Source organism: Peromyscus californicus, unplaced genomic scaffold, assembly GCF_007827085.1.
Source record: "Peromyscus californicus insignis strain IS unplaced genomic scaffold, ASM782708v3 Scaffold_7__1_contigs__length_154581171, whole genome shotgun sequence".
NCBI classification, from domain to species: domain Eukaryota; kingdom Metazoa; phylum Chordata; class Mammalia; order Rodentia; family Cricetidae; genus Peromyscus; species Peromyscus californicus.
In genome coordinates, this window is record NW_026294595.1 from 129,378,777 (window position 1) to 129,631,197 (window position 252,421).

Sequence of the window (252,421 nt, forward strand, 5' to 3'; positions counted from 1 at the left end):
GAAGTGCCGTCGGCCATTGTTTTCAATACTGCTGCCCTGTAGGACAGCAATGGGTACATCACTATCTAATACTAACACACATGAGGCTTGGATGGGCCCGGAAATCGTTACATCCAATTACAAACCCTCCAATTCTGAAACCTGTAAGTCCTCTCATACCTTTGGTAACTCATTTGGCATCAAATTCTGACCTTACCTGAATTCATTTGACAATAAAATCTGTCCTGAATCAGAGGAATTAAACCCATAGTCTTTATCCTGCTTATTATAAATATTCCTGAGATGGCTCCGCAGTTAAGAGCACTGACTGCTCTTCCAGAGGACCCAGGTTCAATTCCCAGCACCCACATGGTGGCTCATGGCTGTCTGTGACTACAGTTCCAGTGATCCAATACCCTCACATAGATATACATACAAGCAAAACACCAAAGCACATAAAAAATACATAAATTAAAAAAAAAAGTTAGGGCTGGAGAGATGGCTCAGAGGTTAAAAGCACTGGCTGTTCTTCCAGAGGACCCCAGTTCAATTGCCGGCACCCACATGGCAGCTTACAACTGTCTGTAACTCCAGTTTCCAGGGTACCTGACACCCTCATGTAGGCAAAACACATGTGCATAATGTTTTTAAAGTTTAAAATAAATAAATAAATATTCCTTTTTTTTTTTCCTGTTGTGGGAACATCAATTTTTCTTGAGACAGAGTCTGGCCTAGAATTCACTATGCAGACCAGGCTGGCCATGAACTCTTGGGTAGTCCTCCTGCCTCTGCCTCCCAAGTGTCACCTGCCCAGCTCTCAATATTTTTAATTGGGGACACCTAGACTCCTTATATGTGGTTGAATATAATATATAAGTGATAATTGCTTTTCAAAAAAATCCATAAAATTATAAATTCTAAAACCTTTATGATCTCAGGACCCTCACACACCCATGTGTTCTGCTTCTGTATTATGTTTAGCCCTCACCCAACACCCAAGTATAATTAATTACACTGAGGCTTTATTGTTCTCAAACTCAGCCCAATTTTCTAAATCTATCAGGAGAACTTTCCTTTTTTTACTCTATCATTCATGGTGTGTCTCAAGTTCATTTGGGCATTTGACCTGGTCAAATTGCCCACCCCTCCTGGCACAGTGCAGTGTCTGTGACCACTCTGGTGACCAAGTTCAGAGTAAGTGATAAATATGCACTTTGCCTGCACTATGGATGTCCATACCCCCAGGTGCTGATTCCTGAGTCCCTCTGCCCCTTGAATTTGTGATATTGGATTAGACTATTGAGTCAATCCCATCATGCCTGTTCTGGCTCATGAGCTCTGTCCCTGGGTCTCAATCGTCCCCCAAATCCTTTTCTAACTCCCGATTTCCCAGCTACCCTTCCTCCTCTTTGCAGGAATTCACAGTAAGCGTGTCTAGCACCATCATGTCATTTATGGTGGAGAATGCAAGGAGGCCACGCTGCCTCCTGACCAATGGTGTCGCCTCTTATGCTTTGCCATGATCAGAGCTGTTTCCTGACTCTTCCACCGTGTTTCCATGCATTTGTTCTTCTAATTGGTATACTACAGCTCTGCTATTTGGAGGGCAGGGAGTCTCTTTGGCACACTTAGAGGCCAGAGTTAAACAAACACTTGGTTTCGGAAGAGACTAGAGCTACAGAATAAAATTTAAAATATATACTTAACTGCATGCAACTAATTAAATATTTTCCAATAGATTTGTATTTGTAGTCTAAGTTTTATTCTTTATAATTTCTAAGCAGCATAGGCTAACTGAAAGCTTCAAAACATCATGCTAACTATTCATGAGGCAAACTTGTTTTTCTTCTAACAATCCAAACTTACCAGTCCTGACCTTTGTCTCATTAGAACCCAACTCTGCATTAATCTGTTCTGATACGTTAATGAGAAATACCATTGGTTAATAATAGCACAAGTTACCTTTCTAAGATCACATCTGCCTTGTTATTTATTTTTATTTATTTTTGTGCATGTGGCACCAGAGGTTGACTTTAGCTGTCTTTTTCTATTGCTGTCTCCATTATCATTATTGTTGGTGACTTTTTTGTGTGTGTCTTTGTTTTTGTTTTGACAGGGTCTAACATGTAGCCCTGGCTGGCCTGAAACTCACTATGTAGACAGGCTGACCTCAGCCTCACACAGATCTACCTACCTCTACCTCCCAACTGCTGAAATCGCAGGTGTATGCCACCGTGCCCAGATCCCACCTTATTTTTTGAGGCACAGTCTCTCACTTAACCCGGTGCTTGCTCTCTGGCTGGACCTGCAAGCAAGCTCTGGGGCATCTACTTGGCTCCCCAGTCCTTCACCTCAGTCCTGGGATTACAGACAGGCTCCCCCAGCTCTTTGTGGGTGATGAGGACCCAAACTCAGGTCCACATTCTTCTACAGCAAGCACTTTACCCACTGAGCCAGCTCCCCAGCTCCTTGCTTATCTATGCTTAGATGTCATTTCATTAGTATTATCAGGGGAGCCATATGCGCCACAGCACAAGTGTGGAGGTCAGAGGACAATTTCTCTTTGGGGTCAGTTCTTTCCTTCCACTTTTATGTAAATTCTGAGAATCAAATTCTGGTCTCCAGACTTGCAAAACAAGAAGCACCTTTATCCACTGATTGAACCAGGTCCTCTTTAATTTTGAGACAGGGTGTTATGTATCCCAGACTGACTTTGAACTCAATATGTATCAGAGAAAAATCTAGTGCTAATATTATAGGTGTGCACATTTACGGAGTGGGAGGTGGGGAAATCCAAACCCTATATGTTAGGCAAGTACAACTAAATTACATCCCGGCCCCCATTTGCCTTTTAGTGTTGCGGGGGGATGAGCACAGGAGTGCTTATGTGGCGGCGGGGGGGGGGGGGGGGGGGGGGGGGGGGGGGGGGGGGGAGGGGGGTGCAGACACACAAGTCACGGCATGTGTGCCTTTCCACCTTGTTTAAGACAAAGTCTTTTCACCATCGAATATGCCAGGCTAGCTGGCCTGGGAATCTGGGGATTCTCCTGCCTCCCATCTCTCCACAGGGGTGGGCTAGGATTACAGATGCCTATGTTTCTGTGTCTCACTTTCACACGGGCTCTGGAGATCCAGACTCAGTTTGTCAGGCTTTCATGGCAAGTGTTTTTATCCCCTGAGCCACATCCCCAGCACCATATCTGCTTTTTGTTTTTTTGAGGCAGGGTTTCTCTTCGTAACAGCCCTGGCTGTCCTAAAACTCCCTTTGTAGACCAGGCTGGACCAGGCTGGCCTTGAACTCACAGAGACCTGCCTGCCTCTGCCTCCCGAGTGCCGGGATTAAAGGCGTGTGCCACTGCTGTCCGGCTGGCACATCTGCTTTTTAATAAGTAAGGATCATCAATATCTTTACCCAAAGCAGCAATGAATTATGCCACAATTTAATAGACACCCACAGAACAAATATGATGTTCTTAACTAAGTATGAGACCCTGTCTCAAAAAAGGAAAAAAATAATTAAAAGAAAAAGTGGGAAGAATGGGCTTCATACAGGAGCCAAGAAGCAGCTAAGTTTGGCTGGAATTTATACTTCTGCACACTCAATCACTCAGTTCCAGTGATTGTATGGGTGTGTGTAAAAAATGAACACAAGAAAAATAAGGCTGGAAAGATGGCGGGAAGCAGGGTGTTGCTAGCCCTGAGCCCAGCATCCATCTCCTCATTGTCTTCCTTCCTCCCGTTCCCACACAGCAGCCACAGTGATTTTTCTACGTTGCAAATCTGATTAAGTCCTTTTTCTCATCCACAATTCTTCGGTCATTTTCAGTTGAAGACAATATTCAAACTGCTTAGCATCATTTACAAGTCTCATCCCCTTGTGTCTACCTGCCATCTCAACGAACCTTTTGTAGCTTCTTAAATGCAGCATCCCCTCTGCCTTAGATTTCTCTCACCCCATATATCTCTTAGCAACAATTCCATAATTTACTCCCCTCATCCAGATAGCCAATTGTCTTGTCATTACAAATTTATTATTCTTTGTCTAAAGAACATAAAAGCATCGTGCTTTGGGCATTTCTTCAGACTTCATTCTCTTGTGAAGATCCCCATATACATGTAAATTTAATAAAACTTTATGCTTTTTCTCTTATTAATCAGTGCTTATACTAATTGGGTTCCTAGATCCAACCAAAGAGCCCACATAAGAACGTAGAGGGGGTCAGAGGACCTCTTTCCCCTCTACGCTCATATAACTGGTAAGGGATGGAGTCACGTCTGTCTAACCACAGATCCGACCTCTCTCAGCTTCACTGTTACCTACTTTACACAAAGCATTGTGTCTAACTGATGAGAACAGCCCCTGTGAACAATTAAAGAACAATGAAGCTCTGAACAATGTCCATGGTATTGAATTGAAGAGAAAGGGGGTTCAATAAGGGAGAGCGTACCATTTGGGCCTGCCTGGCTGAAAGAAGAGAAGTGCTTAGAACCAGCCCTTTGAACAGGGCCCTGGGGGAGGGGGAGGCAGAACCAGGAGTAGTTGAGAGGATGAGCTGATAGAAGAGCAAGGTGATACATAAGCAAGAGAAAAGCAGGGGGATGGAGTCAGTATGAAGTTTTCCCATTGAGAGTGAGGCTGGGGAGCCTTTAATCCCAGCACTCAGGAGGTAAGGGCAGGCGGATCTCTGAGTTCAAGGCCAGCCTGGGCTACAGAGTGAGTTCCAGGACAGCCAGGGCTACGCAGAGAAACCCTGTCGAGAGAGACGGGTGGGGTGGGATGAAAGTAAGGCTGGAGTAAAACACAAGGGGACTGTTTGAAGGGGACATAAAGTGAAACTTGGTGAGAAAACAGAAAGGTCAGGAAGAGGAAGAGACAGACAAAGGTGGCGACTGAGATTCTTTTCTGGGGAAGGCCGTCGGGTCCCTGGAGGAAGGCCTCCAGTAGAGTCAAGTTCTGCACTTACTCCCCATATTCCAGGCCACCTCTGCACTGTGAGTGAGGGAAGCCGGGAGAGGGGTTTTATGCTAGTGTAGACGATTCTGCCCAATGTCCTATTCAGAGAGGGTCTTTGAGGATGGAAAGAAACAGTCATGTGTCTTCGCAGCCAGTCTGCTGCTGTACGTGTCTGTCTCACGATGTAGGCAGTGATCGTGGTGTTCAAAGAGAGGAGATTTTTTTTTTTAATATGAGCCCCAAAGGCAGCCTAATATATACTAGCTTATTCTGCTGCACATTGGAAGGGGGTATCAGAGGAAAGAGAGGGCAAGACAGAGGAGAAGGGGGAAGAAAACTATCAGCCACTATTTGCCATGTTGGAGAAAATTGGAACTTTGATTTTGTTTGATTTTTGCTTGAAGTCTGGTGTTAGATCTAAGGCACTTTTAAGATAAACCCCTATTGCAGATGTCAGGAGAGGACCTCTGAGGATGCCTTGGGTTAAAAGCTGGGTATGGTGGCTTATACTTGTAATCCCAGCACTCGGCGTCCGGAGGCAAGCTCAAGGTCAGCCTGGGCAACATTGTGAGTTCCAGGTCAGCATGGGCTACACAGTGAGAGCTTGTTTGAAAAGAAGAAAATCTGAAACCAAAACAAATAACAACCCCCTTTCCCCTCAAAAAAAAGTCTTGGGTTGAGAAGAAAACTCGCAACTCATACTAGCTTAAAACAAGGGAAGCGTTGGTTTACATCAAAGCCCAGGTGTAAGACGGTCTTCAGGTGAGACCTGATCTAGTGGCTTCTGTGTTACCTATTTACTTATTTATTCATATTTTTGGCCAGGGAAGGGGTCTTAGTTACATCCTAGACTGACCTTGAACTCACTATGTAGCCAAGGATGCCCTGGACTTCTCATTCTCCTGAGTGCTAAGAGTAAGATCATCGGTATATACTACCACCACCAGTTTATGTAGTACTGGGAATTAAACCCAGGGCTTTGTGTATGCTAGACAAGTACCCTGCCAACTGAGCTACCTAGCCCCATTTTATATATTTGTCACCTTTGTTTGGAAGAGTCAGCCTTATATGAGTGCAAACCACTGATGTAGTCCATTCCTCTCACCTTACCAGGAAAGAAACTGGAGCCTGCCAAAAAGGGCACTTTTGCCCAGAGTTGAGCAAAACTGAGCCAAGACTAAAGACTAAAAACGAGACTGAAAACACAGTGGTCGGGCCAGTGCCCACTCTCAACTAACTAGGCTTTGTGAAAGCAATATGGTGGTGAGTTTATGCCAGGCAGTGCCCAGTGATGAAAAAGATCCGAGGCGACCAGAAATGGTGTCAGGGCCATATGGGTGGGTGGACTTCTAAAGGTCAGGACCATCCGCTACAACTTCAAGAAGACTGGAAGGGGTGGAGGCCAACTGCTTGGGTCTTCTCCTACAGTGTAACAGACACGCAGAACGCCTGATGCCAACCATCTGAGTGTCTCCATTGCTGCATTAGAACACCATGACCAAAAGCAACTTGGTGGGGAAAGGGTTTATTTCAGGTTACAACTCTCAGGTCACAGCCCATTACCAGAGGAAGTCGGAACTGAGTTAGACACCATGGAGGAATACTGCTTATTGTCTCACTCTTCATGGCTTATTCAGCCTGCCTTCCGATAGCACCCAAGACGACCAGCCCAGGGGTGGTACTGCCCACAGTGATCTGGGCTCTCCCACATCAGTCATCAATCAAGAAAATGCACCCCAGGCTTTTCCACAGGCCAGTCCGGTGGGGGCAGTTTCTCAATCGAAGTTCCCTCTTCCCAAATGACTCTGACTTGTGTCACACTGACATAAAACTAGCCAGCACACCCACCAAGTGGGGAGTGGAGAGGAGGAGGCTGGAACTGGCCAGACAGCGGCACAAGGAGCCCAGGAGTAGGTAGGATCGGGATGAGCAAACTATGTTATTCTCTTCTCTCTCACAGTACTTGTGTCTCGGGTGGAGGGAACATTGGAAATGCAGACCCTAGGCTTTTCCAAAACCAGAGGGGGAAAATGGGGCAGTTGGGTGGGGAGGGATGGGAATCCCATAGCGACAAAAGGCATTTGAGGAAAGAAACCTGCTAAAATCCATCTGCCCCTTCAAACTCCAACTAGTAAATAAAGAAATCCATTTATCTTATGTTGACAAGCCCTAGCACATCCCTACCTGCATCTGTTCCCTCTGGGCCAGCAGGGAATCTGGTGTATGAGATGGCATCCACTTGTCTTCAGGGACCTTCATCCCTCATCCCTCTCACTGACCTTTAACTTGTACTTTCTCCACCTTGGTAAGACCTCTGCCACTGTGAGGCACTCCTAGGGGGCGGGGGGCACTTTCAACAGCTCTGCCTAGGCCTAAGGTCCCCTGGGACCGCTGCTTATACAGAAAAAAAAGAAAAGAAACAGAAAGAGTCAGTACCCCGCCCTCTGGACAGCACAGACCAACACAATGCATTCTTGTGCTCCTTCAATCTCCCTCCCTTCCTCCTCTTTCTCTCTTCTCCCCATCTCTCCTTTTCTGTCATCTCCCTATATCAACATCCCTGCCCTCAGCCTTGCCAGACTTCCTGCCCTGCTGAGATACTTTTATAGCAGAGTCAGACGGCCAGCCCAAAGGCACATCCTCCTACCGCCATCTTCTCTCCGAACCCACCACCAACCAGCTTCTCTGTCCAATTTAGGCTTCTCAGGATGGATGTCACTCGCCTACTCCTGACCACTCTAGTGGGCTTCCTATGCTTCCTTGCTGTCTACAGCCACCTGGTACCCAAGGAGACGCTCAGAGATGACAGGAGTCTGAGCAGCAACTCCTCCATGAATTGCAAAGATTTCTCTTCTGTTTCTATTGTGGGTAAGTAGCCTGGCCTGGGACCCAGCCCCTAGGCTCTGATCCATGAGAGCGGGTACAGTATGTCAAGCCTGTTGCCCAGGCTGCCAGCAGCTTAACTATGGTTCTTTCTTGCTCATTCCTAGGGAAATACAGTGTCCTGAGTTTGGGAGAGCTCTGCATGCCACCAAGTTGAGTGTGTCAGAGATCTGAAGAGGTCCCAAGTCAAGATGCTGCTGGACTTAGTTTAACTTAGCATCTGTAAAACTTAATGAATCCCAAAACTCCCCAACAAAACAAACTTTAGGAAAACCATGGACTAGAACTAAGTCTGCAATAGACCAGTCTTGCCATAGGATGGGAAGTAACATGGAACATCGAAGTCTGGCATTAGCTAGCCATCTCCTGGTTTGATCTCACCTGATCGTAAAGGGCATAGGCTCAGGATGAGCACAAGGGCAGAGCACATGCTTAGCATGCAAGATATCGAGATTCAGTTCCTGTAACCAAAATAAAAGGAGACACGCATAGGTTCCGTGAGGTAGCTCTTGGTTTTACTTATATTTCTTTTTTTTGTTTGTTTGGTTTTTCGAGACAGGGTTTCTCTGTGTAGTTTTGTGCCTTTCCTGGAACTCGCTTTGTAGCCCAGGCTGGCCTTGAACTCACAGAGATCCGCCTGGCTCTGCCTCCCGAGTGCTGGGATTAAAGGCGTGCGCCACCACCGCCCAGCGGTTTTACTTATATTTCACCGCTGATGAAACTGGAGCTAACTGACATCAGTTCCTAATGGCCAGAGCCAGAATTCAAACAGAGGCAAATTATACATGTGAGCTCACAACTCTTTGTTGAGTTGCATTTCACTGAGCACAGAAAGGTGGTATAGAGCAGTGGTTCTCAACCTTCCTAATGCTGCGGTTCTTCATGATGTGCTGACCCCTAACCATAAAATTACCTTTGTTGCTACTTCATGACTGTAATTTTGCTACTGTTATGAATCTTAATGCAAATATTCTTGGGGATGGAGGTTTGTCAAAGTGGTCGCAACCCACAGGTTGAGAACTGCTGGTCTAGACATATCAGAGAAGTCAAAAGAGGGAAGAAGGGAAATACTAATATTCCTTAATCACCATTGCTATGTCAGACTTTTAAAAATATCTTACTTTTATGTAGATGGGCACTCTGCCTTCATGTATGTCTAGGCACTATGTACAGTCCTGGTACCCTCAGAGACCAGAAGAATCTAGAAGAGCCCCTGAAATTGGAGTTATAGACAGTTGTGAGTCACCTTGTGGGTGCTGGGAAACAAATCTGGGTCCTCTGAAAGTGCACCAAGTGCTCTTAACAGCTGAGTCATCTCTGCAGCCCCATGTCAGACTGTTTGTTAACATACTTTACTTACAATAGAGATCACACAGCTGTTACATGGATTCAAGTCAGGCAGACCTGGCTCTGAGCTCTGAGAATTTAAAATAAATAAATAAATAAACAAAACCATAGATAACACAGATGTGTCCAGTAACAGAAGACTGAGTCCATTTCCAGAGACTCACAATGCACTTGCACCTGCAAGGTTAAAGGTACCTGTGGTGATCAAGGGCTAGCAAGGTCAAAAGGCCAAGTCCAGGTCTCTAACAGATGTCACAGACAGGTCCCAGGTCCCTTTTGGACTTCCTTTTTGCCCCCTCAGAGCACACTGCTCTTTAGGTCTGAAGCCAGGCTAATAAGAACCTGTTGGCTTGATTCCCATAATGTGATCCATCCCGAAGTCCTCTTTCTCTCTTCCACTCCGAGACTTCCCAGAGCCCCCTCTACCCCTCCCACTTCACAACCTGGACCCCAGAAACATCTGGCTTTGCTCTTTCTGCCCTTCTTTGAAGCACTGAACAAGAAATCCAAGAAGATCAGCATACAGGAAGCCGAGAAGCAGAAAAGAGCCGAAGCGGAGAAGCGGAAGAGATCATCTAAGGTAGGCCTGGGAGTTCTCACAGTGGGGGTGGGAGACCTGCAAGCCTTGGTCTGAGAACTAAATGTAAGATATCTCCAGGCCTACACGAAACAAAAGAAATGAAAACGACCTAAAGGTTTCCTGGCCTAGAGCCTTGAGGCGGACCTCCATAGAAGCCAGAGAGCCTGAGTTCACTGGGCAAAACAGCCACCTGCTAGAAAAGTTGTCACTTCTAGTTAAGAACCCCCAGCCCCTTCCTGAAAGCTGCCACCCATTCTTTTGGATATTTACCTAAACCCCAACCGCTGCAGACCCACTCTTGCTGGACCTGAGTTTCTTTTTTGAACTCCTCCTTTACAGGGCCTTGTGCAAGCTAGGCAGGCATTCCATCACCGAGTCATACTTTCAGCCTTAGAGTATTCTCAACAAGCTTTTGCTATGTAGTGCAGGCTGCCTGTAAACTAGCGATCCTCCTTGTCCTGAGCGCCCCAAGTGCTGAGGTTACAGATCCAGGCTACCCTGCCCAGCTGTCTCACCTGTTTACAAATCAGAAAACGTCAAGAATAGAAAACAGAAGTTGGGTGTGGTGGCACACAGCTGTACTCCCAGTATTTGAGAGGTGAACGCAGAAGATCAGGAGTTCACAGTCATCCCAAACTACATGCCAAGTTCTGAATGAGCCTGGGCTGCACAACCACTGAAAAATAGAAGTATGATAGAAGACTAATATCACTTGCTGTAGCTAGAGTTAAAGACTCAATGAAAATAAGACACTGTTAGTTGAGCCTAGCAGTACAGGCTTGTACCCCCAGCTGCTTAGGAGGCTGAGACAGGGGGACCCCTACCTAGTTCAAGGGTTGCTGGAGCCATGAAGCAAATTCAAGGCCCACATGGGCAAACTGAGATGTTGTCACAGAATAAACATTTTAAAAGTGTGGGGATATGAAGTAGTAAAGCTTGCCTATAACATGCAAAGCCATGAGTTCAATTCCCACTATGAAAAAAAAAAAAAAAAAATATATATATATATATATATATATATATATATATATATATATATATGCACTGTTAGTGTTGAAGTCAGCTGGATGTTATTAGCTGCTAAAAGCTCTAAAGCCTGCTTTGTTAAAAGGCAGTAAGAATGTGTTCAAAAGCAATAAAGGACATGTTAGCACCAAACAGCCTTTCAAGTTGAAAGACAGAAAAAAGAGCATCTTTTCACTAAGTGATTAAGGACCATTTAATGTTTTTGTACCCACCACCTAAAACCATACCGCTATGATACAGGTTCCCACACTTTGATAAATACCAGATGAGGCATTGTTGAATTCACACACTATTCCCGTTTTAGTGTGCCTCGGCTAATTGGATCAGCTGTAACCAGCAGGGAGGAGAGAACAAAGTATATGTGCCTGCTAGGTGCTGGGAATTCAGCCATGAACAAGAGATACTGCTGTGTGGAGCGTACATCTGTGTGGGGACACCAGGCCGCAAGTAAAACACTAAACAAGTTTACATTTTTACATGATACAGTCTGTGAAGAAACTGAAGCAACGGTGAAGGCCTACACGCATTTAAATGAAAAATTTAGTAATCTAGATTAGCGGTTCTCAACACGGGGGTCACGACTCTGAAGGGGTCACATATAAGGTATTTACAATATGATTCATAACAGTAGCAAAATTACAGTTATGAAGCAGTAATGAAATAATTTTAAGGTTGCGGGTCACCACAACATGAGGAACTGTATTAAAGGATCACAACATTAGTAAGGTTGAGAACCACTGCTCTAGAGCAATGTCTAATAGAAACACAGTATAAGCCATCTATATATATTTTCTATTTTCTAATAGCACATTAAAAAACGTTAGACTTGGCATATTTAAAGTATTAATATTTAAACATATAAACTTTTTTTTTTTTTTTTTTTTTTTGAGACAGGGTTTCTTTGTGTATGTAGCCTTGGCTGTCCTGGAACTCACACTGTAGACTAGGCTGGTCTCCAACTCAAGATCCGCCTGCCTCTGCCTCCCAAGTGCTGGGATTAAAGGTGTATGCCACCACCGCCCCCCTATATAAACAACTTTTAAAATTATTTTTATGCAGTCTTTGAAATCTGGTGTATAGCTCACACAGCAAACCTCCATTTCAATGCTAAATGTGGTCCGAGTAAATTTATGTTTAACGGGCAAGTACTTTATATGCTTGCTTTAAACTTAGAAAACTCAGTTCCTCTGTTACACTGTATGCATTTTAGTAGGCTTTGACTACTAGTACTAGCATGCACCTAGGCTATGGGGTAGCCTACAACAGGAGAGGAGGGCAGAGGCCAAACACAGAGGAAGGTCCTCCAGGGCCAAAAGAAAATTTGTTTCTCCCCAGAGAAATCACTGGAGAGCCTTAACGCTGGTGATGCGATCATAGGAAGGGCCTTCTTTGGTGCACTGGAGGATGGTAACTCTAGAAGACAGACAGGGCCACTAGGGGACGAAGGTAATGAGGCCTAAAACAGTGGCAGCGGATGACAGGGATGGTGGATGAGACTTGAAGTGAAGCCGGAAGGTGTTTAAAACTGGGGCTGAGTGGGATCTCCTAAGAAAAGGGCCAGGTCGGAGCTAGGTAAGCTTGAAGACGAAGGCGGTGTGCAGGTTGGGGGGCGGAGGGCAAGACCCCCTAGGATGGCCTGTGCGTATGAGTAGAGGTGGGCAGCAGGGCCGAGGTCTCTGGTCCCAGACCTCCACTGCAGATGAGGACGCGTGGGACCAGGGTGGCCCGCTCAGCAGCCTCCCACGTCTCTCCTACAGAAAAAGGCTTCGATGAAGAAGGTGGCACGGCCCCCGCCACCCACGCCCTGCGTGGCCACCCGAGACAGCTGCAAGCCGCCTGCGCCCGCCTGCTGCGACCCGTGCGCCTCCTGCCAGTGCCGCTTCTTCCGCAGCGTCTGCTCCTGCCGCGTACTCAACCCCAACTGCTGAATCCGCTTACTCGCTGCGCGCGCAGCTTCCGGGATGGGTGCCTGGGCGGGGCTTCAGGGGCGGGGCGCTTCTAGGCTGGGGGAGGGGTCTCTGGTGGGTGGGACTTCGCGAGTGGGCGTGGCCCATGGTTGTGGGTAGTGGGTGCTTTCCGAAGACAGGTGTTCAGGGAAACCTAATGGAGGCTAAAATCAGAATACAGTATCTTTAGGCTGCTGGGAAAGTGTGGCTGTTTCTTTAAAAGAGCCTAAAGCTTCCGGCTCCTTTACCGAGCTCTGGTCCTGCGCCGCTCTCCAGCGCGAAGGGAAGCTCGCGCGTGGCTGGTACTTGTTCGTTCTGCAGCCGGGCACGATGCTACCCGGTTACTTCCAGCCTTCCACTACCGGCTGCCTCCAGACCAGGGGAAAGGGACCATTAGGGAACGGACTTCCAGTCTTTTCACCCATTCTCCTCCTGGGGAAGACCACAAAAATCCAAGACGTGCTAGAACTCCACAAGCAGTCTCAGCCGGGTGGGGTCGGGGTCGTGGGTTTCTAAAGCCAGCAGGATCTGGGTTGAGGATCCCAGAACTTTTAAGAGGCTCCCAAACAAAGGCACTAACGAAACCCACTCTTCCCTTGCTCCCAAGGGCACACAGATGTTTTCTTACGCCAGGCATTAGTCCCAGGCATTTTTTTTATTATTATTCTAATAGCCTAGAATTTGGGCTCCCAAAGACGCAAAAATCTACACAACCTTCCTTGATCTTCACCCTAATTTCGTTGGCCGGTAAGAAAGCAGTGTGGGGAGTTGGGGCGGGGGGACTGAAAAGCAGCAGCAATCGCACTAAATTATCAAGAACCTATTGCCAAAAATGTTTCAGACTGTTTCTGAAATCCCCCAGATTCTCGGTCTGTGAAAAGCTGAGGTGCAGCGTTGTAACTTTGGAAGAACCGTGGGAGGGAGAGCACCTGGAGAAAGGAGTTAGGGTTTGGGGAGCAGGTACCTTAAGGAAGGAGGGGGGTGTAAATAGAGGAAGGGCTCTAGATAATGTCATCTATTTGTCCTTGGCTGGCCCTTAGTGCTAGGGAGAAAGGCTGAGAGCTTGCCTAGCCTGAGCTGCCGCCATCCCCAAATCACTACAATGCAAGTACCAAAAGAAAACAAAAAGGGGCCTTGCGGGGGGAAAAAGATTCTATGGGGAGACTTTAAGACAGAAATGTATGAAGCCCTTCTCTCAGCCCTGGTAACCACCATGTAGCTCTCTATTGTGGGACTAGTGGGGTGAAGACAGGCGGAAGGTCTGATACAGGTGTGACCAGCTTTTCAGGCCTTTGTGTTCGTTTGCTATCATTCTCTTTCAAATGCCTTAAACAGGCTGGCAAGATGGCTCACAAGCCTGCTAGTCTGAGTTCCATCCCCAGGACCCATGTAAGGGTAAGAGAAAACAGACTCTTCAGTACACATGCATCTTCAAACACACATCACACACACACACACAGTAAGCATGATAAAGATACATCTCACTCCCTCAAACCACCCTCCTTGCCACAGACCTTTTCCCAATAGAGACCCAGGTTGTGCCTTTGGTGACATACTTACTTACATAGTTTGGAAACAATGAGACAAACACCTCTACCCAGCCACCACCTGGACAGGGCACAAGAAAAGATGGGTGTTCCGGGCAAAGCTGTCCACACAGTGCTGACACTGGGCAAATCCTAATGTCTGTCTCCCTGGCTGCCATTTACGTATCTTTAAAATGAGAAATAATAATTCCAGCTGTTGGTAAAAAAAAAAAAATCCAGGAAGTTATTATTTCTCAATGCCTTAACACAGCACCACCACACACCCACATCCATGCTCACCCACGTCCATGCTCACAGAAAAGCTGCCTGTTGTTTGCTTTGTTTTCTGTCATTTGGGCTGCAAGCCCACAAGGCAAGAACGTTTTGTTCCTTGTACCACAGCGGCTGCTGAGTAAATGTCATCAGTAATGAGACTATTGGGAACACATTGCAGCCACTGCTCCTGTGTTTTCCAGACACTGTTCACTCACCAAGTACTATTTGGCTCCTCACAGCGAAGCTGGGATGAAAAGCTAAAACACTCAGCCCATTTATTTGTTCTTGTTGTGTGCGGGTTTGTTTTTGATGTTGGTTTTGTTTTGAGACATCACTATGTGTCACTCTGGCTAGCCTCGAACTCAGAGATCTGCCTGCCTCTGCCTCCCACTGCTGGGACCAAAGCCAAGTGCCACCACCCCTGTAGGCCACTAGTTACAAAGCCATTGAGTTACTGGATTTAGACAACATGGAAGACCAGTCCAATGGTTCACTCATTCAGCATGTGTATTGGCCACCTACTGTATGCCGGTACTGTAACTACTCTAATGAAAAACTCCAATGCGGGTATTGTCCCTACAGAGCTTAGGTCTGACCACTGGTCCTGAGAAGAGGCAAGAACAATTGTTAGCCTACAGAGTCTCTTCCCTCACACTTAGCTCTTGCTGCCGTTGACTCAGACCTAGTTAGGTAGTTCCCTGCCCAAGTTTTCCTTCAGCTTTGAAATCCTGAGTTCTACTGTTTCAGAATTCCTCTGTAAACTTTAGAGTTCTAAGATCATGGCGTACTTTGGTGACCAGAACTGAAACTCACATTTATGTCAAAAAGTTATGGTTGTATATTATGAGGCTATGAGTACCCTAGTCCATCTCCAACACAATCATATTTTCTACACACACACACACACACACACACACACTGAGCAAACTGTCCTGGAAAGATTTGTTGCACTATTCATTTCTTCCCACACCCTTAAACTCGTGCGCCTGAAGTTCTCATAATGTAACCTTGAACAAGTCACTTAAGTTTTTTTCTGACATGCGGGAGGGGTGTCTCATGTAACCCAGGCTGGCCCAATCTAGGCTAGCTTCAAATTTCTGATCCTCCTGCCTCTGTCTCCTAAGTACTAGATGACATGCATGCAGAACCATGTGTGGTTTACAGTGTATGCACTGCTAGGATCCACCCCAAGGCTTGATATTTGCTAAATGAGCTCTCTACCAACCTACCTACGTCCTCAGCCCCGGAAGTTGAAGTCTTAAGTGAGAATCTCATCATATAGTACAATATAAGTTATAATAATGCACACACAAAAACATGAAATTAGTGACTATATACTAACAATTGCCCTCCTATACCAGCCTCATCAACCAGTGTGTCTCTTAGTTTGGTTTCTGAAGAAAGTTTCAATCACCAGGAGATATAAAGTTTTAACAGCTCACCTTTTACCTCATACAGCCTCCTATGAAATGGGAACAGCAGGGTTTATGTCAGAATTTGGTCCAGGTGGTTTTTCAGCATGTTAAACTTTAATGCATAGAAGATTTAAACATGCATGTTTTTATTACATTTTTAAAGGCTTTGATATTTTTAAAAGAAATTGAAGTTTATGATTTCACAGAAGCAGTATACTTCAAAAAATCAGTAGTCTAAGAGGCAGAAGCCCCCAAGGCCCCAGGTGCCTTGGACTGTGGATATTAGGGCAATCTAACTGGCAATCACTAGGTCCTGATTCTAAATCTTTCCATCTGTTTCCAGGAGCACAGATGTGGACCACTAACCACTGACAGGAAATTACCCTTCTCCAAGAGGAACTTTATAAAGAAACCTAGCTCCCGGGGCCAATTCCCATGTGTGGAGGGAAGGGGATAAGTGAAGATAAGAAAGTGATTTGAGCCGGGCGGTGGTGGCGCACGCCTTTAATCCCAGCACTCGGGAGGCAGAGCCAGGCGGATCTCTGTGAGTTCGAGGCCAGCCTGGGCTACCAAGTGAGTTCCAGGAAAGGCGCAAAGCTACACAGAGAAACCCTGTCTCGAAAAAACCAAAAAAAAAAAAAAAAAAAGAAAGTGATTTGAACCAAATTAGCCAGGCCATCTGTAGTAACTTTCAGATTCATCTAGAGTAGACGTTTTACTCTTTCTTCTTCCATGGACTAAGAGGATAGACATGTGCTGAAAGAGAAGGCAGTTGAAAAGATTTTTTTATTTATTTTTTATTTTTTAGGTTTTTTCAAGACAGGGTTTCTCTGTGTTGTTTTGGTGGCTGTCCTGGATCTCGCTCTGTAGACCAGGCTGTCCTCGAACTCAGAGATCCGCCTGGCTCTGCCTCTCCAGTACTGGGATTAAAGGCGTGCACTACCACCACCTGGCAGGAATGGATTTTTTGTTTGTTTGTTTGTTTTATCAAGTAAAATATTTCAAAGTTGTAAAATGCTGTATTTTGGGGGACTTTTCTCCTGATAGCTTGCAGAAAAATAGTAACTGCTTGCCAACTTCCCCAGCCAGATGTGGGAGTTGAATGTGGGAGGTGGCTCCAGTGGTGGTTATGATGATGATGATGGTGGTGGTGGTGGTTATGATGGTGATGATGATGATGGTGGTGGTTATGATGGTGATGATGATGATGGTGGTGGTTATGATGGTGATGATGATGATGATGGTGGTGGTTATGATGGTGATGATGATGGTGGTGGTGGTGGTTATGATGGTGATGATGATGGTGGTGGTGGTGGTTATGATGGTGATGATGATGGTGGTGGTGGTGGTTATGATGGTGGTGGTGGTTATGATGGTGATGATGATGGTGGTGGTGGTGGTTATGATGGTGATGATGATGGTGGTGGTGGTGGTTATGATGGTGATGATGATGGTGGTGGTGGTGGTTATGATGGTGATGATGATGGTGGTGGTGGTGGTTATGATGGTGATGATGATGGTGGTGGTGGTGGTTATGATGGTGATGATGATGATGGTAGACTACTAGAGCAACTAGTAAACTACTAGAGTAAATTACAGCTGCTTGAGTTCACTCTCAGCTTCCAGAGCAAGCTCCTGGCTCACTGTTCACTACACCAGATTTCTAGCAAAATCCCTAAAGCCCTGTGTTTGAGTCTGGGCCAACTTGAAACACATGCTTATTCTTTTTTTTTTTTTTTAATTTTTTTTAAGGTTTATTTATTTATTATGTATACAGAAGAGGGTTCCAGATCTCATTGCAGATGGTTGTGAGCCACCATGTGGTTGCTGGGAATTGAACTCGGGACCTCTGGAAGAGCAGTCAGTGCTCCTAACCTCTGAGCCATCTCTCCAGCCCCTTTTTTTTTTTTTAAAGATTTATTTATTTATTATGTATACGGAAGAGGGTGCCAGATCTCATTACAGATGGTTGTCAGCCACCATGTGGGTGCTGGGAATTGAACTCAGGACCTCTGGAAGTGCAGTCAGTGCTCTTAACCTCTGAGCCATCTCTCCAGCCCCACATGCTTATTCTTAAGCCAGTTTGCAGAGCTGATCGATGAATTGATTGAAATTAGTTGGCTAAGCCTGGATTACATGAGCACCCCTGGTTGCCTCAAGCAGGTCTCCTAGGATAAGAATCTGGCTTCCTGGAACTTCAGACCTCCAAGGCATAGCTAAGCACTCACTACCTGTGGCCTCCTGAGTTCTCACTGGTATCAGTGGACCCTGAGACTTTTCCTGGGTTTTAGTCCATACTTCCTCCAGCCCACTAAGCTAAGTGTTCCCGCTAAGGCTTTGGAGTCTCCCCAACGGCCTGAGACATGGAGGCAGGAGGTACCCAGACCTGCAAGGTGACTTCAGATAAATTGCTAAATCTCTGGGTACCATCTCTCCATATCTAAACACTGACTTCTACTTTAGGGGTGCTCTAAGGTACTTAAGGGTCTAGCAGCCTGTGATTTTGTAAGTGGACCTTTGCCTCCTGACACAAAGGCAAACACCACGCACTCAATCTTTAAACAGGGCTTTCTTCAGAGCCGACAACCTGAGGAGACACTGAGTTACTATCCTTAGACTCTGTCTTCCGTCTCATCATTAGCCAGGAGATTGATTACACAGGAAGGGAGACACAGTCAGTCACTCCAGTGAGCCTTGCCCTCTGGTCAGGCGGCCAGTCCCCCCAGAGATCTGTGGTGTAGGGGCATCTCTCCTTCTCACCCCCACTCTATAGCAGGGAGGATCTGCCTTCCCTCTTTATCGTCTCTGTGTACATGGGAGGGTTGGCATACATCAAGGCCACTGAGTCTTGCGTTCCTCCCCCAGAGGCTGTCTGGACATCTAGGTGGAAGGTTAACTCACATTTGCAATGTGGGCAGATTTCTTCCTACAGAATGGAGTACGAACGTGCTTTATAAAATATGCTAAGTATTGTCTAAATCTCAAAAAGTATTCTAAATCCCTTACCCTCTAAACAACTCCCTCCTCAACTCCGGCCCTTAAAACTTGACAGAATTTGAGCTTCAAGACGATAATCTGAAGTATTTTTGTCACTATCCTGAGAAGACTCAGGTCTTCTCCTCTATCTCAGGTCACTGCCCCCACAACCCCCAAACCTCATCTTGTTCTTTCGGGTAGAGGAGACGCACAGTGAAGGCCAGGTTAGATACTGAGAGCCTCGGCTAATTCTTCCCTCATGACAAGGAGCCATGGAGAAGGCAGGAGACACATCATCCTTTATTGTGGGTACCTGGTCATTATCACACCTGTGATCGTTAGCACATCTGAGACCAGAGCTACATCTGACCAGATAGGAGAGTTTTGTTGTTTTTAATGAAAAAGTTCCGAGAACAAGAGGACATCTCCGTTGAAGAAAGGAAAAAAGCCAGGGTAACAAAAGCCAGAACCCCCAGAGGACAGGTTAGGGCTGCATGGGACTGTCACCCAGGAGACAGGTTAGGGCTGCATGGGACTGTCACCCAGGAGACAGGTTAGGGCTGCATGGGACTCTCACCCAGGGGACAGGTTAGGGCTGCATGGGACTGTCACCCAGGGGACAGGTTAGGGCTGCATGGGACTCTCACCCAGGGGACAGGTTAGCGCTGCATGGGACTCTCACCCAGGGGACAGGTTAGGGCTGCATGGGACTGTCACCCAGAGGACAGGTTAGGGCTGCATGGGACTGTCACCCAGGGGACAGGTTAGGGCTGCATGGGACTCTCACCCAGGGGACAGGTTAGGGCTGCATGGGACTCTCACCCAGGGGACAGGTTAGGGCTGCATGGGACTCTCACCCAGGGGACAGGTTAGGGCTGCATGGGACTGTCACCCAGGGGACAGGAGGTTAGGGCTGCATGGGACTCTCACCCAGAGGACAGGAGGTTAGGGCTGCATGGGACTCTCACCCAGGGGACAGGTTAGCGCTGCATGGGACTCTCACCCAGGGGACAGGTTAGCGCTGCATGGGACTCTCACCCAGGGGACAGGTTAGCGCTGCATGGGACTCACACCCAGGGGACAGGTTAGCGCTGCATGGGACTGTCACCCAGGGGACAGGTTAGGGCTGCATGGGACTCTCACCCAGGGGACAGGAGGTTAGGGCTGCATGGGACTCTCACCCAGAGGACAGGAGGTTAGGGCTGCATGGGACTGTCACCCAGGGGACAGGTTAGGGCTGCATGGGACTCTCACCCAGGGGACAGGTTAGGGCTGCATGGGACTCTCACCCAGGGGACAGGTTAGCGCTGCATGGGACTCTCACCCAGGGGACAGGTTAGGGATACATGGGACTCTCACCCAGGGGACAGGAGGTTAGGGCTGCATGGGACTGTCACCCAGGGGACAGGTTAGGGCTGCATGGGACTCTCACCCAGGGGACAGGTTAGGGCTGCATGGGACTCTCACCCAGAGGACAGGAGGTTAGGGCTGCATGGGACTCTCACCCAGGGGACAGGTTAGCGCTGCATGGGACTCTCACCCAGGGGACAGGTTAGCGCTGCATGGGACTCTCACCCAGGGGACAGGTTAGCGCTGCATGGGACTGTCACCCAGGGGACAGGTTAGCGCTGCATGGGACTGTCACCCAGGGGACAGGTTAGGGCTGCATGGGACTCTCACCCAGGGGACAGGAGGTTAGGGCTGCATGGGACTCTCACCCAGAGGACAGGAGGTTAGGGCTGCATGGGACTGTCACCCAGGGGACAGGTTAGGGCTGCATGGGACTCTCACCCAGGGGACAGGTTAGGGCTGCATGGGACTCTCACCCAGGGGACAGGTTAGCGCTGCATGGGACTCTCACCCAGGGGACAGGTTAGGGCTGCATGGGACTCTCACCCAGGGGACAGGAGGTTAGGGCTGCATGGGACTCTCACCCAGGGGACAGGTTAGGGCTGCATGGGACTGTCACCCAGGGGACAGGTTAGGGCTGCATGGGACTCTCACCCAGGGGACAGGTTAGCGCTGCATGGGACTCTCACCCAGGGGACAGGTTAGGGCTGCATGGGACTCTCACCCAGGGGACAGGAGGTTAGGGCTGCATGGGACTGTCACCCAGGGGACAGGTTAGGGCTGCATGGGACTGTCACCCAGGGGACACGTTAGGGCTGCATGGGACTCTCACCCAGGGGACAGGTTAGCGCTGCATGGGACTCTCACCCAGGGGACAGGTTAGGGCTGCATGGGACTCTCACCCAGGGGACAGGTTAGGGATACATGGGACTCTCACCCAGGGGACAGGTTAGGGATACATGGGACTCTCACCCAGGGGACAGGAGGTTAGGGCTGCATGGGACTCTCACCCAGAGGACAGGAGGTTAGGGCTGCATGGGACTCTCACCCAGGGGACAGGTTAGCGCTGCATGGGACTCTCACCCAGGGGACAGGAGGTTAGGGCTGCATGGGACTCTCACCCAGGGGACAGGTTAGGGCTGCATGGGACTCTCACCCAGGGGACAGGAGGTTAGGGCTGCATGGGACTCTCACCCAGGGGACAGGTTAGGGCTGCATGGGACTCTCACCCAGGAGACAGGTTAGGGCTGCATGGGACTCTCACCCAGGGGACAGGAGGTTAGGGCTGCATGGGACTGTCACCCAGGGGACAGGTTAGCGCTGCATGGGACTCTCACCCAGGGTACAGGTTAGGGCTGCATGGGACTCTCACCCAGAGGACAGGTTAGCACTGCATGGGACTCTCACCCAGGGGACAGGAGGTTAGCACTGCATGGGACTCTCACCCAGGGGACAGGAGGTTAGGGATACATGGGACTGTCACCCAGGGGACAGGTTAGCGCTGCATGGGACTCTCACCCAGGGGACAGGTTAGCACTGTATGGGACTCTCACCCAGGGGACAGGAGGTTAGCGCTGCATGGGACTCTCACCCAGGGGACAGGTTAGGGCTACATGGGACTGTCACCCAGGGGACAGGTTAGCACTGTATGGGACTCTCACCCAGGGGACAGGAGGTTAGCGCTGCATGGGACTCTCACCCAGGGGACAGGAGGTTAGGGCTGCATGGGACTCTCACCCAGGGGACAGGAGGTTAGGGCTGCATGGGACTCTCACCCAGGGGACAGGAGGTTAGGGCTGCATGGGACTCTCACCCAGGGGACAGGTTAGCGCTGCATGGGACTCTCACCCAGGGGACAGGAGGTTAGGGCTGCATGGGACTCTCACCCAGGGGACAGGAGGTTAGCGCTGCATGGGACTCTCACCCAGGGGACAGGTTAGCGCTGCATGGGACTCTCACCCAGGGTACAAGTTAGGGCTGCATGGGACTCTCACCCAGGGGACAGGAGGTTAGGGCTGCATGGGACTCTCACCCAGAGGACAGGAGGTTAGGGCTGCATGGGACTCTCACCCAGGGGACAGGTTAGCGCTACATGGGATTCTCACAGATCAAACACCCGGAAAGGCACTTGCCCTGTCTTCGGTGAGACACTGAAGAAGTGTTACACTCAGCGCTCAGCGGAGCCCCTGGGAGGGATCAGCATAGACACTACTGTTAAGGGAACATCACTCAGAACAGCAGCCCCATCATGTCTACTTGTCAGGGTGGGGTGAAGATGGGGTGAAGCAACCCCGCTGCTGGAGCCTTGCTTTTAGAGACCTGAGTTCCAGTTTGAGGTACTTATCCTAAAAGATAGACAGACAGACAGACAGACAGACAGGTAGGTAGGTAGATAGATAGAGATAGATAATATATAGATATATATTTTTTTTTCTTTTTGGTTTTTCAAGACAGGGTTTCTCTATGTAAGTCCTGGCTGTCCTGGAACTCCCTTTGTAGACCAGGCTGGACTAGAACTCACAGAGATCCTCCTGCCTCTGCCTCCCAAGTGCTGGGGTTAAAGGTGTGTGCCACCACTGCCCGACTTACTTATCCTAATATTAAGAAGTCTGAAACCTTGCTCCCTTCCTCCTAACCCTGGACCTGTGGTATAGAAAGGTCTTGATTTTAGTTCCAAGAATCCAACTTAGTACAACAGCTAGCTCATCCAAATGGCTTCTCTTAGCCTCAACAGTCCAAGACTCAAGTAAAAGTTCTCATGAAGAATGAGTAAGGCCAGGATGCAATGGGGAATCCCTCTATGATTCCAACACTCCAGAAATGGTTGCAAGATTTCTGTAAATTCAGGGTAGGCCTGGACTAAACAGCAAAGCCATCTCAAAACGAAGGTGTTTTTGGTTAAAACTTACACACAATTAGTGTGCAAGAAATAGTACTGGGGATAGAGCTGTCTTTTATTTTTTCATGAATTAGGATTGCTTTTTATTCTCGAGTATTTTGGACTTTTATTCAGTAGATTTTGATCCTATCCATCTATCATTGCCTATTTGTTTGAGACAGGTTCTTGCATAGCTCAGGCTGTTCTCAACTTCCCACATAGCCAAGGATGACCTTGAACTCCTGATCCTCCTCCTCCCATTTCCCTCGTGCAGGGACTACACCTATCCTCAGTCAGACCTTACTAGTCTCCTTTGTCATTTTATGGCGATCAGTTGAGAAGTGGGTCCTTGGCATTTGAATTTTTATAAATTATTCTCAGCAAAGTCATCAAATACTCACATAGTTTACACACCTTCAACTACATGTACTGCAGGGAGAGAGTAATTATTTAAGGGCGACACCCTAAGCTGGAATGAGCACTCTCAGTCCCTTATCCCTGTGACAGTGGACTGCTGAATGATCCAAGGGTTTTGTTTGAAATCTTTAAGACTTCGAAGAGCTGGGGATGGGATGTGAGTGCTTTCCTGTGTAAGCCTGAGACCTGAGTTTGCTCCCTGGATCCCACATGAAGACAGAAGGAGAACAACCCCAGAAAGTTGTCGTCTGACCTCTACATGCAAACCTGTACCCACATCACACTGGCAGGAAGATCAGAAATTGAGTCACCTTTGGCTATAGTTTGCTAGCCTGGGCCATTTGAGACCATGTCTCAAAAACAAAACAAAACAAAAAAAACCCCCTAAAACCCTACTTTTCTCAAGTCCTTTTTTCAAGCACCACCTCCTCTCCAATGCCTTTCTCTTGCTGCCAGACGTGGAACCCAAAAGCTGAGCAGAGAAAGGAAGGGGCAGGGGATGGCAGAGTTGTTCCCATCCCTGGACATCCCAGCCACCTGTGTTTAGCTCTCACACTTCCAGCATCTCCACCAGGCTCTCCCTTCCGTGGAGGACACTCAGACGTCATCCTGTGGGTGTGGGTTCTTTTTAATTGACTTGAAGGTCCAATGGGTTCAGTAAATGATCAAATAAGAGGGAGCTCAATTTCTCTATGTTTTTGTATGATTCAAATTATGAGATCTCTGATTTTTTAGAAGACATTTCTGCAGGACTCCCTGAAGAGAGAGAATTGCTCACGAACCCAATGTCCTCCCCTGGGCTCCATGAGTCCAGGTGCATGAGCCCACACACATGCACATACACCACACACACTTAAAATTGTCATACATGGTAAGCAATATCTTACCTATATAATAAAGGGTTGACATTCCTTAGGCACCAGATATTTTATTTAATCCACCTTCCTTTGTTAACATTCTAAACACTATAGACCAAATGAATCTCTTTGTGACCCAGGCTTGTGATAGGAACCATCAATTACAAATAGTGACAGACCTTCGCCTATTGGTTTTTTCTGACCCTTTCAATCTCCAGCTGTCATTTGTCCTTTCTTAATCTATTCTCACCCCTGTGAAATAGGGACCAAAAGTACCAACCTCATTATTGAGATTGAAGAGACGGCCCAATGGAAAATAAGCCAAGCTCTGAGGAACCTTCCAACTCCACTGGTTCCTGCCCTTTGGTAGAGCTCCTTCTCAGGTCCCAGGCCAAGAAACCAAGCACATGGATCTAAAGACCATGTGAGGGCTTGGATGGTAAAGTCCACGGGCTTGTGACCACCACTAGCCACAGCCTCAGGACTTCCAAGACTCTGGAGCTCATGTCCCTTGTGGGTGGCTCCCAGGTACCTCTATCTTGACCGGAGACTCTCAGTCCCCCTCACCACACCTGGAACAGTATGAAGGACACAACAGGGTCCAAAGACAGAGTGACCAGCCCCAGCGGGACGAACACTGGTGAAGCAACAGCAGAGTTGGTGACATTTGCTCTTGGGAAAGAGAGGTAGGGCCTGGAACAAAATGGCAGCTGGAAGGTGAAGGGCAGTCCCGGCTCTCAGTAGCGGTAGTGATCAGGCTTGAAGGGGCCATCAATGGGCATGCCCAGATACTGGGCCTGCTTCTCAGTCAGCCTGGTGAGCTTCACATTCAGCTTGCCCAGGTGGGCTTCGGCCACTGCCTCATCCAGCTGGAGAGGAACAGAAAAACTTGGAGTTAGCGTCATGCTCTAGTACACTCATCTGCATCTGGCTGGCAAGTGGTACTACTCTCATTACATCTTGTTCCAGCCTTATGGCCAGCTTCAGTGTGCTGTCTTGGCTGCCCAGCTCCCCATGGGGGTGTAAAATTAACTAATTAAAAAAAAAAAAAGAACCATACACACCCTCCCATCATAATTCTGGTGGCACCACCAATGATATCTCCTCACCTCCTCTAACTAAAGCGCTAACCAGAACGCTTCCTGAAATGAACTATGGCCTAGGACATATTATCAATAGAGGCACTCTCTCTTCCCAAAGTCCTACATCATAATGGCATGACACTCTGGCTACAGCCCAGCCCAGAGTGCGTCTACATTCCCAAGCAGTTTTATGTTCAATGTTCTTAGAGCTTCACAAACATCCCCAGGAGTAGGAAGGGAAGGATTATGCCTACGTTAGCAGACAAGGAACCTAAAGAAAGTGATTAACAGGTTCAAGCTAGATGCAAGTAAAGGCAAAAATGGGCCTAGCCTGGAATCCATACTAGTTAGAAGCAGAATGAAGGCCTCCCATGCCTGGCCAGTCTAGCTGAGGCTGCCTTTCTTCTCACAGCACTGTACCAGTGTGCCACATAAGGGGCGACTGCCTGGACAGCTGGAGCTGGAGTCCCAGTAACTCCCAAGAGCACACCAGCCTCTAAACCTTGGTTTCCTCATTTGTAGGGCACATATAATAAATACCCACCATTTGAGGCTGTCACAAAGATCAGTGACACTCAGATTTTTTGTTCAAGAGGATAAGTTAGTTAGTGGTGGCTACTTTCGTCATTAACTAAGGTACCTAATAACCCTTAGACCGCATGCATCCTACAGACCAAGTACTAGGGATGCAGCTAAGGGGCATTTGTGTAGCATGTATAAGAACCTGGGCTCCATGTCCAACACCACAAAATGAACAAACAAAAGACCCAAGACAAGCATGGAGGCTCTTGCCTTTAATCCCAGTTCTCAGGAGGCAGAAGCAGGCAGACCTAGGAGTCAAGGCTAGCCTGGTCTACATACTGAGATCCAGGCCAATCAGGGATATGAGATCCTGTCTCAAAACCAAACAGATGAACAAACCAAATGGGGCCAATCCATTTTTTTAAAACTACAATATGTTGCCTATATTTTAAAATTATTTCATACCAAGACCTTAGCATATGGCTTCTCTTCAGCACTCAGAAGGCTTGTCCTCTGGAGCTGTGTTCTGGGCTGGTGACAACTGAGTGGCAGCCACCCCTTTACCTGGAGCATGTATTCTTCAACCCTTCACTTCCCACCCAGCAGCCTACTTTACCAACTACCCACCCAATCCTTGTAGACACTCGGAGGTCCTCGCCATTATTAAGGAAAGTACTCCTGCCTTCACTTTACAGCTGAGGAATGGAGATACAGCTTCAAACCTGGTGAGTCACACTCCAAAGCCCATGCCACTATGGGTGTGCTCCAGGGAGCACTATGGACTATGGAGGACAAGTAAGAGGGCAGACACTTAAGAAACTCTAGCAAGCCCACACAGGGAGCCCAGGAGCCAGCACATGAGCCTTAGCTTGCAGTTCAAGTCAAGAACTCACCTTCTTAGGCAAGAAGTGAACCCCAACAGGGTATTTATCTGGGTGGGTCCACAGCTCAATCTGTGCCATCACCTGGTTTGTGAAGGAGTTGCTCATCACGAAGCTGGGATGGCCCATGGCACAACCCAGGTTGACCAGCCGGCCTTCAGCCAGCAGGATGATACGGCGCCCATTCTTCAGCCTGTAGCGGTCCACCTGCAAGTCCCCATGGCAACAGTAAGGGATGGTGGGCACTGCCCGTCTCTGCCCACCCCCTACCCTGCACAAGATGGCCTAAAATGCCCCCAAACAACCACCCTACAAAGCTAGCACACACAATTAAGAGTAGCCAATTCCCGCACCGGTCTGTTATGAGAACTTAATGAATTCAGACCTATAGAGCACTTGGCATACTGTAGGTACTCAGGGGGTAGCAGCTAGCACTGTCATTATTGCCATATACTCTGTACTGAATCCTTTACATACATGACTACCATTTTTAAAATTTTATTTTATGTGCATTGGTATTTTGTCAGGGATATTGGGTGCCTTGGAACTGGAATTACAGACAGTTGTGAGCTGCCATGTGGGTGCTGGGAAATGAACCCGGGTCCTACATATAGTTGAATACAGGGCTGGGGGGGTGTGGCTCACTTGCTAACAGTGCTCTCCTAGCTTACATGAAGCACTGGATTTAATCTCCAGCTCTACATGGCAAAAAAGAGCTTAACTTAAAAGCTCTTGATGTACAAAGCCAAAAAGTCTTCCAGGAGCATTACTTTTATAATCAGGTAAGAAATAAATAAACCAACAACAAATAAAAGCCAAATAAAGTTGCATATACCCCAAAGGAATTCATCTCTCAATGCCCTGCGGCAAAACTGTCCTCTGTCTAACTCACTAATGGCCTACTTTGCAGAGCTGTTCTAGACAGAAATGCAGCAGTGCCCCTTTCCTGACCTCCCCCATCCTGACCCTGCTGCCAGTTCAGCCCACGCACTTTAGCTGCCAGCTGCCAGCATGCCTGCTAGGCTGTGAACACCCTCAGAGCCCTGTCTCTTCAGCCACCGCTGTATGCAATCTTTCTGAAACAGCTAGGTCACTATGCTCCACACACCTGCTGATACCCTCAGGGACTTCAGAGGCCTCAGTGTCAACTCTGATACCTCCAACCTAGCTCGGAATCCAGGCTTCTCCAACACACATCACTGTCTAGGTTACAACAGCTTCCATGGCGGGCACCTACAAGCCCGCTCCTCCTCCTCAGCCCTTCACTGCCAGCCCTGCGGGGAATGCTGGGGCTTCTCACCTGGGGCTTGATGTTCACCTTCTCCACAGCATTCTCATTCAGCCACTTCACATCTATCTCCACATCGAAGTGCCCAATGTTACACACAACGGCATCATCCTTCATCTGTTCAAAGTGCCTGTGAGGAAGCCCAACCCTGTGAGAGACCTGAGACCAAGAACAGCCCCAAGCCTGTGGACCGTTGCTCCCTAGGACTCCCACCTGTATCTACCTGCCAAGGATGATATCAACACAGCCTGTGGTGGTGACAAAGATGTTGCCCTCCTTACAGGCCTCGTCCATGGTGGTCACCTCATAGCCTGCACGGACACTGAACATGTGTTATCAAAGGTGGCCTCACCCCTCCTCTACCCCAACAGCCGACCCTCACACTATCATACCCTCCATGGCAGCTTGCAGTGCATTGATGGGGTCAATCTCGGTGATGATGACTCGGGCCCCAAAACCCCTCAGGGCCTGGGCACAGCCCTTGCCCACGTCACCATAGCCTGCTACCACCGCCACCTTGCCCGCAATCATCACATCTGTGGCCCGTTTGATGCCATCTATGAGGGACTCCCGGCAGCCATAGAGGTTGTCAAACTTGCTCTGAAAGGAGAGGGGGCGAGGGGACGATGGGGGCAGGCAAGACCCTGAGGCCAGGCCTCCAAGCATCCCACAGGGCTGAGACTTGAGCCCACTGGGACTGCCAGCCTGGGCAGACCCCTAAGACTCTTCTCCTCTAGACAAGGCCCCACCCACCATGTCTCTCCTCATCATCACCCTTAAGACGATCTCCCTGGCTATTCCCTGCTGGTCTAGAAGCCTTTCTAGGGAATCAATGCCCAGGACAGGTTGCTGAGTCTAAGAACGTGCTTAACTTTAAAGCTCTTGATAACCAAAGCCACAATGTTCCTGAACAGCTATGATCCACTGTGCAGGCCTCCCTTCAATGCACTTACCACCCTCAGACTGCTGCCCCATGCCCCCTCAGGTAAGGGCTTCATGCCCCAGGCCATACCCTTCCTGGACACCCTTCAGAGATCCACTCCTAAGCTCGCTGGGCACCAATGACCAGAGCTGACTCTACCCCAGGGCTCACCTTGGTGACAGAATCGTTGACATTGATGGCAGGCACCTTCAGTATCCCATTGGCCATCATCTTGTAGAGGTTGTGGACCCCAGTCGTGGTCTCCTCAGAGATGCCTCGGATGCCTGAACAAGAGGAAGAACATCAGAGAACACATCTCTACCCAAAGCCCTTTCACTCCCACCTCTGTACCTGACTGTGAAGTCCACCGTCACCGAGGCCAGCAACAGGGGAGGCGTCATCGGGTGCCGTCCTACACAGAGTCCTACAGGCCTAATGACTCAAGCTCCAGTGTCTTCCACCCACCACTGTGCTAGCGGCCGACACCACTCTTCACCCAGTTACCCTGTCATAGCCCACAACACGTCAGGAGAAGGCTTCCTTCCTTTAGTCACGGCTGGTTTTTCCTACCTCAGGGCCTCCTGTATTCTCCATACCCCGTCCTCCTCCACCCTGTCACACAACGCTGCTTCTCCTCAACCATTCCTAGCGCTGCCCGACATCGGCCTTGGCTTAGGAACTCAGCAGCTCTGCCCCCACCCCCAGCTACCCTGGCTTCACATCACAAGTCTGCTGTGGGATGTTCTGTATGGCAAATGTGTTGCTCTGATTGGTTGGTAAATAAATCACTGATTGGTCAGTAGTCAGGCAGGAAGTATAGGCTGGACAAGGAGGAGAATAAAGCTGGGAAGTGGAAGGCTGAGTCAGAGAGACGCTGCCAGCCGCCACGATGAGAAACAGCATGTGAAGATGCCGGTAAGCCACGAGCCATGTGGCAAGGTATAGATTAATGGAAATGGATTAATTTAAGCTGTAAGAACAGTTAGCAAGAAGCCTGCCACGGCCATACAGTTTGTAACCAATATAAGTCTCTGTGTTTACTTGGTCGGGTCTGAGCGGCTGTAGGACTGGCGGGTGAGAGAGATTTGTCCTGACTGTGGGCCAGGCAGGAAAACTCTAGCTACACAAGTCAGAAGGCAGACTCCATGCCTGCAGGAACTTCCTGTGCTCCAGTCCTACGGAGAATCTGCCAGGCCCATTCCTCATGTCTGTGAAGGAGCAGGCTCACTAGTACCCGGCACACCTGCTTACCTGACAGAAGCTGTGGGTATTTGGTGTGGATGAGGTTGGTCAGGTCACCACCATCGTCCAGGATCATGTTGAGGGGCCCATCTTTGAAGTACAGCGTCTGCTCAATGCACCACAGATACTCCTCATCTGTCTCGCCCTTCCAGGCGTACACTGCAGGGTGAGTGCCACATGAGAAGCTGGCAGGGAGGTTCCAGAAAACCACACCAACAGAGCCAGTACGGTCTCCTTCCTCACGCCCACCCCTAGGTTAAGTCCATCCTTATAAAACACAGCAGTGGGAAGCCCACAGCTTGAAGCTAGACAGACCTAAGCTCAAACCCTGACTCTGAACTTCCCAGCCATGTGACTTTGAGGAACTCCCTTTACCTCTTCTATAAATGGAGCCTCAATAGCAGAAATCAAGTGACACAGAGGCCACACACAGCCCTAGACATAGGTGTCTAGGAATAATTATTCCCTTTTGCATCTCCTCCCTGGGCTCCATGGAGTAGGGCACTGGCCCACACAGAACAGGACTCCCACGTCCTACTCACTGGGCACCACCAGGTAGGATCACTGAAAGGTCTTGAGGGCCTGGCAGTCTCAGTGGTGGGTAATTTCAGGTGATGCCTGGGCAAAGTTCCCCTGTAGAAGCTACTAGAGATGGAGCATTCTCTGTGCCAGGTACTGTAACTGCTCCATGCCCATTCTCGTGGGCAAACCCCATGAGGAGGCATCACCATTACCACTCACAAAAACCCCAAGGGAGACCAGGAAACGCAGCGCTCGGCACAGCACTGTAAAGCAGCATCTGACACAAGAGTGCTGGCTGCTGGCCAGCCGGCCCTCCTCCCAGCACGTGGAACTCCACAGGTGTGGGGTTCAAGAGACTCCTGTTTGCACAGGACACCGGCCAAGCAGTCGGCTGCCTCCCTCCCCACAGCTGTAGAAGATAATGCTGTTGAACACAAGGCCTCTCCTGAAGGAGAGCCACCAAGCCTCACCAAGGTGGGGGCTGCTGACAGGCACTCAGCCCTGTGAGGCTATAGAGGAACCCTTCCCGATGCCCCGTCTACCTACAGAATTAGGGGCCATCCCCCCCCACCACACACACACACACACACACACAAATGTATAAGTATGTCTATGTACCCTGTGCTTGCCTGGAGCCTGAGGAGGCCAGAAGTGGATACTGGATCTCCTAGGTCTAGAGTTACAGATGGCTATGAGCCACCATGTGAGTACTAGGAATCAAACCCGGGTCCTCTGGAAGAGCAGCCAGTGCTCTTAACTGCTGAACCATCTCTCCAGCTCCTGACAAAGATTCTTGTATATTCTATTTAATTACCATTGAATCTAACAAAGCCCTCCCTGGCACCCCACCCCCACCCCCTACCTCCACCCCTAACCCCCCCACCCCCCAACCCCGGCTGCAGTCCAGAAAGACATGTACCATTCTGCAGCAAAAGTCTTTCTCTTTAGCCCTGGTTCTTTCTCAAATTCCTAAACTACCATACCTCAGCCAGTGCACCTCTGAGACTCTTCTTCTGCCTTACACCTCACTACTTTTTTAGAAAATGATCCACAGAGTCCCTCTAAGGAACTTCCCTACCCTCTGCACCATGTGGCTCCCAATCTGAAGATCCTTTCCTTAGAGACCACATAGCTCAGCGGGTCAGGAAGTGTTTCCCATGGGATCTGAGATGAGGTGGAGGACAAAGCCGCTCTCTGCTGTAAGTCAGAGGCTAAGGGCCTCTGTCTGCATATGGAAGCCTATTGCTACAGGAGTCAGTAAGGGAACACGAAAAAGCAAAGTGCTTTATCCGCTCTCACACAGCCCACATCAGGGCCGCTCACCTGGAATGCCAGCCTTGGCAATGGCAGCCGCTGCATGGTCCTGAGTAGAGAAGATGTTGCAGCTGGACCAGCGCACCTAGAAGAGCCAGGAAAACGAGGCTGTTGGCCACTGGTGTGGCTATGAAGCACCCTGTTAGGAACGGGGAAAGGAAAGCCCTGAAGCCAAGGCTGAGGACTCCGGGCAAGTGAATGGCTAGAAGCCAGAGCAGTAAAAACACACCACCAGAGCTTAAAAATCATAGCACTCTACCTTTCTAGCAACTGTGACTTTCTAGAGGGCACTTGACCCCTAAGAAGGCCAACGGGCATGCTTTTAGATGACTAAATGGAATATTGGGGTTTTCTTCTCATGCAGGAAGATGTACTGAGGAGTCAGCTATCCCCCAACTGGAGGAAAAATACAACAGGTGGCCAGCAGTGGGACATAGAGAGGAAACCCACGTGACCAGAAGGGGCTCTGCCAGCTAGGTCTCCCTACCAGTACCATCTTCTTCCATGGCTGAATCCAGAGAAGGCAAGGGACTCAAAGGAGTCACAGAGCTGTGGACCTCACCTCAGCACCCAGGGCCACGAGAGTCTCAATGAGGACAGCAGTCTCCACAGTCATGTGCAGGCAACCGGCAATCCGAGCCCCCTTCAGTGGCTTGGACGCCGAGTACAGCTCCCGCATGCGCATCAAACCTGGCATCTCATTCTCAGCTATGTCCAGGGCCTTCCGTCCCCAGGCTGCCAGTCCAATGTCCGCTGCAGGAACAAGATGGCAAGTTACGTGAGCCACCTCCCATCAGCCATGAAGCACCATCACCGTGTAAGGACTGATCCAAGTGTGACCCTAGAGCCCTTGGGCTGAGCAATCTGTCACGGCATTCTGTCACTCACAACAAAGAGAAGTGCCCCTTGAAAAACAGCTGAGACTATGAATCCCACTGTTGATCCTTCCCACTGACACCTACCAACCTCCACATCGCTCCCTGGGAAAAACCCAAATCGAGCAGGTGCAAGAGGATGGGCCTGGGGTTCATGGTGGGTTTTGTTCGTTTCTGAATTATTTCTTATGTATGCACGTATATAGAGGCCAGAGGCCAATGTCAATGTCTTTCCCAATTCTGTCTCATTTCTTGAGACAGGATCTCGTTGCACCTGAAGCTCACTGACTTGGCTAGGTAGGCCTCTTGCCTCTGCCTCTTCGCACTGAGGTTATAAGTGCTTGCAGTTTACATGGGTCCTCAGGCTTATGAAGACAGGCACACTTGCCAGCTGAGCCATCTCCCCGGCGTTTACCTTTGGGGAGCTCAGATCTCACTCACTCTAGGAAATGAGGGGTGAAGGAGAAAAGGAGGCTGCTACAGAAGTTTTAATAATTTAGCAAATAGTTAAACAGGCCGGGAGTGGTGGAACGTGCCTAATTCCAGATGGAGGCAGGAGGAAGGTCATCCTTGACTACATAGCAAGTTCAAGGCCAACCTGGGCACACGGAGCCCTATCTCAAATACTACTACTAATAATAATAAGAAGAAGAAGACTTTATTAATATTCTGCTTCCTACATTGCATCAAATAATTTCTAAGGAGCAGTGGGGAGGGGGGGAGGAGTGTCCAAGGCCCTGAGTTCAACTTCCAGCACCAAACAAACAGTTCCCAAGGTCACTCCACCCTACAGAGGGTTCACTCAGCTATACACACAGCTCCTACACACACACACACACACACACACACTACCCCAGGCAATCAATGAGAGTTCCTTCAGAAATCTGAATTTCAAGCAACCACCTCTAGTCATGTCTTCTCCCTATACATTCCCAACTCCAAGAGGGAGCAGCTCAGACTCTCTAAACCTTTGATTTTATCAGTTTCCAGGGTCCTTACCAAACCCCCCTCATGATCTCCTCTTCTTTCCTCCAAGTTAGAATCCCACTGTCTACCACCTGCTCTCTTAGCCTCTGAGACCTCCCTTGGCAAAGCTCACGCCTGAAGCTAGGGTGGGTGGCTTCATGCCTGTAATCCCAGCACTAGGGAAGCTGAGGAAGTGCCATGGTTTTGAAGCCATCCTGAGCTTCGCAGAGACCTAGTCAGCAACAGTCAAAGTTTCCACCTGGTTGGAGCCAGTTCTCCGCTGTACCTAAGGCCCTGAACCAGCAGGAGAATCACAGGCCCGGGACAACAGTCTTGCTTACTGTGAACATAAAACTCAAGGGACACCTGGCACATCCCAGCAATCCTAAGTTTCCTAGTAAGTTTATCCTTACCCTTCTCTCCCCAGGCATCTTTCCCCATTGACAGATGACGTTGCTTCACAATTCACAAGGACATAGTCATTCACTTTCCTTCCACGGAGTCCATCCTCATTTGTGCTTAGACTAGGCATTCTTGTTTGTCAAAAAGGATAAGCTGTCCCTGGTCCCCAATTTTCTCACCCCTCTGATCTCACCGTTCCATTCCGGGTACCACTGGGGTAACTAACTATGCTTAGGTTTCTCACAGGAGCAGGGACCCCACTAACGACTGCTTTGCCTTGGCATCCGATTCTCTCTTCTCCCTCCTTCCTTCCTGGCTGCTCTTCACCTCACATACTCTAGGAGCCCTGGGAGCCCATCTCCGCCCCTCTCCAACTCCTGCCAAATAAGTCCTACTCAGATGATTCTGAATGCCTTCCCTGTGGTGATGACTCCCACACATTTACCTCCAGTGCAAACTTCTCCCAGGAATTCGAGACTCACATAATCCAGCTGCTGACTCAGCACCTCTAGACTGTTGTCCAATTATTATCCATCAAAAGGGTGCCCTCAAGACTCCTTGGCCACACACCCTCAATCCTCCCATTTCAGGAAATGAAATCACCATTCAATCAACCATTCTGGCCCCGAATCTGTAAGATTTCCTGTTTCCATATTTGCTTCTGTCAGCATATTTGTTTGGTTGGTTAGTTCTGGTTTTGGGGGTTTGTTTTTTTTTTTTTGTTTTGTGTTTGCTGTTGTTGGGTTACTGTTTTGTTTTGTTTCTTGAGACTGAGTCTATTATGTAGCACCGGCTGTCCTGAAACTATGTAGAACAGCCTGGCCTCAAACTCACAGATAGCTAACTGCCTGCCCCTGCCTCCCAAGTGCTGGGGTTAAAGGTGTGGGCCACTATGTCCCACCGCCTGCGGCATGCGGCATGCGCTTGACTGAACATCTCACCCTGTGTAAAGCACCACTTCTCAGCTGGATCTACAAAGCAGCTTCATGGTCCCCACATACCATGGTTCCCACATACCATGCTCCTCATTACAGCCCAGTGGGAAACCTTTAAAACTTTAAAATCCGGGGGCTGGAGAGATGGCTCAACAGTTAAGAGCACTGGCTGTTCTTCCAGAGGTCCTGAGTTCAATTCCCAGCAACCACATGGTGGCTCACAACCATCTATAATGAGATCTTGTGCCCTCTTCTGGCCTGCAAGCATGCATGTAGACAGAACACTGTATACATAATAAATAAATAAATCTTTAAAAAAAACTTTAAAATCCTAATCCTTCCCTGGCTTCAGGCCCCTCCCCAGTCTACCAGCTGCTTCTGTCCCCACCTTGTCCCCCTCACCAGCTGCTCAGCCACACGGACCTCTCCCATCATAGGGCTTTAACACGAGCAGTTACCCTGGATGGCTCATACCAAGTGCCAGATCAACTACCTGGCTCAGTATATGCTCAAAAACACCTGAAAATGGAGGGGCTGGAGAGATGGCTTAACGGTTAAGACCATTGACGTCCTTCCAGAGTACTGGGGTTCAGTTCCTAACAGCTCATGGAGAGTCACAACTGCCTATAACTCCAGTCCCAGGGGATCCAGCGCTTTCCTCTGGCCTCTGTAGGCACCACACACACATGGTCATAGACATGCATGCAGGCAAAACACCCATACATACACATATAATAAAAATGAGAAAGGAAAAAAAAAACTGAAAACGGGCCAGGCTGACTCAGAGGCATTAAGAATCAGGATGGCCGGGTGGCAGTGGTGCACACCTTTAATCCCAGCACTCGGGAGGCAGAGCCAGGTGGGATCTCTGTGAGTTCGAGGCCAGCCTGGTCTACAGAGCGAGCTCCAGGACAGGCACCAAAACTACAGAGAAACCCTGTCTTGAAAAATCCAAAAAAAAAAAAAAGAAGAAGAATCAAGACTTTACTTGCAGTGAGGAAGGTCATCTACAGAGTTTCAAAAGAGGTATCATTCTATGACCAGATTTGTCTTTTGAAAGATCCTACTGGCCAACTCTAAGACATAAACCTCTAAGCACAGTGCTGTGGAGGATGACGGGAGTTTAATGAGTTCAGTGCTAGCTGAGGCCCCAAATACAAGCAAACAAAATGGCAGCATGAGGACCAGAGACTTGTGAAGAGAGACGAGAATGGGGGCTGGCAGCCATGGAGAGTGAAAAGTGACCGATCTCAAAACACAAAGAGACTGTGCTACACTATATAGGCCTCTCTGTCTCAACTGTACCTGGGTCACTTTTATATCTCCAGTGACCAGCAAGGCTTGGCACAGAGGAGGAGACCAGAAAATGTTTATTGACCACATCATAATGAGCAAAGATTCATAAAAGGTTGGCATAGGGCAAGGATGGCAAAAGGGAGGAAGGGAGGGAGGAGGGAGGAGGGAGGAGAGAGGGGGAGGGAGGGAGGGAGAACCTAGTATAACTTCCAGCATTTACAGTCTCCAGTCAGAGGCAGGGCGGATGGCGAGGCTGCTCTCAAGGCCTTCCTGGAGAGGACAATGGGTTTGGGGCTTTCCTGCTTAAATCCTACCCTGTCTACTAGGTGTGCCTCTAGCTAAAAAAGATTCTTTCAATGCCCCTGGGGCAGCTGTGCCAGTCCCAAAGTTCTCCTGGGACTTCCACTCCAAAGGGACAGGAGGAGCTAGTGTACCAAACTCTGGAGCTCTGGGTGCCAAGAGAACCAGAGTTACAGAAGTCACAGGAACACCTGTCAAAAAGAGCAAACCAAAAGGACCTATCCACACAACCTATGGTTCCCCAAACCCTCCACAGTATGAGAAGTCTCCATTCTAGCTGTTCCACCAAGACAACACTGACTTAAACCTCAGTTTCAACATCTAACCAATGGAGACAATAATCTAGCTGATGAACTATTTTAATAAGAATTTTCCAAGTCACGTCGTCAGGTTACTTCTCTGTATAATGGGATAGCATCCATCTCATGCCGGTGACCCTCTCCAATTTAATGGCATCTTGAAATTATCTTAAAGGCTAGCCAGCCTGAATTGCTTTTTTTTTTTTTTTTTTTTTTGGTTAGTTTGTAGTTTTGTTGATATGCTCTCCCTATTTTGTACAAGTTGACCTGGAATTCACTGTATGCCCAGGCTGACCTCTGATCGATCCTCAGCCTCAGAAGTGAGTGTTGGGATAACAAGCTTGTGTCACTAAGCCCAGTCTGAATTGGATTGTGCTGAAATTTCATTAGGGTTGTTCCACATGTGTTCCCTTGCATACAGACAGCAGTGAAAGAGATGAGCCCAGGAGTCATGACGTATTGGGTCCAAATTCTAGCCAACCACTTCCCAGTTGCAAGATTCTGGGAAAATAACTTCTATACCTCTGGGTTTTCATCGTAAAAGGGGAATTGTTCCTTCCTTAGGGAGCTACGGTAATAAAACGGATTAGTCTAGAATAATGCTACAAGGCAGCGCCTATCCCATTGCAAACGCTCAACCGAACATTTGTTTACTCGGTCAGCTTTCCGTCGCCGGGACGAAAAGATGGGGAATTTCTAACTATTCTAAATTTTCTTCTGGTCATGCACCAGATAATCCCACAGACTGAGCTGGCCCCAAGTCCCCGGTGCACCGGGACTTGCCTTCCAGGCCTCTCCTCACTAGCACCTAGAGTACTAGTGCGCTCTCCGGCCCCGCTCAAGGCCCAGAAGGTGGTGGACCCTTGTTGGGGGCCACACAGGCCGCCAGACACCAGAGCCAGAGCCACTAGGTCGGCTTCCCCAGGGCCAGTCTCTCCGCAAGAAGCACGCTGCCGAACCCAAGGATCGTAGCCCGCGCCGCCGCTCAGGGCGCCTGCCGCGGGGCACGCCGGGACTTGTAGTTCGTGGCTGCTTCCCACTCCTAGCTCTCTGCGGCGCGCGGACTCCAACCCCCAGGCACCTGCGAGGCCAGGCCAGCGATTTTAGGGGTCCCGGGCGCCCCGAGGCCGCTGCCTAGACCAGACTCAGGTTGGTACAGACAACAAGCCCAGGGCGGGGAGCCGAGTCGCTGCGGAGGACTGCACCCCTGGGACTCACCGACTTTGTAGGGCAGTTTATCAGACATGCTGGCGGCGCTTCCGCTAGGACTGATGAACTCAATGAACGGGGCCGTACGGCGCGGGGCAGGGATCTACGCCTGGCGCCGGCGTCTTTAAATATCTCCTTATTTGAATATTCATGAGTCCCGCTGGGGCTGAGACTTGGGGGCGGAGTCTAACTCGAGGTGCAGAGCTGAGCTGCAACGGGCCTGGACTTTGATCCCAACCACAAAAAATAATGCATTTTATGTTCTGTGGCCTTTGGACTCCTGGCACCCGGCAGGAAGGGAGCGTGGAGAGAGAGGGAACGAATGGGCGGTTCTTCTCCCATTCGTTCAGCCAGTGAACCAGAGGTCAAAACAATGCAGAACTTTCAGTCTGATTTACTTCTCTGAGCCTTAATTTCTTGTGGTATGCAAGACTATCTACCGCACAGGATACAAGTGAAGAGCTGGGCCTAGTGGTACATGCCTGTAATCCCAACACTCGGGAGAGAGAGCCAGGAGGATTGCCACAAGTTTGAGGCCAGTCTGGTCTACAGCTAGTTAGTTCCAGGCTAGCCTGGGCTACAAGAGTGCGGCCGTGTCTCAAAAAGAAAGGAAAATTACAAGTTGCACTGTGACACTCTCTCTCCCTCCCTCCCTTGCCCGCCCCCACCCCTCCTCAACAAGTCCTCATTCCACTATCATGTCTTCTTATTGCTTTTGTTTGGTGACCCACAAGCCGCCCACGTGGAAATGAGTGTGGAGCTATCCATCGGAGCATAGATAGCTCACCAGTGGCTCAGCAGCCATAACTGCCGATAGCTTTCATGTAGGAGCCAGGCCCCGTGTTGTGTGCAAACACCATCTCTGGGGAGCTCAGCTGGCCCCCTTGTAAAAGGATTATCCCAGCTGGACTTGTTTACTGTTTACATCTCATGGAGTGGAGAGAAGGGTCACAAACCCTCTCCTGAGTATCCAGCTGCACCCTACTACCTGCTATATGCAACTAACTCTGCCTTAATTGAACATGGCCTCAGGAAGAGGTTAGAGTTTATAGCCAGGGAAGGGGGATCCAGCTACCTGGCTACTGGAGAAGCCCTCAATCCTGCTGGATAGAGGCTTCCAGATGTGGCTTTTGGGGGGCAACTTGTAAGGAACCCCTCACCTATGTATGCTTTGTCAGGAAGTTCCGTAAACTCATTGGTTCCCCCAGAGTGATCTTTGGCAGAATCACGACTCTGTGATTCTGTGGGAGGAAGAGCAGAGTTTGCCTATGTCTCCTCCTGGGAAGGAATTTTAGCAACATCTCATGAGCCCCTCCCTCGTCCATGACGGAATGTTGCTGGGGATCCAGTTTCATGCAGGTCCTGTGCAGATAACTGCAGTTGCTCTGAGTTTATGATTGCAATGCCATGGCATCCCTAGAAGATACCCTGCCAGAACCCTCTGCCCCTTCCTCCAGTCCTTGCATTCTTTGAGAGCTGAGAGCTGAGTGCTCAACAGTCACTTCCTCTCAGCACCTTGACCAGCCATGAATGTCTGCATTAACTGTCACTTACTGCAAAGAGAGGCTTCTCCGACCAGAACTGAGGGCTGTTCCACTCTGTGGGTGTAAACAAATATTTAGGAGATGACATATTCATTTAGCAAAGCAACAGCAGTAGGCTCCTCCTGAGGACCTGTGATTTCCCCAACTATGATTCTTTGACCAGGCTCACAGTAACGAGTGCGAACTCCCTCCTGTCTCTCTCTCTCCATCTCACTCTGTCTCTCTGTCTGTCTGTCTGTCTATCTCGGCCTGCAGATCAGGATGTAGCTCTCAGGTACTGCTCCAGTGCCATGAGTACCTCCATGCTCCTGAAGTGTTCCAGCCATGCCCCCACCGTGATGATAATGGACTCACCCTCTGAAACTGTAAGCCAGCCCCCAATTAAGTTCTTTCTTTTATAAGAGTTGCTGTGGTTATGTCTCTTCACAGCCATAGAACAGTGACTAAGACACTGTCTAAATCTGGGGGGCAAACAATAACAGTGGTAATAACCTGTATTATTTTAGAGGTCTCTGGAGCCTTCATGGTCAATAATTCACAGGGAAGTATCCCATGCCTAGCTATCCTGGTTAGGTTTTTATTTCATTCATTCATTCATTCATTCATTCATTCATTTTTGTCAACTTGACACAAGCTAGAGTCATCTGGGAAGAGGGACCTCAATTGAGAAAATGCCTCCATCCATATTGCCCGGAGGCAGGCCTGTGGAGAATTTTCTTTGTTAATGATTGATGGGAGGACCAGCCCATTTTGGGTGGTGCTACCCTGAGTAGTTGTTCCTGAGGTATATAAGAAAGCAGGCTGAGCAAGCCATGGGGAGCAAGCCTGTAAGCAGCAGTTACCCATGGCTTCTGTATCAGTTTCTACTTCCAGGTTCCCGCCTTGACTTCCTGCCCTGACTTCCCTGAGTGATGCACTGTTACCCGGAAGCAGAAGCTGAAATAAACTCTCCCCTCAAGTTGCTTTTGGTCGTGGTGTTTACCCAAGCAGCAGAAAGCAAACTGGGACACAGAAGCATTCCTTCTGGTTTCTAAAAGAGACTATATAGAATGCCTATTAACTCTTCTAAAAGCTTCTATTTGTATTTGTAACATGTGTGTGCCTGTGTGAGTTTTGGGCACCACCTGTGTGCAGGTGCCCTCGGAGGCCGAAAGGAATCAGATTGGAATCAGAGTTGTGATCCACCTGATGTGGATCAACCCACAGAGGGGAACGGCCCTCAGTTCTGGTCGGAGAAGCCTCTTTTTGCGGTAAATGACAGTTAATGTAGACATTCATGGCTGGTCAAGGTGCTGAGAGGAAGTGACTGTTGAGTGCTCAGCTCAAGAATGCAAAAGCAGTGCCGGCGGTGGCGCAAGCCTTTAATCCCAGCACTCGGGAGGCAGAGCCAGGCGGATCTCTGTGAGTTCGAGGCCAGCCTGGGCTACCAAGTGAGTCCCAGGAAAGGCGCAAAGCTACACAGAGAAACCCTGTCTTGAAAAACCAAAAAAAAAAAAAAGAATGCAAAAGCACTAATCACTCATAATCACTGAGCCTTCTCTCTAGTGTCTATTAACTCTCTAATCTTTTTGTTTTGTTTTGTTTGTGTTTTGTGTGTGGTTTTTTTTGGTTTGGTTTTTTTGTTTGTTTGTTTGTTTGTTTGTTTGTTTGAGACTTCTCTGTATAACAGCACTCTGTAGACCAGGCTGGCCTTGTACTCACAGAGATCTGCCTGCCTCTGCCTCCTGAGTGCTGGGACTAAAGACATGTGCCACCCAGAAGCTCTCTAATCCTTAGTATTTCCCACTGAAACTATTTAGGCTTGGACCTTTCTTTCTTGAGAGTGTTAACTATAAAATCAGTTTTATGTTTTATAGTTTGTTTATTTATTTATTTATTTCTGTGTATGCAGGTCACCACAGCTTGCATGTGGGGGTCAGAGGACAACTTGTGGGACTCAGTTCTCACCTTTCACTTCTGTGGGTCCTGGGGATCAAACTCACAGCATCAGGCTTGTTATCCAGTACCTTTGCCCACTAAGAAGCCATCTTGCTAGCCTTTGATCTGAGTCTTTTTTTTTTCCTAGACAGAGTTTCCTTGGCTGTCCTGGAATTCACTTTGTAGACCAGGCTGACCTTGAACTCGGAAATCTGCCTGCCTCTGCCTCCTAAGTACTGGGATTAAAGGTGTGCATCACCAATGCTCGACTTTTATTTTATTTTTTATAACATTTAAACATCTTTATAACATTTATACTTTTTACTATTATTATTATGATTGTATGTGTATATAATGTATGCATGTGGGTACACAAGCCTTAGCATGCATGTGGGTCAGGGCACAACTTCATGGAGTTGGTTCTGAATTTGTTTTCCAGAACCCAAGTTTAAAAACAAAATAAAAATTGACCTGAAAGCCTCCTTCCTGAGAACTAAATTTCATGGTACCAGAAGGCACCATGGAAGCTTTCTAAGGAGATCTACCCAGCTATGACTCCTTTGAACCAGAAAAATGACCAGCATGGCACAATATCCCTAAGGTGCAGCAGCAGCACAAACACCTTGGCAGTAACCACCAGCTCTCAAGTTAGACTGACAGCCTACTCAACCAGAGGGAAATCATGCCGGGTTCTAGAGACCTAGCCAACTTCCCCCGGCTAGGGAAGCCATGGATCGTGGAGGAGAACCTACGACCACTATCTTCCTAAACTATCACAATCCCTAACTACATTCTAAATATGTATCCTATACCCACAGATCAGTGCAGTTCTCCTGCCTCATTGAGGGATTTTTACAAAAGACAGAGACTACTACAGAACACGACACTGATCAAAAGGCAGAAATGTAGAACCCGGTCCCAACTGTACATCAGCAACACAACCCCTGCACCTAAGGCTCGGGCATCATGGAAGAGGGGGCAGAAAGATTTTTTTTTTCCTGGAGCTGAGGAACGAACCCAGGGCCTTGTGCTTGCTAGGCAAGCACTCTACCACTGAGCTAAATCCCCAACCCCAGAAAGATTTTTTTTTTTAAATTAATTTATTTTGTATACAGTGTTATGTCTGCACACCAGAAGAGGGCATCAGATCTCATTATAGATGGTTGTGAGCTACTATGTAGTTGCTGGGAATTGAACTCAGGACCTCTGGAAGAGCAGCCAGCGCTCTTAACCTCTGAGCCATCTCTCCAGTCTGGGAAGAAAGATTTTAAGAGCCAGAGAAACAAGAAGCTTGGTGTGAAATTGTGTGTCTTAGACATGTCAGAGGAGCTACACCCATGGAGTTTCACCAATATGGCTGTCTAAACGTATCCTGAAGGACAAAGGTACCAATAGGCATGCTAATGTGGGAGAGGGAAAGCTCACCCAGTCCTCAACCCTAGACAAAGAGCTACAAGCAACTAGGAATGCTGAGACTAGAATAGTCTTCCCAGGAAAGAACACACCAATTGCTGCTTATCCAATATCAATCAGCCCTGAAAACATATATATACAAGTGACATTATATGGACTAGGCAGGTTGTATTTATGTATTTAGAAATATGTATGCATATACACACACACACACACACACACACACACACACACACACACACACACACACACACATACACACACACATACGAGTGCACATAATAATAAATTCTCTGAGGCTTCTTTTTGACCTGTGAACTATTTAGACGTGTGCTGTGGGATGCTCTGTATGGCAAATGTGTTACTCTGATTGGTTAGTAAGTAAAACACTGATTGGCCAATAGTCAGGCAGGAGGAAGTATAGGCAGAACAAGGAGAAGAATTCTGGGAAGTGGAAGGCTGAGTGAGGGAGACACTGCCAGCCGCCACCATGATAAGCAGCATGTGAAGATGCCGGTAAGCCACGAGCCATGTGGCAAGGTATAGATTTATAGAAATGGGTTAATTTAAGATATAAGAACAGTTAGCAAGAAGCCTGCCATGGCCATACAGTTTGTAAGCAATATAAGTCTCTGTGTTTACTTGGTTGGGTCTGAGTGGCTGTGGGGCTGGCTGGTGACAGAGATTTGTCCTGACTGTGGGCCAGACAGGAAAACTCTAGCTACAGACGTGTGCTGTTTAGTTTTGAAAGGTTCAGACATTTTCCCATTATTGTTTTGTCATACATTTCTAGTTTGATTCCATTGTTTAGAGACTGTATTCCGTATGGTTTTAATTCTTTTCAATTTGTTGAGATTTGAGTTTCTATTGCTGTGAAGAGACACCATGACCACAGCAACTCTTATAAAGGACAACATTTAATTGTGGTGGCAGCTTACAGTTCAGAGGTTCAGTCCATTATCGTCATGGCGGGACATAGCAGCATACAGGCCGACATGGTGCTGGAGAAGTAGCTCAGAGTCCTACATCTTGCAGGCAACAGGAAGGCCACTCTGTGTCACACTGAGCGAAGCTTGAGCAGAGGAAACCTCAAAGCCCACCCCCACAGTGACACACTTCCTCCAACAAGGCCACACCTCCTAATAGTACCGCTCCCTTTGGGGGCCATTTTCTTTCTAACCACCGCAGTGTCAATTTTTAAATTGAAAACTCTAAAGCCACTCGGGAGATGGGCCTCTGGGCATGCCTATGAAGGATTATCTGGGTTACGTTGGTTGAAATCAATTTGGGAAGACCCATTTTGGTTGGACCATTCCCTGGGCAGGAGACCCAGGAGCTGTATAAAATGAAGAAAGAGAGCTGGATATTAGAATGCATGCATCTGTTGCTCTCTTCTCACTGTGGAAGTGATGTGGCCTGCTTATACAAGCTGCCTTGACTTCCCCTCAATGATGGACTCTACCCTGAACTGTGAACGAAAAGGAACCCTTAAGGTTTCTTTGGTAAAGATTTCTTCTATCACAGCCAGGCGGTTGTGGCGCATGCCTTTAATCCCAGCACTCAGGAGGCAGAGCCAGGTGGATCTCTGTGAGTTCGAGGCCAGCCTGGGCTACAGAGTGAGTTCCAGGAAAGGCGTAAAAATTCACAGAAAAACCCTGTCTGTGAAAAAAAAAAAGAGAGAGAGAGAGAGAAAAAAAAGATTTCTTCTATCACAATGGAAAACAAAGGACGATAACCCAGGATGAGGTCAGTCTTGGTGCACGGTTTTCAAGCATCTGAAACAAATGTGTGTTCTGCTGTTTAGTGAATCTGCTAGACGTCCATTAAATGCTGCGGGCTAATGGTGATGCAGAATTCTGTAATCTTGCTGATTTTCTGCTTCTTCATTCTTCCAAAATATGAAAGGGCTATTGAAGTCTGTCCTTTCCAATCCATCAGCCTTTGCTTCGTATATTTTACAGGTCTGACCTTTTGCATGTCCGTGTTTAGGACCGTTGTGGTGTCTTAGGGGGGACTGGCTCTTCTATGCTTTCATAATGGAAAGGAAACAAGGAGAGACATGTCAGGGGGCAGGCCGCATCACGTCCGCAGTAAGAAGAGAACTCTCTCACTAGTGCCAGATTGGGGTGGAAGGCCTGATGCTACCCTGCACGTGGTTTGAAGAAAGGTTATATTTGGGTTTCTTTTTAAGTTTACTTAGATGTGTGTGTTTTTAAATGTGTCTGTACACTGTTGGTACACAGCATTCATGTGGAGGTCAAAAGACAATTTGTGGCAGTGAGTCTCTCCTTCCACCATGTGGGTCCTGGAGACTGATCTCAGGTCGTGAGGCTTGGTGGCAAGCACTGTTCCCCACTGAGCCACCTTACAGAGACTGCCAGTTTTTAATGGGCGATGTTTATTAAGATCAAACAAATTTCAAGGTGTGTTACATAAAGAATTAGGAAAAAATGATGTATAGAGCAATCGGCCTATAATGCTGCTATTTGTGTAAAAGAAAAGGGAACACCTGGGCCTGGTGGCACACACCTGTAACCCCAACGCTTGAGAGGTGGAGACAGGAGGATCAGAAGTTCAAGGTCATCCTTAGGTATATAACAACTTTGAGGCCAGCCTGGGCTACATGAGATTCTATCTCAGTGTGAGGAGGGGGGAGGAGAAACGGACAGACTGGGATTTACCTGTGTACACACACGTACCAGGCTGGATACAAGGGACTGCTAACAATGACAGGGAGGCAGGACACAAGCTCCAGTGACAAGTGGCTGCCAGGTCTCCTTCCTCTCTAAGTCCAAGCTCCCATAATGCCTCTGGCAGGCTGCTGGGCTCCTGACCCCTGGGCAGAGACAAGCTGCCCCTTCCACTTGCCCTTTGTACGTCCCTTTCAGACATTGAGGTCCCTGTACCAGGGGTGGAGAAAGCAGGATCCCTGCTATTGGCTGAGGCCTGTCCCAGGCTGTCACTGTGAGTTCACTGGGGACAAAACAGAGGAATGACATCTAAGTGTTAAAGATGCCTGCTTCAGGAGATGGGGCTGGACTCTGCCCTTCTGAGATGACCCCCTCCCACCACTGTTCCATCCCTGTCCAGGTACCTCCATCCCCTTCTCCCATGATCCTCTCTTCAGGCCCCTCTCCTATGGGTAAACACCCTCTGGGTCTGCCTAGAGGTGTCTGCTGCCAATGTGAGCATCTTCCAGTCCTTGAAATAGGATTCCCCTCCTACCTCAGCCCTTCTCTTTCCGATTGCTGTAGGTAGGTGACAGGATTCCAGGAGCTGCCTTCACAGGGCCTGCCACACACCACTGCCCTCTTGTATCCCTACAGACCCAACCACTGGGAGACAACATCCTTCACCACCCAAGAGTCCTCTCTGAGCTTCAGTCTGTCTGCCTGTAAAATGGGTGTAGATGTAATGGTGTCTGAATGTGTGTATATGGGGTGTATGGGGTACACTTTCATAACTTACCGAATGATGTGCTTGTCCCATTAGGAGAAAAGTCAGAAATGTGTCTAGCTTGGCCAGATGTTCAATCGCCAATGTCCAATTCAGCATGTGACACAGTGTTTGTGAAATGGCTCTTCCTGACAGCTGCCCCAACCTCTGCGCTTCAGCCCACGGTCTCAGGTGTTGCTGGAGATCTGAGTCTTTTTCTGGAGAGAGAGAGGGAGGAGGAGAGAGAGAGAGAGAGAGAGAGAGAGAGAGAGAGAGAGAGAGAGAGAGAGAGAGAGAGAGAGAGAGAGAGAGAGAGATTGATTTTGAAGCTGGGTCTCTTGTAGCCCAGGCTAGTCTTCAACTTAGTAGGTAGCTGAAGGTGACCTTGTGACCTTGTACTCTTCTACAGATACTCTGGTTCTGGCACAGGCTAAGAGGCTCATCTGGGGTCCGCAGCAATCAGACAATCGATAGGCTGCCCCACCCGGTCACTTCCGACGACCCTGCAGAGGAGTGCACTGGGGATTTGTAACAAGGGGCTTGGACCAGTCTAATGGGTGGGGCCGTCTCTAGAGCGAGCTTAGAGGGAAGAAAAACCAAGAAAGCAGATGGCTCTTAGGAAGCCTTAAAAGTATCCCCTTCCCCTTCCTCTGCCCTGGCCAGGCTTCCTGCGAAGGAGACACCCCCATGCTGAAGTCAGCCTTGATCAGGTTGGAGTCGCCTTAACCCAACTCTACCAGGCGAGGGCGCTCTGCACCCAGCTTTGGCTTCAGTTCGAGGCAAATCCCTCTCTCCTGCAGAGTGCAGTTTGGACAGCCGGGAACGTTAACCCCCTGACTGCCTTGTATGGCCCTTCCCATAGAAAGAAATGGAGGGTGGGAAAGGGAAGAGGGCCTTTCCTTGTAAATGGTCTTTAAACTTGTTCTGAACGGACTTAGCCCAGAGCCAGGCGCTAGTTGTGATGTAGCTGAAGTTGTCATTTGTTGGGTATAACTTCGCTCGCCACAGTTTTGTTTTGTTTCTTTCTTTTTTGACAAAGGATCTCACTGTGTAGGTTGACTGTCCTGGAATTGGCTATGGTGTAAACCAGACTGGCCTCGAACTCTCAGAGATCTGCCTGCCCCACCTGCCTCTGCCTCTCAAGTGCTGAGTTTAAAGGCATGTATCACCAGACTGCCTATTCTCCACTATTCTAAACTCTTCAATATGTTTGTAAGGTGCATTCATACCCATTTATAGATGAACAACTGAGGCCCACAGTGGTGATTTGCTCACAAGTAAGAAGCACACACAGGGGCTGGAGAGATGGCTCAGTGGTTAAGAGCACTGGCTACTCTTCTATCGGTCCTGAGTTCAATTCCCAGCACCTACATGGTGGCTCACAACCCACCTATAACTGTAGTCCCATGGGATCCGATGCTCTGTTCTGTTGTGCACATGTACATGCAGACAAAACACCATATACATAAAATATGCAAATAAAGAAGCACCCAGGAAGCCAGGCATGGTGGCGCACACCTTTAATCCCAGCACTCAGAGGCAGTCTCTGAGTTCGAGGCCAGCCTGGTCAACAGAGCCAGTTCCAGGACTACACAGAGAGAAACCCTGTCTCCACAAATCGAAATTAATTAATTAATTAACTAAAACAATAAAAGAGGTGCCCATGCTGTTTGACCCCAGAATCCCAGCTAACATCACACTACAAACTTTTTATTTGAAACTGCCAGATGTGAAGACACAAAAGGAACAGGAAGGACCAAGTCCCTGTTCCCTGGACATTTAACAAACGCATGTGCTTACACACAAGAACACTCCTACAAAACTCCCTCACACATTCATAAACAAGGTTAGGCAAGGGTCCACCCCTTGCAATCAGCCCGTTTGGTGTGCTTTGTTTTGATGTGGTGTGTGTGGTACACGTGTATGTACGTGATGTGTGCATCTGTGTGGCTATCTGTGTGTGTCACGTGTGTGGAGGCCAGAGGGGGCTATGGAGCATCTTATTTTAGCTCTCTCTGTCTTATTCCCTTGAGAGAAAGTCTCACCTGGAGCCCCCCATGAGCGCGCACACACGCGCGCGCGCACACACACACACACACACACACACACACACACACACACACACCCTTTTCTGGCTTGGCTGGCTAGCAAGCCCTAGCAATCCTCTCCATGTCTTACCACTTCCTCTGTGTTGCTTTGGATTCTCACACATGTATATACTCTCTCTCTACACCCGGCACTAAGGCTGATGCTGACGGGCATCATCTCTACATTCTTAAGACTCATATGAGTACCCCCAGTGCCTCTTTTATTCAGTGTCACCAGGGAAATTGCTGATCTGCCAAAGAACTTTCCACTAAATGAGACTTGCCTCTAAGGCCATATCGTTTGGTGGGGTTGGCAGTTTTGAGAAATGTCTTGTACACACCTCCGGATGCCTCACTCGGGTCTGATAGCTCAAAAGGCTCTGAACTCCTTCAGACCAGAACCCAAAGCCTTGGGAACATTTCTTCATCACAGCAGAGCCTGACCAGGACAGCTACCTGGTCAAGACTTGTAGACAGGAATGGATGACACAAAGGCTGAGCAGAGGTCATAGCAAGGTGGCTCTTGGGATGTTGTCCCCGTGGTTGTTTTCTGATGTGGTGGACAAATCAGCTACCATAGCTTCCCTCTTTGATGATTGATATATAAGGTCTCCAGGCCAACGTCTGCCCACACCCTTCGTATGCAAACATAAATCCCTCACCAGCGTTCTCTCTGTGGTCCAGAATCATCTTGATGAACACAGGTTGGCACTCTCATTTGCTTGGTACCAATGGAGCTCTTTACTCTGTACCAGATGTCCCCACATTGCAGAACTTTCTGAACACTTGTGTTAGTGATGATCTGCCTCTTCTTGTCAGCTGTCACTCTTGTTATGGTGAGTCCCCTCTCATTTCCTGCTCCCCTCCTGACAAAGGTGAGCCTCCCCAGTCAAATGTCAAGATAAGATGAGGAGAGACCGCATGGGGAACCCCTGCTATTGACAATTTCCAGGAACTAAAATGAAGCTTGGGACAGAAGCTTGTATATGCTACCCCTACACCTTGAGTGTGGACTTCAAGTCTCAAGAAATGTGAAGGGGCTGGGCGGTGGTAGAGCACGCCTTTAATCCCAGCACTCAGGATTAAAGAGGCAGAGGCGGGTGGATCTCTGTGAGTTTGAGGCCAGCCTGGTCTACAGAGCAAGTTCTAGTTCAGCTAAGGCTACACAAAGAAACCCTGTCTTGAAAAAGAAAGAAAGAGAGAGAGAGAGACAGAGACAGAGAGAGAAACAGAGAGAAAGAAAGAAACTTTTGCTGTTTTAAGTCACCAGAGTTGTGGTCTTTATTTCAGCAGCCCTAGAAATCTAACACTCCTGGGAAGTGGGAGAGACGTGGTAGACAAGGTGGAAGTCTAACAGGTGACTGGTGACTCAGGATCCCTTATGCCTTCCCCCTGCCCCCACTTCCCAGAAAGAAAGCTAAGGTGATGGGGGCCGCAGTGAGACTTTCTATGTCGTGCCAAGCTCTACCCCAGGGACTCCAGAGCCCAGGGCTGTGAATCACCCATGAGCTGTGGTTTTGTTTTAAGCAACTGTGAGAAAGTGTCATAAGGCAGGCAGCACTGGAAGATGAGGTGAATCTCCAGGGAGGCAAATCAGCCAGGCTGGTGCCGGGTAGCTGCTCTTGGGGGTGCACACCTGGCACTCAGCCCACACAGGGTACCTGAGTGCCTAATTGTTGCTTCTTTCAGAAGAAGTGAAGACCCAAGCATGGACCTGGAGGAACAAGGAGAAGGAAGTGAGCCCGGGGTGTGTCCTCTGAGGCAGAAATGGTGAGAGACGGCGGAATCCCACGTCTAAATCTGCCTGTTTTCTTTTGTGCCTTGTCTCTCTAACATGCTCTGGTGGTCACAGGCACTTCTTAGATGCCAGGGTTGTGTTCATAATTAATATTTTTCAGTTTCCTCTTTTATAACAGAGAAAAGCTGTCAAATGGGGAAAGGCTAACAGAAGGCTGTAGAGAAGGATCCTGAGAGGACTTTTCAGAAGACCTGGATCCTGAAATGCAAACATCGACAGTCTCATAAATCCGGGCATCCAGGAAGATGCTCACAGCCTCTTCACAAGTGGCCAGAGCTAGGATCATACATTGTACAGAAGACAAAACTGCCGTCTGAGCATGCCTGTGTACTTCTCTTTCTTGGCTGTGCTAGGGATGGAATACAGGACTTTGCACATGCTAGCCCAGATGTGAGTACATTTTTCAGGAGCCATTTAACCTACCACAAGTCATTTTTCGAGGTCTAAAGCAGATTGGTTTGTTTATTTCCACCTTTGGATAAAGGACAGTAGTGTAGACTCCTAGTGTTGCTGTGCAGAGTAAATGAAATGACGAATATAAATTCTTTAGTGCCCCATACATACTTGGTATTCCATTTTGAGTTATTATTATTGAGGGGAGTGCCATGAAACCCCTCTATAGAGGATTTTTCAAAAATTATTTGTCTGTGGCAGGGTTGTCACCAAGTAACTTTAGCTGCTGAACCATCTTGATGGCCCTGTCTGTAGGATTTCTGAGCTTCTGGTAAGGACAGAGCCGCTAGAGTCACTCAAACAGGAAGCACAAAGCCACCCTGAGGAGGTTGTGGGAGAGGCTAGATGGCAGCACTCCAGGCCTGCTCTGCATATGGGTCCTGCCTGTGCTCCAGTGTGGGTGATGAGGTCCTAGGATCCATGAACATGTGACAGCTGGGCATCCCAGAGCACCTTGTCTGCCAGACCCAAGGCTACAGCTTGGTCCCTAGACCCTATACGACCTGACCTCACCAACCCAGAGGACCAGAGCTCACTGTGTGACCTCTGGTGGCAGAGGAAGGTCAAGAGAGAAAAGAAGTTCAAAATCCAGGACTGCTGGGGCTGCAGAGAGGGTGCATCAGTTAAGAGCACGCACTGCTCTTCCAAAGGACCTGGGTCAGGTTCCCAGCACCTTCGTGGTGGTTCACAACCATCTGTAACTCCAAAGGGATTTGATGCTCTCTTCTGACCGTGACTGGCACCAAGCACACATGTGGTGCACGTACATACATGCAAAAAAAAATTCATACACATAAAATAAAAATAAATCTTGAAAAAGAATCTCGTATTTTGGGCAGTGCCAAGTCATCGAGGCTCCCCGCACCCTGAAACCTTAAGGGGGAAAAAAACAGTGAAAAATAACACACGTAGGATTCGGGGTGAGATTGACAAGTATTTGCTTAAAAGTGAAAAGAGGCCATGGATGGAGAAAAGATACTTACAACGTGTATATCAGACCCAAAGCCCAAATCCTGTCTACACAAAGACTTTCTATAAGGTGATGAGAAAAAGGCAAACGCACAGGAAGATGGAAGCTAGAGAGAATGGGCTGACAGAACAGGAGAGATCTAAGTGGCAGGATTGTTTCATCTTATCGGCGTGCGTGTGCGTGTGTGTGTGTGTGTGTGTGTGTGTGTGTGTGTGTGTGTGTGTGTATTCGTGTGTATGTGTGTGTGTGCGTGTGCGTGTGTGTGTGTGTGTGTATTCGTGTGTATGTGTGTGTGTGTGCGTGTGTGTATTCGTGTGTATGTGTGTATGTATGTGTGTGTGTGTGCGTGTGCGTGCGTGTGTGTGTGTGTGTATGTGTGTGTGTATTCGTGTGTATGTGTGTGTGTGTGTATTCGTGTGTGTGTATTCGTGTGTGTGTGTATGTGTGTGTGTGTGTGTGTATTCGTGTGTATGTGTGTGTGTGTATTCGTGTGTGTGTGTGTATTCGTGTGTATGTGTGTGCGTGTGTGTGTGTGTGTATTCGTGTGTGTGTGTGTGTGTGTGTGTGTGTGTGTGTGTGTGTGTATGTGTGTGTGTGTGTGTGTGTATTCGTGTGTATGCACTGGAGACCCGAGGCAGAAATCTGAGTCTTCCTACAGCAGTCTCCACCTTATTCCCTCGAGACAAGGTCTCTCACTTTGCTTGGCGCTCTTCCAGTCTGGCCTCCGCGGGCAGTCAGCAAGCCCCAGGGGCGCTCTGGCTCCCCATCCGCAGAGCGCTCGGGTTACAGGAGCACTAGCCGTGCGCAGGGTTTTTGTTGTTGTTGTTGTTTGGGTGTTTTGAGGCAGGCTTTCACTACAGAGCTCTGGCTGACCTGGAGCTCATACTCTCCTATCTCAATGGGCTACGTAGTTGGGATTACAGTTGTGTACCATTTTACCTGACATCAACTGCTTTCCCTTCTTTAGAAGCAAAATGATCCTGATTACCCCTTCTCCCTCTTCACATCCGAACACCAGCTGTCTTCAGCTCCATGCTATTCAGTGACTCTTCTCCTGCCCTGCCTTGCCTAGTCTCCTCTTCATTCACTGCAGACTGGCTCCTGCCCTGTGCTCTTCTCCCTTCTAGTCCTCCCATCCCCTTAGACAATTGTCATTTCATGAGGTTGACCATACCCTACTTTGGCCTCCTGACTCCTCACCTCCTGACTATCCGTGACCTTCACCGCCACTTCCTATCAGCTTCTGTACTCGGTGGCCACACCTTAGACCTTATCCTTCACTGGCACGAGTCACAAGTTTGCTACTAATTGCCTAAAGTCCAACTATAGAAGGGCTCAGCCACGGAAGGATGTTATTATCCCTAATTTAAAGAATCCGTACTTGGTGGGCTCCAGGAACATTAATTTAGTGACAGGTCTGTACCTTCAACAACTACCCAGGTTCTTCTTTCTCTCTATTCTGCTACCCTCAGGCATTATCTGGGTCATCAGACTAGCTTCTCACATGCTCAGCAGATGGATACTGAAACTGAAATATCCTATCTTTAGGACAGTGTCCGGAGGCAGAAGCAAGGGCCTTATCTTCCTTTTGCCACTTTGTAACAAAGAAGGGAAATCTCCAAGCCAGCATCGAGGTAGACACTTGCAGGGAGTCAAGAGTTCAAGGCCATTCTTGGCTCTATATCTAGTTCCAGAACAGCCTGGACTGCAAAAGACCCAGTTTCAAAAAAAAAAAAAAAAACCAATTTTTCTCAGATGTTTCCTGACTCCAACTGCGACTGCCTAGCAGTGACTTCTTTGTGACCCACATTGCTCTCTGCCCATGCCTTCGCTCAGTGTGCGTGAGTCAGCAAAGTTAGACTCAGTACACTAAGCAGAAAAGAAAAAGTGGATGAGGGTTAAGAAAGAAATGTTTCAGCCAGGCATGGTGGCACATACCTGTATTCCCAGTATTTAGGATGCTGAGACAGGAGGATCAGCATTAGGAATTTGAGGCCAGCCTGGGCTACATAGTGAGTTCAAGGCCATCCAAGCCACTTATTGTGATCTTTAAAAAAATGTTTCCTAACTAAGAAGCTTTGGAGCCAGGTGTGATGGCACACTCCTTTAACCCAGCTCTCGGGAGGCAGAGGCTCGAGTTCGAGTCAGCCTGGTCTATAATGAGAACTCCAGCCAGAGCTACATACAGAAACCTGTCTCAAAAAAGGAAGGAAGGAAGGAAGGAAGGAAGGAAGGAAGGAAGGAAGGAAGGAAGCAAGCAAGCAAGCAAGCAAGCAAGGATTTGGAGATAAGCTGTCTAAGATTGCTAAGGTAATTTCATTAGAAACCAAAAATTTGTCTTGTACTCCACCAGTCTTCAGTAGCTTCTATCAAAGTCGCCCCCACAGTCCACAGTGGCTTCTTTGATTCCATCCATTACATGCTCTGTCCAGGAAGAAGGAAGGAAGAAAAAAAGAGGGTGTGTGCACTATATGCCCTGAGTGTTTATGTTTAATGATACATAATTAAATCAGAACTATTTATTGAGCACTGTCGATTAAGCATTTTCTGAGTGCCAAGCAAATTAGTGACATTCACTGTCATCCTCGCAAAAATTTTATGAGTATAAAGTTAGGAAAATCTTTTTGCCTATTATTAATGATGGAACCTAGAGTCTCACGTACGCTAAGCATGTATTATATATTGAATTACTAAGCCATACCGCTGCCCTGCTTTTTACTTTTTATTCATTCGTTTTCTTTTTCAAGATCTATTTATTTTTATAATATGTGTGAGTTATTGTCTGCATGTATGTGTACACATGTGTGCAGTGCCCATGGAGACCAGAAGATAGCAGATGTAGATGTAACCAACCGTCTTATTAAATAAGAAACACAGAGCCAATTCAGAGAAGAAAGCCAAGAGGTCAGAGCTAAGATCCTCACCCTTCCTGCTTCAGCGATCCTCTTCAGCCAAGAGAGCTCTCCGAAAGGGAGCTACTTCCTGTGTGTTTGTCTTTATATAGTCTAGCTGTTCTGCCATCTCATTGGTTGTAAACCCAAACACGTGACTGCCTCGTCACTGCCTGTATGTACAGCCCTCCAGGTCCCCTGTGGTATTGAGATTAAAGGCATGCACCACTGCCGCCACGCACTTGCTATGGCTCTAATAGCTCTGACCCCCAGGCAACTTTATTTATTAACATACAATTAAAATCACATTTCAGTACAAGTAAAATACCACTACAAGCAGATCATCTGGACCAAGAATTATAGATAGTTGTTGTTGTGGGGTATCCACCAGAAAAGATTGCTTGGACATAGGTTTAAGCTAATAGAAAGTCTTTATTAGCCAGCCAGTGATTACACTGGGTGTTCAGGATCCCAGTGTAGCTTCAAGCCTGTCTCAGGGTGAGCTTTTAAGCACAAAAACCATATCCTGGATTGACATACTTCAGTTAACAAGAACAGTTAGCCGGAATTGGAACTATAGAAGCAAAAAAGCAAGTTTAGTACATTTAGAGACTTTCCCAGAACTATGGGCTTTAATGGATTAGATCTTTGTTTTAGTTTTGACAGGTGGTACTGTCTATGTGCTGAGTTTTACAGCCCGAATGGTAGTTCCATCATGGAGTCAGTTGTGCTAAGGTGTTGGGGGCTACTAAGGTCTGGGGCCCTGTTACAGTTGTCAGCCACCATGTGGGTACAGGGAACCAAACTCATCAGGTCCTCTGGAAGAGTAGCAAGTGCTGTTAACCACTGAGCATCTCTCTAGCTGGTCTCTCTCTCTCTCTCTCTCTCTCTCTCTCTCTCTCTCTCTCTCCCCCAGGGTCTCATGTAGCTCAGACTGGCCTCCAATTCACAATGTAGCTGAAACTGGCCTTGAACTTCTGATCCTCTTGTCTCTACCTCCCAAGTGCTTAGATCACAGGCGTGATGACCATGCCCAGCTTTCCCCCTTTCTTCCCTGCTAGAGCTGGTTTTTTTCTAAGTAGCCCAGGTTGAACTCAAACTCTAAATCCTCCACCCACACCTCCCAAGTGCTGAGATTATAGGCCTGTGTGTCTTAGTCACTGATCTATTGTCACCATGTGTCTTAGTCACTTTTCTATTGCTGTGAAGAGACACCATGGCCACCAAGGCAACTCTTATAAAGAAAACATTTAATTGGGGGCCTGCTTACAGTCTTCCATTATCATCATGGCAGGGAGCATGGTGGCATGCAGGCAGACATGGTGCTGGAGAAGGAACTGAGACTTCTACATCCTGACCTGCAGACAGCAGAGAGAGAGCCTGGGTCTAGCATGGTCTTTTGAAACCTCAAAGACCATCCCTAGTGACACATTTCCTCCAACAAGGCCAGACCTCCTAATCCTTCCAATCCTTTCAAATAGTGCCGCTCCCTGGTGACTAAGCATTCAAAGGCCATTTTTTTAATGTATTTATTTATGTATACAGTGTTCTGCCTGCATGTGTCCTTGCAGGCCAGAAGGGGGCACCAGATCTCATTATAGATGGTTGTGAGCCACCATGTGGTTGCTGGGAATTGAACTCAGGACTTCTGGAAGAACAGCCAGTGTTCTCCAGCCCCATGAAGGCCATTTTTATTCAAACCACCATACCATGCTCCATGCCAGCTTGTATATATTTATATGTATATATACATGTATATACATATATATTTAATAGAGGAAAACAAGAAATAATTAGGCCAAAGTCATGCTAGAAAAGCAGGAGCAGACTCAGGTATGTTCCAAATTCTATACTTTTCAGGGAGACACTAAGATCTCCAGTTGGTAAGATGAAAGTTAAAAAGGGCTTTCTGCAGCTAGAGAGGTAATTCAGCTGGCAGAGTGCTTGCCTAGCATGGTCATATTTGGCTAATTAGCAGCAAATTCAAGGTCAGTCTGTGGTACCTAAGATGCTGCACAAATGCTCAGCACTGGCTGCTCTTGCAGCGGACCTGGGTAAGGTTCTCAGTACCTATGTGGCTGCTGGGGATCCAGTGCTGTCTTAGGCTTCTGTTGTTGTGAAGAGACACCATGACCACAGCAACTCTTAAAAAAAAAAGTATTTAACTGGGGATGGCTTAAAGTTTCAGGGATTTAGTCCATTATCACAGCAGGAAGCATGGCAGCATGCAGGCAGACATGGTGCTGGAGAGGTGGCTGAGAGTTCTAGATCCTGGTAGGCAGGCAGCAGAAAAAGAGAGTGGCACTGGGCCTGGCTTGAGCTTCTAAAACCTCAGAGCCCACCCACCATCACACACTTCCTCCAACACGGCCACACCTCTAATAATGCCACTCCCTATGAGTCTATGGGGGCCATTTTCATTCAAACCACCACAGATGCCTTCTTCTGACCTCCATGAGCACTGCATACATATAGTATACAGACATACATGCAGGCAAAACACCCATACACAATAGAATATAAATATATAAATCTTTAAAAAATAAACAGAGCAAAACAGCAAAACAACTTTCGGGAGAAACGTTAAGCAATTTCAGTATATAAAAAAGGTAATGATCCCTTAGCTGAGCAGTGGTGGTGCATGTTTTTAATCCCAGCACTCAGGAAGCAGAGGCAGGTGGAGCTCTGTGAGTTCGAGGCCAGCTTGGTGTACAGAGCTAGTTCTAAGACAGCCAAGAAACCCTGTCTAGGAAAACAAAACAAAACGAAAAGATAAGATTCCCCTACCCAATTATTGACTCTGAAATGCACAATCACAACCCACCCTAGGAGACATCCATGTAGATGTAAAGTAGTATGTACAAGGATGTCCACTTTAACGACATTTTTTTAAAAGGGGAAAGGTGGGCGGTAGCCTAAATACATGCCAGGGAGGAAGAAATGGACAAATGACTTCTGTTTTAGAAGTCAGTTTGAGGTCAAAAGTGAACTCACTTGTGAGAGACATCATCCTTCATTTATCTGGCAGAGTTACATCCTGAGAAATGCGTCATCAGGCAGTTTACCATTGCGCAAACATCAGAGGGTACTTACGCAAGCCTAGATGGTATACATACGGCAGCCACTCCACATGGCCTCTTGGTGGAATCGAGACATAGAAACAAGATGGGGAAGGCTGCTGTGGGTGTAACATAGCACACTTTTGTTTTTCCTATTGGTTGGTTGGTTGGTTGGTTTGAGACAGGGTCTCATATATAGCCCAGGTTGGGCTCCTTGAAGTCATGATGTAGCTGTGGATGGCTTTAAATTCCTGATCTTCCTGTCTTCACCTCTCCAGTGCTGGAATTACAGGCCTGTGCCACAGTGCCAGCCTACGGCATTTGTTGAGAACATAGCATGACAGTCCTTGTGCCCACAGATCTCCAGAGAAACCAGGAATGCTAAGCACACAGGACTGTCTTTCCAATGCGAAAGATGAAAAACCCGTTCTTCCATCCAGAAAGCTGAGAAGTGGAAATGATTAACAGTCTGGTGATCTGTGTTCTGTGTTGGGCCAGACCTTATCAAGCTCTTACAACCAAGACAGGGAGGTGGCTGGTAATCTAAATGACCCTGATAGCCAGAGGCTCCCCCAACCTCCCACAACCAGGACCAGAGGTGGTTAATAGCCCACATGACCTCTATGCTATCTGTATGACTAAAACCAGGCCAGACACTTAGACCTTTAAGCTAGTACAGGTAGCCTATCTCTAGAACCCATCTTCTTGGAAGAAATGACATGTAACCTGAGTTGAGTTTCAGTGTAGTTATGTGTCTTTGTGCGCCGGGGATTGTATTACACCAGCAAACTTTTTTTCCCCAAATTGTACTGGACTAAATACATTGGGAACAGACTGCCTGTTATTAGACTTCCCGAAGTCTGGTCTGGGTTGATGAAGTCAATCTGCCTAGGTTTTCATTCTTATCTCTTCCTGAGGTGCTTCCCTGTGTGACACCTGCAGGGACCCCCTCAAGCATTCTGTTCTACAGTGAATCTTTTTGTTTGTTTGTTTTTGTGTTCTGAGACGGAGTTTCTCTGTGTAGCCCTGGCTGTCCTAGAACTATCTCTGTAGACCAAGCTGGCCTTGAATTCACAGAGATCCACCTGCCCTCTGCCTCTTGAGTGCCAAAATGAAAGGCGTGTGCCACCACTTCCTGGCTACAATGAACCTTTTTTTTTTTTTTTTTAAATAAGATTCCTTTTTTTTTTTTTTGAGACAAGGTTTTTCTGTGTAGCCCAGGCTCTCACTCTCGCTCTCGCTCTCACTCTGTAGACCAGGCTATCCTGGAACTCACAGAGCTCTGCCTTCCTCTGCCTCCCGAGTGCTGGGATTAAAGACATGCACCACCATGTCCGGCTTTAAATAAGGTTTTTAAGATCCATGGTTTATTGTCATTATCTTGTATTGTGTACTATACACAATTGTACTGCTGTAACATATGATGGCAACGCAGTGGATTTACATCAGGAATAGCACAAGAACAGAACAGTGCTAACAACAGGAACAGGAACTACAGCATCCCTGGGAAATTGGAATTTTTCAGCTTTGTTCTAATTTTAAAATATTTTAGATTTATTTGTTTTATGTGGATGAGTGTTTTGCTCATATGTATATCTGTGCAGTGTGTGAGTGCCTGGTGCCCATGTAGGTCAGAAGAGGGTGTCAGATCCCAGGTCCTCTCTGCAAGAGCAAGTGCTCATAACTCCTGAGCCCCCTCTCCAGCCCCAACTATATATGTATGTGTATTGACACAAGGCCTTGCTGTGTAGGTCATTGACCCAGTTAACTTTCTGATGATGTGATAAACACGGTGACCAAAGGCAATGCGAGGAGGAAAAGATTTATTTCGTCTTTCTGTTTGCTTGTTTTTGTTTTTGTTTTTGTTTTGAGACAAGGTTTCTCTGTGTAACAGCCCTGGCTGTCCTGGGACCCACTATGTAGACGAGGCTCAAACTCACAGAGATCCTCCTGCCTCTGTCTCCCGAGTGCTGGGATTAAAGATCTGTGCCACCACTGCCGGGCTAGAATTTATTTCACTTTACAGCTTACAGTCCATCACTGAGGGAAGTCAGGGCAGGAAATCAAGGCAAGAATCTGGAGGCAGAAACCAAAGCAGAGGCCATGGAGGAGTGCTGCTTACTGGCTTGCTCTCCATGGCTTGCTCAGCCTGCTTTCTTATACCACCCAGGACCACCTGCCTAAGGGTGGCACTGGCCCAGTGTACTGGCCTTCCCACATCAATCATTTTAATCAAGAAAATGCCCCACAGGCTTGCCGACAGGCCAATCTGATGGAGGCATTTTCTCAATTGTGCTTTCCTCTTCCCAGATGACTCTAGCTTGGGTCAAATTGACATAAAACTAACCAGCACATCCATGCTGGTCTAAAACTGAAAACCTCCTGCCTCGGGTCTCTCAAGTGCTGGGATTACCACCATGACCTGCTTTCCTTTGTAATCTTAAAGGACCACTGTCATTTTCCTCATTGGCCAAAATATTGTTATGACTGTAAACCTCTCCAGGCCTCTCCCCCTCTTCCCTTCTCCCTCTCTCTTCCCCTCCCCCTACTTCTCTCACTAACCCTACTTCTTTCTCTCATAGTGAAGACTGAGCATGCTAGGCAAGTGCTCTCCCACTGAGTCACATCTGCCATCTTCTTCATCTTTAAAATGGGTAAAATGATATTGACCAGTTGGTACCTTAAAATGAGACATGCACGTGAAGCATATAGGAAGGGGTCTCATAAGCATTGGGTATATTTTCACAACCTCACATAATAAGGAATACTGAGTAGCAATTTAAAAAGTACTAATTCAAGCTGGGTGATGGTGGTGTACGCCTTTACTCCCTGCACTAAGGAGGCAGAGGCAGGTGAATCTCTGTGAGTTCAAGGCCAGCCTGGTCTGCAGAGCTAGTTCCAGGACAGCCAGAGCTGTTACACAGAGAAACCAAGTCTGGAAAAACTGAAAAAAATGAGTCAGGTAGTGGTGGCACACGCCTTTAATCCCAGCACTTGGCAGGCAGAGGCAGACTGATCTCTGAGTTTGAGTCCTCCTTGTCTATAGAACAAGTTCCAGGACAGCCAAAGCTACACAGAGAAATCCGGTCTTGAAAAACCACCACCGTGAAGAACAGAGTGGTAGTGCTCATGAATAACCCCAGCACAGGGGCATAGGGACAGGTGGATCCCTGGGGCACACTTGCCAGCCAGTGTCACTCCAGGTTCAGCAAGCAACTTTCTCTCAAAAAATAAGGTGGAAGAGACAGAGAAAGACACTTGACCTCTGGCCGTGGGTGAATGCACCCACATGCACAACACACACACACACACACACACACACACACACACACTCTCTCTCTCTCTCTCTCTCTCTCTCTCTCTCTCTCTCTCTCACACACACACACACACACACACACACACACACACACACACTCTCTCTCTCTCTCTCTCACACACACACACACACACACACACACATATTCACACACACTTAAAAATAAAAAATGAATCTTTAAAATAATTATAATTATACAGGTCCCTAAGTACTGAAATTGGAAACAGCACCCCACCCCAATGTTTGAAGAATGTCACTGGACTGCAGAATAAGTGTAAGGGGATATTCCTCATGGTAATTATTTTGACGTTGAATTTGGGGGAGGGTAGTAAATGTCAAATTCTTTCCCTTAACCATCTCTATCTCCTTTGTCCTTTGCAGGGGCTGAGTCAGCCTGTTGGGTGACCCAGGCCTGCCCTAGGGGAGGGAGGAAGCCACACAACTGAGTCCTTTGAGCCTCTCCCCTGGCCAGAGGGCATCAGCAATTGGAAAGGAGCCCAGCTTTATGGACAAACAATGGTGCCAGCCAGCTGCGGGTGAAGCAGGGCTGAACAGCCTGGCCTGATTTGGTGAGTGTCCAGAAGGGTGCCCCTCATACCTGAAGGGTCCACTTCACTTGGAGACAAACATCCATCAATCAGGGGTAGTTCTCAAAGCGCTTTGGCAAGGGCTGAGGAGAGTCGGGGAATGTGGAGAGGGAATCCCTCAGCATTCCTGGTAACAGTTGTAAGCATGAAATCCCCAATCGGAATTGAACTATTCTGGCACATGGATGAGAAAACAAAGGCTCCCTAAGGGACTGAAAGTTGTTTGAGGGCCCATAGTAAATCAACCACAAAGCTGGAGCTAAACTCCAGGTTCCCTTTGACACAGCAAGTCCACACCATAAAGTGATGTTTGCACAACCTTTTATGAGCATGCTCAATTTTGTGTCTTTGATAAGCGTCCATCTGACACATAAGATAGTGTCTGATCAGCTGACCACTGGAATCTGAAGCAGGATCTCAAGCATGTATATCTCCAGGACAGGGACAATCGGCAGGCACTTGCTTGTCTGATTGTCAAGCCTGTGGTGTAGTAATTGCCTGAGTTCGAAGCCTGCCTGCCTCTAGGCTGGAAAAATAGCCCAGTGGGTAAAGGGCTTGCTGTACAAGCATTGAGTCCCAGAGTTCAAATCCCCAGAACTCATAAAAACTCCAGGCATGGAGGTGAGCCTCCGGAATCCCAGCTCTGGGAGTGAGTAGATACAGGTGGATCCTGTGGGTGTGGCTTTCAAGCCAGCCAATCTAGTCACATTCAGCTTCAAGTTCAACAAGAGACCTTGTCACAAAGACCAGGTGCAGAAGCAATCAAGGAAGATGCTCGCTGTTGACCCTAGGCTTGTATGAGCAGGCACACATCCACATACCACACATGCACAAACACACGTGCACACAAAACCTACAACGAATACTTCCTATGCGTGTCACTTTGGGTGAATTAGTTTGTTGCTGTGGTAGTGGCTTCACCATGGCCCTCAATGATCCTTTCCTTGGGGTATCTATCCCCTTAAGCAGGCAGTTCCTTCACTGTGTCTATTCCCTTGCGTAGGCAGTTTCCTCAATGGTCCTTACCTCAGGGTATCTATTCCCTTACGTAGGCAGTTTCCTTCCGTGTGAATGTGACTGACCTCTGTAACCACTGGACGATTGCAGAAGTGAGAGCCTAACTCCAGAGATCAAAAAAGCCACTGGACGTTCTACCTTGCTCTCTGGAACCACCGGCTATGGGGGGCGGGGTGCGTCAGCTGTCATGTACTGCAGACAGGCAGCCCAGTGGAGAGACCCACACAGCTGTGTGCTGCTATGATCCCACACATTAAGTTATAAAGAAGTTTAATTGGTTTAATTGGCTCAAAGTCCTCAAGGTCAGGGAGTCTGGGACTGAGAGCCCAGCCCTTCTGAAAGCATCATAACTCAGCAAAGGGAATCATGTGGCCCAGGAGCATGTGCAAGGGCCTGAAGCAGGGGTGGGGTGCGGCTGGTCTTGCTCTTAGAGCAAACCCAGGCTTCTGATTATCAACCCACTCCCACAATGTTGGTGTTTGGCCTTCCTGACCTAATTAACCTCTTGACAATTCACGGAACCTCTCAACAGTCTCAGAAAAGCAAGTGAACATCAATGTGAGTTTTAGAAGAGGCAGTCAGACCATAAGCAAGTACGAAGACCCCTCCAACGGCCAACTGACTTGCCAGTCATGCGCATGAGTCCCTCAGAACTGGACCCCCACCCCTAAACCCACTCAGGGTTCTAGATGCCACAGCCCTAGTTCACATCTTCACTAGACCCTCATGAGAATTCCAGAATCACAGAAAACAGGTAAGATAACTGTCTTATTGTTTTAAGCTGTCAAGTTTTGTAGTAATTTTTCCTTCTTTTCTTTATCTTTTTACATTTAAATTTTATTAGGTTATTATCATGTATGTGTACAAAGTGTGCATGTGAGTGTGGGCACATGCATGCCATGGTGCACATGTGAAGGTCAGAGGGCAACTTGCAAGAGTCCATTCACTCCTTCCACCAGGTAGGTTCTGGATATCGAACTCAGGTCGGCAGGCTTGGGAGACAAGTACCTTTAACCACTGAGCATCTCATCAGCCTTTTATCTTAAAAAAAAATGAGGATGTGGGGATGCGGGGTGGCTTGGGAGAGAGGGCTAGGGGGTGGGAGGAGGAGGGATCTGTAGGTAGTATGTGGAGTGAGTAGAAAATTTCTTAATAAAGAAAAATGAAAAAAAATGAGGAGGAGTATAGCTTCTGCTTCATACACTCAGAATGCCTATGCAATCAGATGGGGGCAATGTTGCTACATTGTTATATAGTATTGAGTTATTTAAACTTTGTTTCTTTATCATTGCTATCATGGTGCGTACACCTGTGCTCTTTCTCGAGCGTGCACACCACGCTACGGCATGCCTGTGGAGAAAGAGGACACTTCTTTCTCCATCTCAAGTTCCAGGGATCGAACTTAAGTCGTCAGACTTGCAGAGTAACTACTCTTACCCACCGAGCCACCTCACCAACCCTAGGTGGTCGTTATCAACTGAGAACGGAGCACTGAGGTAGGGCCAAAAGAGCAGCAGCAGCTGGCCTCTTCATTTTCTAGCAATTTCGTTCTGAGTTCAGGTCCGAAGTACCCCAACCCAAGGACGAACCCTGCAGGGAACCTCCATCCACTCTCCCTAAGGCAGTGTGGGGACCCTGTCGCTCCTGCCCCTGAAGGTTCCGGTTTCTACCACCCCACCCCACCCTGGAATTTATCAGGTAATTCTTAGCTCATCTGCTAGGAGGTCTATGTTCAAAAACTGTGCTCCATCTCCGCCCTTTCCCGGACGTTCCCTGTCCCCTGGAAGCTGCCCAGCAAAGCGTTGTTTTGCTCCTTAATCCACCTCTGGGAACCAGGTTTGAATTTTAACTGTGCTGCAGATTTGCGCTTTGAAAAGTTTCTCAACCTCTCAAATCCCATTTCTTCATCTGCCAAACAGAGAGAGCGAATTCTGCCTCCCGGCTGCTGGGGGAAGAAAATAGAGTCAGATATGAAATCTCCGCAGAGTAGGATAAACAGGAACCCCCCTCCAAGGGTCAGGTACAGCCCCGCCCCAGCAATGTCTACTCACAGTGGGAGTGGCTTAACTCTCGCTCCCAGGCTCCGCCCTGCTCTGTGATTGAAACCAACTCTGTGTTTTTGATCAGGGGACATTCAATTTCTTTATTCAGGTTTTCAGCAGAACTTGCAAACGGATTCCAGTAGTTTCCTTCGGCAGCTAAGCCAGGTTAAGAGAAAGGCTTGATGTTTTGTTTTTTAATGGTCTCACATTAAATAGCCCAGGCTGACCTTAAACTCATGATCTTCCAGGTTCAGGCTCCCAAATTCGGGGATTACAATTGAAAACAAATTATTATTGTTATTATTATTATTATTATTGTTATTGTTATTATTATGTATGGTGCTTGGAATCAAACTGAAGATTTCAAGTATGTTAGACAAATATTTTACTACTTGAATTACACTCCCCCCCCCCCAAACAGGGTTTCTCTGTGTAGCTCTGGCTGTCCTGCAACTAGCTCTGTAGACCAGTCTGGCCTCAAAATCACTGAGATCTGCCTGACTCTGCCTCCTGAGTGCTGGGATTAAAGACATACGCCACCACCTCCCAGCTTGAACTACACTTCTATCTCTCAAATGAATTATTATTTTTGGTATGAGGTATGTGTATGAGAGTGTATGAGTGTGCAGGGCAGAAACCTTGCTCATCAATCCTCATACACCTTTATCTTTTTGTTAGAAACATGGCCTTATTGGCCTGGAAATTCACTGCATAGGCCATCCTGGCTTGTAAGGGTCCAGGGATCTACATAGGTTTCTCTGTGTAACCCTGGCTTGTCCTGGAACTCATTCTGTAGACCAGGCTGGCCTCGAACTCACAAAGAGCCACCTGCTTCTGCCATCTGTGCGCTGAGATTAAAGGCATGTACCCCCACCACCCCCTGGCTTTTTTTTTTCTTTTAACATGGGTTGTAGATCTTAATTCAGTTCCTCACATTTGTAAGGCAAGGACCATACCAACTGAATCATCACCCCAGTCCTCAAATAAATTACTTGTAAGTGGAATCTTATTGGATATTATTGGTTCCTATTTTGGGTGAATGATGGAATAGCCTAAGGGGTTAATGTAGCTGCCTCCAAAGATCTGGATTTAATTGTCTATCTAGGATGTGGTTGGACATTGAAAACATTGTAAAGCCTTGTTCCCCTGTAGTTAAAGGGATTGGATTTACCTAACTGTGGTGATATATTGTGTACCCTAATAAAATTTGCCTGAAGATCAGAGACCAGAACAAGCCACTAGATTAAACATAAATGCCAGGCAGTGGTGGCACACACCTTCAATCCCAGTACTTGGGAGTCAAAGGCCTTTAATCCCAGAATTTGAGATCTCATGCCTTTGCTACCAGTATTTGGGGAGAGCATACTCCTTTAATCCCAGCACTAGGAAGGAAATGATATGGCTGGGCAGAGAAGAGTGTATAAGACGTGAGGAGACAGGAACTAAGCCTTTTTGGCTGGAACCCCTTTTGGCTGAGGACTCAGAGGTTTTCAGTCAGAGGATTCATGGAGTTGGTGAGGTGAGAAGTTTCTCTAGTGGCTTGTTCCTTTGTCTCTCTGATCTCTCAGCATTTACCCCGATATCTGGCTCCGGTTTTTTTTATTAATACCATATAGAATACAAGCAACACCTAGCCATCTGAAAACAAAAATGGGGGTAAAGGAAACGATTCAAAGGGGGACCAGGCAATGCAGGATAGTGACCCCTGGGATTGAAAACAAACGAAAAGCCGGGCGGTGGTGGTGCACACCTTTAATCCCAGCACTCGGGAGGCAGAGGCAGGCGGATCTCTGTGAGTTCGAGGCCAGCCTGGTCTACAGAGCGAGATCCAGGAAAGGCACAAAACTACACAGAGAAACCCTGTCTCAGAAAAAAGAAAAGAAAAGAAAACAAAACAAAACAAAAGAATAGGACCACGTAGGTGGATCCCTGGTTATTGGGTATCCTCCGCCGAAGCAATAAACCAGTCAAGCCAAATTAATAAGTCCAGGTTTAATAAGCAGAGTGAAGGAACTCCCAGGTGACTCTCAGGAAGGTAGGAGGGAGAGTACTGGCAGACCTGGTGACCAGGTGTTAAACAGCCTTAGGCTGGTCTTGAGCAGCCCCAGGGAGGAGCTGATTCTTGGCGGGCTTTCTGAGGGGTCGGGTCTGGGGAGAGAGAGGTGGGACCAAAGTGGGGCTTCCACCTAAACATCCCAGACTCCTTGGGTATATGGGTGCTGGTAGGGCTTCCACCTAAACACTAACTGGCTCTTAAATTAATTCACATCTTATCTCCGTACTGCCCACCCTGCTTGCTCTGCATCTCCTGGTGTCTTCCCTTCTTCTCCCCAGTGTCCTCCCTGCCCAGAAATCTTGCCTAGCTATTGGCCGTTCGGCTTTTTATTAACTCAGAGAGACACATCTTCACAGTGTACAAAAAGATTATTCTCTGGGGCAGTGGTGGCACATGCCTTTAATCCCAGCACTTGGGAGGCAGAGCCACAAGAATCTCTGTGAGTTTGAGGCCAGCCTGGTCTACAGAGCGAGATCCAAGACAGGCACCAAAACTATACAGAGAAACCCTGTCTCGAAAAAAAAAAAATATTCCACAATAAGATAGGATTTCCACAAACTACTGTCTAGACAGTTTTCAGGTCATAGAACAGGGAAACAAACCAATAGAGTCCTGCAAAGAGAAGGAACTGAATCTGAGGAGACTTCAGAAGCCAGACTTTGTAGAGCAGAGTGCTCAGGAGGATTGCTGCATGGACAGTGATGTTCAAGCATTGAGCTGAGCACTCAATGATATGAGCATGCAAAGAAACTACCTTAAGATAAGGGGGGAAATACTCTGAAGAGCTAGAGAAAACCATGTTTAGGGCTCACACAGGCCCAGGAATACCATCTGGTCCCTCCATGATGACTAAGATGCCTTGTGATTCCCAGGGCATTTAGTAGAGTACACAGAAGAATACTGCTTCAGTATTGGAGGAAAATTAGCCCAAAACTAAGAAGTGCCTTGATCACACTTAATATTGCAATCAAGACCCCAAAAGATCAAACCGTTTCCAAATAACTAAATTGCATCCCAGAAGAAGCTAATACCTAAAGGATTACAAAATTATCTAGCAGCTGGGCAGTGGTGGTGCACACCTTTGATCCCAGCACTCAGGAGGCAGAGGCAGCTGGATCTCTGTGAGTTCGAGGCCAGCCTGGTCTACAGAGTGAGTTCCAGGACAGCCAAGGCTACACAGAGAAACCCTGTCTTGAAGAACCAAAAAACAAACAAAAAATATCTAGCACTTAACTAGTGGAACTCATATATGCAGTATCCAATTTAAAAAACAAACAAACAAACAACAACAACAACAACAAAAAAGCAGGGACCAGGCAAGATGGTTTAGTAGGAAAAGACTCTCACTGCCAAGCCTGATGACGTGAGTTCAATCCCTGGAACCGACATGGTAAAGAGAGGCAAGTGACTCCTGAAAGTTATCCTTTGGCCTCCATCTGTGTGCTATGGTATGGTAACATGTACACACACAAACCCAGCATTTCCAGAATGACTAAATTGTTAAAATATGCTTGCTTGCTTGCTTTCTTTTTCGTTTTTTTTCAAGACAGGATTTCTCTGTGTAGCTTGACTGTCCAAGAACTCGCTCTGTAAACCAGGCTGGCCTCGAACTCACAGAGATCCTTCTACCTCTGCCTCCCAAGTACTAGGCTTATAGGTGTGCAGCCCCACTGTCCAACTTAAAATATGCTTTTTCTTTTTTTAATTTTTTATTTATTATTTTTTAAAATAATTTATTTATTTTTATTTTATTTGCATTGGTGCTTTTGCCTGCATGTATGTCTATGTGAAGGTGTCAGATCTTGGAGTTACAGACAGTTGTCAGCTGCCATGTGGGTGCTGGGAATTGAACCCGTGTCCTCTGGAAGAGCAGTCAGTACTCTTAACTGCTGAGCCATCTCTCTAGCCCCCTCTTTTTCTTTTTAATATGTTTTTTCTTAAGTGGTGTTTTATGTTGAGACAGGGCCTCATGTAGCCCAAGCTGGCCACAAACTCACTATATTGCTAAGAATGACCTTGAATCTCCTGCCCCTGGCTCAAGAGTGCTGAGATAATAGGCATGGGCTACCATGCCTGATTTATGTAGTGCTGGGGTCAAAACTAGGTTTCGCACATGCTGGGCAAGTGCACTATTTACTGAACAACATCCTTTTCCTTAAAATGTAACTTTATCTAAAGGATTTCCTAAGGTCAAAATGTAGTGCAACAATGTAAAACTTGAACGAATTCTTTGTGTCTAAAGAAACAAGACTTTCTCAAAAGTATTGTCCTTGTTCAGTGATATTTACAAAGAGAAATTAGCTTCAGAGACAAGATTTTATGTTTTATTAAGTCAATTGCTTATGTTTTCTGCTGATTTCATCAGATTTTTAGACTGCCCAGGAAACTGAGTATTATTAACAAAAAGGAGATTCTTTCAAGTGTCTGCTTATGTTAAGGTCTTTTAAACAACCATTTTAACAAACAACAGACTTCAAGCAATTTTATTTATATATTTTATGTGTATGGGTGTATGTCTGTATCACATGTATTCCTGGTGGCTGAGGAGGCCAGTAGAGGGCACATGTGGGTGCTGGGAATTGAACCTGGGTCTTCTGAGAGGGCACTCAGTGCTCTTAACCACTGAGCCATGTCTCCAGCCTTTGTTTTAGTCTTTATTACATTTAGTGGGTGTGTGCATTCCACAGGCGCGCACGCATGCACGCACGCGCGCACACACACACACACACACACACACACAGAGCATAATTGGGGTCAGAGAACAACTTGGAGGAGTTGGCTTTCTCCTTGTGAATTAATCTGATGAGCCATCTTACTGGCCCCTTAGGTGATTTTAGTACATTTAAATCCCTGTGTATCTCTAACGTGTAAAGCAATATATCTAAAGCCTACCTATATATTATGAAAAGCTTCGAGGAATTAATGGCACATGTTTAATACCTATAAAGTGACCAATCCGTGCAGGGCTCTCTGTTACTCAGTGTGTGTGCAATGTATCTGGACTGTCACACATAAAATGGCCAGTGAAAACTTTAAAAATACTTCTGCTACTTACAATCAGGACCATTCAGATAAAAACTTGCCTTTTATGCTGGGAGTAGTGGCACAGGCACTTGGGAGGTGTAGGCAGGAAAGTGAGGAGTTCAAGGTCATCCTTGCCTACATAGTAAGTTTGAGGCCGACTGGGCTACAATGAAACCCTGTCTCAGAAAACAAAAACAGCTTACTCCTGGGCAGTCTTCCTATTTCAAACCAGCCTACTTCTGTTTGCCTAACAGGAGTGTTATTATTGAATATGTGAAGTGTTTGTGTTTGTTATATGTCAGAGAACGAGTCTGATATCACAGGCACTGCTTCCTAAATTTGTAAAAAGTCTAAAGTTCTTGTTTTTGTTCACATTAGAGACCTAATATCCTACTCAGCCAAAGAGTCCAAATTTTGCTTCAGATGTAGGTAATCCATTAAGATTGATTAATCCATTAAGATCTTGATGCTAGCTGGGTGTGGTAGTGCATGCTTTTAGTCCCAGGACTGGGGAGGCAGGGGCAAGAGGATCTCTGTGAGTTCAAGCCCAGCCTGGTCTTCAAAGCAAGTTCCGGGACAGCCAAGGATACACAGTGAAACCCTATCTTAAAAAAAAAAAAAAAAAAAAAAAAAACAACTCATGGTGCTTCTTGTGCCTGGCTGCTTTATATGGTAGCTGCTTTTATGCTCCTTTTGTATTATAGAGGCTTTCTAACATGTGAGGCTTCAAAGAACCCTTTACCAAGCTCTAAACTAGAATTGCTAAGGGTGATAACCTTGCCTAGCTATCTTAGGGTTGCCATTGCTGTGATGAAATGCCATAGCTAAAAGCAAACCGGGGAGGAAGGGGTTTATTTGGCTTTTACTTCCACATTACTGTTCACATTGGAGGAAGTCAGGGTAAGAATTCAAGGAGGAAGCCGGGCGGTGGTGGCGCACGCCTTTAATCCCAGAACTCGGGAGGCAGAGCCAGGCGGATCTCTGTGAGTTCGAGGCCAGCCTGGGCTACAGAGAGAGATCCAGGAAAGGTGCAAAGCTACACAGAGAAACCCTTTCTCGAAAAACCAAAAAAAAAAAAAAAAGAATTCAAGGAGGGACGGAGCCAGGAGGCTGGAGCTGATACAAAAGCCATGGAGGGTGCTGCTTACTGGCTTGTTCCTCATAGTCTGCTCAGCCTGCTTTGTTAGAGAGCCGGGGGACCACCAGCCCAGGAGTGGTCCCACCGACAATGGGCTGGGCCCTTCACCATCAATCACTAATTAAGAATATGATCCACAGGTTTCCCTCAGCACGATCTTATGGAGGTACTTCCTCAATTGAGGTTCCTTCCTCTCAGATGACTCTAGCTTGTGTCAAGTTGACATAAAACATACTAGCCTTGCTCCTAATTGATTATAGCTTTAGTCTTTTTGTATGTATGCATGTATGTATATATGTCTTTAGAGGCAAGATCTCATTCTTCAGCAGTTTGGGGCTGGGCTTGAACTCCATGTGTAGCCTAAGTTGGCTTCAGATTTCCGGAGACCCCCCTCCTCCCACATCAGCTGGCGTTACAGGCTTCAGCTGTCATGCTCAGCATGACTGTGCTCTTTAAGCAAAGATAACTAGACACATCCTCACACTGCATATTCCAAGAAGTGCCCCGATGACTTTTCTTGCTAGTCTGTTCATTTGCTCTGCTGGTCTCACACATGCTAGGTGAGACCTCTCTCCCTGAGTGTACCCCAGCCCCCTCCTCATGATGGAAAGACACCGGCATGTCATACATCCCAAATTTTGCCTACATCCGTAAGCAAGTACATTCTGCTTTATTTGGAAAATCTGTTTGTCCTTCAAAGACAAACATAACTGGGGGTTTGTGGCTAAATGTCACCTAGTTTTGAAAAATTTTGTCGTTCTTTAGACTGAAAAAATTTGAGTGTATTTCTGAGAGAAAAAAAGTTACGATGGTCCTAACATTGCTGCAAGCTGCAAAAATATATGGAGTGGGATTTCAGCTGATTAGGACAAGCTAATGCTTGGAAGAAGCCAAGGGCCTTCCAGAGGTCAAGCTGAGGCTCAAGGAGTCTTGGTGATGTTGGCTTTCGATTATTAGCTGTTTCCTGCTGTGAATTTCTTGTGTGCTATTAAAGCTTTTCCATCATTTATTGGGCACCATTTCCCCTCTACTAAAGGAATATTTAGATAACGTTCTGTGCAGTAACGCAGCCAGGATCCCTAATTTCAGGCCTTTCTGTCATTATTGTTATTAGCAGCATCCGGCCAGGACCACCCCTGGATGGATGAAAGTATCTTATCAGAGATACCTCTGTACTCTCTAAGAACAGACTTAAACATCCAGACTATCTGTTTGAGAAGGCCTGGCGGATGTGCTAATTAAGCTTAACTTTCTCCCTTTCCAAAGTCTTTTCTCTAATTTTAGACCCACCCTTAACAATTAACTCAGAACTAAAGGGTTCCAACTTACAGGTACATCTAGCTGTGATGGAAGTTGCCTAGCCAAGTTGCCTAGTGACCAAGCACACTTGCCAGAAACAGTGGGGGCAGAGATAGTTTGAAGAGATAAGGGTCAAAGGGATAAAAGGCAGTTTTTTTAATTTTATAATTTAATTTAATTTTACATATCAGCCACAGATTCCCCTGTCCTCCCTCCTCCTGCCCCCTCCCCGCCCTCCCCTCAGCCCACCCCCCAATTCCCATCTCCTCCAGGGCAAGGACTCCCCTGGGGATTCAGCTCAGCCTGGTAGATTCAGTCCAGGCAGGTCCAGTCCCCTCCTCCCTTCACCCAGGCTGAGCAAAGTGTCCCTGCATAGGCCCCAGGTTCCAAAGAGCCGGCTCATGCACTAAGGACAGGTCCCGGTCCCACTGCCTGGGAGCCTCCCAAACAGTTCAAGCTAATCAACTGTCTCACTTATCCAGAGGGCCTGGTCCAGTTCCATGGGGGCTCCTCAGCTATTGGTTCATAGTTCATGTGTTTCCACTAGTTTGGCTATTTGTCCCTGTGCTTTTTCCAATCATGGACTCAACAATTCTCGCTCATATAATCCCTCCTCTTTCTCACGGATTGGATTCCTGGAGCTCCACCTGGGGCCTGGCCAGGGATCTCTGCATCCGCTTCCATCAGTCATTGGATGAGAGTTCTAGCACGACAGTTAGGGTGTTTGGCCGTCCAATCACCAGAGTAGGTCAGTTCAGGCTTTCTCTCGACCATTGCCAGTAGTCTATAGTGGAGGTATCTTTGTGGATTTCTGGGGACCTCTCTAGCACTTTGCTTCTTCCTATTCCCATGGGGTCTTCATTTATCATGGTCTCTTTTTCCTTGTTCTCCCAATCTGTTCTTGATCCAGCTGAGATCTCCTGCTCCCCTAAGCTCTCAAAAGGCAGGTTGTTTTGTTTTGTTTTGCTTTGCTTTTTCAGAGAAAGGAGACAAAGAAGAGAAAAAAGAATGGAAGATCTAGATGGGTAAGAACTGGAGAGGAACGAACTGAGATGGGGAAGAACTAGATTGAAGGACTAGAAGAGAGGACTAGAGGAACGAGATGAAGATGAGAAAAAGTCAGATGGGGAAGAACAAGATGAGAAAGAAGGAGATGGGAGAGGAGCTAAGATGGGAAAGAACTAGATGGATGAGAACCTAGACAGGGCAGAACTAAGATGAGAGAATTAAGATAGAACCTAGAGGGGACAGTAGATAAATGTAGACAGAAATCAGGCAAGAAAGGAGCTAGGCATGAGAGCAGAATAGAAGCTGTGTAGAGAGAGAACTGACTCAGAAGAATAAAGTGTATGGACTAAGAGTATCGTGTATGTAGCCGGGCGGTGGTGGCGCACGCCTTTAATCCCAGCACTCGGGAGGCAGAGGCAGGCGGATCTCTGTGAGTTTGAGGCCAGCCTGGGCTACCAAGTGAGTTCCAGGAAAGGCGCAAAGCTACACCGAGAAACCCTGTCTCGAAAAACCAAAAAAAAAAAGAGTATCGTGTATGTAAATTCATTTCATATCATCTAAGATTAGATTATCAGCTGGTTGTAGATTCTTCCTGGACCCTAGGAGAGGACTATCAAGGGACTGGACCCCAATAGTCCCCATTATAACATAATGCTGTCAGTCATGATTGTTTTCCTGAAATGCTATACACAATGAAAGAAGTAACTGCACAGTTTGCTCAATTGCCAAACTTTCCGCAAAATTCTAAAATGGCTATCCTGAGTCTTGCCAACCATAGATCTAATCCCATTGGAACTATTTCTTTATTTGTGTGTGTGTGTGTGTGTGTGTAAGGACAAATTCCTGGAGTTGGTTCTCTCCTCCCACCTCTATGTGGGTTCCACATCCAGTGCAAGTTGCTCACTGGGCCATCTTGCTAGCTCTCTCATCCATTTCTAAAGAATTTATGGGTGTGTGGGGGAAACCGGTTGGTGATAGTGCATACCTTTAATCCCAGCACTCAGGAGGCAGAGACAGGCAGAGCTCTGTGAGTTTGTGGCCAGCCTGGTCTACAAATGGAGTTCCAGGACAGCCAGAATTGCTACACAGAGAAACCCTGTCTTGGAAAACCAAAAAAGAAAAAAGAAAAAAAAAAAAAGGAAAGAAAGAAAGAAAGAAAAGCAAAAAAAAAAAAAAAAAGAATTTATGGCCCAGTGTGGTGGTGCTCACCTTCAATTCCAACACTTAGCAGGCAGGGGCTGGCAGATTTCTGTGAGTTCATGGCTAGCTTGGTCTACATAATAAGATCCAGGCCAGCCAGAACTACACAGTGAGACCCTATCTCCAAAGAAGAATTTATGATCAAACTCATAAAAATAACCCTAACAAGTACTTATTTTTTATTTATTTTATTTATTCATTGTATCATTATTGAAAACTTTAAAATACTAAAAATTAATTATAAAAAATATTCATTCATTATTATTAAAAAAAATTTTATGTATTCATGTCTTGCCCTTGAAGTACATCTCAGTGACATCCTTGGCCTGAGATTCTTTGCCATAATCTTGTCTAAGGTTTTGGCAGCTTCGAGGTTGCCACGTGCTAGGTGGTCCTGATGAGGGTCGTCCGTCTTCAGCACCTCTTGTAGGGCAGTATTGACGTCCATTACACACCTCCGGCAGCAACGCCCACGGGGCGGTGGGTGACGGATGAGGCCCGATCTTGAACGCATCCGAGGCCCTGCCTCTGCTCAGCTCGGCCGCAGCAGGGGAGAAGCACAAGTGCTTGTTTTTAAGTCAAGTCTTTTTGTTGTTGTTTTGTTTCGAGGCATTTCTTGCTATGTAACCCTGACTGGCCTGGAATTTGCTATGTCACCCATGCTGCCCTCGAACTCCTGATGACTCTGCTTCTGCCTCCTGATTATTGGAGTTACAGGAGTGTGCTGCTGTGCCTGGTACAAAGCTGCATTCTTAAAAAAAAATGTTAGGGCTGGTGAGATAGCTCAGTGGGTGAGGATGCTTGCTGCCAAGGCTGACAGCCTGAGATCAATCCTCAGGTCCCACATGGTGGAAGAGAACACTCTTGGAAGTTGTCCTCTGATAGTACACAAGCAGACACATACAGACATCACACACACACACACACACACACACACACACACACACACACACACACACACACCTTAATAGTAAATAAAATATGCAGTTTTTAAAAGATCTACTTATTTATTTTATGTGCACTGGTGTTTTTGCCTGCATGTGTGTCTGTGTGAAGGTGTCAGGTCCCCGGGAACTGGAGTTACAGACAGTTGTGAGCTGCTATGTGGGTCCTAGGAATTGAACCTGGGTCCTCTGGAAGAGCAACCAGTGCTTTTAACCCCTAAGCCATCTTTCCATCCCCAAAATATATACTTTTCAAGATAGAGTTTCACTATGTAGCACTGGCTCACCCAGAAGTTGGTATATGATATATAATTTTGGATGTTTGTCCAAGGTTGTGGGCACTGCCACTGTGTCTTTTATAGTTTTTTTTTAAGGTAATAATATGGCAGCTTGTAAAAAACCTTCCTCCAAAATAAAGTTCAAAGTATTGACAAAAATCTGCAAATAAGCGTCTGCCCACCTCTGTGCTCTTCTTCCCCCATGGAGGTAACTGTCCTCCTAGATCCTATGTTCATCATTTCCTCTTTCTCATTGTTTTAACTTGCTGCCAATCTATAACTTACACACTGGATGCTAAACAAATATTAAGCATGCAAGCCGAATGATTTCTTGCGTAGATTTTATGTAACCAGGACAACACACAGAACGTCTCCCATCCCCTGGTGATGCTCCCTTTTGAGCCCTCCGGGTCAGATCCCTACTTTTCACCACTTACCGTTCCAATCAGAATGTCTGGGACATGTGGTTTTCCCGAATGCTTGTTATTGTCTGGTCTGGGTTGTGTTGGTTTGGTTTTGTGATAACTGTTCTGATGGGTGTAAAATGGCATTCCCCCCATGAGTGATTTTCATTTGTGCTGTATTTATGACTGAGGGTGTTGGTCCCTTCTCATGTACTTACTAGTCATCCTTGCATCTCTTTTGGTGAATTGTCTTTTAAAATCTTTTGTATATTTTTAATTGGGTTGTCTGTCATGTTGTCATGAGTTATAAGTGTTCTTTATGTGTTCTCAATATAGTTCTTTGCTGAAAAAAGAAACCAAGAAAGACTACAGGACAGGTGACACATGTGCTGATCCCTCTACTATGGGAACAGCTCTGAGACTGGATGAGACATGATAAATCTTGTTGGCTACAGAGTCCTCATGACTTACTATTACATGCCATCCTCTCGTATGGCATGGATAGCGGTTTGGTTATACAGTTCAAACAGACTTATAAAATTAACAGATGCCTTTTACCTGCTCAAACATAGAACAAAAAATCATCTTTAACTGACTTGTGCATACTGTACATTCCATACTTACGTTAATGCAGATATATATGTTAGTGTTGGCATTCAGGCCCTGTGGAGACCCACAGAGGCTTCCTAGTGAGAAATTACTCAGGGTCAGAGAATCTGAGCTTGCTTTACCCAGCAGGGCTGCATAATTGGGTGATTTGACCACGGGCATGGTTACCAGGTATTTGGAAGGGTCTACACTTGGCTGTGCGGTGTGCTTTGATCTTGCAAGGGGGAGGTCTTTTGCCTCTCCCCTTGACATGTTATAAAAAGCCCTTTTCAATAATGGATGCGGCTGTTGGGTATTGATCCAGGCCCTCCCGAAGCTATCCTGTGTTTCTTTCTTCTCGTCAGCTAGGTCTGTCTTTCTATCTGTCATTTCTTAATTCCTCTCTCCTCCACCTAAGACCTTCAAAAGGTGGGAGCAGGCTCTCACAAGGCCCACCCCTTGAGGACCTACCCAGCATCCTGATGTCATTTTAGTAAGTTTAAGAAGAAAAACCCCTCCCCCTTCTTCCTTCTCCCTTTCTTGCTATGAGGCAGTGCACACCTCTACTTGCTCTTTTTCCCTCTCTTTCTCTTCCTCTCTCTCTCCTTTTCCCTCTCTCCTTTCCCCGCTCTTTCTCTCTCTCCTTACCTTTATTCCCTCTCCCCTCCCCTTTTAATAATAAAACTTTCTATGTGGATGCCGTGTCTGCATAGTGTGAGTAACTTTCCACCCTGCCATGCCGCCGCCGCTGCCGCCGCCGCCTCCTGCTCTGCATGGTGTGCCTCCTGGTCTGCATGGTGTGCCTCCTTGACAGACACTGCCGCGGGCACCTTGGCTTAAACCTGCCAAAGCCTCTTGCATACAAAAGTTACCTTTAAAAGTTTGTGTATTTTCAAAAAGAAAAAAGGACCAAATATCAATAAAGACAAGTAGCCCAGGTGATCCAGCCTCTCAGAATGCCTCTGCTGCAATTTCCTCAAAATTCTGCACCCAGAATAACCTCAAAGCCACTGGCAGACATAGATGGTCCAGCCACACAGACTGTCCAGCCAAGACTTCAGATAAGCTCTACACTCTCCCATCACACAGAGACTAAACAAAAAATAATACAACTGTGTACTATCCAGACTTCAATTCCAATCAGAGATCTAAGAAGGATAGAATATTAGCTGAGTAAACAGGAAGTACAGAGCGAGCAACTACTAAAACTACAGAAATGACAGAAACAGCTGTAGTTACCAAATTCAGAAAAAAAAACTTACATAAGAGATATAAAGTTTATAAGGTTGAGAAACATAAAAGCTTCAGCTGTTTAATCTAAGAAGATATTTTTAGCTGGGCAGTGGTGGTGCACACCTTTAATCCCAGCACTTGGGAGACAGAGCCAGGTGAATCTCTATGAGTTCAAGGCCAGCCTGATCTACAGAGCAACAAAAGGGGGAAATGTGGGATATCTGTGCATTGTGTGAAGGTGTATAGCTGTGATTTGGTGTAATAAAAGTGTGAACAGTCAATAGTTAGGCAGGAGGTATAGGCAGGATTTCCAGGGAAAGAAAGGAAGAGGAGGAGGAAATCAGGCTTGAGGGAGATCCTAGGAGATATGGAGAGGAAACAGGAGGTGCAAGATGGAAGAGCAGTAACACCATGTGATAAAATATAGATTAATATAAATGAGTTACTTTAAGCTATAAGAGCTAGTTAGGAACAAGCCTAAGCAATAAGCCGAGCATTCATAATTAAGAAGAAGTCTCCATGTCATTATTTTGGGAGCTGACTGGCAGGACAGCAAAAGACTAATTACACTTCACTGTATATGTATTTGTAAATACTGTAGGCTATCATTTTTTTAATTTAATTTTAAGTGTATGAGTGTTTTGCCTGCATGTACGTCTGTACACATGGGGGTGCATAGTGCAAACAGAGGCCATAAGAGAACTTCAGAGCCCCTGAGACTGGAGTTACAGGGAGAGATGGTGAGTTATTGTGTGGGTGCTGGGAATTGAACCCTGGTAGGCTGGAAGAACAGACAGTGCTATTAACCATGGAGTCATTTTCCAGCCCCACTTACCATTTTCTTAATGCTGACTGATTATCTATCCACCTGTTATCTAACATCTGTCTGTCTGTCTATAGGTCTGTCTGTGTGTTGTCTGTGTGTGCATGCCTGATGCCTGTGGGTGTGCACATACATATGTGTGAATGTGGAGATAAGAAGTCAGTCTCAGGAATGCTATCCACCCTTGTATGTGTGGAGTGTGGTGTATGTGTATGTATGTGTGGAGTGTGGTGTATGTGTATGTATGTGTGGAGTGTGGTGTATGTGTATGTATGTTTGGAGTGTGGTGTATGTGTATGTATGCGTGGAGTGTGGTGTATGTGTATGTATGCGTGGAGTGTGGTGTATGTGTATGTATGCGTGGAGTGTGGTGTATGTGTATGTATGCGTGGAGTGTGGTGTATGTGTATGTATGCGTGGAGTGTGGTGTATGTGTATGTATGTGTGGAGTGTGGTGTATGTGTATGTATGTGTGGGCACGAACATCTTTGTGCATACTTGCAGAGACCAGAGGAGGACATTGGTTGTCTGTGTTTATCATCCTCTGTTTCATTCCTTTAAGATAGGACCAGATAGGAAGCTGGTGGCCAGCAAGTCCCAGTGATCCTCCTGTCTCCGCCTCTCACAGTACTGGGATTACAGGGGAGCCTGAGGCCAAGTCTGACTTTATATGTTTGTGACCTGAGTTGTAGATATGGACTCAGGTCTCCATGCTTGCCTGGCAAGCACTTTATCAACTGAACCATCTCCCCAGCCTGTTTACTTACTTAATTGTGGTGCTGGGTCTGACTGAACCCAGATCATTGCCCATCCTGGAGGAGTGCTCTAACACAAACCGCAGTCCCAGCTCTTAATGATATCTTTTATTTAATCAAAGTGAAATCCATATAATGTGAAATTAAGCATTTTAAATGAACTGAATTGTCCACTTAAAATGTCTTCTTTTGAGATAGAATCTCATTTAGCCGAGGCCGGCTTCTGACTCACTAATGTAACCTAGAATGACCACAAACTTTTTTTTTTTTTTTTTTTTTTTTTTTTTTTTTTTTTGAGACAAGGTTTCTCTGTGTAGCCCTGGCTGTCCTGGAGCTTGCTTTGTAGACAAGGCTGTCCTGGAACTCACAGAGATCTGGCTGCCTCTGCTTCCCAGGTGCTGGGATTAAAGGCATGCGCCACTACCTCCCAGCGGACCACCAACTTGTGATCTTTCTACTTCTGCCTCTGGAGTGGTGGAATTACAGGCATGCACCATCACACGTAGTTTATATGGAGCTGGGTATTGAAGCCAAGGCTTACTCTGTCAACTGAGCTAAATCTCTAGCCCAAAGGTTTGTACTTTTGAGGTCTGGTCTCACACAGTTGAGGCTGGTCTTGAGCTGATCTTCCCTCTCCACCTCTCAAGAGCTGACATTACAGGCATGTGCCACCACCATGGGTTTTATCATTGAAAATGTTATCACAGAATTTTTTTTTAATTTTTCTTTTCATGGTAGGGATTAGATCCAGGGTCTCATTCATGCTAAGGACATGCTCTGCCAACAAGCTGAGCTCCCCAGCAGTAAAGATTTTAGATGATCATTTATGGCACGATGAAAAATCATTTGTGCATATCCATCATTGCACAACTCCTTAAAAGACACTGGCTTAGCCGGGCAGAGTAAGAGGATTCTTCAATTGAGCTGGCCAGATGTGAGTCCTACTACTGGTAGTCAGCAGCTGGGATCTGGCTAGCCCTCTGACTGCTCTGGGACGCAGCTGCTGCATCCGCCAAATCAAGCCTTTTTACTGTACCCTAGGACCTGCCCTGGGCTCTGCCTTCATCTTTCCCATGAGCCCAAGAGGGATGTAAGACCGCACCACTAGTCCGGCTTCACAGATGAAGAAACAGCCTGAATGCAGCTGACTAGACCAGTTGACCTTGCGGGACCTGTCTCTTCTCCACCCAAGCCTGGAGCCTCCTCCCGGACTGAGCAGAAAGCTTCATCGTTTGCATATTTCTCATGGCACCCTGTGCCACCGGCGGAGAAGTCTGCGTGAATCAGGGTGCGCACTGAGATTCCGGGGAGTCTTTCTGTCTGACACCTTCCCAGCTTATGTAAAGTGACCTGGATGCTTGTTGCTTGATTCTATCTTTGCCTGAAGAATTTTTAGGTGTGACTTTAGTCTGCGTTTTTTGTTGTCGGAGCTGTCGCTGCTGCCTCTTCTTCTTTGGATTGCAGATTCTAGTTTAGGACAGACAGTTCCAGTGAGCACTCTAGGGAAAGAATATTCTGGTTTGCAATTTATAGAGGTGGGTCACTGGGGGTTTCGTGTGCTAAGGATAATATTACATTTGAAAGCAAGAAAGGAGAGGACTTGTGGGGGCTGTGCCAGGATTCCCACCCCCCAACATTTCACTATGAAAGCATTTAAACTGTGGAAAGACCGAAACAGCAAATACCCACCTACCTAACACTTAGAGTCTATAACTATCATCTGATTGCCGCTTGCTCTGTCACACATTCATTTGTTGCCCCCCCCATTTCTCTACCCATTCATCTCAATTTTTTGACAATTTCAATGACGTTGTAGAGTTTACTCTACCTCTAAGCACTTTAGCATGCCCATCATTAACTAGCATTTAGCATTTGGATTTGCTTATGTTAAATAACTGCATAGGCAGTTATTGCTTTAGATTGAGCTCCTGCACTAGGCCCCAAAGGGCCAAACCCAAAACAGACTCATCCTAAATTGCAAGTCCCCATGTCTTTTTTTTTTTAAATTTATTTATTTTATATATGTGCATGGTGTTTTGCCTGCATGCATGTTTGTGTGAGGGTGTCAGATCCCCTGGAACTGGAGTTACAAACAGTTATGAGCTGCCATGTAGGTCCTAGGAATTGAACCTGGGTCCTCTGGAAGAGCAGCCAGTGCTCTTAACCACTGGGCCATCTCTTTTTTTTTTTTTTTTTTTTTTGGTTTTTCGAGACAGGGTTTCTCTGTGTAGCTTTGCGCCTTTCCTGGATCTCGCTCTGTAGACCAGGCTGGCCTCAAACTCACAAAGATCCGCCTGGCTCTGCCTCCCGAGTGCTGGGATTAAAGGCGTGCGCCACCACCGCCCGGCACTGGGCCATCTCTTGAGCCCCCAAGTCTCCGTGTCTTAATGTTTACAAGAAAAGTAATTTTGAAGTGACCAGCCCACCTTCTGATACCTGTTTCTACTTTATCCAGCCACTAGCCTTGGGCCATCGACAAGGCTAGCAGGTAAAAGCACTTGTTTGAGCCTGGAAACCCACCTAAGAAGATGGGTGTGATGGTGCACATCTGTAATCCCGGCCCTCCTATAGTGAGATGGGCTGGGTGACAGAGGCTGGAGAACCCTGGAGCCTCTCAGCCAGTTAGCTGGGGGTATGCAGTATACAAGAAACAAGAGGGAGTTTGCTGCAGTTTTGTGGGAGCAGAGGACCAACTCCTGGAAGCTGTCCTCTGACTTCTACACATGCTGTGGATGTACATATGCATTTGTATTCATACATACATTATCCTCTCTCTCTCTCTCTCTCTCTCTCTCTCTCTCTCTCTCTCACACACACACACACACACACACACACACACACACACACACACACACCACATGCACACGTACACACAATAATAATAGTAAAGAAAATCAATTTTAAAGAAAAGATAAACTTGATTTACAGGCATGACTGGTTTTATACTTGGCCTTTGGTAGTCAAATGAACACTCATCTTTTTCTCCTCGCCAGAGGCTGGGGCTGGGGCTGAAAGGCCCAATCTTCTAACCTTGTTTGGTTTTTCCAGTGATAGCCCCATCCCAGAGCTACCTAGTTGTCCCTTCTCCCTGTTTGCTGCTTCCTGGTGTGATCAAATTGCCAGGTGGATTTGTTTTTTTGTGGTTTTTTTTTTGTTTGTTTTGTTTTGTTTTGTTTTTCGAAACAGGGTTTCTCTATGTAGCTTTGTGCCTTTCCTGGAACTCACTTGGTAGCCCAGGCTGGCTTCCAACTCACAGAGATCTGCCTGGCTCTGCCTCCCGGAGTGCTGGGATTAAAGGCGTGCACCACCACCGCCTGGCTGACTTGTGTTTTTTTAAGGTATTTAAGGTATCCAGGTGGATTTGTACTCTGTCAGAACAGAGGATGACTTCAGCTGTCTCCTCAGTTCTGTATTTGTGAGTGTATTTCCTCAATTTATATCCTAATAAATTCCCTAATACTCCTTAAGCAGACTCCTGTGGATTTCCTGCATTACCTAGCAGCAGTCAGCCGTCAGTCAACTCAACATACAAAGAGACACTTCTTACTTGGGAATGTTTGAGAATTTTTAGGAACTGCATATCAGAAATCAGGATACATCAATATCTATCCTTTCTCTCTCTGTCTCTCTGTCTCTCTCTCTCTAATAGATGGTACCTATTGTCTATGTACCATCTGCCTATCTTCCATCTATCTGTCTATGTATGCATGCATGTATGTATATATTTATGTATGTATGTGTATGTATCTGTCTATCACCTGTCTGTGTGTGTGTCTGTCTGTCTGTCTGCCAGCCTGTCTACCTACCTACCTGTCATCTTTCACACAATCAGTTTGTGTTGTCACAATTTGTTCTTTCTCTTTGCGTACTTGTATTCCATAGTCTGGATGAATATTTGAGAGTTTACTAATTCTCCTGTATAACACAACATCTTAGATTGGTTTCCAACATTTTCTTTTTAATTTTCTGTTGTTGCTTTTTGTTTTTATTTTTTTGGGTGGGTTTGTTTTTCAAAATAGGGTTTCTCTGTGTAGCCCTGACTGTCCTGGAACTCGCTCTGTAGACCAGGCTGGCCTCTAACTCATAAATCCGCCTGCCTCTGCCTCCTGAGTGTTGGGTGTAAGGCGTGTGCCACCACTGTCCAGCTCCTTTTTAATTTTTTTTTTTTTTTTTTTTTTGGTTTTTCGAGACAGGGTTTCTCTGTGTAGCTTTGCGCCTTTCCTGGAACTCGTTTTGGAGACCAGGCTGGCCTCGAACTCACAGAGATCCGCCTGGCTCTGCCTCCCGAGTGCTGGGATTAAAGGCGTGCGCCACCACCGCCCGGCTCCTTTTTAATTTTTAAAGATTTGTTTTTACTTGTATATCTGTGCTTGTATCTGCATCTTAGTATACCCAAGTGCATTCAGGTACCCAAGGAGGACAGAAGAAGGCATTGGGTCCCTTGGAGCCAGAGTACAGGCACTTGTGAGCTAGTAGATGTTGGTGGTGGAACTGATTCAGGTTCTCTGAAAGAGCAGGAAATGCTTTTAACTGCTAAGATGTCTCTCCAGCCCCTATTTTAAAATTTTTAATTGGAGGCAGGTTCTCAATATGTAACCCAGGCTGGCCTCAAATTCACTGTATAACTGAGGATGACCTCAAACTTCATTTTCTAAATGTATTTTATTTCATTCTTTTTTTTTTATCATAAGTGTGTGTGTGTGTGTGTTTGTGTGTGTGTGTGTGTGTGTGTGTGTGTGTGTGTGTGTGTGTGTAGGTCAGATGACAACCACAAATATTGCCTTTCATTTTGTTTGAGACAGGGTCTCTCCTTGGCTACTGTGTAGGCTAGGCTGGTCTTTGAGATTCTGGGCTTTCTCCTGTGTCTGCCTCCCATCTGGAATGCCACACTGTCTTGCTCTGTAGACCAGGCTGACCTTGAACTTATAGACGTCTGCCTGCCTCTGCCTCCTAAGTGCTGGGATTAAAGGCATGCGCCACTGCTGCCTGGCTTACCCTGTCTAGCTTTATGTGAATTCTTAGAAGCTGAACTTACGCTTTTGAGCAAGTGATTCTCCCATTGGGTATCTCCCCAGCTGACCATGAGCTTCTGAGCCTCCTGACTCCACCTCCTGAGTGTTGGGATTAAAGATGTATGTCTCCACTCCCTGTTGTTTTTTGTTTTGAGACAGGTATTTCTCTATATCCCTGTCTGGCCTGGTACTCATTATGCAGTTCAGGGTGGCCTCCAGCTTATAAGAATCCTCCTGCCTCAGCCTTCCAAGTGCTAGCATTAAGACACGCACCACTAGGTCTGGCAGTTGTTGTGTTTTACATGTATTAGCTAATTTAATCCTCAGTAATACTAAATGCCAGGTGCATTACTATTCCCATCTTATAGATGAGGAAACTGATCATCCTACTGAGGTTGACATATGTGTTTAATGACATAGTGCATGTGAAACTCTTAGGGCAAGGTTTAGTGATTACAATGTAAGATGTAAACATTAGGAATTTTTACCAACTTGGTCTTCGGATTTGGAAGCATTTACATTTACTGCTCTTGATTATTAGTAGGAAGCAAAGTTGCCAAATACCATATAGGATGCCCAGTGAAATTTGGATTTTTGGAGTGAAGGGGCATGAGGAGGGCAGTGGAGAAGTGAGTAAAAACAAAGTATTATGAGATATATGTCACAAGGAAATACTGTACTTTGCATGTTAACTACTAATTAAGTATGGCCAGGGAGCTGACTTATCCAGTAAGGGCACTTGTTACCCACTGTGGAACTGATGGAAGTTCAATCCCGGGGACCAAGTTCAATCCCTGGGACCCACGTGGTGGGAAGAGAACCAACTTCTGCAAGGCTGTCCTTTGACCTCTACACACGGCATGACTTGGCACACACGATAAATAAATAAATGTAATTATGATTCTAAAATAAAAATAAACAATATCTTAAATTTTTGAAAGTTTTAAATATTAACCAGGTAGAGTGGCAAACACCTTCAATCTCAGTACTTGGGAGACAGAGGCAAGCAAATCTCTGTGAGTTCAAGGCCAACTTGGTCTACATAGTGAGTTCTAGGCCAGCCAGGGCTACATAGTGAGACCTTGTCTCAAACATTTTTTTGGATCTTAGATAATGAAAAAAAAAAGCATAAGTTAGTCACATGCAATTTTGGCTTTAAAAACATAATACTAAAACACTATCCATTTTTGCTTGTTTGCTTATTTTTGCTTTTGTTTGTTATTCTCACTTAGGAGGGAGCTTCTGAGCTAGAACTCATAGCTTTTCTCAAACTAAATATGGATATCTTTGCTGTTTATCTGAGATTCAAATTAAACTAGGCATTTTACATATTTAAGTGTTTTATTACATTTATTTACTCTGTGGGTGCCCTAAACAAATCAGTAGATTAAAGTATTATGTTAGGTATTTTGACCTATTTTTATTTTATGTGTATGAATGTACACCATGTGCAGGCCAGAAGAAGATGTTGGATATCCTGGAACTGGAGTTAAAGATGGTTGTGAGCTGCTCTGTGAATTCTGGGAATCAAACCCTGGTCCTCTGCAAGCGCAGCAACTACTCTAACCACTGAGCCATACCTCTAGCCACGTACTTCAAATTCTTATAGTAGCTGAGAAATAAAATTCTGAATTAAATTTTTGAAGATTAAAGATTTACTTGAGTCACTGAATAAGCATTTTACAAATAAGGTCTTCTTGTCTTTTTTTTTTTTTTGAGACAGAGTTTTACTATGAAGCCCTGGCTGGCCTGGAACTCACTAAGTGAACTAGACTGGCCTCAAACTCTGCGTCCCAACTGCTGAGATTAAAGGCAGGTGCCCTCATGTCTTGCAGGCTTTTTGTTTGTTTGTTTGTTTCTCTGTGTAGCTTTGGAGCCTGTCCTGGAACTTGCTCTGTAGACCAAGCTGGCCTTGAACTCACAGAGATCCACCTGCAGGCATTTAAAAAAAAAGATTTATTTTTATTTTTTGTGTGTTTGTGTTCATCTACATGCTAAATGTGTGCCGGGGTCCCTGGAGACCAGAAGAGGGCATCAGATCCTTTGGATTTGGAGTTGCAGGTGGCTGTGATCTATTTGATAGGAGTGTTTGGAACTGAACATGTGTCCTCTGGAAGAGCAGAAAGAGCTGCTTCTGACTGAACCATCTTCCTAGCCACACCCCCACCAAGGTATTTTTAATATAAAAAAAGATTTTGTGTTTGTTATTAGTGTGTGTGTGTGTGTGTGTGTGTGTGTGTGTGTGTGTGTGTGGTGTGAGTGTGGAGGTCAGGAGACAGCGATGTTCAGGGGTCAATTCTCACCTTTCACTGTGTGTTCTGGTGTTGGACTCAGACACCTGGTCTTTGGAGTTGTCATCTGCTGATCCATTTTACCAGTTTCAATATAGATTTTATTTGTTTGTTTGTTTGTTTGTTTATTTGCTTGTTTTGAGACAGAGTTTCTCTGTGTAGCCCCGACTGTCCTGAAATTCACTTTGTAGACCAGGCTGACCTTGAACTCACAGAGATCTGTCTGCCTCTGCCTTCTGAGTACTGGATTAAAGGGGTGTGCCACCACCTGGCTTCAATATAAGTTTTAAATAGGAGGGTTCTGAGGAAGAAGGTGCTCGTGAAAAAAATAAGATACTTGGGGAGAGCATGGGCTTGGGCTGCTCAAAGATGGAGTGGTTTTTTATAATAGCTGTGTATACAGTATTTTGGAGGCTTTTGAAACTATTATCTTCAAAGTGTTGCTAAAGAACCTAATGAGATGACAGTGTGGTTCATGGGCCCATCTGACAGGGTTGCAATTGATAAGGAAAAAGTCTAGATCATGGGTTAGAAGATACTTATTTTTTTTTTTTTTTTTTTTTGGTTTTTTCGAGACAGGGTTTCTCTGTGTAGCTTTGCGCCTTTCCTGGAACTCGCTCTGGAGCCCAGGCTGGCCTCGAACTCACAGAGATCCGCCTGCCTCTGCCTCCCGAGTGCTGGGATTAAAGGCGTGCGCCACCACCGCCCGGCAAAGATACTTATTTTAAACAAAGTGAATAGTCTTGTTTGTGGGTTTCCCAGAAAGTTACTGGGACAGGAACAAGGCCCTTTCCAAGGTCATATGCTTTCAGGCCTGGAGCCTGGTTCATCACTATTTTAACATAAAATATGTGTAAATGAAAGAACTATCTTTACATTTGCAACCTTCTTAGTAAACATTATTAATTGTGCTTTTAAATTCTCAGCTGTCCAACCCCATTCTGTGGAAGGTCTTCATTTTCTTCTCATGTCTCTCTGATTTTCCTTGTCTTTTATCCTGACTCAGCAGCAAAAATAGAACCTGTGAAACTCATTCTGCAGATGAGGAAACATCCTCAAAGATAGGAAAGGATGTAGCCATAGCCTTAGGTATCCCCCTTCACACACTCCAGGGTCCCATGTAGCCGAGGCTCTTCTGGAGCTCAGTATGTAGCTAAGGATGACTTTAACTCTTGGTTCTGCTGTCTATACCTCTCTGGTTCTGGGGTTATAGGTACATGCCACCATGCCCAGCAAAAGGCTGATGTTTAGTGTTTTATTTGGTGTGTATATATGAGTTTGTTTGTGTGTAGGTGCTTGTGTATCAAGATGTGCCATATGTAGAAGTCAGGACAACTTGTAGGAGTCTGTTCTCTCTTTCCTCTGTGTAGATGAGTCCAAGAGATTGAATTTAGGTAATTAGAAATTTGTAGGTGGACGTTTCTGTTCCTCACCCTCCTCCCTCTTCCCTTCTCCACCTTCTGTTCTTTGAGACATGGTCCTCCAGCTGTTCTCAAAGTCACTGTGTAGTCAAAGGTGATCTTAAGCTCTTGATCCTCCTGCCTCCACCTTCAAAGGGCAGGTATTACAGGCATGTAGCCCTGTACGCATCTGGGCACCGCCTTCCCTTGCCTAGAGCCAGCTCCTTCAGACTTTGAGGCTTTGCTGTAGCGACGGCTTTCTTTCCTGGCTGACCTGGTGTCCTAGACAGAAGAAAAATGAAAGTGGTTTGAGGTTTTATTAACCACTGTTTCTACATTTTAATGTTTTCAGTCAGGCCAAGACTGGGGTAGTTCTGAGTCAAGGAAACTGAGAGCCAGAACCACACAGCGTGAAAGAATGAGGAAATGGCCTGGCTGTGATTTGTTGCCTTGACCAACATAGCTTCTTGGAGAACCACCAAGTACCTATTTTAGATCTGCTTGAATCTTCACGACATCCTGGGAGGTGGACTTGTAACCATCCTGACAAGAATGAAGACATCAAAAGAGATACTTGTACCCATCAGCTATCAAACTATTGGGACAAGGGACAACAATCTTCCCAGGCGTCTAATTCTGGTGAAGGGAAAGGCCTTGGAGCCAGGCAGAGGAGAACTTGTCTCCCTAAAAGATGTCACAAAGTTCTGACAACTCCTCAGGGTGCCAGAGAGACTGGAGCCCAGACAATGGTCTCACCTTAACCGTGACTGCTTAGCTATGCATACATACCCCTTGCCCTCTGTTTAAACCGAAGCCTCATGTCAGGACCCTAAAGTTGGACTTGAGGAGTTCACCGGACCTCTTTGTTGCTCTTCTCAACGTGTTCATAGTGCACCAAATCTCTTTTTTCTGCTTGTCAATATTACTTTGTCTCTTTAGTTGCCTTTTTGGGGAGAGATGGGCCAGCCTAGCTTGTCAGGGCTGCCAGGCCCTGGCTCTGACCATCACATCTCTGTTACAGGATCTACTATTTTCATATGGTGATTTGGTTGTGGAGGCTCAGATGACTGTGTCTGAGACTTTGAAAGCAAAGCAGCATCGGCTGCTCACTCGAGTATCTCCATTGGCTCAGTTACTTTTTGTTCCCCTCCCTTTGCTGGGTATTCTAAATTCTCATTCTAATTCCCAATTTTTATTTCGATGACTAAGATGATAATTGTTAAGTGATCTTACTTTAGATTTACAGAACCTTGACCTTCATATAACATCAGAATGTGTACTGCCACTCCATAGTCTTTGATTTTGGGCATCAGATAACACAAAACACGTAAGTTGCTATGATGTCTAACTTGTAGAAAGTAGGGCGTTTGTTCTAGGGGGCTTGCCCATTGCCACCTCCCCCTTCTTCCCCCTCTTATAAAAGTCCTTCTGGGCTGGGAAGATAGCTTTGTAGGTAGAGTGTTTACTGCACAAGTATGAGCTTATGATTCCCAGCACCCATGTAAAAAACTAGCCTTGTTGGGCTGTGGTGGCGCACGCCTTTAATCCCAGCACTCGAGAGGCAGAGGCAGGCGGATCTCTGTGAGTTCTCGGTCAGCCTGGTCTACAAAGCGAGTTCCAAGAAAGGCTCAAAGCTACACAGAGAAACCCTGTCTTGAAAAACCAAAAAACAACAAAAACAACAACAACAACAAAAAAAAACTAGCCTTGGTGACACATACCTGTAATCCCAGCACTGGGGAGGCAGCGAGAGGAGGATCCTGGGCTTTGCTGGCCAGATAGGCTAGCTGAATCAGTGAGCTCTTGGTTTAGTAAGCGACCCTGTCTCAGAAAATAGTGACTGAGGAAGACACTTGGCATAAACATCTGCCCTCCGTGCCCACCTACACCACACACACACACACACACACACACACACACACACACACACACACATCACACCACAAACTTTGTGCCCCCGAGTTTCCTGAGATGGGGCTCTGAGGCAATGGGCCCTATCTCCTCAGGGTGCCAGTCTCTGCATAAAACTGATTTACTTTTCTCTCAGTCTTCCCCCTAAGAGGAGGGCTGGCATTTAGTGGCAAGCAGTTGGACATGGGTTCAGTAACAACAAGTTATTGGTAGAAGGGCTGGATTTTTACATTTCTCTGAAGTCTGCATTGTTAATTCTTGCCAGTTCCTGCCTCATCGATCCGAGCTAGTTTGCCCTGTTGACACTGGCAAGAAGCTTAAGGCAGCAGTCCACTGGTCAGAAAATATGACTTCTGGGGTCAGCATCACCTGGAAATGCGTTAGAAATACACATTCTTGGTCTCATCCTGGAACTTTCTAAGAACTTCTCAGGGACACGGCACACATCTAGCGTGTCCAAATCCTACATCAAATTCCCCAACCCATATTTTTAAAAAAGACATTCTTGGTGGAGGTTTGGAGTATAGCATTTGACTTCCAACACCTTAGTTTTACCTACTGTTAATAGAATTTTTAAATTGTGGGGCTGGCCAAGTAATCTACAAATCTGATTACTTAAGTTCCATCCTTGCTTGATACCTGGGTCGCTCCACGAGAGGAGAGAGCCAGCTCCTGAAAGTAGTCCTCTGACTTCCACACTAAGAATAATAAATAAAATAGAACTTAAAAAAAAAACATGCAGACAAGTTGAGTGTGATAATACATGCTTGTAAGCCCAGTACTGAGAAGGTTGAGGGTGAAGAATCCTGAGTTTGAGGCCAGCTTGAGCTACATAGTAAAAATTTGTCCCCAAAACAAAGAAAAATTTTAGATAGACTACCTGGAAGTAGATGACTTGGTTTCTTTCTTAGTGATCTTGGGCCAATTAGCAATTTCCTTCATACTCGGTTTTCTTCTCTGTATAAAGTAATGAAACACTTAATATCTGATAGTATGCCTCGTGACAAGAATCATCAGGGATGCTAGTTTAAAAAAATCCAGATTCCCCTAGAGCACACCACCCTCTCAATACTGGGCATAGAATCTTGGTCCTTACCAATGCTAGGCAAGTGCGCTACCAGTGAGCTACATCTCCACCCTTACAGCATAATTCCTAACCGGGAAAACATTAGTTGGAAGTACAGAAGAACTTTTTTTTTTTTTTTTTGGTTTTTTGAGACAGGGTTTCTCTGTAGTTTTGCGCCTTTCCTGGAACTCACTTTGTAGACCAGGCTGGCCTCGAACTCACAGAGATCCTCCTGCCTCTGCCTCCCGAGTGCTGGGATTAAAGGCGTGCGCCACCACCGCCCAGCCAGAAGAACTTTTATATGCTTAATCAAAACAAAACACCCCAAAAATCCAGGGTTTCACCGTGTAATTCCAGGTGGCCTAGAACTCGCTGTCTCTATCTGGTTAACCTCGAACTCCCAGAGATCCAGCTGTCTCTGTCTTCTCACCAGACCTGAAGCTTGTGGTCTTCGCTGGCTGACTAGGGAGCTCCTAGCTCTGCCCCCAGTACTGGCAGGCCTACGTCAGCTTTTACATGGAGGCTGGGGATTCAAGTCCCTGTGCTTACATGGCAAATGCTCTTACCCACTGAGCCATCTTCCAGCCCAGAATCTTGATTTTTTTAATAAACTCTCCTAGCACATAATGCAGAATATGGTCGTGTCAAAGGTACTTTAAAAAGTGCAAGTGACTTCCTAGATGGTTTCCTTACAAGGAAACAGGCTAAACAATAGTGGCAAAGAGGGATATTATGGAGTGCTTAAGTAGTGCTTCTGACTGTTTACATAGCCTATTAATTCTCACAAACACTTCTGAGGGAGGTTGAGGATAGGCTTAGATGCACTTGCCTTTGGAGTCTGTTCTGGATCTCGCTCTGTAGACCAGGCTGGCCTCAAGCTCACAGAGATCCACCTGTCTCTGCCTCCCAAGTGCTGGCATTAAAGGCGTGGGCCACCACTGCCCGTCTTGCCTGGGTTTCCTATCTTACATGCAGCTTAATTGAAGCATCTGAAAAAGGTAACATGGCATTTTTTCTCATAGTTTTGTGGTAAGGATTATAAAGTATGCTTTTCATTTTTTAGAACTCCTGTCGCGTTTGGCACTGTCAAACTGTCACCCTTCTAAGAACGCCCTGTCAAAAGGTGGAGAAAGGAGAATTTGAACCCAATCAGTATCTAACTCCAGAAGGATTGAACTGGCACAGCGATTCCCAAATTGTGATTCCTGCTGTCAGTAGTATCACTAGAGAACTTGTTAAAAATGCAAATTATAAAACACTCCCCACCCCATCCCAGATCTACCGAGTCAGAAACTGGCGGTGGGGGCTCAGCAGTCTGTTTTCAAAAGCTGTTCAAGAGATTCTAAGGCACACTAGAGTTTGGTAACAGTCTTTAGAGGTTCTGGCGGGGGTTGGGGGATTGGGAGTGGAGAGGAAAAGTGGTAAAAAAAAAAAAAAAAAAAGAAAAAGAAGGAAATAAGGAAGGAAGAAAAGAAAGACGTAAGGAAAACAGTAAGAAAAGAAGGAAGAAAAGAAAAAAGTCTTGGAGATGTAGCGAGCAAGGCTGGGACCACTTCACCTGGAGGTGAGGAAAATGATAGAGCAGGCTGGCACGCAAGGCCTGCTGGGGCCTGTAGTCCCGACTGCGCCTTAGGGGACGCGCCTGCGCACTGTATGCGATCTCGCTCTAGTCGCTGTAGTCGGGGCTCGGGACCGGCTGCCATCTTAGTGGAGGGACTGAGGAGTCGTCGCCGCCCCGAGTCCCGGTAAACACCCGCGGGCGGACTGGGGGGCACTTCTGTGGTTAGGAGGGAGCTCGGATAAAAAGGGCTGGGGAATGCGAGCGGTAAGGAGTGCGGCGCGCGAGTCGGGACCCAGAGCCGAAGCTGCTCTTCCCGCAGCCGGTGTCCGTGGGGGGCGCCCGGAGCTCCGGCTGGTGGCCCGAGCCGGGCGGCGGGTGGGTCAGCAGGACGAGCCGAGCAGCTAGTGCCTGGCCTGGACTCCCCGAGCCGGTGGCCCCATCGAACCCCAAGTTGGGAGAGAGCCGAGCCGCGGCGGACGTGGGCAGGGTCCAGCCCCGCGCCCCGCTGTCGCGCCGGGGGGCTCTTCTCCCGCGGCCCGGCCTACGCGCGGGGCCCGGTGGCAGCGGCCCGCCCGCGCGACGTGGCCCTTTGAGGGGCGGCGGCCGGGCCCACCTGCCACCTGGCAAGCTCTCTCTCTCTCGAGACTTTTCCAAGCTCCCACTCGCGGAGGACCTTCTCCCTTGGCTGCCTCCCCTTCTAGTCTTTCACTCCCCTCCTCCCTCCATTGTCCCCACTCATGGTGGTCCCGGCCCAGGCCGGCGCCGCGGACTTTTGCAGACGTGGAAAGCTGTCACTGTCCTTCCTTCCGAGAGCGTACTTTTCTGTAGCAAAGAAAAAAGTAGAGGTGGGCGTATTGGAAGGGTCGAAGCCGGATCAGGACATGACTTTAAAGTAGAAGGTTCGAGTTTTGAGACATAGTTTCGGGCTGCAACTTCAAAAGAGAAAAAAACCTATAAGGGTCAGCGTACCCGAAGTAGTCACTGGGCCTAAAGTTAGAGATGTGTCCAGGTGAACTTGCAAAAGTACCCGAAACTCAACGATGCTGCAATCATTTGTTTTCTTGATTGTGTTTAGAATCCTAATCTTGCTGAATTTTCTGCTTCTCTTTAACAGCTGTAGTGAACTTGTTCTGAAGGGAGGGGTGGGGAGAAAAGAGTGAGGATTTTGTTTTTCCTTTCAAAGTTACAGAACACAACCTAGCCACCCATCGTTACGCTCTTAAGTGCGTTGCTTCTCTTGCATCTGTGAGATCTTATGAAAGCAGGTAAAGGCCATGTATGTTAGTTGGCAACTGGCTTGGTTCTCATCTGAAATAAAGTTTTTTTGGCGGGGGTGGGAGGGTGGGGGAGGGTGGGGGGAGGCAACTTTGATGAGATTTAGCCTTCGGTATCACAGGTTTACTTTAAGGCTTAATTTTCCAGGTTTTAGAAAAGATAAAATTCTCTTTTGAACAGTGATTGTACTGTGTGTATGTGAGTTCATGAATTCAGACTTTAGAATAGATGTCAACAAGGATATAATATGAAACCAAAAGCAAGTATTCTAGAGTAAATAATTTTTTTTTAAAAAATATTTAAAATAATAAATACATTCATTTAAAAAATAGCTTTACATTCATTAAGAAGCAGGCTGACCCATGGTCCCAAAATTTGTCCATTAGCCTAATTACAGAGCTTTTAGTTTGTTTTTGTTTTGAGACATGATCTTGTTATATAGCTCTGGAACATACTGTGTAAACTTAGGCTGGCATCAGACTTCATCCTGTCTCCCTGTCTCTGCTTCCTGAGTGTTGAGATTACAGGTACCTGTCACCACGATGGGCTCAGGAGAAATTTTGAGATTTGTTTATTTGTGTGTTCGTGTCCTGTCATGACTTGGAGTTCAGAAGGTAACCCTCAAGAGTGTTTCCTCTTTCCACCCTATGGGTTCTGGGGATCAAACTCAGGTCAGGCCTGCATAGCAAACGCCTTTATTCCATGAGCTTTTCTGCTGGACCAGGAGAGATTTGGGTTTTTTTGAGACAAGGTTTCTCTTTGTAGCCATGGCTGTCCTGGAACTCACTCTGTAGCCAGGCTGGCCTTGAACTTACAGAGACTGCCTTTGCCTCCTGAGTGCTGAGATTAAAGGCGCACGCCACCACTGCCCAGCTCAGGAGAGATTTTTAAAAGTAGAGCATGCAGCTCAGTTTGTATAGTGCTTGTTTACCATATACAACACCCAGAATTTAAGTTTCAGTAGCATTGGGAGGTGAGGCCAGCCTGGACTATTTGGGACCATTTTGGAAAAAAAGGGAGATGCTCTCAGGTTTCATTTTTGAGATTGATTTGTAGGTCAGGATTGGCCTCTACCAGTTTATTTGAAAATATGCCTCAGGTAGGTGGGATGGGCTTGGGAACTGCTGAGGCAGACAATAGTATGGCTATACCAAGAACAGCTCAAAAAGCTTTGAGATAGAAGAGGAAGTGGAAGAGACCAGTGTGGGAATTATTGAAGGAAGTGGCAAGACACGTCTATGAGGGCCAGGCTTGGTGGTGTAAGAACGCAAGGTCAGCTTGGTCAACATAGTGAGTTCCTGGCCAGCCACAGCTACATAGTGAGACCCTGTCTCAAAAAAAAAAAAAAAAAAAGATTTGCCTATGCATCTGAAGTTCTGTCTAAAGCATCGGTCCTCAACCTCTTTGACAAACCTCTGTCTCTAAAAATATTTGCATTATGATTCATAGCAGTAGCAAAACTACAGTTATGAAGTGACAACGAAGTAATTTTCTAGTTGGGGGTCCTCACAACATGAGGAACTGTGTTAAAGGGTTGCAGCATCGGGAGGTTGAGACACTGCTCTGGAGGATAAGTAGGAGCGTGGCAGAGGTGAGCAAAAGGAAGGCAGTGCAGAGAGGAGACACCTTAATGTCTCGAGGCTGTATGTCAGGTAGGTCTGATGTGGGAGAAAGGAGTTCAGTGAGCAGGAAGCAGAGTGGAGGAGCACTGTGGGGCTCAAGGCCAGAAAGGTAAAAGGGGCCAATTCTAGAAAACTTGTAGGTTCAGTGCTAATAGTTTTGAGTTTCATGTTAGAGAGAAAGGTTTTTGGGAAAGGAAGTGATGTAAGTTGGTGTGTGTTTGAAAAAGATGGCTCTGGTGATACAAGTGACAGGGTGAAAGTGACAGTTGCAGAAGTCTCCCTTGTAAGTGACAGAGGCTGCTGGCCTTGGCGGTGGGACTGACCTGGGGTTGGATGTCTCATTTTGCTAATACCGTGTAATACTATGCAATACTATCAAAAATGGCATGTTTTTTGATAGGATTGTGATAGGATAGTTTCAGGGCTGGTCTGGGTAAAGGGTTCCTTTTCTCTTAGAATATGGTCATTAGCATCCTTGAGTAATTAGAGGCCCATCAGATGCACTTGGAAGAGAGCTTGAGTTCTGGACTATGTAACTATCAGCACATCGATCCATGTTTGCTTAATGTGTTTTCCTTCTAGTCACAGAAACGGGTACTTGAGCTTCACAGTTGGAAGAGATTGTCTGCTTTATAATGGCAAATGTGTTGTAGGTTGTAGGCCAACGGGGCTTGGAAATAGCTTCTGGAAGTACTTACTGTTCGGGAGGATCCAGGCCAGTCTATGCTTCCATGTGAGAGCCCCACCCCCTCCCCAACCAAAACAGTGGATTCTGGTTGTGTTAGTTCTCTAGGGAAGTATGTTATGATTGGTGACTGATATCTCTAGTGAACAGTTATCTAGTAAGTAGTCTGTATGTATGTGTGCATGCACACAGATGCATATGCAACATACATGCTATTACACTGGCCCAGTCTCTTAGTTTTCTGTTTTTGTTTTTGAAGACAGGGTCTCAGTATGTAGACCAGGTTGATCTTGAACTCACAGAGATCCATCTGTCTGGTGTCCATAGCTAGTTCCAGGTGAGTCAGATATACACAGTGAGACCTTGTCTCGAAAAGAGAAGAAGAAAAAAAAGATAAATGAAGAAGAAAAAAGATAAATATTTTATGTAAAACTCGTTAAGAGTCAGAGCTAGAGCTGGAACCAAATATTACAACTCTGGTAATCCATTTTACCAAAATAAGTGTATGCCACTAACAGCATCTGTTGTCAGATGAGAAAAAAAAATACTTCTGGCCTCTGCCTATTTATTGTTTAGATAAGAGGTTAATGAAGAATTATAGCCTAGAAATGAGTTTAGTTTACTCCGTTTGACTCAGGAAATTGGGTTAGTACTAACAGGAAACTGCCAGTCTCTGGAGGCTCCCTTTCCTTTCTTGTACCTTACCTCTCTTAGTTTGAGGATTGGTTCCATTATAAGAACTAAGGTAAAATATTTAAGTTTGTTGTTTCTTTCTGTATTTATTGTGCTTAGCCAAATTGGGTTCATAATAAGCATTCAGGAAAAACATGATAATTTTTGTGCTGTAAATGCTGCTGATTTTGAGCAGTATAGATGAGTAAAGGGATTCATCCAATGGAATCGTGGCCTTCCGTGGTTGAGAGGTTTGTCCTCCTCTGAAAATCTTAAGTTGCAGCTGTTCTTATGAGTAGCAGCACTAATGAGAAGCTGCCCTGGGCCCTGCCCCCACCTCCAGTCTGGTAGTGACCATTGTTGGAAAGCTGCTGCCAGCTGAGCTCCTTTTGAACTAATGATACTCAGATATGCAGTGCTTCCCTCGGCCTGTGTTTCTGTCCCTAGAGCATCTGACTTATAGGAATCAACTTTACAATGACCCTTATGGAGAGAATATGTGTATGTACGGCCATCCTTATTTGCAAATGTCCATCATATCCAAGTGAATATTATCCCATACTGTTCATGAGTCATTGCCCCAGAAGTTCTATTCTATAGAAAAAATCTTTCTTGTGAATTTTTCCTTTTTTTGAAGGCTTTATGCTGGGGCAAATAAAGACCTTTTTTGAGATTCCCAAGGTAATCATGGATCTGTTTAACCAGAGTCCTTTGTTAATGGACCCTTTTTCTCTTTCAGGTAACATGCATTTCACAGTGGCCTTCTGGAAACAACGCCTTAACCCAAAGAAGTGACTCAGCCAGTGAGAACTTCAGGTCTGGTGACATTCTTGTGAGAGACATTTGGGGGCAGTATGGAGCAGAGGGCAAGTCCTGGTCACATAACTGCTGTGGAGAGCTGTGTAGGAGAGAACGTTAGTAGTTAACAGCGATTGGCTTTTCCCACTTGTGCTGTGTTATAAATATTTTATCTCCTTAAATGTGTCCAAACATACACATGTGATGGTTAAGAAGTAGAGAAGTTGCTGGGTGATGGTGGCACACACCTTTAATCCCAGCACTCAGGAGGCAGAGGCAGGCGGGTCTCTGAGTTTGAGGCCAGCCTGGTCTACAGAGTGATTTCCAGGACAGCTAGGGATACGTAGAGAAATCCTGTCTTTGATTGTTTGTTTTGTTTTTCAAGACAGGGTTTCTCTGTTTAATCCTGGCTGTTTTGGAACTTGCTCTGTTGACCAGGCTGGTTTCAAACTCACAGAGATCCATCTACCTCTCTCTGCCTCCTGAGTGCTGGGATCAAAGGTGTGCTCTGCTGCCGCTGCCGCCACTGCCACCCAGCAAAACCCTGTCTCTAGGACCAAAAAAAAAAAAAAGGAAGAATTAATAAGAAGGCAGCATAGGATATGGTGTAGAAAATAGAAAAGATCTGGCTCTGGTTTGATTTTGCATTGACAGTCTATGCAACTTTTGGTATTTTCTTAGTTCTACCGGCCTCAGGTTATCTATTTTCTATATAGATAGGTTAATTCTTTTCTACCTCCCTGGGATTATTATGAGGACCAAATAAAACAATACATATTAAATTTTCAGAATCGAAAATAAGAGGCTGGAGATGTAGTTCACTTGCTTGCCTAACATGCATGAAGCCCTAAATTCAATCCCTAATGCTGAATTAATTGGGTGTAGTGGCACAAGCCTGTGATCTCACTACCATCAGCAGTTCAAGGTCGTTTTTGGCTACATAGTGAATTTGAGGCCATCCTGGGATACATGAAACCCTGTCTGGAAAAAGAGGAAAGGAAGAAAATAAATTCAAAGCTTAAGACATCTAGTCCTATAAGATAGAATAAATTTGTACTGTTATTATAAGGAAAACATTACAAGATAGACTCACTTTAAGAAGCCAAGAAAGGGGTTGGAGAGATGGCTCAGAGGTTAAGAGCACTGGCTGTTCTTCCAGAGGTCCTGAGTTCAATTCCCAGCAACCATAGTGTCTCATAACCATCTATAATGAGATTTGGTGCCCTCTTTTGGTGCGCAGGCATAACATTATAAATAATTCTTTTGTTGTTGTTGTTGTTTGGTTTTTTGAGACAGGGTTTCTCTGTGTAGTTTTGGTGCCTGTACTGGATCTCGCTCTGTAGACCAGGCTGGCCTTGAACTCACAGAGATCCGCCTGCCTCTGCCTCCTGAGCGCGGGGATTAAAGGCATGCACCACCACCACCTGGCAGAACATTATAAATAATTCTTAAAAGAAAAAAAAAACTGGAAAAAAAATGTCAAGAAAGAGTAGAGCTGTGGGTGCTCTTAAAGCACAGGCCTTTAATTCCAGCACTCAGAATGCAGAGGCACGTAGATCTCTGTGAGTTTGAAGCTAGCTTGGTTTACATAGCAAGCTCCAGGTTAGCCAGGGTAACATAGTGAGACCCTGTCTCCTTAAAAACAACAACAAAATCCAAAAAACGCAGAGTAGAGAAAGATGGGGGGGGGGGGATGAAAAAATATATGTAAAATGAAATAGTGAAGGTGAAAGTGAACTATTAGGTAAGGAAATTGAAGAGGGAATTTTGGGATATATGCCCAAAGGAATTATAGCAGCTGTCTCTGAGAAGTACCTGTACTGCTGTAGGTTTGTTGCAGTATTATTTACAGTAACCAAGATTATAGAAACATAGACGACATGTCTGTTGATAGGTAAATAGGTAAATATGAACTATATATATTTTACACATACACACACACATAATGTGATGTATATGTGTAGTGGGAAATACTAGATGGCCCTAAAATAGAAGAAAATCTGCCCATTTGGGATAGCATAGATGAACCTGAAAGACATTATGTCAGGTAAATTAGCGATCTCACTTATATATAGAGTAAAGTCACTCTTAGAAATGGAGAGAAGGGTGTTACCAAGAGTTGGGTATAGACAATGGGGAGATGCTGGTCAAAGGATACAAACTTAAGAGTTAAAAGATGAGTAAAATTTTAAAACCTGTTGGATCAAGTGGCTAATAACAGTAATCCCAGCTCTTGTAAGACTGAAGTAGGGAGCTCGTGAATTTGAGGTTAGCCTGGGCTACCTGGTGAGACTTTCTCTCCCCTTCAAAACCCAGGAATAATAAGGGACTTGAAATTCACCAAAAGAGTAAAATTTGAGCTGCGGAAATAGCTTGGTTGGTATAGTGTCTGCCTTACAAGCATGAGGACCTGAGTTTAGGTCGCCAGAACCCGCCTAAGAAGCCAGGCACGGTGGCATGTGCCTGTAACTCCCGCACTGGGGAGTATGGAGCAGAGACAGACAAATCTCTAAACTCATTCACTAGCCTGCCTAGAAGAGTCAGTGGGCCTCGGGATCAGTGAGAGAGAGACCCTGTCTCAAAAAATAAAGGTGTAAAACTGAGGAGCGAGCTGGGTGGGCAGTTGCTTATGGAGCTCAAGCCATGTAGCTGTGTTAAAGGTGCTCTTCTGAGTCCTTCCTTTTCCTCCATCGCTTCCAGATCATGCTTCCCCCGCTACTCTGGGCTTTCTCACTCTTTCCTTTTTTGTTGTTGTTTTTTTTTTTGGTTTTTCGAGACAGGGTTTCTCTGTGTAGCTTTGCGCCTCTCCTGGAACTCACTTGGTAGCCCAGGCTGGCCTCGAACTCACAGAGATCCGCCTGGCTCTGCCTCCCGAGTGCTGGGATTAAAGGCGTGCGCCACCACCGCCCAGCTTGTTGTTTTGTTTTTTGAAGTTATAACTCCCTGCCTGCTTTTATCTGTGCTGCTGCTTGTCCACTACGTGCCTAACCTCCATTGCTGAACATGTTGGTTTAAATGGCATTCCCTTTTCTCTTCCTCTTTGTCATTTCCCTTCTGACAGCTGCTGAAATTTGCAGCTTGCCTGTTCTGGGGTTTTTCTTTTTAAATTCTAAAAAAATTGCCCTCAGGCTTAAAGATAGAAAGCAAGCAAGCTGACATCTGTCTACCTCTAGTCTCTATACTCATGAACGCAAAGTAAATATATCATGTACCACATACATGCATGAGTGAGCACACAGGCATACAAATACACACACACACACACACACACACACACACACACACACACACACACACAACTACCAGTGAAATGGGGCAGCAAATATAAGCACTTGTTGAACAGCCTGATGATCTGAGTTAGATTCCTAGAACTCATGCTGGAAGGAGAGAACTGATTTGCAGAAGTTGTCCTCTGACCACCATATGCACACCCACACTCACACATATGCATACACAATGATAGTACTTTTATTTTATTTTTTTAAGAAAGGCTGGGCATTGTGGCACACTCTCTTTTAATCCCAGTACTGGGCAGGCAGAGGCTGGCAGATCTTTGTGAGTTCAAGGTCTACATAGTGGGTTCTAGGACATCAAATCAAAGCTGGAGGATCCAGCGTGAAAGGCTGTCCTTGTCTACATAGCAAGTTTGAGGTAGCCTGGGCTACCTGAGACCTTGTCTACACACACACACACACACACACACACACACACACACACACACACACACACACACACACACCCCAAAAGAAAAAAGAGAAGAACGAAAGAATGGAAAAGGAAAGCGAGCAGTTCCTGAGGATTAGTGCCTCCTACCTTGAGACTGTTAGTTGCCAATCATCATCATCACCATGTCTTTTGACTTACTCAGTCATACTTTGTCTCCACTGTGAGCATTAATATTTATTATTCTCTCACCTGTGTGACCTTTTGATTTAGTTTGTGTTTGTGTTAACTAGTTGCCCTATAAATGCTTAAGACAGAACAAGGCTTTGGTTGGCTTGTGTAAAGAAGTCTCATTTGCTGTAATCAAAGGCTTGTTTAACTATGCTCTTTATGACACTTATGGAGAGGAAGGAAATGATGTGATTTGTGAAAGATAATAGAAAGGAAATGGGTACAAGGGAGAGAAGTTCAATGAGATTGCAAAGTTGTTTCAGATTGTTAAAAGGCATGGAAATGAAGTATGTAGATTTTAAAAAGGGGGAAAAGAAGGCGCTATCTTCAGTAAAGAAGCAAATCAGCTTCCATTCCTTCCATGATGGCCTATCTTACCAGAAATAAAGAAGTTTCCTAGAAAAGAAATGTACTGAGAAAGATTGTTTCTGTTTCCAAATATCTTCAAATGTTCCTCAGAGTAGCCATTTCACCCCAGCTCACAAAGCAATTCTTTTTGGAAAGATACCTGGGAGACTTGTGTTGTAGTTTTTGTATTCTGTAATCTTGGGCAGTTGATTTAAATCTCTCAGAGTCTTATATCCACCACCACCACCACCCTCCCCCTCCAAAAAAAGGAAAAGAAAAGATGAGGCAACTAAAGCCGGCTTTAAACTCACTGTGTAGCTAAGGATGACCTTGAAGTTTGATCCTCCCAAGTGCTGGGATTCCAAGGGTGCCCCACTCTACCCCTGTCTACTGAACTTTTGCCTGTGACCTCTCAGATGGCTTCTTGTCTACTCTCTGATTGTACTTTGTTTCATGTGCTAAGTCACTACTTTTTAGGGCCTTCTTGACATCATGATGTAGGACTGGTATCAGTAACATAAGATTTTCTAATATTCACTGTTTTACAAATGAAAAACCAGAGCCAGCTGTAATCCCAGCACTTGGAGGCAGAAGCAGGTGGATATCTCTAAGTTTAAGGCCAGCCTGGTCTGCCTGGTCTACATGGAGAGACCCTGTCTTAAAACAATAATAAAAAAAAATGAGAGGCCATGTTGTCTTAACTTCTGCTTTAAACTTTGGCACAAAGACTTGAAGGAAACAGAGCATAGAAATGTTAGTGGGTTTTGTTATTTTTTCAAAGAGGGTCTCATGTAACCTAAGCTGGCGTCTAAGTTGCTATGTAGCTGACGCTGGTCCTGCACTCATTAACTTACTGCCTTTACCTCCCAGTGCTGGGATTACAGATGTGGACCACAACATTGGCTTAAATTGATAACTGGAGAGATGGCTCAGAGGTTAAGAGCACTGACTGCTCTTCCAGAGGTCCTGAGATCAATTCCCAGCAACTACATGGTGGCTCACAACCATCTGTAATGAGATCTGGCGTCCTCTTCTGTATACATAATGAATAAATAAATCTTTAAAAAAATTGATAATATTTAGCAAGCATTTGTTGAGCTGCTTCTGTATTAGGTCCCACGGGTTACTCAAATATAAAATTCCTCCTGCTTTTTTAAGTTTTTGGTTTTTTGTTCAGGAAAACAAAGCTACTTGCCAGCAGTCACACTTCAATATAATAAATATTATTAAAAGGTTGTGTGGTATTGAAATTTAAGATGTTTACCTCATATTTCCTGGTTTCTTTAAAATAACTGAATATCGAACTCACAGAGATCCGCCTGGCTCTGCCTCCCGAGTGCTGGGATTAAAGGCGTGCGCCACCACCGCCCGGCCCTGAATATATTCTAAATGCCATTCTGGTAAGTACCAACCTGGGCTGTATTTAAAAAAAACATAGTGAGATGTGGGTCTGGGAGTATAGGTAGAGGACCACTGAGCATTCACAAAGCGTTTGGTTCGGCCCCAAGCATGGCAGTGATTCTAGCACTGGATCAGAAATTCATGGTCATTTTCAGTTATATAGCAAGTTTGAAACCCCTGGGTCAACATGAGACCCTTCTCAAGAGAAGAAAGGAAGAGAGAAAAGCAAGAAGAAAAAACAGTGTTTGCCAGAAAGAAACTTGCAATTCTCACATCTAGAAATGTAACCCTAATATTTAAATACTTTTCTATTCCAGAAAAGAGCTGCATTTTCATACCCTACCATTTATAGTAAGAACTGCATATTGAGCTTAGTCACAGGCTAGCAATGTCTTGCTTGCTTTCTGGTTTTGTTTTTGTGTGTGTGTGTGTTTGTATATAGTGAATGTGTACATGTGTGTGTCTGTATGCAAAGGACAGAAGAGGACATCAGGTGTCCTACGACTGCACCTTATGCCCCTGACATAGAGTCCCTTGCAGAACTTAGAGCTAGCCTGACTGCCAGCAAGCCCCAGCAGTGATCTCTCCTGTGCCCCTCACAGCACTGGTGTTTGAGGCATGGTCATGCCTGGCTTTTATGTGGGTGCTTGGGTTTGAACTCAGTTTCTCATGTTTATGCACAGCAACTGTTTTATCCACTAAGCCATCCTTCAGCCCCACAATAAGGTTGTCTTCTGAGGAAGTAGGTATTATTTTACTGGGTTTCACATTTTATGAGAGAAAATTTTTCTTTTCCTTGAGACAGGATTTCTTTGTGTAACAACCCTGGCTGTCTTGGAACTCTGTAGACCAGGCTGGCCTTGAACTCAAGAGATCCCCCTGCCTCTGCCTCTCAAGTGCTGGGATTAAAGGCTTGTGCCACCATCGCCCAGCAAAACTTTTTTTTATTCCATGTATTTATTTGTGTGTCGGTGGTGGATATGTTCCAGTGCATGTGTAGAGGTCAGAGGATTATTTACAAGAGTCACCCTGTGAATTTTGGGGATCAAACTTGAGTTGTTGGGTTTGGCAGCAAGCACCTTTATCTGTTGTCTACATTTAGGTAAACTATGTTGCTTCTTAGTCATTAGTGTAAATAAGGACAAAGCTCTAAAATGCAGTCTTGATAACAGGAAAGGACACTAAAGGTTCGCATTATAGAGATTAACTGCTTAGAGTTAGGGAGACTGGGGTTTTCATATATTGGCAGTGTGACCTTGGCCAAATTGTTTAACCTGTTTGTGCCTTAGTTTTCTCATCTGTAAATTAACACACGCACATGCACAACCCTGATTGACATTGGTAGTTTAGGAATACAGTCTTAGGGGTCTTGCCTCTCCTTGACCAGGCTTGGCCCCATGTTGGGCGCCATTTGAAGCTATAGTTTTCTTGGTCCTGCCTGGCCTATGGTCAGGATAAATCTCTCTCACCTGCCAGTCCTACAGCTGCTCAGACCCAACTGAGTAAACACATAGAGACTTATAGTACTTACAAACTGTATGGCCGTGGCAGGCTTCTTGCTATCTGTTCTTATATCGTAAATTAACCCATTTCTATTAGTCTATAAGTTGCCACGTGGCTCATGGCTTACCGGTACCTTACATCTCGCCTGTCATGGCTGTGGCTGGCAGCGCCTCTCTGCCTTAGCCTTCCACTTTCCAGAATTCTCCTCTCTCCTTGTCCTACCTATACTTCCTGCCTGGTTACTGGCCAATCAGTGTTTTATTTATTAACCAATCAGAGCAACACATTTAACATACAGAACATCCCACAGCAGAAAGCGTGCAGTGCCGTTTGTTGTTATGGGTTGCCAGCGTCCTCTCACCTTTGCTTGTCTTTTAGAAAAACCTCGACTTTAAAAGTTATATTGAATCAGAAATCTCTCTAGGGAGAACTTCGTAGATTTGGGTATTTGTAAGAGCTAGGTAAACATTGAAGTCTGTAATGACAGACCATATGGAGACTTTTTGAACTTGGGAACTCATGTCCTTCTAAGGGGCAACTATTTAGGTAGCCTTGGCTCATTATTATTACTAGTTATTATTTGTTTGAAACAGAGACTCATGTTGTAGGCGGGCTTTGTGCTCCCCACATAGCAAAGAATGACCTTGAACTTTAAAAATTTTATTATTGTGTAATGGTGGGGTCATACTCTAGTGGAGGTCTGAATATGTTTTGTTTTTTTTTAATAACTTGCTTATTTTTATTTTATATTCATTGGTGTTTTTCTTACATGTATGTCTGTGTGACAGTTGTGGGTACTGGGAATTGAACCTGGGTCCTCTGGAAGAGCAACCAGTGCTCTTAACCCCTGAGCCATCTCTCCAGCCCCCAGAATATGTTTTCGAGTTGGTTCTCTCCTTCCACCATTACATGGGTTCCAGGTATTGAACACAAGCTCTGAGGCTTGTGCAACTAGTGCTTTGTAGTACCTGAGCCACTCACCAGCTCCTATGACTTTGAACTTGTTGATCCTCTACCTCCTGAGAGCTGGGATTATACATTGTACATCACTTTGTGGAATTGGAGATCAAACCCAGGGCTGCTTACATGCAAGGCAGGAACTATACCAACTGAGCTACATCCCCGTCCTTCTGTGTTCTTTTTGAGCCAGGATCTCATTTGGAAGCCTAAGCTGGCATGCCACTCATGGCAATCCTACTTTTCCAACTATGCTATGACAAGCTTGAGCTACCATACTCTACTTTTTAAATTTTGAGACAGGGTCTTACTTTGTAGTCCAGTCCAACCTTCAATTTGAGAGTCATCAGCTTTAGTCTTGTGAATGGGATTTGGGATTGATTACAGGTCTGTGCTACTGTGCCCAGTAGGCTGGGAATATAGGAATGATCCACTACATCTGATTTATGTAGTGTTTCGGATCCAACCCAGGGTATTATGCATTCTAGACAAACATTCTACCAACTGAGCTAGGTTTGTGTGTGCTCCCCCACCCCCACCCATGGTTTCTCTGTGTAGCTCTGGCTATCCTGGAACTTCTGTGTAGACCAGGATAGCCTCAAACTCAGAGATCCACTGCCTCTGAGTGCTGGGACTAAAGGCATTTGCCACAACACCCTACTTTAAAGGTTTGTTCTAAACACACACATATACATGCACACACACACATAAACCACAAAACAAAAACATCATAGTAAGTGAAATTATATACCTGCTATTTAGCCTGGTTTAGATATTCCACAATATACATATACTTCATAACATTTTATATGTTTTAAATACATATTTTTTGTTTGTTTGTTTGTTTGTTTTTGTTTTTGTTTTTTTTTCAGACAGGGTTTCTCTGTGTAGCTTTGGAGGCTGTCCTGGAACTCACTTTGTAGACCAGGCTGGCCGAGAACTCAGAGATGCCTCCCGAGTGCTGGGATTAAAGGCATGCGCCTCCACCGCCCGGCTGAATACATACTTTTTTTATTAACTGAAATACTTAAGGTTTTAGGAAAACACCCACAAATGTAGTGGTTATAAAAATTAAAATGTTTTAAGATTAGAAAAATAAATTGTGAAATATAAGTAACAAAGTTCTGGGGACATGGATTCAAGTTATTCTGAATGACCTATTCCCAAGTAAAGGAGTTATATGAGTTGTTTTTTGTTTTTTTTTTTTGTTTTTTTTTTTTGGTTTTTCGAGACAGGGTTTCTCTGTGTAGCTTTGCGCCTTTCCTGGGACTCACTTGGTAGCCCAGGCTGGCCTCGAACTCACAGAGATCCGCCTGGCTCTGCCTCCCGAGTGCTGGGATTAAAGGCGTGCGCCACCACCGCCCGGCTGTTTTTTGTTTTTTTGAGACAGGGTTTTTCTGTGTAGTTTTGGAGCCTGTCCTGGATCTAGCTCTGTAGCCCAGGCTGGCCTTGAACTCATAGATCCACCTGGCTCTGCCTCCCGAGTGCTGGGATTAAAGGTGTGCGCCACCGCCGCCCAGCCTTATATGAGTTTTTATAGCCAATAACAAAGACATAAATCAACATTTAATAAATACGTTGATGGTTATTAGGTAAGTGAGCTACTACAAGAGGGAAAGCTCTCCTATAGATTTGAGATTCTTCTTTTTTTTGTTTTTTTGAGATATAGCTGGCCCAGAACTAGACAAGGCTGGCCCAGAACTCATTGTGTAGATCAGGCTAGCCTCGAACTCATAGAAATTGGCTTGGTTCTACCTGATTGCTGGGGTTAAAGGCATGTACTACTATGCTTGACTGGGTTTTGTTTTGTTTTTTTGTTTTACTTTTTATTTTTTGAGGTAAGTTCTCAATATGTAGTTCACTCTGACCTGTAGCCTGGGCTGGCCTCAATTTTGCAATCTTCCATGTCCATCTCCCAAGTGCTAAGACTACAAGTGTACAGCACTGTGCCTATCAGCTGTTACAGCGTTCTCAAGTTTGGTAGAGGACAGTGATTTACTAAGCTTACAATACATTCCTCAAGTTTTGCCTATGTCATAAGAAGTGGAACTGCTGCATTCCATGCAGTTTTTAATGTTGGGAGGGAGATTCAGTACCTCGTTTTCTACAGGGATAGTTCTGTTGTACATCCCTGGAACTGTGCACTGGGCTTTTGTCTTGTCTTGGTCATGCCAACATTGGTTCCGGCCCCCGCCGCGCTGGCCCCCCCCCCCCTTTTTTTTTCCCCACTTGATTTTTTGAGACAGGGTTTCTCCGTGTAACAGCCCTGGCTGTCCTGGAACTCACTTTGTAGACCAGGTGGCCTCAAACTCAACATGCCTCCTGAGTGCTGGCATGGGCCGCCACTGCTTGGCTTCTTCTTTTCCTCTTAATCATAGCTGTCTTGATGGGTAAAAAATGGCATTTTATGATGCTTAAGACATTAAGACATTTTTCTTAAATATCTTTTGATGTACTTTCATGTATTTTATGTCTTTTGGAAAAATGTCTGTTCAAATTGAATGCTGACTATAGGTATGGTATACGTGACATTGGGGCTCAAACTTTGCACATGCTAGGATGAGCTAGCTACATCCTCACCTAGCAGGGTCTTTTATTTTTAAGGATTTGTGGGTATCAAGAGATAATCAGAAACAAGACTTCTTGAGAGCCAGAAACTGAACTTGATATAATTTTACACAAGCTGTTTGAAGCGTCTATAGTGTTGCATTAGTTACATGTCTCTAAAACACACCAAATCCTCTAAAGCCCAGTAGTGAATGAGTCAGTCAGAGCCAGAAACAATGGATAACAGTAGTTAATACTACTTCTGTAACATTTAATTTTCTGTAGTGTTAATACTACCATTTTCTAGAATGCTGTTTGGGGAATTGGGAAGAAATTGCCAATTGGAATATTAGGTGCAAGTTTATAATTAATTATTTCCTGCTTGCTGTGACAGAACACCCTATAGAATAGCGTAGGAGAAAAGTTTTATTTTGGCTCACTCTCTACAGGGTTGCAGTCCACTGAGGCCATGAAGGCACTGGAGCAGAAGTTTGAAGAAGTTTGAAGGGCCTTGGCAGTCAAGAAGTAGAGAGGGAGCTGAAAGGATGGGTGGGCTGTTACACTCCAGGGTGCTCACCTCCACTGCCCACTGCTCCCACATGTCCCATAACTTCCCCAAACAGTGCCATGAGCTGGGGACCAAGTGTTTAAACACAGCCTGTGGGGGCATTTTATGTTTAAACTATCATAGATTAATGTTAAGTGTTAGATAGTATTGCCAATTTAAGCTCTTTTCATTGTTACTGAACCTTGAAAGTTGCAGCCCCCTGTTTCTCTGTCTTGTAGCATGTGAGCTATGCTGATATTTCGTTGGAAATGGCAGAAGGGCTTCCATGGATCTGAGATGGTTTGTGGGGTTCAGAGCCAGGGTTGCATTACTGTGGGGAAAGAAGGTGGTTTGCATTTTACCTCCCAGCCTTGAGTGGCTTTGAGTTTATTCACTTCTTTTGCTGGGTGGGAAAAGATGCAATGGATGTGTGTTCTTAGAGCCTTTAATTAGTAAATATAGGCTTATATTAAAGTATTTAGAATTTTTCTTAAAGTAGATTGAGGTATATAAAATACATTTTTTTAAAAAATAAACCAAGCATCTTAATTGTCTAGAATAGAAGGCATACTTTAAAATAAGGTGATAATTCTTGCTTATATGACAAGATATTACTGAGTTACTTTGGAAAATGTATCTATATTCCTCTGCATTTTTCTCTTCTTTGCCTTTCAGGAAGATATTAAGGTTAGTTTTCTCTTTGGCATTATTGTAGCTCTTCCTTTCTACATTAGGTATTCTGTGTGTCACGTAATAATAAATATAATAATAATAATAATAATAATAATAATAATAATAAATGTTTCTCAAGTGATAAGAAGTATTAAGAATTGGCCCTATTTTAAGATTTTTTTCTTTTTTTTTTTTAAAGATTCTTTCTAATTGACATATTTATAGGGAATAGATTAGATTTAGATTAAAACTGATATTTCCTCTAGTTCTGGCACAGTGATTTACCAGGTAAAGTTGTAGACTTCCAACTACTACAGTTGATTGTGAAGGCTTAAAAAAAATCATACATGCCATTTAGGAAGCTTTTAAGTTTGAGATCAATCAAGACTACATGACTTTGAGACTCTGTCTTTAAAAAATTATACATGAAAAGTCATTTTACCTCCGTAGGAAATTCATGCAGAGGCATTCATCTGTTTCTCTTACAAATTTTAGAGCTATGAAATGGAAGCTGAGTTGAAATTTGGTTTAAAAATTCAGTATTGTGAGGGTTGGAGAAATGGCTCTGTGGTCAAGAATTCTTACAGAGGATCCAGGATTCTTACAACCTTCTGGTGCCATCTTCTGACTCCTTGGTCTTCAGGCATACATGAATAAAAATAAAAGTAATACTTTATTTAAAAAAAAAAAAGTGTCAGGCCGGGCGGCGGCGGCGCACGCCTTTAATCCCAGCACTCGGGAGGCAGAGGCAGGAGGATCTCAGTGAGTTTAAGGCCAGCCTGGGCTACAAAGTGAGTTCCAGGTCAACCAGGGCTACACAGAGAAACCCTGTCTCAGAAAACTAAAGAAAGAAAAAAAGAAGAAAGGAGGGAAGGAAGGAAGGAAGGAAGGAAGGAAGGAAGGAAAGAAAGAAAGGGAAGGAAGGAAGGAAGGAAGGAAGAAAGAAAGAAAAAGCTTCCTCAGTTCAATTTCTAGCACCCACATCTGGTGGCTCACAACCACCTGTAACTCCAGCTCTTGGGGACCCTACACCCTCTTCAGGCTTCCACAAGTACCTCCTCACACATGGCATTACACTCACACAAACACATACATACACATGAAGAAAAATAAAAATAAATCTTTCAAAAAATTCATTGTCAAGGAGGAGCAGCTAGAAGAGATGAAAAGCTAGATTATAAAATGAAAAGGGCTGGGTCATGGTGGCGCATGCCTTTACTCCCAGCACTCGGGAGTCTGTTGGTTCAAGGCCAGCTTGGTCTACAGAGTGAGTTCCAGGGAAGCCAGGGCTACACAGAGAAACCCTGTCTTGAAAAACCAATAGGTAAAGTGAAAAGAACTTTGGAAAACATAAGTTAAAACATAAGCATCAGACATGTGAGTGGAAAGGAGGTACTACAAAAAAAGAATGAATCTTAGATCTTCCCAAGATGCTGAGGAGGGTTAAGGGTAATTTTGCTTTTTCTTTTTAATCTTGATTTATTTTTATTTAATGTGTATGAATGTTTTGCCTGCATGTATGCAAGTATAGTGTGTGTGTGCAGAGCCCATGGAGGCCAGAAGAGGGCATCCAATCTCCTGGAACTAGAGACACTTATAAGCTGCCATGTGGTGCTGGGGACTGAATCTGGGTCCTCTGCAAGAGTAGCAAGTGATCTGAACCATGGAACCATCTCCCCAGCTCAATTTTGATTTTTTTTTTTTTAAATTATAGAAACAAGATTAACGGCTTTTTGTTTTAGACAGTGTCTCACTGTGTATCCTTGGTTGGCCTGGACTTACTATGTGGACCAGCCTGGATTTGAACTCGGAGAGATCCACTTGTCTCTGCCTCCTGGGTGCTGGGTGCTGGGGTTAAAGCCCAGGGGTTTGCCACCATGCCTGGCAATAGCATGTCTTTGCTTATCACATTTGGAATAAAGTTTCACTTCCTTGGAGTCAGTCCTATTAAGATTATCTTTTCCGTATACACAGTTCTTAGAATTTTGACAAACACACATAAGAAGTGCTTTACTTCTGTATTTATTTCTCTCCTGTTACCTGCACCTCCTAAGAAGCACTTGTATTCTGCTCCAGCAATTTTGGCTTTTTGTTTGTTTGTTTGTTTGTTTGTTTGTTTGTTTGTTTGAGACAGGGTTTCTCTGTGTAGCACTGGCTGTCCTAGAACTCACTCTGTAGACCAGGCTGGCCTCAAACTCACAGAGATCCTCCTGCTTCTGCCTCCCGAGTGCTGGGATTAAAGGCATGCACCACTACCTCCTGACTATGCTACTTTTTAGTTACAGTGTTTTGTTTTTTTTCAATTTTGAGTTTTTAATGAGTGTTATGTATGTATTTCTTATGTAGGAACACACACACACACACACACACACACACACACACACACACACACACACACACACGTGCAAGAATAATTAAAGAGGCCATGAATTTCAATAAGAGTAAGGGGAGAGGTTACATCGGCGGGGGGATTGGAGGGAAGAAAGAGAAGGAGGGAAATGATGTAATTATATTATAATCTAAAATAATTTAAAAAACAGAATTTATATGAGGCTGGTTCCTGTCTATCATCCCAGCACTTGGGAGCCTGAGAGGAGGATTGCCATGAGTTTGAGGCCAACTTGAACTAAAATCGGAAGAGAATGTTGTATAAATAGAAGTTTGGGATATGGGTGTGTTGGTTTCCTAGGTCTGCTGTAACAGTACAAGCTGGGCATGGTGGTTCATTCCTGCAATGCCAGCACTTTGGAGACTGAGGAAGGAAGACTGCTGCAAATTTGAGGTCAGCCTGGACTATAGAGAGAGACTTTGTCTTGTAAAGCCAGAAACAAACACCCCCCACAAATTACCCCAAAGTTGGGGGGAGGTTAAAATGACAGAATCTTAATCTTGTACAGTTTAACTAAGAGTCCAGAAATCTAAAACAGTATTTTAACCACTCAGAGAAAAAAAAAATCTGTCATTGTGTGCCTTTCCCTAGGTTTTGCTGGTTGCCAGCAATCTTTGGTGTTCCTTATCTTGTATATGCATCTTTCTCATCTGTGTCTGTGTTTCTGCATGGCATTCTTCTGTGTCATCATGTTATCTGTACTCTGTGCATGTCCCTATGTCCGAATCTTCTCAGAATTAAGACCCAGCCTAATTTAGTGTGACTGTATTGGATTGTGTCTGTAAAGACCCTATAAGAACAAAGTCACATTTTAAGATTGAGTGGCTATGAATCTTGGGAAGATGCACTATTTAACTCATTTTCTATGGTATTGGACACACACACACAATGCTGGGGCTTCCTTCTAGGATCTTAAGCATGTTGCTGGAGTTTAAACCCAAAGCTTTGTGCGTGCTAGGCAGTTGCTTTACCACCAGGCTATTGTCCCAGCCCTGGTACCGTTTTAAGATGTCCTGTCTGTCAGCCTACCTACCTGTCAATCTGTTGCTCTATTGTTTTTGAGACAGAGTCTTACTGTGCAGGTCATTCTCTCCTGACTCAGCCTGCTGATTGCAGGTTGGGATTATAGGTTTGTACCACTGTGCCCTCCTGATGGGTTTGTGTGTGTATTTATGTAAAAGTGTGCATGTGCATGTGGAGACCAGAGTCAGTGTCTGGCATTTCTTCTATTGTTTTTCCCCTATTCCACCTCCACTTTTTTGAGACATGGTCTCTTTCTGAACATGGAGCCCACCAATTGGCTACACAAGCTGGCAAGCAAGCTCATGTGATTCTCCTGTCTCTGTCCATGCTACTCCTCCTATTTTTATGAGGATACTGGAGGTTGATCTTAGGTCCCTGTGCTTGTATATCAATTGAGCCTGCTCCCCAGTGCCTCCCATCCCCAGGTGATGTTTTTATTTATTTAATTTTTAAAGGTTTTCAATGTTTTGTGGTACTGGCACTTAAGCAAGTGTTTTACATCTGAGTTATGCTTCCAGATCCAGGGTAACATTTTTTTTTAAATGTGTGTGTGTGTGTGTGTGTGTGTGTGTGTGTGTGTGTGTGTAGAGGTCAGAGGGCAGTGCAGGTAGAGGTCAGGATAATTATTGGGAGTCAGTTCTCACTTTCCACCTTGTTGAGGCAGTCTCTTTTGTTTCTGCTGTTCTGCTATGTACAGGCTTCTGCTTATGCCTCAGCTCTCAGTATTTGGGAGGCTAAGGCAGGAGGATTGCTGGGATTTCAAGGCCAGCCTGGATTACATAATGAGTTCCAGGACAGTGTGAACTGCCGAGTGAGATCCTGTGTCAAAACCAACCAACCAACCAACCAACCAACCAGAAAACAGGCTTGGAGAGATGGTTTGGTAGTTAAGAGTGCTTGCTGCACATTTGTGAGGACCTGAGTTTGGATCCCAGCATCTCTGTAACAAGCTGCGTGTCATTGTTTATGTGCCTGTAACTCCAGCACTGTGTGGAGATAGAGCCAGGAGGATCACTGGGACTTGCAGTCTGCTAGCGTAGCTGAAAAGCAAAGCAAAACAAAAACACAAGCTTCAGGTGCAGGGAGAGACTCTGCCTCAAAGGAATAAGGCAAGGAGTGAGAGAGGATGAAAGCTTATGCCCCCTCTGATCTCCACGCATACATACGCCTGCACACACAAGTGTGTATACACTAAACATAGATGTACAAAATTAGACAAGCAGTTTCTAAAGAAAGAAACAAAATAAACAAAGCTTTAGTCATCATCTTACTCTAAACATGTTTTTTTATTACTTCTGAGAAGAAAAAAAAGATATTTTTCCATGTTCTTGGGGAGATGTAAACAAATGTCTACTCACCCCAGAACTCACTCTGTAGCCCAGGCTGGCCTCGAACTCACAGAGATCCACCTGGCTCTGCCTCCTGAGTGCTGGGATTAAAGGCGTGCGCCACCACCGCCCGGCAACTTTTATTATATTTATTTATTCATTCATTCATTCATTTATTGTGTGTATGGGCACCCGTGTTCTACTGTGCATATGAAGAAATCAGAAGGCAACATGTGAGAGTGTGTGTGTTCTCTCCTTCCAGCATGTGGATTTCAGGATCAAATTCAAGTTGTAAGGCTGAGCCAAAAGTACCTTAAGCTTCTACCTCCCGAGTGCTGGGATTAAAGGCATGTGCCACTACTCCTGGCTCTCCATTGATTTCTGTAGTTGGTTTTTAACTTTTTTCTTTTTTTTTTTTTTTTTTTGGTTTTTCGAGACAGGGTTTCTCTGTGTAGCTTTGCGCCTCTCCTGGAACTCACTTGGTAGCCCAGGCTGGCCTCGAACTCACAGAGATCCGCCTGGCTCTGCCTCCCGAGTGCTGGGATTAAAGGCGTGCGCCACCACCGCCCGGCCACTTTTTTCTTTTTGAGATTAGAGTTTCATGTAGCTCAGGCTAGCTTCTAACTGGCTATATAGCTAAAGACGACCTTGAACTTCTGATTCTTCTCTTTCCACTTCTGGAGTCCTGGGATTACAGTCATGAATTACCATGCCCAGGTGTAGCTGGAAGTTTCTCTGATCCTGCCCAGCCCCCTGGGACCTGTGGTCCCACAGTTATAATTACTCAAAGGCTTATATTAATTACACACTGTATGGCCTATGGCTTCAGCTTCTGGCTAGCTAACTCTTTCATATTAAATTAACCTATTCTTATTAATCTATGTTTTACCACATGGCTGTGGCATTACCAGTCTGCTGGCATGTTGCTCCTTGGGTGGCAGGCTGGCATCCCCCCTGACTCTGCCCGTCTCTCTCCTTGGATTTCCCGCCTGCCTCTAAGCTGCCTTGCCATAGGCCAAAGCAGCTTATTTATTAACCGATGGGAAAAACATATATTCACAGTGTACAGAAAGACATCCCCTAGCACCCAGGTTTTGTGCAGTACTGGGGACTGCACCCGGGGCTTCATGTATGCTATCTCTGCACTTTGCCAGCTGAGCTCTAACCCTTAGCCCTCAGTTCTTTTTTCTGTTCCATTGCTTTGTTTTCTTTTTTCGTGAAGAATATTGAACTATTATAGTAGTTTAAGAAGAGTCATATAAAATGAGTCATATGAAGGAAATAGTAATGAGAGTAAAAGGAAGAAATAAAATTCAAATTACAAGATTTTCTACCCACTCCTATTTGTCTTATTTTAAGATCCCAAGGAATTTTGTGTAACACAAATTGCTAAATGATCTTATAATAAAAAACCCAGAGCCAGATATTGGGGTGAAAGTTGAAAGATCAGAGAGATAGAACAAGCCCCCTACAAGTTCTTACCACTAAGAAGTCCTAAGCCCAAGAGAGAGATACTTCCTGTGTACTCACGCCTATATACCTTTCTGTGCCCTGCCATCTTACTTCCTCTCTCTGCCCAGCTACATCACTTCCTCTTTCCACCCAGCTCTATCACTTCCTGTCTGTCTGTACAGACCTCTATGGTTAACTAGTGCTGGGATTAAAGGCATGTGCCACCACTCTGCTCCCAGTGGTGGCCTTGAACTCAGAGATCTGGATGAATCTCTGCCTCCCGAATGCTAGGATCAAAGGCATGTGCTACCACTGCCTGACCTCTATGTTTAATATAGTGGCTGGCTTTTTCCTCTGATACCCAGGCTTTATTTGTTAGAGCATCAATAAAATATCACCACAATTTTGCTTCTTGATTGCTTCTGTATTTCCTGATTTTTTTTATATTTTATATTTTTTTTGTCATAGATCTGTGGTAAATATGCTTTTGGATATTGAGGACTAGGTAATAAACTACAGAATGATGGTGATGTTTCTGAGGTTCCTTTGGGAATCAAATAGTAACATCATACAATGCAGAGTTGAAACTTTATATATATGTATATGTATATATTATATACATTATATCTCATTCCTCTAATTTAGGTGACTGCTAATGATTTTATGAGATGTATTTTATTCAGAATGAAAGGGCTCTATCAGTAGAGAGACTTAATTTGTAGGCAAGTTGGAAGCAAAATCTAAGGAAAGTTGTCAAGAATGACTCCAGAGTTTTAAGCTTGGACATCTAGAAGAACATCTAGAATCACAACCTACTGGTGAGAATACTCAATAGAGGTCTGCAAAAAAAGATCAGGAATTGAGTTTGGAATATCTTCAGGATGGGGTGTCTTAGATAACCAAGTGGAGTTTTTTAAGTTTTAGGAGTAACACGTGGGCCAGAGATTTAGTTGGTTGGGTCATGTTTTTATATAGATGTACTTTAAAGCTCTAAGACCTGATAGTGTCCTCAAGGGAGTGAATGTAGAGAGAACCAGTAATTGAGCCAGCATAAGCCAGCGTTAGGAGCAGAAAGAAGAAAAAGGACACTTTAAAAAATTATTTTCTTTCTTTCTTTCTTTTGTTTTTGGTTTATCGAGACAGGGTTTCTCTGTGTAGCTTTGCGCCTTTCCTGGAACTCACTCTGTAGCCCAGGTGGGCCTTGAACTCACAGAGATCCGCCTGCCTCTGCCTTCCGAGTGCTAGGATTAAAGGCATGTGCCACCACCGCCCAGTTTTATTTTCTTTTATGTGAATGAGTGTTTTGCCTGCATGTATGTCTGCGTACCTGGTGCCCGAGGAGGCACAAAGAAGGCATTGGGTCTTCTGTCACTGGAAATACAGTTGGTTCTGACCCTCCATGTAGGTGCTGGGAACTGAACTGGGGTCCTCAGTAAGAGCAGAAGAAATAATCAGAAGACCATAAGTCGGGAAGACGGGTCTTGGGAACTCAAGGGAAGAGTGTTGTTTATACTCAAGGAAGAAGCTTACATCTTACTAATAGAATGAATACCACAATTGAAAATTATATTTAGCAGTGTGAAGACTGTTGATTATTATGAATCCTTTAGTACGAAAGGCCACACTATAGCTGTTTACACATTTTTAAAGAGAAAAATTTGATGCTAATAGTATCTCATTGTTTTCAGGTCTGCTGTCTTATTGATGGTATGTCTGACAGTGGATCACAGCTTCATTCAGTGGGTAGCTTGACCATGAAATCACAACTTCAGATCACTGGTAAGTCTTAAAAAGGTACAGTACCTTATATCTCTGCCTCCTCTATTAAAAAATAATCTTGGTGACTGGAGAGATGGCTTAGTGGTTAAGAGCACTTGCTCCTCTTCTAGTAGACCCTGGTTCAGTTTCCAGTACCCATATCATACATGGAGGCTCCAGAGGACCCAGTAACATCTTCTGACCTTTGAGGACACCTGCACTCATATGTGGCATTCACTTACATACATATACATGCATCTAAATTTTAAAAAAAAAAAAAATCTAAAATTTTCTTTTTAAAAATCTTATGAGAACAAAATCTTTTTTTTTTTTTTTTTTTTTTGGTTTTTCGAGACAGGGTTTCTCTGTGTAGCTTTGCGCCTTTCCTGGAACTCGCTTTGGAGACCAGGCTGGCCTCGAACTCACAGAGATCCGCCTGGCTCTGCCTCCCGAGTGCTGGGATTAAAGGCATGCGCCACCACCGCCCGGCTTTCTTTTTTTTTTTTAAAGATTTTTTTATTTATTATGTATACACACACCAGAAGAAGGTGTCAGATCCCACTATAGATGGTTGTGAGCCACCATGTGGTTGCTGGGGATTGAACTCAGGACCTCTGGAAGAGCAGCCAGTGCTCTTAACCACTGAGTCTTCTCTCCAGCCCGAGAACAAAATCTTGGATGGGTTATTACATCTTCGGCACCAAATCCGTATTTGATGAATGAATACATGAACATGTTGAGATATATAAAATTGGACTGGAGAGATGGCTCAGCCATTAAAGGCTAGGCTCACAACCAAAAATATAAGAGATATATAAAAATCATTTTTGCCTCAAAACATTTTATAGATTCATTCTCCTCCATTAAACTGGTATCTAGGCGATTACTCTTGGTTATTAATAATTTTATTAAATTATAAACAGAATTGAGCCATTATCACCACTATCAATTTTATTATTTATTTACCTTTTTAAAATTTTAATTTTGAGAATGTCATATATAAGTACTGCATTTACACCATTTCCATCCCTCCCCTGTAGATGGAGTTTTCTAGTCCCAGCAGCCACTTCCCCCCTCCCCCCCAAAAAAAAAAAAACTACAAGAGAGTCTTATTATTAATTATAAATGCTTGGCCAATAGTCCAGCTTGTTATTTGCTAACTCTTACATTTTAAATTAACCCATTTCTATTAATCCATGTGTTGCCAGGTGACTCGTGGCTTTACCTGTCTTCCAGTATGTCTTGCTCCCTCTGCATTTCCTGGCAACTCCTCTGACACCACCCTTCTTCTTCCCACCATCTTTAGTTTGGTTGTTCTGCCTCTATTTCCTGCCTGGCTACTGGCCTGTCAGTTTTTTTTTGTTGTTGTTTTTTTTTTAATTAAACCAATCACAGCAACAAACCTTCCACAGTGTACAAAGGGATTATTCCATAGTATTTCCTCCTTTTTGTCTAATTAAAAAGGAAGGTTTTAACTTTAATGTAGTAAAACTATATATAACAAAAATAGTTATCAGGTAAAAATTACAGTTACAATATTCAGTCCATTTGTATTTGGCAAATTTAGATAAAATACTCTATTACTTATCTTTGTGAGCCTACATTCCCCCTCTAACTTCTGTGTTCTTCCCTACTCAAATGTATGACCTCTTCTTTAATTATATTGTTTTATACACACACACACACACACACACACACACACACACACACACACCACAAGACATACCCTACTGTATCCATTTAGTGTGTTGTTGTTGTTGTTGCTGGTGGTGGTGGTGTGTGTGTGTATTTAGGGCTGACTGTTTGGAGTTGGATAACCTATCAGGGTGCTCATTCCTGGAGAAGACTGATTTTCCCTCTCTTAGTAGTCATAAGTTGTCTATGGCTCTTCATCTAGGGGGTGGGTCTTACAAGATTTTCCCTGAATCATGTTGGTGTCGGATGATAGTGTCATTGTGCAGGTCTTGTTTAAGTGACAATATTGTTGAGATTTCATGGGTACAACTTCCCTGTCATATATAGAAGAAGACATTGTTTTGCAGCTGAAGTCTTTCTGTTCCCTCTTCTACAATGTTCCCTGAGTCTTAGGTGTAGGTTTGTATTGTAGATGTAGCAATTGGGGTTGGGCATCCTATGATTAATTATTCTCTGAATTTTGACCAGTTGGGGATTTTTGTGATCGTCTCTATCTGCTGCAAAAGGAAGCTACTTTGATGAAGGGTGAAAAATACACTTATCTATGGATATAAGTGACAGTAGTAGGTTTTCCTCTAGGGTCTATGACCTCACCAACCACAGGTGGTTAGCTAGCTGTGGTAGCAGGCATGAATTCTCTCCAGTTGAGTGGGCCTTACATTTAATTAAACGGCTGTTAGTTAGCCCTAAGATATAAGTGTCACTATTGTACCCTTGTGAGTATCTTGCTGTCCTGGTCATTGTTAGGGTTCACATCTGGGTAGGACTATTAATTGCTTTTCTCTCCTAGCAGCTTGCTTAGCATCTTTGGATACTGTGAGAGCTAGTCCACAGGGAAGAGGCTTCCAGGTCAGTTCTAGCTTGATTCTTCCAAGTTCAAAGTGTGTGTGGTGTCTTTAGCAATAGGGTCTTGACTTCAAGTTCTGAGAGGCCAGTTAGAGCAATGGCAGCAGCATGTACTGTTTTGGGAGTACCTTGGACTCTCCTGACCAGCAATTGAAAGGGAGGTTTTTCATGTCTGGCCTGGGGCTTTTACTCGATGTCTGTTGCTCTTAGGGGGAGCATTATCACCCCAAGTGACATAATTTCATTAAAAAATATGTATATGTGTGTGTGTGTATACACTTACATATATTATATACATTTGAGCTATATGTAAATGCTTAGTTATATATATTATATATGTATTTTATGTTGACATAAAATGTTTCCTTATGACTTTTTCAAATCTCTTGAGTGTTATTTATCCCTCCTCTCTTTCCTTCTTTCTCTGTATTACCTACCTCCCCCTTCCCTAGTTAAAATGATTTGCCCCTCTTTTTTCTCTCATTTCCCCCTTCATAGCACCCATGTCCTCCTATTCCCTTCTTTAGAGCTCTTCCTCCCACTCCACCCCCATGATCCCTTCTACTTTCTTGGTTTCTGCAGCTACACCAAGTTATCTACTCATATCTAAAGATTCAGAGCTAGGATCCACAAGTAAGAGACAACATGTAGCTGTTGCCTTTCCGGGTCTGGGTTACCTCACTCAGGATAATTGTTTCTAGTTCTATCCATTTACTTGCAAATGTCATGATTTTACTTTTCTTTATAGTGAATAGAATTCTATTGTATAAATGTACAACATTTTCATTATCCATTAATCAGGTGAACATTAGATTATCTCCATTTTCTTGCTATTGTGAATGGAGCAGCAATGAAAATGGTTTAGCAAGTATCTGAAAAGTAGGATGTTGAATCCTTTGTGCATATGCCGAGGAATAATATAGCTGGGTCCTATGATATATCTACCTTTCAGCTTTTAGAAAATTCTCTACACTGATTTTCATAGTGGTGCCACCAGTTTGCAGCTCCACCAACAATCAATGAAGATCCCTCCTTGCCCACATCTTCACCAGCATTTGTTATCAGTTTACTTGTTTTCTTTTATCTTAGTCATTCTGATTGGGGTAAGAGGAAATCTCAGAATATTTTTTGTTTTCATTTCCTGGATTGCTGATGATGCTGAACACTTTAAGGGTGTTTCTTAGCCATTTTTATTTCTTTTGGGAACTCTGTGTTCAGACCCATAGCTTTGAGTTCTTTGTTTATACTGGATATTAATCCTTTATCAGATCTATAGCTGGCAAAAATTCTCTCCCCCTTCATTCAATTGATTTTTCCCTTGCTCTAGAGAAGACTTTTCGTTTTAATGAGGTCTCATCTATCAGTTGTTGGCCTTAATTCAGGAGCAAATGGAGTCCTGTTCAGAAAGTCCTTTACTCTGTCTTTATTTTGTATGGTACTGCCCGTGTTTTCTCCCAGCACTTTCAGTATTTGAGGTTTCTTGTTAAGGTCTTTGATTCTTTTTTTTTTTTTCTTCCTTTTTCGAGACAAGGTTTCTTTGTGTAGCTCTTGCTGTCCTGAACTTGCTCTGTAGACCAGACTGGCCTCAAACTCACAGACATCCGTGTGCTTCTGTCTCCCAAGTGCTGGGATTAAAGGCCTGTGCCACCAACGCCAGGCTTGATCCAGTTTTTAGCATGGGTGCTTAGAGCTATAAACTTCCCTCTTAGAACTCCTTTTAATGGGTCCCAGAAGTTTTGTTGTGTTTTTCATTTAATTCGAGGAAGTTTTTATTTCTTCTGGATTTCTTCCTAAGCTGCTTCTTAGACTTATCTATCATTCAGTAATCTGTTTAATCTCCATGACTTATGTAATTACTAGAGATTCACTTGATGTTTATTTTAAGCTTTATTGCATTGTGGTCAGATAGTATCCACAGAGTCTTTTCAATTTTCCTGAATTTGTTAGTATTTGTTTCGTGTCCTAGTATATGGTCTATTTAAGAGAAGCAGCGTCCATGGGCTCTTGAGATTTTGTGTTCTTTGGTGTTAGGTCCATTTGATGTATCATGCTGTTTTTATTTATTTACTTTGTGCTTGGTTTTGTTAGACAATGTCTCCCAGCTCAATCTGGTGCCAAATATGATATGTAGCCAAGGATGACCTCGAACAGGGGACCTCCTGCTTCCCTCCTAAATGCTGGGATTGCAGACATGCCGCCATGCCTGCTTTGACAATTTTAGAATGATTTTTGTCTCTCCAGAAAGAGTCCTTGTATCTATTAGCATCACAAACCGTTTACTCTGTGAATAGTAACCACAAATCTAGGTGATCACTTACCCACTTTTTGTGGATTTGGAGCTCTCTTATACAATTTGTATCTTCCTTAACTTAGCATGTTTTCAAGGTTCATTTACACTGTAGCATGTACCAGTACTTCATTTCTTTTTATTGCCAAATAGTATTCCATTATGTTAATGTACAATATTTGTTGATGTATTTCTTAGTTGATGATGGATGTTTGCATTGTTTCTGCTCTTATTTATTTATTTTTACATTTATTTAGTGTGTGTGTTTGTGTTCATTTGTACACACATATAAGTGTACATGTGTATGAAAGCCAGTGGACAATGATTCTCTCCTTCCACCATGAGGGTCTTTGGATCAAACTAAAGTCCTTGGCAAACACCTATGTTCTCCAAGCTTCTTGCTAGACTTGTGCTTTTCATCTATTATGGATAATACTCTATGAATAATGATATGAACATTTGTATAGTTTTTGTGAGGATGTGTGCTTTCTGTTTATTTGGGTATGTATGTAGGGGTTGAATTGCTTGGTTATATGGTATCCATGTTTAGCGTTTTGAGGATTCCATGTTATTTTTCAAAGCAGCTTCACTATTGTGTAATTTTATCAGCAATATAATAGGTTTCCAATTTCTTCATCTCTTCCCAGTGCTTCTAATCTGTCATTTTGATTGTACCCATTCTACTAGCTGTGGTTTTGTTTCCCAATGGCTAATGATGTTCAGCATGTTTTTGTGTACTTTTTGGCTAATTTTATATCTGTTTTGGGAAAATGGCTATTCAAATCTTTTGGTTCCTATTGTTAAGTAACATTTTTATCTTTGTTTATCCCTTTAGCCATACTGTGCATCATTTTAAGATGAATATTTTTTTTCTTTTTTTTTTTTTTTTTTGGTTTTTCGAGACAGGGTTTCTCTGTGTAGCTTTGCACCTGTCCTGGAACTCACTTGGTAGCCCAGGCTGGCCTCGAACTCACAGAGATCCGCCTGGCTCTGCCTCCCGAGTGCTGGGATTAAAGGCGTGCGCCACCACCGCCCGGCCAAGATGAATATTTTAATATGCCACTTCTTAGGTTATGTTTCTGCTCAGAAACCTACACTACTTCTTTCATTGAGGTGTAGTTTTTTTAGTCTTAGCTAAGATTTTCCATTGCAGCTCCATATGGTCTAGATGAGTTGCTAGATTCTTTAGATATGGCAGGTACCTATAGCTCCATTACACAGTGACCCCCAGTCTCTTTCCCTTTAACATATATTGAATATAGAACAGTTTGCACCCTGTTGTATTACTTAGTTTCTGCTCTTCCTGGTTTATATCATCTTCTAGATTGTAAATGTGTAGGCCACAAACCATATCCTTTTTAAAAATTATGTGTATGTAAAAAAAAAAATTATGTGTATGTATGTGTGGCCTCCAACACATAACTTAATTACTGCATTCAATTGATCAAAACCTGAGGATAAACTGAGCTGTAGTGGCACACGCCATTGATCCCAGTACTCTGGAGGCAGAGACAGGAGGATCTCTGGGTTTTCAAGGCCAGCCTGGTCTATTATAAAGCTAGGTCCAGGACAGCCAGGACTACACACAAGAAACCCTGTCTCAAAAAACCAAAACCAACCAAACAAACAATGCTATCTTAAGGTAATAGCACCCTAGAATATTTTTCATGGAGCTTCCCTCAGTTCGGTTTTTTTTTTTTTTGTTGTTGTTGTTTGTTTGTTTTTTTAATTGATATTTTTTTACCAGCAATTCTCAATAAAAGGTACTATTTCTTTGTCAATGTTAGATTCTAATTATTTCCTCCTTCTTCATTCTGACTGATTTAAATTGGATCAGGCATCTTCTGCCTTTGGGGGCAAAGAGAGAGCTCAGTATTGAAATTTTTGACTGGACTGGTACTGTCTTCTATCTCTTAACTTTTTATTTTCAGGTTGCATCAGTAATTTATATACCTTTACATTTTAAAAAATGAAGTTACTATTTTGCTTTTAACATTCTCAAAAATGAAATCACTTTTTTTTTTTTAGTAATACTAATGATGAAAGGAAGAAGTTTAAGCAAAAGAGAGAGGAAAAAAGTAACTTCTTGTTGATATCACAAAGAGTTATTATATCTAGCCAATTTTTTGGGGGGGGGGGCGGTGCAGGTTCAATACAGGATTTCTCTGTGTAGCCCTGGCTGTCCTGAACTCTGTAGACCAGGCTGGCCTCGAACTCAGATCCGCCTACCTCTGCCTCCTGAGTGCTGGGATTAAAGGCGTGTGCCACCACTGCTGGACTGCCATTTTAATCTTTTGTCTAAAAGTTTGAATATACTTAAGCACAGGACTTAAAAATCAAATAAATAAATGAACAAATAAATAAATAAGGGACTGGGAATATGGCTCAGTGGTAAAAATACTTGCTATGCAAATACGAGGACACTGGAGTTCCTTTCCCCAGAAGTACATGCTGGGTGGCTGCGGTGACCTGCCTGTAATTTAAGTCTTGGAAGGTGGAGAAGGGAGCCCCAGAGCAAGCTTGTTAGCAAGAGCAGCCCTATCAGCCAGCTGTAGGTTTACTTGAGAGACCTTCCTTCCATGAATAAAGTAGAAGATTGATCAAGGATGATTCCCAGCATCAACCTTGAGCCTTTAAATGAATTCATACACACATGCATACTTACCCACATACACGCACCCAAATACATGCAAAAACCCATGCTTATACACATGTATGCACCACCATTGACTCATGCACATACTACACACACGCGAAAAATGGAAAAACAAAAAATAACAGATAAAAAGTATTTTCAGCAAATATATCATGTATTTGTCAGCTTTCTGATACTGTAACAAATATCCAAGATAATGAGCTTATAAAAAGAAATGTGCTGGGCGGTGGTGGCGCATGCCTTTAATCCCAGCACTCGGGAGGCAGAGGCAGATGGATCTCTGTGAGTTCGAGGCCAGCCTGGTCTACAAAACGAGATCCAGGATAGGCCCAAAGCTACACAGAGAAACGCTGTCTTGAAAAACAAACAACAACAACAACAAAAATGTATGTATTGGGCCAGTGATAGCTTAGTGGGTAAAGGCACTTGCCACAAAAGCCTGGTGACCTGAGTTCAATCTCTAGAACCAACATGGTGGAGGGAGAACTGTCTCCCTCAAGTTGTGCTCTTGCCCTCACACTTGCACCATGGCACGATCACTCCTTCCCACAAATAAAATAAATATAGTGTAAAATTTTAAATACAAGTATATGAAATATATATAAATAAATGTACATACATGCAGAAGCACATGGGTTTAAATCCTACTATCTTAGGGTTTCTATGGCTATGAAGAGACACCATGACCACAGCAAAAATTTTTTGTATTTGTTGTTTGAGACAGGGTCCCTCTGTATAGCCCTGGCTGTCCTGAAACTCCTTCTGTAGGCCAGGCTGGCCTTGATCAGAGATCTACCTGCCTCTTACTTCCTGCATGCCAAGATTAAAGGTATGTGCTACCATGCCCTGCTTGATCATGGCAGCTCTTATAAAGGAAAACATTTAATTGGGGTTTGCCTACTGTTTCAGAGGTTTAGTCCATTGTTGTCTTAGTGGGAAGCATGGTGGCACACAGTCAGACGTGGTGCTGGAGAAGTATCTGAGAGTTCTATATTCAGATCTGCAGACAGCAGAGAGAGAGGCATAGGCTTTTGAAACCTGAAGTACCACCTCCAGTGACATACTTTCTCCAACAAGGCCAGACCTCCTAATCCTTCTAATCCTTTCAAATAGTGCTGCTCCCTGGTGACTAAGCATTCAAATACACGAGCCTGTGGGGGCTATTTTTATTCACACTATTATGATATGCTCCATGCCAGCTTTGTGTGTGTGTGTGTGTGTGTGTGTGTGTGTGTGTATTAGAGGAAAATAAGAAATGCTTTGGCCAAAGTCATGCTAGAAGACTACTTGATCTTAAGAAGTCAGAGATTAGGGCCATTCCCCTGGGCCTGTGCTTGCTTAGTTCCTAGATGTTAGACTGCTTGTTATGCTGCTTGGGGAGCTGGGCTATAAATTCATTTTGGCTAGGCATGGTAGAATTGCCCATGATCCTGGCACTGGCTGTAGGGGATGGGGTCTCTTGGTAGTTATTTGAATATCTGATATGTAGAAGTCCTGTATGTATATATTTACTAAGATAGGAAAAATATAAGAAATATAAATATCATGAAAAAACATTTTAGGGAATAGCTGCTTCTAAATAAAAATAACCGGCTTAATCTTTAATGAAATGGCATTGATCAAGGAGTAAACTAATATTTCAAATGTTAAAGTGTTTCTCTTTTCTTTTACAGTCATCTCAGCCAAACTTAAAGAAAATAAAAAGAATTGGTTTGGACCAAGTCCTTATGTAGAAGTAACAGTAGATGGGCAGTCAAAGAAGACAGAAAAATGCAACAATACAAACAGTCCCAAGTGGAAGCAACCCCTTACGGTGTAAGTTCCCACAGTGATACTTGTTTAGTTCATGAGCAGAGATTCGACTCTAATGAGCTTGTTTCTTTGCCTTCCCTTTTCTCTTTGACCTTTCCCACCTGCTCCCAGGACTCTTTCCTCTAGTTTCCTGTTTGGTCTAATCTGTCTTCGTCTTCTCCAGATTAGTTGGTGGTGCTATCACTGTTGCCACTGAAGAACAGGAAGAGCTCTTTGTAATAGCTCTCCCTTTTAATTTTAGTTTTCTAAAAAACTGAATTCCGACATTAATTAGTATTATATTTATGTCATTATAATAGCCTTTAAGAAAGATTTTATTTTATGTGTATGTGTGTTTTGCCTGCATATGTGACTATGCACCAAATGTATATAGTGCCCTGGGAGGTCAGAAGAAGGTGTCAGAGCCCTTGAACTGGAGTTACAAATGGTTGTTAGCCGTCATGTATATACTAGGGAGAGAATCCAGGTCCTCTGCAAAAGTAACAAGTGCTCTTAACCCCTGAGCTATCTTTCTAGTCCCAGTAGCCCTCTTCTTAAATTGGGGTTGAGTCAGGTTCAGAAATTAACTCACTTTTTTTTAACGAACTCGTTTGTTTTTGTTTTGTTCTCTTTTGAGACACGGTCTTGCTGAGTAGGTCAGGCTTGCCTGGAACTTGCTATGTAGCTTAGACTGGCCTTGAATTCTTTATCTCTTTTTGCCTCAAGCCTCTTGAATGCTTGTACTGTAGGCATGTGCTTCTATGCCCTGAACTTAATTTTTGTTTTCCTTTTGGTGCTTTTAACCACTGAGCTATCCCTCCACTCCTATTTTGATTTATTTAAATTAATCTTTTATTATTTCATGTGTGTTTATGAGGCAGTGCACGCTGTGGTATCATGAAGTTAGGGGGACAGTTTTGTGGAGTCAAATTTTTCTTGTAGGCTCCAGGGAGTGAATTCAGGTCACTAGACTTGTATTACACGCATTTTACACTCTTTGCCATCTTTCCAGCCCCTATAACTGCTTTTATAGTTAATATTCATATCATGGTTACACTTCTAGCTGAGTATATACACATCTAATATCCTTTATGTAGCTATGCAGTTTCTCTCTTATAATAGTTGTTTTCTAATATATGTTAATATTAAGATACTAGGCTTATATGATTTATATATATGCATGTGCATGCATGCTGATTTTTATTTGCAGTGTAAATTCATAAAAATAAGATAGCGCTCAGTTTGTACACTTACTGACAAAATGTCAGATGTTGGTAGGACAACCTGAGACATTGAGCACTCATTGAAAGGAATTGTAATTTTTAAAATTAAGAGGAAAAGCATAAGTTGCCAATGAGTAGATTTTAAAATAATACAGCACATAGGATTTGGGAAACATAGATTAAAATGTAGATTAGAATGTAATGAGTTGTTTCAGTATAAAATACAAATTGCTGGGCAGTGGTGGTGCACACCTTTAATCCCAGCACTCTGGAGGAAGAGGCAGGCAGATCTGTTAGTTTGAGGCTAGTCTGGTCTACAGAGCGAATTCCAGAACAGCCAGGGCTACACAGAGAAATCCTGTCTCAAAAACCAAAACAAAACAACAAAACAAAACAGCAATAACAACAACAAAAATACAAATTATTTTTATTACTTGATATTTACAACTCTTGATTTTGTTTCACTTAAAGAAATATACTAATTACTAGGAAAAAAAGATGTTATTTTAAATGCCATGAGAAACTATAAGCTTTTCTCTTCAAACAATAAACTTATTTGATTATATTTATTCCCAGTAATTATCAAAACAATTGATATGCCTGTAATATGAATGTCTGAAGTCCTAGAAGCATTTTGATTTGTTTAGTGATAATTTTAAGAAAATGAATGAAATTTAAAAATTACATGCATATGATCCTAGCGCTTAGGATTTCAGATTTCAGGCCAGTATGGTCTATACAGTGAGTTCTAGGCCAGTCTGGTCTGCACAGTGAATTCTAGGCCAGGCAGGGTTATGTAAGTATGACCCTGTCTCAAAAGAGAAAAGAGATAAAAATAAAATTGAATTATTAAGAATTTGCTGAAGGTCAATTTAGATTTTGTTTGTGGAATTTTCATGTTCTCTTAATTTCTGTTGCCTTGGAAACAGCTATATTATAGAGTACATTCTTCATTGTGTGTTTTTGCCAAGCTTGAGGTGTGTGTTTCTGTTTTGAGACAGGGTCTCACTGTGTTATCCAAGCTTGCACTTCTATATATGATGGTTATCCTGGTGACTTTGCCTCCCACATTGTGAAACTTGGTGTATTGGTATAATTTTCAAAATGAATGATGGCCTGCAGAACTTTTGGTGTATCACAGTAGACTTTAGTTCAAACTTTAGCTGCCTTACTAGCTGGATGACCTTGGCAGTTTGCTCAGCTTCTCTAAGGGGCATCATTTTTAATATTAATTCTCATATGATACACTTACTGTGGGGATTAGTGAAATCACCTCAAGTTCAGTGAAATGCATCGCCTAAGTAAGGATTTAATTTGTGAATTCACTATTTCAAAACATGCATTTTAAAATGAACACATGAAATTATGTATCTTTATGAGGCATATTATATTGTTTCAGTAAATCCGCTCTGCTGTGGGATGTTCTGTATGGCAAATGTGTTGCTGATTAGTCAATAAATAAAACACTGATTGGCCATTGGCTAGGCAGGGAGTGTAGGCGGGACAAGGAGGAGAATAAAGCTGGGAAGTGGAAGGCTGAGTCAGAGACACTGCCAGCCGCCACAATGACAAACAGCATGTGAAGATGCCGGTAAGCCACGAGCCATGTGGCAAGGTATAGATTAATGGAAATGGATTAATTTAAGCTGTAAGAACAGTTAGCAAGAAGCCTGCCACGGCCATACAGTTTGTAACCAATATAAGTCTCTGTGTTTACTTGGTTGGGTCTGACGGCTGTGGGACTGGCAGGTGAGAGAGATTTGTCCTGACTGTGGGTCAGGCAGGAAAACTTTAGCTACACCGCTCTTTTAATAATCTGTTGCCTTATAAGCAGTTTTGTTTTGCATGCATACGTACATGTGTGTGTAGATGTATCCAACCTTCTTATTAAATAAGAAACACAGAACTAATGCAAAGAAGAAAGCCAAGAGGTCAGAGCTAAGAGCTAAAACCTTACCCTTCCTCCTGTGGTGGTCCTATCTCTCCGAACCAGAGCTACCCCTGTGTTAAAGTCTTTATATAGAGTTCCTGTCCTGCCTTCTCATTGGTTGTAAACCCAACCACATGACCGCCTCCTCACGGCCTGTCTGTATAGGCCTCCAGGTTTTCCATGATTGGTATTAAGATTAAAGGCATGTGTATCCAATAATGGCTGTATCCCTGAACACACAGAGACTTACCCAGCTCTGCCTACCAAGTGCTGGAATTACAAGCGTACGCCACCACTGCTCTGCTTTCCTATGGTTTGCTAATAGCTCTGACCCCCGGGCAACTTTATTTATTAACATACAAATAACATTTTTTTTTTTTTTTTTTTCCGAGACAGGGTTTCTCTGTGTAGCTTTGCGCCTTTCCTGGAACTCACTTGGTAGCCCAGGCTGGCCTCGAACTCACAGCGATCCGCCTGGCTCTGCCTCCCGAGTGCTGGGATTAAAGGCGTGCGCCACCACCGCCCGGCCAAATAACATTTTAATACAAATAAAATATCACCATATTTCCCCTTTTCTATTTTAATAAAAAGGAAAAAAAAGAAAAAGCTTATAACTAATATAAGAAAAACTATATACAAAAGTACAATAACTATATACAATATATACAAGTAATAAATACCTAAACAATGTCTAGTCCATTTGTATTTGACAAATTCAGAGAAAATAATTTCATTATCTAGCCTATTTTGGTAAGTCCAAAATGTATCCTAATTAATCTTCAACTATAACTAACTAACCTTCAACTATAACTAATCTTCAGCTATAACTAACTAATCTTCAACTCCCTCAGAGACCCAAGAAGGAAATAATATTAGCTAACAAAAATAAAAACAGGAAGTGCATGCAAGCAACTTCCAAAAAATTTGTGAGTTGACAGAAACAGCCAGCTGTCTGGACAGTCACCTGAGGTTTCTCTGCAGTGCTGGGGCATCATCTTCAGCCTATAGGCTTAGCATATCTGACAGACTCATTTGTGAAGTAGGATGTACACAAGGTCAACAGTTCAACCTCACATTGAGTGAGAGTAGTCCATGTACCAGAAACACCTGAATTCCACTAGTGTCATGTCATGATTCAGGATTTTAAATTCTGGAAATTGTTGATGGTTTTTTAATTCAGCTGTCCATTCTTCTTGGCTGTATATATATGGCTTCATCTCAGCATCCCATTCTTCTCCACATTCCTCTATCAAATGCCAGTCTACTATTGAGAGGCATGAGCTTAGTTACTCTTCAAGAATAACTGTTTCAGCTGCTGTTCCATTGCACATCAGAGGCCATCGGCCCACTGCCTGTTCAGCTGCCTTCGAAGAAAAGGGCACTGTACCTTTTCCGAATTGTGAAGGCCACTTCAGGGATGGTGCCATATTGTCCTGGCCTCTGAAAGATGCCTTTTGATAAAGCCATAACCACACTTGTTTTGGCAAGAATCAGTAGTCCTTTGTTTTATGTCCTGTCTGTCCATTTTGTCCTGTTGATTCGAGGATACTTTGTTGTCCAGTGGCTAACTTTTGCCACAATGAAAGTTAACTCCATATGCAGTTTCTTCAATGCCCATATTTTCTCTGAAGTAGATTGGTACTGCCAGGAGCCGACATGTCTCATAGTCATAACAAAAAAGAAAAATTTTCTAAGTTATTAAAACATTTTAAATGCCATATTCTGTAGATCTCTGAAGGGTTTGAAGATAACCTGTCTATCTAAAATATATCTACTCAATCTTGAAAACATACCTAATATAACTACAAGTTCTATTATAATGTCTAACTACTAACTTTCATTTCTTTATATCCTAATAGTTGGTAATAACATTCAAGGATCAGAAAATTGCATTACATTGTTAGATGAACGGTACAATTAGAAAAATATATATAACATTTTCTAACAATATCAATTTCAATATATATAATTTGTATACAATATAAAACAATCCAATCCAATGTAAAGTATTTACATTTTTCTTTTTTCTTTCTTTTTTTTTTTTAATAAGAACCTTAAATCTAATCCCCTTTGCTTAGCCTTTTTCCTAACCCTTGACAACAACTTGTAACCAACCCCCCTAATCAATGAAAATTATCCCAGACCCAAAACCCATTAAAAGACCAAAAAAACCAACCGCCCCACACCACCTCTTTGGGAATGTGGGCGTCGTATTCTTGAAATTGCTTCCTGCTGGGTATGGGCGAAGGTATCTTTATTCTGAAAGAAAAATTTTAGGTTAATTGTCAAATTCTAGGAAAGGTAAATATATCCTTCGTTATCCAGTCTGTGTATAATGCCAAAATTCAGGGTTTATCTCAAATCCTTATTCAAGTAGTCTTTGAGACTGGATCATCTCAGCTAGCTCTCTCAAAATTGCTCTGAGCACTTTGTAGTTCAAAGCTGATCTGTAGATGATGTTTGTCAGCTTAGTGATGTTATTATTGTCCACGTGGAATTGTTGTTGTGGGGCCCCATCTTCTTCCTGGAGACTTCAGTTGATGTTAGGCCTGACCGTGATTTCCTGCAAAAAACTGATAAGAGACTCGAACACAAAGACTATATATGCAACTTTTTAGAATTAGTTAGTACTCTATATGACCATTTATATCTTAACAAAGTTTAAAATGTATATATATCTATATATATTAATCTTGTAAATTTTGATATAAAATTCATACTTTAAGAAAAGTTTAAAGAATCAGAATAGAATCAAAGAGTTGAGATTAGTAATAGAATACTCCCTTAATTAATTTGGCTTTTCTCCTGTCCCATAGCAGAAGATGGCTCTTTTCTTCTGGCATGATACAGGGAGTTTGCATTTTCCTTTTAACAACATGCTTGAGTTTAAAGAAGGAGAGAGCCATTCTCCAACTCCAAAGTCAGCTTTAAATTTTAATTGAACTGGGACTATTAGAAGTTAAATAGTGTTAAATCTTTAAAGAAAAGCAGAAACAAACATTTAGGAAGACATAAAATTTTTTTAGATAACATACCCATATGCCATTTCACTCTGTTTCTTGGGATACATGATTTGTCCCTTTTCTTCAGTTGTCTCATTTGTCCAGTGTTCTTCAAATTCCTTAACCTTCATTCTCCTAAAAGACAAAAACAAAAACCTTTCCCCAAGGTTTTTTGGGGATGTTCCTTTTTGACAAGTTATCTGATTAAATGAAAAGGCATGTGTTACTGGTGTAAGTTAGTTTAAATTGGATGTTTACGATAGTTGATGAACTATCACCTCCTCTAATTAAGAGATCTCTCTTGTTCAAATCGAACCTTTATCAATTTTGATGGTACCCACAGCTTATCTTCTCCTGTAGAAATAAAAGCAAAACCTCGTCTCCAATGTAACACATATCCTGGTTTCCATTCTGAGGTCAGCACATCCTTAAAGTATATAGGTTGATTTAATTCTGTAGTTTTTTCTATTATCCAATGTCTCTCTGCAGCTGTTGTTCCTTTCTCATTGGCATTGAGAAAATTCAAAATTAATAGAGCATTATGTAGTCTATTTCTGGGGGTTTTTGTTACTCCTTTTTGTTTATTTAGCATATCCTTTAGAGTTCTGTTTGATCTTTCTATAACTGCTTGACCTGTAGGATTATGTGGTATACCTGTAACATGGTTTATATTATAATAAGCAAAAAACTGTTTCATTTTAACAGAGACATATGATGGAGCATTATCAGTTTTGATTTGTGCAGGTATACCCATAATGGCCATAACTTCTAGCAAATGAGTGATTACAGAATCAGCTTTTTCAGAACTCAAAGCAGTTGCCCATTGAAATCCTGAATAAGTATCGATAGTGTGGTGTACATATTTCAGTTTTCCAAATTCTGCAAAGTGAAACACGTCCATCTGCCAGATTTCATTCCTCTGAGTACCCTTTGGGTTACATCCTGCTGGTAATGGTGTTTGATTGTAGAAGGAGCAAGTAGGACATTTCTTTACTATTTCTTTGGCTTGTTGCCAGGTTATGGAAAAATCTTTTTTTAAACCTTTACTATTTACATGATGTTTTTTATGAAATTCTGAGGCCTCCAGCACATTTCCTATCAATAATTTATCAATCTCATCATTGCCTTGTGCTAGAGGGCCTGGCAGACCAGTATGGGATCGGATGTGAGTTATATATAAAGGATGACTCCTTTTTCTGATTGTATCTTGTAATTGAATAAATAATGAAGTTAATTCTGAAGCATCGTGGATAAATTCTGCAGTCTCAATATGTAATACTACTCTTTCAGCATACTGAGAGTCAGTTACTACTTTGAGAGGTTCTGAAAAATCCATTAATACCAACAGAATAGCATACAATTCTGATTTTTGAACTGAATTATAAGGACTTTGAACCACTTTACTTAAATTTTCTGATTTGTAACCTGCCTTTCCTTGTTTGTTGGCATCTGTATAAAATGTACGAACTCCAGATATGGGTTTTTTCCTCACAATTCGAGGCAAGATCCAATCAGCTCTCTTTATAAGATCAATTCTATTGCTTTTGGGATATTTCCTGTTAATTTCTCCCAAAAAATTACTACAAGCTTTTTGCCAAGCTTCATTTTCTATCCATAATTTTTCAATGTCCTCCTTAGTTAAAGGTACGACAATTTCTGCTGGGTCTATTCCTGCTAATTGACGAAGTCTCAATTTTCCTTTCCAAATCAAGTCAGAGATTTTTTCCACATAAGTTTTTAATTTTTTATTTGGTTTATTTGGTAAAACTATCCATTCCAATATAATATCTTCCCTTTGCATTAATATTCCTGTTGGGGAATGCCTAGAAGGTAAAATAACCAAAATGCAATCCAGCTTTGGATCAATACGATCTACGTGCCCTTCATGTACTTTCTTTTCTACCAAGGCCAATTCTTTCTCAGCTTCAGGTGATAATTCTCTTGGACTATTTAAGTCCTTATCACCTTCTAAGGTTTTAAACAAATTATTCAGTTCATCATTTTTTACCCCAACAATAGTTCTTAGATGAGAAATGTCTCCAAATAATCTTTGAAAGTCATTAAGAGTCTGTAGTCGATCTCTCCTAATTTGCACCTTTTGAGGTCTAATTTTTTGAAGTTCTATTTTATATCCTAAATAATTAATAGAATCTCCTCTTTGTACCTTTTCTGAAGCAATTTGTAATCCCCAGCAAGGCAAAATTTTCTTTACTTTTTCAAACATTCTTTCTAAAGTATCTGCATTTGAATCAGCTAATAAAATGTCATCCATATAATGATAAATTATAGATTTAGGAAATTTTTTACGTACCACTTCTAATGGCTGTTTTACAAAATATTGGCACAAAGTTGGGCTATTCAACATTCCCTGTGGGAGAACCCTCCATTGAAATCTTTTAACCGGTTGAGAATTATTATAAGTAGGCACTGTGAAAGCAAATCTTTCTCTGTCTTTTTCTTGTAAGGGTATTGAAAAGAAACAGTCTTTTAAATCAATAACTATGAGAGGCCATCCTTTTAGTAACAGAGTAGGCAAAGGAATTCCAGATTGTAAAGAGCCCATTGGCTGAATTACTTTGTTAATTGCTCTAAGGTCTGTTACCATTCTCCATTTACCAGATTTTTTTTTTTATAACAAATACAGGAGAATTCCAAGGGCTGGTTGATTCTTCAATATGATGAGCATTTAACTGTTCTTCCACCAGCTCTTGTAAAGCCTGGAGTTTCTCTGTTGTTAAAGGCTATTGCTGAACCCATACAGGCTTATCTGTTGACCATTTTAAAGGTAGAGCTGTTAGTGATTTTGGAAGATTATCAGTTGTGTCCTGTTCTTGTATGACATGGATGGCTGGTGAGCACTCATTAGAATAATATCTTTTAATATTTCTCTCAGAAACATGTACTAATTTATGATTTGTTTCTGAGATTGGAGGGATATTAATCTGAGTATTCCATTGTTGTAACAAGTCTTGACCCCACAGGTTCATAGCTATGTTAGCCATATATGGTTTTAATTTTCCTTTCTGTCCTTCTGGACCTATACATTCAAGCCATCTTGCACTTTGTTTCACTTGAGATAATGTCCCAATTCCTAAGAGTTGAATGTTTACCTCCTGAAGAGGCCAAGTTGAATGCCAAAATTCTGGTGCAATTATGGTAATGTCATCACCTGTGTCTACCAGACCAGACAACAAAACACCATTTATTTTTATTGTTAGTTTTGGTCTTTGTTCATTAAAAGAAGTTTGCCAAAAAATTTTCTTTATGTTTTTTCCTGTATTTCCTATTTTCTCTGTTTCATCATCTCAACTAACATGATTTATTCCAATAGACATTTGGTTATTTAGTTGCTTTGAGTAGGGGTTTCCTCTACAACTGCAGGAAAGGTTTGAACTGGATTTACTGTGGGGGCCTGCCTGAGGCCCCTCTGGGAGTTTCCCGAAGCTCGAGGCAGAGGGTTACCCTGTCTGTCCCTTGTTGATCTACATTCGTTGGTCCAGTGTTTTCCCTTACCACACCTTCTGCATACTCCAGAAGGAAGGGGCATTCTGTTGCCAGTGTTTCTTGAAGAAACATTATTTCTAGGAATGACCTGTTTACAATCCCTTTTCAAATGTCCTTGCTTTCCACATCCAAAACATCTAACATTGCTCAAACCTTTTGAAATTGCTTTTCCTACCCACATATCATCATGGTCATAAGCCTCTACATTAACTGTATCTCTAATCCAATCTTCCAAAGGTGCAGATCTTGCCTTTAACAGCCTGATTATTCTTTTGCACGCTGCATTTGCATTCTCAAAGGCTAAAGATTCAATTATTATCTGACTAGCCTGTGAATTCGGGACCATTTTTTGTACTGCTGAAGTCAATCTTTGTAAGAAATCTGTGAAAGATTCTTTGGGGCCCTGTATAACCTTTGTAAATGACTCAGTTTTTTTTCCTGGTTCTTCAACTCTGTCCCATGCATTCAAAGCTGCCGTTCGACATAGAACTAGGGTTTGGACATCATATGAACATTGTGTTTGTACTGAAGCATATTGGCCTTCTCCAATAAGCTGATCCTGGCAGACTTATATTCCGCTATCCCTCCATTGTCTTTCTATATTTTTAGCCTCATTATTGAACCACATTTTCCACTGGAGATTTTGTCCGGGTTCAAGAACAGCCTGTGCCAATTCCCGCCAGTCCTTTGATAGAATCCTATTACAAGTTGACCAGGTGTTTAACATTTGCTTTACATATGGGGAGTGCATGCCATAAGATGCTATTGCCTCCTTAAATCTTCGTAAGTCTAACATTTCAACTGGAACCCAAGTATTTTGTTCATTCTCTTCATCAGGTAGCTGCTGTACGGCTACTGGATAAATTAAGGGTGATTGTGTGAAAACTGGCTTTCTTTCTGTAACCTTATGATCCAATTTTGAAACAACTTCACTATTTATTTCTTCTGTCTGAATTTGAATTTCTCTATAATTCATTTTTACCGGTTTAACAAGTTTTTCTAAGACTGTTATCCTGGCACTTAAGTTGACTATCTTTTTAAATAGTAAAATGAGGATAAGAAAAGTAATAAACTGAATAATTCGATCAATATTAATCTTTTCATATAGTTGTTCCATTGTCAGAGTGCCTAAAATTTCAAACAAAGCCCAATTTTCTTCCAGTGTACACATAAAGCCCATTTTTTTTTTAATGTAGAAAAAAATTCTCTTTTAAATAGATATGTTAATTGACTTACCAAGTCTGGGTAGAACAGTAGAATCCCAGGGAATTTCACAGCCACCTGGTGTTTGAGGTGTGAATCCAGCTAGAGAGAGAGAGAGAGAGAGAGAGAGAGAGAGAGAGAGAGAGAGAGAGAGAGAGAGAGAGAATAGCCGCTTGAGCCGAGTCAAGCCTTGGCTTTACAGAGAGAGAGAGAGAGAGAGAGAGAGAGAGAGAGAGAGAGAGAGAGAGAGAGAGAGAGAGAGCATAGCCGCTTGAGCCGAGTCAAGCCTTGGCTTTACAGGCAGGGGCCCTGTTCGGCAGGGCAGGTCTGAGTTGTTTGTAGCAGTTGCAAGTAGCTCCAGCTGCAGGTCAGTCAGGCCTGGGCCTGAGCTAGGCAGCCGGGCCGCCCAGGCCGGAAACCGGACCTGCCGCCAAGCCAATCCAAGCGGTTTTTAATGAATTCTTGTCACGTTGGGCGCCAAATGTAGATGTATCCAACCTTCTTATTAAATAAGAAACACAGAACCAATGCAAAGAAGAAAGCCAAGAGGTCAGAGCTAAGAGCTAAAACCTTACCCTTCCTCCTGCGGTGGTCCTACCTCTCCGAACCAGAGCTACCCCTGTGTTAAAGTCTTTATATAGAGTTCCTGTCCTGCCTTCTCATTGGTTGTAAACCCAACCACATGACCGCCTCCTCACGGCCTGTCTGTATAGGCCTCCAGGTTTTCCATGATTGGTATTAAGATTAAAGGCATGTGTATCCAATAATGGCTGTATCCCTGAACACACAGAGACTTACCCAGCTCTGCCTACCAAGTGCTGGAATTACAAGCGTACGCCACCACTGCTCTGCTTTCCTATGGTTTGCTAATAGCTCTGACCCCCGGGCAACTTTATTTATTAACATACAAATAACATTTTAATACAAATAAAATATCACCATATGTGTGTGTATGTGTGTGTGTGAGAGTGATCTTACAGTCCAGTTGCGTTCAAACACAGTTTTCATGAGATTTCAGAGCATAGACCACCTGGTTACTAGTAAACTTTTTAGGAGGCACAGTGAGGGACTGCCCACATAGTTCAGTAGGTAAAGGTACTTGCCTCCAAGACTGACGATCTGAGCTAGATCCCTGAGACCCTAATGCTGGAAGGAGAGAACCAACTCCTGCAAGTTGTCCTTTGACCTCCACATCCAACTAAATAAATAAATGTAATTTGTTTTAATTTAAGAAAAAAGGTACAATAAAAAAATTTAAACATTAAAGCTTTATTGAACTTATTAAGGATCTCATTATGATGTTTAATGAAAACAATATTTCCCTCCTTTTTTACTTTCAGTATCGTTACCCCTACGAGTAAATTACATTTTCGTGTGTGGAGTCACCAGACCCTGAAATCTGATGTTTTGTTGGGAACTGCTGCATTAGATATTTATGAAACATTAAAGTCAAACAATATGAAACGTATGTATGTAAGAGTAACATAAAATGTACTTTGCTGGTTTTTTTTTTGGAGAAATTCTTATGTTAAACATGTGGAACAACTCACATTATTATTGGTCCTTAAATTTAAATGATTATTGAACTGGGGGTGGTTGACATGTTTAATTGTAGCATCCGGAAAGTAGAGGTAGATGAATCTCTGTAAGGTCAAGGCCAGCCTGGGCTATATACTGAGTTCCAGGCCAGCCAGGGCTACGTTGTGAGAGCAAGACAAAACAAAACAACTATAAAAAGTATCTATGTGGTTATAAAAAGTGACAGAAAAGTCCTAAAACTATTTAAAGCATTCTGAATAATTTTGTTTGGTCATTCATTTGGATATACTATTTTAGTAAATATTTATTTCCTTAGTAAATAAGTATTAATAAAGTAATACATAGTGAATTACTGAAAAACTAAAAGATTTAAAGCAGAAATGAAGGAAAATACTTCAGAGAGACAAAAGTGATGTTAGGGTTAAAGGCGTAGACAGATTCCTCAATGTTTGTTTCTATTGCTTAAATTTGAAGTCTCCTATTTTAGGTGGTGGTTTTATTTTCATTTATAAAGTCATAACTCATTTTAGTTAGAGCTGATAGTTTAAATGGGAATTGTTTTTCTATCCCTTAACACAATTCTCAGAATATTTTTCTTATTTAGGTCTTTATGATATTTAATCAATTCTTAAATTATGTTTTCATTCTCTATAGTACAAGTTTATATTGCTAAATAACCTTTGTTTTCATGTTGGTTTGATTTATACTATGTTCTTACAAGGGTGGAATGAATATAATAGATGAAGTAGATTATTTAATATTTTGTATTCTATATATTGGTGAAGTTTATTTTCTTTTTAAAAAGCAGTGTTCTGGTCTCAAAGGTTCTTAAACCTTTGTCCAGTAAAACAGTGTACACATAATTGGAAGAGTGATCTTTCTTGCATAATTTTGTTCTTTTTCAGTTGAAGAAGTAGTTATGACTTTGCAGCTTCTAGGAGACAAAGAGCCAACAGAGACAATCGGAGATTTGTCAGTTTGTCTTGATGGTCTGCAAGTAGAAGCTGAAGTGGTTACTAATGGTGAAACTTCGTGCTCAGAAAGTAAGTGATTACTTTTTCTTTTTTGGTTGTTGGTTTTTGGTTTTTCAAGACAGGGTTTCTCTATGTAGCCCTGGCTGTCCTGGAACTTGCTCTATAGATCAGGCTGGCCTCAACTCAGAGATCCACCTGCCTCTGGCTCCTGAGTGCTGGCATTAAAGGCATGCGCTACCAACACCTGGCTAAGTGGTTACATTTCCCCCTCCTTTTTTTGAAGAAGATAATATACTACGTAGACTAGGCTGACCTTATTTTCTTTCTCTTTCTCTGTCTCTCTCTAGAGTGTGTGTGTGTGTGTGTGAATTATGAGTGGGGGTGGTAGTATACTCCTGTGCATGCATCAGTAGATGCCAAAGGTTAATATTAGGAAGTCTTTCTAAGTCATTTGTCTGCCTTAAAAAAATTATTTTTAATGATATGTATGTGTTTGTCTGTGAGTGTGTATCACCTGTGTGGGTTCCCTAGATAATCCTATGGAGCTAGGTAGTTATGAACTGCCTGACGTGGATGCTGGGACTCTTAACTCTGGTCCTTATAAGCCCTCTTTCCAGCCCCCATCTGCTGTGTCTTTTTGAGACAGGATTTCTCATGATCTTCCAGTTTGTCTAGGGTATCTAAGCAGAGAGCCCCTAGGATCCACCTGTCTCCAGGCCTTCTGTTTATTACTGGGATTATAAGCAAGTGCTGCCTCTCCAGGTTTCTACATGGATGCTAAGGGTCTGAACTCAGGTCCTTGTGCTTACACACCCACCGAGCTGTGTCTCCAGTACTCCGTTGATCTTGAACTCTCATCTTCTTGCCTCAGCCTTCTAAGTGCAGGGATTATAAGGCAGACATAGGCCAATGTGCTCAGTTCAGTTATTACTTTGTGTTCAGGTCTCTTAGGAGTCTTCTGACAAACAATAGCTAGTGTGGTATTTATAATTATTGTTATTACTGGTCTTTTCAGAAAAAAATAGGTTTATTTTCTTTTTAAAAAGGCATTGGTCTAGGAATATAGGTTAGTGGTAGAGTGCTAACATAGCATGTGTGAGACCCTAAATTCAATTCCCAGTACCATAATAAAATTAATAATAAAAAAGAAACTGATCACATTAAATATTTTGTTTTTGTTGCAGTGTTTCTATAAATTAAAAAAATTCTGCAAGTTAAAAAGATGGATGAATAAAAGTTGAATCACACCAGGCAGTGATTGTAGGGAAAAGGGGCCAACTAAAGAAACCCACTCTGACCCTGGAGCCCAGAACCAGGGACCTGAGCCAGTGAAACACTTTATCCCTGAACCCAGAACCAAAGAAAGATGCCCTGACTCTGAAACCAGTGCCAAAGAAACACTCTTTGTCCATAGAATCGGAACCAGTGATAGAAATATGCGCTGGCCTTAGAATTAGAGCCAAAAAGCTAAGAAAGGCCAGTGAAAGAAACACAGTTTGGCTCTGACATCAGAGCCATCTCTGCCCTTGATCAACTGACCAGTGAAATCAGCCATTCACAGAGCAGGAAACCAACCAATCCCAGAACACTGTGACCCTGGGACCCAGAACCAGTGAAATAAACACTATCCCTGAACCCAGAACCAAAGAAAGATGCCCCGACTCTGAAACCAGTGCCAAAGAAACACTCTTTGTCCCTGGAATCAGAGCCAGTGAAAGAAATATGCCCTGGCCTTAGAATTAGAGCCAAAAAGCTAAGAGAGGCCAGTGAAAGAAACATAGTTTGTCTCTGAAATCAGGGCCATCTCTGCCCCTAACCCATGAAACTAACCAATCCTTGAGCAAATAAAAACAAACAAACAAACAAACAAACAAACAAAAAACTAACCAATCCCTGGACAGAAAATCTTCTAACTCCGTCCCTAAGAAACCCTATATAAACCACCCTGCCTGTTCAGTTGTGGGCTGTTCTTTCCCTCCCTGGCAGAGGCAGCCACTCTCCTGGACGACTCCTTCCCAAATACATCTCTTTCACAATAGAGTCTTGGGTGTGAAGATCTTCATTCGAGGTGCAGAGAAGAACCTTGCTAAGACATTCCTTAGGGGACTGAGCAGAAAAAACCTTGCAGAGATGTTCCCTTGGGGGACTGAGCAAGGCAGAGCTGAACAGAAGAACCTTGCTGAGACATCCCCTAGGGCACTGAGCAAGGTGGAGTAGAAAAAGTAACAACATTTTCCCAGAGCCAGAGGAGATTGCTACATTTCTACAGGGGTTTCCCCATTAGCTGAGTGAAACAAAAAAAGCAATATCATGGGCCAGAGAAGAAGCAGAGCTCTGCTGGGAAGCCCCCTTAAGTGGGGGGCTGAACAAAGCTCAGCTGTAGCCGCTTTCCAAGAGAGGAGCAGGATTGCTATATCCTGCAGGAAGACCATCCCCCACCGCACCCCAACTCCATGTATAGCCTAATTCTCACAGTCAGGATACCTCTCCAGAGCTGATGTCTCATTGCAGTTCCAGCTGCCAGAGCTGTCCTAGCAGCTCAAAGTATAGCCTGACTCCCCGAGCATTCAGGATACCCCCCCCCCAACCCGAGTTGCAACACTTGCTTACAGTGATGGCGCACACCTTAAATCCCAGCACTTCGGAGGCAGGGGCAGGAGGATCTCTGTGAGTTTGAGGCCAGCTTGATCTACATAATGGGTTCCAGAACAGCCAGGGCTACACAGAGAAACCCTGTCTTCAAAAACAAAAACCAGAAAATCCCCTACAAAATCCCATGCAAAATATTTTTGGGTTGAAAACATGGTCCAGTGATTAAAAGCACTCTGGGTTTAATGTGGTTGGAGTTTTCTTTAGTCCTGTCTGGACCACAGTCAGGACAAATCTCTCTTACCCGCCAATCTCACAGCCACTCAGACCCAACCAAGTAAACACACAGAGACTTATATTACTTATAAACTGTATGTCCGTGACAGGCTTCTTGCTAACTATTCTAATATCTTAAATCAACCCATTTCTATTCATCTATAAGTTGCCACGTGACTCGTGGCTTACCGGTATCTTAACATCTTCTCATGGCAGTCGCTGGCAGTGTCTTTCTACTCAGCCAATTCTCTTCTCTGCTTGTCCCGCCTATACTTCCTGCCTGGCTACTGGCCAATCAGCATTTTATTTATACAGAACGATATCCACAGCACTTCCCCCTTTCAAACAAAAGCAGAGCCTCTTTTCCAAACCAACATATCCTTAGATCCAAATTTTGAAGTCAAGGTATCTTTAAAATATACATATTGGCTTAACTCAACAGCTTTTACAATCAATTTTTTTTTCTGCAGTTAAAAATCCCAAAGACAACATAATGCAGATTCTCTGTGTGATATCCATCTTTACGTAGCTTATTTTTTATATTACCTTTACTGTCTCTTTAAAGACTTTATTTTTAAAAGCTATCTATTTCTTTATATAACTGTATTGCTCTGTATAAATAAAGCTGATTGGCCAGTAGCCAGGCAGGAAATATAGGTGAGACAAGGAGAGAGGAGAATTCTGGGAAGTGGAAGGCTGAGGCAGAGAGATGCTGCCAGCCGCCATGATGAGAAACAGATGTTAAGATACCGGTAAGCCAATAGATTAATAGAAATGGGTTAATTTAAGATATAAAAACAGTTAGCAAGAAGCCTGGCATGGCCATACAGTTTATAAGTAATATAAGTCTTTGTATGTTTACTTGGTTGGGTCTGAATGGCTGCAGGACTGGTGGATGAGAGAGATTTGTCCTGACTGTGGGCCAGGCAGGTGTAGATGAACGGTCTTGTTAAATAAGAAACACAGAGCCAATGCAGAGATGAAAGCCCAAGAGGTCAGAGCTAAGAGCTAAAAACCTTACCCTTACCCTTCACTGCTGCTGCTGTCTTCTTCAGCAAGAGAGCTACTTCCTGTTTGTCTTTTTTTTTTTTTTTTTTTGGTTTTTCGAGACAGGGTTTCTCTGTGTAGCTTTGCGCCTTTCCTGGAACTCACTTGGTAGCCCAGGCTGGCCTCGAACTCACAGAGATCCGCCTGGCTCTGCCTCCCGAGTGCTGGGATTAAAGGCGTGCGCCACCACCGCCCGGCCTGTTTGTCTTTTTTTATAGACTTTCTATTCTGCCTTCTCATTGGTTGTAAACCCAACCACATGACCTCCTCGTCACTGCCTGTCTGTACAGACCTCCAGGTCTTCTATGGTTGGTATTGAGATTAAAGGTGTGTGTCTCCATGCTGGCTGTATCCTTGAACACACAGAGATCCGCCTAGCTCTGCCTCCCAAGAGCTGGGATTAAAGGTGTGCACCACCACCACCCAGCTTCTGCTATGGCTTGCTATTAGCTCTGACCCCCAGGCAACTTTATTAACATACAAATAAAATCACATTTCAGTACAGATAAAATATCATCATAGGCAGGACCAGAAAAACTCTAGCTACAAATGGTGCCCCCTTTCAAGCAAAAGCAGAGCCTATTTTCCAAAGCAACATATCCTTAGTTTAATTCTCAACGCCTACATGACAGCTCACAACTATCTGTAACTGGGGATCCTGCATCCTCACACAGACACACATGCAGGCAAAACACCAATGCAAGTAAAAAAAAATAAATTATTAAAAAAAGTTGAACTACAGTTGACCTGTGACTATTGAACTGATTGATAAAGTATATCCTGAATGCTATTCGTAGCAGCTAATACAGTACCTTTGAATGTCACCTCTTCCCCTGCCAGTGGTGGATATAAGTTACCATCTGTAGCAGTGGCTGATTGAGTTTAATTGACTTCAGGTCCTTGTAGTACTAGACAGTCAGTACAAGCTGGAATCCATTTGCCATTTCTACTCCCTTACAGGGATATCTTTTGTGTTATTATAGTAATAAACCTGATTCATTATCTGTGTGCTGGTACATTTTGCAATTTGTGGGGTATACTGGTTTGTGTTAAAGAGGAATTAACCATAATAAAGAAGTTTCCAGTGACCCCGGACTATCTGGTAGTGTTTTTAGTAAAACTTCTTTCCAATTTATTCCTTTTTTTTTTTTTTTTTTTTTTTTTGAGACAAGATTTCTCTGTGTAGTTTTGGTGCCTGTCCTGGATCTTTCTGTAAATCAGGCTGGCCTTGAACTCACAGAGATCTGCCTCGCTCTGCCTCCTGAGTGCTAGAATTAAAGATGTGCACCAACTACCACTCTATTTTTGCTTTTACCACAGATTTCCAAGGCCCTACAACATTGAACTCTAAATTAATAGTTTTGGTGTTTGGTCTGACAAAGACTTGTTGTTTACTTAGAACTGAGTTATAAAGCAGTTCCGGCTGTTAGGTACTGTGACCCTCTGTTGCTTCATTGGTGGAGACTTCTTCTTTAACACAACTTTTCATAGCAGGAACTTGAAGATAGGTATGAAGAGTTTTCTACACTGTGTCTTTAACTTACATGTATTTATTTATTTATTTATTTACTTGGTGGGTGTGTAGGAGTGCTCGTGCCACAGCACACACTCGGAAGTCAGAGGACACTTGTAGAGTCAGTCCTTTACTTCTTCCATGTTGGTCTAAGCACTGGACTCAGCTCGTTGAGTGGAGGCAAGTGCCTTAACAGACTGAGCCATCTTGTGTCCTTCCCTCTCTTTTTTTTAAAAAAAGGAATTACAAAGTAGAAGGACAATTCAGAAATGGTTATACTGCTACAAAACTGAACTTCAGTTGAACGCTGTTCACAGGAAATCTACAATAGTTACATTCACACACACACACACACACACACACACACACACACACACACGCACGATAAAATATAAATAATCATATTGTCAAGCCACCCTAACCTTGAGTACTTACAGCTTCATGTTTTTCTGTTTGTTTTCTCAGTAGCTGGCACTTTAATGCAAAAGTCATGCTAGTGAGTCTTTATTTTAGAGTAAAATCTAAAGGTGTAAGCCACCATATCTGGCTTAGGTTTTTGTTGTTGTTATTTTGTTTTTTGAGAAAGGGTCTCACTGTGTGGCTTAGGCTGTCCTTGAACTTGCTTTGTACCCTGTATTGGTCATGAATTTGAAGCAGTTCTCTTTTTTTAAAAAAAAGTTTTTACTACACTTATTTATTTGTGTGTATAGATGTGTTATGTAAACCCACAGGAGTCTGTTAAAGGATCTCTGGAATTTATTAAGATATAAAATGGGGATAATACTCTCTCGGCTACAGAAAGAAATAAACACCACTGCTTATTCAGCTGTTGTTGTCCTCCATTCTGCCCAGGGGTTTTGGAAACCAACTGTCAGGTCTCCAGCGACCCAAGAGATTGCAGGACAATTCTCCCTCAGCTCTCAAGGGGTCACACATGCAGACAAAGCCATGCCCTAGGGCTTGTACCCCAAAGCCATTGGCTGAACGAAATGAATTCCCACAACATAGATGCATTCACATGCCATAGCACCAGTGTGGAGGTCCAAAGACAACTTGCAAGAGTTGGTTCTCTCCTACCATGGGATCCTGGGGATCAAACTCCTGTCATTAGGCTTGGTACTAATTGCCTTTACCAGCTGCTCCATCTCACCGCCTCTGAAAGAGTCCTTCTCTGTGACTGGCTTCCTTAGTGCTGGAATTACACATGAGTTGCCACACCCACTTCTGGCCCAAGGTCTTTGTCTTTGCTGTATATACTCTGAATGTGTTTAAAATTAGTTTAGGGAAGGCTCGTGAGGTAGCTTAGCCTGAGGACCTGAATTTGACCCCAGAACCCATGAAAAGGTGGAAAGAACTTGTAAAAGTTGTCCTCTAACTCTCACACATACCATGGAGTACACACAGTCAACAAAGATAAAATAAGCTGGGAAGTCAGCTTCTATTAAATAGCAAGTGTGGTGGCACATACCTTTAATCTCAGCATTCAGGAGGCCGAAGCTGGCAGATCTTTGTTGCCTTTGAGCCCAGACTGGTATATATAGTGAGTTCTAGGCTAGCCAGCACTACATAGTGAGACTCTTGTCTCCAAAAAAAGAAAAGTAAGATGAAATCTCTGCTTATTATGTGTGCCTATTGCTTTTAAACTTGGACTTTTTCTTATTAGGCTTTAATTTTTTGTGGTTCCATTAAACTTCTGGGTAAGCAGTTATTTCAGGTCTAAGTATATTATTAGTACTTCACATTATGGGAGCCAGGAATTAAACAGAAAGGAATATAGGAAAAGGCCAAGGAAGCATATTATCCCAAGGACACCTCTGCCCCATGACCTACCTCCTTCATTTAGTCCCCATTGCCTGCTTCTCACCACTTCTAGATAAGGCCTACATACTGTATATCCATCGAGGGATATTAATGAAATTTCTTCAGGAACTAGTTATTTTGTGGTGGGAGTGCTCTCTTTTTTTTTTTTTTTCCGAGACAGGGTTTCTCTGTGTAGCTTTGTGCCTTTCCTGGATCTCGCTCTGTAGACCAGGTTGGCCTCGCTCTGTAGACCAGGCTGGCCTCCAACTCACAGAGATCCATCCACCTGCCTCTGCCTCCGGAGTGCTGGGATTAAAGGCGTGTGCTACCACCGCCCGGCTGGGAGTGCTCTTTTAATTTAGCTCACTGAGGCAAAATCTTTGTAGCTCTTCCAGGGTTTCCTGTGGGTAAAACACATACATTTAGAATTTGGATACATTTTTCGTATCACTTTGCCCTTCTCCAAGTGACTTTCTTATTTATTTTATTGTGGTGTGTGTTGCACATGCATGAATGCGTGTGTGTACAATATATGTATGGATGAAGTACCCATGCACTGCAGCCCATGCAGAGGTCAGTTGTGTAGAAGACAGTTTTTGGAGTTGGTTTTCACCTTCAGCCTCTTCCTTTGGCTGCTGTGCTGCACACTCCAGGCTGCTGGCCTGGGAGATTCTAGGCATTTCCGTCTGACTCCCATCTTGCTCTAGGAGTGCTGGATTATGGATGCACTACAGTGTCCTGACTTTTCATGTAGTTTCCAGACATTGAATTCAGGTTGTGAGGCTTGGCAAGTGCTTTTACCTGCTGAGCTACCCCACCTCCACCAGTGGCTTTTTTATTTGTGGGAGAAATGGAGTACTGACTTGATTTAGTACTTAATGCTACATACATATATGGTATAGTTTTCTCATTCCACTTATGTCGCATATTTTAAACATTATAAGAAAATATAGAGCCGGGTGGCGCACAACTTTAATCCCAGCGCTTGGGAGGCAGAGCCAGGTGGATCTCTGTGAGCTCGAGACCAGCCTGGTCTACAGAGCGAGATCCAGGACAGGCACCAAAACTACACGGAGAAACCGTGTTTCCAAAAACCAAAAAAAAAAAAAAAATAAAATAAAAGAAAGAAAGAAAGGAAGAAAGAAAGAAAGAGAAAGAAAATAAAGTACATATAAAAAAACATTGTTTCATTTTATTTTGAGACAGTTTCACCCTGGAGCTCAGACTGACCTGTAATATAATGTGTGTCCCAGATGAATTTATGGCAGTCTCTTGGTGAGATAACTAATGGGAACTATCACACCTGGTATGTGTAGTGCTGGGGCTCAGAATCAGGGTTTTGTGCATGTTAAACAAGAATTCTACCAAGTGAGTTTTATCCCCAACCCTGTTTTGGTTTGGGTTTTTTTTAAGATTATAAAAAGTCCTCTTTAGTCAAGCTTGTAACAGGTAACAGATTTGTTGGATAAAATGGAAAGTTTCCAATATATTGAGACATGAATCATAAGTCACCATAAATACAACACCCAATACAGGAAAACCACAACAACAATTTCATACTTTCCCTGTAACAGCTATGAACTGATCATTGGACACTGGCTCAGTGTAGCCAATGTGGCCTGCTGGGTATGGAGCACACTATGGCTTTGGGGTCACACACATCTGACAGGGCTGTGGTATTGTTGGCTTGACTTAAGAAGCAAAGCAGGTGCCAGCACATTCAAACAGTGGATTGAACATCCTGTAAGTATCAAAGTGAGAAGCAAAGCAAAATAATCACGCTATCAGATGTGACAGTAAGGACAACTTACTGTGTAAAGCTTGAGGCTGAAAGGTGGCTCGCTGCTTCATTTCTTTGGCTTCTTGGATAATGGCTGCTAGAACAGAAAAGTAAGATGTGAGGTTCAGGTTCACAAGTCACCAGCCTGACTGCCGAATGCCAAGATCTCTCCAATCATATTCAGACACCAGATGGGTTCTAGGAACCAGCATGGCTATGTCCTTGGGCAAGTTGACATGCTGGCACTTGAACTCTTCAGGTCTATCTATCCACATGGTAAATTTGTTTGTCCTGTGTGATTGCTCTGCTGGAGGTCCCTCAGCCCCTGACTACCACCTTCGGAGAACTCTCAGCCAACACCATGTCATGTTCTTAGAGACCCCTCTAAAATTTTATTAGAGTACATTTTATGTATCGCAAGGTCACCATTTCAGATGTATAGTTAATGGCTTTTCTTGAAAATTGTTGTGTGTTTGTATGTGTGTAGGTGTATGAGTGTGGTGAGAGTATGGAGGTTAGGGGCCCACTTTTGTGAGTTGGTTCCATCAGATGGGTTCCAGGGATCAAACTCAAGTCATCAGGTTTGGCAGCAGTCAATCATCTTGCCAGCCCACACTTAGCGTATTTTTGAGGTCACATATTTTGTTAGTTTGTTTTTAGTACTGTAGATTTTCATACAGTTTCAATTACGAAGCAACTCTACAGTTTATCCATTCCACTGTATCATTTTTTAAATGTATATTTCTGTGATCTTCAGTACTTAAAAAAGGAAAACAATAGGCTTCCACCACCCTTGCTAGCCATGGCATAATGTGGTTATGTGCTGTGGTGTGGTGGACTGGTGGTTTTACTGCTGGAACCGTGGCTGTATCTTGGGAGTTTTGTTCTTTTGCCAGTTGCGCCGAGACTGTTCAACTCGAGTTCTTACGCAGTTTTCGGTTGTCCTCCTCCTCTTCGTTTGGGCCTCTTTGAAACTTCCTTGGTTTTTGTTTTTTCATCTTCCTCTCAGAGAGTTCTTTGAGTCTTTCATTTTCTCTGAGGTTTTTACCCCCCAGCTCCTTTATATAAAGAAAGTTACTAAATGACTTTGCTATTTCAGAGTTGTCTTATATTGACCGTTCTGCTATTGATTAGTAATTTTCTCCCATGTTTCAGATAAAGTAAGTGGTTAAAAGCTGCGTATGAGGGCGCGCAACTCTAATTCTAATGAGACTGAGGCAGGAACCTGAGTTCAGTACAAGCTTGAGATTTGAGAAAATGGCTAAATACTGGGTTTGAATTAGAGTAAAATATATATATCAAAAAATGCCGAAGTAGGGTGTGGGTAATGCACCTTAACTAATCTCTCATTGAATAATTAATGGTATGTATAAAACTGAAGAATTTGAACATCATTGTATTTTCCCTTTAAAATGTATGTTTGGATTTATATTATGTACTAGAAAGGTTTAATAGTTTAATAAAAGGCTTTTTTTTTTTTAGTTTCAGTTGAAAATTACTCTCTTGAATCTCATTTTGTTTAAATTTATTGTTAAAGGTATTTCACAGAATGATGATGGCTGCAGACCCAAAGATGAAACAAGGTAAGGGTTCACTGACTGCTTACCACAGCATGCAGAAATAGATAAGAGTGAATGAACTTGTAGTCATTCATTTCAACTTCAGGTTCAGGGGGTTGGAAAGTTAGCTCCTGAGTTCTGATGTCTTTTGGCTTTCACAGACACTCATGTATACACATCTGTAAACACACATACACATACATACATACACACACACACACACACACACACACACACACACACACACACACGGGCATGGGCACGGGAACATACACATACACATGAATAAATAACTACCAATTTTCAGGTTCAGATTGATAAATTGTGGGCCAAGTATGCTGACTTACTTATGTGATCCCAGCATTTGGGTGTGTTGGGGGTGTTGGTACAAACCTGTAATCCAGCATTTTGGAGAAGAAGGTAAGATTAGGAATTGAAAACCACGAGAAAGGGGGCTGGAGAGATGGCTGAGCATTAAGGAATGTATGCTGCTCTTCCAGAGGACCCTAGTTCTGCTAGCACCCATGTTAGGTGGTTCACAAACTGCCTGGAACTCCAGTTCAGTCTGTAACTCCAAACCACCTCTTTGGCCTCTGTGGGCATCCACATAAATGTATTTGCCCACACATAGACACAAATACATATATATAAATAAATAATAAAATAAACCTTAAAGTTTAAATGGGAAAACCAAAAAAGCAGTGTCACATATTATAAGAGAAAATCATCCAGAAAAAGGGCGTGCCATATTAGTTCATAGCTGCAGGGGAGAATAGATAAGTTAGAAGCCAAGCACAGGGAACATGTCTGGAATCCCATTACTTGGGAGGTAGAGTCAGGAGGGTCAGTCGGGAAACAGAGCATAATATTATGGTTTGGAAGTTGGGTAGACTAGTACAACAAGCTCCCACGTTACCTATATACTTCTGTAATGTGTAGAAATTTTCATGGTAAAAATATTTTAAAGGCTTGGGTATAATTCAGTGTTGGAACGCTTGCCCAGTGTGCCCAAAGCCGTGGATTCCATCCCCAGCAGGGCCAAAAACAAATGACACAGTTTGTTAAAATCTTCAGGAAAAACAAAGTCATAATATGGTTCTTTCAAAGCAAATAGAACTCTACCTTCTTTGAGTCACACTGTATTAATGTACAAGTATCCTCCCAGGTAACTTCTTACTGAGAACAGTTATTTATAATGGGAAAGTGGTTTTAATTTCATACCTTCTCAGACTTTAAACTTTATTTGTAGTCAAGGCTGGTCTTGAATCTGCTAATCCTCCTGTTTCCACTTCCTGAATGCTGCATTTGCAGGCATGCGTAACCTTGCCTGGATAGAAAAGATTTTTTAACATAGATAGAAGCTTAACATTAAGGGAAAGAGTCACTTAGGAAAAGACCAGTACACACCCAAGACATGAGTGCAGGCTTCTCAAGAGAGAATTGTGTGACAGTGTCTTAATAATAGCAATATGTATGATTTTGGTGCCTTCCGGAGTTATATTGTTTAAAGGTTCTCTGTGGGAACTTTTTTTTTTTTTTTTTTTTTTGGTTTTTCGAGACAGGGTTTCTCTGTGTAGCTTTGCGCCTTTCCTGGGACTCACTTGGTAGCCCAGGCTGGCCTCGAACTCACAGAGATCCGCCTGGCTCTGCCTCCCGAGTGCTGGGATTAAAGGCGTGTGCCACCACCGCCCGGCAAGGGAACTTTTTAATAAATGACATCATAAAGTGGTTTCCAAAGAACATTGGATTTTAATTAAAGGTGATAAGAGAAAGCTGTAGGAGGTTGTAGAGAGGACTGGGCAGTTAAAAGCACTGGCTGCTTTTCCATATTACCCAGATTCAATTCCCAGCATCCATATGGTGGCTCACAATTGTCTGTAGCTCCAATACCCGGGGATCATCTAAAAAGATAAAACCATAAATCACAAAGGTAAAAGGAGTCATGTAAATTTCTCCATCTATTCTGGCTGTGAACTTGTTGTTTGCAGTCTTTCCTTACACTTGTGAAACCTCTCCAGCTCCTGCTCATGCCGTTTGTTTAGTCGGTTCTGTCTGTTTTCCCAGGTCAACAGTCATGATCAAAGTAACGGGGCACAGTGCCTCCTAGATCTTCGAGTGGTGTGTGTGTGTGTGTGTGTGTGTGTGTGTGTGTGTGTGTGTGTGTGAGAGAGAGAGACAGACAGACAGACAGACAGACAGACAGACAGACATCAGAGGACAGCTTTTGGGGCTGATTGTCTCATTCCACCATGTGAATTCCAGGGATACAGCTCAGGCTTTCCAGCTTGGCAGCAAGCATCTTTACTTGCTGAGCCATCTTGCAGGCCCTTGAAACTTTGTAGAACATCACAATCTCCCAGAGGACTTGGGAAAACACAAGTTGCTAGGTTTCATTCATATTCTCTGATTCGCTACTTGAGTAAATCATATTTAACAAGTCTCCAGGTAATGCTAATACTCTTAGGCTAGACTGGATTTACTTAAGCTTTGAGATTACAGTTGTTCCAGAAGTTTTTGCAATTATGTAAACAAGTCCATTTCATAGAAGCCCTAATTTACTGGAAATGTCACTCATTTTAATCTTACCCTCTTTATGTTTATTAGAAAATTTATGTTTATTAGAAAAAGCATACAATTTTAAAGATTTAAATGAAGTAGCATTAACAATAAAATGTGTAGTCTTCATGGAAGAAATCACACTTGATGTAAGACTATAAAGCCTTGATTATGATATAGATATGCGCATCTTAGAGGAATTGTGGAGAAGGAAGGAATTCTAGATTGAAGGAAGAAAAAAAAACATGGAGGTGAAACAGGGTTTTTAATAGTGAATGTTTGATCACAACATTTGACTGAAGATAGGATACTGAGGTGGTTTGAATAGATATGGCCCTGTAAACTCATGTGTTTGAATGCTTGGCCTATAGTGAGTGGCAGTATTAGGAGGTGTGGCTTTGGAGTAGGTGGGCCTTGTTGGAGGAAGTGTGTCACTGTGGGCTTTGAGGTATTGGATATACAGTTTACTTTCTGTTGCCTGGGGATCAAGATGTAGAACTCTCAGCTCCTTCTCCAGCACCATGTTTGCCTGTGTGCTGCCATGTTCTTCCATGATGCTAATGGACTAAACCTCTGAAACTGTAAGCCAGCCCCAATTAAATGTTTTCTTTCATAAGAGTTGCCGTGGCCACGGTGTCTTGCCTATTCACAGCAATGGAAACCCTAAGATATTTAAAAGAAAATGCAGTTGGTCAGTTTAAGAGTAGAATTGAGCCGGGCGGTGGTGGCGCACGCCTTTAATCCCAGCACTCGGGAGGCAGAGCCAGGCGGATCTCTGTGAGTTCGAGGCCAGCCTGGGCTACCAAGTGAGTTCCAGGAAAGGCGCAAAGCTACACAGAGAAACCCTGTCTCGAAAAACCAAAAAAAAAAAAAAAAGAGTAGAATTGAAGTTAACACTGTTTCTTCTGTGCCATCTGCTATGCTGAAAGTGATGAAAAACACAGAGGCTCAGAAAGAAGAAGGAACGTGCCTGAGTTTGTGGTGTATGTGATATAGTAGAATGTAGGAACTGTGTGATCTTCAGAGCCTGAGCTCATACCCATCTTGCTTAACTGCCACCTAAACCTGGGCTAATATTACTTCAGCAAATGTTTAGTCATTAATAAATGTGAACCCTTTTATTGTTTTTGGTTTATTAAGATATGGTCTCACTATGTAGCTGAGACTGGACTGCAACTCAGAATTCTTCTGCCTCTTTCTCTTGAGTGCTAGAATTAAAGATATGCACTACCATGTCTATCTAATCATTACTTATTTTAAATTTTATTTGATGTGTGTATGTGGTGTGTTTGTGTGTTTTCTTACTCAGTCCCGTTTCCATCTGAGCCTTTGGAGACAGGGTCTTACTAAACTGGAGCACACTGATTTGGCCGGACTGGATGGCCAGCAAGCCCCAGGCACCTTCCTGCCTCTGCCTCCCCAGCACTCACTGTAGGTGTCAACTTCCATGCCTGGCTAATGTTTATGTGGGTGCTGGGGATCAAAACTCAGATCCTCATGTTTGTGAAGCAAGCCCTGTACCAACTGAGCCAGCTCCCCCATCCTGAATATTATATATTTTAAATATTAGATAGATAGTTGTGTGGCTAAATAGAGATTTAAAGATACCTTGTGGTGATATTGTGTTCCCCAAAATATTGTGCACCCTAATAAACTTATCTGGGGTCAGAGAACAGAACAGCCACTAGACACAGAGGCCAGAAAATGGTGGCACACACGCCTTTAATCCTATCACTTGGGAGGCAGAGATCCATCTGGATCTCTGTGAGTTTAAAGTCATACTGGAAACAGCCAGGCATGGTGACTCACGCCTTTAATCCCAGGAAGTGATGGCAGAAAGCAGAAAGGTATATAAGGCGTGAAGACCAGAAACTAGAAGCTTTTAGGCTTTTTGAGTAGCAATTCAGCTGAGACCCATTCGGATGAGGACTCAGAGGCTTCCAGTCTGAGGAAACAGGATCAGCTGAGGATTTGGCGAGGTGAGGTGGCTGTGGCTTGTTCTGCTTCTCTGATCTTCCAGCATTCACCCCAATAACTGGCCTTGGGTTTGTTTTTATTAATAAGACCATTTAAGATTCATGCTACAATACCCCCTTAGGGGAGTGTCTTAAAAATATTCAACTGGGATTGATATAATCAGAATTCTATAAGAAAATTAATTTTATTTGTCAATGGTATGTATTATAGTTTGTGTTATATGGTTATGAGTGTGTCAGCAATAGCAGGGAGATACCAACATATGCCACTAGCTACTTGAAGAGTTCGCATCTCTCTTAGGACTTCCACACAGTTAAAGCCCTACCTTGAATATAAAGAGTTGAGGATGAGTCAGGGTGAAGAGGACTTAGTTCATAAGTGCTTAGACATACAGGAAAAGGAACAGAACATAATTCCAAGATGTAAGAATGGGCCTCTTGAGGTGGAGTTGTGCTTATGTGTCTTTACAGTAGCTTTGTATATGATCCTGTGGCTTTCTAAGTCTCATTCCTCAAAGGATGTACCTTATTAACAAGGTTTAAAAATCAAGCAAAACTTAAAATTTAAATGAAGTTTAAAACTTAGGACAGTGAGATGACTCGACAGATGAAAAGCATTTGGTGTATTTACTCTGAAGACTCATGATTCCTAGAACCCAGGTAAAAGAGGGAGGAGAGAACTCATTCCATGTTGTCCTCCGACCTCCATACACATGCCCCATGACTTGGACGCACCCCCCCTACATGCCCCATTGTAACAGGAATCTTAAAAGTTCTTATTAATAAAATCAAACCTGAGCCAGGTATTGGGGTGAACTGGAAGATCAGAGAACCAGAACAAGCCACAGCTACCTCACCTCGCCGGATCCTCAGCTGGTCTTGTTTCCTCAGACTGGAGGCCTCTGAGTCCTCATCCAGAATGGGTCTCAGCTGAAATGCTGCTCAAAAGCCTGAATGCTTAACCAGCCAAATGCTTCTAGTTTCTGGTCCTCACGCCTTATATACCTTTCTGCCTTCTACCACCACTCCCTGGGATTAAAGGCTCGATTTCTGGGATTAAAGGCGTGAGTCACCATGCTTGGCTATATCCTTGAACAGATGGATTTCTGCCTCTAGAATGCTAGGATTAAAGGCGTGTGCTACCACTGCCTAACCTCTATGTTTAATATTGTGGCTGTTTTGTCTCTGACCCCAGATAAGTTTATTAGAGTGCACAGTATTTTGGGGAATACAATACCACCACATCCCATGACTTGGACGTACCCCCACTACATGCCCCATGGATGTTCTGTCTCTGACCCCAGATAAGTTTATTAGAGTGCACAGTATTTTGGGGAATACAATACCACCACATCCCATGATTTGGACGTACCCCCCCCCACATGCCCCATGACTTGGATGCACCCCCACACACATGCCCCATGGCTCAGAAGTACCCCCCCCCACACACACACACACAGGCCTCATGGCTCGGACTCACCCCACATACACAGGCCTCATGGCTTGGAAGTACCCCCCACACACGCCCCATGGCTCGGACTCGCCCCTTGTACATGCCCTATGACTGAAATGCACCCCACACAAACACACACGTTGTAGGCACACGATAATAATAATAAAATTTAAAATCTTTTAATTAAATAAAAATATGAGCTGGTTTGCTCATTTCTCATTTTAAGGACTCTTGTAATGAACCCGTAAGGTTGTTTATGAGGTCTGTAGTTTGGATTTGGGGGCGAGAAGGGAACAGTGTGGTAAAGCTCATGGTTACACACATTCTAGCCCTCGATAGTGTAGTTCCTTTAAAAGATGTCTTTTATATAATAACACACGTTATCTCTCAAAACAATTTGGGCTTTCTGGATTGTGTTTGAGTTTCTTGACTCATCAACAGACAAGGCAAAGTAGAGCTCAGGGTGAGGGCCCCTTTTCCCTTCTCATGTCCCCTTTAAATTTTCCTCTTTCTATTGCCTCAAGTGAAGATCAGGAAAACAGATACAAAATTAATATAGTAGACGACTAAAAGGTGGATGAGGCGGGTGTGGGGGAAGAGCGGAGGGAGACTGTGAAAGCAGGATTGAGTGGACTTAGAAATTAAGAATACCAGGAAGGAAGAATGACCTTAGGAGAGCTGTATCTCCTGCATTTTGTTAATAACTCGATACTAGAGGATGGGAGAGAGTCCTACTAATTATAGAAATTCTGACTGGAGATAAATTTTAGAGATAATCTTTGAAACTATGAGATTTGAGATTCTAGAAAAATACTGAAGAAGAGGAAGAATTGGAGGGTGATGTAAGTACAAGATTATAAAAGAAGAATGACAGAAGTTAGAGTTAGAGAAAAATGGCTTTTAAAGGTGGGATGATGGGGCTGGAGAGATGGCTCAGACTAAGACACTTGCCAAAGACCCAGGTTAAATTTCTATCCCTAAATGGTGGCTCACAGCCCTCCATAACCTCAGCCCCAGGGGTCCAAAAGGTACACATGTGGTACACAGACATGCATGTAGGCAAGACAGTCATACACATAAAAGTAAGATAAATCCAATCTAAAAATCTACAAAAAACATCTAATCTAAAAAAAAAACATGTGGCGTGCACCTTTTTTCCCAGTACTTGGGAAGCAGAGTCAAGGGGATCTCTGTGAGTTTGAGGCTAGCCTGGTCTACAAAGTAAGTTCCAGGCAGCCAAGGCTACAGAGTGAGACCCTATTCCCCTGCCTACCACCCCCCCACACAAAAAAATAGATGGGATAGTACTGGGTATAGTGGCATAATATATATTTGTAGTCCCTGTACTTGGGAGGTTGAGGCAGGAAATCTTCAGTTTGAGGCCAGCCTGGGCTACTTATGAGACAACGACTCTCCTTGTCTCATTAAAACTAAACAAAAAGGTAACAGCAACAACAACCCAGAAGTATTTAATGAACATTGTCAAATGCTGCAGAAGTCATTATGATCATAGGTTAATATTCTAGGAAAGCTGGTCATCTGACAAAAGAAAAATCTACCTGCTGCCGTTATCCCAAGAAAAGAGTAAACTCCAAGTTGATTTTAAATAGATTTCAAAAAATGAAAGTATAAAATCATTGGAAGAAAATGTGGCTAATTCATTGTTGAATTAATTACATAGAAATATGAAACTTGCATGTTTAAAAATATAACATGGAGCCGGGCCGTGGTGGCACATGCCTTTAATCCAATACTCTGGAAGGCAGAGGCGGGTGGATTTCTGAGTTCAAGGCCAGCCTGGTCTACAGAGCAAATTCCAGGACAGCTTGGGCATTACACAGGAAACCCTGCCTCAAAAAACCAAATAAATAAATGTGTGTGTGTGTGTGTGTGTGTGTGTGTGTGTGTGTGTGTGTGTAAGTAAAACATTAATTTAACATATACTAATTATATAAATATAAATAATGCAAATGTATAATATAACTATTATATGCGTGTGTGTATATATAGCATTAAAAGCAAAGGGAAAAGGCCCTTTCAAACCAGTGTACTAAATAAGTATCCGTGGGTTGTTTGGCACTCTTATAGATGATGCTTTTCTAGTAGGAAATGGAGAGGGGTGTTCATATGCCTGTAGGCCTCTTGCCTATAGGCAGTAGGATTTTGAAGAACTTGATTTCGTTCCTGCTTATACAGGGCATTCCGAAGCCTTTCTGCAGCCACACCTAGTATTTTCGAATGGGCTCAAGTTCTACCCTTGAGTGACTCCTCACTGTCTATGTCAGGTTGTTACACTTCTGTTGCTGTGAAGAAACACTGTGACCAAGGCAACTCTTATAAAAGAAAGAATTTAATTGGGGGCTTGCTTATAGTTTCAGAGGGTTAGTCCATTATCATAATGGCAGAGAGCAGACAGGCAGGACACTGGAGCAGGAGATGAGAGCTTTACATCCTGATCCACAGGCAGCAGGCCAAGAGAGAGACAGGCTTGGCATGGGTTTTTGAAACCCCAAAGCCCACCTTCAGTGACACACCTACTCCAACAAGCCCAACTTCTAATCCTTCTAATCATTCTCAAATGGTTCCACTCCCTGCTGACTAAGCCTTCAAATATATGAGCCTCTGGGACAATTCTCATTTAAACTACCCCAAGGAGTTATATGACTTTAACCTATGGCCTCTTTATTTGATAAGGCTGGCCTGAAGTTAGAAAAAAAAAGACTTTTTCTCTAATTCCTAAAACATTACATTTTGGGTTTCTTGCTGTTGTTAAATAAATAAGGAGCATTTGTTTTGTTCTTTTCCTCTCCCCTCCTGCCCTTCTTACCCAGAGTGAGCACGAATGGATCAGATGACCCTGAGGTTGCAGCGTCAGGGGAAAACAAGAGGACAAACGGGAACAATTCTCCGTCCCTTTCAAATGGTGGCTTTAAGCCTTCTAGACCTCCGAGACCTTCGAGACCACCTCCACCCACCCCACGAAGACCAGGTATATATTCTAGCCTCCAGTGCTGTTTTGTAAATAATGTTCTTTTGGTAGGAAGCGTTGACACAGTCTCCAGATGTTGCCCATGTTAGCCTCAGATGCTTCCTTCCTTAGCCTGGGATCCTGAGTGTGTACTACTATGCCTAGTGTTTTTAAATAATGTTCTGTTTGGAAACTGATGGACAGGTAAGTATCGGGTTATTGGTGTTTTGTTCAAGTAGAATGTTACTCTGTAACTTAGGCTGGCCTCAAACTTAGAAATCCGTCTGCTTCAGCCCTCTTAAGTGCTGGGATTGAAGGTATGAGCCACCATGTCTGGCTTCTGGCTTTGTTTTTACATTTAAAAACTTGACCAACATTGATCTTTCTATAGGCGACTAAGAATTGCTTTTCCTTTAAGTTTTTCTTCCAGGAATGAAGTTCCATGAAGAAGTGCTTTATTAAGAATGAAAATAACTTGTATTATATAAATTATAAACAGTACAGTACAGTTAGATTGAAACTTCTTTGTGTGGTTTGTAACTGTGACATATCTTATAGCTAAGAATTTGGGGGTCTGGAGAGATGGCTCAGAGGTTAAGAGCACTGACTGTTCTTCCAGAGGTCTTGAGTTCCATTCCAGCAACCACATGGTGGCTCACAACCATCATAATGAGCTCTGGTGCCCTCTTCTGGCTTGCAGGCATACATGCAGGCAGACTACTATATACATAATAAATAAATCTTAAAAAAAAAAAAAAGAATTTGGTTGTTTAGTCCATTTTATCTTTTAAAAAGCTGACTGGGGTCCTGGAGAAAAGGACTCAGCAGTTAAGAGCACTTGTTGCTCTTGGAGAGAAACTGACTGCATTAGATTCCCAGCACCCACATGGTAGTTCACTACCACCCATAACTCCTGTTTCCTTTTCTGACCTTTGCAGGCACCAGGCACACACATGGTGCACAGGCACACATGCAAGTCAAGTAAAACAAATAAGTGAATAAATCTGGTAAAAATTTTTAAAGTTTACTGATAAATGATAATCAGTTTTTAAACAAAAAAATTCACTAAATGAACATGTTTCATTATTTATATTGTAGCATTTATATAGAATATCCAGTTTCTGATTAGCCATCAGTAGCATCAATACACTCATTACCAACACCATAAATTAGTCTCAGATCTTCAAGGTCACATAGAGAAGGCAGTTTTAAGGATCTGGAAAGTGGTACCCATGGTTTCCTATTCTAAAAGTTTTTACTGGGCTAAGAGTTGTAGCTCAGTAAAAGAGTACTTGCCTATTGTGCACAAGGCCCTTGCACCAGAAAAAGTAATCATTCAAGTAGTTACTTTATATGTTTATGAATTCAGAATTTATATGCTGTGTAATTTGATGAGACCTGTGTATTCACATCTTAGGTTTCATTTGTCGTCTACTTTTAAATTCTTAAGTTAAAATTCAATCTTGATTTTAGATTTCAGAAAGCAAAAACTTTCCTTATTTTCTTCAAATCTTTCATAGCATCTGTAAACGGTTCACCATCCACCAATTCTGAAAGTGACGGGTCTAGTACAGGCTCTTTGCCACCAACAAATACAAATGTAAACACAAACACAAGTACATCTGAAGGAGCAGCATCTGGGTTAATAATTCCTCTTACTATATCTGGAGGCTCAGGCCCTAGGCCACTGAATACTGTAAGTCAAGCTCCTCTCCCACCTGGGTAAGTAACTGCTAACATTGGTTTTCTTTATGATTGTGCATGTACTCACTAATTTAAAAAAGATTATATACTGTATTCTTTCCTTAATTGTCTTTTAAGTAACTGTAATTGATTTTTGGGAATATGGAATCCAAGAAAGCTTACCATGTTTTAAATACTACCTCTTCCTTTTTGGGAAGTAGAAAAATAATTGAGCTGGGTATGTTAACACATACCTGTAATCTCAGCACTTGGGAGTCTTGAGACAGGAGGATTGTTGTGAGTTCTAGGTCAGCTTGGGCTACAGCATGAGACTCTGTCTCAATAACCGGTATTTATTTATTTATTTATGCTTTTTTTTGGGGGGGGTGTTTTGAGGCAGAGTGTTGTATAGCCCTTACTGACCTCAAACTCACTATGTAGATGAGGATAGCCCTGATCTACTAATCCTTCTGCCTCTGTTTCTCAAGTGTGGATTACAGGTGTGTACCATTACACCTGGAAAACAAAGTAACTATTCAAGGACCCCCACTGCCACCCATAGAAAGTTAAGTAATAAAATAGTCATGTGACTAAGTGCTGCTTCTCTAGGTAGGGAAAAAGCAAATACCCTTTTAAAAGATTTTTTTATTACAAAATCATCATAGCAATGTAATAATTTAAACTGATAAATTAGTTCCATAGTCCCATTTTAATTTGTACTTAAATTTTTTTTTTTAAAATTGATGTGTATGTGTGTGTGCCTGATTGCCTTGTCTGTATGTGCACCACATGTGAACAGTGCCTGCAGAGTAGAGGAGGATATCGGAACCCCTGAAACTTGAGTTACAGGCAGGTCTGAGCCACCTGATGTGGGTTCTGGACACTGAGCTTGGGTCCTCTCTAAGAATAGCAAGTGTTCTTAATTCCTGAACCATCTCCCCAACCCCTATTTTTAACATTAATACTTTGATCAAATTGAGAGCTCAGTCAGGGCTAAGGGTTTAGCTTAGTGGTAGAGCAAGCATGTCTAGTATGTGTGAAGTTCCAGGTTCTACCTTCAATACCACACACACAAATCAAAACCAAAACCTCATGTTCAGGGCTCAGAATGCCAGTCAAAGTTATTTGGCTGACTGGTAAATTAATAAATTCATGATGGGAATTACAGCTACTTAGACAGATTATCCTTGTTGGTAACTCGACCATTTTCCTTTTGGAGAACTTACGTGGTGTACTTAGTTAGTACTTAGTTACTGTACTTACCAGTGAGACAGAACCACTTGAGGGAGAGATTTTCACTTGGTCTTCTCACTGTGGCAGTTTGAAAGCAGAGAGCTTAAGTAGAAGCCAGCCTGTTACAGCCCTCATTGGGCATTACCCCAGCAGCCCACTTCCTCTAGGTAGAATGCTTTAGATCTGGATCTAAAGGGTCTACAACTTTCCAAAATAGTACCACTCTCTGGAGACCAAATATTTAAAGACACGAGCAGCTGTAGTAGGTGGGGTGGCAGGACAGGAACCGTTTGTATCCAAACCATACTGCATGGCAAGCTAAAGTAGACTGTTGTTTGTCCTTAAGAACAAATTATCTGGGGCTGAGAGAGAGCCCTGGCTGCTCTTGTAGAGGGCCTGGGCCCAGCACCCACATGGTGGCTCACAAACACCCATAACTCCAGGTCCAGGGGATTCAGTGCCCTTTTCTGACCTCTGTGAGTGCCAGGTATGCACATGGTGCGCATATACATGCAGGCAGAACACTGATACATATACAATAAAATAAATCTAAAAAAAGAAAGAGGAAAAAAGATTTTAGGGTCTGGAGTAATGGCTTATCAGTTAAGAACATTGGCTACTCTTTCAGATGACCTGGTTTTGATTCTCAGCACCCACATGGCTGCTTACAGTTGTGGGTAACTCCACTCTTAGGGGATCTGATGCCCTCTTCTGGCTTCTGTGGGTACCAGGCACACACATAGTATACAGATTGATATGCAGTCAAAGTACCCATACATATAACAATAAGTAAGCAAATAATGGTTAGAATAATAAGCTGTGATGGTTTACTGCTGTTCTCTTCTCTTTGGCAACAAACCTGCCCAGAAGACTGGAGTACTTACGGTGGCCAGTCTATAACTCTCCTCCTGTAATATCTGATAATAACATGCTTTGACTTCAGTTTTTCTAGAATGTAGTCAGAATGTTGCCTTTCAGTCAGCTCAGTTGTTCAGGTTTCAGGGCATTGATGCTTGCTTTTCCTCTCAGGTTCTGAGTATATCTGATCAGATTGGGAAGCTTTGGTCTCCTGAGTGGATGGACTGACTTTGAAATGCATGTTATTTCCAGAGCAAACACTTAGGAAAAAGAAACCTCATTCACTGTTGTGTGTCACTCTTGGGGCTTTCTCTCTTTTTAGAAGAAATTTCTTGGCTATCTTTTAATTCTATTTTTTCCTTTATAGACTAACAGGCTCACTTCCCTCAGTTATATAAGATGGTCATTTAAAGTGAAAAGGTGTAAACAGGATTAAAAATCCAAACTAATACAAAATGCCCTTACTAGTCTTTGATTTGTATTTAAGGTGGGAGCAGAGAGTAGACCAGCATGGGCGTGTTTACTATGTAGACCATGTTGAAAAGCGAACAACATGGGATAGACCAGAACCTCTACCTCCTGGGTAAGTGTCTGAATTTAAAAACAAGAGTTTATCCATTGTATCTATACCCAGGGTTCCCTACAGTCCTTTCCTCCTCTCTGTTCTGCTTTATGTTAGACCCAGACTAGAAAGAAGAGAATTAGAGAACTGACTTCAGCATGCTGAGGTGGTGTTGCTATTGTGACTGATTTTGTTTTCGGAGACAGAGTCTCACTGCATATCCCAGATGGAACTCTTGATCCTCCTGCCTCAGCTTTTAAGCCTTGCAAGTTTTGGGATTACACACCTATGCTGCCATACCTTTATGAATGATTTTTACTTTCATCATTTCTATTAAAGATTCCACAATTCTTGTTCTTTTATTTTCCTGTCTGAACTGTTTACCTGGCTAAGAGCCATAAAATTTTAAATTTGTTTCGTTAAGGATAATCATTGAAGGGCCTGGAGAGATGGCTCAGAGGTTAAGAACACTGGCTGTTCTTCCAGAGGTCCTGAGTTCAATTCCCAGCAACCATGTGGTGGCTCAGAACCATCAATAATGAGATCTGGTTCCCTCTTCTGGCCTATAGGCATATGTGCAGACAGAACACTGTATACATAATAAATAAATAAATCTTAAAAAAAAAAAAAAAGAATAATCATTTAAATAAATAAGAGTTGTAACAACCAAACATGGTGGCACTTGCCTGCAGTCCTAGCATTTGGGAAGTAGAAGCTGAAGGATCAGGTCAAGTTAGAGGTCAGCCTGTGCTGAGACCTGTCTCAATCCTCCATCCCATGCAAAGAGTTACAGTTCCTCTTATATCTTTTTTTGTTTTGATTTGTTTTTGTTTAATATATTTATTTATTACATATACAATGTTCTGCCTGCATGTATGCCTGCAGGCCAGAAGAGGGCATCAGATCTCAGTATAGATGGTTGTGAGCCACCATGTGATTGCTGGGAATTGAACTCAGGACCTCTAGAAGAGCAGCCAGTGCTCTTAACCTCTGAGCCATCTCTCCAGCCCCTTGTTTTTGTTTTTTGAGACAGGGTTTCTCTATGTAGTTTTGGTGCCTATCCTGGATCTCGCTCTGTAGACTAGGCTGGCCTCGAACTCAAAGAGATCCTCCTGGCTCTGCCTCCCAAGTGCTGGGATTAAAGGTGTGTGCCACTGCCACCTGGCTCCTCTTATATCTTAAGATAAAGTCTCTGTTATTAAAACTAATTGTTGCACCAATTCTAATTGGTCTTAATAATAAAAACCCAGAGTCAGATATCAGGGTGAAAGCTGAAAGATCAGAGGAGCAGAGCAGCTAGCCACTAGAAAGATTTCTTACCTCTAGGAATCCTCAGACTGAAAAGGATCAAGATCCTGTCTCTCCGAATCCTCAGACTGAAAGCAATGAGCTCCTGTCTCCTCCCACCTTATATTCCTCTCTCCGCTGAGCCATATCCCTTCCTGTCTCCACCTTCCTAATGCTGGGGTTAAAGGCATGTGACTCCCAAGAATTGGGATGAAAGGTGTGTGCCACCACTGCCTGGCCTCTATGGCTAACTAGTAGCTTAGCTCTGCACTCTGATCTTCAGACAAGCTTTATTTGTTAGAGCACAAACAAAATATCACCACCACTAATGTATATTAAAATCGTTGCAAATGGTTGAGAAAGTTAAGGACATGTTGGTAACCATGGTATTAAGTATTTAATGTGTATGTTATATAAAATGAAAGAAAATACTTTTTTAAACCAAAGGGAATATATGGCAAGCATGAGTGGTGCAGTCTACTATGAGGTTGAAGGTCACTCAGTGGTTAGAGTGTTTGCCGCTCTTCTAGGGTTGTGAGTTTGACTCTCAGCACCCACATCAGGCAGCTTACAACTGCCTATAACTCTAGCTCCAAGAGATTAATTTCTCTCTTCTGACCTCTGAGGTCACCAGCATACATGTGCACACACATACATATAAGTAAAAGTCTTTAGAAAAATATTGCCGGGTGGTAGAGTCACACACCTTTAATCCTAGCACTCAGGAGGCAGAAGTAGGTAGATCTCTTGAGGTAGAGCCCAGTCTGGTCTACAAAGCCAGTTCCAGGACAACCAAGGCTACACAGAGAAATCCTATCTTGAAAAACAAAAAAAAAAAGAAAAGAAAAAATATTAACCTTGCTATCTTGCTAGCTATTAACTAGTATTAATATTAACTAGTATTAACTAATCCTTAAAGAAATACATCCCTAAAAAGTGTTGTTTGACTTGTTAAAGTAGCAGGTAATATGAAGTGTTGGTGAGGAACTCTACACATAGTAATGCTGGCAATAGTGTAATTTGTGTCTACTGTAAAAATCTTGCCAGATAGATCAATATATATGTGTGTGTGTACATATGTATCTCCTTGGTAATTCTATATAGTAAACTTACATTATGAAATAATTTGAAGAAAAAACTTGGTTGTCTTGAAGTTATTATTTTATTACAAATAAGTAAAAAGGTAGTTGTATTCCTGTGCAAATTACTTTTTTATCTATGAAAAATTCTGTATACAACTGATGTCTCCGATGATGTTTGCGGGAGTGTAAAAGATCACTGGGGAGGGGGGGGACACCACTTTTTCCTTTGAGACTCTATAAATATATATTACATTTAAAAGACTTCATTGATACATGTTACAGACTTTTTTGTTTGTTTGTTTTTTGAGACAAGGTTTCTCTATAGCTTTAGAGCCTGTCCTGGAACTCATTCTGCAGAACAGGCTAGCCTCGAACTCCCAGAGGTCCACCTATCTCTGCCTCCCAAGTGCTGGGATTAAAGGCACGCACCACCACCTCCCAGCGTGTTACGGACTTTTAAAGGACAAAATTTTAGAAGCATTGAAGTTCAGTTTATAAATACGAATAAATGATTTCAGATAAATGAGAAAGCTGAGGATGTAGCTCAGTGATAGAGCACTCACTGACTGGCATGTGTGAGGCCCTGGATTTGGTCCCCAGTACAAAGAGAAGAATACTTAGTAGTTTCTCACGGTAAAAGTCTTACATGTTTTTCACAGTATTTCTTAAATTAGTTGTTTCTTTTCTGATTTAGTTGGGAACGGCGTGTGGACAATATGGGACGTATTTATTATGTTGACCATTTCACAAGAACAACAACATGGCAGAGGCCAACGTTGGAATCTGTCCGGAACTATGAACAGTGGCAGCTACAACGTAGTCAGCTTCAGGGAGCAATGCAGCAGTTTAACCAGAGATTCATCTATGGGGTAAGTAGCCTATTGATTTATTGGTTATTGTAGCTAATACAAACCTTTAGTCTCTAAAAATTGCCTGCATGTGTCATGTAAAACACTAAAAAGACAAGAGAGTAGGGTGGCAAGCCAGTTTGTGCCAGAGGTGCTATAGGTATTGATCTTGTGAGTTCTGTCTTTTCTGTTAGTGTTAAAAATAAACAAAAAACAGTGGAGTGGTGGTGGTGGTGGCGGCGGTGCACGCCTTTAGTCCCAGCACTCGGGAGGCAGAGCCAGGTGGATCTCTGTGAGTTCGAGGCCAGCCTGGGCTACAGAGTGAGTTCCAGGAAAGGCGCAAAGCTACACAGAGAAACCCTGTCTTGAAAAAAACAAAACAAAAACAAAAACAAACAGAAAAGAAGTTAGAGCAATTTAAAATTCGTGGATAAGATGAATAAGAATGGACCCAAGCAGATTGAAAAGAATTGGTACAACTGTAAATGTAGAACTGCCTGTAACTTTGTACGGACAATCTGACCGCTTCAGTCTCTGGGAACCTGACTTAAGTGGTGCGCAGAGCTGATGGGGGGGGTTGAAGCACTGCATACTTACTGATGAAGCTGACCAAATACAGGTTTTGGTGTGCTGCTCTGTTGAAGAGCTTTCATTCCTGATAGTAATACACTCTATAGGCATCTATACCATGTATGTTTATAACGGAGTTTCTTTACAAAGCTGGATTTGATGGCGGTCATCTATTACCCCAGGATTTGGGAAGTTGAGGCTTGTAGCTGAAAGTTTTCCTGTGCCCACCCAGTTCCCATGTCCTCGCGGTCCCACAGCTGCTCAGACCCAAATGAATACACAGAGGCTTATCTTAATTACGAAATGAAGGCTTATTGGCTCAGACTTCTCGCTGGCTCTTATACTTAAACTTAGCCCATTTCTGTTAATCTATATGTCGTGTTCCGTGGCTTTACCTGTGTGCCATTACATGCTGCTCCCTGAATGGTGGGCTGGCGTCTCCTGACTCAGCCTTCCTCTTCCCAGAATTCTCCTTGTCTGCTTATTCTGCCTATACTTCCTGCCTAGCTACTGGCCAATCAACGTTTTATTAAACCATTGTACAAAAGTATTATTCCACAGCATTTCCCCTTTTCTGTTTAATTAAAAAGGAAAGTTTTAACTTTAACATAGTAAAATTATATGTAACAAAACAGTTATAAAGTGAGAATTACAGTTACAATATCTAGTCTATTTATATTTGGTAAATTCAAGGAAAATATTCTATTTATTCTATATTTGTGAGTCTGAAGTTTCATATCTAATTTATCTTTTATCATAACCAAGGAAAATTATAACTATCTCGTCTTCCCAACTACATCAAAGACCCCAGAAGGATATAATATTACCTAAGTAAATAAGAAGTACATTGTAAGCAACTTCCAAAAATCTAGAATGACAGAGACAGCTGGCTGCCTGGACAGTTAACCAAAGTTCCTCTGCAACATTAGGGCATCCATCTTTAGCCCATAGGCCTAGTCTTTCAGTCATTTTTTTGTTCTGTAAAATGTCTGGCAGTTTCTTATGCGAAGCAGGAACATGAAAGATCATCTTGCCTTGCAAAGTTCAGTGGTCACCTTCCTATGGGTCCTGCATGTCCATTTTATACAACATTTTGTCAATCAGTCTAAGCAAGAACAGTTTCTTGCCCAAATGGACGTTTTTGCCAAGAAGAAGATAAACACCATATGGAGTATCTTCAATGCCCATCTTTCTCTTTGAAATAAATTGGTGCTGCTAGGGGCAGATGTGTCTCACTGTCCAGAAAGTCTAAGTTTTTTAAAACATTTTAAATACCATATTCTGTAGGTCTTTGAAGTGTTTGAAGATTACCTACCTAATTGAATTATATCTATGTATACCTAGAAAACTTAACATGACTATAAGTTTGACTATCATAGAAGACTAATTATTAATGTGTATTTCTCAACTATTCATTACAATTTCAAATGAGTTTCACAAACAAAATACTTTAAACAAGAGTAGAGATATACATACAGTATAACAGCAATGGCAGATGACTCACTTGAGCTCAACAGTTCAAGGCCAGCCTAGACAATGCAAGAAACCGCTCAAAAACAAAACATAAAAAAGAAAAAAACTGCCCAGACATGGTGGTAAATGGCTTTAATTCTGGCACTCAGGAGACTTGGAAGGCAGAGGCATTCCTGTGAATTCTAGGCCATCCTGGACTATGTTGTGAGTTCCGGGTCAGCCAGGGCTACAGGCTGCATAGTGAGACCTTGTCTGGGGTGGGGCAGGATGGGGATAGACAAAACAAAACAAAATAAGGCACTTTTTCCTACACATAAGCAAATGGATTAAACACATATTTTCCTTCAGACTAAGAGTGCAAAAACAGTGATAAGGGGTTGGAGATTTAGCTCAGTGGTAGAGTGCTTGCCTAGCAAGCGCAAGGCCCTGGGTTCGAGCCTCAGCTCCAAAAAAAGGAAAAACAGTGATAAATATATAGTGCTTTCCTTGCTGTGTGCTGCTGGAAATTTTGTAATCTCAAGTCAATGTATCACAGATCTGTCTCTGAGAAAAGTAAAATAGTCCATGCCAAAATAAATGGGTTTGTTGGGCTAGCACATAGAACTTAAACCAAAGAAAAGCAGCTCTGCCGGAGGCCTGGAGAAGCTGGCACTCTCCATTGCGATTGCCTCAGCATCATGTGAACTTTCTTTTAGAGTACACCAGAGTAAAGCGTCTTTACTCTTCTCCCTTGGCATCACTTTTCCTCCATTTTCCCACCTTTTCTTTTAAGTTTTTATTTATTTTTATTTTATGTGCCTGAATGTATGTCTGTGCACCACATGATGGAGTCAGCAGAGGGCATCAGATCCCATAGGATTGGACTGGAATTACAGCTGGTTGTGAAGTTGCCGTGTGGATGCTGGAAATAGAACCTAGGTCCTCTGCAAGAGTAGCCAGTGTTCTTAACCGTTAACCATCTCTCCAGACTTTCCTGCCTTTTTCTTGGACTCTTCATTAGAATAGTTTTCACTTACTGATGTGGGCAAATTCATCTCCTTCTCTTCCCTGCTCTGTTATGATCAAGACACCTTTCACTCTAAAAGTGCTTTCTCCATCACTGCTTATGGAAACATGTCCCTACATTCCCCTTCTTAGTAGTTTTAGAGGTTAAATTAGTTTTTGTTTATCTGTCTTACGTGTACGTGTACGTGTGCGTGTGCATGTGCGTGTGTGTGTGTGTGTGTGTGTGTGTGAGAGAGAGAGAGAGAGAGAGAGAGAGAGCGCTTTCGTGGGGGGGATTATTGAGGGAGAGGATATGTAGACTTAAACCTTGGCATCTGCTTTTCTCATGGCTGCCAACACTATACTCAGCTTCTTGCACTTCCTCTGGGCATGGATGTACATCCCTACCCTCTTCTTCATGGGCTTGAAGGCTTTCTTGGCCTTAAGAACCTCTCTAGCAGTGACATAGTGCATTGCTCATAGGGCATAAAGCCACATACCCCCCAAATCATGAACCACACAAATTTGGTGTGCTTGGTGAGGTGTCTACAGAATTGGCCATGCCTCAACTTGCCCCCATTCTTCATCACCTTCTGTCTTTTAGAACCCACTGGCATGGGGTAGGGCGGAGCCATTGTTGCTACTCTTCAAGGGTGCCCTAGCTTTTCACGTTTATTTTGAAACATGATTTCACTAAATTCCCAGGCTGGCCTTCAACTTGAGATCTTGGCTAAGCCTTCTAAACAGCTGGGATTATAAGTTTGTGTCAATCATATCCTGTTCATTTTCTTTTTAGGTCTATTCTGTTTTACATTTTAGTTTCTGTCTAAATTATTATAGGTAAATTTCTTCTGGGTATAGATCCTTAACTTGCCTGCTTTTTTCAACCCTAGTTCCACATGAATCTCCAGTGGCTTTGGAGTCAGGTACATCTGGTTCCTGTCCATAGTTATTTTGAGTAATTTTGGATGAGCTACTTAACTCACCAGGACCCATTTACCTTTCATGGGAAATAGACATGAACTTCATTGCCTTAGTGGCATTTTGTTGTTGTCTTTCTACTCCCAATTCTTCCATCTGCATGTGCATTCTTTTGGTTTTTGAGTACACATGCAAGACTTTTCTTAGCCATCTGACCACTCCCGGTACTGGTTTTATGAGTGACTTGAGGGGAACATATGAAAGCTATTTGATCACTCCAGGTACTGGTTTTATGAATGACTTGGGGGGATATATGATTCTCTAACTTTTATGTTACTAGCAGAGGAAACTTTGTAGCACAAGAGAAAAACTAATAATTTGCAGGTAAGAATTTATACAGTTTATGTACTATATTAATTTTACATAATTTTAATTGTTAGATAATATTATATAGGGTTTTCAAAGATATTTTTAGCAAAAATAAAACTTTTCTAAGTGTGAATTTTGTAAGAATATGTTGTATCGTACATATCAGGGAAGCCATATTGGAATTAATACAGTTGCTCTGAAATGATGTATTTATGTTGTGAATTATTTATTTGTCTAATTATTCATTTTTTTTATTCTTTATAGAATCAAGATTTGTTTGCTACATCACAAAATAAAGAATTTGATCCCCTCGGTCCTCTGCCCCCTGGGTGGGGTAAGCACATCAGTTTTAATTTCAAGTCTGTTATTAGAAGATCTGGCTAGAGAGCTGCTCAGTGGGTAGAGAGAGTGTTCATCTAGCCTGGGCAGAGCTCTGGGTTGAGTCACTAGCATTGCAAAGTGAAAAGAAATAGATCATTGATACAGCAATCTGGAAGGACCTTAACGATGCTAATGCTTAGACAAGAAAGTCAGTTTCACAAGATTACAATCATTGTATGATTCTTGGGGCTCCAGCTTCTATTACTATCACCAAATACTTGAGGCAAGATCCTTTATAATGAAAAGAGGCTGTGTTGGGGAAATGGCTCAAGTCAGAAAGGTGTTTGCCATGCAAGCAGGAAGACCTTAAATTGGATTCCCAGAACCCAGGTAAAAAGCCAGCTGTGGTAATACATGTCTGCAATCCCGTGGGAGTTGAGGAGACCAACAAATCCGTGAAGCTCATTGGTCAGTTTGCCTAGTCAAATTGATGACCAACAGGTTCATTGAGAGACTTGTCTCAAAAATAAATAAAGCCAGGCATGGTGGTACACATAAAATCCATTTTTAAAAATCCCATTGTTTTTTCCTTGAAATCATTTATACTCTGTAGGTGGAGGTTTCTGTCTAGACCACTGATCAACTCTGTCCCACCCCCACTCCCCAAATAAACACACAGAGACTTAACATTTTATGCTGCCTCAAGGCTCGTTTACCTCATCTACGTTTTTCCTATCCTGCTTGCTCTACGTCTTGTGGCCTCTCCTCTGACTCTGTCCTTCTTTCCCTAGTATTCTCTCTGCCCTGAAAATCCTGCCTAGCCATTAACCAATCAGCTTTTTGTTAACAATGAGAACAACTTGTCGTCACAGTGTACAGAAGGATTATTCCACAGCAATACTCAAAACATTTTGGTGATAGCCCAGCATGATGGTACTTGCCTGTAAGCTCAGCACCTGGGAGTTAGAAGTTAAAGGATCAGGAGTTCTGGGCCAACCTTGGCTATACAATGAGTTTAAAACCAGCCCAAACCGTCGGAAACCCTGACTCAACCAAGCAAAAGCAGAGAGATAGTAAAATACTTCCTGTGCAACATGAGAACCTGAATTTACTCCTAGCATCTATGAAAAAATGTGTAGTGCCAGGTACTTGTAATCTTGGAGATATTTGAGCGGATCCCTAGAGTTTGCTGGTTGACCAGGCTAGCTGAATCAAGTGAGTCCTGGGTCAATGAGAGACTCTTGTCTCAAACAAACAAACTAGGTAGATAGTACCTGAAAAAGAGCATACCTGAGGTTGTCCCCTGGACTCCATGTGCATGTGCATAAATGTGCTTGTACATGCACACTCACATCCACTTGGCATACAAACAAGTGTATACACCCACCAAGAAACAAAACAAAAACTACTTCTCTGAGTGAAGAAGGTTAAAATGTATACCCTGTCCTTAATTTATTTATTTTGTAAGATTTATATATATTTTTATTTTATGTGTATGGGTGCTTTGCTTGCATGTATATCTGTATGCCATGTGCATGCCTTGTGCACACAGAAGAGGGAGTCAGATCTCGAACTGGAGTTACAAGCAGTTGTGAACCACCACATGGGTGCTAGGAATGAACTCAGGTCCTTTGTAAGAGCAGCCAGTGCTCTTAACCACTAAGCCATTTCTCTAGCCCTTGCCCTTCATTTTATGGCAAAAGAACTATGACTCATTTTTATGGGGATGATTATTAACAGACCATTTTTACTCTTTTGAAACAGGTATAGGAAAACCACTTCTTGGTCTCAGAAGCTTGAGTTGTGGGCTTTGTCATTGCTATAGAATAGCTTGCCTAAAAGACTGTCTTTGCCTGCTGTGTTTATGTGAGGTAGACCTAAGGAAGTACCTCAGGCGTAAATTGCTTACCTAGTCCTCATGGTGCCTTAAGTCATACCTCCCTACTTTAACACACAAACCCATATGTGATTTGTGAAAAGTACCTCAGGCGTGAATTGCTTACCTAGTCCTCATGGTGCCTTAAGTCATACCTCCCTACTTTAGCACACAAATCCATATGTGATTTGTGAAAAGCTAAACAGCTGAGAGGTCATATGGGCGGGGCATTATGAATTAAATCTTTTTAACATCTTAGAAATTTTAATTTTTAAAAAAATTTTTGTTGTTTTTAATTATGTGTGGGTATGTGTGTCTGTATGTGGATTTGTACACATAAGTTCAGGTGCCCTTGAGTTACAGACAGTTGTGAACTATCTGATGTGGGTGCTGGGAACTGAACTTGGGTCCTCTAAAAGAGCATACGTGCTCTTAACTGTTAAGCCATCTCTCCCAGCCCAGAAATAATATTAATAACTTGATTAAGAACAAGAAAGCACTGTCAGAAGTGTGAATGGGCTAGTGAGATGGAAGAAAGGCATATATTCAAAGGCCAGGATAATCTTTTGTGTGTGTGATACGATACAGAAATTATAAAATCAGTAGTCACTAAATGGGCAGATTCAGCTTATTTTATCTTAGTTTGAGGGGGAAAGACTATTCCAACACTAATATTGTGTTTTTCACTTTGTTTAACGAAGAGAAGAGAACTGATAGCAACGGCAGAGTGTATTTTGTCAACCACAACACTCGAATTACACAGTGGGAAGACCCCAGAAGCCAAGGGTAAGAACTTCAGTGTATGTGTGGCTTCTAGAGACTGTCTACCGATTTTTGAATGATTTATGTATTCTTTCCTCAGAAACCTTAACCACTAATCCCCTACATGCCTTGGAAGGAGAAAAATGATTACTTTCATATAATAAAAGCTTGAGTTTCATGAGAATGAGGCGGGAATGAGTTGGCACGACTCACTGGTTTTCTTTTTCCCACCAATAGAATTACAGAACTAAGAAAAAAACATAAATATGTTTATATGTTATATGACATAATGCTTATGTACATTATAAGAGTATGCTGGTTAACATACCAAGAGATCACAAATTTGCCTTTTTAATGCTTTGATGACAGTATACAGTGATTTATGTTACCTAAATTATGTCATTCTGTGTACTAAAGTTAGCTAAGGCCTTGTTTAAAAAAAAAAAAAAATACCACTTAGACAAAGTAATTCTCAGGCCAGGTGTAGTGGTGCACACCTTTAATCCCAGCACTCGGGAGGCAGAGGCAAATAGATCTCTGTGAGTTCAAGGCCAGCCAGGGCTACAGAGTGAGACACTGTCTCAAAGAAAAGAAAAGAAAAGAAAGGGCCGGGCGGTGGTGGCGCACGCCTTTAATCCCAGCACTCGGGAGGCAGAGGCAGGCGGATCTCTGTGAGTTCGAGGCCAGCCTGGTCTACAGCGCGAGATCCAGGAAAGGCGCAAAGCTACACAGAGAAACCCTGTCTCGAAAAACCAAAAAAAAAAAAAAAAAAAAAAAAAAAAAAAAAAAAAAAAAAAAGAAAGAAAAGAAAGAAAGAAAAGAAAGAAAGAAAGAAATTCTTGTTTTTCTTGTTTCTCTTTTCAAACAAAAGGTATATAGTCTTAAGAGTTCTGGAAGCTAGAAGTCAGAAATAAGGTGTCAGCAGACTGTGTGCCCTCTGATAGCCAGGGAAAGGGGTGTACTCCAGTACTCCTGTCCACTGCCATCTCCTCCACTGCCTCCTCTTCCTCCTCTTCATCCTTTTCCTCCTCTTGTTTTCTGAGGAATGCTGTCCTAGAGCTCACTCTGTAGACCAGGATGGCCTTGAACTCACAGAGAGAGATTTGCCTGCCTCTGCCTCTCAAGTGCTGGGATTAAAGGTGTGTGTCACCGTGCCTGGCTTCTCCCAATTTTTAGTTTGTTAGCTTGTGTCAGGAGTATTTTAGTCGTCGTGTTGCTTGCTTTTTTTTTTTTTTTTTGCGGGTGGGGTGAGGGGAGTGTTGTTTTTTTGACAGGGTTTCTCTGTATAGCTCTAGACTATGTAGACCAGGCTGGCCTTGAACTCACAGAGATTTGCCTGCTTCTGCCTCTCAAGTGCTGGGATTAAAGGTGTGCACTACCACCGCCTGGCCACATAGCTTTCTTTTCTATACACATTTTTGTTCCAGTTTCCTCTTTTTATACAAACAAATCGTCCTATAGGATCCATCTCCCTACTCTAGTGTGGGTTTATCTTATTAATAAATCTTTAGTGACACTCTTTCCAAATAAGGTCATACCCTGGGGTGCTGGTCACTAGGATGTGGACATAAGCATTTAGAAGTGAGGCACATTCACCTTTTAACAGAATGTAATATTATAACTATCAGATGGTTCTATTCTTCAAGGAATATGGCAAGATGTGCAGTTTATATATTAACCACAGATATGAGCATGTTTCTTATACCTTTTCTCATTTCAAACATCTGAAATGAGAAAGTATACATCTGAAATCCAAACATCCAGGAGACTTAAGTGGGAAGATCAGCAGTTCCAGGCTAGCCTGGGCTACTTAGTGAGCCCCTGTCTGAGATCAACATAAAACACTGAAATTACTGAATTATATTCAGTCACATTTTTTATAGAGAAAGAATAGAGACAGCAGGAGGAAGACATATGCAGAGAAGAATTTGAGAGGATTTTAAATCCCTGTTGCTAAAGGAGAGTCGCTTGCTTTGATGTTGGTAATATGTAAGTGTTAACAACCAGGGAAGTCTGTGGACTCCTCTCAAGTGTCCATTTGCCCCTCTGAGTGAAATAAAACTTAGTCTGTAGATCCTCCAGAGACTGAAACTGACGCAGTGTGTCCCAGGCCTCTCTCTTCATTGTAGGATGTCCAGTGGTCAAAGCCTCCAGGCAAAGAAGAGCATCCCTAATAGGCATACCACCGCTACTAACAAATCACTTCCTAGGAGTTGAGGACAAGACCATCCCTCTCTAGGTTTGATTGATTCTTCATGGTACAAATCCGATGGCTCACATCTCAATAGGTTTTTTTTTTTTTTGGAGGGGAAAGGAGTTGGATTTGGGTTTTCAAGACAGGGTTTCTCTATGTATAACCCTGGCTGTCCTACAGCTAGCTATGTAGACCAGGCTGGCCTTGAACTCACTAAGATTCGCCTGCTTCTGCCTCGCGAGTGCTGGGATTAAAGGCGTGTGCCACCACCGCCCAGCAAATGGCTTGTGTTTTTTTAAGGTATGCTTTGAGTTTAAAGTAATTGTTTCTAAGTATCAGCAAATAACAATTTTTTTATACAACTATTACATTAACTTAAATATATTCACTCCCATAAGAAGAATGATGAAGAGCTCTAAGGATAAAACATTTTGATTCCCCAGTGAAATTGTCTCTGGTCTAGACATGAATCTCAGTGATACATGCATGAGTTAATATTTAATGTCTGACATCAGATCCATGGCTTTGATCCCCATCATCTCGGGGTCAGGGATGAGGAATGTCTTCTCTTCCAGGATAAACTGAACAACTCACCTTTCTGTTACTTGCTGCTGCTGTTGTTTTGTCCCTTTTGGATCTTGATAAAGTTTTAGAGCTTAAATTAGTCATTTCATGAGATATCACAAGTGGCCAAGTTCTACCAGTTCACTCATTTAGAATACTTTATTTAAAAAGAGGTACTTATACCCCTTAGTGCATCAATCTATTGTTTGAATAGCATGGGATAATTCACCAATATATGCCAATTTATCTTAATTTACTTTGTTTTCAGGACAACTGGTTCTTGAGCTTATTTAGCAACTATAATCACAATGGAAGTGAAATATCTTTTTTATATTTTTGGTTAGTCTTCCCTGACATTTGTATTGAATTATATGAATAAGACTAAATATTCTTAACATTTTGATAGTTTGTAAAATACGATTGAAGGCAGTGTTCTTCTGAATACAGTACTTTGTCCTTCTAAAGTCCACTTGAGGAAAACAACAGTCCAGACTAATAGTGTTTCTCTATAATAGTGAGCTTGAATGCCTCCAGATCTCCGCTTTTCTTCCTTTGTGTTATAAACTTGATATTTCCAGTGTTCCCGCATACCAAGCCCATTAGATAAGAAACTTGAAGCTGTAAAACCAGGGGTGGGGGATAAGGATGTAGCTTAGTTGGTATAGTGTTGTTTGGCATGCATGAAACCCTGGTTTGGATCCCTAAGACCCTCATAGCAGCAAATGCCTATAATTGCAGTATTTGAGAAGTAGAGGCAGGAAAGTCAGAAGTTCACGGTTAGCCTAGGCTGGATACATGAGAAAAAAAAGAGAAAAAAAGAAATGAACTAGTATACAGGGATAAAAGTTGCATTTACTTTACTCAACTAACTGAGAAGTCTGGTTGCATTTATGTTTAACAAGGACCGTAAACTCATAGGTTTACTAGTATCCACTTGAATATTTATGCTAATACATCAATTATATGGGTGTTGTAAATCTAGTTTAGGTTCTAAAACTCATGTAATAGTTTCAGAGTGGAAAGTTTTACCAACATACAACCTGAGGGATGGTGACAGTGTGCCAGCAGTACATAGGAAGTACTTGGAGAGACCTGACTAGAATGATCATTTTGTAGTAGTAGAAAAAGTGATTAACAGTTACTATTTGAAGGCTTTCTGTATACTAAAACACTTTCTTACTTCATTTCTCATATAGTTTTATTACACAGTATTATCTTGATTGTTTAATTGTTTATTTATCTTTTGAGAATTTCATAAGTATATAATACATTTTGATCTTATCCAATTTCTCCTCTCTCCAATTTTTCCCAGTGCATCTGTACACCAGGCTGGCCTCCAACTCAGAGATCTGCCTGCCTCTGATCCTGCCTCTGATCCTGCCCCTGCCCCTGCCCCTGCCCCTGCCCCTGCCCCTGTGTACTGAGATTAAAGGCATGTGCCACTACATCTGGCTGTTGCCTGCGTTTTGTGGATGAAAAACCTGAAGTTTAAAGGAAGCAGCCCAGAGCTTTCGGGTATAAAGAAGGAAGGAGATAGGGATGTTTTATAAAGAACTTTTAAGTTGCCTTGACAGAGAAAACAAATTTGTCAATGGGGGAAATATGTCATATCAGAACTGTGACAGATGTGACTTGTTTGGGAAAATGGTCACTGGCCATATGTCATGAAATCTCAGGGTTCCTGAGAGGGAGTCTAAAAGAGAAACTGAGTTGATGAGAGGTCTTTTGGGGGAGATGGCTCTGTCAACAGTGTCATTATGTAGACCCGAGTGAGACTAGGAGTAGCAGAACCGTGTGGGTAGCTGTTCAGAATATTTACATGAAGAAGACCAGAGTAATGGTGGGAATCAGAGAGAAAGGATGAACAGAAAGACTTTAAAGGCAGAATGGGTGAGCTTGGGTACCATGACTCTTTGAGGTGAGTTATTAAAATGGCAAAACATAGGCCAATAATATGATGATGATTCATTTTTAATGTTGTTGATGATGACTTTAATGTGTTTATAGAATGTCTAGGTAGAGATACCTATTATCTGATAATACAGGATCATGTAGGTTTCCTGAAAGATTTTATTCTATTTACAGGTATTTTTAAGTTTCTGTTTTTTTTGCAAAGAAGTAAACCTTTGATATCTTTTGTTTACATTTTCCTCTGTATTTTATAGTCAATTAAATGAAAAGCCCTTACCTGAAGGCTGGGAAATGAGATTCACAGTGGATGGAATCCCATATTTTGTGGACCACAATAAAAGAACAACCACTTATATAGATCCACGTACAGGAAAATCTGCCCTGTAAGTTTTCTTAACTTTATTAATTAAAAGCACAACTAATTTTCTTGGATTTTGACAAAGATTTCAATTAGCAAAGACAAGAGGTGTACTAGAGATAGCTTGCCCATAGGTCTCTGAATAATGAATCTTGTTGTTGTTGTTTGGGGGTGAGCTGGGTGGGGAACAGGTTCTCACCTTGTAGCTCTGGCTGGCCTGGAGCTCACTCTGTAGACCAGACTGGCCTTGAACTCATAGAGGTCACCTGGCTCGGTTTCTACTGGTATTAAAGAGGTGTACCACCACACTAAGCTTAGCAGTTCTTTATATACTGGCAGGAGTCACTTGATACATTATAAGAAATGCATCATTGTGTGAGCATTGAAGAATATGCTTTCAGAAGCCTAGATGGATTAAGCCTGCTACATGCCTAGACTATATGTCATGTATACTCAGCCTAGGTATGTATGACCTATTATTCCTAAAATCATGAAGAACAAAACACGATGAAACAAAGCACTGGAAAAAAATGATGCAGTCAAGATACACAATAAGCACAAAGTGTGTGATATTCAGCCAGTATAATATGGCTGTTTTTATAGTAAACTGCTTTTTGTTGTTGTTTTCCTTTTTTTTTTTCCTTTTGAGACAGTCTCACTATGTAAATCTTGGCCTTGAATTTATGGAGGTATCTGCTCTGTTGCATGAGTGCTAGGATTAAAGGTGTATGTCATCACACTTGGCTGAACTTTTTATGTTAGTAGTAGAAGTACACTCTAAAATAACGATTGAAAATGGGGCACTAAGCCAGGTGTAGTGGTGCACACCTTTAATCCCAGCACTTGGGAGGCAAGTGGATGGATCTCTGAGTTCGAGGCTAGCCTGGTCTACATAGTGAGTTCCAGGATAGCCAAGGCTGTTTTACAGAGAAACCCTGTCTCGAAACTAAAACACTGGGTGTGGGGGAGACGACATAGGATGACTCAGTGGATAAAGGCACCTACTGCCAAGCCTGAGGACCTGAGTTTGATACCCAGGACCCACATGGTAGAAGGAGAGAACTGACTCCCACGAGTTGTCCTCTGACACTTGAGTACCATGGTATGAGCATGACTATACATATAGACACACACACACACACACACACACACACACACACACACACACACACACACACACAAACACTAAATAAATTAACTAATTAATTAAAATAAGTGTTAAAAAGAAGTAGAGCTGGGACTGTAGTTCAGTTGGTAGATAAATAAGTAGATGGAATAGCTTTTTCTTTTTCCTTTTATTAGAAGAAGAAAGTGGACTGATTAAGTACACCTCCAGTGACTAGTTACAAATCGATTAGAGATGTAGCTCAGTTGGAATAATGCTTGCCTGCATGCATGAAGCCTTGAGTTCAGTCTTCAGTAGCATGTACAACCAGGCATGGTGGCACATGCCTATAATACCAGCATTTCGGAGATAGGAGGATCAGAATCTTGAGGCCAGCCTGGGCTATATGAGACCTTGTCTCAAAACAAAACAAAAGTACAAAAAGATCCCACTCAGTAACAAGAGTGCTGCCCTGCAGCCAATGAGTTGGTTTTCTTCATTTCTTTTTCAGATTCATTGTTAATATATAGAAATATAACTGATGATGTGTTAGCATATTCTGATACTTAATGAATTTTTTTATGTAATCTTCATTTTCTGCATGTAAGATTTTATTATCTGAAAACATATCATTAAACTTATTCCCAGTCTGCCTGTTGTTTTTCTTGCCTAGTTATTCTAGCTTTAATTTCCAATACTAGACATCCTTTCATTGCATCTGACCTGATCTTAGAGACGTTTTCATTTTCTTTAATTATTGGTTATGATATTCTTGTTGAATTTTCCTCCCTTCTTTTAACTAAAAAAAAAAAGTCACTTTGTGTGGTGTTGCGTACCTTTAATGCCAGCACTTGGGAAGCAGAGGCAGGCAGATTTCTTTGAGTTCAAGGCCAACCAAGATCCTGCCTCAAAAAAAAATTGTGTGTGTGTGTCCACAAAGGATGGAAGGGGGTGTCAGAGTCCTTGAAGCTGCAGTTACAGACATTTGTAAACCACCCAACCTGTGTGTTAGGATCTAGCGAGCTCTGGTCCTCTGATAGCACAGTAAGTGTTCCTAAGTCCTGACCCATCTTTCTGGCCCTATTTGTTGTTGTTATGTTGATACATGATTGTTACATGATTTCACATGTTGAACTATCCTTATATTCGAACAATAAATCCCATGTGGTATGTGATATAAAGAATTAAAACAGCAATCCTTTAATATTATGCCAAAATCATTTTGCTAGTATTTGAGAATTTTATACTTCTGCATATTAAAAGCTTGTGTGTTTACAGCAGAAACTAAGAAATCAGTCCAATTAGGCACCAATGAAAAATTATAGAGATAATCTAGATGTGGAAATAAATTATAAGTAGATAATATAGTTACAATTAAGTTTGAGTGCATATAACAAAGTCCTACAATAATACCTTATATTCGAATAGTATATTTCTCTACATTATTTAAAAATAACCTGGACCAGATAATGACGTATGTCTATAATCATAACCACCTGTAACTCAAGCTCCAGGAGATTCAGTGCCCTCCTTTGGCCTTCTCTGGCACACACTCCCTCCCCTAGATAAAATTTAAAAAAAAATGAAACTCACTATAAAAATAGACTAGAGGAGAAAAACCACATTATCAGTAGCTAGAACAATGCCTCAGTACTTAAAAACACTTGCTGCTCTTGGAGAGGATTCCAGTTCAGTTGATGGCAATCCACATGGCATCTAACAGCAATCTAAAAGTTCAGTTCCAGGGTATCCAGTGCCCTCTCTGGCCTCATTAGGCATCAGGCATTCACATGGTCACAGATACACATACAGGCCAACACTCACATACATACAAATAAATGAATCTTTTAAAATACATCATGATCATTCAGTAAAAGCTTTTGATGAAATACAAAGCAATTTTATGACCCATTTCACCTGCCTTGGAAATGTTCTTATCTACAAAAGTACAGACAAAAGCCTCAGCCAGCATCATGCTTAATGATGAAATAATTACTCCACAAGAGCAAGGATGTTTATCAGCGTTGCTGCCGCTCAGCATCATATGGCAATCAAGTGTAGAAGAGGCAGGCTGCAGAGGAGGAAGTAAGGCTGTCTCTCTTTCGTAAGAATCAGATGTAGTGAAGTTTGTAAGGAAGATAGAGAAAACTACTAGAGCTAGTAAATTTCCCAGGGTTGCAGGATACAAAATCAGATGTAATTCTTCACTGAAACAGCCAAATAGAGTTCTCCATTGGCCTGGAGTTCCTGTGTTGTACAGCCCTAGAGCATGGTTTGCTTCCTCATTGTGCTTGTCATTTGGAAAAAGGCCACACTGGAATGGGGAACAGCAAAACCCTTAACCGATATCTTTGCTCTTTTCAAAATTGGTTTCTTGAAAGCCCCTACAGCACTTGTAGCTAGAACTCATTAGACAGATCTAAAACCCATGAGCACACTAGGGTATGTCAGTCCTAGGTAGCATCTGCATGGTGACCTTGAGTCTCGGTTAAGGACAGAGGATAGAGGAGTAGTTGTGGTGGATGACATTTTCATGTATGAGCTCTTTTATCCAGCCCTGTGAGATTCACCTGCACATATCAAAAGTTCCCCTAGCAGTGCCTTTAACAAGATTTCACTTAAAAAAAGTCCTTAGGAAACATTCAAAAAAGAAAAGAAAAGAGTTGTATTAGGAATATGCTCTGCTGGGTACTTCTACATTTGTCTGCTGAGTGCTGGGTGGCAACAGGGTTTGCGGGGGGGGGGGGGGGGGGGGGGGGGGGGGGGGGGGGGGGGGGGGGAGGGGGGGGGGGGGGGTGGGGGGCGGCGGGCGCGGCGGGTTGCTTTCCTGTAGCATTTCTTTTACAAGCAGTTGCATATATTGTGTTAATTTTTGTTCTTCAGAGACAACGGGCCCCAGATAGCCTATGTTCGGGACTTCAAGGCGAAGGTTCAGTATTTCCGGTTCTGGTGTCAGGTCAGTGCTGGCTCTGTGTCTCTCTCTGTCTTTCCTTTGTTACATTGCTTATGTTCACAGCAGTTCTGCAGATATGTATTAACAAGAAAAGTGTGAAGCATTGGAGTCATCCATTTCTAGGACAGTGAAATATACTTATTAGATAATTGTGTCTTCTGTTGTCCCAAAGATTAGGCTAGAAATCATTTGAATAAGAAAATATTATAACTTTTTTCTTTGGTACCTATTGTTTTCAAGTTGCGTAAATCTTTAAACAAAGTATTTTCTGATAAACAGATTGCATTTGGCCACTTTCCTATCTAGTAGGTGTGTGTGCATTTGGCCACTTTCCTATCTAGTAGGTGTGTGTGTGTGTGTGTGTGTGTGTGTGTGTGTGTGTGTTTGTGTGTGTTTGAGGCAGGACAATCTAAATAGCCCACACTGGCTTTGAACTCAAAATTCTCCTGCCTTAGCCTCCTGAATGCTGCAATTATAGATGTTTGTTGCATGCATAACTCCATGTCTAATGTTTGATAGAAATGTCTTTGATAAGTACACATACGATCATATACATATAAACATATTCAATGTTTTTTTTTTCTGGTGTCTAAATAAATGATTTTCTGATGCTAAATAAAATGAATGTATTAATCGAAGTATTATGTTAAATACTTAAATTCAGATTTTTATAATTAACTGGGAAACATAATTCTGAATTAAAATTTGAAAATTAAAAGACTTATTGAGTCCTTAAATAAGCACTTTACATACGAGATCTGATTTTCTTCTTACTCATATTGAAAAGGATCAACATGATGTTGACAGATGTGTTGGCTATCATGGTATAAATTCATATTCCAAGTCTGTTTTCATTTGCAAAGATAAAAGTAAGTAACACTTCCCTTCTTGGTTTTTGCTAGGCCATTTTAATGGTGAGGGTTAACTTAAATTGTTCTTACCTTTCAGCAACTGGCCATGCCACAGCATATAAAGATCACAGTGACAAGAAAAACATTGTTTGAGGATTCCTTTCAACAGGTATTGTCTCTTTCACTCTAATTATTACCTTCTGGTACTGATAGTTAGCTCTCAATAGTTTAGAACTTCTTACGTTTAGAGTTTGTGTGCTCCCCTGTGTGTGTGTGTCTGTCTGTCTGTGTGTCTGTGTGTGTTTCTGTGTGTCTGTGCGTGTGCCTATTCATGTAAGTGTGGAGGCCAGAGGTGTACTTCAAGTGTCTTGCTCCATCACTCTCTACCTTGTATTTTGAGACAGGGTCCCTCACTGAACCTGGTGCTGACAATTTGGGCTAGACCAGCTAGCCAGCAGACTCTTGGGACCCATCTGTCTTTGGCACTCCGCGCTGGGTTACAGGCATGCACTGCCACACCAGGCTCCTTCCTACATGGGTTGCTGGAGATTTAACCATAGGTCCTCAAGCTTGCACGAGGAGCACTTTCTCCCCCCGTCTCTCCAGCCCCTGGTTGAATTGTTCAGTTTCACTTTGTTGCCAGCGGTCTTAGTACATTGCAGCTAGGGACTAAGTGCAGGTGCTCCTGTGCAGTGGCTCTGCTTTTCAGTGTAGATTAGTGAATTTCAAGTGCTGTGTCTCAGCTGCTAAGTGTGTGATCTGAAATAGATCCACAGCTAGAAACATAATCTGTCACTAGACAGAGGTCTGGAAATAGCCATGAACATGTAATGAGTAGGGAAAAGAGGAAAGATTGTGTTTTTATACTTTTTTTTTTTTTTTTTTTTTTTTGGTTTTTCGAGACAGGGTTTCTCTGTGTAGCTTTGCGCCTTTCCTGGAACTCACTTGGTAGCCCAGGCTGGCCTCGAACTCAGAGATCTGCCTGGCTCTGCCTCCCGAGTGCTGGGATTAAAGGCATGCGCCACCACTCCCCGGCGTGTTTTTATACTTTTGCATTACCTTTATGATAAACGTGTTTCTCTTGGAAGTAATATATTAAGTAGAAAAGAAATTAGCTATTGGTAGCAGCTATCTAAAAGATGCTCTATGAATTTTCAGTAGTCAATAAAGTTTTCATTTCCCATCAGTGAGTTAGTTCACTATTTACTTTGTACTGTAGACATCACTATCAAGCCAACTGCAGTTAAGTATTAGATTGTATTAGAATATTAAAACACCCTGTGGATGGAATTTTCCCTAAAACGTCTTGCTGGTCTTTGTCTTATTACTAGATGTGGAAATGATTTTCAAGCACCTGCAATATATTGTGATAGGTTGTTTCATAAGCACTAAACTGAATGCGGAGGGAAGAGAGGTTGGAGCTATTGGCCTTACCTGCTGCTCATCGCAGGAAGAGTTTTCTTCCTTTTCTTTTTCTTTCTTAAAGATTGATTTATTGATTTATTTATTATGTACACAGTGTTCTGTCTGTGTGTATCCCTGCAGGCCAGAAGGGAGCACCATATCTCCTTACAGATGGTTGTGAGTCACCATGTGGATGCTGGGAATTGAACTCAGGACCTCTGGAAGAGCAGTCAGTGCTCTTAACCACTGCGCCATCTCTCCAGCCCCCTTGTTCCTTTTCTAATAGAACCTCAGTTATTAACATTAAAGAGAAAAGCCAGTTGGCATCCTGCTGCATAGGAACATCAAGTGGGCCTTGGCGACTGAGGCACTTAGAGAATTCTGTTTATACCATGGCCTGATGTAAGCCTCCATGGCCACCCTCAGCCCAGCCCTCACTCACTGCTTCCCAGTGCCCAACTCAGGAAGAGGAGGCAGTGTCGTGGGAACCTTTCCTTCTAGTAGCTGCAGGGACGAGGTGCAAACTGTGACTACTCCAGCCCTTTGTCTTTGTGTTCCTACGACTTCAAGGGTTTTGCAGTGACATGGTGATGTGCCAAAACGTTTAAAACTCTCCTCTTAGATTTGACATCCACCAGATAAATGGGCAATGATAATGGAAGAGAAAATGTGGTTGCTTAAACGTAATAAATGGGATATCAAAATAAGATGTAATTTTAAAGTTAGCAACAGATTTTCTTCATATGTATTGGATAAAATTGCTTTAAATTTTTTTTTTATTAGCATAGTACAACTGTTTATGGTGGAAAGTGTAGAAGAAAAAAGGTCCCTTCCCATTAGTACTTGTTAAAGGGGATTGTTCACTAGTTGTAACCTTGTGACATCTCTCATCTGTGTAGCTGAGTGTCTAGTTTATGGCACTTGTAGGGTATTTATCGTAAACATGCACATCGGTCACAACCACTGAACTGTTTTTTACACCTGGATGTTACTGTTTGTCTGTTTCTCTTTTGTAGGGAACTGACAGAACGTATCGATGAACTTTGGATATTTAAGTGTTAACAGTTTATTCTTATCACGTGATAAAGTACAGGCATTATATCAAACTATCTATCCCTCTCCTAAGTGGAAATAGTTAAATAATATTACCGAGGGAGAAAGATTGGCCTACCTACTGTAGCTCTGCAATGCTGCTGTCTTCCTATCTGAAGATGACACTGTTAACCACCCATTGTGGGAGGCAAAGTAGTCGTTTTCTGTATAATTATAGACTCCCACTGTGTGTATTTCCAAGGATAATTGAGGCTGCAGCCACTATTAGTCAGTTACTTATTATGTGTATCTTTTGACTATGAAACATTTAAACCAAACCTAACCAGCCCTACTGCTCTTCCCTCCCTGACTGGAGGAAGGGGGGGAAAATACCTAATCCCTGACCATGCCTAGCGTTACTCTGCACACTACACAATTGATAGATCAACTCCTTAAGTTTCCTAAGTTTCATGTAGAAGTATATAAAATATATAAAAAATAGATGCATATAGTAAATATATGAAACTTTACCATAATGTATTTCTATGTGTGTACTGTTAACTAGACTGTTACCTATAATGGAGTGAGTGGGAAGTGATAGTGTGTTTCCACAATTGTAGTCACAGTTCTCTTACTTTATTGTTTTGTAGATAATGAGCTTCAGCCCGCAAGATCTGAGAAGACGTTTGTGGGTGATTTTCCCAGGAGAAGAAGGTTTAGATTATGGAGGTGTAGCAAGGTAGTGATATATGAATACTCAGAACTTAGTCCTTTCCTCCAAAGGTATCATTACACTTTGTTCACAAGTGTTAATTTTCTCAATCTCACGTTTCAGGAAAATGAAATATAGAAAATTATTGTAGCTTTATTATGCTGCAACTACAGAATTTCAACAAACATTAGCTCAGTGCCTATTTTCTAAGAACTGCTAGGTGATTGCACCTACGTCATTCACATGGTCCTCAGACTAACCCTGTGGGATAGGATTTTACAGACGATGAAGTTTAGAGATTCACCTGGGGCATGTAAGTTGTAGCCAGATGTAAGGTTTTCATTTTCTGACCAGTAGCCAGTGTCAGTCAACCAGCTTCTGTCTGTTCATGGATGACCTCGAGCCCTGTAGTGTCAAGTCATTTCTTCTCACTAGAGTACCCAGAAAGTTGATAGTGCCTCAGTTCCTACCTAGGATTAACTTAGTGTTGAGAATATAGAGTGCTATGAGAAAAGAGCTGAGTATCTTTATTCTGCTTGACTAAATGGACACTTTGGAGCCATTCAGACTCTCGAAGACATCCTTGTGCAGGAGATAGCTTTGCTAATTCCATGACAATATTCCATGACACCAGTTTAAATTTTTAAACTAGGGCCACAAGATGGCTCAGTGGATAAAAGTGCTTTCCACACAACTTGAATGTGGTTCCCAAAACTTACAGAAGGAGAGAAACCAGTACTGTTATGTAATCTTCACATGCACACTGTGGCCCTTGTGTGCAATGATCTGCACATACATACATACATACATACATGCATGCATGCATACATACATGCATACATACATGCATACACACACTTGCATATACTCACATGCAGCATACATACAACAGTAATAAATAACAATAAACGGAAAACAAATATTTAAAACTACATAGATAATAAAATTTTAAGCTGCGTGTGGTGGCACATGACTAATCCCAGCACTTGAGAGGTAGAAATAGGGAGGATCAGGAGGAGTTCAAGGCTAGCCTGGGCTACAGAGGGCATTTGAAGCCAGCCTGGGCTACATGAGACTCTTTATAAAATAAAATAAAATAAAAATAAATTACAAAGCAGTAGCAATGTGGAAGGGCAAGAATTTTAAGGAAAGACAGCTTGAATATTTTTATTATTTTGAGCAAATATCTGTTTCTAGGATTACTATGAAGGGCAGAAATACTTTGGGTTTTTTGTTTTGTTTTTTAAATTCTTTATATTTTCTTATGTGCATGTGTTTTTGCCTGCATGTATGTGTGTGCCTGGTGCCTTTGGAGGTCAGAAGAGGGTGTTGGTTCCTTAGAACTGGAATTATATTGTGAGCCACAGTGTAGATGCTGGGAACTGAACCCAGGTCCTCTGAAAAAGCAACCAGTTCTCTTAACCACTGAGCCATCTCTCCAGCCTCTGAAATACTGTTTGTTTTTTGAGACAAGGTTTCTATATAGCCCTGGCTGTCCTGAGCTTAGAAATCCTCTTGTCTCTGCCTTCTGAGTGCTGGAAATAAAGGCGTATGTCACCATACTTGACTGAAATACTGTCTTTTTTTAATGACTTAAAGATTTTTTTCATGAATCTTTGTAGGCTAACTGGTGAGTTCATCTTACTAGTTTCTCTCTCTTTTTTTTTTTTAGATTTTATTTGTAATTATGTATGTATGCATATGTGGGTGGTGGTTATATGTATGAATGCATTGCTTGTAGAGTCTAGAAGGTAGCTTCAGATCCCTTGGACAAGAGTTACAACCAGTTGTGAGCTGCCTGATATGGGTGCTGGGAACTGAACTCTGGGTCCTCTGGAAGAGCAGTTTGTATTCTTAACCAGTGAGCCATCTCTCTAGCCTACATAATTTTTTATAGCTTAATAAACTATGAAATTGGAGTAAACTGTTTGAAAATACATGAAGTAATCCTATTAAGTATGCAGAGAGACATTTAGATCATTCCAGAGACACAGATCACTCAGTCATAATCAGAAGAATGCCCAGTAGTATTAAAATATTTACAGCAGTCTCACCTGAGGTTGTGCACTAACAGGACAAGAGGTCTAGGATACATGCTGATGGCACAGTATATCAGACCAGATAGACCCTCCATGTTACGTAGTGACCATACTCTTCTTATGTTGGTGTTTTCAGGTCACTTAGATTAGAGTTTCAGGGAGGTTGGTGGGATGATTGTTGCACAAATCTGTCAATCAGAGTTCAGCCCCCAGAACCCCCAGTCCCCAGGAGAACCACCTTTGACTTGCAAATTTTCATGCCTGTTCCCCCCCGCCCCATCTCCCTCTCCCCCAGCAAGAACAAACTTCTCAGGGCATTTTTCTGGTGAACAAGTGCCTGGAATAAGTGCTTTCCCTGTGACAATGAGGTGTCTGGCGTAGTGGCTCAAGTACACTGTGAGACTTCATTTAAGAGGAACAGTAGTTGTGAGTCAACTGCTCTAATTACCTGGGCCAATAGTACATTTTAAACTTGCTTGTGCATAAAATTTTATCAACTAACACATTTTAATATCTTTGAAGTTAAGGTGTACATTATGACTATGATTAGAAAAATTTTAATGGGCAATCAAATAAGGGTCTTTAAAGTTAATGATATCTTAAGATTATTTGAAATTTAAGAGCATATAAATATCCTGTGTAACATAGTGTGAGTTTGAACAGAACCAAGAATAATCAACAGTAAATTAGAAAGCATTGCAGTTGAGGCAGGCAGGTTCCTTACAACTCTGTAACACTGCTCTGTGATTTGTTGACATGGTTTCCTCCAAGATTTTTCATCCTAAGTTTTCTTTTGATTTCAGAGAATGGTTCTTTCTTTTGTCACATGAAGTGTTGAACCCAATGTATTGCCTGTTTGAATATGCAGGGAAAGATAACTACTGCCTGCAGATAAACCCCGCTTCTTACATCAATCCAGACCACCTGAAATATTTTCGCTTTATCGGAAGGTTTATTGCCATGGTAAGTACAGGTGTAAAACTGTGCATTTACTCATTCAGCAATACTAAATTTTTGTGGGTTTTTTTGTTTTTGTTTTGTTTTTCAAGACAGGGTTTCTCAGTATAGTTTTTGGTTCCTGTCCTGGATCTCGCTCTGTAGACCAGACTGGCCTTGAACTCACAGAGATCCGCCTGGCTCTGCTTCCCGAGTGCTGGGATTAAAGACATGCACCACTACCGCCCATTGTGACAGAATTTTAAATTTTTATTTATTTATCTGTCTGGGTGTTTCATGTATGTCTGAGCACCATGTGCATGCCTGGTGCCTGTGGAGGCCAGAAGAGGGCATGAAATCTTTTGGTACTTGAGTTACAGACAGTAGTGAGCCACCATGTAGGTGCTGGGAATCAAACCTGGTCCTCTGGAAGAGCAACAAGTGCTCTTAACTGCTGATCTGTCTCTCTAGCTGGAAAGGTTTAAGAGAAGTGAGTTCTTCAGTGCGCGCACACGCGCGCACATACACATACACACACACACACACACACACACACACACACACACACACACACACACACACACACAAATGCCTTACTATATAGCCTTGGCTGGCTTGAATATCACTATATAGACCAGGTTGATCTCCAATTCATGGAGATCTGCCTACGTTGGCCTTAGAGTACAATTAAAGGCACGTGCCATCACAACCAGCCTCAACAATTTTTTGAATGGAGAATTTATCTAATGTTCTGATGTACAATGACTTTTATACAGTTATCATAAATGTTATTGCTTCTTTCCTGTATAGGCTCTATTCCATGGGAAATTCATAGATACTGGGTTTTCTTTACCATTCTATAAACGTATCTTGAACAAACCAGTTGGACTTAAGGATTTAGAATCTATTGATCCAGAATTTTACAATTCTCTCATCTGGGTTAAGTAAGTTTCTTTTCACATTTATTTAATATAGTCTGTGTGCTTTCATTATGGTGCTAGTGGACTCTTCTACATTATAGTCATGTCATTGTTCTACTGAATTTAAATGATACGGACATCTAACCTTTGTCATGTTTAGTATGCTAAATCTTACAGAAGTGCACCCAAGGTCTTAAGTTATGTGATTATAATGTTCCACTTCTTTGAATTTGATGTCATAATTTAAGGCTTATTACTTAAATTTAGAAGTTGAATTTAATTAAAACTTTTGAATTATGATTGAGTTGTATATATAACAAATAGTGCCAATTTCATTTGTGCAGAGAAAACAATATTGAAGAATGTGGTTTGGAAATGTACTTCTCTGTTGATAAAGAAATTCTAGGTGAAATTAAGAGTCATGATTTGAAACCCAATGGTGGCAATATTCTTGTGACAGAAGAAAATAAGGAGGAATACATCAGGTAAGAGGCAGTGTCCCTAAAAGGGGACAGGGGGAGTACTAGGTGGGGATAGCTCAACAGTGAACAGTACTTGCTGATCTTCCAGAGGACCCAGAGTGGTTTTTTTTTTTTTTTCAGCATCCACATCAGGCTGCTCACAACCATCTAGAACTCCAATTCCAGGGGCCCACCATTTTTTTTGTCCTCTGGACACTCACACACATGGCATACACAAGACACCCACAAATAAAAATAAATATTCATCTTTTTTAGAAAATGAGACAATGTTCCTTTCACAGTTTAGCCTTTTTGTTAATAATTGTCTAATAATAGTTAAAAGGTGGTATTTTTAAAATAATTGTTTGCTTTTATGGTAATCACTTTTATGTAAACAGTTGTTTCTCATTTCTAGTGTCAGCATAAAAATAGAATTTTAAAAGTAGAAAGTCATGGTGAATCATTTATTTATTTGAGTTAGGGTCTATGTAGTAATGGCTAGCCTGGACCTTACTATGCAGTTCAGGCTGGTCTCAAACTCACAGAGCTTCACTTGCCTCTGCTTTCCCAGTGCTGGGATTAAAGGCTGACACCACCACTCCTGGTATGGATATCCTCTTTTACATAACAGGTTTTGGTTTGTTTTTTTGTTTTTCTAGACAGAGTTTCTCTGTGTAGCCCTGGCTGTTCTGGAACTCTATGTATACCAGGCTGGCCTTGAACTCAGAGATCTGCCCGCCTCTGCCTCCTGAGTGCTGGGATTAAGGCGTGTGCCACTATTATAGGCTCGTTTTTTGTTTTCTAGAAATTTAAACTGTTCCAGGCATTGTGGCGTACACCTGCAATCCCAGCACTTGTTAGGCAGAGAGAAAGAGGTCAAAGTCATCTTTGGATATAGAGCAAATTCTAGGCAAGCCTGAACTATGTGAGTCTGCCTAAAACAAGCAAAGCTCCGAGGATCCTTTGTGTGGGTGTGGGTGTGGGTGTGGGTGTGTGGTGTGTGTATATGGGGGTTGGGGGAACTCATAAGTGATAGATAAAATAGATTATAAAACAAAAGTGAGCCCTTAACATGCCAGTCAACCACCTTGACCCAATTGCTTTTTTTCTCTTGTTTTTCTAACTTGATACTATTTTGGTCAGAGAACATTCTTTAAAATGACATTTTGTTTTAAAACTTGTGTTATAAGCTAGTATGTGGTCTGTTTTGTGCACATATGTATTCCTATTATTGGGTTAGTTATTGTCAAGAACTCAGATATCTATAAAGTATACACATTTGTTTGCTTGTTAAAAATTGCTTTAAAGAAAATATTCTGAAACAAAATAAAATTTTTATATGATTTTAACTGTTGAGAGATGTAGATAAGAATTAAAATCTATGGAGACTGGAGAGAATTCTCAGAGGCTAAGAGCACTGGCTGCTCTTCCAGAGGTCTTGAGTTCAATTCCCAGCAACCACATGGTGCCTCACAGCCATCTATATTGAGATCTGGTGCCCTCTTCTGGCATGCAGGTATACCTGCAAGCAGAACACTGTATATATAATAAATAAATAAATCTTTTAAAAAAAAATTGAAATCTACAATTTTTTTGATAAAGAAGAGTTTAAAGAAAGTAATTCCCTCAAAAAAATATTTTCAAACATGACATGGTGGTGCATAACTATTATCATAGCCATTGGAAAGCTGAGGCAGGAGGACTGCCTTGAGCTTGAGGCCAGCCTGGGCTACATTGTGAGACCCTCTTTCAAAAAAAAGGTGTTCATGCTGTTATAAGTTTTATGTATATTTCAGAGTTTTAGAGTAATGTTTACATTTTTAATTTTATATGCAGAACTTAAAGTAAAATCTTAACTTCCTGATACAATTTCCATTTTTATTTGCCAGGATGGTAGCTGAGTGGAGATTATCTCGAGGTGTTGAAGAACAGACACAAGCTTTCTTTGAGGGGTTTAATGAAATTCTTCCCCAGCAATATTTACAATATTTTGATGCAAAGGAATTAGAGGTAATGAGTTTTTCTTTACTCCAGCACACTAGTAAATGCCTTCAGGTATCTGTTCTTAAATGAGTGTTTTCATATTTCTAGTGGTATTTGTATTTTTTATACTAGTAGGTGTTTGAAAAACCCTTAATTTATACTGAAACAAAAAAAGATCATTACCTTAAAAAAAAAGTCTTGTTGCAGCTGGAGAGGAGGCTAAGAGTCCTGTGCACTGCCTGCTCTGTCAGAGGACCCGAGTTCAGTTCCTAGATCTTACTGTGCTCTGCCCAGACACACATGCAGACAAACATCCATACACACAAAATAAATCAATAATATTTCTTAAAACTCCTTTTAAAAAGTCTTGTTATGCCAGGCGGTGGTGGCGCATGCCTTTAATTCCAGCACTCGGGAGGCAGAGCCAGGCAAATCTCTTGTGAGTTTGAGTTCAAGGCCAGCCTGGTGTGCAGAACAAGATTCAGGACAGGCACCAAAACTACACAGAGAAACCCTGTCTCGAAAAACTAAGAAAAAAAAAGTCTTGTTACTAAGATTTTTCTGCAATTCAGTTACTATTTCTCTCAAGATGTGACCACACATAGGAGCTGCTCTCCCTGAGTCATGTGGCTAGGACTCTGAGTCACATGGATAGGATTCAGGGGATAGAATTTCCTGAAGCTTGCTCAGTATATCTTTAATCGCTATATTTTATGTTAGTCTTATTTATGTGAAACATTTTTGGTTACCTAAAGTAACAACTTGTTTTGTTTTTGTTTTATTCCCCCAGGTCCTTTTGTGTGGAATGCAGGAGATTGACTTGAATGACTGGCAGAGGCATGCCATCTACCGCCACTACACTAGGACCAGCAAACAGATCATGTGGTTCTGGCAGGTTTGTTTCGCCATCTATTTCTATAGATAGACACAGCGTACATTTTATTTTATTTTTAGAATTTACCAAAATAACACAACAAAATGTGCAGACCCCTTGTTCTGTGCTGTGCATTACAGTAATATGTTATATGAAATGAGTATGATTTTAACAGAATCCTCTAAAGACTGTTACTGAGGAACACATACCTTGTACCTTTGCCAGAGTATAAGCTAATTCCAGAAGATAAGATTCATTTAGGGCTAGAGAGATAGTTCATTGGTAAAGAGCACTTGTTCTTACAGTGGTTCCTGGTCCTCACACAATGGTTCACAACATCTGTAGCCATGTATTTGCTGCACATACACACATGTAGCATGAATCTTAGAGAGTCTTATTAATAAAAACAAGTTCAGGCCAGGTATTGGGGTGAACTGGAAGATCAGAGAGGCAGAACAAGGCACAGCTAACCTCACCTGGCCAACTTCTCAGCTGGTCTTGTTTCCTCAGACTGGAAGCCTCTGTGTCCTTATCCCAATGGCTCTCAGCTGAACTGTGCTGCTCAAAATCCTGAATGCTTAACCAGCCAAATGCTTCTAGTTTCTGGTCCTCACGCCTTATATACCTTTCTGCTTTCTACCATCACTCCCTGGGATTAAAGGCGTGAGTCACCATGCTTGGCTGTATCCTTGAACAGATGGATTTCTGCCTCTAGAATGCTAGGATTAAAGGCGTGTGCTACCACTGCCTATCCTAAGTATCTAGTGGCTTTTCTGTTCTCTGACCCCAGATAAGTTTATTAGGATACACAATATTTTGGGGAACACAATACCACCACACATACATGCAGTTAAACCACTCCTGCACATAAAATAAGTAAGTCTTAAAAAATAAAAAATAAAAATTTTGAAAAAGATTCATTCATTTTTTTTTTTTTTTTTTTTTGGTTTTTTGAGACAGGGTTTCTCTGTGTAGCTTTGCGCCTTTCCTGGAACTCGCTTTGGAGACCAGGCTGGCCTCGAACTCACAGAGATCCGCCTGGCTCTGCCTCCCGAGTGCTGGGATTAAAGGCGTGCGCCACCACCGCCTGGCTCATTTTTATTTGACATCAGTACTTCTGGAATCTTATGGAACTATAAAATATGACTTTGATCGTTGCACTTGATTAAGAATTGTGTAATGTTTAGATGGCATATTTAGTAGATCTGGTTAGGATTATAGTGCCATCTCTCAAACACTGCCTGCTAGCTGGGCTGTTCAGTGGGTAAGGTGCTCACCCCGAAAGCACAAGACCTGAGTCTGGATATACAGCACCCACATGGAGAAAGCTGGGCCCAGAGACATGCTCCTAACCTCAGTGCTGGAGGGCACAGCTAGGAGGACCCTGGGGACTGATGGCCAGGCTAGCCAGTAACTGAGCTCCAGGTTCAGTGAGAGACCATGGCTCACAGAAAAACTGGAAAATAATAGAGGAAAATTTCTAACATTGACCTCTGACCTATACACATACTCAAACATGCATATACACCTGCACACACAGGTGTGCAACATGTACATACCATCATCACCAACAACTAAAAGAATAAGACTGAGGGCCAGTGGAACTCACTCTCTAACCCTGGAGATCTGCCTGCGTCTGCCTCCCAAGGCGTGCACCATGCATATTGCATATACATACATACTGTATGTATAAAAAAAAATTGAGGGCCAGAGAGATGGCGTAGCCTGTATGGGTGCCTGCTGCCAACCCTGCTGAGCTGAGTTTGAACCCTGGGTTACAGGAGAGAACCAGTTTCTTCTGAAAGTTGTCCTCTGCCCTCCACATGCACTGGGGCTCTCCTGTGCACACACTCAATAAGTAAAATGCAATTAAAATCTTATAAGAAAATAAAATGGGGCAGGAGTGAGGGTCAGGCAATGTAGAGTACTTGTTGCTCTTGCAAAGGACCCAGGTTTGACCTTCAGCATCATCCACATTGGTGCTCACAACCACCTGTGCTTCCAGTGTCCGGGGATCTGATGTTCACGTCGGTTCTTCTCGGTCACTTGCACAAGTGGTACACATACGTAAACGCAGGCACAGACACACATAAAATATGGTACTTTTTTTTCTTTTTTTTATAAAAAGGGGACTGGCAAGATGACTCAGTGGATGATGACCTAAATTTGACCCCCAGGGCCCACCTGGTAGAATGAGAGAACAGACTGGTGGAATTTGCCCACAGACTTTCACATGTACTCAGTCTCACCCCTCCACACATAATCGCACAAAAACAAGTAATTAAAAACTAATAGAGCCTGAAGAGATGGCTCAGTGGTTAAGAACAGGAGAGCCCCAGTGCATGTGGAGGGCAGAGGACAACTTTCAGAAGAAACTGGTTCTCTCCTGTAACCCAGGGTTCAAACTCAGCTCAGCAGGGTTGGCAGCAGGCACCCATACAGGCTACGCCATCTCTCTGGCCCTCAATCTTTTTTTTTAATACATACAGTATGTATTATGTATGTATTTTTTATACATACAGTATGTATGTATATGCAATATGCATGGTGCACGCCTTGGGAGGCAGAGGCAGGCAGATCTCCAGGGTTAGAGAGTGAGTTCCACTGGCCCTCAGTCTTATTATTTTAGTTTGTTGGTGGTGATGGTATGTACATGTTGCACACTTGTATGCTGCTGTTCTAGAGGACCCAAGTTTGGTCCATAGTACCCATGTCAGTGACTCAAAAGTTCCAGGGTATCCAATGTCTCCAGCCTCCACAAGCACCTCTACTCACATGTGCATACCTCCATGTAGACATATTCACCTATGCATAATTAAAAATCAAAATAATCTTGCCGGGCGGTGGTGGCGCACGCCTTTAATCCCAGCACTCGGGAGGCAGAAGCAGGAGGATCTCTGTGAGTTCGAGGCCAGCCTGGACTACAGAGTGAGTTCCAGGACAGGCTCCAAAGCTACACAGAGAAACCTTGTCTCGAAAAACAAACAAACAAACAAAAAAATCTAAAAGATAAATAAAAGTAAATCACTGATGCTAAAAAATCTTTAATTCTTAAGGAAATACAAATTAAAACCCCAGCTAGAAAGGACTTAGTACACGTTAGGAAACAGGAGAGGCATAACCTTTGATGAGCATGTGGGAAATTTGAAACCTTATTCATTTCTGGTCAGAGAAATGGGGAATAGTGTGGCAGTTCACCAAAAAGTTAGTTAAGCATAGCCAGGCATGCTAGCCACATCCCTGTAACATTACTTGGGAGGTAGGAGGCCAGCCTCAGCTACACAAGACCTTGTCTTAAAAACAGAACAAGAGCTGGGCAGTGGTGTCATGTGCCTTTAATCCCAGCGTTCAGGAAGCAGAGGCAGAGGGATCTCTGTGAGTTCCAGGACAGCCAAGGCTACACAGTAATCTTGTCTTGAAACCCCGCCTTCCCCTCCAAATTAAAACAAAACAAAACGGGCTGGAGAGATGGCTCAGAGGTTAAGAGCACTGGCTGTTCTTCCAGAGGTCCTGAGTTCAATTCCCAGTCAGCCACATGGTGGCTCACAACCATCTGTAATGAGATCTGGTGCCCTCTTCTGGCCGGCAGGCATACATGCAGACAGAACACTGTATACACAATAAATAAATCTTAAAACAAAACAACCAAAACAAGAACAGTTTAAATATACAGTTAATATATATATGATTTACCAGTTTCACTTCAAAAGAATTAAATCCAGAGACAAGAATTAAATCCAGAGACCCAAGCAGATATTGCTGTATACCAGTATTCATAGCAGTGCTGTTCCAGCTCACCCAAAGGCAAAATTAAGCTATCTGCATATTAATGGGTGAACAAACAAAAAGTGGTTTGTACATATAATGGATATCAGTCAGCCCTAAAAATGAATGAAACTTTTAATATATAATACAGTGTAAGGCTTTACAGCAGTATGAATTTTGAGCTGGGCATGGTATCTCATCCCTGTAATCGCAGGTCTTAGACCAGTGGTTCTCAACCTTCCTAAAATGCTGCAATTCTTTAAATACAGTTCCTCATCTTGTGGTGACCTCATAAAATTATTTTGATTGCTACTTCCTAACTGTAATTTTGCTACTGTTACAAATCGTAATGTAAATATTTTCGGAGATAAAGGTTTGCCAAAGGGGTTGTCACTCCAGATTGAGAACCACTGTCTTGGAGGCTAAGGCAGAAGGATTGTGAGTTCAAGAGAAGCCTAGGTTACTTAGCAGCCTGTCTCAGAAGTAGGAAAAGCATGCATTTTGTGCTGGAGGTGTAGCTTACCCAGCATACTCCAGGCCCCAAATTCAGTCATTAAACACTGAGGCTGGGGGAGGGATGTTCAAGACATAATCCGGGGCTGGGGACAGAGCTCACATATACACTTGCCTGGTGGATACAGGCCCTGGCTCCAATGCCCCGCACTAAGAGAAAAAACAAAATTTGAGGCCTGGTTTGGTGGCACACACCTGTAATCTCAGTCCTCAGGAAGCTGGAGGATCACTGCAAGTTCAAGGTCAGGCTGGTCTACATAATGAGCTCTGAGTCATCATCCTTCTGCCTTCCACCTCCCAATTGCTGTTACTATAGGTAGGTGTTAATTTTTAAACATTTGAAAAGCCATATACAAAAAACACATGTGCTATTCCACTTCTTTAGGTGGACAGATTTATTGAGGCAGAACATGGGATTGAGGTAACAAAGGGGCTGTAGGGAGTGAGTTTTGTTTAGGGTGATGAGGAATTCTCAAGATAGCAATTATAGTTAAGTAATAGTGTGGATGTACTTAATGCTGCTTATTGTACACTTAAAAGTATTAACATGGGGAGCTAGGAATATGGCTGAGTCTATAAAGTGCTTGTAATGAAAGTATGAGAGCCTGAGTGTGAATCTACAGCACACGAAAAAAGCTGGACACAGCAGCATATACCTTGATGCCAGAGCTGAGGAGGCAGAGACAGGAACATACCTGAGGCGTACTAGCCATCTAATATGGCTGAAAGGACAAGCTGCAGGTTCCAAGGTAAAGTGCTCTTGAGGAGGCTATCTAACGTTGACCTCTAGCCTCCACACACACACATGTGCATCTGAATACACATGTGCATACTCACAGGACAAGTCTATATACCCATACAAAAGTTAACATGCAAATTTTGTTAGGTGTATTTTCCTGCAGTCTTGTATTTATCTGTTTGTTTATTGTGTGTACATGTATGTCATGGTTTGCATATGTACTCAGAGAATAACTCCAGGCATCAGGTCTTTTCCTTCTGTCAAGTGGATCCTGGGGATTGAATTCAATCATCAGGCTTGGTGGCAAGCACCTTGTCCACTGAGTCATCTCACTGGCTATTTAACACAATTTTTAAAAATATAATTTAAAATGTCCTCTATACATGTAACAAAATTCATGTTAAGAAACACAAAGGTGACACCAGGAGGTGGTGGGCACACCTTTAATCCCAGCACTCGGGAGGCAGAGGCAGGAGGATCTCTGTGAGTTAGAGGCTAGCCTGGGCTACAGAGTGAGTTCCAGGGGAGCCAGTACTACAGAGAGAAATCCTGTCTCAAAAAAACAAAAAAAAAGAAAGAAAAAAAAAGAAAGGAAAGTGTTGTTCGAATCTTAAATGGTCTTTTAATAAAAAACCCAGAGTCAGCCGGGCGGTGGTGGCGCACGCCTTTAATCCCAGCACTCGGGAGGCAGAGCCAGGCGGATCTCTGTGAGTTCGAGGCCAGCCTGGACTACCAAGTGAGTTCCAGGAAAGGCGCAAAGCTACACAGAGAAACCCTGTCTCGAAAAACCAAAAAAAAAAAAAACCCAGAGTCAGATATCAGGGCGAAAGCTGAAAGATCAGAGAAGTAGAGCAGCAGCCACTAGTTCTTACCTCTCCAAAATCCTCAGCCTAAAGAGAGTGAGTTCCTGTTTCCTCACACCTTATATACCTTCCTCTGCCCAGACATCACTTCCTGGGATTATGGCATATGTGCTTTCCAAGCAAAGGTATGAGATCTCAAGTGCTGGGATTATTAAGGCATGTGCCACCACTGCCTGGCTCTGTTTCTCTCAGCGTGGCCTGGAACTCACAGAGATCCAGATGGATCTGTGACTTCTGAGTGCTAGAATTAAAGGTGTGTGCCACCACTGCCTGACCTCTATGTCTAATCTAGTGGCTGGCTCTGTCCTCTGATCCTCAGACAAGTTTATTAGGTGTGTGCCACCACTGCCTGACCTCTATGTCTAATCTAGTGGCTGGCTCTGTCCTCTGATCCTCAGACAAGTTTATTAGGGTACACAATATATCACCATAGCAAAGAACAGAAAACAAAGAAAGACAAAGATGAGCTGGAATAATAGACAGGAAGCCAGATTGGTGGCTCATGCCTATAATCCTAGCACTTAGCAGGCAAAAACAGTGATTTTGGTGTAAGGACATTCTCAGCTATATAGCAAGTTTGAGGCCAGTCTGGACTACATAAGAACCCTTTTCAAAAAAATAACTAAATAACTAAATAAATTATTGACATTAGTAAATGGGGGAACATATTCCTTACAAAAAACATATTTCACTTGGCCAAAATATGCTGTAGGATATATACATCTGCTTATAAACCTTATATTTCTGTATATATGTCATGTGGCTTCCAAATACCTTAGAATATTGAGGAAAAGAGGTTATTGTATTGCATAAGCTTGATCTGATTTGTTCATGAAACCGAGAAATTTATTCATACTAGACCTTTGTGACCTGCCTGAGTAACCACAGGAATGTGCTATAGGGCAGATGCGTCTAAGGGGAACTGGAAAGGCTGCCCTAGAAAAACAGACCTTTGTACTGCACAAGGAGGGAGCTGTGAGGCCAAGAGCCTTCAGAGATCCCATCCTGAGGTTTAGTAAAGGAGGCTGCCGAGTCTCTGATGGCCATGGGTAAATTTACTGTCTAGTGTCGCTGGCATTCCAAGTTCATTTAAGATTTGAAATGATCATTTTTCTTTCTTGTTCAGTGAGCTATATGTAACATGACTTACATTTCTCCTTGAATGTGATATTAACAGTTTGTTAAAGAAATTGATAACGAGAAGAGGATGAGACTTCTGCAGTTCGTGACTGGAACCTGCCGATTGCCAGTGGGAGGATTTGCTGACCTCATGGGTGTGTATAAAGGGTCCTTTTTTGGAGAGAAGGCTTTGACCTTACTGCTCTTAGATGGTTGTGTGTGCAACTTCTCAGAGACAACAGACAGATGTAGTTGTTGTTAACCATCCACAGCTGACCTGTATTTTATGGACTTGAAGATGACGTTTTAGTTCTTACCTCAGTAAATTTTTTTTCCTGTTTTTTAAGACAGGGTCTCATATACCCTAGACTGGCTCCAAATTCACTATGTAGCCAAGGATAACCCTGAATTCCTGGCCCCCTGCCTCCATATGTCTGTTTGATAAAGAGCTATGTTAGAAGGCATATTTAAATAGACAAATACTTATTCCTGTTTTGGTTGGGAGAAGGCCACCTCTTTTTTTCTCTTAATTTTTTTTTTATGTGCATTGGTGTTTTGCCTGCATGTATGTCTGTGTGAGAATGTCAGATCTTGGAACTGGAGTCATAGATAGTTGTGAGCTGCCATGTGGGTGCTGGGAATTGAACCCAGGTCCTTTGGAAGAGTAGCCAGTGTCTTAACCACTGAGCCACACTTGTTCCTAAATGTAGGAACATATTTGAGTTTAAGAAAGAAAATCCTCTCTAAGCACAGAAAATCATAAAGCACATAGAAAAGATGATCAATAGCTGGATATGTTGGCAAATGCCTGAAATCTCAGAACTGGGAGGTGGAAGTAGAAGGATCAGGAGTCAGGTCATCCTTAACTCCCTTAGCTACATAGCATGATGGAGGCCAACCTGAACTACATAAAGCCCAGCTTCAAAACAAAAGAAGCCAGGTGTGGTGGCACACGCCTTTAATTCTAGCACTCAGGAGGCAGAGGCTGGTGTGTCTCTGTGAGTTCAAAGCCAGCCTGGTTTGCAGAGTGAATTCTAGAACAGCTCAGGCATTACACAGAGAAACTCTGTCTTGAAAAACAAACAAAACAAAACAAAAAGAAAAAGGAATAAAGCTAAATACAGTAGGCTAATAATACACTTGCCAAGTAAACTATAAAAGATCAATTTGGGGGAAAATAAAATGGATCTTATTTAAAAGTGTAGTGTCTGGTTCGTGGTATAGCCCTTGCCAACATGCATGAGATCCTAGATTTTATCCTCAAAGGAGAAAATAAATTAGTGTTAAAACATTTCCTCTTAGGGGCTGGGGAGATGGCTCAGTGGTTAAGAGCACTGGCTGCTCTTCCAGAGGACCTGGGTTCAATTCCCAGCACCCACATGGCCACTTGTAACCATCTGTAACTGCAGTTCCAGGTGCTCTAATGCCCTCTTAAGGCCTTTCCAGGCACCATTGACACATGTTGGGCACAGATATACATGATGACAACACACCCATGCACATAAAATAAATGAATCTAAAATAAACACACACATCTCTACATATATCTTGTTAGGGCTAATCAGATGTCTCAGCAGATCAAGGCACTCATGCAAACCTGACAACCTGAGTTTAATTCCAGGAGCCCACATAAAGGTCGAAGGAGAGAACCAACTCCACAGAATTCTGTGCACGTGGCATGCATGCAAGTGTACACACAAATCTACCATACATAGATTATTAAGCATACAAGTGCATTCACACAAACACACACCCCATACTGCATTATTATTATTGTTATTTTTTTCTTGCATAAAATTCTACCACAGGTCAAACTTCTAACATTTTTTATGTTATTTAAGTAGTAGATACTTTTATCATTTGAAAACTGGAAGGGGCTTGAGAGATGGCTCAGTGGTTAAGAGGTACTGGTTTCTCTTCCAGAAGACTTGGGTTCAAGTCCCAGCACCCACATGGCAACTCACCACTTTCTGTAACTCCAAGAGATCTGATACCCTCACACAGACATAAATGCAAGCAAAACACCAATGCACATAAAAGAAGAATAAATAAATCATTAAAAAATATTGTTTTAAAAAGTGATTAAGGATTGGGGATTTAGCCCAGTGGTAGAATGCTTGCCTAGCAAGTGCACGGCCCTGGGTTCGGTCCTCAGCTCCAACAACAACAAAAAGTGATTAAATGAGGGCAGGAGGAGGGAGGAGAGGGGGCCCTGTGGTTGGTATGTGAAATGAAAAGAAAATTTCTTATTATTAAAAATAAATAAGTAAAATAGTACATTTGTTAAAAAAAAAAGTGATTAAAAATAGGCATGTAGGGGTGCTTGAGAGATGGCTCCATGGTTAAGAGCACTAGCTGTTCTTCCAGAGGACTGGAGTTCAGTTCCCAGCACCCACATGGCAGTCTGTAACTCTAGTTCCAGGAAATCTGATGCCTTCACACTGATGCACATAAAATAAAGCTAGATAAATTATTAAAATAATATAAAAAAATAAGGGGTTGGGGATTTAGCTCAGTGGTAGAATGCTTGCCTAGCAAGCACAAGGCCCTGGGTTCGGTCCTCAGCTCCGAATTTAAAAAAAATAAAAATAAAAATAAAAGAATAGGAATGTAGATGCAGGAGACTACCTGGAAGTTATATAATTAAGGGACAGTGTAAGAATAAAAGCAACGGGCCACCTAAAAAACAATTTAAGTATGTTTCTTTTACAATTAGATTCTTTCCCGTCTGTTTCTCGTCCCTTCTTTTCTTAAACAGGTAACCGGGCCTGGCCTCAACTGTAGGAGAGGCTGGCTTTGACCTCCTGGTCTGCTTGCCAGGACTTCCCAAGTACTGGGATTATCGACCTGAGCCTCCTGGCTTCAGGCTTACAGTTCAGTTTATTATTGTTTCATCTGATTTGAGAAAGCAGTCATGGTGATGCTCATATTGTAAGTGGTACAGCTCTGAAGGGGAAGGTATCCTGGCAGTTGGAAGCCAAGGAATACTAGAACCTGGAAGGGAAAGGTCCCTTTCTGTAGAAGTGCTACAGCTCTGTTCCCGCAGGGGAGGGTTTCCCTAGGGAGGTGGTCACAGCTCCGCTCAGCTTCCTGAGTGTAACAGTTCTGCTCCAGCAAGGGAAAGTTTCCCCAGCCAAAGTGTTACAGTTCTGCTCTGCTCCGGCTCCACTCCGCCCCAGCAAAAGAAAGTTGCTTCAACAAACATCACTTGAGATTTATTGGGAGGGAGGAATCCAGGAGAGTGGTGGCCCCAAACTGAACAGGTACAGGACTTATATAGGGTTTCTTAGGGGCAGAGCTTGCCAAGGTGGAGAGTTTTCAAGGTGGGGATTGGCAGGATTTCAATTCCTAAGCTTGGGACAAGCTCAGAGATTGGTTGGATTTCAGTTCCTGAGTTTAGGATAAGCTCAGAGATTGGTTGGTTTTCATGCTCAGGGATTGGCTGGTTTTCATGCTCAGGGTTGGTTTTGTGCTCAGGGATTGGTTGGATTTCAATTCCTGAGTTGGTTAGGGGCAGGGTGTGTTTCTTTGGCTCTGGTCTCAGGGCCAGGGTGTTCTTTCACTGGCCCTTTTTACCCTACACATATGGCACATGGGATTCTACTCTATTTCAGAATCTTCTCTATTCCATGTGTACACAAAGAAAGCCTGTTCAAAAAGCCAAAAAAGAAAAAAAAAGATACTGAAATGAATAGAAGGAAGCACACAAGTGAATGAATGTCTCTTTAGTACAGAACATTTTCAACAGTTCTTCTTGCTCATAACCATTTTTGGTTCCTTATCCTGCTGGAGTTTGTATGTGACTACTTGTGAACATGATTCAGTGTTGGAGACACAAAAGAACCACCAGTCTGTTCTGGATTTGGTTAGTGTTAGGTTCCGAGAGAATCCCCCAAGAAAGACCAACAGTCATGTATGCAGTTTAGCAAGAGCGTTTATTTCCAGCATGTTGGGGTGGCAAATAGCGACCCCAAAGGGAGGTCACAAGCTCCTTCTAAGCAAAGCTAGGGGAATTCCAGGGAGGAGGGATTAATCTGGTGCTGATTGGTGGAGGAAAGATTAGTCTGGGGTCTGATTGGTGGGAGGTGGTAGTGGTTAGGGACCCATTGGTGGTGGGGGGTCTAGTGTCTAGGGGCTTGTTGACAAGAGGTAGAAAAAGCTATCTTTAGCTAGCAGAAGTCTGGTGGGCATCTGCTGAGCCGGCAGGAGGCTGTGGGGGGCACCTATTGATTGGTTGCCCCTAAGTTGTGGTTTTCCTGAGAATTGCTTGCTCAGCTCTAGCCCTTTCTAGTGAACCAAAACTAAGGCCTGGTCCATATCAGGAGTACTAGGGGAGCCAGTTATGGCCCTGGTTTGGCCACCTGGTCCTCTCAGTCAGTAGGACACAGGAACTCTTTGTGCATGGCTGTCCCAATATGTAGAACATTTAGTGTCCTGACAGTTCTAGTTCACAAGGCCAGCAGCACCGACTGTCATTTTGACCACTAAGGAATGCTTCCTAGGGAGCAGTAGTGGTCTTTGACTAAAGCAGTGCTTGGCGCTGATGAGACAGACCACAGCTGTGTCTAACAGGAGGGAGGAGGCCAGCATCATGGAGGGTGAGTGTGTCTAAAGGTCACGTACAGGACCTGTGAGCACAGGCCTTCCTATTGAATTCACTGTAAAGTGGTGGGTTGTTTTTTTTTTTTTTTTTTTTGTTTTTTTTTTTGAGCTGAGGATCGAATCCAGGGCCTTGCGCTTGCCAGGCAAATGCTCTACCACTAAGCTAAATCCCCAACCTACAAATCTACATTTGTAAAGTTTTGATGGTTAGATATTTATATGTTCTTTTATTAATCATGGCATTGTGCTATTCTAGCTAAGGAATGATAAATAAAGCTGCAAGTTTTCTTCTTGGTATACATTAACAAAATGACTCTCGAATTTCATTACTTGTCAGAAGCACCTGGAGCTTGTTGAAATGTGCTCCTAGGCTCCCGCCCTAGGGTTGTTGATGCAGGAGGTTTGGGACAGGCCTATGCGTCTGTGATTCTGAACGGCAATGCTGCTGCCAAACTGGGATGCATAAGTCAAGAGCTTTTTAATCAACAATCTCTTTATGCTTTTCCTGTGTTTTAGGGAGTAATGGACCACAGAAGTTCTGCATCGAGAAAGTTGGGAAAGAAAATTGGTTACCCAGAAGCCATACTTGGTAAGCAAAATCAGAAATACAGAAAATAAACTTTTATCCATTTAGTTTCTGACTACTTATTAGAAATGAAATAATTTCCCCATATTTTACTTTAAATATTTTATTTAACTTTACTGAGGCAGAATTTATGTATAACAAAATAAATTCCCTCCCCCACTTTGAAAAGATTGTTTATTTTTATTTGTGTATGTGGCTGCATGTGCACCATGTGTAAGTTACAGGTGTTGTGAGCCAGCTGGTGCTGGTGCTGGGAATTGAACCCTGCCTGGGTCCTCTGGAAGAGCAGTGAGAGCTTTTAACCACTGAACCATCTCAATAGTGCCCCACCCTCCTTTTACTGAGATGGGATCTCAGAGCCCAAGCTGCCCTTGAACACCTGCTCTTCCTGCTCTGCTTCCCCAGTACTGGGTTACAGCTGTACCAGGCAAATTCACCCATTTGATCCATGATACTTACTTACTAGGTTTACAGGGTAGTGCAACCCCTGAAGTTGCTGTAGAGCCTTGCCTTCAAGTCAAGATGATCCCTTTGTGCCCATTTGCCGTGCATGCCTCTTCCTGCCTCTTAAAGTTTTAAACCCAGGATTTAGAATCCTTGTACCCTTTCTCTGAAACAGGAAAGAAAATTGAAATTAGAATCCTTGCTTGGTAATATGGTGAACAGAATTATTGCTCTTTTTGGTTTTCTTTTTGCAATACTGGGAATTGAACCCAGCCAGGGCCTTTCACATACCAGGCAGTCCTCTATAACAGCTATATCCCCAGACCTTGTTTTCTGGTTTAAAAATGTAGTTTAACCTCATTTCCCAAAATGTACCAAACTAAAAATCAACCAGTCTTAACCTCAAATATAGTTCATGTTAGAATTCAGTCTACTGTCAGTCACATTTGGACTTTAACCATTTGTGGGTGTGCGTAGCTCAGGGCTGTTAGATGGGTTCCCGTGGTTATATAGGATCCCTGTCATTGTTGGCTGACATGTGTCACTAAACACACACTTCCACTCTCCAGCTCCTGGGGACCAACATTCTTTTTGTCTCTAGGGCTTTTGATTAAGTACTTTCTCAGTATGGAATCAGGCTCTTCTCTGACTGGTTTATTTTGCTTCAAATGACGAGTTACAGTGCATATCACATTTTTTTCCTTTTATTTAACCAACTATTTGTTGTATGTGGCATTAGGGAACAAACTCAGCACCTTACATTTTTGTTAGGCTAATATTTTGTTGAGCCATATCCCCAGCCTCCCAATTATTATTTTTAATCGACACAAAGTAATTGTACATATTTTCATGTGACTTGGTTTTCGAGACAAGGTCTCATGAAGCCTAGGCTAGCTTTGAATTCCTGGTCATTCTGCCTCTAATGCCCAAGTCCTGGAATCATAGACATAGAGTATCATGCTCAACTATTTATGGACCTGGAGAGATGGTCCAGTGGTCAAGAGCACTGGTTGCTCTTGCAGAGGACCTGGGTTCAATTCCCAGCACCCATATGATGGCTCACAACCATCTGTAAATCCAGATCCAGGAGCTCTGGTTCACTCTTTTGGCCTCCCCGGGTACTAGGCACACATGCAGTTCATAGATATACAGGTAAGTAAAACACACAGGTAGAAAATAAAATAGTAATTTATATTTGACAATAATGTAAATAGTTCCTTGGTTTGTTTGTTTGTTTGTTTAAAGGGTAGAATTGTTTATTTTGTCTCACACCTCTAGGAACAGAAACGAAAAAAGATAATGCTTAAAAATCTTAAAACTAGGGCTGGAGAGATGGCTCAGAGGTTAAGAGCACCGACTGCTCTTCCAGAGGTCCTGAGTTCAATTCCCAGCACCCACATGGTGGCTCACAACCATCTGTAATGAGATCTGGCTCCCTCTTCTGTATACATAATAAATAAATAAATCTTTAAAAAAAAAAATCTTAAAACTAAGCTGGGTGGTGGTGGCGCACACCTTTAATCCCAGCACTCGGGAGGCAAAGCCAGGCGGATCTATGTGAGTTCAAGGCCAGCCTGGTCTACAAAGCGAGATCCAGGATAGGCACCAAAACTACACAGAGAAACCCTATCTCGAAAAACCAAAAAGAAAAAAAAAAACCTTAAAACTGGGCTAGAGAAATCCCCAGCTAGGAATAGAACAGAGAACTGTAGAGGGAGCAAAGTATTAGAGAGTCATTTTTTATTTTTGTTTGTTTATATTGTTTTTGTTAGAGACAGGGTCTCACTATATAGACCAGGCTGGCCTAAAACTCACAGAGCTCCATCTGCTTCTGCCTCCTGAGTGCTGGGATTAAAGGCGTGCACCACCACGCCTGGCCCATCATTTCTTATTCCAACATAATAGACCTAAAACCTTTTATAGCCTGCAAAGCCTAAAGTATTTATTTTCGGCCATTTACAGTAAGTTTGATGACCACTGATGTAGAGTGGGTAGTTGGGCAGCATGAGAAGACTGACATTTGCTGAGGATCTGCTAAGCACTGGCACTGTGTTATGTGCTTGGTTCTAACTCTACCACAAGGGTTGGTGTTGCTATCCCAGTTTACCAGAGAAGGCACTGGAGTGAGTCTTGGAAAGGTAAAAAGCAGTTCCTCAAAGGCTGTGATTCAAGCCCACGTTGTCAGAACTTTAGTGTGTCCTGCAGGGCACTGCCCACATCTGTCTTTGTATCCTTCCCTTTCTCAAGCCAACCATTCTTCCTTTCAGTTTTAACCGCCTGGACCTCCCACCCTACAAGAGCTATGAGCAACTGAAGGAAAAACTGTTATTTGCCATTGAAGAAACAGAAGGATTTGGACAAGAGTAACTGTTGAGACCTTAGGCCACCAGAGAGCAGGGACTCGTCTCCAGTGCCTGCCCCTTCCTTCTCTGCCTGTTGCACATCTTATTGTAAACTTGGACTGTGACTAGAGAGTTATCTGAGTGGAAGGAGCTTAATGCTACCGTTGAGATTTATCTTCCAGTGATTCTGGATTTCTTCTCAACGTTTCCAGAAAGCCGATCTACAAAGCAGTAGTCAGAAACTTACTTAACACGAGATTTAACACAGCGATGAAATCTCCATTGTCTTATTCCACTAGATTGTTCCCTTAATAACAGTTTTCTGTGTGTGTCAAAGTCTCACTTGGGAGTAGGTCTCTTGGTGGCTGTTGTCAAGACTCTGCAGACACACAGGGACAACTCCAAAACTGCAATACACAAGGTCTTCCTGGTAAAGCCTCTAGCTAGGAGGTGCTCGCCAAGAGTGCAAGCGCAGCCCCGCGGCGGTGGCGGCAGGGGCACCGGCACTCGAGCAACTGCTGCTTGTGCTCTCCCTCCCCCGTGTCAGCCTGGCCTGACTGTTGACTTCATTCCCGGAGCAGGGATCAGTGCGTCATTCTGATGTGATTCCTGGAAGTGATGCAGGACTCACAGCTCCTACAAAGTAGTTTGTCTATTCAATTCAGGGAAAACTTGCTCCCCGCCAACATATGACTTCATACCTCTCTTCATTCAGTTTATAATTATTTTATTGCCTTGCAAATACTAAACTTTACAAACAGAATCAGCACTGTGGTTCCTTCATGTTTTAGAAGTTAACCCCGAATCAAAATTAAATTGGCTGAATTCATCTAAGATCATTCTTGATTTTTAAATCCTACATGTAAATTAAAGCTTTATGGTTTTATCATAATCCAAAACCCCCAGTTACATTTGATTATTGCTAAGGTATTCAAGTTGCAACCATTTCTAATCCAAATTGAGGTCATTGGTGCAGTCTTTGAAATCAGGACAATATCAGCAAAAGGACAAAGTCCAGCGGCACATTTGGGCCGTCTTCTCGTGTCTGCCACACACAGGAGCAGGTGTTTCCATCTTATTACATGGTCCTGATCTGCAATATTTTTCTCACCCCTAAAAATTTTAGATTTCCTTTTTTCTTCATGACTCATTTACTTTAGACTGCTCCTTTAGTAACTGATGAATGCACTTTGACTTTCTCTGTAGTTAATTTACCTTGACTTAGTTATGACTGTCAAGATGGCTGCCGCCATAGACTTTATGGGCAGAGAAATGAAGCCTCCGCCAATTGAGTCCCTATTATAGCCAAATCCCAAAACAGCCTTATAACTCACAGGGACTTTTTGTGTCGATAGCATAGCATGAACATGTAGCATGAAGCCAAGAATATACCGAGAGTGACAGACCCCTGTTCCACAGGAGAGAAGGTGTTTCTCTGTCCCTAGCTGCAATTCTTGTTCTCATCCTGGAACAACAAGGTTCTGAACTTGTGCAACTGTACTCTTTAACACTGCCATCGCCAGCAGAGACACGTGTGACTGAGAACGGGTTCCCTATCTAGAAACGCTCAGTGAAGGGAAAGCTCAGCTTCTCCCAGCCCTCTTTTTTACCCTGGATACCACAGGAAATACATGTCATCTCTAGAAGCCCTAGTTATTTCCAAAGTAAGAACTCTCTGCCTTTTTATTGGTAGGGTTAAAAATAGATATGCTATTGCTTTGTCTTACAGAGTGAATGTCTGCCAACTACCCATTCACTACATAGGCCTGGACTTTAATATATGGCTATAAATATTAAGCCTTCTACAAAGACCTCCCATTGGATCAAATTCTTGTACTAAAATGTAGTCATCTGCCATATCCACTAGAGATTGATGAGATTAAATTAAGAGATAATGTAAGAAAATAGGCTTTGTTGATTCTGCATACTGCTTCATGATTCATTTAGGAACCTAGAGATATTATGTGAAAATGTATAAATATCACCCAAAAGGCTTTCTGCCCTATATTTTTAAAAATACAGAAGTTATATTTGAAGTAGTCCTGGCCCTAGTTCTATAGGGCCTGGCTATTTAATATTTTTATGGAAGAAATGTTTAGTTCTGGAAAAGGTAAATGCTTGTATATATTTTTGCAGCCCTGGGGTCTCCCAGCTCCATTCCCCCTTTAATTTAATTGGTCATATGTATATGTCTTCCCTGCTGTGTTAGGAAAATGGGGGCTGGATATCCCAAGAATCAGAGATTATATAAAATAATGCAACTAAACAGCAGACATAAATATTTACCAAATGCTCTCACATTTTGGTTCAAAGTGAGTATTTGGAAATAGATTTGTGTTTAATTAGTGCTTTTCCTTAAATCTGAACTAAGTTGCTTTTAAGACCTTTTTCTCTGTAAGCATTGTAAATGCTAATCAATGCTGTTGGTTGGTTTTTTTTCTTACTGCATGTTACATTGAAATAAAAACAGAGTAAAATGAGCATTTGCCTTTTCTTCTGCTCTTTGGTGGGTTCCACAGCAGCAGGGTCAAGAGGGAAGGGGCTTGGGTATTTGATCAGATGAAGTGATTTAAGCTGATGGAGCAGTTGATAGCAGTGACCTGTAGTGCAGAAGCATTTAAATTGAGGAATTATTTAAATAACAATTTAACATTCAGGTACTGATTGGCCACCAAGGGATCCCCTCCCTCATCTGCCTACAGGCTGGCTGTCACTCTAAATGACTGTTTCAGTCAAGCCCTCTCTGTGTTACCCTTTACTGTATAACCTGGTGACATTCCCTGAAATGTCACCGGGGTGACTCATGGGCTTTTGCCTGTTTAGGGTCTAAGTTTCTTTAAGGTTCACTACTTCAGTGCAGTGTTGTTGGTATTTCCAGCCGCCACCTCCTCTGTTTTCCCTTCGGCCTTCCGAGTGTTTGTCTGTGCTTTCATCGAGTCAGCCAGGGAGTGGTGCTCTTGTTGGTTCCTGTGCTCGCCTCCCGTTGCTTTCTTAGACTGATTTAAAATGCTCAGGTGACTCACATATCACAGGGAGTCGGGTTTATAAAGTTCTTCAGGAGGTTGCCTCACTTGGACTTCCTTAAAAGATGTAAGACTGTTTATAATTAAAGTTTTTGAGTCCTTCGTTTTGCATACTTCCCTGTTGGTTTTGTTAGGAAAATGGTGTGCATCACATGTAGAAAGCCTTTTATGTGACTTCTCTTAGAGTGGCGAGTTGACAGCCTGTCAGCTGTGAGGTGTGTAGGAAAACACAGATCTGCCACTCAGGGCAGCTGGGTGAGGCTGTCTGCAGGGCACGCAGGGCCTCCATCTGCACTGCTTCTTTGCTGCCACAGACAGGTCTGAGGGACTGGAGACGGCGCGCCAAGTGCTTGCTGCACAGCATAATGGACTTGTTGGGATCCCCAGCACCGTGTGAAGCCTGGAACAGCGGTGTGTTGCACTAGCCAGGACAGGAGATTCCTGACGCTCTCTGGCCAGCTGGCTAGATAAACTCCAGGTTCAGTGAGACCTTGTCTCGAAAGAGACAAAACATACCCACTGGTGAGTTACAATGGCTGGTGCCAACGCTCATGACCACACACAAATCTGTGGCTCAAGCCATTAGGTCACAAGCAAACACTAAGACATGACAGTGGCATGGAGAGGTGGGAGGAGAGGCTGGTGGGAGGGGTAAGTGTGACCAGAGTGCACTGTATGTGTGCATGAAACTCAGTACATTGTTAAGGTGGATCCAGGATTGGTGGATGCCTTAATTCCTGCACTGGAGAGGTGAAGACAAGCAACCTCTGTGAGTTCCAGGACACCTGGGTTTACATAGTGAGACCTTGTCTCACAAACAAAACCAAACAGCTGGAAAGGTAAGTTCAGGCAGGGGTTAAGAGTGCTTACACCCCAGTGGTGGTGGCAGTGCATGCCTTTGGCACTCAGGCTGAGGCAGGTGAATCTCTGAGTTCAAGGTCAGCCTGGTCTACAGACTGAGTTCTAGGACAGCCAGGGCTACACAGAGAAACCCTGTCTTGAAAAAACAAACAAACAAAAAACAAAAAGAAAGAAAGAAAAATAATAAAAAGAAAAAGTGCTTACTACTCTACCAGAGGATCAAAATTCTGATTCCAGTGACCATGGGGGTCAGCTCATAGTCACCTGCAACTCCAGTCCCAAGGAGATCTGAGGCTTCCTTATGACTTCCATGAGACCAGGCATGCACATACATGCATACATACATATATGCAGGTAAAACACTCATAAATCAATTTTTTTCTAAAAAAGACTGACCATTCTCCACAAGTCTGCCTGCTCACCCACTTAAGTATACCTCATTATAAATCCAAACGCAAGGGGCGGTGGGGTGACTGGGGTTAAACCACTCGCTGCCAAGCAAGCCTACAGACCTGAGATTAATCCCAGGGACCCACTGGGTATGAGGAGAGAACCACTCCTCAAAAATTGTCCTCTCACTGCCACAGACTTGTCCTGTGGCATGCGAGAGCCCACATATTTACAGACAAAATTAAATGCTATTGCAAACTGAAGCCCTTCCCCAGAGGCAACTCAGCCATCCTGTCTAATCAGACTTCAGGTCCTATCAAATCAATGTCAGTAACTGAATCCTTAGCACAGAGCTGCCCCATCCTGCAACCCTGTCTGGTTCATGTGTGAGATGGAGGTGATGATCCTTCCTGTAGCTAATTCCTGGAGTTTTTAGGGGTCCATTCACTATAGCACCTCTTTTTTTGTTTGTTTTGGTTTTTTTGTTTTGTTTTTCAAGACAGAGTTCTCTGTGTAGCTTTGGAGCCTGTCCTGGAACTCTGTAGACCAGACTGGCCCCACAGATCCACCTGCCTCTGCTTCCCAAGTGCTGAGATTAAAGGTGTGTGTCACCACTGCCCGGCCACTATAGCACTTCCACCCCTATTTGGAATGAAGATCTGGAGATGAGGTCCACTCCTAATGTTTCTAGCATTGAAGAACCTTTTCTTTCTTTCTTTCTTTTTTTTTTTTTTTTTAAACAGAGTTTCTCTGTGTAGCCCTGGCTGTCCTGGAACTTACTCTGTAGATCAGGCTGGTATCCAAATCAGAAATTAGCCTGCCTCTGCCACCCCAAAGGCATGTGCTACCACACTTGGCCTCCAAATTTTTTTTTTTTAATGTATGAGTATTTTGCCTGCCTGTATGTATGTACACCATGTGTGTGCCTGGTGCTCTCAGGGGTCAGAAGAGGTCATCAGATACCTTAGAATGAAGCTGTAGATGACGTGAGCTGCCATGTGGGTGCTGGAAACTGAACCAGGTCCTCAGCAAGAGTACCAAGTGCTCTTAATAGATGAGTTCCTTTTGCAACAGGAGATCCCACAGAGCGCTGCATCTAGCTTGAACACCAGAGTGTGATCACTTAGGCTTTCAAACAACAACAACAAAAAACTTTATTTATTCTTGTGTCTTTCACATGATGCATCTTGATCCCATTCATTTTCCCCGTCCCTTCACATCCACCCTCCACCCCTGCACCCCCCCCCCATAAAACAAAATTTAAGAGAAAAAAAGGACAAAATTAATCTTGTCATGTAAGCTGCAGTGTGACACAGTGAGTCACACAGTAAACCACTTTGTCCATATATCTTTACTTGCAAGTGTTCACTGCAGAGTCATTGGTCTAGTTCGAGGCCTCTGGTTTCTACTACACTCTCGATGCTGGGCCCTCACTAGGACTCTTCTTGGATATCCTGTTGTTGCCCTGTGTTGTGAAGATCCTGCAGCTTTGGGTCTATGGATCAGGCCTCTTCACATGCTCCAGTAGATCGTAGATGGGGTGGATGTTGGGGCGCGTCAAGTCATAACCCTGGTTCTGGGCCCTGGACAGCTTCAGGGTTGGTCAGCCTGCCAGTTCTCCCCTGCCCTCACCACCAGGGTGAGCTCTCCAGCACTGCCCCGTCTAATTCACCCTTGTAGCAATGAAAGAGGATTGGGGCCAGTTCTGTCCACCTACAGCATCAGGGCCAACTCTACTGTGTTGCCCAGGCGAGGTGCAGGGGCCACTCTCCAAGTGCTGAAGCTGGTGAGAGGCAGGGCCAGCTCTTCCAGCAGTCTCAGGCTTTGATGGGAATCCTTCCACTGCCCATGCCGCCACATGTCAGATGAGTAATGGGGACGGCTCTCCCTTGAAACTTCGGTATCACCGAGGTGACAGTTGCCTTTTTGTTGTTGTTGTTTTGGTTTTTTTTTTTTTTTTTTTTTTTTTTGGTTTTTCGAGACAGGGTTTCTCTGTGTAGCTTTGCGCCTTTTCCTGGAACTCACTTAGTAGCCCAGGCTGGCCTCGAACTCACAGAGATCCACCGGCCTCTGCCTCCCGAGTGCTGGGATTAAAGGCGTGCGCCACCACCGCCCGGCCGACAGTTGCCTTTTGTTTGATGTGTTTGATTATCTGAGTTCTTCCTGAAGGGTTCCGAGCCAGTGTTTTAAACCTAAGTTTTCTGCTAGAAACCCGAATGTTTTTCGTAACCTGCAAGAGTAAACTTAAAGAGCAGAGGACAAGACAGGACTCTGGGAAATCTCGCCCTTTTAGAGGCGAGAAAATAGTAGGGCAGAGATGTAAAGAAGGTTCTCCAAAGAAACAACACAGGAGTGCGGGGCAGTCCGCAATCCTAAATCTTAAACGCGCAGGGCAGTGCTGACCTGTTCATCCCAGAGCTTGCTCCTGAGATGCCCAGCTTCGGGGCTGCCCGTGTCCTCAGCTCATTTGGGCTCCTGTCTCTGCCTCAATCAGCAACAGTCGGCCTCCGCCCAGGGACCTCGGTTAAATATTGAAAACAGACCTGGAGACCCGCAATCTTCCCCACGGCTGCTCCAGCCTTTCCTAATGGGAGAGTCCCCGCCCAGCTGACTCACATCAGCCCGCCCTTATCCCCCCACTGGCTCCTGATAGGCTGCCCGGGCTGTCCGTCTCGACAAAGACCTGTGCGCAGGCTCGGAAAGGCGGGGAGCTGGCTGGGCGTCGCGGACTCGGAGCTGCTGGATCGGTCCGAGATGGTGAGTGTCCAGCCGGGGCTGCGGGAGCGGGCGGCGGCCACCCCGCGAGAGGCGCGCGTCCATCGCCGCCCGGGGTCCTCGTCGCTGGGTGTCGCCTCGCGGGACCGCAGTGCGGCCCTTTAGTCCCGGCCGAGGCGGAGCGACCGGATGCCACAGGCCCTTGACCGGAAGCCGGTCTGTGAGGGGACGCCCGGAGGCCCGCCCTCTGGTTCGCTGGTAGTTTAGCGTGTTGGGCCGTTTGGGGCAATCCCAGCCAGGCTGCAGGGTTTCCTGGAGTCCCCAGGCACTTTACGTGCGTTGCCCTTTCCTCCTTCGCTTTGTGAAGTGGGTACGGCCATTAGCTCCATCTTCACACTTGGAATCCAAAGTCAGTCGGGCCTGGGAAGCGGACGCCACAAGCTTGACTGCCGCCCGTGGGCTCAGTTTGGTGTGCGGGTTAGGAAGCCGCGGGTCCCATCCGGAGGGATCCCGAAACTGTCTGCCGAGCTTTACAGGGTGGTGCTTTCAATCCTCACGAGTTGTACAGAGTTTCAAAGGCCTTTTCCAACGTTAAAGCAAACCTCAGAATCTTATTTATGACTGGCGTGATGGTGCACGCCTGAAATCCCGGCACTGGGAAGGCTGGGATTTGCACTTTCAAGACCAGCCGGGGCTATAAACACCACCAGTCCGTGTCGCAAACCAAAAACTTGACTAGAAACTCTTTTTTAGTGCTTATATATATGACTCGTGTTTTGCCTGCATGTATATGTCTGCACCATTAGCGTGCTTGGTTCTGGCAGAGGCCAGAAGAGGGGGTCGGATCCTTTGGAACTGGATTTACCGATGGCTGTGAGCCACCATATGGGTGCTGGGAGTCAAACTTGGGTCTTTTGGAAAAGCGTCCAAGCCATCTCTTCAGCCCCCACAAAACTATATAAGAAACTGAGAGGGAAAACAGAAAGGCATCGTCTAGAGCACTGTTTCTCAACATGTGGGTCGAGGCCCGGTTGAACGACCCTTTCCCAGGGGTCGCATATCAGATAACCTGTGTATCAGATATTTACATTGTAGTTCATAACAGTAGTAAAATTATGAAGTAGCAATGAAAATAATTTTGTGGTGGTGGGGAGGAGGGTCACCACAACATGAGGAACTGTGTTAAAGGGTCACAGCTTTAGGAAGGTTGAGAATCAACCACTGGCCTAGAGGCAGCTACCTAGGCACATTGCTTATTGTGTTTTTATTTGCTGTAGCCACCATCAACTGTTCAATTGAGGGTTTGTTTTTCATTCTACCACAAAGAATGTCTCCACATCACCAAAAACAATATTGCTTCACATCTGTGCAATGTTGTCTTTCACAACACTTAACTGTAAAAAATTTTAATAAGGGACTGGAAAGATGGGTTCAGCCATTAAGAGCATCTGTTGTTCTTGCAGAAGAAGGGTTCAGTTCCCAGCACCCACATGTCGGCTTACTCCACTTCCAGGAGATCTGATACCTTCTGGCTTCTGCAGGCTCCTACATGTACATGTCACATATGTGTATACTCTAGCACACACACATAAAATAAATACATAATTTTTAAAAATTTAATCGCATATTCACAGTTTTAAGAAATACAAAAGGATCTAAGTGGAAAGTATGTCTCATCCACCCCTAACCCCAGCTTCAGCCCCCTTCAGGAACGGCCAGTTTCTTGTATAGTTATACAAGTGTGTGTGTGCCCTGTTTTTTCACACTTAAGTGGTAGCTTTCTCTGGTCAGTGCTGTGCTGTGGTTTGCACTCATAAAATTGTTACATATTGAGATGAACATTCCAAATGGACTCATGCAGCACTGTCGGATATAATCTGTAAGAGGTGCATGTGGTCTCCTTCTTACTCTCTCAGACTAAACACTGTTGACATTTGGGTACGCTTCCTTCTGGAATTGTTTGGTACATAAGGACTATGTTACACTTTGTGCCTTTTAAAGCCCAAGCTACTTCAATTTGCCATTTAACCAAGGATGACCTTGAACTTCCAATCTTTCATCATCTTCTTGAGTGCTGGGATTTTGGGTATGTGCCATCACACCCAGCAATGTTAGACTGGAACAGTTTATGAATGTTTGCCATGTTTACTTTATGATACATATAAAGATGTTTATTCTGGTCTGGAGCCGTGGCTCAGTTATGAGTACATACTACTCTTCCAGAGGACCAGAGTTAGGTTCCTAAAGCCCATATTAGGCAGGTCACAACTGCCTCTAACTCCAGCTCCAGGGAAGCAGCACCCTCTTCTGGCCTCCTGGGTCACTACACTCATATGTACAAACCTACAGACACACATATAGACATAAATAATAATTATATATATAATATGTATACATATATTTTCATTCATTCATTCCTCTGTTCACTTAAAAATATCTACCATTGCCAGGTGTGGTGGATTACATCTTTACTACCAGCACTTGGGAAGCAGAGGCAGGCAGGTTTCTGAGTTCAATGCTAGCCTGGTCTACATAGTAAGACCAAAAAAAAAAAAAAAAAAGCTAAGCAGTGGTGGCACATGCCTTTAATCCCAGCACTCAGGAGGCAGAGGCAGATGGATGGATCTCTGTGAGTTTGAGGCCAGCCTGGTCTATAAAGTGGTGAGTTCCAGGACAGCCAGGGCTATTACACAGAGAAACCCTGTCTTAAAAAAACAAACAAAAAAAACCCCTATCATTACAAGAGGCTGTGGATTTGAACCCCAAGATCAGTAACTGCCCTGGTCTTGGACACTCCTCCCAGTGTTCCTGCAGGACAGTCTAGATTGGCAGGAACTGCTAGTCTACCATGGAGCTGTTTTCCCCTTTTCCTTCCCTTTTTTTTCACATGTGTATCTTTCAGGATGTTCATGTTTGGCTTTTATTTAATGTCCAAAAGCATTTAACCATGTTGTTACATCATCTTTATGATAAATCATTTTTATTTACTATATAATATTTGGTAAAGTGTGTGTGTGTGTGTGTTGACAGGGTCTCAGTGTGGAGCACTAGCTGTCCAGGAACTTGCAGTAGAGGCCAGGCCAGCTTTGAACCCACAAAGACTTACTGCCTCTGACACCTGAGTGCTGGGATTGAATGTGTGCACCACCATGCCTAGCCATGGCTGTACTAGAATTTGGCAAACTATTTCCCTGGAGTACAAGCTTGAGCCCAGTCCTTAACTCAAAGTCAATGATGTGGTCTATAATTTTTGTTTGTTTGTTTGTTGGTTGGTTGGTTGGTTTTTACATTCATTAGATTATTTCCTTATAATAATAATTTTCAAAGTTGAGGCAAAAGGACCAGTATTTAGAGTTCTTACACTGTATTGTATAGCTTTTCCATGAGGTTATTGACCTCAAGAGCTTTGCGTTAATGAGACCAGCATTAAAATAGTGCTGTATTGCTATGACTTTTCATTCATTTACAAGGTGTTTGTAATTTATCTTAGAATTGTGTTCTACCTCTTATTGGACACTTGTTGTTTTCCTTAGTCATTTTATGTAATGTTTTTAAAGTTATTTTGTTTTCTGTTAAATTTTGTTATACTATGGATGGAACTCAAGGTCTCATGCTTGCTGGGAAAATGTTCTACCACTGAACTACATCATCTACCTTTTTTTTTTAAAGACACGCTCCTTATGTAGCTCAGGCAGAACTTAAATTCACTATGTAGCTCAGGCTGGCCTAAACCCATGGATCTTCCTAAATGCTAAGATACTGAGTGTGGTGGAACCAGATCCCACAAATCCTGGAGCTTCATTGATGGACACACATCTAACTAGAGAATGCCTGACTCTGTCTCCTCTTCATTGCATAGAGTACATTTCTTTCCCATGATTTAGCTTCATCAGGGGGGTAATAGAGAGATGGGCTCAGTAGTTAAAAGTACTTGCTGCTCAGTCATGAGGACTAACCTTTGGATACCAGCACCTGTGTTGGGCAGTTCACAAATACCTTTAACTTCGGACAGCTCCAAGGGGCCGGAGGCCGTCTTTGGCCGTCTGCAGGCAACTGTGCACACATATGTACATATACTCAAACAAACAAATCTTAAAGATCAAAGCAGGCCACAGGATTAGGCCCTGTCTCCACAGAAGTAAAAATATGAAGAGGCTGGGGCAGAAGGAAGGCCACAAGTTGGAGGCCTGCCTGGACTGTCTTAGTTATCTTTCTAGTTCGTGAAGAAACACCATGACCATGGCAACTCATGAAAGAAAGTGCGAATTGGGGGCTGGCTTGCAGTTTCAGAGGGTGAGTCTACTATCATCATGGCAGGAAGCAGACAGGCATGGCACTAGAGCAGTAGCTGAGAGCTTTAAGTCCTGGTCCACAGGCATTGGGCAAGCAGAGACAGACAGACAGACAGATAGACAGAGGGCTTAGCATGGGCTTTTGAAATCTCAAAGCCTACCTACAGTGACATACCTTCTCCAACAAGTTCACACCTTTTTTTAAGTTCACACTTCTTAGTCCTTCCCAGCAGTCCACCAACTGGGAACCAAGGATTCAGCTAACTACAGCAACTTATAAAAGAAGGTGTTCCACTTGGGCTTCTACTTTCAGAGGGTGAGAGACCGTGATGTGGGAGCAAAGGGAGGCAGGGGCAGCTGAGAGCTCCCATCTTGTCCTGCAAGTCTAAGTCAGAGACTGGGAATGGCCTGAGTCTTTTGAAACCTCAAAGCCTGCCCTAGTGACATACTTCTTCCCACAAGATTATACCTCCTAATACTCTCAAAACAGGTTCACCAACAGGGGGCCAAATAGTCACACATAGGAGCCTGTGGAGGCCGTTCTAATTCAAGCCACCACATACAAGTTACATATTCTTAAGATGTTGAGTGTATTGCTGGGGGAAGGTGGAGGAAGGTAGAGCTCTGTGAGTTCCAGGCCAGCCTGGCCAACAGAGGGAGTTCCAGGCCAGCCAGGGCTGCATAGAAAAACTGTCTTGAAAAACAAAAAGATAGTGTGTCAAGCCCCAACAGTAGAGACCTCTCAGAGAGAATGGAGCTAACATTTGTGTTTTCCTGCTTGTATGTGTGAGCATCACATGTGGGCCTAGTGCCCAAGGATGCCAGAAGAGTTTGATGAATCTCCTGGAACTGGAGTTACAGACAGTTGTGAGCTGCCATGTGGTGCTGGGAATTGAACCTGGGTCCTCTGCCAGAGCAGAAGTGCTCTTGATGCTGAGCTATTTCCGCAGCCCCAAGTAAATGTGTGTGTGTGTGTGTGTGTGTGTGTGTGTGTGTGTGTGTGTGTGTGTGTATGTGTGCTTAACAAAAGTATATAGTAGAATAAAAAAAAGATATTTAGGTGAGGTTTTGTCAGTATTTTTATTTATCTTTTTTGAGACAAGATTTCATGTAACCCAAGCTAATCCTAAATTTGCTACATAGATAATACTGACCTTTATTTAAACCTCTGGTCTTTCTTATGCTTTTACTTCCCAAGTGCTGGAATTACAGACCTACAGCACCACAATTGGCTGACTAGATGTTTATTCATTTTTTCCTGCCTCTGGCTTTCAAATATGGGGGTTTATATGTGGAACCCACAATGGCCAGCAAAAAATAACTGTTTTGAAAAAGGAAATAAACCCAATCTATAATTCCATGTTCTGTATGGCTTTGTTTTCCTAATCTCAAGATTTCTTGTTTCTAGGAAGTTGTAGCACCTGGGAAACACTTTTTGCAGTTTTGTTTTTGTGGACTATCAATCTCCAACTTTGGAGGTATTTCACGGCCTCATCTCTCAATGGGAAAGAACCATCACTGGCAGTGATGTTTGTCTTTCTTGGCCCTTTCCTGATTATTGGGCATTTCTCTTGTTTGCTTCTGCAGGTGTTTCTACAGCAGACATCTTGTCCTGTTCCTTTTGTCTTTGGGGTTGTTTCCATAGGATGGATTTCCACAGGATTCCAGTAGGGTGACTAGGACCTACCTATAGTGTTTCCCCTTCATATCCAGAACAGCACCTAGCACCTAGTAGGAAGTCAGAAATAGTCTGACATGACCCAGATCTCAGACCTGCATGTCACACTGTACTCTCCTCCACAGAGCCAGCCCTGCCCTTCACACAGGTTCTAGATTCTAGAGACATCAGGCTGCTGCCACCTTGTAGGAGGAGCCTCTGCCCATCCCTGCAGCATCTGGCACTGTTCTTACAGGAAGTGGCTGGTGGTGACTGGATTGTCAGACAATGCTTTCCCGAAAAACAGTCCATTGTGCTGCCTTCAGTTGTTCAGGAGCTCCCAGCCCTAGCTCTTTTGCGCCAGGAAATGGGGAACCATTCTTTTTGTGAATAGTACCTCTGTTTTCAAAGACCATCTGCTTCCCCCTCCCCCTTTGGAGACAAGGTATATATACTAGGCTGGCCTTGAACTCATGGAGATTCACATGCCAGGCCTGACTCTCTGCCTTTGAAGAGCTTAACTAGATTCTGAACTGGAGGCAGCACCCTGAGAAAAAGCATACTTCAAGACTGGGTTCCCAGCCATGGGGAGAGAAAGATCAATTAGGCTTCTGTTCATGGGTGACTACTCTGCTGAGCACTGTAGAGACTGAGCAGTTGGACACAGTCGCTGATACATGTCTCCCAGAAGTACAGTCAAGGGCTTCAAGAGTTGGACTCACAATCATTGAATATAGGCCTCAGAGAAGAGGTGATGTCTCAGGAGCTCTGGAAGACTATTGGGCTTTAGAGAAGAAGCCTTGTTTTTGTTTTTTGGTTTTCTCTTTTTTTAAGGGGGTCGGGGAGAGCCAGGTGTGGTGTTGCACACCTTAGTCCTAGTACCCAGGAGGCAGAGGGAGGTAATCCTTGAGTTTGAGGTTAGCCTGATCTACAGTGAGTTCCAGGAAAGCTAGGGCTATATAGAGACCCTGTCTCAAAAACAACAAAAAATAGATAAGAGGTGTGACTGTGCAGATGGAGAGTAGATGGAAAGGTAAAGTCTCAAAGTGACAAGTTAAAATCACATATGACAGAGGAAGACTCTAAACATGTCTGTTGTGTTGACAAATTCCACCTTGTGCAGTTTCTAGATGATCAGAATTAATAAGCCCCTTCCTAAGACACATTTCCTCTGCCTATATGCCAAGTGTTACCCTGTCTACGATGACAGATTTAAGTCACCAGGTTTGTGGGGTCATTTTGCTCCTTTGCAGTATTTTCATTTTTGATGTTTGAGCCACAAATAACAAAGTGCCTCCTTATTAGTTTTGTTTTTCAAATCATCAGAGTAATGTACCATATGTGTGGGTCCTGGGTGTGTCTGTTCTCAAATAGCTGATGGGCAGGGAGTGGGTAGCTGCCTGGTGGTAAAGCACTCTACATGGACCTGGCCTGGGCAGCTTTGGGGCAGCGCCAAATGCCTGGGAGTTCCTTGCTTGTTAGATAAATGTGTCATTCATCTGCTGGGATTGAAGAGCTAACCTTGGTCTCCTTTTCTGGCAGGCAGAGGTGGAGGAAACACTCAAGAGACTTCAGAGCCAGAAAGGAGTTCAGGGAATCATCGTGGTGAACACGGAAGGTAGGCCCTCGATCCACGGCCTACACCCAGGCAGGCTTCCAGAAAACAGCTGACACCACATGGCATAGCCCTTCCTCATTCCCTTCACAAATCCAGATTGTTTTGTTTCCAACATTTCCAAAGTTCTGATACTCTTCTTGGGATTTCCCATTTTCTGAGAGAAGGTCTTGCTGCATAACCTAAGTTGTCCTGGAACTCACGATCTTCCTGTGTCCACCTCCCATGTGCTGGAGTTACAGACATTTACCACTTGTCTTAGAAATCTTAATTTAGTAAATAGGAGAATGTTTCCTCAGGTCCACAGCACTGACAGCTCACAGCTGTCAATAATCCAGGCTTTTTTCAGCCCTTGTGAAAAACCAGACTTATTTCTCATGTGATAATCAAAGCTGCTAAGACTTTTGTTTTTTGAGATAAAGTCTCACTGTCCTCAAACTCACAGAGATTGAGGGATTAAAGTGTGCACCATCAGAGCCAGGAATAGTGGCACACGCCTTTAATCCCAGCACTTGGGAGCCAGAGGCTGGTTGGATTTCGGAGTTTGAGGGCAGCCTGGTCTACATAGTTCCAGGACAACTGTCTCAGAAAAAAACAATAGCCAAAAAAGGTGTTTTCCATCACACCTGACTGTTGTTACTCTTTTAAATTTGTTTGCCTTGGGGTTTTGTTTTGCAGATTTCACATAAGCAAAATCCTTTTTTTTTTTTTTTTTAGCACTAAGAATTGAACCCAGACCTAACACTAAGCGAGTGCTTTACCACTGTGCTCCTTCAGCCCTTTAAGCAAAAATTTGAAATGTCAGTACAATTTTTTTTAGTATTTTTGAGACAGTATCTTACTTTGTAGTTTGGGCTAGCCTGGAACTCATTGTATAGCCCAGGGTGGCCTAGAATTTATGGCAATCCTATCTGAGTCTGTTTTTGCTAGGGTTACAAACTTGAGTCATACGCCCAACTAAGTACAGTGTTGATTAGTCTATGTTGCTGCTACTCTTGTGTGCTCACTGGATGGATAATATGTACCCATCTGCCTGGATTCTACTTTTTTGTGGGTAGTTCTCTGGTGGTTTTCTTTGTGCCCAGAACTAGTCTGTCTTTGGAGAATGAGCTTACTTGAATGGCTAGTAAGATGTGGATGCTGATTCCCCTTGCACGAGAGGCGTGTGAAGGGAACTAGGAAGAAACACCACTGTGTGCCAAATCCAAGGACAGGTGCTTTTCCTTCAAGCAGCCCTGTTGTCTCTATTTATTGACAAAACTTGAATTTAGAAATTCATTTCAAAGCCACGATCTTTTCTACGATTTATTACTTTCTGAATAAGGGTGTTTTGCCTGCGTGTAAGTATGCACAATGTGTGTGCAGTGCATGAGGCCAGAAGAGGGTGTCAGATCCCCTAGAACTGCAGTTACAGAAGGTTGTGAGCTACCAAGTGGGTGCTGGGACTCGAACCCAGATCCTCTGGAAGAGCCATCTCTCTCGTCTGCAGAGCCAGGATTTAAATGTCAGTCTGAGTGCACCTGAGTGGTCTGTGGGCCATGGTGGTTCCAGCAGCCCTGAGGGCAAAGGCTGTGCTTTCTGAGGAGCTGCCCTGCTTCCCCTGCCAACCTGTAAGGACGGCCTGGACAATTCACTTACCTGTTTATCTCTGTATGGTTGTAGAGATTTACTCACACTGAGCAGTGTAAAGCACTTCACACTCCATTGTTACGCTTATTTCTGACCCCTGTGACACCTGTTTATGTCAAGACTGCCTAGTCAGGTTCCCTTGTTGGGCTGAAGGCAGCCACCACATGCTTCATGCCTCTAGGCCATGGTGTTTCCCAGACCACTTGTCTCTTCTTAAATTTTCGTTTGTGTATGTGCACACTAGCCAACATTTGTGTATGTGCACACTAGCTCATATTTGTGGGGCTCTGAGGAGCAAACCCGGGTTTCCATGTTTGCATGGCAGGCACCTTTACCCACTGAGCCATCACACACACACACACACACACACACACACACACACACGCACGCACGCACGCACGCACGCACGCACGCACGCACGCACACAGAGTTTTTTGAGACAGGGTTTCATGGAGCCCACACTGGCTTTGATCTTGCTCCATAAGCTGCCTCCACCTTCCAAGTGCTAGTGTAGGATTCCAGGTGTGGGTCACCACTCTGTCATTTTAGAGCTTTTTTTGTTTTTTAAACTTTTCTATTTTGTTTTGTTTTTGTTGTTTGAGACAAGGTTTCACTATGTAGCCCTGGTTGCCCTGGAACTCACTCAGTAAACCAGGCTAGTCTCCAACTCATAGAGAATCTGCCTGCACCTGCCTCCTGAGTGCTGGGGTGAAAGGCGTGCGCCTGGCTAAACCATATTTAATTGTTGACAATTTCATGTATTCAGGGTGTCGCTGATCGTACCCTTGTCCAGCTGTGTCCTCTCCCAGCAACACTCAGCCATCTCCCCTCTCATCCTCATGTGCTCTTTTTCTGTTCTGTTTTGTAACCCACTGAGTCTAATTAATTAGCACCGCCTACTAGAATGCTGGCTGATCTTAATGGCTTGACCTTGCGTGGGAACCAGAGCGGCAGTGAGTTGGTGAGTGCAATGGCCATGTCATGTCCAGAAGACAGCATTTTACCAGCACTCGTGCATCTCAGGCACACCCAGCCTTTTCACCCTCTCTCCTGATGTTCCCTGAGCAGGGCTTAGTCACTCATTCTCAGCACTTTAACCAGCTGTGGGTATCTGCAGTGCTGCCCACTGTAGAAAGGTTTCTGTGGCCAAGGCTGAGAGGGCACTCATCTGTGGGTATGAACATAAATACTTAGAAGGCAGTTTGGCAACATGTCCATTTAACAAAATAACCATAGTAGTATCTCCTCTAGGGTTTATGACCTCCCAAGCCAGGCATTTTCGACCAGATTTATAGAACCAAGCATGAATTTCCTCTTGTGGAGCAGGCCTCAGATGTAAGCAGAAAAATGGTTATCCCCATGGCCTTAATGCACTAATTAATGCAGTAGACACATCCTGCCTGGCATGCATTTAAAGCTCTTGTTTTAAAATCTACAACTTTGGACTGGGGATGGAGCTCAGTTGGTGAGTGCTTCTCTAACACTCAGGGAACATTGAGTTCAACTCCCAGCAACATATATAGTGGGTAAGTGAGCACAACCTGTAATCCCAGAACCCTGGAAGCTTCAAGCTACTGATACCACCATCCAGAAGCCTGACCAATTTTAAAACAAAAAAGCTAGGCATGGTGGCACACACCCTTAACCTCAGCACTCACATGGCAAAGGCAGGTAAATCTCTGAATTAAAAGCCAGCATGTTCTAGGTAGTGAGTACTAGGCTAGCCAGGACTACATAGTAAGACCCTGTCTCAAAAACACCAGCAAAACCTTATTTACCAAAGAAAGACCAAAAAGACAACAGTTAAAACTAATCTGCTAACAAATACAAAAATAATATAAACCATTCTATAGGGCCAGGAGAAGACAGGTGTATACCAAGACATTGCTGCTGACATCAGCAGTTCAGCTGTGAAAGAACCTTGAAGGCAAGACCTTGTCTGAGTCACTACTGGAACTCTCTGTCCATCCAGCACAGGCACCGGATTTGAGGCACTGGATTTTTTAAAGAAAAAAGCCTCAGTGGTACCATTAGCCCTGATTTGAAAATTCCACACTAAGGAATGTGGTCCAAGATGGCCTACTAGAGGAAAAAGCAAACTTGAACACGTTAGGTGCCATTCTCCTTCCATTACTAATATGGTAACGTCAACACTAATAGTATGGTGGAAAAGAATAGGTTTCTAGTCATCATTACACTTGAACAGCTGTGAGAATGGAGTATTAACACCTACCGAAATGAGGAGCCAGCCTTGGAGAAAGGTTCATGAACCTATCCAGAAGACGGGGGGAGAGCTCCAGCCGAGCCTCATAGCCCTGCTTCTGGCCTCTGACCCAGTGTGGATAGATGGCTAGCTGACAGACTAGGGCGTCAGACCCCAGTGTGCCGAGGCTGCAGACACAGCTTGTAGTTGTGAGTAGGCCGAGGAGATGGCTCAAGCTGGCAGTCTTCCATCATTTAAGTCCATTCTCTGACCTTAGTCCATGTTTTCACCCTACTTAGAATGCACCTTCTACTGTTCCCAGTGTCACCCTCCTCCCAAGACCACCTCAGAGTCTCATCTTTGAAGAAGCTAAGGTCTAGGGCTAGAGAGATGGCTCAGCAGTTAAGAGTACTTGCTGCTGTTATAGAGGACCCATGGTGGTTTACAACCACCTCTAACTCTAGTTCGGGGGATCTGATCCCTCTTCTAACCGCCATAGGCTCCTGCATGTACAGTACCCATATGTACACACACAATACATACATATACATAAATATTTTAGAAAAAGGAGCAGGTGTGGTATGGCAGTATATCTGCTGTGTCTGTACTCAAGAGGATGACCATAGCAAATTCCAAGCTGTTCTGGTCCACATCATGAGTTGTAGGTCAGTCAAGGCGATATAATGAGGTGGGGAGTGAGCAGTGGTAAGGAGTCCTTTTTTTTTTTTTTTAACCATAGCCCATTTTACCAACAAAGAAGTTGAGATTGAGAGAGATCAAGTAGGCACTTGGCCTGGTGGCACCAGCCTGTAATCCTAGCACTTGGAAGATAGTGACCCAAGAAAGTCATCCTCAGCTACATAGTGAGTTAAGGACAGCTCGAATGAGCCTGGGCTCCAAAAGGGGGTTGGGGGAGTAAGTGATGGAGTAGGGAAGTGATGTACCTAGTAGGATTGTGCAGGCTCTGCACTGTCAACAACCAAGTGTCTGCTCTCTTGCTCCCAGCACCCCTAGGTTAGTACAGAATATGTGCTTGACAGCAGTGACTAGTAAAATTGTCTGTTTCAGTGCTGGGGCTCAGACTCATTGCCTTGAACATGCTAGATAAAGACTCTACCCACAGCCCCACTAAAGGTCTTGGGCAGGGTTTTTGTTTTGTTTTGTTTTTTGAGACAGGGTTTCTCTGTGTAGTTTTGGTGCCTGTCCTGGATCTCGCTCTGTAGACCAGGCTGGCCTCAAACTCACAGAGATCCTCCTGGCTCTGCCTCCCAAGTGCTGGGATTAAAGGCGTGCACCACCACTGCCCGGCTTGGGCAGGTTTTTCTGTTTGCTCTGAGAGCACCTGATTGTGCCATGCCTGGAAATTGAGCTTCCCCAGTAACTAGCTACTTCTGCAAGGTACACAGTATTTGTGAAGAACTAGGGTTGAACTAGGTTGACTAACTAGGTAGGCCATCTGTGAGGTCCCCAGCTCTGTCATCCTTAAATATGGACTTAATTTTGTCCTTGTTTGAAATTCTTCTGAATTTTGGTTCCTGTTCCCTTAACTCCTCTTTTTCAGAGGGAGCCACTATTGGTTAAGTTTGCTTGCCCATTTACATTTGCCTACTTGATATATAACCAAATGCATTCTGTTATCTGAACCACTGAAAGAAAGCCCCAGAAACAATTCAGATACCAACATCAGTGGATGCTTAACATGTAACCACAGATGCTAGTGAGCAAATGAGACTAGGTGCTGCTCCGAGGGAACTAATGTCTAGTGGGAGATGGGTAAAATGTCTGCCTTCCTAATAGTGTGCTGCTGGGATTATAACTATTCTAAAGGAAAACTGCATGGTCCTGGGATGTCATCAGACTTGAGGGTCCTTCCTCCAGCATCATCCACTTGTGGAGAGATTACAGTAGGTACCAGTGATACTGCCACCCTCAGAAAGGTACAGCTGTAGGGAGGCCTCATGGGGCTCAGATGTGGACATTGTTGCCATCTAGGACCCAATAGCAGCACTGAGGCCCCAGCCTCGGTCCCTTAAAGGCAAATGACCACTGTACCCCATGTTTGTGGCTTTACTTGGCTCACAAAAGCCTCTCCTGCTCAGTTGCTTCACATGTTCCTGATGCCCTAAATAAAGTAGGTTGAATGCCTGCCTTTGGCTAATCTCTAAGCTGGTCACTTGTTGGCCAGATTCACAGGGTCCTGGGCCCATGTCTGGCCACTTGGATGTGAGGAGTCACTTATACTACAGTCTTCATCAGTGTCAGCCAGTCACCTTGGGACTTCTCTTGGATGGAGCTCTCTGATGGGTCACAGACAATTCACAGGCTCCTGATGACCCAATGTGGTCATCAGGTTGAGCAACATTCCTCACCTCCATGACAGCAGGACACCTAGTAATGTCCACTTAATTGTTCAGTCTTCAAAAAGATTTGATACACAATGATGGTCATTGGCTGGTTAATTATACCAGTAAAATCCTAGCCTAAGCAGCCAACAATAGGGGAATGTTGAATCTAAGGATGTCAGGACTGTCTTACTTCATGGACTCTTTCTCTGTTTCGTTGTGTTGTGCTAGGTATTGGTCCCAGGTCTCAGACACACACAGTACTCTCTTTACTACTGGACTATACCTCCTACCCCTTAGTGGGCTCTTTTAACGACAGCAATGCTGCTTACAGAAACCCACTGGAGTGGGGAGGCATCTTCATGGCTACATGGTTACAGCTGAGCCCTGGGCCAGCCTGCCAAGAACAATCATGGGTCATGTCTGGTATGTCTTGACACAAGCTGACCTCTTTTCTTTCTTCCTCCTTTTCAATCTCTTCTTTTTGAGACAGGGTCTCACTGTGTAGACCTAGCTGGTCTTGAACCCACAGAGATCTGCCTGCCTCTACTTCCCAAGTGATAATTGAGTTCAAGCTTTAAGTGTTGCAAAAGAGCACCTCCCCTTCTATTACTTGAACCCAGTCAGGCAGGGTAGCTCTAGGAAAGGAGTTTGGAGTTGAACCAGGCCTACATTTTTATTTATTATTTATTTATTTATTTTATTTTTGGTTTTTCGAGACAGGGTTTCTCTGTGTAGCTTTGGCGCCTTTCCTGGAACTCACTCTGTAGCCCAGGCTGGCCTTGAACTCACAGATTCGCCTGCCTCTGCCTCACCAGTGCTGGGGTTAAAGGCATGCTGCGCCGCCGCCGCCGCCGCCGCCGCCGCCGCCGCCACCGCCACCACCACCACCGGGCCAGGCCTACATTTAAATCCCTATCATTTGTGTACCTCTAGGCAGGTCACCCCATCATTCAGTTCTCCTCTTGTCTGGTAGCCAATGGAAATGGTGATACCACCCACAGAGGCTAGGTCTGGCACTGGCACACAAGGTCAGCACTGTGCCTATCATATAATGAGCCTTCTGTAAATAGTGGCATTGGTTGTTAACTGCCAGCGGAATATTCTAGAATTAGGGATGTGAGGTGAGATACTGAACAGAAAGGGGCTCCAGTAAACTGCTTGGTTCCCATTTATTCTCCCCACAGGCATTCCCATCAAGAGCACCATGGACAATCCCACTACTACACAATATGCCAACCTCATGCACAACTTCATCTTGAAGGCACGGAGCACTGTGCGTGAAATTGACCCCCAGAATGATCTAACCTTCCTTCGAATTCGATCCAAGAAAAATGAAATTATGGTTGCACCAGGTAAGGGTTCTTGCACCTCTGTGTTTAGTTTCCTGTGGCTTATCTGGAAAGTGTGTCACATTGGTATCTCCACAGCTTCACATGGGAAATGTAGTTTCGTGAGGGAGAAAGACACAGAAGAATCCCATAAGAATTTGGGACATGGAAAGGTTGGTCAGTTCTGCTTGGGCAGTCAACAAAGATTTCTCAGAAGCAGGATGTTAGAGCTGAATCTTAAGGGCCAGGAAAACATGAGTCAGAGGGGCGGAAAAGCTATTTGTATATGAAAAAGAATTTATAATCCTGTCTCCAACCCATGCAGCCAACTTCCCACCAGCACTGCAGCAGATTGCTATTTTGACTCATCAGTGAAACGCTTGTCTGGGTGGTACAAGCATGCCTGTGTTTAGGCCTTAGGATCATTCTCAATGTCATGAGATGCTCACACTTGGAGGAGCCAAGGATGGGGACTGCAGAGGGGAGGGGTGGGGTTGCCTCCTGCTCTGCCTCATCTAACTCAAATTCACAGGCTAGAGTGACAGGTTCTACAGGACTACTTTTCTGTGGTTACCTCTCTCCGTCTTTCATCCAAGCCTGGGACATTTCAGCCATGGCTGGGATATGTGTGAGGTCTTACATGGTGGTGCCTCAGGTTGTAGAACAGTTTTTCTATGAAGGAAGGTGTGAAAAGTGAGACTGGGTCCAACTTAGAAGGGGCCTCAGACTACAGATTCAGCTATGTGGATCTGATCCCACGAGCAGAGGTGCTTAGGGCAGGAAGTGATAGGTTATGAGTTGGGGTACAGGGTGATGGTGGCACACACCTTTATTCCCAGCACTTGGGAGGCAGAGGCAGGTGGATCTCCGAGTTTGAGGCCAGCTTAGTCTACAGAGGGAGTTCCAGGACAGCCAGAACTACACAGAGAAATCCTGTCTCAAAAAACAAACAAAAAAATCAGGTGCTGTTGTGATCCTCTGGGACACATCAGGAAGAATATGTTAAGATCAAGTTAGAGCTAAGCTTACAATCAAATCTGAATAGAAAGTCCACCCCCACCCCAGCTTCCTGCTGTGGGACTCCATGGCCCTAAAACTGGTATTGGGAATCATCTTTCCATTTAATAGTTACCAGTACAGGGCACTCCCAGACACTCAGTGTCAAGGACAGATGACATAGTGCCGTGGAGACAGACACTTGGTAGAGACAGTCTCTCTCCACCTAAAGGTCCAGAGATGTCTGGAAGTCCTGATCATGCAGGTCTCAGCTCAGTTCAGTAGCACCTCCAGTCTGTCCTTGGGGCCCATGGACATTCAGAGTCCCTGAGGGTAGTTGGTGCTTGAGTTCTCCTTGGGGTCTCATCAGTGGAGATAAATGGCCAGACCCTCACATGGGCAGCATACAGAGAGGTGCACGGAGTGCACATGCTGGCACTTGACCTGGCTATAGTCGGTACGCCTCACACACTCACACTCAGGTTATGCCGAAGGTTGTGTGACATGTTAGCCATAAACAGTGGTGTTTCTTGGGGCCACCACACTGCTGCATCTCTCTTCCTGGGGCCTTTTCACACACCATCCTGCTAGAACATGCCATCATTCCTTACGGCTAACCAACTACTTAGCTACATTTCCACTATTTTCTATTTTCTACAGTAAGTTCTGTGAGGGCAGGGATTTGTAAGACAGTGTTTAACAAATACATTGAACAGGTGGCTTTTGTTGTTTAGAGGTAAGGTCTCTCTACATAGCCTTAGCTGTTCTAGAACTCACTAAGAAGACCAAGCCAGCCTTGAATTCAGAGGTCCACTTTCCTCTGCCTCCCAAGTGCTGGGATCAAAGGCATATGCCCCCATGCCTGGCCCCCCATATGGCTTTAATTTCCTCCCATTGCAGATAGTCCCCTTTTGTGGGTTAGGCTGGATTTAGTAGAGGAGTAGAGTTAAGGATGTCTGAGATAATGGTATTTAAATATTTGTGTATGTGTGCCTGGGAATATGTATGTGCATGCAGTACCAGTGAAGGTCAGAAGAGGGCACCAGATCCCCCTGGAACTGGAGTAATAACATGAGCTGCCGTATGAGTGCTAGGAACTAATTGCAAGTCTCATAAGAACAGTAAGTACTCTTAACTAGTTGCTAAGCCCTATCTCCAGCCCCTGGGACATGGTATTTCAGATGAAAATCATTAGTGCATACAGATTTGGGTACCCAGTTTTATGTGGTCAATAAAAGCCTCAGAGGCAGTAGGGCTAGAATGCCTGAGGATTGCCTCGGGGCAGCCCCAGCATGGATTGGGACTAGCTGAGTCTTGGAGAGGACTAGAGTGAAGGAAGGAAGAAGTCCAGTCTCTTTCTTACTCACATAAATGGGCTGCTTGCAGCTTCCTGGGCCAAAAGTTTAACTCTTCACATTTTAACAAATCAAGGTATTTGACATAGTTGGACTTATTAACTTTACTGTTTGATGCAGTACAAACAACCTTTACTACTACACATCCCTGGCCATCCAGCTGTCTCAGCCAGTAAAGGCTCTTGCTCCCATGTCTGACCACCTGAGCGTGAGTCCTAGAAGTAGGTTAACCACTTTCAAAAGTTCCTGCAAGAACCACTCTTCTGACCTCTACCTGTGTACTACAGCATGTGCGCACACACATATACACACACGAAAATTTAAAATGTACAATTATTGAAACACTGCCTCCCGTAGAGTACTTAGTGTGGTACTGTAGGGTCTAGAACTTGACAGCCTGGTTTATTGGTTGTGTTTGCTGTTAGCTTGTCCATTATGTGTGCAGACTGCTTAGCTACAAAACTGTTAAGTCACTTATTCTTCTTACTTGAAACATCCAGTTGTCACGGGCTTATTAGTAAAATGGTAGACCACTAGCACCTGCCTAGAGTGATTCTGAGGTTCATTTAGGTGCCACCTGAGAAAGCTTATCCATGACAGAGCTTAAATACTGGCACAGAGACACAGTCAGGTGTCCAGAACTTAATGGCCACTTCTGTATACCTGTAGAATCTGCAGTCTTTTGTCATCAAGATCAGAGCTTTTGAACTGGAGAGATGGCTCAGCAGTTAAGAACACTGGCTGCTCTTCCCGAGGTCCTGAGTTCAATTCCCAGCAACCACATGATGGCTTACAATCATCTATGGTGGGATATGATGCCCTCTTCTGGCATGGAGTTGTACATGCAAATAGAGCACTCATATACACAAAATGAAATAAAAAAAAAAAATCAGAGCTTTCATGGCATGATCCCAGTTAAAACCATGTTGCATACTGCTTCACCCTCACCAGATCTGAGGCACCTCTGTTAAGCCCAGCAAAGTTTCAATTGACATGCTGTGTTGAACACATCTAAAGTACCTGCATCTAAAGTCCATAATTGAATTTGGGATTGAGGGTATAGCTCAGTGCACTTGCCTAGCACTTATAAGACCCTGGCTTTGATCCTCAGTACCAAAAAATAAACAAGCTGATCTAAAACATGATCAAAACACCTGTTTTTTTCCTTGACAGATGGCACTTTGCCCCTATCACCTCTATGGAGAGTCTGATTCATGAGACTATCACTGGAAAATGCTTCAAAGAAGCAAATAACTTCCTGTGACCTTTCAAAATTTTTTTTTTTTTTGGTGGGGAGGTGTGTCACACATGTTGTAGAAGGTAGATAGAGATCAGCAAATAAGCTTATTAGGAGGAACTAAGGCAGAGGTTCTCAACCTTCCTAATGCTGCAGACCTTTTAATACAGTTCCTCATGTTGTGGTAACACCAACCATGAAATTCATTGCTCTTCATAACTCTAATTTTGCTACTGTTATGAATCATAATATAAATATCTGAAGGGGTTGTGACTCACAGGTTGAAAACCACTTCCATCACATTATTGAAATCTCATTTATATTAATGTGTATATGTGTGCACACACACTCAAATGCGGAGGTTATATAGTACAACCCTTAGGAGTTGGTTGTTTCTTTCCACCATGTGAGTCCTGGGAATCAACCCTCGGGTTATCAGGCTATCTTTCCAGCCCCAAATCTTATTTATTCATAAAAATTAAAGAGTATGTTGCAAAGTGTCCACTGCCCTGCATTGAAGACTCCCATTTTCTAGCAGTCACTTGGCAGGAGGCAATAAAGAAACTTGCAGGTTCTCTCCTGTCCCCAGCTGTGGAGAACGACCTCTTCTGAAAGCTTCCTTCCCTCCTGCATTGTATACTTAGTGATTAAGGAGCTGTTATCTTTCTCCTGGTTTATATTTAGTGATTTGTTTTTCTGGTTTTTTTCTTTTTCAGATAAAGACTATTTCCTGATTGTGATTCAGAATCCAACTGAATAACCGAATAAGCCACTGTCTCGGCTTCCTGTGTCATTCCTTAATTTAACGTCCCCCAGAATAATAGTGTTAATCATGTCAGTGGGCACAGGGTGGTTGCCCAAGAGCCCATATAGACCATGCCAATGGTAGCTCTGCCCACCCCAACAAGGAGTGTCTCTGGTGATCCAGTCAGTTCTCATTTCTAGGCTTTGGAGGAAGAGCTTATGATAAGCCCACACACAGCTTCCTTCTGACCTTCAGTTCACTTTGTCACCCTTGGAAAGCCTGTTTTTTGGTTTTTTCTTTTTCTTTAACTAAAAATAACGTCGAAATCTGCCTGGCTGTTGTGTCTTTACTAGATTGGAAAAGCCTATTCCTATGTTAGCACATGGTCAGCTGACCAAACCCATGGCCTCTGTTCCCTGACAGGTTTTCATGTTCCCTGGGCCTGTTCCTCATTGCATCTGTGGGTGGCACACTTCCCGAATAGCCTTGGTATATATTGGTTGGTACTCTGGTTCCTGGGCTTCTTTACCCTTTAGACACCTGTTTGATCAAATCCTCCTCCTGCTAATGATTTTCTGTTGTACTACCATGAGTGAAGAAGGAAGTGGTGTCTACCAAGTACCCACAATGCACCTGGTGTACCTTAGGTGCTCAGGCAGTGTTAAAACTGCCTGAGAGCTGGGGAATTTAGAGTAATGTAGGTAGGAGGAAACAGGTCGTTTCCAGGGTCTCATGGCTGGGACCATGGATCTGTAGATAGCCTGCTCTTCCACAGAAACTGACCCCATCTTTCCCTGGTGAGCTCATTCTGGATGACCATCCTTCAGCCTGTAGCATTATGTGCAAGGGGGTCCTCACCAGGTCTCCCTAAGGCTCTGGACTACCCACTCTACTGCTCCTCACCACCCTGGAAACCACCTGTATTTGCCATTGCATTCTGTCTCTTGCTCCTTGCTGCACAGAAGAGGCTGGTGCAGCTTTCTAATTCCAGTGGGTCACACACTGAGTTAGGAGAACACACGTCTAGAAAATGGAATGTTCGGGAGCTGGAGCAAATGCTTCACGTCTTAAGAGTGCACTGTTCTTGCAAAGGACCTGATTTCAGTTCCCAGCAACTCTGTCAAGCAACTCAAAGTCACCTTTCACCAATGCCAGCTGCAGGGGGATGCCATACACTTGACTGGCCTCCATGGGCACTTGTACTCATATGAACATACCCACACACAGACATACACATAATTAAGAATCTTTAAAAAAAAAAAAATGTTCCAAAGGGTTATGGTTGGGGCTCAGTTAGGAGAGCACTCACCTGGCATGTTCAAGGCTCTGGGTTCAATCCCTAGAACCCCATAAACGGCATGTATCTAGTTAGAGTTTGAAACTCTGCCTTTAAAAAAAAGATTAAGAATTAATGAAAAGAGACAAAGCAAGGAGAGTTGTATGGGAGGGTTTGGTGGGAGGAGAGGGGAGGGAACACAATGTAATTAGAACCTCAAAAATTAAAAGAATAAAAAAGGTTTGGGGCTGGAGAGATGGCTCAGCAATTCAGAGCACCTTGTGCTCTTCCAGAGGACCCAAGCTCAGTTCCCAGCACCCAAGGAGTGCAGGTCACAAATGTCTGTGGCGATCACAAGTGTGCACGCACACGTGCGCGCGCACACGTCCAAGCTGGACATGGTGGCTTAAATTAGCAATCCCAGCACTCAAGAGGCAGAGGCCAAAAGTTCAAGAGTTTGGAGCCTGACCCAGGAGGGTGAGGGATGGGCAGGTAGCCCAGTTGGTAAAAGCACTTGACACCAAGCTTGATAACCTGAGTTTTATTTCTGGAACCTACATGTTGGAAGAGAAAACCAATGCCTGAGCTCACCTCCTCACGTCTGCTACGGCACACACACCCCACAGATACATTATTTTTGTGTGGACACGTGTAGGTCAGAGGGTGGGGCCTGACCCAATTGTCTGCCCTACCTGGCTGAAGTCTGCTAACTGAAGGAACAAACTTAAAACTGTCCTGACTCCCTCAGATGGATGTGATCCTGAGGGGCTCAGGAGGCTGCACAAGTCCATCCTGTGATTGACAGTAAAATCCTAGAAATCCTTCAAGAAAAGACCCTGTCCCTGAAAAGTGGAGGCCGTCTACAGCCATCCTGAGAGGAACAAAAAGGACAAGTATGCTTAGTTAGGGTTTCTATTGCTGTGAAGAGACACCATGATCACGGCAACTCTCGTACAGGAAAGCATTTAATGGGGTGGCTTACATTTTCAGAGGATTAGTCCATTTTCATCATGGTGTGACATGGTGCATGCAGGCAGACGTGGTGCTGGAGAAGGAGCTGAGAGTTCTACATATTGACTTGCAGGCAACAGGAAGTAGTCTGTCTCACTGGGTGTAGCTTGAGCATAGGAGACCTCAAAGCCCACCACACAGTAACACACTTCCTCCAACAAGGCCACACCACCTAATAGTGCCACTCCCTTTGGGGGCCATTTTCTTTCAAACCATCACATTCCACTCCCTGGCTCCACTCACAGAGATCCACCTGCCTCTACCTCCTGAGTGCTGGGATTAAAGGCGTGCGCCACCACTGCCTGGTCTTGTTTCTCTTTTAGACTGGTTCAATCTCGTGTAGTCCAGGGTGGCCCTCAACTCCTGATCTTCCTGCTTCCTCTTCCCAAGTGCTGGGACTAAAAGTGTGTGCCACCACTGACTGGCCTCTGGTTAACTAGTTGCTAGCTCTGCCCTCTGATCTCCTGGCAAGCTTATTTGTCAGAACACAACATATCACACAGCAGGCTTGTAGCCATATTATAATACAAAAATGCATTTAGTCCAACTTCAAAATTCTCCATAATCTATCACAGACTCAACAATATTTTAAAATCCAAAGTTCAAAGTCTCTTCTGAGATTCGTGCAATCTCTTAAATGTAATCTCCTATAAAATCAAAATCAAAAAGGAGATCACATACTTCCAACATGTAATGGCACAGGATATACATTACCATTCCAAACATAGAGAAGGGAGCATAGTGAGGAAATACTGAACCAAAGCAAGACTGAAAACCAGCTGGACAAACTCCAAACTCTGCATCTCCATGTCTAATGTCAAAACCCTCTTCAGATCTCCAAGTCCGTTCAGCTTTGTTGACTGCAACACACTTCTCTCTCTTGGGATGGTTCTCTTCCTTGTTAGCAGCTATCCTCAGCAGGTAACATCTTGGGGTCTCCAAGGTAATCCAGGCTTCAACTTCACAGTTTTGTGAAATGGTGTCCCTGGGTCTCCATTGGGGACACCACTGACACATGCCTTGTCTCAGCAGCTTTGCTTAATCATGGAGGCAAATTCCATAGCCCCTTTCTTCTATCCTTAACTGCAGAACCACGTGGCCGAAGCTGCCAAGTTCTGCTACTTGCTGGGGCTGGAACATGGCCCCCTTGTTCAATTACATCTTCACCAGCCTTTTGTTTTCCATGGTTTCCTTCACTGCCTAACCTTGGCTGTCCTGGAATTTTCCCAGCCTCTGCCTTTTGAGTGCTGGGATTAAAGGCCTCTTCTCTCTCTCCCCTACCCCCACTCCTCTCTCTCTTCTCTCTCTCCCCTTCCCTCCCTCCCCTCCACATAGAGTTTAGATCTACATAGACAAGATTCTAACTCAAAAACAAAACAAAAAAAATTCAAAATGCTGTTTCTATTTGGCTGAGCCAGCCCAAGTACATCAAAAGCGGCTTGATTTTCCTTACCATTGTCTGTCCCACTGGGTGTTCCCCGGCACATGGCAAGAGCATTATCTGTGACCTGCTCTTGGAGACAGGCACTGTGAGCCTACTCCTCCTTAACTGTGACACAGTCCCAAGTGTCTGGCCTTAGCCTTCCTGCCCACCTTATGCCATCATTTCCCCAATGTTGCTAAGACGCTGTTGAGCTGGGAGCGGCAGGTTCACCCACACTGCTGTGAGCTCACTTCAAGCTTGCCTAGCATGTATCTGCTCCCCTCCTCTCTGTTGACCCAAATGGAGGCCAGATCACCCTCCCTGATAATGGGTCTCACAGCAGAAGCCTCCTAGAACTTTTCTGTCTTCCACCCCCTACACACACATAGCACCCAGGCAAAAGTATGAGACCACATGGGCCGCTTGGCTGTGGTCCTGCCCCAGGCAACTGTTTCCTTGCATGTGGCCAAGGAACTAGGTCTTGTGATCTCGGCAGAAACAAGGTCCAATTTAACATCCAAATTCACAACAAATGGCAAGATAAAATAGGGAGTTTGATTGTGTTTTGAATTTTCTGGGGTTCTGAATACCTTCTTGATATGCATTTGATTTTAATATTCTATTAGGCAAACAAAATTCGATGTCTGTGTCTCCCTTTTAATCATCCTTTATGTAACAGGCTTCATTTGATTATTCATTTGGTTAGTACTTAGTGAATGCCTACTATATGCCAGACTCAATCTACACATAAGGACACAGTGATAAGAGTTTAATGTAGATCAGACAGCCAACTAAAAACAAAACACAACTAAGCCTGGGCTCCACCCCAGACAAAGAATTCTTCAGGGTAAGCTCTTGGACACTTGTAGCCTATACTATGTTAAGAACCACTGACATGTCGGGCGGTGGTGGTGCACGCCTTTAATCCCAGCACTTGGGAGGCAGAGCCAGGTGGATCTCTGTGAGTTTGAGGCCGGCCTGGTCTACAGAGCGAGATCCAGGACAGGCACCAAAATTACACAGAGAAACTCTCTGTCTTGAAAACCTGGAAACAACCTAGATGCCCGTCAACTGAAGAATGGATTAAGAAAATGTGGTACATATACACAATGGAGTACTACTCAGCCGAGAAAAACAATGACAGCATGAAACTTGCAGGCAAATGGATGGAACTAGAAAATATCATACTGTAGCTAAAAGAATCCTGTATGATAAAGCAACCTCTGGAGGCATCACCATCCCTGACCTCAAGCTCTACTATAGAGCTAAAGTAACAAAAACAGCTTGGTACTGGTATAAAAACTGACATACAGACCAATGGAATCGAATTGAAGACCCTGACAGTAATCCATGCACATATGAACACCTGATTTTTGACAAAGAAGCCAAAACTATACAATGGAAAAAAAGAAAGTATCTTCAACAAATGGTGCTGGCATAACTGGATGTCAATATGTAAAAGATTACAAATAGATCCGTATCTATCACCATGCACAAAACTCAAGTCCAAGTGGATAAAAGACCTCAACATAAATCCAGTTACACTAAACTTAATAGAAGAGAAAGTAGGAAGTACTCTTGAACACATTGGCACTGGAGACCACTTCCTAAATATATCACCAACAGCACAGACCCTGAGCACAACAATTAATAAATGGGACCTCTTGAAACTGAGAAGTTTTTGCAGGGCAAAAGACACGGTCAATAAGACAAAAAGACAGCCTACAGAATGGGAAAAGATCTTCACCAACCCCACATCTGACAGAGGATTGATCTCCAAAGTATATAAAGAACTCAAGAAACTAGACATCAAAATACTGAACAATCCAACTGAAAAATGGGCTAAAGAGCTAAAGAGAGAATTCACAAAACAAGAATCACAAATGGCTAAAAGACATTTAAAGAAATGCTCAACATCCTTAATTATCAGAGAAATGCAAATCAAAACGACTCTTGAGATACCACCTTACACCTGTCAGAATGGCTATGATCAAAAACACTAATGACAGTCAATGTTGGAGAGGATGTGGAGCAAAGGGAACACTCCTCCACTATTGGTGGGAATGCAAGCTTGTACAACCACTGTGGAAATCAGTATGGCGGTTTCTCAGAAAATTAGGAATCGAACTACCTCAAGACCCATCCATACCACTCTTGGGCATATACCCAAGGAACGCTGATTCATACCACAAAGATACATGCTCAGCTATGTTCATAGCAGCACTATTTGTAATAGCCAGAACCTGGAAACAACCTAGGTGCCCGTCAACTGAAGAATGGATTAAGAAAATGCGGTACATATACACAATGGAGTACTACTCAGCAGAGAAAAACAATGAAAGCATGAAATTTGCAGGCAAATGGATAGAACTAGAAAAAATCATCCTGAATGAGGTAACCCAAACCCAGAAGGACAAACATGGTATGTACTCACTCATAAGTGGATTCTAGATATAAAATAAAGAACAATCAGACTGCAACCCACAGAACCATGGAGACTATATATATATATATATATATATATATATATATATATATAGCATGGGGGACCCTAGGATGACTGTGGCTTATAATAAGTTTTGGTTTTACTCAATTACTGAGCAAGCCTCAATGAAACATTTCACAATTAAGATGGGAATACATACTGTATCAAGCTGAAAAAAAAAGAAAAGAAAAGAAAATATCATCCTGAGTGAGGTAACCCAAACCCAGAAGGACAAACATGGTATGTACTCACTCATAAGTGGATACTAGATATAAAATAAAGAACAATCAGACTGCAACCCACAGAACCATGGAGACTATATATATATATATATATATATATATATATATATATATATATATATATATATATATAGCATGGGGGACCCTAGGATGACTGTGGCTTATAATAAGTTTTGGTTTTACTCAATTACTGAGCAAGCCTCAATGAAACATTTCACAATTAAGATGGGAATACATACTGTATCAAGCTGAAAAAAAAGAAAAGAAAAGAAAATATCATCCTGAGTGAGGTAACCCAAACCCAGAAGGACAAACATGGTATGTACTCACTCATAAGTGGATACTAGATATAAAGCAAAGAACAATCAGACTGCAACCCACAGAACCAGGGAGGCTATATAGCAGGGGGGACCCTAGGATGACTGTGGCTTATAATAAGTTTAGGTTTTACTCAATTACTGGGCAAGCCTCAATGAAATATTTCACAATTAGGATTAAGAATTTGTACTGTATCAAGCTGATAGTAGGAAAAAACAAACAAACAAACAAACAAATAAATAAAATTTAAAAAAAGAAAAAAATGGATTGGCAGGATTACTACTGTGAAAACAGACAAAAGCAATCTACAGATTTAATGAAATTCCCATCAAATTCCAATGCAATTCTTCACAGAAATTGAAACAAATCTTAAATTTCACATGGAACTACATTAAAACAAAAAACTGAATCACCAAAACAATACCAAACAACAAAAAAGCTGCTAGAGGTGTCTTACTTTTTTTTTTTTTTTTTAAGATTTATTTATTATGTATAGTGTTCTGTCTACATGTACACCTGCAGGCCAGAAGAGGGCACCAGATCTCATTATAGATGGTTGTGAGCCATTAACTCAGGTCCTCTGGAAGAGCAGCCAGTGCTCTTAACCTCTGAGCCATCTCTCCAGTCCCTCTTACTTTTTCTATTGCTGTGATAAAAACACCATGACCAAAGCAACTTATAAAAGAAAACATTTAATTTGGCTTACTGTTTCAGAGAATCAGAGTCCATGATGACAGAAACGAAGGAACAGCTGAGGGTTCACATCTTCATCCACAACTACTAAGCAGAGAGCACTGGGAATCACAACAGTGTTTTGAAACATCAAAGCCTGCCCCCAGTGACACTCCTCCACAAGGACTCACCTCATCTTCCCAAACAGCCCCAACTACTATGGACCAAATATTCAGATATATGAGCTGGGGGTGGCAGTCTCATTCAAACCATGAAAGACATCACCACCCCAGATTTCAAGTTCTACTACACAGCTATAGTAATGAAAACACACTGGTGTTCGCATAAAAACAGACTTATTGTTCAATGGACTAGAATTAAGGACACAGTCTCACAGCCACCTGCTTTTTGACAAAAAGCCAACAATAAACATTGAAGAGATAGCATCTTTAACATCTTTTTTTGTGGAGCAGGAGGGGGATGAAGGGTCTCTATGTAGTCTTGGAATTCATTATGTAGACCAGGCTGGCTTTGAACTCACAGAGATCCTCCTGTCTCTGTCTTTGGAGATTGGAGTATGAGCACTGGGATTAAAGGCATGTGCCACCTAATAGGTTTTCTGCCCGCCCCCCATAATAGGTTTCTCTACTGAGGCAGTAAGCCAGATCAACTTTTGACTCAGGGTAAGTCAGCCATTTCCCAGCCACCACCTAAAGAGGTACCGGGTCTTTAGGTAAAGGTACCTCTTTCTGGGTCCAGGACCCTCAAGATCCCCTGCCAAGGCATGGCCATGTCAGGGCAAGCCCGATCCATTTGCAGAGCAGAGGCAGTCTCTGTTCCAGGGAGCTTCTGTGTTAGATGCCCTTCCCAAAGGCTACCCCAACCCCACTGCAGAGCCTTCCTAAATCTATCCATCCCCCAACTCACATACACAAGTTAAAACGGAGTTACCCTGTAACAGAGCAACAGTGCTCCTACCAGACACCAGAGGCTAACAAAAAGTTCAGTGCCAGGTATGAGTTGCCTATTGGTGGTGTTGGCCAGTGAGGTCCCACAGACCCCCAAACATTACAGGCAGTGGTCACTGCTCTTGGTTACCCTCCAGGCACTAAGAACCTATTGCTAAAGACAGCATATGCTTGAGTCATAGAACATGGCAAAAATCAAGCTGGTCCGAACCTGAAGCTTTATCCCTGTTGACCAGCTAGCTTTCACAGTCCAGAAAGGTGCTATGCAAGTTACTGGAGGAGAACAGTTATTAGTCATATCCAGCTGTGAATCCTTCAAGTTACAAAAATGACTAGCTTGGAAATACGTGCTCACTGGTTCAATAGTGGCACAAACATCATGGGAAGAACCAACCACCTTTGATTAAATCTAAATTCCTCTGTACAGGATGAAACCCATACCTGGCACCATTATCAGGCTAAGAGCCTATGGCTAAAAAGTCACAAGCCCTGGGGAGAACCCACTACTATTATGCTGCTAAATGGACAGGATATATTATTAAATTGACTCCTAATGACTTACATTCTATCCAAAGATCAATGTACCTCTCATCCCTTATCTGAGAAGCTTCTAATTGCAATAGATAGTGCTTAATACAGAGACTCACAACTGGCTACGGTGCAGAAAATAAGAGGCTGTAGAATGTTCAGTCCTGAAGGGAACATGTATAATGCACCCTCCTCTCCCAAGGCTGAGGAATCATTGCGGAAGAGTTGGAGGAAAGAGTGTAAGAGCCAAGACAGTGGATGACTACAAGAAAACATCTTTGGGACACAGCAGGGCAGCTGCACACATAAACTCTTAGTAGCTGCAACAGTGTGTTCAAAACCTGTGCAAGCCCAAGCCACACCAAATCCTAGCAAGAAGAGAGGAGTTGGACACACAATCTCACCCCAGGCCATGAAACTACTGGCAACTGCTAGCTACTGGGAGAGGGAGAGGCAATTTTCTCTAAAAGTGTACCCCCTGGTAATGGCTATTCAACCATGCACCAGGAGATCACATACCCAAGAATATTTAGACATCACAGAATTGGTCTTGAAGGATAAAAAAAAACGATACAAACGTGGGTAGGGAGACAAGGGGGTGATAAGCTGGAGGATGAACATAAAAAAATGAACTATGAGATTCTCAAACAGAGGCTGGAGAAATGGCTTACCTGCTGTGAAGAGGACTTGCTGTGGGATGGTCTGTATGTCAAATGTGTTGCTCTGATTGGTCAATAAATAAATCACTGATTGGCCCGTGGCCAGGCAGGAAGTATAGGCGGGACAAGGAGGAGAATAGGGCGGGGAAGTGGAAAGCTGAGTGAGGAGACACTGCCAGCTGCCATCAGGACAAGGAAGATGTAAAGTACCGGTAAGCCACAAGCCACGTGGCAAGGTATAGATTAATAGAAATGGATTAATTTAAGCTGTAAGAACAGTTAACAAGAAGCCTGCCACGGCCATACAGTTTGTAACCAATATAAGTCTCTGTGTTTACTTGACCGGGTTTGAGCGGCTTGGGACTGGCAGGTGAGAGAGATTTGCCCTGACTGTGGGCCAGGCAGGAAAACTCTAGCTACAAATGGCGTCCAACGTGGTGGCAAGAGTTTCCACCTAAAAACTGAGAAAAAAGATTCTAAAACGGAGCTAAAAACAGCTTCCTAATTGTCTCTCTCAAATGAGCGGCAGCTGCCGGTTTGAGCTACTGGTGGGTTCCTAGAGTGTGTGCTCGACCTGCCGCCGTATGGCGGGAATGAGGCCTCTGCAAGTGGCACATTAAGCTGCATTGTGGATTTAGCCTTTGCTAGTACAAAACAAAAAAAGAGGTTTCTGGGCTACACACTGCTTTGACAGAAGCATAGACCCACTATTTCTGAGAGTTGATGGCTCCCAGAGCTGGCGGAAAACGTATCACTGCCATGTTGGGAAGCTGAAGTGGGCAGAGCCAGCAGCCACAGTGCCGTTTCAGGCTTAGAAGGCTGCAGTTTAAAGCAGTAGGTTCAAGATAATATAAAAAAATAAGCCACATAAAGATGGCTACCACACAAAGAATCTGGATTATGTTCTCTTTGATATTCGTAACTAAAGAAAAACATTTGATTACAAAAGCTGTTGAGTTATGCCAAAATGTATATTTTAAAGGTACCTTGACTTCAAAATTTGAATATAAGGATATGTTGCTTTGGAAAGGAGATTCTCTTTTGTTTCCACAGAAAGCAAGAAGCTATGGATTTGTTCCAGAGTAAGATACATCAGGTTTGACCAGCCAAGACCCCCTGAAAGGTCTCTGATGACACCATGGCCCAGATGATCCAACATCCAGAACCGTTTCAAGACAACTGGCTCAGATGATACAGCCTCACGGACTACTCCATGATCCTAAAATTTTCTTTGTTTCCCCATAAGATACAGCGCCCCCCTCCAGCAGGAAGTAGTAAGAGAAGCTACGCCCAAATTCCCAAATATATCAAGCTGACTTTGGAGATGTGTAAAGGTTAAAACCTTCCTTTTTAAGAAAAGAAAAAGGGAAATGCTGTGGGATGGTCTGTATGTCAAATGTGTTGCTCTGATTGGTCAATAAATAAATCACTGATTGGCCCGTGGCCAGGCAGGAAGTATAGGCGGGACAAGGAGGAGAATAGGGCGGGGAAGTGGAAAGCTGAGTGAGGAGACACTGCCAGCTGCCATCAGGACAAGGAAGATGTAAAGTACCAGTAAGCCACAAGCCACGTGGCAAAGTATAGATTAATAGAAATGGATTAATTTAAGCTGTAAGAACAGTTAACAAGAAGCCTGCCACGGCCATACAGTTTGTAACCAATATAAGTCTCTGTGTTTACTTGACCGGGTTTGAGCGGCTTGGGACTGGCGGGTGAGAGAGATTTGCTCTGACTGTGGGCCAGGCAGGAAAACTCTAGCTACAAGGACTTGCTGCTCCTGCAGAGGACCCAAACTTGAAGAACAGCACTCATTTCAGATGGTCCACGACCTCCTGTACCTCTAGTTCCAGGGGACCCAACACTCTCTTCTGGGCTCTGTGGTCACCAGACATGCACATGGTGTACATACATACATGCCAAATGTTTTTTATAAATGACGTCTCAAAGAACTTATAAAAACTCTTTAAATATTTTGTATGTGTGTAAGGGGTGCGTGTGCCGCAGTACACATGTGGAGGTCAAGGGACAATCTGTGTTAGTCAGTTCTTTCATCGAACCATATAGGTCCTAGAACTCAGACCATCAGTCTTGGCAGCAAGTGCCTTTACCAGCTAAACTACTATCTCCTTGTAACTTTAAAATTTTTCATGTCATTTGCTCTAGTCCAATGGCTCACAACAGTAATCTCATCTACTTAGGAGGATGAGACAGGAGGATCTGGAGTTCAAGGTTTGTCCAGGCTTCAGAGTTCCCGGACAGCAAGGGCTACACAGAGAAACTCAGTCTCGAAAACACAAACAAAAAAAAAGGTCAAATTTGTTACTCCTGATCCTCCTTGCCTCCATCTCCCAAGTGATAGGATTATAGACATGAGCCATTAGCATATGAAATTTAAAAGTCCTAGACAGGCGGTAGTGGCACAGGCCTTTGATCTGTCACTCAGGAGGCAAAGGCAGGTGGATCTCAGTGAATTCAAGGCCACTCTGGTCTACCGAGCGAATTCCAGAAAAGCCAGAGCTGCAACATAGAGAAACCCTATCTTGAAAAAAAAAAAAAATGTAAAACCTAGCCTAGTCAGGCAATTTCTTTTTTTTTTTTTTTTTTTGGTTTTTCAAGACAGGGTTTCTCTGTGTAGCTTTGAAGCCTGTCCTGGAACTCGCTTTGGAGATCAGGATGGCCTCGAACTCACAGAGATCCGACTGCCTCTGCCTCCCGAGTGCTGGGATTAAAGGAGTGCGCCACCACCACCCGGCCGCCAGGCAATTTCTTAAGAAAGTAAATGTACATCCTGCCCCACAACTCAGCAATTCTGTTCAGCATTTGTCCAAGTAAAAAAATATAAAAATGGCCACACAATAGTTACAAGAATCCACACCAAAGAAATTCACCAAGTTGTGGTAATACAAAGAAATGATCTATGGGAGCTGGAGAAATGGCTCAGCACTTATGAGCATTAACTGCTCTTCTGGAGGACTGACTTCTATTTCCAGCACCCACATGGTGGCTCACAACCATCTATCACTCCAGTTTCACGAGCTCCAACGCCTTCTCTGGCTTCTGTGGGTAGCAGGCACCCAAGTGATACACACACAAGCATGCAGGCAAAACACCCGAACACATAAAATCAATTTAAAATGAAAAAACAGAGAAATCATCTGAGCCTTGTGTGGTATTGCATGCCTGTATTTCAGAGAAGCAGACAAACTACTAACACTTGGTGTTTAAAAAGCAGGACACGCCGGGCGGTGGTGGCGCACGCCTTTAATCCCAGCACTCGGGAGGCAGAGCCAGGTGGATCTCTGTGAGTTCGAGGCCAGCCTGGGCTACCAAGTGAGTCCCAGGAAAGGCGCAAAGCTACACAGAGAAACCCTGTCTCGAAAAACCAAAAAAAAAAAAAAAAAAAAAAAAGGACACAGCCTGGCATGATGCCTTTAAACTCACCACTTTGGAGGCAGAGGCAGGCAGATCACTGTGATGTAGTGATGGCTCTCGCTCAGGTGGTAGTGGTGGAGGCAAAGAAATGTCTCAAAGGTAGGAGCAACAGGATTTACGGATGTGACAAGGGGGAAAATTGTCATGAATGACTGAGGTTTGGAGTATATTTTAGGAGATCTGGGCTGGTCAAGTTTAAGGCATCCAGGAGACATTTCACTTAGAAAACTTGAGGAGAACTATTGAATTCTGAGGTGGCCCAGGGACCACAGGGAGGACTAGAGGGAAACGGCATACAGGTGTCAGGTGGATCAAGTGCAGACCTTTAGGACTCAGTCTGACAGCAGACAGATGTAGCCTCTTCCCCCAGGGCTATGGCTGACCCACTTCTTCCAGCTGCCCTTACTGGCTGAAAGAACACTCAATCTCCTGTGACACTGTTTATGAGGTGTGTCCACTCTGAGGCATAGCTCTGTACCAAGAGCAAATTGGGGCCTTCAGGCCAAGTATGTCAAAAACCAAACCTAACTGTGGTTGTATGCTGTGCCATTCAGGCGAAGGCTGCCCTCATGATGTTGCAGAACTGAGTAGCTGCCAGACACCAGGGCACACCTGTGACTAAAGAAATCAAACCTTATTAAGTCCTTGACACTTCACATGAAGTCTGCTGCTGTCTGCTCCCTACTTCACTCTAAGAGTCTACCACAACAAGATATTTAAGTAAGTCTCACGTATTGAGACAGGGTCTGGCTTTGTAGCCCAGGTTAGCTTTGAAGTCACAGTAATCCTCTGATTTTAGTCTTCAGAGTCTTGGGATTACAGCAGTCCCCCAGCTTACCAAAAGCATTTTTTCTTATTTTGAGACAGGATCTCACATTAGCCAGACTGGCCTTAAACTTCGGATCCTCCTCCTGCCTCTACCTCCCAAACGCTAGGATTATAGGCATGCATCATAACATCCAGTTCAGCCTTTCATAAACTCGGAGTGAGTTCAGAGTTCTCTCTTCCTAGAGAATAATTCCATTACTTAGTAGGGACCCTCTTAATCCCTTACTAATGAGTGACCTTTGCCTTACAGTCTACTTTGTGTGAATTTTCTTTCTTTTTTGTTTTGTTTTTTTTTTGAGACAGGGTTTCTCTGTGTAGCTTTGCGCCTTTCCTGGAACTCACTTGGTAGTCCAGGCTGGCCTCGAACTCACAGAGATCTGCCTGGCTCTGCCTCCCGAGTGCTGGGATTAAAGGCGTGCGCCACCACACCGCCCGGCTGTGAATTTTCTATCAGTACTTCTTTTCCTGCTCTGTACACATTTTTCCATATTACATTTGGTACCTTTGATTTGTTGGGTTTTTTGTTTGACATTTATTTTGAGCTGTCTGTATTCACAACCTGTGAAAGTCAGAGGCCAATTGCAGAAATTAGTTCTCCCCGTTCACCAGGTGGGCGTCAAGGCTTGAACTCAGGTGGTTAGACGGACAGAAAACACCTTCACCCAGTCATCTCACTGGTCCATGTTTTACTATTTTTTTACACAGCATGCAGAGAAATGGGTCTTACTTGGACATTTTCACACATATATTCTATTTTATCCCTATTCACTCCTCTTGTGAACACTATGGCCTTCCTTCTTACTTTTCTTGGCCAATCTGATAATATGGGATTACAGACATGTGCTACCACATCCAGCCTATGTGAGCCCAGGGTTTCCTGCATTTGAGATAAGCACTCCATCAATTGAGCATTTTGTATTTTCAAAGGTGAACGTAGTGAATGTAAAAGATTTCTCCAGCTCTGGTTTTGTGCTATTTACCATCCTAATCACTTTCCTTCATAATCTGCTTCTATCGTCCATGTTCCAGTGCCCTTCACTACCCCATCACTCCTTGCTCCCTTCTTCTGTATTTGAAACCGTATTGTTTTCTTTAAATTCTGTTTACATTTATCTATTTATGGTGTGCATGTGGAAGTCAGAGGAGAGCTTGTAGGTGTTGGTGTCCTCCTTCTACCTTCACAGAGGACCTGTTTTAAATATTAAAAATTCTTTCCAGGTTCAGTAGAGAAATGCCCTGAGACAGACTTAATTCCGTCTACTCACCACAGGGGAAGCTGGGATGGGATGGAGATCCAGCAGCAAGTCCAGAACAAAGGCTAACTCTTACACTTACAGGCTTTCTCTCGGGGAATGCCTCAGATTAGAGTAGTGAAGGTACCAAATACGATTTAAGTCCATAATTTAGGAAACCAATCCTTCTGTCCCACCCTGACTTGTGGCTGCTACATACTAGGAGTCTAGCAGCTTACGGATATAAGGCCTGGCTGATCCTCTCTGCAGGGCAGCCTCTTTGATCTAACGTGGCCTGGGAACTGAACTCAGGTCCTTATGCTTGAGGGCAAGCACTCTTATCCACAGTGCCATCTCGGGGTGTCTCCCCTTTTAAAGTTTTGAAATATATACCTGACCAAGCAGACAATATACTTCCAAACAAATCCAGCTCCCTAGGGCATTTAAAAAACAAACAGGGTCTCATTATCTAGACCAAGCTGGCATTGCCTCTGCCACATGCACCACCACTACCCAGCCTCCCTAAAGCAATCTTAGCTCCACTGCTCTCTCCTGTTTTAGGAACAACTTGTTTTTGCACACCACAATCACTACTATTTATGTCTATATTAAGTACCTGTTTAGGTTTATTTACACATCAGTTAATTTGTTTACCAGTTTCCATCTAATTTCTTCCTTTTGAGTTATATGTTGTTTCTAAAGTATATCCTCGATAATTTTCTTTTCAAGCAATGGTCTTCTGTAAATGCTTTCAGTTTAACCTTTTTCTTCCTTACCTCAAATCAAATCTAGCCCATCTTCCTGCCTCAAACTCCCACAGAGCTAGGATTATAA

General features: G+C 43.6%; 4 protein-coding genes and 1 long non-coding RNA gene across 8 annotated transcripts; 4 read left to right on the forward strand and 1 right to left on the reverse strand.

Annotated features, from left to right (window-relative positions):
* The first annotated feature begins 7,556 nt into the window (after nt 1-7,556).
* On the forward strand, nt 7,557-12,748 carry Asip (agouti signaling protein). Its single transcript, XM_052725047.1, has 3 exons — nt 7,557-7,801; nt 9,655-9,743; nt 12,527-12,748. The coding sequence occupies exons 1-3, from the start codon at nt 7,642-7,644 to the stop codon at nt 12,695-12,697; spliced, it is 420 nt and encodes a 139-aa protein (XP_052581007.1). The 5' UTR covers nt 7,557-7,641; the 3' UTR covers nt 12,698-12,748.
* An 11,713-nt stretch (nt 12,749-24,461) lies between these two features.
* Ahcy (adenosylhomocysteinase) lies at nt 24,462-38,607 on the reverse strand. Its single transcript, XM_052724226.1, has 10 exons — nt 38,475-38,607; nt 32,746-32,936; nt 32,193-32,268; nt 30,357-30,506; nt 29,277-29,389; nt 28,576-28,783; nt 28,407-28,494; nt 28,196-28,313; nt 26,908-27,102; nt 24,462-25,279 (listed from the first exon to the last, which is right to left on the reverse strand). Exons 1-10 carry the CDS (start codon nt 38,500-38,502, stop codon nt 25,148-25,150), a joined length of 1,299 nt encoding a protein of 432 aa, XP_052580186.1. The 5' UTR covers nt 38,503-38,607; the 3' UTR covers nt 24,462-25,147.
* Nucleotides 37,476-89,361, forward strand: LOC128101260 (uncharacterized). 2 transcript variants are annotated; one of them, XR_008215047.1, is made up of 10 exons: nt 37,476-38,405; nt 40,265-40,374; nt 49,617-49,697; nt 50,551-50,631; nt 50,778-51,049; nt 61,730-61,917; nt 62,988-63,911; nt 80,786-81,032; nt 86,782-86,927; nt 88,800-89,361. It is a non-coding gene; the product is annotated as an uncharacterized LOC128101260 (long non-coding RNA). The 2 variants fall into 2 exon arrangements; XR_008215048.1 differs by lacking the exon at nt 62,988-63,911 and having other exon boundaries at nt 37,480-38,405.
* Nucleotides 89,362-93,069: 3,708 nt separating this feature from the next.
* On the forward strand, nt 93,070-212,603 carry Itch (itchy E3 ubiquitin protein ligase). 3 transcript variants are annotated; one of them, XM_052725594.1, is made up of 25 exons: nt 93,070-93,169; nt 97,979-98,055; nt 117,787-117,877; nt 127,014-127,155; nt 139,334-139,458; nt 140,438-140,575; nt 151,049-151,094; nt 159,887-160,044; nt 161,544-161,745; nt 164,285-164,380; nt 167,423-167,597; nt 172,158-172,227; nt 174,792-174,876; nt 179,776-179,904; nt 183,868-183,940; nt 184,886-184,957; nt 187,875-187,963; nt 190,779-190,938; nt 191,722-191,855; nt 192,176-192,316; nt 194,182-194,302; nt 195,066-195,170; nt 202,207-202,303; nt 207,267-207,339; nt 210,048-212,603. In XM_052725594.1, exons 3-25 carry the CDS (start codon nt 117,808-117,810, stop codon nt 210,145-210,147), a joined length of 2,601 nt encoding a protein of 866 aa, XP_052581554.1. In that variant the 5' UTR covers nt 93,070-93,169; nt 97,979-98,055; nt 117,787-117,807; the 3' UTR covers nt 210,148-212,603. The 3 variants fall into 3 exon arrangements, with proteins under 3 accessions (XP_052581554.1, XP_052581556.1, XP_052581557.1); XM_052725596.1 differs by lacking the exon at nt 93,070-93,169 and adding an exon at nt 93,228-93,249; XM_052725597.1 differs by lacking the exons at nt 93,070-93,169; nt 97,979-98,055; nt 139,334-139,458.
* A 4,434-nt stretch (nt 212,604-217,037) lies between these two features.
* Nucleotides 217,038-236,843, forward strand: Dynlrb1 (dynein light chain roadblock-type 1). Its single transcript, XM_052725598.1, has 4 exons — nt 217,038-217,153; nt 224,603-224,678; nt 232,037-232,204; nt 236,485-236,843. The coding sequence occupies exons 1-4, from the start codon at nt 217,151-217,153 to the stop codon at nt 236,526-236,528; spliced, it is 291 nt and encodes a 96-aa protein (XP_052581558.1). The 5' UTR covers nt 217,038-217,150; the 3' UTR covers nt 236,529-236,843.
* Nucleotides 236,844-252,421: the final 15,578 nt, after the last annotated feature.

Excerpts from the sequence above, each read along its gene's own strand:
- Ahcy (XM_052724226.1), bottom strand. The coding sequence starts at position 38,502 with ATGTCTGATAAACTGCCCTACAAAGTCG. Across the intron at positions 32,269-32,745 it reads TCGTGGCCCTGGGTGCTGAG|GTGCGCTGGTCCAGCTGCAA; the intron begins GTGAGGTCCACA and ends TGGCTCTTCTAG. Across the intron at positions 28,314-28,406 it reads GTTGATATCATCCTTGGCAG|GCACTTTGAACAGATGAAGG; the intron begins GTAGATACAGGT and ends GCTTCCTCACAG.
- Asip (XM_052725047.1), top strand. The coding sequence starts at position 7,642 with ATGGATGTCACTCGCCTACTCCTGACCACTCTAGTGGGCTTCCTATGC. Across the intron at positions 7,802-9,654 it reads CTCTTCTGTTTCTATTGTGG|CACTGAACAAGAAATCCAAG; the intron begins GTAAGTAGCCTG and ends CCTTCTTTGAAG. Across the intron at positions 9,744-12,526 it reads AGCGGAAGAGATCATCTAAG|AAAAAGGCTTCGATGAAGAA; the intron begins GTAGGCCTGGGA and ends TCTCTCCTACAG.
- Itch (XM_052725594.1), top strand. The coding sequence starts at position 117,808 with ATGTCTGACAGTGGATCACAGCTTCATTCAGTGGGTAGCTTGACCATG. Across the intron at positions 192,317-194,181 it reads AATAAGGAGGAATACATCAG|GATGGTAGCTGAGTGGAGAT; the intron begins GTAAGAGGCAGT and ends TTTATTTGCCAG. Across the intron at positions 195,171-202,206 it reads AGATCATGTGGTTCTGGCAG|TTTGTTAAAGAAATTGATAA; the intron begins GTTTGTTTCGCC and ends TGATATTAACAG.
- Dynlrb1 (XM_052725598.1), top strand. Across the intron at positions 224,679-232,036 it reads CATCGTGGTGAACACGGAAG|GCATTCCCATCAAGAGCACC; the intron begins GTAGGCCCTCGA and ends TTCTCCCCACAG. Across the intron at positions 232,205-236,484 it reads TGAAATTATGGTTGCACCAG|ATAAAGACTATTTCCTGATT; the intron begins GTAAGGGTTCTT and ends TTTCTTTTTCAG.